The sequence below is a fragment of the Nematostella vectensis genome, chromosome 1 (assembly GCF_932526225.1).
Source record: "Nematostella vectensis chromosome 1, jaNemVect1.1, whole genome shotgun sequence".
NCBI classification, from domain to species: Eukaryota; Metazoa; Cnidaria; class Anthozoa; order Actiniaria; family Edwardsiidae; genus Nematostella; species Nematostella vectensis.
In genome coordinates, this window is record NC_064034.1 from 3,759,154 (window position 1) to 3,994,874 (window position 235,721).

The window sequence follows — 235,721 nt, forward strand, 5'->3', positions numbered from 1 at the left end:
CATTCGATTCATGTTTTAAAAAATTGCACTGGAGTGGCAAACGGCCGCAACCTAGGTTTTCCATATAATCGAATCGAACGCTTTTTGAATGGCTCGTTGAAATCATTTGCCAGCAACATTACGTTTTAGGCCAAAAGGCATGCACCCGCACTATTGGCCAGGCAGGTGTGTTCAAGTGCGTTCTATCATGAGGTCCTATCATGAGTGCTGACATGCCGCTGTCAAGTTGATTGGCGACTTCCGAACGCTGGCTGGCGGTTGAGCTTGGCCTCAAATTTCTGGTTTTGCAGAACAAAAAACAAAACAAAAAATAGATGGTAGACCCGACTCAGACAAACAAAAAGGTAAGAACTTTGTTGTGTTTCTCTAGTGTTTTTTTTTTTGCGTAGCGTGATTTTCAGACGCGTAGAAATGACTTCGCTGAAAATTAGATTATCTTTTTCCACTCCACCTGCACAGCCCCTGCTTCTAAAGTAAATATCATTCATATTCTAGTGAGTTTGCAGACATTTACTCAGTTAGTGTTTTACTAGTTGTTTTTCCCAAGTGCATTTTACGTAGAGTGATTCTCAGACGCCTAGGAAAGCGCCAACTCAAAATAAGATTACATTTCCAACCCACCTGCGTTCGCCGCCCCTGCCCCTATTAGTAAAGAGCGTTCATATTCTAGCGTGTTTGCAGGTATTAACATCATATGTGTCGAACTTCTATCATTTGCAATTCGCTTCTATCATTGATTCGCGATGTTTGGCAATCGAACACAATATGGGCGGGTAGTAGGACTCTCCATAATTTTTTTTCTAATTCGATCCCCACCCCTCTCCCCCCTCGGGACAAAACAGCACATTCGTTTATTAGTTAAATTAAATTCTGTAAATACATAAAAGGACACACACACAAAGGGGTAAGATCGGGTCATTGTGTAAAGTTGGAACAATTATGAGAAACACCTAAAACATTCATCCAGTTTTATTTGTGACCTTCTACCAGATAAATACAATATTTCGGTTTCAAAGTCTCAAATCAAGCGGATGGAAATGAATTGAAGGGAACAGCAACACTTCCAATATAAGGGTTTGCAAAAAAGTCGGGGAAAAGTCTGTCACAGAAAAACAACTACTATTCGTGGCTAGTACCTAGAAGTATTTTTTAAACTGTGTTCATAGTGCTACCCCTACTACTTTACAAAACGCCCCAATCGCGACAGGACAGTCATATTAAACATGTTTTAACTATTGCAAGGATAACATGACGATACAAACATGACAAAATCAAAATCGAATAGAGTGATAAAATAGTCTCCAAGGCATGTCTTAATGGCTGTTACTAGATCGTTTTTTAAATCCCTTCAATAAAATCGCTTTGCATAACAGTCTTGACAGAGACACCGCGGGCGGTCGTCTGTTGAGATTTAGAAATCTTGAAATTTAGGGGCGACATTCAGAGACTCAGATTTAGGAAAAAGTATCGTGTCTCAGTATTACTCAGGTCTACGTGACACTGGAGCTATTACACCATGCAGTTCCTACAGTATTCGGATGGTATATCTGGAACCAAAGCTGTATTATACCAATCCTCTAGGGGTAAAAAATGTGGAATCTGCAATTACTGAGCTGAAGCAGACGAGATACTAGAATTTTGGCTGCAAAACTAGTATGATCACCTAAGAAATACCATGACGTATCTAAATTAGCCAAAAAAAATACAAAAATAGAAAAATCATGAAAATTGACACATAATACCTCTGGGAGACCTGATTAGCCCCCTAAGCCAGAAACACAAATTCAAGCCTACCAGGTAGCTAAGCGCGTGAGGTGATTTCCTTATCAAATTTCTAGAATGAGCCCCTTTTTAATCGTAGGGCTTGTGGGCTTATCAATAGTAAGCCGCGTTTAAAAAGTCTTGATCAATAAGTGTCTTGTTCAATTTTAAAGTTTCATTTTATTGAATCAAAGGGTATTGTGAACCGACTCGTGAATGCAAATTTGTTTTTCTAGTTATTTTCATGTGTGCAAAAAAATCATATACAGTATGGATTTTGAACAAAGGATGAACACATCCAAGATGCTGGTAGTACATAACAATGTCCTTTCTTTTCGATGTGATGAAACACCAAGAACAGTTTGATTATTTATTATTATCATAAAAAGTAAAAAAAAAAATATAGAGGTCCTAAAAAGGGATCGAATCTCTGGTCTCTGACGTCTTAGACAATCGACAGAACCACTATACCACCGAGGAATTGCCGAAGTAACCTCTGAGTAAAATTAGTTTTTATCCTAATTGTTATCTCACCGTTCGAACTGCTTTTGCTAGCATGTCAATTTTCGCCCTATTCTCTCCGGAAAAAGAAGTTAAATACCTGACATAATTAATCAAGCTACAGTCATATGTATTTTAAGCATGTCAACATTCTAGAAATTCGCAAAATCGTTTTTGATCGTTTTTTGATGAATAAGCGTGTTTGAACGAGTTTTGTTTGATATTTAGCTCAATCTATAAAAAAAGAATTATGGAAAAAACTTATGAAAGTCCCTACTATTTTTCTTGACCTGCAAACAGAGGCTTTCTTTTATTACCCTGCAAAGAAAGGCCTTGCAAACAGGTGAATCAATAGGCAACAAGCTGACTTGATTTTTCCTGTTTATCTCTCCCTAATACCCCTCAAAGAATGCCTGTTACGCCGCAAAAATGCAATAACTAACGCAAAATGTAATTTTCACGCGAAATGTTATAACTTTCAACGCAAAATTTAAATAATTCGCGTTAAGATTACATTTCGCGTTAATTTTACATTAACAATGTAACAATGTCCAATGTTTGAAAAAAGGAATTAGTTGTGTGTTCGCTATTCGAATTATTTCAAGCCAATATACTCGACCCTCTCGACTGTCTCAAGCTTTAGAATTTGCCAGATAGACCAGTTGTATCGAAACACATCCCGATTTACTTTTATAGTCATTTTTTTAGTTCCATGGGAGGAATTCATCTTTAACAAAGCCAGCTTCGATGGCAATGTTTTTACTTTAAACTATCAAATAGCTCCGGAAAAAAAAATAACGGCTATTCAATCTGGAAAAGAGGGAAATATTGAAAAGCAATTTTTTTCCCATCATGACGAGGAACGAAGCTGAGATCTGATATTTGAATTCCTTCAATAAAAGTGTAAAGGGCTTTTATTAACGGAAAGGCTGTGTTCACTGACCTTCAGGTACTGAAGATTTTCGATAAAATATTATGTCTATGGTTACCTCGGCCCACCCCTAGATCTGTGCTTGGGAAGTTTTAGTAAAAATGTCATTTATTTACAAAAAGGGTATACCAACTGTTTTTAGTGACTGGAACTCTTGTGGTGAATTATAGTATTTTCTCTTTAACTCTACAGAACTCCCCAATATTTTTAGCTTTAGAACAGTATATGGATTCGACCGTGTATATCTTGAATTCATCCTCAGGTGGCAGCGTATCTTTTTGGCACGCATAGACCTTTTAAAAGCACCACGGTAAAGCCGAAAAAGGCAAGTATTATTTAACAATATGTGCCCGTTGCTTGTATCTTTTTTTTTTTAAATCAATGCTCTCCCCGAAGAAAAGAGTTGCTCTCATGCATGCATCGCTCGCCAAGACTATTCGATGATATCCCTTAAACCAGCACACCATAAACATAAGTCTCATAATTCTATCTATTTTCTACCACATCGTTGGACCCCCCTTGACACCAGTACATGGCATCTGGCAAGTGTGGTTGTCTTATAATGATTCTACAATAAGATATGGGTATTTCCGTTTTTAGAGGCGTCATTGATGACGTCATGCCGAGATACCATATCGTTGCACCCCCTTGACACCTACATGAAATCTGCCAAGTCTGATTGTCTGGGCGACGTGTTCTTACTACATTTAGGTTGACTGTTTATTACATTTATGGGCGACGTGTTCTTACATTTACAGTTGTTCTTACATTTATGGGTGTTATTACATTTATGGGTGATACCGGAGGAACAAAATAGTTCCCGTAATCATATTTGCGTTGTTTGTGCGGACCACACCAGACCTCCAAACCTACACCACCTGTTTCCTTAAACAAGTCGAAAAAATGAGATGTATGCCCACAGAACACATCATGGCAATTAACACTATATTGCATCTGGAATATTCCGTCTACGCCTTCCGCAAGCGGTTGCTTTATAGCGGATGGCGAGCACTGTGAGTTTTTTTAATCATATGGGCTAGAGGGCTTATCGGTTTTTTATTCTAGAGATTTCCCACCTCTAGCCAAAATTGCCCGAATATCAGTTACAGTTTAACGTTCGAACACGTATCTATATTTAATGAAACATCAAATGATATTTGGCTTCATTTTAATGTTGCTGCTTTCGTATGTACCCATAACGTTTACTTTGCGTGAGTTTAAAAAGTTTATACACTCTATGCATTCCAAAAGACGATTACTGCATCTAAAATAGTTCTATTTGTTTAAAACTAACATAGTACTGCCTCTATTTTGTTTAATTTTTTTCCTATTTTTCATCCATATGTTTTCTTCTTTTTCGCGCACACGTTTTTATCTATTCATCCAGTTGCTAATATATTTCCAGGCACCAAGTATTATGACCTTCAAATTAATTCCTGACAATAATGAGGGCGAAATGTTGCATTTGGCGTCCAAGAGTCGACCGGTACTCACAAATTACTGCGCGTACGAAGCTAAGTGGCGACTAAGGGTTACCATTTTACAAACACTAAGTGAACATACGCTCTAAACAAGCTCAGGGAATCTTTCAAAAGTGCGCAAAGGTATGATGACTTCTTATTGTATTTGATTGCTTTTGCTTTCGGTTTGGTTTCAGCCCACGGGAGGGGTTCGTATTGAAAAAAATCGAGGAAAATACTAATACGCAAACTGATAGATAAAACTACCACAAGAAGGAGATTAGAAAAATCAAATGCTTCTCTTCGTTTTGGGTGATATCCAAAATATGATTTATCAAACGGTACAATACGTGGAATCGTTGTTAAAACATGCTACCAGTACCATTCTAAAAATAATTTTCCTCTTAGAATGCACTTTGTTTCGATTGATCTCAATGTTGAATAATTTTCTGTTAACAAGATGCCATAAGGCAATTAGATGTGATTCTCATGAAATCTCTATAAACCCAGACACAGCAACGAGTGGAAGAAGGACATGTGTTATACACTGATTCATTCTAAAGACGATACGAAAATCAACCGCACTACCATGCTTGGGTCACCAGCCGCATTTGCGAATTTTAGCAGGTGAGCTCGAAGCTGAATGCTCAATAAATAAAACGTAAAAGGGAAGTGTAGGGAAGTAAAGCAGACGTCCTAGGGCACAGAAGCATGTCATAAATACGTATTGAATAAGGAGATAACATTCAGACATATAAAACGGGAAGCAGGTTATTTCTTCATGGAGGTTTGTAATTACCTTTTTGTCATTATTAAAAGCAATCTATCGTATGTAGCGTTGTACGTATCGACTTTGACCGTGTGGTAACTCGGGCTTAAAAATGCATGAGTTAACCATTCAATATTCTTAACTTTCCCTTAGGGCTATTTAGACTGTGTACGCAAGTCACTCGGAAATCGAGATTTCCATAACACTGGGAAAATCTCTATCCTCCGGGGTCTTATCTCTGCTGATTGTGAAGCTTCGCAGAAACGCTTGCATCATGCTACAGTCTTCTACTGGCGGATAGTCACAAATAAATTCATGCCGCTTTTCCACGATACATATATTGTAATACTTCTCCGTGATCCGCCTTCTGCTCTATGATAGATTATACCTTATCTCATACGCTTCTACTCGAGAATATATTATAGTTCTCTTCTATACGCTTCTTTTTATGCACTCTTTTTTTATAACAAGGTCTAGTTTTCATTTTTATATGTTTCTTTCTCTGTCAGCTATTTATCTTGAGGGGAAATGCAAACCTCCAACATTTTAAACTATTTAAACTTTTCTTTATTACGGTTCTTCTCTGTCATCATACAGAAATGTATTCAAAATACAGAAAACCTGAAACTAATTAATTCTTTCTTGGCATGAAGAAATAACTGAAACTAAAGGGATTGTAACAGAAAATCGTCAATGGCTGCATTTCTGAAATTGCGGTTTCGCTGTCTTGGGTACTTGTTGAGGAGTTAGTACTTGGCATAACCTTTATTTCGAACGGACAGGCAGAACGGGAAACACTCAGAGCTCCTTCCCTCTCCCACGCCCCACGGAACACTCAGATCCCCTCTTGACCCCAATCTCAAGCTTCCAATCAGATTTCTCTCTCTTCCGGAAGTGCCCGCATTATTATTACGCCGATTCTCGCAACGCATATTTTGCTCTATTAATAAATAAAAAAAAACATTCTTGTTTGTTTGTTTTCTGTATGGCAGCAAACAAGCAAACAAGCACATTTTTGTTTACTTGACATGTATTCTTTATTGCACAAGCAATTTTTTTCAGAATGCCTTGATGATGCCTTGATGCTCGCAGAGAAGAAATTCAATGTGTTCATTGCTCCATTTTTATTTAAAAAAACGCACTTAAACGCCTTGATATATTATTGTTCAGCTCTTCCAAATTCGCTGGTTACTTGATAAGTTCTTGATGAAAACCTTCCACTAGTGTGAGGGCAAGTGGGAAACTGCAGCTGGCGGGCCCATGACTAACACGTAGCAGGAGCTTGGAGCGATTTGGGATTTAAATGTAGCGTTTGCAAATGATCGGATAGGAGGCGAGGATTAACGGTGGCGTTAAATGATAAATGAACTGCGCGCGTTTATAAGCAACCATTAACCCACTAGAAAGCAGATGTGGGGCAATGAAGCTTTGATCACTTTTTAAGGTGAGATTTTTCGATGTGTTGCATCCTAAACCAATCGTATTCTACACATTCGCTCGTTGTGACCTTTTATTACTTGTTATATTCACGTTTTCTCTTTAGGCTTGTGATAAATTTGTGATAATAGAAGCATGAGGACATCTCCTGTCTCTCTCTTCACTTTAGTTGCTTAGTAAGCTGCCTTGCGTGCTGTTTGCATACCAAAGTGCACTTAGATTTGTGTACTATTCTTAAAAAGAGAAAGCGAAAATCCGATTAAAAGCAAACGAATCACTTAAAAGTACGATATCTTCTTCAAGATTGTAACATTTGAGACAGCTTTTGTCAATATAGGCTAGGAACTTATCTTTTATTAATGATTATGAGCTGGGGACCACGAATTTTTCGATTCCCGTAACTATAAAAACTTCCCTAGTATGATATCCCGTCTCACTTAAAAAAGAGCATATTCGAATGATAAAGCAGACTATTTTGTTAAATCCTCTTTTACAAAATTGTCTTTTAAGATTGTAATATTAGAGACAGTACTGTGCACATATAAGATAATAAACTATCATTTTTAATACCATAAAATAATTAAGATGGTACTCCACGCTCTGGTTGGTCTAATTGTTGCACTTAAAAATCCCATGAACCACTCATAGACATTTTACAGTTGAAGCTCTCGTAAGCGACCACCTTGGGAACTGAAAACTGTGGTCGTTAACGGAGCTGGTCTCTTACGAGAGCTTGCTCTTATAAGCGACTACTGGGCGCCAAAAACTTGAACAATAGGTGTTGGTCGCTTACGGGAGCTTAATTAAAATGGAATCTAAAAGTTATCGTGATAATATTTTTGTTTATTGCTTGATTTTAAAACTAGGTATTTGACTTATCACGAGAGTGAGTTGTTTTATTTTATAGCAATTAATTATACGCAAATTAGCTCGGCTTTTCGACATGAGAATATCTTCTGCGTCTACGACTATCGCATGGCGTCTTTTGTTAGCCGACTTCTAAAGCGTGCATGGCGATTGTAACTGGAAAAAGGATAAATGGCAATGGACTAGAGATTCCTTGCATTTATACAGTTTCTGGAGACAAAGAAATGTCAATCCCATGGTTGAAATTGAAGTCTACTGGAAAGGCAGCTTTTGTGAAACATCACAACATTTCCGCTTTATATGTGATTTCAGCATGCATTGGATATGATATTTATCAGGTGTTGACTGATGTTGTAAAGCCAAAAAATCATTGTGGTCGCTAACGAGAGCTTAAAAATATAAGAAAATCTCAGTTGGTGGTTTGAAATTGTGGTCGTTAACGGAGCTGGTCGCACTGATAAGTTGGTCGCTTACGAGAGCTTAGAATTACAGAGTTTATGTGACAATACAATCGGTGATTCGGGATCGTGGTCGTAATCGGGAGCTGGTCGCTTACGAGAGCGGTCGCTCAGAGAGCTTCGACTGTATCAATAGAATTTTAAAACTTGCAAATATTATCCTTCCGTAACCAGTAACCGCATGGATTTCTCCCAATATGATGTCTCATTTATCTCAACGTTTTTACCTAAAAAAGCTCAATTAGCCGTTTGAGACCATGGTGGATGAAATTGTTTTACTTTTTCTTTCTTTAAAGAGCTACCCAAGGGACTAAACGATAAAGGACATACCCTGGGTTTGTTTTTTAAAGGCAAAGTCCTTCTTTTTCCTATTCGGCGTTTTGACCGCTCGAAATTACCTCCTGTAAGTTTCGAATCTGCACATGCGCGGACCAAGTACAGCCGATCGCTTGGAAGACCAAAAGACACCGATAGACATTGACTGGGTATAAAGCCGCCTTTTCGCGATAACACCCGGACACCTATAAAGATCAAAGTCAGCGCACATCTGCTAAGGGTTGATTTCAGCAATTAGAAAAAAACTAAAAAGATAGGAGATCGTTTATGAAATGTCTTTTTAGCACTGAAGATTGCCATACGGACATGAAAATAAAGATTTCGGTGTTCTTTATAATTCAGCTTTTTAACGCAGTCCCTCAAAGTTCCGTGTCGTAATGGCTTTCTATCAGTTTCCGGCTTGTTATATTATTTTCATTGTAAGAAAGAAGAGTTGTGTGTTCAACTAGAAATGTTCACACAATTTTAAGAGCTGCTTTATTCTTTAAAAAGAAGAAAGAGACACTAACTTTCGACAGCACATTTGACTTGGAAATATTAGGGCAAGTGCGACCAAAACAAATAGATAAGCCTAGTTTAAGGTTCTAGTGCCATCGGTTCATTTCATTGGCCAATATCACCGGCGTAGACAGGATTTTTAACAGGAGGGGGCCCAAAAGGGCCTTTCGATGCAGTTTTTCCTGTATTTTACATAATGTCTCATACAATTACTGTATTTTTTGGCTTCTAAAAAGGGGAGGGACTGGGCCAACCCCCCTAGCTACGCCTGAATATTGTTTTTTCTTCGATTTCTTTTCTTCGGTTTCTTATCACTGTCATGTGACTTCGTGGAACTCAATAAGGAAATACTTGTCTAATCCACTCCTATGAAGTTTTCCTGCAAAGGGAAATCGAAAATTAGCCTGAAGTTTCTTAATCTGCCTGTGGAGGGGGTAGGGGGGATATTATTATATTATTACTATTTATAATAGATATCATAAGGAAGAAGTCTAACATTTGGTGATCCTTTAATAACAAATGACCCTCTTTTTTCTGTGGGAGGAGGGGTAGGGGGCTTGATGCTCCATATTCGCGCTTTTAAGTAGCGATCACAAGGGTGACCGATTTTGAGGAAAAGGATTAAAAACACACACATCACAGATCGTGGCGCGCGAGGCCGTACTTGGGGGACCTGAAGGGCTACTTTCATGGACCATCTCATGGGTTTTGTGCATTTTAATACTGACGATATAAGGGGTCTGCTGGCCTGAACCTTTCTTCACTCATAAATACAATACAATAGAGGTAATTCACTTCTCAATGAATAAATGCACAGACCTTCATTTGAACCCACACTCAGACATGCAAATTGTCTAGTGCTATTTATATCATTTGTCCAACACCACGTGTGAAATCTGCTTATAATTGAAAGGAAAGGATAAAAAACATAAGATGGACTTCATTAGGGGCGATGCTGGGCGACTTTGGTTGCTACTTATTTAATATGGGGAGCACATTATAAGTTTTTAAAACTTATAAGTTTTATAGACTGATTATGATTTATAGAAGTTAACTTAAAAGCCGCTGGCTTCCATACGAGGCTAGGTGGCACAGCTCGTATCATAAGTACTCCGTCTTGGTCCTTAAAAAGCTTCAAATGTCAAATTCAAATGTCGCCTTATTGTTATCTGGCTAATTATACCTTCCACGCGCTGGTAAACACACTTTGTCTGCTGTATTATCTTAACAGAATTGTATAGGAGAAGGGTTCACGACTCACGCTATTTGCTAAAAATAGCATTAGCGCCACGTGCGCCTGGCGACATGTGACCCCTTTTGTCAAAACAACGCTGCACCCTCCTTCGATTCGCTACGATAACGTACTTCAATGCTCTTTAGGCCCTTTGAAAGATAATAGTGAGGTAGCATCAATATAAGTCATGAGTGATGCGTGGTTAGGTATTGTCAATCACAGCGAAGTCTTTGTACAACAAATTGATGAATCGGATAAGACTTTTCTAATACTTAGTTCTGCTTGTTGGATTCGTGCTGCGTTCATTTTGGTTTCTTCGTTTGGATCAGTCCAAGCAAAGTAAGTTTGATTTTTATTACAAATCCTACCATAAAAAAAATCTTTATCGTACTACCGTTTTTTAGTCGTGCTCAAGATTGTTCAAGTATGGTTCAGCTCAGCGTCTTTTATAGCTTTGCCTCTGAACGGAGCGATCAACGTCAATTTGAGCAGACGTGAATTCCTTTTTTAATATGTTTGGAGGGAATTGCAGTATAAGAAAATTCGAATGCAAATACTGTCAACGGCCGATAAGCATATCGTATATATATAGTATTTTGTAGTTGCTCCAACGTTTTTTAATACTCTTTAAGTTGTATGTCGCGTCTTGTGGGATAGAAACAGATATAATAAGGCTACTGAAGTTTAAGGACATGGTTATATTTTTATTGAACTATCACTTTCTCTTTATAATCTCTCCGTAAAGATACTTGTGATAGGGGAATACACCTGCATCACAAGTATCTTTACGGAGAGATTATAACTCTTCCTACCAACCAGTGAAAGGCGTTTTGAAATTAAACACGTTAAACCTAAAATCTGCCAGTTGTGTATTGATATGTGAGTATTTGTACAGTCGCTAGTGGGTTGATCCGCGCCCGCCATAAGTGAGCTTCCCAGCCTTTTACATTTTCCGAGAATTGGACTCGTGCCGCTACTAAGGCACCACTTTCAGTTTTGGTGGATGATGAATACATATTTCTGATTTATTTGAATTTTAGCAAGTTTATAGTGTTTACCAAAATCCGTACTCTGCTTTAGGGTCCTGTAACACTATTTTTTTAGAGTCAGAAAACAATTCCAATAGAAACTTCCACAAAAAAAATCGAGTATGGATTCCGTATTTACTCGAATCCCCCGAATAAGCGCCCCGTCTGACAGTCGAAAAATTTTATAAGCGCCGGAGCGCATTTTAAGACATTAAAAAAGAAAACAAAAATCAATAACAAGAAGGTTTGAAGTTAATTTTGTCGAAATATTGAGTTGAGTGTTACACGGACCTTATCGCGTGCTAAATGAGAACACATCAATTGCAAGTTTACCGGAAACTTCTATTATGGTTTTCTAATTAAAAGCGTTTTCTGTCAATAAATTGGTAGTTTAATTTTCTTAATTTTGCAGAATCCTGTTGTAAAACTGTATCCTGTTTTTACTCTTGAATGACCAAAACATAACGTGTACGCGTGGGAATCCTATCAACTTTCTGTTAATAATGCTTTTTATTTGCAATATTGACTGAGCTCATAAATCATTTGCAATCCAGGCAAACATTTATTCTGGAAGAGAATCGGCATAGAGGAATAAGGCGGTGCTACGCCGTGATATGTAAGAGCTATCGCAAAATGCAATCTTTTCGTTGAAAGTCATTCCATTTCGAGTTACAAAATTGCATTTTGCGTTGAAACTCATTGCATTTTGCGGCGACAGGGCATAGATAAACGTGACAAACAATGAGTCTAAGAGAAAAAAACAAAATTAAGAATTTGCTCCAAATGGGGGGAGGGGGGGGGAGAGAAAAGGCACTAGGCAATCTTATTAAAAGATCAAATCTGCTATCTAAAATCAAGATAAACGATCAGCGCACAGGAAAATACCTTTTAAGCAAAATACCTTTTCTGTTTCCGTGCTGATGTCAGTTCTGAAAATCGAAAATATTTGTTTAGTCCTCTCATGAACTCGATTATATTTCTACGATATCAAACAATGCTGGGTAAGTTATATTTTTCAAAATGATGGGAGTTCTAAACATTCAAAACAAAAACAAAACAACAGTGTCACGCAAGTCGGATTCACGAACTTTAAGGTCGTTCTGTCAATTGACGCGATGTCTTCCAAAACATCCTACATGCTGCATTTTCCTGAGCGTTTCCAATCAAACTCTGTGCGCCTTAATTTTTATTCGTCTGACACGTCTAGTCTGTAAAGAATTTCGTCATGAGGGGCCATATGCTATCCCATTCTAATAGTATCCGCCCCCTTTCAAACTCTGAAGAAACGAATGCCTCGGGCGCTTCCTCGAATCAGTCTTTTGCAATAACGTCCACGATAAACAAATTACAAAGCGGGGGACTCTATCCAGAAAACATGAGATTGATCCTGGCGAATTGATCGCTCGATAATGACGAACGGCGCATGCTCTCAAAATTACAAGCACCCAGTGTTCATAATTAGCTACGCACATCCGACGCGTTTAGTCTCACGCATTTATCAGGTGTTTCGGCTGTACTTGGTTTGAAGGAACAATGATTTAGCAGAGCAAGTTTTGATCACTAGGTAAGCTGCATTTTCTTTATTTGCAATCACCAGGCAATTTGTTATTTGTCACTATTTAAAATTAAACCCGCTTCTCATCAAAATCTTTTCTCCTTTCCTTCCTTACTAGAAGCCATTATTTATTAATTTATTTACCTATTTATTTATTCATTTAAATTTGCTAGCCATAGTCAAATTCATATAATCCTATCATTTAATCATAGATGATGGAGAAAGGATGAATGAAAAAAAATGCAGCAAGTTGAGAGTGTTATTTAAAATAAAATAAAATATGATACTACCGTCAAATCCTTGATTAATGCTTTGCATTTATTAAACATCCTGTTGTTTTCGTCCTCATTTAGCCTATTCTAAACGAGATCGCAAAATTCATAAGCGGATGTTATTAAAAAACTTGAATTGAAATGATAAATTGACCCCTTCCCGACGCGCACGCTGCTGGCGATACTATAACCACTAACTGGCGTTTTTTGAGATTTAAAGTGTTTTTTTTTATCAATAAATTTTCCGCTTCTATCCTACTTTCATTTCCAACATCATCTTACAACATTAAATTTTCAAGTCCTCGTAAAACTAGCATTTGCTTGCGCTTTTTTCTCAAATTGCGTTTAGTAGTTAGGTTAAGTTCTCATTTTTATTGCCTATCAAACGCTAAACCCCTAATCGACCAACATATAATAGCGAGTATTTTAAGCCCTAATAATTTCGTATAGCAGCTTGACAACTGAAAAGCATGCCCGTAGGATTTAGCCTCGACTATTTTTATGATTCAAAAAGAAAATTAGCGAAACCCAAATGATGTTGATAGTTATTTCGTTCTGCTGTTCCGTGGTTTGCTATTGATTGATTGTGGCAGCTGTTGAAGGTCGAATGGAAAAGACTGTTGATCGCGGATAGTTAATAGTAAAGTTCACACTTCGCAATGGCCTCTTCGTTTCATCAACGGATGAACCCCTTCTTGGACGTTTCCAGGAGCTTAGAGCAATGATACACGATTAACGCCCATATGGCGGTGGGGGGCTCGTTCGAAGCTCGTTTCGACTCTCTACCCACAATCGTAATTAACATCCATATCCGAACAACATACAGTTAACGCTTGAATTCACACAATATAATATGACTTAATCAACTGTGTTCAAAAAGTTGGAATCTTATATTCAAATGACAAGGCAAGCAAATCCCCTTGCTTGTATCTGCTAAAAGCAGCTAGATACACTATTTCAAAATCGCTCGGTATTATATCCAGCATAAAAAATTGGAGAATTCATTCTTACAGTAAGTGGTGGACGCGTGAACATTTATAAAATATTTTCTCTTGTCATAATGTTATGTACTATGTTATAATGTTATATACTTTTCTGTCGTCATGTTTATTCATTCAAGCCCCCGAGTTTTAATGTTCAGTGTGACCAACCCATCCCAATATTTGGCTGGATTGTGTGGATAACACCATCCCTTTACTTTTTAAGTAAAAAGTAAAATGTCATGTCTCTTTGCTTTGCACAAATAACAAATAAACTATCAAAATCATGTCCGGACCCCAAATCCAGCCCTTTTTTTTTGAAATTTTGGACATAAATATCCAGATATCTTAAACAAAAAAAAACTAAATTATCTAACTTGCTCAATTAAATCGCCTATGGTAGCCACACGTAATGTTTCATAGGCTCTTTTTTTATTTTATTTTTTTCTATAAATAACGTCCAGCCTGAGATTTCACCAAATTTTAAGAACATACCGAGGCTCAAATATAAAAACATATTGGTTTATTAGTCCTGATGCGTTCTAAATGCAAAATCAATGTGTTTTCTAAAAACAACTTTGAATATTTGTTCATTATTCTTTTTCTCGTGCATTTTTTTCTGATACCACGACAAAAATAATTTAAATATTTATTTGTTGAGATTCTTTTTAAAACAAGGTAAGAACGTTTAAAAGTTATTTCCTTTACCAAAAGGGAAGCCTCTTAAATATACTTCCCCTCCATGCTAAGCCTTAGAAAGATGCAAGACATCTGTTTAAGTTTTTCCCAGGTACTTCATTGCAATGGTGGGTCGCTTAAGAGAAACTCGTGACTGAGGTCTAGAAAATACTAGATTCATTTCTTGGTATCATTTTTATTCAGCCAGAAGCTACCCAAACCTAGCTATTTCGACTATAAAAACTTGAGTTGTTGACAATTGAATGTATTTGTTACTCAACTATTCTAAATCCGAACGAAAAAGTCTAACATACTGGATGTACCAGCAACTTTGAGCTTTAATAACTTTTGAACTAGTAGAGCATTGAAGTTTGACGACTTTTCCTAAAATTTATCCGGGATCACTTCTGTGTTAACAAAATTTTAATATTGTACCCTGATAACTATAGCAACCAAGTTTTGAGACAAAGGTTTAATGAAAATTAGGCAAAACGTTAAGATCAACTATTAATAAGATGTGCTCAACGTAAATCCATGTCATATAAACGTTTTATACCAAGTTTTGAAAAAAAAAAAACATTTTTGTCAATTCTTGACCTTCTCGCAATAGTACTTGTAAAAATAGCAAAAAAACATTCATATCCACCTGAAATTGTTAATAAAACTTGACACGAAGACTAAATATTGTCAAAAAGCTTTAGATTTTGCTACCCAGTTCTTATTAATTAAAATAAGTAACTTTTATTAAATCCAAGATGGCGGATCCAACTTATTTGGATTTCAAAAGATTTCCCTGCTAGCAGGGAGTCAAAAGATAGGTTATTTTTAACCAAATGGCCTTAAATGACGTCATAATAACGAACCAATGGTTCAAAAGTTACGGATGGGGGTCCGAAAGCCCCCCCTGTCAAAAGAAGCCCCCAAAAACCCGGTCTGAATAGGGTTAACTCTCTTTACCTCAAGCTATTCGAATGTGAAACATGATGTTTTTCAATTTATGCTATATCAAATGTTTGGTGTATATTGAGCGCTACCGAAAGATTGTGTCCTTCCGTATTTTAATGGGGGGCGGCGTTGAAAAGGAAAACTAATGCACTCTTCGCCTTAAAGCAACTGAACAGCTGTGAAAAGATGCAGCATTTGCGCAACAAACTCAAGGAGAACACAAGTTTTTGAGTGGCGTAATTTCCTTATGGTAAGAAAGGCACTATCAGAACTTTTGGTCAAAAACTATAGAAAGTGTTCATATGAGAAATTGACTTAAATTGATGGCTACTTTTTATTTAATATATGTTATCCGTTGCTTCGTGCTTTTTTTGTTCTTTGATTTCCATCTTTTTAACTTTTCCCCGATTTTCATCAGGCATTTTGATTTCATTTCCTCAAGGGCACTCACAATTCCACACTTTTAAGATAAAAACTTTTTTTCGACGTCTTTCATATTTAAATGGGATCTAAATGAGTCGATTAAAATCTTTTCGTGTATTTATTTAAGCTACGAGAATACGAGAAATAATTATTTGACAAGTCAACTACCACTTAAAGATGCAAGGCTTATTGATTGCACGAAATCTTTAATACCACAACATTTCTATCAGTAAGTTTAAAGCCTGCAAAGCAAATGACATCACTTGTTCTTGTTTGTTTCCTCAATCAAATTTTATTTTATGTTTGGGCGGTCACGAATTAATATTTTTATGTTCAATTTATTGTTGTTGTGTTTTGCTGAATATGGTTGTGCTTTTCAGTAGATACTTTTTTATCTAGAGTGGCAAGCCAAATTTATAACAACGAAGAACGTTGAAAATTTTGCATGAAAAAGTTACTTTAAGCTTGATAAGTTGAATTTTAATTTTTAGGTTACCAATCCATTTGACACTGCACTTTGTTTAATAATCTTCTTCTAGTTGCACGTACCGTACATGGTTTTTTAATGTAAGCCTAAAGTTAATGAATGCATTTTTTATTGTGAGCATATAAGTTTATGGGGCTTTCTCATTAATTAAAATATAAGTAATTCATCGTACGGAGTAGCAGGTTTCAAAATACCAGTTTGTGACGATAATCAAACCTCGATAAGCGTAAGATCAGCAAACACCCAATCGGGCATTCATATCAAGCAATTGCAGGATGCATTATTTAAAGACATATTTGGTAGAAAACAGTCTCCTGCTGTAGTAAACCTGAAGCTCTCGAAACGGAGTAACGTTAGCCTAGAATAAGCTTCTCTTAGCTAATTGGGGCTTAACTTGCTAATGTCAGCATATATATATATTTTTTTCTCTAGAGATAATCAAATTTAGTTCCAAAAATAAAAAAACCAAGGCATTTGTTTTACGTCAGAGAAAGATAATTTTGCTTGATCACGTGATAATAAACGCGTTTCCGAGGGTTTTACCTAACGAGCTAACGTCATTATGACATATAAACCTCAGAAATTAATTAGTCATCTTTATTATTTTTTCAGCTTCTTGTTGCGGGATCAAGTCATAAGCTCAAGAGTCTACGAGAGTTTTTACAGAGTAACGTCTTGTGTAGTCGCCGGAAGGTCTCCTGAAAAGATCTTCCCTCACAGATTGTTGTCAATCAGACAAACAGCTCAAGGAAAAAACACCCAATATCCAAGAAAAGGTGATTTATAAGTGCTGTCACCGTTAGAACCTTATTAACTACTATATTTACTTCGAAGAGACGCAAGGTAAAAGAGAAGTCTCCATAAAGAGTCAATTCGAGGAGCTCGTTATCAGGCTGGACTAGAGGTAAACCAGCCACTCTTATTTTCTCCGCGCATACAAGTCAGCATAGTCTTCACCATGAGCCGAAACCAGAGACGACTCAACTTTACTGTGTCAAGCAGATTGTCTTCACCGCCAGGCAACATGACGTTTCAAAATAGCACGAAGAACACAGAGACAACCGATAGGCCGAACTACGACTATCTGGCGTACTTCAGTCCGGAAGCCGACATCTTCCCGTTAGTCCTTGCCGTTTTTATCATTATTGTGAACACATGGGTGTTAGTACTATTTTCGAAGAAATTGTCTCTAAGAAATATCACCAACACTGTATTGTGTAGCTTAGCCGTCAGTGATATGCTAACAGGCTATCTTAGCATCCCGATGTTTGTCGTTTGTAACGTTATACGGAACACTCCAACGTGCATCATGTCAGATGTCTTTTTGAGATTCACTTCCATCTCCACCGTAGCTCACTTGCTCGCAGTCACAGTCGACAGATACCTTGCCATTATGCACGCGCTGCGCTACCACATGATCGTGACACGGCGCCGGGCATACATCGTGCTCTTCCTCATCTGGGTGACCTCCGTGTTCATGTCACTGGTCCATCTTTCATGGACGAATCCAAGCACCCACGATGTGTACTCCACTCCTACACCCGAACAGAAGATGCACGAAGTACGCTACGATGTCTTCTGTCTCATCAACTACTTCATTTTTCCTTTTTTCTTCACCATTTTCGCGTATGGCAGCATCTTCTACCAGGTAATACGGCAGCGCAAGATCATTGCTAGGAACAGCACGCCAAGTTTTTGGCAAGATCCGGGTGTGATCATTGACAAGCACAAGTGGAAGGCAGCTATGGTCTTCGTGGTCATGCTCCTTGTCTACATCTGCTGCTGGATGCCATACTTCATGTACAGGATCCAGTTCAACTTTCGGAAAGATTTTATCAAGATCCCTTACGCTTTCCAGTACCTGATAGTCTACTTGCGGTTCTGCACTTCCCTCTTCAATCCCGTGCTGTACATCCTAGGCAAACAGGATTTCCGAAAAGTTATCCTGGTGAGATTTGAGCGAAGACCTAGCAGGCTCCTCGGCGTCTCTACCTCAGTCGCAAAAACGACCTGTGTCTAAAGCAACATGCTGTGGTTACCCACTTTTGATCAAACAAATGAACAGAAGGAACTCCCTCGCGAAGTATCATCCCACACAAAACACCTTCCCTTTACGGAAAAGACACTGGTAAGAGTTGTTATGTTTACCGGCATTTTCGCAGCATGGGAAAATCGCCACGTAAAATGACAAAACCCTCGAATACTTTACTCATATAAGAAAACAGCGAGTCCGAGCAAGGAACTTTGCGCGAAGTACGTTTGACTGCCATTGTCGTTAACCTAGAGCGTCAGCTCGAACTAGTTGACTTAAAGCAATAAGAGAAGGGCAACATCTGTCGCTTGGACTCTACTAATACAGGAAAGCAGACATTAGTAGTTTAGCTTTGCCTTAGCTTGATAGAAGCTTTGGATATATTTGCGTCTAAGGTTTTATCCGGTTATCGGAATTATCTACGCCGGTTTTTATGGATCTTTGGATTTCATGAGACTCATTAAAAGACTTCAAAACTGACATGTAGGTAGAAGGTGCATCATATCCAGGCAAGAAACTCGCTGCAAATAGTTCATATCAAAAAACAACAAAGAGTAAGAGGAAGAAGGGTGGCTAAGGGTTTCTGGCATTGACAAAAGCTGTCAAGAGTATATCTCGGATTTTTTTATTTGTTTGTAGACTGTCTGCTTATGTTTGTCTATACGATGTCTCGGAGCTTCCCGGCGTAATTCAGTACCTCAAACGCTCAACTAGTATTTTGTTCCCTGGAGCCTATACATTTTATCAATGTCCTAACCCGTTTCGATTTCGAAAATGGGAAACCTCGATGTCGGATTTCAAAACTCTCGCCACTCTATTATTACACAAGCTTTGGGATATTTTTAGCTGATTTACCCCTGAGCATAGAATTGCCCTTAGGTCGTCTACTAAACTAAAAAAGGCAAAAATGAACACGACATCGTGTATATGGAAGGCAACTCAGCGCTGTGCTACTTTGTCCGCAGTTGTCTCATTGAACCGTTTGAAACGCAGTCCGTCGCATAGCAGGATGGAAGTCGTCTAGTGATTTTCTTTTTATGTCTTGATTAGAATAACGTCTGAAGATATGTAAAATACACAGTTTTTTTAAACTAGCTTTATGCTCTTTCTATAGCGTTGAAGTGCTAATTAAAAAAAATATATTATATTGTAGTTAAAAGAAGAAATGTAGAAGGGGGTAGGCGAGACTCCAAAAGTCCCCGCTGCATTTTAGCGGATTGGAATATTTTTAAGAGATATCTGATGGATATGGAAATAGTCGCTGTAGATAGGCGTATAACTTTAGACAGAAAGAAGAAGATATGTATCAGTTATGTAAACATCTCTGTATTTCCAGAGAAATTTCTGTTTATAGTAGCCGCATCGTTTCATGTGAAGCGAGCCATTCTACCCATTGATAACGAAAGGCGCACTTTATGAGAAACGTTTATCGATGCACAGAGCGGACTGCGAGATAAGTTATCACGCGGTGCACATTTTAGTGAGATAAGTTAACACGCGGGGCACAAACAGTGAATTCCATTAGTTTTTAGACCCCCTTCATAGCACTTTCTATACGTGCAAATCAAAACTGCTTGATCCCATTGAAGTTAGTTTTTTTTATGCATCAAGGAAAGCTTTTAAGACTATTGTCATATGTATATATAGATTTACTTGTGTAGTGTGAAACATTCTTTTAAGAGCTTTTAAAAATAGTTTTTTTAAATTGATGGGGTGCCTGGTTCTTTGTGTAAACCATTAGTTATGACGTTAAAGATCGCTCAACCTGCTTCAAAGAAGCGTTCCAACTCCAACCGCAATGCTAAAACACCTTTTGCTGTTCAATTACGGGAAATAAGGAACATTCATTTGTGCCAAACGTTGTATCGTTAACGTGTATTGTACGTTCATCAACATCGCACGAAACATCCTTAGCGTGACTTTCAATATAACAATGCGCGAACACCATTGGCATTAACGGACAATCAATAACGCAATTGGGCATTCATTTGAATAGAATGAAAATTCTTTTGCATGCAATCGAAAATTCAATTACACGTTTGGACAATCAATAGCGTTTATTGACAATCAGTTATAAAAAAAATAAAATAAAATCATTTGTTCTGTTACACGGAACATAAACAAAGACAATCAACAAGCCTTTTCATGCAATCATGTTCACCAATGTGACATTCTCATCAATGTGGTTTGGTGTACATCAGGTGTACATTATCCCAAAGTTGATATTTGCCTGTAGCCCAGAAAAAATCATTTTTCACAAATATCACAGGCTGATATCACAACCAGTGGTTGTGATATCAGCCTGTGATATTTCTCTGTACTCCAGAAAAACACTCTAAATTGGAATGGTTATTATATTTGCTTGTAATACATATTTGCCTGTACCCCAGAAATACATGTCTGTAATATTTGTCTGTACCCCAGAAAAACACTCTAGAAATTGTAATGATATTCTCCTGTGATACTTGTCTACCCCAAAAGAAACACTCTAGAAATAGTTAAGGTATTTTTCTGTAATATTTGTCTGTAGTGTACACCAGAAAAACACTCTAGCAATTTTTAAGATATTTGCCTGTGACATTTGCCTGTTCTCGAGGCGCTCACAATTGAAAATAAAAAAAGATGACAGTTGAAAAGGTGTCAAGTGAAACAAAACTCTGACAAAAAAAAATAATAAAAAACCACCATGATACTTTTACCATTTACAGTCAGACGATTACTGTTTTTCTATAAATTTTTGTTTAAAATAATCAAAGAAAAATTTATTGTGCTATTAATGATGGTCGTTCTAATCCCGCCTAAATGGATAAGGTAATTAAAGAAAAGGCTTGGCCGATGTTATACACAAAGAAACCGTCCATAAAACATTTTATAACATACCCGACGGAACATGTCATGGTTAATCGGCACCTGCCTTCGGTTGTTTTTTTATTATCCGTGGTATAACAGAAACGTCTCCTTTGATTGGGTTAGCAAAAAAAGCAATAGCAGCTTTTTTAATAGTCCACAAGCATGAGAAAATAAAAAAATTGTCTTTTCCCCCCGTCTGCACGAGCAACTTTTTCTCGTCAAGTAAAAATTGCCCGTGGAGGCCTACGAACTACTTTCATCGGAAAAAGTGAAACTTGTTGAGCGTCTACACGATCAACTTTGTGCACTTGGCAAGTAAAACCTGTCAAGTAAAAAGCAAACACGCCAGCTTTTGAAAAAGTGAACTTGTCAAGAAAAAGCTTGTCATTTTCCCCCGTCTGCACGAGCAACTTTTTCTCGTCAAGTATAAATTGCCCGTGGAGACATGCCCTTGGTAATTCCCTTGAATTGCACTGCGCACCCCTTCTGCGCATAGTGGCGCTCGCTGTTCGAATGTTCCGGTATTAAGTGCGCGCGCGCGTCACAGTTGTACAAGAAAACACAGCAAAAGGCGCGCTTTTTTTACTTAAAATCGCTTTGACAGAAAAACGAAGTCGGTTACCCCCATTTTTATTTGCTGAAATAGTTAAATATATACGGAAAAATGATATACTGAAAGAAGAAAAAAAGTTGGGTTGTAGAAGTTTTGTTATTTCTCTTAAAAGCCGTAAAAATACTTCAAAATGGCGCTTTTTACCGTATGAATAGTGGCGTCTTTTAGTGCGATCTCTTAAAATGTGATTTGTTTTGAACATTAGCTACTACGGGTTATTGTTTAGGGGATCGGATTTTGGCAGCTCGACAAACAGAACTTAATTTTCTAAAGACTATAGGCACTCTTTTTGAAATCTAAGAGTTGGGATTTTTCCTTGCGCGATCAGTAAAAACGCGTCAACTCTACGCCCCTCTGTTATGAAAACGAGGTCGGTACCCCCATTTTTTTATTACATTTTTTTGAAAGCCCTTAACTTCAATATTGTTTATGCCAAGTTTAAAAAAAATTCTGGGTTGTAAAACTATTTCAAGGGAATTACCTTAAGTTCCCTAATCAAACTTTTTTTGTTTTTATTGCCTCGTCCGCAATTTCATAAGATGTTTGAGCACTGGTTATTCAATCAAAAACCAAATCAGATCACTTATGTAAAACAATGACGCACTTTTGCATGTTTTAGAAAAAAGCTGTTACTTATAAAGTCGCGTGTGCCTAGCGGCGGAGCTATGCAGGAAGAAGGGTGCCAATCACCCCTAATCTGTATTCGCTCGGTCCAGCGAACCTGGCAGCTGCCACATTAGGTACGAGGGAGGATCTGTAATTCTTCCCAGTAATTATTTAGTAAATAAACCGTTTCTGGCGGCTGGGATATCGGCGGATAATGTCCAAGGATGAGGAATGGTACGAAAAAGCGAAGCTTCGAGGGCAACTGTGAAATTTTGAGGACCATTTCTCATCCGCGGACATTATCCGCCGATATCACAGTGAGCCAAAGAAGGGGTTTATTTATTTTATATCACAGTGACTACACTGGAAATGCAAAAAGTGTATTCCGCGCGCACTGATGTGCACTGGAATTTTTGCCATTCGCGAAAGATAACACTCATCCATGCAACAATTTTTTTTCATTAGAACAAAAACTACAAGCTCAAAACTTGCATTTCAACTGAGCTGGAATAGAAATTGAAGCAAAATTTTTCAATTTTGAAATGTCTTCTGCGCGCGCGCTGACGTGCACGGGAATGACGCCACAAGCGCGCGCTGATGTGAAGTTCTTTGTCATTGCTTTTTCTTTCCCGTTTCAGGATATAAATTCTATAAAAAAAACATTGATGATAGTTTTATGAAAGAAATTAAACATTTTTCTGTGCCTTCATAGCGTTTTGAAAACCATGGTGTTTGTTTGAGGAGTTATTGAGCAGACGAAAAGCGAGTTTTGACTGCACAAAAATGTTCACAGGACAGATAATATTACTTTGCCTGGGGCCGGTTCCTGAAAGCTCAGTTAGCAGTTATCGGTAGATAAATCTACACTTTATCCTCAGATAAATCCATAGATAAATTGGGTTCCTCAAACAGCAGACAAAATTATCCTCTGATAAAGTAGCAGATAAAGTTAGCAGAGGTCGGGAGGACCCGATAAGTCGCCATCTACCGATAAGTCATGTAATCCAAGATGGCGGATGAGCTGTTGCCATGGTTATTGGGATAACACAGGGCTCCCAAGCTTGGAAATAAAACTCAAAACTCGGACAATTCGGGTTTCAAAGAGAAAAAAACGTTAAATAAAATTATATTTAAAGCACTCAATCATTTATCTAGTCAATGAAGTCCTAGGGTGTCGCTCGAGGATAATTATTGGCGCGTAGCGCATAACATATTGCTTACAAATGACGTGTTGGGAAGCCTGTGGTGATTCAAAATGGCGCTCGGTGGGTTTTGGCTTTTTTCGTACGTTTGCTTGAAAAAACAAGCCCTAATCAATGCCAGCACCTTAGAGGACGTCCACTATGTAAATCTAAAGCTCTTAATTTCAAGTTGGCGTTAATGGAAGACTGAAATTGCATGCAAGTCAAACGAGCGCTTTTTAACCAGTTGATAACAAATTTGGGGTTGGGAGATGTTATGAAGATTCTCCGGTGAAATAAAAAAGGTAAAATTAAGGTATCATATTTGCTGATTTACCGGGTTTCCTGTGTACAATTTACTCGTCAAACCAGTTTTCTTGTCGGTTATCTACCGATAGCTATCGGAGGGATAACTTTGCTTTCAGGAACCAGATTTTATCGGTCGGATAGCTATCCACCGCAAAGCAAATTTAACCCACGGATAAGTTCTATCGGTAGATAAATTTATCTGACTTTTCAGGAACCGGCCCCTGGACGTTATCGACTGATATTTGTCCTGTGAAACCGTATTAACCAATGAGCGCGCGTGAAAATTCATCACTGGGATATAAACTATTATATTCGCACACCCCTGGCTACATTTAGGTAAAGTCTGACAACGAAAAACAGCAATCGATCATATCCACCAATGATCGAAAAAAAATATTTCATGATATCTGCGGTCGCAATCTTTGTTTAGAGTTCAAGTCAGTACAAACAATGTATGATGAGATCGGTAAATGACTTCACACAAGTACCACAGCTCAGCCAATTGCCCTGTGCCATACGGTAAACACAGACTACTAGAGGCGGATAAATACAAGGGAAGCTTCGAATCGTTCGAGTTCGCAAACCCTCCGCAAATACCATCGAGATGCAAAAGTATTCAAAACAAAATGTTTCTTCTACGGTATGTATGCGTCTGTAAAGCAAGTACCTGTCAAGCGGTAACAGTTACATTCACAACTATTGCCGGAATAAAATAAGAAGGTTGATACGACTACTTTTTATTCATCCCACTCCAAAAGACACACAGATTACATTTCCTTCAAAAGTCTAAGCTGATGGCTTTTTATTTCTACAATATTTTAAAATCTAATCTACGAGAAAGTCCCTCAAGATCACGTGACCATTGGCACTTATACAGGTGCTCATATGGCCGTTTTTTATATCGATTTAAGAAGTAATTGAGGCTTTTCCCCATCAAATGTACAAGTTCCCATTGTGATTGGTCCGCGTCATAACCTATCGAATGTACAGGTTGCCATGGGGATTGTTCACACCGGAGAGATGGCTTTGCCTGCAGTTTGGACATGGGTTGTGGATGGGCCAGTCACGTGACACGCTGCCTTCGAAATGAAAAAAAATCGGATGCTTGCACGAACCAGGCCTCCGAGGAAGTTTTAAAAGGGCTGGACCGCAACCCATAATCTTCAGGATGGAAGGGACACTAATGCACCCCGCCGCCACCGTCTTGACCTTTTTGCAGATGATTTTCCCTTCTATCCAGAGAACAAGACTGCCATCAGAAGGCTTACAGCGGTACCAGTTATTGATGTTTGATTTGACCAAAAATTCCTTTCCGATGTCTTGCCATATTTGAAAGCGAATGGCATCGTACTGTGTCTCGTTGAGAGGGGCTCGAGTCGAGACCCTTGCTCCACAGGAAGCCCGCCAGTCTGGGAGTGGAGTTACTGCGTTACTTTTGTCTTCAAAATTAAGGTAGTTTGTGAATGTGTAGCTCCAAACTAGGGTCCAGCCCCCGCCTGCTGTAGCTTGATCACAGTAAGCCTGGAAAGGAGCGTTCTTCCCCGGGGCTATGCGATAGATCCCACTCGGAGCATTAGGGTATTGCCGTTTCAGGTCCTTGCAGCTTTCATAGACTTTGTTCTTTATTACTTCTATAAGATACATCCATATAGTTGTGTTAACACAATCTGAATAAAACAACGAGGGAGCTAATAACCCCCCCCCCCCTTCTTTATAACCAGTCATAGGACTCATATCTGGCCACGGATTTAAGATAATATCAAAACTAAGCAGAGAAAACCGGAGAGCCCGCAGAAACCTCTAGGAACAAGGACACGAACTCATTCACCCAAGTCACGTCGGAACCGGGAATCGAGCCCGAAACCGAGTGGTTAGAGTAGAGTAGAGGCACAGGCACTACCAGATCGACACACTGCTTAGTGTGCCACCCAAGGTTATCTTAAAAATATCAATATAAGATGTCGAAGAAAAAACACTGACATCGAACATTTAACACCACCAGAAAAAAATCTTCATCATATTCTAAGACAAAGGGAGCTACTCCCTGTTTTCACCACGCTTACCTAGGCAGACAGCCGACCTAGTATTTAAACAGCTTGCTTGTAGTCTCACTAGTCGCACCATACCTTGTTGTTCTAAATTGGATTTATTATCAGGCTTATTATCTTTAGCCTTCGTGTAGCCGCTGTCTCGCATAGACGATATTATATATTCTCGAGTCAGCGGCTACTAGTACGCTCAAGTATGTCTTACCATAATAGACTTGGCTGATGGAATATCTTACCATAATAGACTTGGCTGATGGAATATCTTACCATAATAGACTTGGCCGATGGACTTGCTACTCGTAGGCTTAAGTATATCTTACCATAATAGACTTGGCTGATGGACTTGCTACTCGTGGGCTTAAGGATATCTTACCATAATAGACTTGGCTGATGGACTTGCCACTCATAGGCTTAAGTATATCTAACCATAGACTTGGCTGATGGATGACTTGCTCGTAGGCTTAAGTATATCTTACCATAATAGACTTGGCTGATGGACCTGCTACTCGTAGACTTAAGTATATCTTACCATAATAGACTTGGCTGATGGACTTGCTAAGCTGAAAAGAAGTTTTAATAATGCTATTAGCATGCAATTATTAAGTACATTATACTAGTTGTAATAAAGCTATTAGCATGAAATTATTAAGTATTTTATACTAGTTGTAATTGTAATACCTTATTACACTTAATTTTCGCGACGTCAAAATTTCGCGATTTTGAGATGGCGATATTTCGCGACACTTCATTTTTGCGATTTTCCTATTTTCGTAAATACCAGATCACTTTATTTTCGCGATTTGGGGATTATCAAATCAAGCAAAACAAGTGGAATTAAAATGTGCTGAAATCATCAAAACTGACACTATTTAATACAAAAAGATGCGTTGGCTAAATTTATTTTCATAAAAATCTATAAATACAACTTTAACTCAACCCCTTAACGTACTTTATGTACATTAGATGACTAAATAGACAAGGTGTTTCCATAAAGCTTATTAAACGGCCAATATTCTCCCAAAGGTTTTTTGTGTTCTCGATTAATTTTTGCGCATCCTAATTTTCGCGACCCTCAATTTTCGCGTCACTCTATTTTCGCGAATCTTTAAAAATCGCGAAATTAGCGAAATAAAAGTCACGCGAAAATTAAGTGTAATAAGGTAGGACAAGCTTGGAACAAGACTTTTTGGTATAAGCCAAATGGTATTAGTAAAAAAGTTATGAAGTGTGTGTAGGTGTGCAGTACAGAACCTAATTATATCAGTGCGTAACATTACCATATATGTGTTTAATTTGACGGGTGTCAGAATTGCCCTTAGACCAATGTTTTAATAAATTGAGATACCAGTGGAAGTTACGTAAATAACGGACGCAAGTAATCATTGTAAAATGATTGATTTAAAAAAAAAATCATCGAGTAGAAAACTGAAATTCTCAGATTCACTAATGTGCTACGCGCGCTACCGTGGCCACCTTGGAAATGTTAGGGAGTAAGCCAATGGAGAAGAGGAAAAGAGGAACATGCTTTCTGGATCACACAGACTTCACTAGCCAACAAGCAGCGTGGCAGAATCTCATACAAAGTGCGACTACTTGCTTACCATAACCATGTAGAGAAATCTCCCATTTCCTTTCCTAAGCATGTTCTTCGTGCCATCATCCAGAAATCCGAGGTAGCAGATGTCACTGCTCTCATGAAAAATGGCGGCGTTACAGCTAGCTTCTCTAAGGCAAGCAAGAGTGCATTGAAGTTGATCTAGTCGATAATGTGTTGATGAAATACTCGAAATGAGATATTCGGATTTGAAACTGCTAACGCCAGAGGATAAGTAATCTGCGCTCGCCACTTCAGCTAGTGAGCTTAATATAAAACAAATACACAAACCAAGCATATTTCGTTTTAGAAGCGCACAGGAATAATATGGTAAAATTGGCAATGCACTCTCTTTTAAGTGGATCGGGCGAAAATAGTTACATTCCTTGTACCTAGTTACGTTTTCTTTATTGAACGGTGGCCGGTTTAGGAAACGTTTGTCATTTTATGTTTGCCAAGGTGTGCAAACAGTCGAACACTTTTTGTCAAATTGCATTATATAATACGCCAAGTTAGATATAACAGGAATCATATGAAAAGATTATATATAATGTACTTTTTGAAACAAACAGAAAACTGGAACTTTTTGAGTTTTGGATAAATGGTGAACTTTTTCATGCTTACAAATCAGAAGCCAAGCGGACAACTGGGTTGGGGTTGTCTGTTCACTAAACTACCCCTATATTACGTCACCTGAACATCCACTCAGGCTCTAAATCCGGATTATAAATGCACATCGGTTTTATCATGCAGAGAACCTCAACAAAAGCCCGGGGCCGGTTCGTGAAAAGCCGATTACCGCTAACCCAGGGTTAATTTTGCCCTATCCCACGATTTAATTTTTACCCCCGGATAAAGTTCTGTTCCCGAAACGCCGATTAGCATTAACTCTGGGTTAGTTTGGAGGTAAAATCTAACCCTGCTCGCGAGGTGGTTAACTCGCTAACCTACGGTTTAGTTGGCGTCACAAACTTTGTAGTAGAACTAAAGTTTCCTAAAATGAAGTTGCCGACAAAAAAGACGTTACACAAAAACAATGTAGGGATCACATTTCACTTTGTTATGAGACCTTCGTTGCGACGCTGACACGAAAATTGTGCTGGAACAGAAAGAAAGTTACATGAAATTTATAATTGAAATAAATCTGTCTCGCTAGTGTCACGCAACAAACTCGAATCCTGCAAATGACATTTTTGGCAATGAAATGGAGGTAATTCCAGGCGATGTAGAGGGGTTGTGGGGCTTCCCTGCAAAAATTAAATCACTAAAGGTAAATATTTGAGTTGCTCTCTGTTGATCTACTGTGGGTATCCTGTGTGAATTTTACTCGTCAAACCAGTTTTTCACTCGCTTAATCCAGGGTTAGTAAATCGGGGGATTACTTGGCTTTCGGGAACGGTGAGTTATCCGTAGGTTAGCTAACCTACGATTAGCGAATTTTAACCCGGGATTATGCGCTGATCTATGGTTAAGTTAATCGGCCTTTCAGAAACCGGCCCCCGATCGCGTGGACGGTGTGTGCAAGCGTGCATGGCCAATGTGCGCGCGCACCCGTGCATGCATCCAAACACTATCCTCACTATTAGGGGGCGCAACCGTCTATTTGAGTATTCGAAATTCTAAATATAACAATTTCAAACAACAAGTTTCTTCCTTTTCTAAACTAAACTTTTGATGTACTGTTTTCCAATCAAATTACAAGGATGCAGCTTTTTGCGGCCGAATATTTCATATTTTGGCCTCTAAAAGTCGTTGGTTACTAGGCTGTCTTTAAAAAATAAAAAATATGGAGGAAAATAAAATAGGTAGGGGGTAAATTGAATTGCATAAAGTAATTGTGCATTATTTTTGTTGTTTATAAACACCAAGGTAGTGTGTTATGCGATAACTTCCAATGACGTCAAGTCAGTGTCAGTGTGCACCATATAAGCAAGTCACGATTTCTACTCTACTCGCTACTTCTTCGTTTGATAAACACAAGTCGTGCACCATATAAGCAAGTCACGGTTTCTGCTTTACTTGCTACTCCTTCGTTTGCTAAACACAAGTCGTGCACCATATAAGCAAGTCACGGTTTCTGCTCTACTTGCTACTTCTTAGTTTGCTAAACACAAGTCTGTAGAGGTAAGAGGATAACACCTGTCAATCTACAATTGCAGTTAAAGGAGCGACAGGAGCGACCTTTTTAACAAATTTTAAACAATTAGATAATTAGTAATTGCAAGTTTAAATCCAGATATTTTAGTCAAACATGAAACCAATTTATAAAAAAAAAACTCATAGTTTCTGGGTTCTGTGGACCACGCAAAGATGTCTAACAAGCTCGTGTATTACACAGATTTAAGCGATCTCAAATTCCATAAATATTTAATGTTTTTAAGCGAATGCAAAGAAACGTTTGTTTTCCCATGGAAACAGAAGCACCCTGCCTCGATTCGTAGACTTACGCCATTTTCGATAGCTAATTGGTACGGCTAGGGGAAAGCGATTTGATCCGTCTTCGGAGGAAGTATTCTTTTTTGTTTCTGCGTTACAAGTATTTATAGCAATGTACACCCCTCCATTTTAGGCCCCCGCCTAGCGCCAGTCCTCTACTCGCCTCCATGTCATCACGGTCACGGACAGCGTCGCTTGTGCGCGGGCTCGCCGAGCAGCTCATGTGCCCCGTCTGTCTTGGGGAGTATAAGAACCCCATGCTGCTTCGTTGCTATCACTCGTTCTGTTTGCGATGCGTGCAGGAGCTGTTGCACCAGTCCGGGGAAAAAGGCGTGGTCAAATGTCCCCAATGCAGGACGGAAATGGAGGTAAAGCGAGTTATCCTTCCTTTCTTCCATAAAAAAGATACCATTTTAAAACAAAATGTCATTCTACAGTGAGGATTTTCTTTAGTTTGGGCCGTTGGACGGTAAAATTTTATTACTATGACAATAAAAGGGCCCAATAAACAAACCATGATATATAAAAAGCCTTGGGTCCCGCTTAATATCCTGCTGAACGACTCCGTGTGTAATGTCCAGGCCATTATAAAGAAACGTGTTAATGGAATAGGAATCAGGGCGAATAAAGTCTATGTATCGTGTGCACGTTTTAGCTTTTGCCCTTCTTTAATTTTTATTTTATTTTAGTGTAGTGATGTTTTCCAAACAGTTACATGATTTTAGCTTGTTATTGAAATCAGCAGGCATAGCACCTGCATGCTTACACGAAATAATTCGAACAAGTTTTCTATGTGCAAGTAATTTTGTCAGAAGATCTGTGAGTCTCTTTTAAATTACTTTATATAATACTACTAAAGCTACTACCCGGTTTTAGGATATATTAGACCCGATAACCACAGCTTTCACAGTATATCTTCGCATTACTAATAGGTATAACTTAATATGCTGGATTAAACAGTAGGTATGCGATTTGTTTCCAGAAGTTGCATATAAAGGAGGTAAAATTAAGAGGCTCAAAATGTCCCAAGGCAAACAGATTTAGCAGCATTTTTTTACCAGATTCCAAATAGTGATGTGAAGAGGCTCAAATCCAACTTCTACATCAACAATCTCTTGGACCTGATGGATGAGACTCGGCTTAAAGCCAAGGCGCGGGACCCGCTTGTCTGCTGTGACCATTGCCAACCTCTCATCAGCGCAGCCGAGGTCAAGTGCGTCCATTGCAAAGTATCACTGTGCAGAGCATGTATCGGGCCACATTGCGAGCACATGCCCACTCAGCCCCATACTATCAAGGAACTAGCCACAAAAGCGGAGCTGGAAGAAGAGCTTCCAGCAGCGAAGGAGGACTTTAAAACGTGCGCAAAACACGGGCTGGATTTGCGTTTCTACTGTTGTACTTGTGAGCTCCTAATGTGCCGGGAATGCCTTTCTGTAAATCACTGGAACCATGAGTACATGCTGGTAAAGCTAGGCGTTCGAGACATTAGAAAGACCATCGATTGGCTGCTTGTGAAATGCAAGGTTAGTTTCAATGATCGCTTTATGGTTATATTGACAAAGAATGATTGCGCAGCACGCTATCCTCATAGAAAGGCAAATAACGTGGATACTTGGTGTTGCCTGACTATCCGAATTTCCTTAACTTGTGAAAGTTAGAAGATGACCCACGTGGCGCTGTTTTTTTTTTTCATGATCTAAGCCAGGTACCTTGTTGTTGTTTTTTTCTAGGTCAAATTTCTAACCATTGAAAAGACCAGGAAGAGGGTAGAGGTGACCCAAGAACTGGTAGGGAGCAATGCGCGTGAGATGGAAGCACGGATAGACGAGATCATTGACCAAAAAATAAGAGAGTTGGAGAAAAAGCGGGCACGGCTCCACGAATCCGCAAGTCAGGCAAAAAATGAAAAGCTTAAGCAGCTACTCGTACAGGGGGAAGAACTCGCGATGCTAGAAGCAAGCTTAAAAAGTGGAGTCGAGTATACCGAGTTCTTGCTTAATGATGACCACCAGAACGAGTTGTATGCAGGACGCAAGCAGCTCATCGAGAGATTAAAAGAACTGAGCGAGGTTCGAGTATCGAGTGAACCCACCACCTGGTGGGATCTGGGTCTAGACCTGATGCCGCAAGCTACACAGATGCTAGACCAAATGCTGACGATAACCAACGTGACGTCTCTTGACGACCCGGACAAGACGACAGTGCGGATGGACGGCGGCGATGAGGGTGTCATTTACCACACCTTCTTAAATCAAGAGTACACCTTCGTCATCACGTTGAGGGACAGAAATGGGAAGCGGATCACTAATGGCGGTCAGTCGGTCAGGGTCGCAATCCGAATACCCGAGGTGACGTCAGAAACGATAACGCTAATGAGCTGCGTCAACCAGACGGTTTTAGACGTGTCGGATAATCTCAATGGAACTCATAGTTTCCGTCATAAACCAACTGTCGAAGGCGAGCATTTCCTATATATCACAGTCAATGGAAGGCCACTTCCTAAAAATTTAATATGGAAAGTCGAGGGTCCTCTTGGATTCGGAGACCCTGTCGTTCTGAACATCGATTTCCTCCCATTACAAGGTCTCTTTGATCTTTCAAGTGTCTGGTGTCACGTCTCTGATCAATTTTCCTGGAAAATTCGCCGACTTCGCATCGAAGACAAGACGACCGTCCCAGCAATTGAAGTCGGAGTGGTGTCGGATTCTACGAATAAAAAGTGGGGATGGAGGAATGGTTTGCGTGTTTCCGGCACCGGGTCGGATGAATCGGAAAACACTCAGAGCGTGATCGAAGAGTGGCGAGAGGATGAGACCTTCGAGTTCTTTCTAGATGCGCGTGCTGGGCGCTTCAGAATTCGGTGTCAATCCACGGGTAAGACAGAGACGTTCTGCAAGTGCCCCGGGACATTCACGAGGCCGTATGTTGAGCCACCGAGTTATGATTTCTTCGTCCTTAACAAGGAGCTGGAGCATATCATATTTACCAGACCTAACAGGATGACTAAAGATTGACAATACGCAGACTTCGATTTGAAAACGCAGTGCGGAGGTCTGGAAGATAATCGATAAACTATCACCACATTTATTTCAATTTATTACGCATGACTAGTATTTGCCTTTGCAATGCCAACCACGAACGCACGCCGAACGGTGGTTACGAATAAATGACGAAAAATGCTATGAAGGAATGCCGAGCAAGTGGACAAAAAAAAAAAAAAAAACAGCAGCAGCAGCAACAAAAACAAAAAAATTAAAAAGAGGCAGAAAACAAGTTCAATATAGCGATAAGCATGTGCCGAAAGAGCTACACTGATAACAGAAGATGTTGGGAGAAAATGCTGAAAAGTGTTACCACGGTAACTAGGATACTTTGTCAGTGAATTCTAATAAGATGCTAGGTTCGAAGAGGGCGGCTTTTCATAAACACTAAAGAAGCTACGTCACACTGCTGCATTCATATGTTGAAAACAAAGATCCCTAGGGTTTTTAGACAAGAGAAAAGGAAATGTAACAAGAGGAAACTAAAGAGGATTTCGCTAAATCGGGAGGCAGGAGACATTTCACACTAATTTCGAAATGCAATTTTCAACACATATTGGGGATTAATCGTTTTGCTTATATATAATCCACATAGGTATATCAAGCTCTGTATTGCTAATTAAAACAAAACAAAAACAAAAAGCTGGTCGAAAAGAAAAATAAATGTTAAACTCGTGTATCATGCTTCCATTGCGTATTCTCTGGACGTTAGGAGGATTTTGGGGAGTCGCTGTATGCAGACGACTGTCTTGATCTTAATACAGTGGCAATGAGAGTACAGCGCAGTACCCCAAGGTCACCCGTCCCGTAATTTGGTTAATAATATAAAAGTACAACCCAAACTAAAGCTCCAACATAGGTCACTTTCTAGCCCACGGACTAAATAGTTATATGGTTGCTGTACAAAACCATGTCTACCATGTCTAGCTAAACGATTCCACAATGTTCTGTTTCCGCCCGAGCCCAACCCTTTCCAACGCTTTCAGATGTCACAAACTGTTTGTACCTATAAACCAGCCGTGACCGGTTTGGTGTTTCTAGTTTGCTTCGGACGCACTGAAACACAAGATGTTATGCAAGTTACGATTGCCAAGCAAATGAATATTCAGTATAGTTTCAACAATGAAGTAAAATAGCTCTCTTTTTTGTCCATGAGCTACCTCAAACACATGAGACTGGCAGCCCGTTGACCCAAGGGTAAGAAGTAGGTAAAATAGGCGAGTTTCACTGAGCAATTGCGCGAGTTGCGGCTTTTAGCGGCATAAAATAAAGTCATTTTGTCAAAATGGTTATTATTTTCATTGAGATTTTATTTTCTCTTCGCTCTATTGCGTGATAGGTGCAGGCATTTCCTAGTGTATGTCGCTTGAACTAAATAGACGATACCCACTGGCAAGAGCTCGCATCTCCACCAATAATCCACTTAGCATCGTAAAGGTGTGTTGATGTTACAAAAATTATTTGTTTTCGTACAGCCCGTACTTACCCTGCTTGCAGAGGGCTTCACAGTCCCGCTTGCTCATAAAGTTATTGTTGTTGCCCCCGCACCCGCCAAAGATAAACCTTCTACAGACCATATTACGCTTGTCGTAGAACCAGCGCGTAAAAGAAGCTCGACACGTGCCAACTTTCTTTGGCAGACGACAGACTGATGGTGACACGTGAACTGCAACCATGGCAACAAGAATAAGCAGTCTCTAGCTACCTCTTTTTCGTGGATCCAGATCGTTTTGAAAATACCCAAATGTTGAATTATTTCCATATATTATTTCCATTTGCATAAATCGAGTTTTTTTAATTCAAGTTTATTTTTGAAAGTTTGTTTTATATTGATTTTCATATTTGCAATTTGAACAAAAAAAGATAAAATAAATAAAGCGAAAACAAGTGGCCTAGCTTATTTCTTAAAATAATCTCTCATTCCGAATAGTTTGGTATAGAATGACTAGTCAAAAATCCTTCCCAGTTCCCCCAGCTCGCTACTTACCTGACATGCGCTCTACCAGCTGTTTCGCTCTTGCGTTGAGGTGTTTCAGAGCGATGTTGATCTGCTTCTGTTCGTCTTTGCTCGGAGCATGTGATGATACACTTCTGAGTCGCAAAAGAGAGGCCAACGCATCCGACAGGTCATCTGAGCAGCAGTTTTTTTACAAGCAAGAATGGATGAGTACCTAAAAGTATCAGGCCCGAAAGGGAAAACGGAAAGCGCGCGTAAAGGGGGTCTGTCTGTCTGTCTGTCTGTCTGTCTGTCTGTCTGTCTGTCTGCCTGCCTGCCTGCCTGCCTGCCTGCCTGCCTGCCTGCCTGCCTGCCTGCCTGCCTGCCTGCCTGCCTGCCTGCCTGCCTGCCTGCCTGCCTGCCTGCCTGTCTGTCTGTCTGTCTGTCTGTCTGTCTGTCTGTCTGTCTGTCTGTCTGTCTGTCTGTCTGTCTGTCTGTCTGTCGGTCGGTCTGTCTGAATGTCTGTCCGAATTAAAAACTTTCCCCCCTCCCACTACTGGAATACTTACTCTTAAATTCGAGGACTTGGTCTGCGGACGTATTCTTTGAAACCAGATTAAGATTAGTCTGAGAATGACAAGACAAACAGTTAGAATTGTCATAGACAAAAGCGTAATTTTAGCCAGTGTCGGCGGCATGGGGGACGAGGTCCAAGAGCCTCCCAATTCCCCATTTATATATTGGGGACCACATTCGGGATTAATATTTTATCTTCAACAAGGTTGTACAAAATTGAATCTCAACATGAAAAACACATGGTACTTACCGAGTGAATAATTATAGACAGGGCGTTGGAAATCGTCTGAAAGGTGCTAAAAATTTAAAGAAAAGATAAATGGATTGCTTCACAGTCAAAAAGGCTTCATGCAACATTCTCACGCACGTGTTCACGCAAGTGTCTCGGGACGTCATGCAACATTCTCACGCACGTTGTCACGTAAGTGTCTCGGGACGTCATGCAACAATTTTATGCACGTCGTCACGCAAGTATCACGGAACGTCATCCAACAGTCTCATGCATGTCGTCACGCAAGTATCTTGGAACGTCATGCAACTGTCTCACGCACATCGTCGCGCAAGTATCTCGGAACGTCATGCAACATTCTCACGCACGTCGTCGCGCAAGTATCTCGGAACGTCATACAACAGTCTCACGCACGTCGTCACGCAAGTGTCTCGGGACGTCATACAACAGTCTTACGCACGTCGTCACGCAAATATCACGGAACGTTATGCAACATTCTCACGCACGTCGTCGCGCAAGTGTCTCGGGACGTCATACAACATTCTCACGCACGTCGTCGCGCAAGTATCTCGGAACGTCATGCAACAGTCTCACGCACGTCGTCGCGCAAGTGTCTCGGGACGTCATATAACAGTCTTACGCACGTCGTCACGCAAATATCACGGAACGTCATGCAACATTCTCACGCACGTCGTCGGGCAAGTATCTTGGAACGTCATACAACAGTCTCACGCACGTCGTCACGCAAGTGTCTCGGGACGTCATGTAACAGTCTCACGCACGTCGTCGCGCAAGTATCTCGGGGAGTCATGCAACATTTTCACGCACGTCGCCACGCAAGTACACGGAACGTCATGCAACATTTTCACGAACGTCGTCACGCAAGTATCTTGGAACGTCATGCAACAGTCTCACGCACGTCTTCACGCAAGTATCACGGAACTTCATGCAACATTTTCACGCAGGTCGTCACGCAAGTATCTCGGAACGTCATACAACAGTCTCACGCACGTCGTCACGCAAGTGTCTCGGGACGTCATGCAACATTCTCACGCACGTCGTCACGCAATTGTCTCGGGACGTCATGTAACAGACTCACGTACGTCGTCACGCAAATATCTTGGAATGTCATGCAACAGTCTCACGCTCGTCGTCACGCAAATATCACGGAACGTCATGCAACATTCTCACGCAAGTCGTCACGCAAGTATCTTGGAACGTCATGCAACTGTCTCACGCACGTCGTCGCGCAAGTATCTTGGAACGTCATGCAACAGTCTCACGCACGTCGTCACGCAAGTGTCTCGGGACGTCATGTAACAGTCTCACGCACGTCGTCACGCAAGTAACTCCGGACGTCATGTAACAGTCTCACGCACGTCGTCACGCAAGTATCACGGAACGTCATACAACATTTTCACGCACGTCGCCACGCAAGTACACGGAACGTCATGCAACATTTTCACAAATGTCGTCACGCAAGTATCTTGGAACGTCATGCAACAGTCTCACGCACGTCTTCACGCAAGTATCACGGAACTTCATGCAACATTTCCACGCAGGTCGTCACGCAAGTGTCTCGGAACGTCATGCAGCAGTCTCCTGTCTAACGTCATCGCGCAAGTATGTCAGGCGTCACGCGACAGTCTTGTCGCCACATAGCAGTCTCGGGGTCGTCATATGTCAGGTTGAATTTTAGTCGGAATAATCAAAACGAACCTTAAAAATCAAACACGTGTAATTTTGCTTTGAGTAAAGTCTATAAGAATAAACATTACCTGACCAGCGATAACCCATCGGGCAGCGCCGTCACCGGAGGTGCTGAGGTTGCTGCAAATATTGAATAATACAATGATCACCTTTTACAGCATGTTACAAGGGAGGTAGTAGGAAAGCTAAGCTACCAACTATATCCTCTAATTTATCTAGCCCTGGTCTTGTCTTATCACTTCATTTTTAATTTGTTAAAAAATATTTTTTTTAAACTAAATCTCGTTGAAATAAGCGATTGCAACGGGTGCGCGCTAGCCATTTTGTTAACACCGCCTCTTTCAACCACGAACTATAACAATTGCTTACTGCGAGTACGATAGCTTAATTTGTGTTCTGTGACTACCCTACAGAGAAGGGGTACTAGGAGTAGGAGGCTAGAAGGACTTATTGTTTAGGAGGACTATCCTACAGGGAGGAGTTAGTGCTATAGGGGTTAGGGGACTAACCTACAGTGGGGGGTTAGTGCTATAGGGGTTAGGGGACTACCCTACAGGGAGGGGTTAGTGCTATAGGGGTAAGGGGACTACCCTACAGGGAGGAGTTAGTGCTATAGGGGTTAGGGGACTACCCTACAGTGGGGGGTTAGTGCTATAGGGGTTAGGGGACTACCCTACAGTGAGGGGTTAGTGCTATAGGGGTAAGGGGACTACCCTACAGTGAGGGGTTAGTGCAATAGGGGTTAGGGGACTACCCTACAGGGAGGGGTTAGTGCTATAGGGGTTAGGGGACTACCCTAAAGTGAGGGGTTAGTGCTATAGGGGTAAGGGGACTACCCTACAGGGAGGGGTTAGTGCTATAGGGGTAAGGGGACTACCCTACAGTGAGGGGTTAGTGCTATAGGGGTAAGGGGACTACCCTACAGTGAGGGGTTAGTGCTATAGGGGTTAGGCGACTACCCTACAGTGAGGGGTTAGTGCTATAGGGGTGAGGGGACTACCCTACAGTGAGGGGTTAGTGCTATAGGGGTTAGGGGACTACCCTACAATGAGGGGTTAGTGCTATAGGGGTTAGGGGACTACCCTACAGTGAGGGGTTAGTGTTATAGGGGTAAGGGGACTACCCTACAGTGAGGGGTTAGTGCTATAGGGGTAAGGGGACTACCCTACAGTGAGGGGTTAGTGCTATAGGGGTTTGGGGACTACCCTACAGGGAGGGGTTAGTGCTATAGGGGTTAGGGGACTACCCTACAGGGAGTGGTTAGTGCTATAGGGGTAAGGGGACTACCCTACAGTGAGGGGTTAGTGCTATAGGGGTAAGGGGACTACCCTACAGGGAGGGGTTAGTGCTATAGGGGTTAGGGGACTACCCTACAGGGAAGGGTTAGTGCTATAGGGGTAAGGGGACTACCCTACAGGGAGGGGTTAGTGCTATAGGGGTTAGGGGACTATCCTACAATGAGGGGTTAGTGCTATAGGGGTTAGGGGACTACCCTACAGTGAGGGGTTAGTGTTATAGGGGTAAGGGGACTACCCTACAGTGAGTGGTTAGTGCTATAGGGGTTAGGGGACTACCCTACAGTGAGGGGTTAGTGCTATAGGGGTAAGGGGACTACCCTACAGTGAGGGGTTAGTGCTATAGGGGTTAGGGGACTACCCTACAGTGAGGGGTTAGTGCTATAGGGGTTAGGGGACTACCCTACAGTGAGGGGTTAGTGCTATAGGGGTTAGGGGACTACCCTACAATGAGGGGTTAGTGCTATAGGGGTTAGGGGACTACCCTACAGTGAGGGGTTAGTGTTATAGGGGTTAGGGGACTACCCTACAGTGAGGGGTTAGTGCTATAGGGGTTAGGGGACTACCCTACAGTGAGGGATTAGTGCTATAGGGGTTAGGGGACTACCCTACAGGGAAGGGGTTAGGGCTAGGGGTAGGGGTAGGGGGACTATCTTCATAGAAGGTGTGTAAAACAACTCTTCAGAGAGCTGGTAGAACTGAGTAAAAAGCTTTCATCTCAAATCTCGCCTGCATGCCTTATAGCAATGACAGAGACCCTTCAGAGAGCTGGTAGAACTGAGTAAAAAGCTTTCATCTCAAATCTCACCTGCATGCCTTATAGCAATGACAGAGACCCTTCAGAGAGCTGGTAGAACTGAGTAAAAAGCTTTCATCTCAAATCTCACCTGCATGCCTTATAGCAATGACAGAGAAAGGGGGTTTATAACTAAAATCAACTACATTGTTACGTAACGCGTCGTACGCCGACTTACTACGTAGATAAACTTGTTTAATAAGAAACTAGTTTATTTTTGCTAAAAATCCTGCTTGGCCGTCTTCCTTTGATAGGATCCGCGACGAAAGTGCGATACTCTTACCTACGTGCCGGAGGATGGTATAATGCGCTGTGAATCCTTGCCTGGCCACTGTCGGGTCCGAGTGGAACACGATGTCCAGCATTCGAGTCGTCTCACTGCTTACTCTGACGTCATTCGGAGTCGTAATGCCGCTAAACTGACCAATCAGAACCCCCTCCTGTGTTGTCAACTTGACGTAGTCACAACTGTCATTCAAAAGATGACAGAAGATTTTAAAAACTGCTTGATGCTTACCCACGAAAAGATGTATTCTAATCATGTTCGCTCACCACCCCTCCGTCTTGAACTTGCTGAACGAGATAACAGCATCGCTACCATCCGGGATAATTAGATGCCAAAAACAAGTGATGTTAGTCATGTAGATTGACGGGTTGTCGGCGTCTTCAGGGCTACTGAAGCTACCGTTATTTCCGGTCAGCGGTCCCCCGCAAATCTCAGGTGGTAGGCCTTCGTCTGATTCTACGGGGGAAACAACTGTGACAGGGAAACCATCGTATGTTAGTTACCAGGTTCTTTTTCTTTTCAGTTCTTAATTCATCACTGTCATCATTATCTTTATCGTCATCGTCATGTAATCAACCAGTAGGAGCGTGGCTGTGCCCCCCAATATTTTCTTTATGTTTATCGTCCCAGCCCTACTAAGATTTCGAAGCTTGCTACGGCCCTGCTGATAGTAATAATTATCAAGTCATCAACAACAACAATGGTCGTCTTCATGATCAGTAATCAACTATTGTTGTCATAATCATTATCAATCTTCCTACATCATATACAACCCTACTTTATAACCATTAAAAATTGACAATTTAAGAAAATATATACCAAGCTTTATGATTTGAAACAAGTATTCGTGGTATAATTTACATTCTTTTATTTTTATAAGAACCTTTTTTATAAGAAACTCCAGGCTGAGATTTCACCAAATTTTAAGAACATGCTAAGAATATGCCGAGGCTCAGATAGCAGCAATTATAACTTTATTAGTCTGTTGTGTTCTAAAATGCAGTGTTAAATTGTGTTCATCATTACCAACTTTAAATATTATCGCTATTGATTATTTGTGTAATTCTCTGACTAGCGATTCATTTATTAAGTGCTTAAGCACTAAAATTTAAGAACATCGTTAAGAACACTTTAAGCCCTAAAAATAAGAACGGCCCAGCCTCAACTGAAAATTAGACGTTCTTATAATAAAAGGGTGTATTCAATTTCTGATGATAATGATCAATAATAATTTGATTACTAATAATGGTTTTATATTTCTGCAATTCATGCTATGTCACCAAATTTCGTGTAATATAATCTATGTTGTTTGTTGATAATTGATATTTTATCAAAACTGTCTTTAGTTATCATAATTGAAGACTTTTTACTTAACTCGTTTCATTTGCGATTCCCAAACTTAGGAATATGAAAAGCAGGGCCACTGGTAGAAGTCCCATCGTAGTCTATTGCTAAAGAAAAGTAAAACCTTTGGTAAAGACAGCTGAAATAATGAATTAACATCACAATAATGAGCATAAAATTTGTAAAAAAAAAACAGTGAACATCATGGTTACACATTCCATGAGCAAATGTTTTTTGTTATATCAGAGTATTCGCTTTTTAGTAGTCTTAATTGGTTATTGTAATGCTTGCTAATGGCGAGTTCTAGAGTAAACAATAAATGTTCTCTTGAAAATACAAATAATCGACAACCAAAACCAAATTAGATATATACAATCTTATCAAAATTCAACATAAAGTGTAGCAGTACAGTAAAGTAAAGGATACATCTTACCTTGATCTCTGCTTGTCTGACGCAAACCGTGGAGATTTAGGACATCTAGTGCGTTCCGTTTCAACAATGCCGGAACTTTATCCCAAGGGTTACACGATACCCTAGCGGAAGTGCGTATCAGTAGTATTAGTTTTTGGTATCGGATTTCTCAGATGCTGTACTGCATCATGCATTCGTGACCCATAGGACGCGGGGGGACGCGCGGTCGGCCGCCAAATCTGTAGTAGCATACATTGGTAATCTGGCTAGGGTTTTTCTCATGGTCATGCCGGGCGGTTTGGGGATTTCCCTAAGCGAAAATAAAATCTAACGGGATATTGGAAAATCAGATATCTCTATTGATAAAGGCTAGGATACTATAGGCATTTTTTAGACTTGTCATTCAAAGGCTTTTGACACCATAAACCACAATATCCTTTTTCAAAAACTTCAGTTTTGTGGTATAAGAGGAATTTCGCTGCTTTGGTTTCAAAATTATCTTTCAAACAAAAAACAATAATGTCAAGAATATAGATACAAAGTCAGAAGAACATTATATAACCTGTGGTGTTCCTCAGAGATCTATTCTTGGGCCCTTGCCATTTCTTATATACATTCATGTTGTAACTAATGCCACGAAACTGTTTTCGTTTACAATCCACAGTTATATAACATGAGAAATTCATGTGACTATCGTACAACTCTCAGAAAAACTCTCGCTGATCCGTGAAGTTCACCAGAAGGAACTCTGACACAGACAAGCTGAGTGGTAAATTAACGTTCAATCTGTTACATACGGTGGCCCACTAGGGTCACGGCAAATTAAAAAAAGCCACGGCAAATTAAAAAAAGCCACGGCAGAACAAAGCAAACGCACGGCAAAAGAAAGCGATCTCACGGCAAAATAAATCAAACTCGCGGCAGAACAAAGCATCTCACGGCAAAGAAAGCAATCCCACGGCAGAATACAACGAACTCACGGCAGAACACAACGAACACGGCAGAACACAACTACGACCTGGCCCACAAGGGTCACGGCAAATTAAAAAAGGCCACGGCATAAAACAAAAAATTACGGCAGAACAAAGCAGACTCACGGCAAAAGAAAGCAACTCCACGGCAGAATACAACGAACTCACGGCAGAACACAACGACAGAATCCAAGCCACGGCGGAAGTGAGCTTTCATTTTAAACACAGGAAGACCAAGCTGTTTTAATTCTGATCTCGAGCCCGCGATTTTTTTGGACAGTTACCAATGTACGGACCACGTGCATTCGTTCGTTCTCGCTCGAATCGCTTGCTTCGTGTGCAAATTTAGTTGCTTTTACAATCCTTGTCGCAGAATACCTCTAGAAGTATGTTTTGCTCTCATTGTGGTCGCAAGCTAGGCGATGATGGATCTACGTTTTGTGTTTTCTGCGGAAAAGGTAAGAGCAGTGTGTGTAAGTGTGGAATTTCTTGCACAGCCGTCAGGTCACTTTGGACAGAGTTAAGCTCTGCTTTGGACCAATAATTCTAAGAGCTCGCTTTAAAAAGGATCGTTAAAGAGAATTAAAACTAATTGGAAAAGTCTGACTCATTTAAGTTAGAACAAATGATGATATAAGCTTGAAGCAAAACCTTAAAGTTCACTTAGGGATCGACCATTGGAAAAGTGGTCGGGGGGGGAGGGGAGGGGCATGAAGATTTTGTTTAATGGACATAGACACTGTATTTGCACTATTTTGTGACTGAGTGTATAGTAAATAGTTGTAAATAGCTTATAAGCTTAATTCATAATTTATAAGCTTAATTCAGTCCAACTCAAGCAAGCTATCTTCCATATTATTCCAAAACAAACTGCATATTGTCTATTTCTTTTATTTCCACAAGAAGTTAAGTAACTACATGTAAAACATTTTAAATTATACTGTTCATGATCATTTTTTAAAATAATTTTCAAATAATAATTATTATTATGAGATATTTTAGATAATTTTTTGAAAAGGCAAAGATCATTTAGTTTCATTTTAATCATAAGATTTCTTTTGTTTTTATTGATTTCTCTAGAACTCTCCAAAGCAGTTGAAAACAAACCATTTGGTAGACCTGCTTCACATGTATCTACAATAAAATCATTCGTTGGTTTTAAGAAGGGAAAAGATGGCAAGCCGACAAAGAAACAGTTAAAAGACAAGAATAAACCTGAGGAGGCTAATGATGTAATCATTAACATTGGGTTGAAAGTATTTAGTGAGGAAGAGCTCAAGGATAAAAGAGGAAAGAAGTTGGCAATAAAAGTGAACAAGCATGCATCCTATAAGGAATTGCTCGAACAAGCGAAATCGAAATGGGCCGACTTTCAGAGAAACCTGTATTCCGAAGGTAATAATAAATAATAATAATAATGTTTTTGGAGCATTGCACGATGTCTCAATGCTCTTACATTTAAGAAAAACTAACTCGACTATTAATATTACACTAAAATATACAGAAAAAAGTTTAAATAATGTATATACAGCAATATGCAGAAATTCTGATCTAGCAAAGTATATAACTCACAGGACATGCTCATACATGACAACACACGGCCCATTTGATTATATTCTCATGTGAATTTGTGACATGTAAGTAATAAATTATTATTATTATTATTATTATTATTATTATTATTATTATTATTATTATTATTATTATTATTATTATTATTATTATTATTACTACTTTTGGTCAATTTGCTCAAACTGCACGTCCATTTCCCATGATGCACCCCACATACAGTTGTATAGTTACATACTTTGATAGTCAAGATCAGAATTTCTGCATATTGCTGTATATGAAATTACTATAATATAAACAATAATACTAAAATATATGAAATTAATTAATTTCAAGGAACTGAATATGTCCTACTTTACGAAGACGGCCAAGAGGCTTTGTTCCTTCCTGGAACGTCCAAAGAGTTTTTCACCTTGGAAAAGTATAAGCAAGCAGCATTAAAGGACTACAAGCGCATAACGTTATATCTATGTACGGTCAATGACATAGAAGAATTTAGGAAAGAGGAAAGGGATAGTGACAGTTCTGAACCTGAAGCTTCTTGTCCAGTAAAGAGGAGCAACGAAAGTGATGCCTGCATAGCAACAGAGCCACCAGCCAAGAAACTAACAACAAATCATCCAACCAACAATCATCCAGGACCTTCAGGCATAAGTACCAACAGTGGTTCTGACTGGTTTTACTATGATGAAATTGAACGTCTTTATGGCAATGATGACAGCCCTCCACCAAGCAACAACAAAACAGAATCGCCTATCCCAGAAAGCGAAGCTGGTGTTATTGAACTATTGCAAGAAAAGGTCATCTCTGATGGGAAAATATCCATGTTCATGATCATTAGAAGGGGTACACCAGTAACCAGGGCTATCACATTGTGGCAAAGAGCAGCTAAGAAAGTTAATCCTGTTCATGTGTGTCGTGTGAAGTTTGTAGGAGAAGACGGAATCGATGATGGTGCTTTGGCACGTGAGTTTTTTTCATGTATCATTCCCGATATAGCGAAAAAATTCTTCCCAGATGGAAGTCCTGCTTATTCTACCAATGACATTGCCACTTATAGAACAATTGGGGAAATTGTTGCAGCTAGCTTGGGCCAGGGAGGCCCAGCCCCAAACTTTCTGGCCCCCTGTGTGTTTGACACGCTGGTGTCACTTGGAGATCTTGACTACTCCAACAGCAAAGATCTTCAAAAACATTTGACTGCAACAGAATGTAAGCTGTTGAAAAATATCAGGCAGGATATTGCCAGTAGCACTGATATTATAATTGACCATGGCTACACAGGGCCCATATCCGATGCATGTGCTGACTCTATTCTTGCTGCTGTTACTGTCAGTATGCTCAGCAGACGGGAGTTGATGTTAAAAGAACTAAAGAAGGGAATGGAGCTGTATGGATTGGCTGACATAGTCACCAAGCACCCAAAGAAATGCAAAGGTCTGTTTGTTATGGGCCACCAAGAGGAAGTCGACGGGAATTACTTATTTTCTCTCATGAAACCGCAGTATTCAGCTGTGGGAAGCTCTCGTCGGACCGTAGAAGAGTCAGTAATGGACAACTTCCAAGACTTCATATTCAGCCTTGAGGATAAATCACAAGTCTGTAGCTACCAAGAGGCGATGGCATGGAAAGCCTATGGTGCTGATAGAAAAGATATCGATGATGATGAAAATGAAGACAATACTGATGATGGTGAACGGTTCAATGTAGTTGATCTGAGCCCAAGTGCAGTTATGGGCTGGTTAACTGGCCAAAAGCACCGAAATCTCAGCAAGGAAATCTCTCCAATTCATGTAAGGTTTGACCATGATTGCCTTAAGAGGAACCCAAAGCACACAGTTTGCTTTCCCCTTGTTGGGGCATGTGGGAGGGAGATAACCCTTCCAGTTGCCCACATGGCATCGTTAGATACTTTTAAGCAAAACTTTTTATTAGCTTTTTGTAAGGGCCAGGCATTTTCAAAATCTTAAAACATATTTTTTCAAAATGGACACTGGTACTCTCATTCTCATTTCTAGTTTTCAGTTTAATGTTCATGGCTTTTATTTCCATTAGTTTTGACTAGTAAGACATAATTACAATGTCATTTTATGGTTGTGTTCTCACCAGCCAAATTATTATGCTCAAGTTATTGGTAGATGGTATTGTTTAGAGTGAATGCATTGAACCTGTGAAGTAAAAGTTAATACTGTAATAGTCAAATAGACACAAAAGAAAAGTAATAAATAGTCAAATATGTATTTCACGGGTTCATTGCGTTCACTCTATCGAAGTTGAATTTGGTTCAAGTATATCAGTGCTCACTCAAGCAGAAAGGTCGAAAATGCGAGGAGGTAAGGGGGACCTGGTTCAAAATCTCATTTGTTTAGCGGTGAAACACCAGCTGAAACATAATGTAAAAATTGGTCCTGGCCATATTGAAATTTGGGTAGTTACACTGAACAGATTTACTGAACAAATTGATTTTGTGATTTCATAATGCTTCAATATGAAAGTTAACAGCTAAGTACTGTCTTGCGACACTGCCTAATCAGTATTTCCTTTATAATTATCTTTAATAAACAAGTGCATATACAGGACACTTAGGCTATTTCAGGGATGCCGGAGCATTTTTTTGATTGGGGGCGAGGGTGTGGGCTAAGCTATGCATTTGTAGTTTTTCTATATATGTTTAGCTATATTTTGCTTTTTATCTGTATTTTTCTTTTTAAATCTTAAAGTAATTCAGAAGAAATCAAAACTTATTGAGGCAGCTCTAGCACCCCCAACCCCGGTTCCGGCACCCCTGTATTTGGCCTTGTTTATACAGATTGTGCACAGAAAGATATATGAGCTAATTTGATGAGCCTTGATGAATGCTTTATCTGTTATTGTTGTTTGTTCCTGTTCTTAATTTAGAAGTTGCAAATTATGATTTAGTTGTAATGATATTTGATTAGAGTGGGCATACTCCATCTATGAAACACATAGTACTGATTACAGCTAAAATAGTGCTGATTAGATTTTTGAAGAATAAAAGAATATTGTTTTTAGTAATACTTGTCTATTTCATTATCCATTATCTGTAATTCATGAAGTATTATAAGAAATCATAACCTTTTTGACACATTTACAATAATAGTGTTGAGGCTGGTGCCATTCTGATTAAGGCATTAACTTATAAACAGATTTTTAAATCATGGGAATTATTCAGTGTTGCAAGGCCTTGATGTCACATTTGTGAACAGTAACCTTTAAATTGTAAATCATGTGACAGTATATACCTATTTTCAAAAAAGCTGCAAGATAAAATGGAAATTGTCACATGGTGATTGCATGGTTAAAAGCAGTCATTTCTATGAAATAATGACAAGATAGTATGTGGTTAACCTTAACCTCTTTTTAGTGTTCATTTTCGTGCAATTTCAAGAAGCTCAAATTTGTGTGTCGAACAGCTTTTAAGTGGTTGTAACCTTTTGGTTATGCAATCTCCTCTGACAACCATTTTTGAAATGGGCATGTTTTCCTTTTGCTAACATAACCTAATGTTTCATTTACAGTCAACTTGATCTTGACACCCTTTATATGAGAACCTCAGTGACTTATAATTCTTTTTCTGGCCTAGTGCTTTTTAATCAACTGGTTGAATCTTGCAAGTGGGTTTTTACTGAATTGTTTCCTTTATGGAGGGGACTGGGAAGGAGGGGTTCGACCTTGTTTTACATAATGTTTAAAGGCCGACAATGAGGACTTTGAAATCCCGTCAAGTCCGAATTGGAGGCCTTTGAACGACTTCAAAAACTCATTAATTATTCGGGAGGGAAAAGAAGCGAAGGGAATACATATAACAGAAATATATTGATTTATTGCATCTCCACTAAGGTTTTCAGTTTTCATAATTTTGAATGCATGAAGCACCGTTTGTTGTTCTTCAATTCCCGGACGGCTTTCTGAAACAAAAGCTATTCAAATTGTCTTTGTCTGCTATTCATGGCATTCCTAATGAGTCTAATTCATAAGTTTTATAAGTATGTTATCTTCCGAGGAATCGCATCAGAAACTCGGTGGCGTAATGGTATAAGACGGCGCATATAGACTGGACGGTAGGGGATCGAGTCGTGATGGAGTCATGTATCAAAGACCTTTTTTCACTAAATTAATGTTAAACTGATTATTTCTAATAATTTGATTATCATTAGCTAGTAGTAGTTGGAAACATGGTAGAAGTAACTGGAAATAAGGTAGAAGTAACTGGAAATAATGTAGAAGTAACTTGAAAAAGGTAGAAGTAACTGGAAATAAGGTAGAATACAAGGTACGAGTACTTCCTCTGGTTTCAAGTTACTTCACGTGGTACAAATTACAAACAGGGATTGGTTGAATACCTCATGAATAATTAATGAGTTTTTGAAAGTTGTTTCTCAATCGTTCCTTATAAAATAATGTAACTTAACAACCATTAACTGCAATGTGCAACAACTCTTCATACATCTGTAATGCTTCTCTCCAGTGTTCAGGTTTCTTCTTATTGAGACTGTGAAGAACATAACGAAAATATTCTTGGTATTCATCATCTTCGTCCTGTTGTACAAGATGAGTGTAAGCATAACTCATATCATGTTGTGAAACTGGTACAAGTAAATTATCAATACCCCCGTAACTTTCAGGAAGGTGGAAAATTGCATCAGGTCTTCCTGCTACAGTATCATGGCGGGATTTCCTTATATAGTGAGTATTCCATGAATCACCCACTCTTTTCAGATCGTTTTGAAGTAGTTCAGCAAAACAAAACCAAAGACACTCTAAATGAAGCTTGTCTGCTGTGTTGAGTACTGCTTTCTCTATCATGTCTTTGAAAAGATTCATCCACCATGTTGACCAATTTTTTCTAAGAAAGCTCCACCAGCATTCAATTCTTTGATTTCGTGGAGATGCAACATATCTATGAGAGTTGGGATCATCCAAAAAAAAAGAATGTATACCGGCCATAGTACCATTCTCAGTTCCAAGGTCTGTGTCTAGTTCTCTGGGACAGCCACCAAGTTGTTTGACGGCGTCCAGATAATAGGAAGCAATGTTGTCAGGATAATTATTAGATCGAGTTACATACAACCAAATGACTTTGCGACTGAAACCATCGATACACGCATGCATAGGAAAACCGTATGGCTTAAGTTTATCGTAGCCATCAGCATGCCAAGTACTATTTGGCCCTAAGCTACGATAAACTCTTCTTTTCAGCTTATGGGCCTTTCTCAATTCAACTCCATTTGGGTCGATTTCTTTCAGCATTTCTTGAACAACTACACGTGGTACCAGTATACCCTTCATTCGAAGATTATGCCAAACTGACCGATATCCAACAATCGAATTTGGTCCATCCAAAAGTTCTGTAATAGCAGATCTAACGGTATTTGGATCATACTCAAGATATCTTCTTGACATCCCCCAATCTTTAAGACGTCTTTTCAGCGTTCTGACGCTGATATTTATCCCATGACACTTCGACAGTAGTCCAACAATGTCATCATAACTATGCCCAAGGTGAAATAATTGTGTTATGATGGTTCTTTCCTGATCTTCGCTTTCGCTGTCCGCCATTTTGAATTTGCAAATGGAGGAAGACTGGGACTTTAGGGCAACCATGAGCCCAGAATCTTTTGTCAGCGGTCTACTGTGTATTTCACTTCCGCCGTGTAATTCACTTCCGCCGTGGCAATTTACTTTTGTTTGTTCTGCCGTGAGTTCTGCCGTGGAGTTGCTTTCTTTTGCCGTGAGTCTGCTTTGTTCTGCCGTAATTTTTTGTTTTATGCCGTGGCTTTTTTTAATTTGCCGTGACCCTTGTGGGCCAGGTCGTAGTTGTGTTCTGCCGTGTTCGTTGTGTTCTGCCGTGAGTTCGTTGTATTCTGCCGTGGGATTGCTTTCTTTGCCGTGAGATGCTTTGTTCTGCCGCGAGTTTGATTTATTTTGCCGTGAGATCGCTTTCTTTTGCCGTGCGTTTGCTTTGTTCTGCCGTGGCTTTTTTTAATTTGCCGTGGCTTTTTTTAATTTGCCGTGACCCTAGTGGGCCACCGTAGTTACAGAACCAAAGAATCCCTCCATTTTCTCGTGAAACTTACTACGTACACGCAGAATACCCACCAGCCCCTCCCACTTCAAAAGGCTCTTTCGGGGTGGTCCTGGGCACTAATAAGAGTTCAATATGGCTACCGAGTAATTTTATTTCTAAGTTTATTTACTCCCTCACTTTCCATATCTTTCGATCATTCGAGACATGTTTTTTTAAACCATCACCATCCTCGGGATGTTTAATGGCGTAGAGAGAGTATGGAAGCTTGGAACTAGATAAGAATATTTCAAGTTACTACAGGACCCGACTTCTACTGTCGCAACTTGGAATGGACGTGGATCAGTTTTTGACGTCTGTTTTCCCTTCGAAGGAGCGAGATGAAATAGCAACGCCAAGGTACAGATCCCCGAGTGCAAATCTTATTAAATAACCAGTCAGCTTCGTTCTATCATGCGTTCTATTCATCAATCAAAATATCAGTATTATTCGTTTGTTATTGTTTATTACTTATCTTAAATTAGGGATTTTATTACCGAGCTTATGATGACCTGTTTTTGTGATGTGATGCCGTCGTTTTAGCGAAAAAGCAATAATCTTTGTTAAGGATTAATTTTCTATCTTCTTGTTACATAGGAGATTGTTGGAATACAGCAGTTTGCAAGAGCACATCGACGATATTTTGTCAAAATATGAGGAAAAACCAAAAGCAGGTAGTGTAGTATCCAAGAGATTGTACTTTATGTACTTACTTACCTCAAGACAAATTGACGTGATAACTTTATAAATAAACCAAAGGTATCGCAAAAATATATTTGTGATATGCATGATCTTTCCATCTATCCCTTTCTTTTCCACCTCGATCATGTACGGGCGATACAGTAACCTTAGTACTTATAGTTTACTAGTGATTATTTATAATTTGATTATTGTGTTATGTTTTATCTTGCTATTTCTCCCTTGTTTGTTATTGCTTCAAAGCAAATGTTGTGTCTATACAATTTACAAGTAATGTTTTATCTTGCTATTTCTCCCTTGTTTGTTATTGCTTCAAAGCAAATGTTGTGTCTATACAATTTACACGTAATGTTTATGCATTGTCTTGTATCTGTACCCTTTTAACGCAATGTATATGAAATGTCTACCCTTAAGGTTATTTCCTCGAATTGCACTGCGCACCCCTTCTGCGCAAAGTGGCACGTGCTGTTTGTTCAAATTTTCCGGTATTAAGTGCGCGTGCGCGCCACAGTTGTACAAGAAAACACAGCAAAAGGCGCGCGTTTTTTACTTAAAATTGCGTTGACAGAAAAACGAAGTCGGTTACCCCATTTTTTATTTGCTCAAATAGTTAATATATACGGAAAAATGATATACTGAAAGAAGAAAAAAGTTGGGTTGTAGAAGTTTTGTTATTTCTCTTAAAAGCTGTAAAAATACTTCAAAATGGCTCTTTTTACCGTATGAATAGTGGCGAAAACAATGTCTTTTAGTGCGATCTCTATAAATGTGATTTATTTTGAACATTAGCTACTACAGGTTATTGTTTAGGAGATCGGATTTTGGCAGCTCGACAAACAGAACTTAGTTTTCTAAAGAATATAGGCACTCTTTTTGAAAACTAAGAGTTGGGATTTTTCCTTGCGTGATCAGTAAAAACGCATCAACTCTACGCCCCTCTGTTGTGAAAACGAGGTCGGTACCCCCATTTTTTATTACATTTTTTAAAAGCCCTTAACTTCAATATTGTTTATGCCATGTTTTAAAAAATTCTGGGTTGTGGAACTATTTAGAGGGAATTACCTTAACTCACCCTAGTTTAAAAAAAAAGAGAAGAATAGAAAAATCAAAGGCAGCTGGTGTGCCATTGTTAAACGATTTCCTTTTCCATCTTGACTATTGGGACTGCTATTGGTGAATTTAGTTCCAAAATGTATGCAAACACATCATGACACCTAGTTACAGGAGGGGATTACTAAGAGAAGCTGATATAACATTTAGAAGTTTGCCCGAAACAAGGTGAAGATCACTACACTCAGTATCAATGTCCTGGATCTGCCTTTGTTTATACTGGAATATTTGTTTTCTAGTTTTGGATCCTGAGCAAAGGGCCATTACAGATGGAAGGATTGGTCCAGAGGTGGTAAAGATTGATAGAAGTAGTTTGTGTGGATCAATGAACATCAAGGATGCCACTGAGGTTTGCTATCAGCATTTTAACTGTTCATACCAAGTCTAAGTTTGTTTTCCTTTTTTTTTCTGAGTAATGATTTATTTTTAAAGGAAATGAAATCCTGTTTTCGTAGGTTAAATCGCAATGATTACATCACCAAACAATACTTGATCACAAAAGTATCCCCATGAGAATTTGGTTGATTTGGAAGTTTGTTTTCTTTTACAGCTTGAAAGCCAAAGTAATTTCAGCAGTGCCAGGGCAAATATTTGTGTCTGCAAGGGTAAGTAGCTAGGGGTGTGGGGAGGGGCAAGAAGTAAGGGGAGGTAAGGGCCGGCAATCTAAGTTTGACTCATGCATGTCTGTTTGCAGGAAAGTGGATGTATGAGATTCTTCTTGGCTCCAAAGGCATCATGCAGCTGGGATGGGCGACCCTGGGGTGCAAGTTCACAAATGAGGTACAGTTTTGGGAAATTGATACTACACAATAAACATAAGATTGTTTCAAGATGTTTTGAATTTATTTGAAATCTTTTTTTTGGTATCATGATAAGGTTTATATCTTGATTGTAATGGTAATAAGTTATTGTTTTTTTTATATGCCTGATAGGTTTTTGTCTTGTTCTTGTATCCCTTATAGGTTATTGTCTTTTTTCTTGTTTCTCCAGGAAGGAGTTGGTGATACTGCAGATTCATTTGCATATGATGGTCACAGAGTGAGGAAATGGAATGTTTCCACTGCAAAATATGGAGAGGTACATACCACAGACTTAACTCTATGAGCAGCCACTCTTGTAGTGTAAGGGACTAGCTTGTCCATGACTGCACATATGAAATGCCAAACACAGTCAGACTGAACCCCCTTCATGCTTTATTGTTTTATTTTTATGTGCTTATTTAATATGAACTGTGGTATGTTGTATCAGTTTAAGCTTTTATTGTTTCAAGGAATGGATGGCAGGGGATGTCATTGGCTGTGCTATCGATTTGGATGAGGGAACCATAAGTTATAGTAGGTTTGTACTGCTTTTGATTTGTTATTAGACAATTATTAACAACGTTTTTCAAACAATATATTAACATTAATTAATAAATTTAATTAGTAAATTTAAGTCACAAATAGCCTTATTATGGAAAGGTAAGGTATACTAGCACCCCTTTTATACTCATTTATATAAATGTATCATTTAAAATGTATACATTTATCTTGTAACCTTTTCCACAGCCAACTCTATGGACAAAAAAGGCTCTCAGCGAAAAAAAAAAAGCTCTGAGAGGGTTTTGGGTTTACTGTGATTCTGTTTCTCTGGAACATGTGGGAGGGGATCGAGAAGTGTAGGATGGGAGGGATAGGATTGCTGGCTGGGTACAGTGTCAAATGGTTTGGGTATGTTGCCTCAGAGAACACACAATGTTTGTGATATGTTCATTGTATTTTTGTAATTTTTGTCTCCTACAGAAATGGGAAGCACCTTGGTGTGGCTTTTGACAATGTTCGGTTTGGCCCTGGCTTTGCTTATTTCCCTGCTGTCAGCCTGTCTTATGGAGAGTCTTGTCATCTCAACTTTGGTGCCTACCCATTCAAGTATCCTAAGAAATGTCAACGATGGATTTCATGGCTTTTGACACATCAGGGCCCCTCAAAACAGCATTAAACTGATTGGGAATTATTACAGCATAGCTACTTCTGGGCCTCTCAAGAGCATTGAATGATTTTATGATATACAGTATAATAGAAAATTATGTGGAAGCTGTCAGTTACTTCATTCCCAAAGAAATACATATAGTATATTGATAAGTGTTAGGCCCATCTTAATTAAATTATGTTAAGTGCACTAAAATATAACAAACTTCTATAACACTTAACAATGCACCAAGATTTCCAATGGAATACATGAATCCTATGCAGGACCCACCACTCTCTGACGTTGCCAAGGGAACTGAACTTACTGATTGTTTGGAAAGACTCTTTCCTGCTGTATGTACAATTATGCTATTGTTGTTGAATGTTGTATTCTTTTCAATCCTCTACTTATTATAGCGAGTGTACTACAATGGCTAGTCATGTCCTTACAGTATCCAATGTCTCCTGAAGGGAGATAAATATATAAATCATAGCAGAAGTTAAATTAATGATTTTAGCTTCCCTCTTTTTTTGGGTCCAGTTCAATGGGGGACTATTGACCCATTTGGATTACAAGTAGCTCATAGGTATTTTATTAAACAGCCTGACAGGATAGCTAAGCTCCCACCTGCTCTACACTGCAAGTCTAACGTCCTGTCGTTACTCACTACTTCTCATGTGTTCGAGAAGCTTGGACCACTTTTGGTGAGTTGCCTTATATATAGCAGTTCAGATAAAACACTGTTCATTTGTGAGTAGTGTGGTGATCAGTGACATACAGAGATTGTACTGTTAGCAGTTCAGATAGGACACCATTAATTTGTGAGCAGTGTGGTAAATAGTGACAGATTGGGATTGTACTGTCTTATATAGAAGTCCAATGTAGGACACCATTTATTGGTAGCATGGTGCATAGTGACATACAATGACATGGTACAGATAGAGCACCATTTATTATAAATTTAGCTTTAAGGCTGAAATCGTATTAAAAATTTGCTGTCAATCTTTTCCTTTTATACCTTAATAACCATACAGTCATTGGTGTACAGCAGATGCTACAAGTACAAGTACACAAAACCTACATGCTCATGTCACATGAGAACAAGTGATCCTAACCAGTCTTCTCTATATTTGGTAGACAAAAGGCTATGTTGTGGAGAAAGTCCTGCTGCCATACCTTCTTAGGTCATGCTCAGATTGTGAACCACTTGCTGATCAGCCTGGTGTCACTAACACTCTTGATCTGATGTGGGCGTGTATGGAGGTAAGACAGTTGGTCCATCATAGTGGTTATTAGAAAGGAGTGCTGAACCCTGCTGTAGCTAAGTGAGGGAGAAGGGGATACCCCTTTCCCCACTGGCGTTCTTAACTCTAGTACAGACAGACCCCTTTCCCCTGGCGTTCTTAGCTCTAGTACAGACAGACCCCTTTCCCCACTGGCGTTCTTAGCTCTAGTACAGACAGACCCCTTTCCCCATTGGCGTTCTTAACTCTAGTACAGACAGACCCCTTTCCCCACTGGCGTTCTTAGCTCTAGTACAGACAGACCCCTTTCCCCACTGGCGTTCTTAGCTCTAGTACAGACAGACCCCTTTCCCCACTGGCGTTCTTAACTCTAGTACAGACAGACCCCTTTCCCCATTGGCGTTCTTAGCTCTAGTACAGACAGACTCCTTTCCCCACTGGCGTTCTTAACTCTAGTACAGACAGACCCCTTTCCCCACTGGCGTTCTTAGCTCTAGTACAGACAGACCCCTTTCCCCACTGGCGTTCTTAGCTCTAGTACAGACAGACCCCTAATCCCCACTGGCGTTCTTAGCTCTAGTACAGACAGACCCCTTTCCCCACTGGCGTTCTTAACTCTAGTACAGACAGAGCTTAAAAACATGCTTGAAAGAGATGTGATTGTTTATTGTTTACTCATATTGAAGGATTTTGAGCTTGAGCCATGCTTGGAGCATCTCTTGTTTGCTTTGATCAAAGCTTATTGGTACCAGCCTGTCACCATGGATTTCAAAACACAGGTAAACAATGTCTAATGTAAGAATAAAATATGATATGCTGTACACTTTGTCTGGAAAAAGAAAAAGAATAAAATATGATATTCCGTTCACTTTGTCTGGAGAAAGATAAGGGTCAATGATATGTATTTCTGCCTGATTCTGTCTTTCGTCTGTAGAGCTTTCTCCACAATCTACTGAATGTTAATCAACTCTTGTTTTGATTAAATTGATAGACACATTGCTTAAAGCTAGCCCTGAGCATTCTCAAGCACAATATGACAAGACATGCCTTGATACAGTGTAAAATATATCCTTTTCTAAGACAGAAGACATATAACTTTGCATTCTGAATGGTTGGCAATTGCTGCTATGATGGCAGAACTGTTTAGGCATGACAAAAAAACATGACATGACACTTCAAATAAGCCCATTTCACATCTAATAAGGTGGAGTAATAGCAAACAATATATCAAATAGGACTTTTTTTTTAAATTGATGCGACTTATTATAAAGTGTCTTGAAATTCGAGCTTTTCGTCCCTGAACCCATATATATTGCAAGTATGACCAAGAGGAAAAAAATCTTAAGGTTATTTTGTGTTCATTTTGGCCTCACATTATTTGATTTTTTACAGAATACAAGGAACCGATGGCCATGTCTCTATTTCAAATGTGCATTTTCCAGGTTTTTTGTCATGTCGTTTTGTTACTATTTATTGTAAAAATCCTTGACATAATTCACATTCCCACAGAAATTTAGTTACTTTATGCATATACGTCCCCCAGATGACAATATCTTGAATTCTGCTTTTCCTGTTGTGTGGTGGGAAAGTGACGATGTAAGTAAAAATCGGTTATGAAAATATATGCATTTGTTAAATTACAACTAAATTAAAGCCAATTTTCTTGTCCAGGTAAATTCTTGTCCAAGTGAGAGTGACAAAGTTGAATACATGGGAACTAGCCAAAGCCTCAAAGACAAAGTTGAAGGTATTCTATATTTTATTTTCATCTCACCAACACCGCGGCAGAACGACTGCGCATGCGCGAGACAAGAGTCATTCAAAATGGCAGACGAAACACAAGTTTCCCAAAGCTGTTACAATAAACACAAACGTTTGGCTCAAAATGGACTTAACGGGAGCAAAAAATTACACATACACCAAGAAAATGTACTCGTGTTTAGGTTCCAGGAAGATTTTTTGCTGGATCAAGGGTAAAATCCTCAAGTTTGACGGCGTTTGTGGGATTTGCTGGCACGCGAAACTCAAAAGTTCTACTGCTGCCGTGAAAACGAGACAAATGTCAGGGAGCAAACATCAAATGTGGGCGAGATTAGTTTCTTTATATTCCTGAGGAATTCTTCCAAGTCAGCCTTGGGACTCATTCCGATCATCGCTCCAAAGTTATGGCCGTGTGCATAGTGTAGATGGCTATCTAGAACATAGATCTTTGAATCGTGTCCGACGAGAGATATTGTCATTCCATTAGCTATGACTATTGCTGCTAAGTTCTGGTCGCGATCAAGCCTTTGCAGATAAAATGCAAGTGAACTTTGAGGAACCTGTGGATTAGCTGATGTAATTGACAGATCGAGAGTGTCTTCAAGAGAAACAGTCCCAATGACTGAATCTAGATGTGGTTTTGCCTCAACAACACTAAAGAATGGAGACCCGCAACCATTTGTCACAGTGTCATATATGCTGTTGCCACGAACAATTGCAGATAACATCATTGAAAGCCAATGAGGGTTTATGGGAGGACCACGGCTGAGCTGTATACTGGTTCGGTTTGCAGAAGTGATATATGAATAGGCCAAAATTAGTGAGATAAAAGTACATGCATTAGATCCATTTCTTCCAAGTAGAGTTGATTGAGATATGTAAGGAGGAAAGAACCAAAATGTAGATGAACCAACTGGATGAGTGGTAACTTGGATGTCAATTGCCTGTAAAGGTGCAGCCTGGTGATTGGGAACATTGTGTCGCAGTTGTGGTTGTGCAACAACAAATGAATTTAACTCCCTGTCAATGTGGGATTCCCATTGTGCAGAGTCATAGTATTCAGGGTCACAATTTCTTTTTGACATTAATGCTGTCATTCTCATCATTACTACCAGGTTCTTGATTGCTTTGTGGGGTTCTAGTAGATTTTGCTGTTGGTTTCAACAAGCTTTCATTAAATGCTGAACAGATTTCTGCAATTTTTTCAGCAAGGTGAGGGGAACAGATTGGACACTGGTCTCCAGCTTCTTCTAAATAAAAATTGTGAAATGTGTGAAAACAGTTAAGGCGATTGACATTGGTTGTTGATAATTGCGTGCAGTTTTTGTAGTCACAGATTAATTTAGGATCAGGTATTGTGGAAGGGTCTTCTTTTACAATTGAGTAGCCAAGGGGCATTGCTTTTGAAGTAATGGTGGTGTCAAAGGTAGGAAGAAAAAATTTCATGTCTCCTTTAGGCTGCCCTCTTGCATTTGTTTCTTGTGGAACCTTAAATGTAAAAAAAAAAATAGACACAATTGTTAGTCATGAAAAAGAAAATAAGTTGAGGCTATGATCAAGTGCTCGACTAATCATTATTATTACTTCCCTGCATAAAAAAACATTGTTCAGGCACTGCACTGCACCAAGGTAATAAAAAATTACTTATGGATGGATGGATGTCTGCTATACCTGCTTTGCTTTTCCCAGATTTTGACCAACTTGCTTGATGATTTTCAGTAATGCATTAGCAGCTGTACCAGTCACCAAACTTAGGTCTTTTTCAGAATAACCTCTACTGTATGGTGTTGTTAAATAGTTATGAAAGAGCTGTTCTGTCTTTGATGCAGCAAATGACAGGGCTTTGTCCCTAATTTGACTAGCACTGTCATAAATTGAAATGAAGCTGCGTAGCACACTATGCCAGATTTCAACTTTCTTTTCAGTTATTAGAGCCATCCATTTCTTTTTAAGTTCATGGTACTGTGAAAAATGTTGTTTGTGAAAAGAAAAGTCACTAAGCATCGAGAGTGTTGATCTGTCATAATGATGCCTTTTCCAGATTATAAACAGTAGAGATAACTTTAACATCATTGTTATATATGATTCCATGTCTCCAGACCTGAATGTAACAGGATAGTGGAAGAATGATATGGGGACCACCTCATCTAAAAGAAACAGAATGGAAGCATACTCTATGTCTTTGCAGAGCTTGAATTTTAGTAGAACTTTATCACGTAATTTGCCCCACGCCAGAAAAACAGCAGTTATTACCAGGCTGACGCGAAAAGGCTTTGGCTTGTTGGGTAAGTCAGATCCAAATGTCTCTTTGTATACTTTTTTAAATAAGAAGTCATAAATTGTTACAACATCTTCTTGTAGATTCAGGAAAACATGAAATGGGCCCTGCTCTGGGATGACTGATAGGAAACTGGCATCTGCATTGACTTCTTGAGCAATGAGTTTCTTTTGATAAAACCAAGTTGGCCAGTCCCCGGGTGCTGGTACTACAAATTTTTTCAAGTAATGTTCCAGTTGTGGACAGCACAGGAATATGTGATCAATGGCTGATTTATAGTCCTCCATACTTTTCAAAGATTGCTCAAACTCATCTATTAAATTAGTAGACTCAAGGGTACAGAGCTCATCGTGCGACAACCCAGAATAGACCCTACAAAAAAAGAAAAAATGATAATTTGGCATATTTAATGTTCCATATTTGTTTTTGTTTTTATTTTACTCTACTCCTTTTTTTGTAATAGCACTCACTAAACAAAAGTAAAATTGATATTAATCATTATGTATATGGCTTTCACAAACTAATGTAAGAGGTACATATTTATTGGGTGGTAGGTCCATATAGGGGAATAAAGTATTGTGCCTGGAAAAATATTTAGGAAGTGTCAATATTAAAACATTTTTTAAGAAGAGAAAACAGTATTTTTCTTAATATATGGATTGCTGACCTTTAAATAACTACATTAAAATCCATAGAATACCTCAATTCCTTTAGTTGTTGTTGGATGTATTGGTGAAATGCATTCATGGTGATTTGTTTCCAAGTACATTCTTGATAACACTGGTCTTTGAAACAACTCTTTTATGTAGTCTAGAACAATTCCTCCTCTGCAAATTTTATTTTCATTCCCTATCTTCACAATCACTCGGCTGTGTCTTGTATCTCTCTAGGAATAGGAACAGCAGGAATTGAAGGATGGATGTCCAGTAGGCCACTAGCCATGTGCGTAGCTAATGATAGCTTCAGATTTGTTGGTAGTCTAACAGTCAAAATATTATGGAAGTCATCCAACAGTTGTACAATTAGGAATCCTTTCTGAAAATTTTAAAGAAAGTTAAGCATCAGTTATCCCACTGGCTTGTTTAAATTGAAATGGTTCTTGCTTATTCTCAAGTATTGTTCTTATTATTCTCTTATTCACTATTTACTAAAATAAAAATTTGTACCACACTAATCTCACCTCTGTTGCCAGGATAACCTTTCTCATCAGTATGTCTGGATATTTTGTTATTAGTGCTTTCTTGTGAGAATCAATATTTCTAGGACTTGTACTGAAACCAAGTATCCTTCCTGAATTGATTGCTGTCCTAGAAGCAACATGATGTTGTAGGAATAGCCCTTCATCCTTTTGTAGGGTGGAAGTTTTCTGAGACCTGGTAAAATAAATTTGTGTCATTTAAAATAGAACAAAACACTAGTGTTCTGGTGCAGCTTGTATACATTGAATTATAGTATAAAGCATGATATTGAACATACCTAGGCCCAATTATGAAACTGGAGCAGATAGAAAGGGGGAGCTTATTACAAAATTTAGCCACTAGAGGGATTTTAGAAAGGAAAGTAATTGGAGGTTAGGGAGGTGGGTCTTAATGGAGCATTTAGGGTACCTGAAATATGCCAGTGTGTGAAGGAGAACAACAGTTCTTTGCTCCTGTACAGCTTGATGTTCATCTGAGAGTCTGGAGTCCTCCCTTGTTATTGAACTTAAAAGCATTTCAAACAGACCTGGAGAGTGTTTTTGTGTGAACGCTTTCATTGCTGCTGGCTCATATAATGGAGCTTCACTACTGAGGGCATGATGGTATAGAGCCATCTGAAATTGTTGCACTAGTTGGCCCAGTGAATTACCTGTTGATAGCAATGACAATAAATTATTGAATAAATTATTCGAAGTTTTAGTTGGGCTTGATCCATCACTGGGGTTGAACACTGATCAGCCACATCGGTGCTGATCGATAAAGCTATTATAAATAATAGAGCATGCAGATATATTCGATCATACAGCTGTACCTTCATCCAATTCATCCAATTCCTTGATTGTTGTCTTTATTTGGTCCCATACTTGACTATCCATTAACACGTTGCCATTTGGGGCAATTTTGATGGTACCTAGGGGAGTTTGCAGCTCTTTCCATGTTTCCAGGAGATGAATGTCACATATGTCTGCTAGAGCTTCAAGTCTTGAAAACAGCCTTCCAAATTGTTGCTTTGTTTGATCCAGTTGGGATATGGTAGGTGCTGACATAGATATATCTTGCATACTTTCATGGAGGTGTAGAATAGGGGATCCCTTAAACTGAAATATCTGAAATTTACAAAACAGTCAAAATGGAAAACAAAATAAGAATAAACAAACTATCTAAAATAAATAACAATAATTAGCAAAATGTATCATCTTTTGGGGTGCAGGTTTTCTGTTGTGGGTGGGTCAAATGGGGAGGGGTCATACCTGTTTTCTAAATTATTGTTAAGGGGGAGTCAAAGGTTTTCTATTAGATATTAGGGGAGGGTCCAAAGATATTTCTGAAAAATTGCCTTAAATATCCCAGCCCACCCCAGCTCCTCAATAATAAAATGTTTCTTGTCTTATTCTATTCCACCTATTCTAAATTAAGGAATTCCTTTCATTCTCTCATAGAAAAGTAATATTTTTATATGAATTGGCTTGGTGGAAAAAAACTTGTCAAAAAGCTTATTTGTCAGAATTTTTACAAATTGTAAAAAAAATATTTCTTTTTCAACAAATGCAAAAATATTGTTTGCACTACTACTTCTCAATAATTGATAAAGTATTTTTTCCCACAAAAACAAAAAAAAGGCTGAATTTTATAGATAATTTGTGTGTTTCTTCAGAATGTACAAATAAACAAACCTTTTGTAGTTGTTGTTCTGTGCTGATGGCGGATGTACTACTATTTGCTTTTTCCTAATAAAAAGAACGAAAGAATGTTCAAGCCTTTTCTATGTACTTGTTTTTATATTTTGTTAAACAGATTGAAAATACAGGAAGAAATACATAGCAATTTACAGCGAAGAGGCACTGCAGAGGAGTGGTTGTTTTCCCGAATAAAAATATACACTTACCTCGACTGGTTTTCTACTTGTTTGAGGACGGCTTTCAAATTTCTTATAGGCGAGCAACTTGCACCGGTAACACCACCGAGTACCAGGCTGGTATCCTGCCACTGTTAGCCCAATCTCGTCAAATACCGGATAAAAACGACTTGGAATAGGTTGCTTGTTCAGACGTGAGGGCTGTTGTTTATCGTGCATGGGACATGAGCAGCGCAAGTTGCTTCTTCGTAACATATCCCAATGTCGCCGGCAAACATGCGAACCTACCGGCAACTTAGCGACACGACTAAGCTCCTCGGAAAGCTGGTAAAGTCGACCAATGCATCCTTTTCCGTTTCTAGTTTTGCAACTCATCATACAGTGTTGTGCATCGTCGTTTGCATGAACGAAACCCAGCGAGGCTACAACCAAAACAACTATAATGGCGACCACGAAGGTCTGCCGGTACGACATCCGATGCTTATCCATTATTTTCGCCTTTGGTGCAGGCCGTAAAGTAGGTGGTGCAAAATTTCAGAGATAGAAAATTTCAATATCTTGGTGATGTAAACTTTTCAGGCTTATTTTTTTTTTTGTGTACTTCTTTTTTTTTTTTAAATTTCGCGGCCGGAAACTGGTTTGTTTTGTTTTGCTAAACAATTTTAATAGGGGCGGGCGCCCGGCAATTTCCTGCCGGAAATAAGAGGCTGCGCGTGCGCACTACGTTCTGCAGCGGTGTCCATCTCACCTAGTGTTACATCTTCTGTTAAGGTTGCCCTAACAGTCAAGTGGCACTTGTACTAAAATAAACTTAACAAAATATGAAAAAGTGTGCAAAAATACAACAAAATGTATAAAAACTAATTTAACAATGACATAAAATAAGCCATGTGCAGAGGATCTAGTTTGTCCTTTATTCTAGGACCAACTAGATCAAGAAATGTACAGTATGTACCTAAACCTAAACCTGCTACAGTATTTTTAATCTATTTCTGTCCACTCTGTGCAAGATATTCAAATAAAATTAATGTATTTATAAAAAAATATCAAGCCTCATTGAATAAATCTTGTTGGTTTTGACTCATTCCTCATGATTTAGATTTGTTTTCAAACTTGGAAATCACGATAAGATCACTTCTATCGTGCAAGTGTCCCTTGAACAAAGTGTTTTGTTTATCTCTAGTTCTTGAGGTCATCCAGGTGGAGATGTGCAAGATCCTAATGTGTGATGACGATCAAGATTTACAGGTGCAGTGATGTACAGCTACGTCATAACAATGAGATATCCCAGCATTGCCTTACTTCAAACTTATTACTGACTTTTTAAAAATATCATCAGCTTTAAAAGTAAGAACTAGTGTATAATTATGCCTTGTTAAGATGCAGATTGCTATCTTTGATAGTGCCTCGTGCTCCAGACAAACAAGACCTGGTACTGTTTGTCATAATTCTACATAATTTAACTGACCCTCATCCCTTTTTTCCCTTTACCTAATTTGTACTTACAGGGTGGCAAATCAACGCGTGTGATGTTCCTAAATAAGTTCAGGAAGTATCTCCAAGACAACATGCTTACTACGCTTACAGTAAGGAATTACCAAAGTTCTAAAACAAGAACCATAAATTATTTATTTTCTGTCGCTATTGAATTGAGATTAATCAAACGTCTTTCTGCCTTATGTTTGACAAAGACTCCTTGAAGATTGTGTCAACGTTTGTTTATGATGTGTTTTAATATATTTAAAAACGTTTTTTTTTTTTCATTTGTAACTTGGTTGGACTTGAAGTACCCATGTTGAAACTCACATTTCTTCTTGGGTATCAAATAGGTAATCAAATACAGGCGCAAATTAAATTTGGTATTTTGTTTACTTGGCTTTGGCCATTGACACGGATTTCATCACCCTCACAGCTATTTACATGTTACAGTTACTAATGAACGAATGCGTGTTATGACACATGAATGCTTGAGTGTTACTTATTTAGGTACAGAATTGGCTTTTTTTTGCATACAAAGTGAGGAGTTTTATCACCATCTATTGGCTCATATTCTCTAGCTGCAGCCGTCAACTGCATGTGCAGGACCTGTCATCACGTGCTTCTACCACCGTTTGATCCAAGCTTTAAGGTTCCATTGGGACCAAACAGCAGCCGAGCAACCAGAAGGTGCCATTACCAGCCAGGGTATGTAGCCACGCCTAGCACTCAAAGGTCCTCTTATACACATCTTACTATAAGTAGCCACGCCTAGTATTCAAAGGTCCTCTTGTACACATCTTACTATAAGTAGCCATGCCTAGTACTCAAAGGTCCTCTTGTACACATTTTACTATAAGTAGCCACGCCTAGCGCTCAAAGGTCCTCTTGTACACATCTTACTATAAGTAGCCACGCCTAGCACTCAAAGGTCCTCTTGTACACATCTTACTATAAGTAGCCATGCCTAGTACTCAAAGGTCCTCTTATACACATCTTACTATAAGTAGCCATGCCTAGTACTCAAAGGTCCTCTTATACACATCTTACTATAAGTAGCCACGCCTAGCACTCAAAGGTCCTCTTGTACACATCTTACTATAAGTAGCCACGCCTAGTACTCAAAGGTCCTCTTGTACACATCTTACTATAAGTAGCCATGCCTAGTACTCAAAGGTCCTCTTGTACACATCTTACTATAAGTAGCCACGCCTAATGCTCAAAGGTCCTCTTGTACACAACTTACTATAAGTAGCCATGCCTAGCGCTCGAAGGTCCTCTTGTACACATCTTACTATAAGTAGCCATGCCTAGTACTCAAAGGTCCTCTTGTACACATCTTACTATAAGTTGCCACGCCTAGCGTTCATGTAAACATGTCTAGCGCTCAAAGGTCCTCTTATACACATCTTGTACTATAAGTTGCCACGCCTAGCGTTCATGTAGACATGTCTAGCGCTCATGTAGCCATGCCTAGTGCTCAAAGGTCCTCTTATACACATCTTACTATAAGTAGACCAGGGTTTGTGGACACAGCTAGCGCTCAATGGCTCGCTTATGCATACAGTATCTTGTTCTATAAGTTGCCAGGGTATATATACAAGCGCCTTGTTCTCAAAGGCTCAGTTACACATATCTTGTGGCTTACATAGACAGGGTACTTACATGCAAAAAGACCTTTTATGCAAATCTTGTACTATAAGAAGCTGCAAATCCAGGCCAGGTTATGTGTGAACGCTCAGAGGATTGCTTACACCTATGCTTGTACTTAAAGTGGCCGGAGTATGTACACCTTAGTTGGTGTGTAGAGCACCCGAGGTGCTTATATACCCCTAGTGCCGTAGAGTATTCTCGTTGAATGCGTGCTTGCCATTCCGTGCTCATAAAGATTTCTATTGTTTCGTTGCAGAGGCGTATGTTCCTCTTCACGTTTTTTTCGATGACACTATTCAGTACTGGGACACTTCTAGGTACGCTGTAATGAGCATTTCCTAATTCTACCCATTGTTTTTACTCTTACTATTTTGGATGTTTTCTTCTACAGGCTAGGAGGCGTCCTTTCTCACGTGAAGCGCGCGTATGACTGTAAGTACCCGACAATGTGTGGGAATAATATGACATCTTAGTTTGTTGTCTGTTTTACACCTTAAACACTTTCCCATTTAAAAATGTACTTTCCCATTTAAATGTGTACTTTTGCGAGAGCGTTGTTTTCACGTCCTCAAACCGCGGGTCAACCAATCAGAGACCGTCACTTCAATAGCCTTAATTCAACGCGTCTGGAAAACGCAAGTCAGCCAATGAAATGATCTTGAAATTTGAGCCTTCGTGATTCCGCGTTCTTCCACGCGACCTGACCAATCACACTGAATCATTCTTATCCCGCAAAAAGGGCAATACAAATAGCCTTCTGTCAACAGATGCAGATTGCCGGTGATAACGATAATTAACGCGGACTAGGGGTCAGAAGAGATCAAATGGAGAAGATGACTTTAGAAAATAAAAGGAGTAGCCTTCAAAACTACGTATAGTACCCGAACTTTAACAAGTCATTAAACAAGCTATTTCTAAAACCAACACCAAGGACACTCGAATTGGCTTACCCTAGTAATGACCTTTTTCTTCTTTGCACAGCTCTCCCAGAATCTCTTTTCGCTATACCAAATATGTCATGTCTTTCTGTGAACAATTCATCAAGTGGGTATTTTTAGTGTTCCCAGGTCGGACTAATCATACTTGATCTCAATGAACCAAAGACTTGTGATGGCGCGAAACGAAATTGGCGCCCTTTTAGTCCCGTTGGCTCGAACACGGCTGTATCCAGCCCAAATTTGTCTGCCATCCAAATCAAATATTGTTCTTTTTGCCATCGGTTTCATCCAAGAATGACCCATTCGTATTGTTCTCATTATAAAAAGATGCAGGAGAGAAATCTTCTAGCTCACGCTGCACATGATGCCGTGTAACACGAGATCTCAGGGTATGGAATGAATTGATAAACAATTTACTGTTTCAACAGATTCGGATTATACAGCAAATCAAAGTGCGTTTTCGAACGCAGAACGTGCAATCTGTAATATAGGTGAACTCGAAAAATACCACCGTGTTTCGAAGCAATCACATACGAAAAACCCCTTTAATAAAGCAAACCTCTAACTACTGAAACATCTCACCGAAACGTGAAAGAGGAAGATAGTATACAACATCATCATTTATTACAAGGAGAACGAATAAAAGCCAATCACATTCCCAATCAGTGCGTTTGCAGACGCAACGAGTGTCTAGGATCGATTTACAAAGATACATAGGCATGGAAAGCCGGTAAAAATTTTAGTGTACTATGTATCTAAAGTGACTAGCCTTTAAACAATATATCGGCGTTTTCTTACTTTGTAAGTCAAGCAAGCAAAATGTTTTCTTCATTTCACAGAGATTGGACATAGCCATGCGTTATATTTTCTTCTCAATAGACACTCAAGAGTAGGCTTTGAAGACAAACCGGAAACTGTGCGTTTTAAAGACGCAGGCTAGTCAATAGTGTGAAAGAATCTAATTTTCGGTACGAGAAACACATTATGGCGTTTGTAATTGGTTGTTAGAAGACGAGGTTGATAAAACTTTCTTATTCAAACATCAAAAGCAAGCTGTTATAAGTTGATTTACGTCTAGTTATGTGCTTTGGGAAAGCACCCGACTCCGGGACAGATGGAGCACCAAAGGTTGAGCTCTCTGTTGGTGGTCATATGATATGATTAACAAACTGCTATCTTGTAAGCTAGGAGATAAGGCCCGAGCTAGGGAGCTTTGCTCTTTGCACACAAGCATTCCAAGCACCAGTCGAGCAAAAGAGCGCATCAATATAATTCTAGAGAAAAATCAAAAGATTTGAACAGATAATCTGTTTAAAAGAATTTAGCCTATTATCATCCTACAGTATCGTAGATTCATGCATAGGGACAGTCGGATATTACAGCTTGGTGTTACATTTTTTCAACTTGACAAAGTTAGCACGTGGGAGCCCTAGCACATATACCCGCGGCTATTTACTCAAGTTGTGGTTGCTTCGAAACATGATGGTATTTTTCGAGTTCACCTATATTACAGATTGTACGTTTCTGCGTTCGAAAACGCACTTGCTACGTTTTGATTTGCTGTATAATCAGAATCTGTCAATATTTAATTGCAACAACAGCAAATTGTTTATCAATTCATTCCATACCCTGAGATCTTGTGTTACACGGCATCATGTGCAGCGTGAGCTAGAAGATCTTTTTATAATGAGAACAATACGAATGGGTCATTCTTGGAGGGAACCAATTGCAAAAAGAACGTGCAATCTGTAATATACGTAAGGGGTAACGATGGGTACCTTAAAATTTCGAAAATCTCGCAAAAATTTCGCAAAGTCTCGGAATCTCGGCGTTTTTACGGAAGTCTCGAAGTCTCGTTTTTCCCCACGACATTTTAGGATCTTGGAGCCTCTTTTTGTACCACGTTCTCGGAGTCTCTGTTAAACGCGATCTGTTTTATGTTGTTACTGCTAAGGATTTCCCTCTTTTTCGAGTCTCGAGTCTTAAGCCTTTCCGCTCTAGCTATTCTTTTTCAACTAATGTTTATGACATACCTCGAGCAAGTTATCTGATGTCCGAACACAAGCTAGTAAAAGCTCGGACACGGATTCCGAAATTTGACTTAAAGTCTCGGGCTCGGATTCTAAAACGCGGTCTCGGCGCCTCGGCAAATCTCGAACTTACTCATCGCTACCCCTAAAAGGGGTCTCTAGAACGCGCCAACATCCCAGAACATCGGCTTTATTCTCAGAGCGTATTGTTCACTGTTTATTGGCAACAAAATGTCTAGTTCTCGGATAAACAACTACTTTTGGAAAATAGTAATCTGGCGGTGTTTAAAGTTTGCGAGGATATAATATTTTCACTGGCTTTCCATGCCTATATCTGTCTCTTGATCTCGTGCTTGCATGAATATCTAGACCGTTGCATTTTCGAACGCACTAATAGACATGCGATTGGTTTTATCCTAAGGGATAAATTACTTGACATTGTTATTTATACCCTGCTTATACTCAAGCTCACCAAACTATAGACAAAAATGCTCAATGAAATAAATTGTAGTCCACTACTTTGAATGTAAACCCAGGAAGGTGACATGAATGTAGGAAATATTATGAACTTATACCCAAAATTAAGCAAACCAAAAGCACATAACTAGCTTTAAAGACGTAAATCAACTATAAATCAACTAATAACAGCTTGCTTTGATGTTTGAACAAGAAAAATTATATCATGTTCTTACAAGCAATTACAAGCGCCATGTGTTTCTTGTACCGAAAATTAGATTCTTCTACACTATTGACTAGCCTGCGTCTTTAAAACGCACACTTCCCGGTTTGTTCGGGCCTTATCTCCTAGCTTACAAGATGGCAGTTTTTTAATCATATCATATGACCACCAACAGAGAGCTCAACCTTTGGTGCTCCATCTGTCCCGGAGTCGGGTGCTTTCCTAAAGCACATAACTAGACGTAAATCAACTTATAACAGCTTGCTTTTGATGTTTGAATAAGAAAGTTGTATCAACCTCGTCTTCTAACAACCAATTACAAACGTCATAATGTGTTTCTCGTACCGAAAATTAGATTCTTTCACACTATTGACTAGCCTGCGTCTTTAAAACGCACAGTTTCCGGTTTGTTTTCAAAGCCTACTCTTGAGTGTCTATCGAGAAGTATAACGCATGGCTATGTCCGATCTCTGTGAAATGAACAAAACATTTTGCGTGCTTGACTTACAAAGTAAGAAAACGCCGATATATTGTTTAAAGGCTAGTCACTTTAGATACATAGTACACTAAAATTTTTACCGGCTTTCCATGCCTATGTAGCTTTGTAAATCGATCCTAGACACTCGTTGCGTCTGCAAACGCACTGATTGGGAATGTGATTGGCTTTTATTCGTTCTCCTTGCAATAAATGATGATGTTGTATACTATCTTCCTCTTTCACGTTTCGGTGAGATGTTTCAGTAGTTAGAGGTTTGCTTTATTAAAGGGGTTTTCCGTATGTGATTGCTTCGAAACACGATGGTATTTTTCGAGTTCACCTATATTACAGATTGCACGTTCTGCGTTCGAAAACGCACTTTGATTTGCTGTATAATCCGAATCTGTTGAAACAGTAAATTGTTTATCAATTCATTCCATACCCTGAGATCTCGTGTTACACGGCATCATGTGCAGCGTGAGCTAGAAGATTTCTCTCCTGCATCTTTTTATAATGAGAACAATACGAATGGGTCATTCTTGGATGAAACCGACGGCAAAAAGAACAATATTTGATTTGGATGCAGACAAATTTGGGCTGGATACAGCCGTGATCGAGCCAAGCCACGGGACTAAAAGGGCGCCAATTTCGTTTCGCGCCATCACAAGTCTTTGGTTCATTGAGATCAAGTATGATTAGTCCGACCTGGGAACACTAAAAATATCCACTTGGTGAATTGTTCACAGAAAGACATGACATATTTGGTATAGCGAAAAGAGATTCTGGGAGAGCTGTGCAAAGAAGAAAAAGGTCATTACTAGGGTAAGCCAATTCGAGTGTCCTTGGTGTTGGTTTTAGAAATAGCTTGTTTAATGACTTGTTAAAGTTCGAGTACTATACGTAGTTTTGAAGATGTAAGGCTACTCCTTTTATTTTCTAAAGTCATCTTCTCCATTTGATCTCTTCTGACCCCTAGTCCGCGTTAATTATCGTTATCACCGGCAATCTGCATCTGTTGACAGAAGGCTATTTGTATTGCCCTTTTTGCGGGATAAGAATGATTCCGTGTGATTGGTCAAGTCGCGTGGAAGAACGCGGAATCACGAAGGCTCAAATTTCAAGATCATTTCATTGGCTGACTGGCGTTCTCCAGACGCGTTGAATTAAGGCTATTGAAGTGACGGTCTCTGATTGGTTGACCCGCGTTTTGAGGACGTGAAAACAACGCTCTCGCAAAAGTACACATTTAAATGGGAAAGTACATTTTTAAATGGGAAAGTGTTCTTAGCATTTATTTTTCTATGGTGTCACGTGTCGATTGATGTTTTTATATCAAAATTAAATATTAACCGTTGTTATGCTCTTTTGTAGCAAAAGCGAAAGAAGAGCTCAGCAAACGGAAAACGGCCTCGACTTCAAGCGACTCAGTAGCCGCGCAAGACATGAGTGTCGACCTCTCATTGGTCAGAATGCTAGATGACGTCATCATGCTCTATCATATCGCTGTGCATAAGCAGCTTTCCAAGGTATTTTTCATTATATAATTGAATTTTAAATCATCTGTCAGTGAACTGAATAAACAATGATACTTGTCGACATCTTTTTTTCACGATTCTTCTTATCATCCGGTCATAATTATAAGGCGCAAATGAACATGAATATGACCAAATGCTACTCACTTACTCTTAGTATCTTTTTTATACATTTCTTGACTAATTCTGCGATAGCTGTGTGGTAAAAAAGTTTTCTTCTTCCGCAGGTCCGGGCTGTTCGTGACAGTATGCAGCAGAACATCAAAGCCTTAGAGGACACTCACGCCAGGATCGCTCGATGTGGACCCGAGGTAAATCCGAACGTTATTGGTTATCCGTCGGTAGAACTGAACGTTAATCGGTAACTAGTCTGTAAAAGCAAACGGAAGCCGGTCATGAATAGGTGAAATCGAACGATAGTCGGTTAAAGCAAACTTCAGTCGGTTATTAGTCGGTAAAAGCAAACGTTAGTCGTTCATTACTGGGTAAAAGTGACCTTCAATTAATATAGCAAGTACTTGCTATTCAATAGTTTATCGTCAACCGGTACAACTGATAAACAAACCATTCGATAGTTTATCGTCAATCGGTACAACTGATAAATAAATCATTGCCAACCAGTAAAACAGGCAGAAGTTTATCATAAACATTTAATACGGACTGTTTGTCACCGTTTTCTTAGCGGAAGGATGTGCTGGCAGAGCTAAACCGATCCAAGCGAGTGTTCACAGAGGAGACAACACACTGTGCCCGCCACATGGCTTGGGTGTCGACCCTTATATTTACCAAGGTACCGTTTATTCTTAGTACCTTTTATAATCTTCTAGGCATCCTTCATATGTAACAGGATACATTCATATTCAGGCATTGTTCATATTTACCATGGTACAGTACATGACAAAAGAGACACAAGTTTAGTCTCCCATTCACCGTCGTTGGTTCTACTCGAAAACTGTATTTTCTGAAATAAGAGACACAAAACACATGCAGTTTCTGGTATAAAAAAAGAAAAACATTGTCGTTGTGAGCATCATGATAGATTTTCCTCTCAACTGTAAAAAAAGCAAGAAGACATCCATGAGTGTTGTTGAATAAATCATGATGGAGTTTCCTCTTCACTGTAGAAGAAGCAAAAAGACATCCACGAGTGTTGTTGTATAAATCATGATAGAGTTTCCTCTTCACTGTAGAAGAAGCAAAAAGACATCCACGAGTGTTGTTGTATAAATCATGATAGAGTTTCCTCTTTACTGCAGAAGAAGCAAGAAGATATCCACTGGATGCTTTGTTGTATCCTGAATACAATAACTCGCGCCGCGGAGAGGGGACCTCTCTTTGAGTTCACTCCAGAGTTCTACCTTGACGTCGCTATTAACGCGTTTCACGGCCTGCGAAACTACTTCCACCCAACCGTCAAGTTCACCGAACTGCCAGGTAAAAAAATCCGAAGAAATTACGGCGATATTGTTGACAAAATATTGGTACTGCAATGACAACACCTTAACGGCGGCAAAAAAAAAAAAAAAAAAAACTGTAACAACAGCAACAGCAACTATAATCGCATCATTATTTCAGCATTTTGTTTCGAATTTGTATTTCTGATAACCGATACCTTTTCTTCGTTCCAGATACAGATAAGGCCCTATGCCGTATGGCTGCTCTTTTGAGCAATCACTTCGCTGACTCAAGAATTATCAACCCAGGTAAGTCGCGCATTTTTATCCTGAAAATTATTCTCTGAAAATTACAGTCACTTCATACTATCCGATTGCTGTAGTAGCCGATTGCGAATGAAAACACAGGCTACCAATCGCCTGATCATTTAGCTAGCAGAAGCGACATTGACTGGCATGTGACGATTTCTTTGACTGTTGCCTTCACAGACCTTCGTGATCAGATCATTCAAGCGTTGGCTGCTTTTGTGTGTTATCCCGACAGCCTACAAGCATTGGAGAGCATGCCGACACCACTGTATGTACTATCACTATCAGATACCTCCACCATTTTATGTTCTACAGATATTAGGCCCTGCTCTTAAACTACGCCATTTCCACTGTGTGCCAAACAATATCAGGACTTACCTCCAACTATGCCATTACCATTATATGTGCCAACCAATATTATGCCCAGCTCGTAAAGGGGCTGTCGCACCGGTTAACGGTATTTTTCAAGAATGCTACCGTCACCAATCCAGCACAGAGAAAAACTAATGGACACTATCTAAAAGCTGTTTGATTGTCTTCTTGTCAGTACATTCGGCGCGATGCAAACGGATTTCACATCTACATACTCTTTCAGCCGTCTATTTCGCTCAAAAGAAATGACGATTCCACGGTGTATTTTTACTTTGAAACGAACGTGCGACTGCCCCGAACTCTTAAACTATATTGCCATTATATATACCAACGGACTTAGACTGGTCACGGTCATCATCAAGTATTAGCAGCCAATAACAACAATAGGCCACCACTTAGTAGCTATTTCTGCCTTGTTTGGTTTGAATCGTTTGGTTCTGATTCCAGGCTGGAAAAGACCGTTCGGTCCCTGATGGGTGCGTACGAAAAGCGTTCGTGGGTACAAACTACGTGGATACTGGTCAGGATATGGAAGGTAGGGAGGGGAGGATCGGGAGAGCGAGTAGGTCGTGGTTAAAGAGGGTAAGGGAAAGAGTGTAAGGGAAGGGGCGAGTAAGATGAGGCATGAGATGAGGCGAGTTTTCAGTTTCAGTTTAATCTTTGTTTATCGAGGGTAGCATATTTAACCGAATATACAGTTTTCTAACATATGGCCCTCGGTTAGTAAGCACTGTCACTGGGGGTGGTCACTGCCAGAGGGTTTATTGCGTCCCCAGTGGTTCTTTTACGTCCCTTCGGTTCAGGTTAGTGTAGTGCAGCTTGAAGAGACGGGGCCTCGGTTTAGTGTCCTTATTCGAGAAGACTGGAAACACGGGAGAATAACTTCAACTCACTTGTGACACAAATTCGAATCAAGGCAGGAACCCGAAAAAATCCCCAGTTTGAGCCAGGATTCGAACCTGGGCCACAGCGGTGAGAGGCCGACGCGCTAACACACTAGGCCACCCGTGCTTCCACGAGTGTTGGGGGAGAGGGGGTAAGAGAAGGGGCGAGTGTGATGAGGCATGAGGTGAGGCAGGTGTTGGGAGATAGAGGCTTAGGGAAGCAGCGAGTGTGATGAGGCATGAGAAGAGGCGAGTGTAGGGTAGAGGGTAAGGGAAGGGGCGAGTGTGATGAGGCATGAGATGAGGTGAGTGTTGGGGGAGAGAGGGTAAGAGAAGGGGCGAGTGTGATGAGGCATGAGGTGAGGCAGGTGTTGGGAGATAGAGGCTAAGGAAAGCGGCGAGTGTGATGAGGCATGAGATGAGGCGAGTGTTGGGGGAGAGAGGGTAAGAGAAGCGGCGAGTGTGATGAGGCATGAGATGAGGCGAGTGTTGGGGGAGAGAGGCTAAGGGAAGCGGCGAGTGTGATGAGGCATGAGATGAGGCGAGTGTTGGGGGAGAGAGGCTAAGGGAAGCGGCGAGTGTGATGAGGCATGGGATGAGGCAAGTGTGATGAGGCATGAGATGAGGCGAGTGTTGGGGAAGAGACGGTAAGGGAAGCGGCGAGTGTGATGAGGCATGAGGTGAGGCAGGTGTTGGGAGATAGAGGCTTAGGGAAGCAGCGAGTGTGATGAGGCATGAGAAGAGGCGAGTGTAGGGTAGAGGGTAAAGAAAGCGGCGAGTGTGATGAGACATGAGATGAGGCGAGTGTTGGAGGAAAGAGGGTAAGGGAAGGGGCGAGTGTGATGAGGCATGAGATGGGGCGAGTGTAGGTTAGAGGGTAAGGGAAGCGGCGAGTGTGATGAGGCATGAGATGAGGCGAGTGTTGGGAGATAGAGGCTAAGGACAGCGGCGAGTGTGATGAGACATGAGATGAGGCGAGTGTTGGGAGAGAGAGGCTAAGGGAAGCGGCGAGTGTGATGAGGCATGAGATGAGGCGAGTGTTGGGAGAGAGAGGGTAAGGAAAGTGGCGAGTGTGATGAGGCATGAGATAAGGCGAGTGTTGGGAGAGAGAGGCTAAGGGAAGCGGCGAGTGTGATGAGGCATGAGATAAGGCGAGTGTTGGGAGAGAGAGGGTAAGGACGGCGGCGAGTGTGATGAGGCATGAGATGAGGCGAGTGTTGGGAGATAGAGGCTAAGGGAAGCGGCGAGTGTGATGAGGCATGAGATGAGGCGAGTGTTGGAGGAAAGAGGGTAAGGGAAGGGGCGAGTGTGATGAGGCATGAGGTGAGGCGAGTGTTGGAGGAAAGAGGGTAAGGGAAGCGGCGAGTGTGATGAGGCATGAGATGAGGCGAGTGTAGGGTAGAGGGTAAGGGAAGGGGCGAGTGTGATGAGGCATGAGGTGAGGCGAGTGTTGGGGGAGAGAGGGTAAGTACAGCGGCGAGTGTGATGAGACATAAGATGAGGCGAGTGTTGGGAGATAGAGGCTAAGGGAAGCGGCGAGTGTGATGAGGCATGAGATGAGGCGAGTGTAGGGTAGAGGGTAAAGAAAGCGGCGAGTGTGATGAGACATAAGATGAGGCGAGTGTTGGGAGATAGAGGCTAAGGGAAGCGGCGAGTGTGATGAGGCATGAGATGAGGCGAGTGTTGGGAGAGAGAGGCTAAGGACAGCGGCGAGTGTGATGAGACATGAGATGAGGCGAGTGTTGGGAGAGAGAGGCTAAGGGAAGCGGCGAGTGTGATGAGGCATGAGATGAGGCGAGTGTTGGGGGAGAGAGGCTAAGGACAGCGGCGAGTGTGATGAGAGAGAGTGTGTTGTGGGAGAGGGAGGAGCACAAGGGGGGGAATGAGACGCGAAGAGGGTTGGGGAGAAGTGATAAAAAAGGAGTTGGAAGGGAGAAGAAGAGGGTAAATAAAAGGGGAAGAGAATGGTTATCGCTTCTTACCCTTTTTGTCTTGTGTTCAGGGATGTGGGTTCGCGTTCCGTTACACCAGCTCTCAAGATATCTTCACTATCGGCCTACCTGAACAAGGTGGGAAGATCGATCTGTGTGACAGCTCAATCTGTCCGGGTTCCTTTTTATCTAATTCAATCGACAGCGATGCAGTAGCATTGTATAGATAGTGTAAATAATCTTGTAACTAAACGTACTTGCTCAAAGTCTAAGACTAATGTACCTTTTTTCTAACTCTGTTTCGTGTCGTCCGCTAATGCACCGGTTCTCTTTAACCCAGGGCACATGCGCGCCAGCCTGCAAGGTGAGTTGCGAAGTGGAATCAAGAAGAAAATAATGTAATATCCCGGTACTGCTGAAGAGGGATGGCCTTGCCTTATAGAGATTAATAATAACAGTTGCGGGTTCTATGCGCTGACATTCACGTTTTCTTTGTTATATGATCTGATCATTACATACGGTAATTATGCTCTGATTACACCTCATACTGGCATTATAATATCGTGAAATACGCGGCACGCACGCAGGTCACCCCCCCCCCCCCCCCCGCATGCAATCGTAGTATATCATTACCTACGGAGGCACTAACTGTAGTTGTATTCATTCTCATCACGCAACAACCCTTTAATGCAGTCGTAATGCATATCATTACAGATACGAATAAATACAAAAAGCCCAAATTGTCGTGTTCGTGAACCAGAAGAATAAAAACGATACACCAAAAACCGTTATTCGATTCTGCAAATTTTTCTACAGGCAGACTCTAAAGAATGCCAGCCCTGAAGAAGTCTTATTAAAGACGAAAATTTGGCAGAGTCGAATACCAGTTTTTGGTGTATTGTCATTACAGTTTACGGCAACAGTTTAAATTCACCCGCTACCGCTGTTGTATATCATTGCGCGTGCACTGTTTTTCAGCGCCCTGCCCATCCAAGGTGATTCAGGAGCTGATCGCCAGTGTGTGCGTCTCAGATGTGAAGCTTGGTGACGAGTTTCTGAACGGAGTGTTAAACCAGCTCAACTGGGCCTTCTCCGAGTTTATCGGCATGCTTCAAGAGGTACTTTGTAACTGCTTACTGGATCAGAGTATAATTTAATGTCTGAATGGCGTTCTGAACTAGCTCAATTGGACTTCTAGTTTCTTTTAAGTAAAACTTTATATTGGCCGGGTTTGACATTATATTTGTCATTTTATACAAAACCATATTTCGATGGATGTTGATATCCATTCCGATTCCCCCACGTCCTGCATCCGCCACTTCATCTACCCGTGACCCGTTAATCTTGGTAAAATGATGAGCTCTTGTGTTATTTTCCATCAGATTCAGCAAGCGACTAATCGAATGGAGATCACTCTAGAAACAAGGCAGCTACGCACATGCGCAGTGTGTTTTGACCTTACTGTCGGGTTACTGCGGGTGAGCAGGTCTCCTCTACAAATTATAAGCTACTAAAAGAAAAACTCGTTAGAATGATATTCTCCGTATAACTATGACGATGGACTAATGTTCCCATTGTAAATGAGTGGTTGGTAATGGTGTCTGCAGACAAACTTAGCAAATAAATGTTGATAATTTGTATTGCGTTATTAGGTGCTGGAAATGGTATCTACCCTGGCCCCGGAAGTGTTTACTGACTGGAAACAACAGTCCACGGAGCTCCATATCGCCAGGTTATTCCAGGTACTTTCCTATTCGAAATAGCTTTATGGATGGCGTATCTGGTCCAGGTGGACCGTCTTAACTAGCCTACTATCAACAGGCTATTCTGGGGCATGCCCAGAGAAGCGTCGGCCCAAGAGACCGTTTGGTCTCTCAATATAACCGCCTGTTCCTAAAGCATGAGGTAATGCGGGTTATCAGACAATTCACTTGCGTGTAGTGTCTTTGTAGGACGGATTTCTTTGTACAAATTTGTTTCAACCCCCAAAAAGTAAACGTATCTGCTCAATCACTCCAAACTTTTAGCGTTGTGAAACAAAAATCCGCCAGTTCTGGTTTCCACCCGTTTTCCAGTAATTGAACGTCCTTCGACTGGGCTTTTTTCTCTTTTCCTTCAATACTTTTTGTTTCAAATCTTTCTTAGCTTCCTAGTCTTGCTCTGGGCTCCTCTAGTGTGGCGAGTGTGGAAATTCCGCGATGGAGAGTATTAGCTTCCTTGCTCGTACTTATTTGTGTCAAATAGAGGCGATTCCAGCTATAATAGATGCGCGAAATTCATGGCGATGGTTGAGGTTACGTATGCATCGATGTTAAACAAGGATGTTGTGACGCGGGGCGCAGGAAAAGCCAAAGCAAAGTCACTCATTGAAGAGAGACAAATATATGAGACATCTAGTAAATAGCTGGAACCTCCCATTGCATAACTTAAATGCACAAATTCACGTTATTGGTTCGTTGAATATGACGCTGTGTCCTCAGCTGCTGACGCAAGTGCTGAACCGTATCACCGCCAGCTCCAACTTGTTCGAGAATGTGACCCGACTCCACCTTCCCGGTCTGGAGACCGTGGATCGCTTCCCCATCCTCGGTGCTGTGGCGGGAATTCTCCTCGCTCTGCTCTCGCGTGGCTCAGATGAGAGGTAACTTAAGGGATGCCTGATAGAGGGGGTGTTTGTGTTTTTAGACAGCCAACTTGGATACGAAATTGCCGTGTCAAGGTAGCAACGCTATCAGCGCACTATAAACCATTCTTATCAATGGGACTACCTCTTGGCCTCCTCAAATTTTTAGTCTTGGATTTGTTAACATGTCATTTTTTTTTATTTCCAGTCGGGAGAGAGCCACGTCCGCGCTGCTAGCTGAGCCTGGGTTTACGCTCGAATCGGTCGAATTCCTGGTCGGAAGCAAGTCCGCCATCCCCGGCAAAGTCTCATCTGCCTCCTTTTCCTTCGCCACGGGTGAGTGATGTTAAAACGAATTTCATTGTACTGTATAGTAGCTGATAAAAATACTGTTCAATCATAGCTCGTATGTTTGCCAGTCTGTAAGGACGTGCTGGAAGTTGGTTATGCTTTTCAGTCAATAAAGATACATATGAAGATGTTGTTTTGTCTTTAAGTCATGCATGAAGATGTACACATGGACACATATAGAATTCATTGTTCTTTAATTCACGAGGACACACTTAAAAATGTTATTTTTTTATTTAGTTTACGAGGACACACATTAACATGTCGTCTTGTTTTTCAGTCCATAAGGACGTGGTCGAAGATGAGGTTCGTCAGTTGGACGCACTCGTCTCGTACTTGGACGAGCAGAGCTCACAGATGAGACTATTACAGAAGCAGGAGTCAGTCGACGTGGATGAGTTATGCCCCATCTGCTGCGCTATGAGGATCTCCGTCAGATTCCTGCCGTGTAGACACGTCTCTTGCAGGTGGGCATAACATATAATGCCTGCCGTGTAGACACGTCTCTTGCAGGTAGGCATGACATATAATGCCTGCCGTGTAAACACGTCTCTTGCAGGTGGGCATGACATATAATTCCTGTCGTGTAAACACGTCTCTTGCAGGTAGGCATAACATATAATGCCTGCCGTGTAGACACGTCTCTTGCAGGTAGGCATAACATATAATGCCTGCCGTGTAAACACGTCTCTTGCAGGTAGGCATGACATATAATGCCTGCCGTGTAAACACGTCTCTTGCAGGTGGGCATGACATATAATGCCTGCCGTGTAGACACGTCTCTTGCAGGTAGGCATGACATATAATGCCTGCCGTGTAAACACGTCTCTTGCAGGTAGGCATGACATATAATGCCTGCCGTGTAGACACGTCTCTTGCAGGTAAGCATGACATATAATGCCTGCCGTGTAAACACGTCTCTTGCAGGTGGGCATGACATATAATGCCTGCCGTGTAAACACGTCTCTTGCAGGTAGGCATAACATATAATTCCTGCCGTGTAAACACGTTTCTTGCAGGTAAGCATAACATATAATTCCTGCCGTGTAAACACGTCTCTTGCAGGTAAGCATAACATATAATGCCTGTCGTGTAAACACGTCTCTTGCAGGTGGGCATAACATATAACGCCTGCTGTGTAAACACGTCTCTTGCAGGTAAGCATAACATATAATGCCTGCCGTGTAAACACGTCTCTTGCAGGTAGGCATAACATATCATTCCTGCCGTGTAAACACGTCTCTTGCAGGTAGGCATAACATATAATGCCTGCCGTGTAAACACGTCTCTTGCAGGTAAGCATAATATATAATGCCTGCCGTGTAAACACGTCTCTTGCAGGTAAGCATAACATATAATGCCTGCCGTGTAAACACGTCTCTTGCAGGTAAGCATAATATATAATGCCTGCCGTGTAAACACGTCTCTTGCAGGTAGGCATAACATATAATTCCTGCCGTGTAAACACGTCTCTTGCAGGTAGGCATAACATATAATTCCTGCCGTGTAAACACGTCTCTTGCAGGTAGGCATAACATATAATTCCTGCCGTGTAAACACGTCTCTTGCAGGTGGGCATAACATATAACGCCTGCCGTGTAAACACGTCTCTTGCAGGTAGGCATAACATATAATGCCTGCCGTGTAAACACGTCTCTTGCAGGTAGGCATAACATATAATTCCTGCCGTGTAAACACGTCTCTTGCAGGTGGGCATAACATATAATTCCTGCCGTGTAAACACGTCTCTTGCAGGTGGGCATAACATATAATGCCTGCCGTGTAAACACGTCCCTTGCAGGTAGGCATAACATATAATTCCTGCCGTGTAAACACGTCTCTTGCAGGTGGGCATGACATATAATTCCTGCCGTGTAAACACGTCTCTTGCAGGTGGGCATAACATATAATTCCTGCCGTGTAGACACGTCTCTTGCAGGTAAGCATGACATATAACGCCTGCCGTGTAAACACGTCTCTTGCAGGTAGGCATAACATATAATTCCTGCCGTGTAAACACGTCTCTTGCAGGTGGGCATGACATATAATTCCTCCCGTGTAAACACGTCTCTTGCAGGTGGACATAACATATAATTTCTGCCGTGTAAACACATCTCTTGCAGGTAAGAATGACATATATTGCCTGCCGTGTAAACACGTCTCTTGCAGGTAGGCATAACATATAATCCCTGCCGTGTAAACATGTCTCTTGCAGGTAGGCATAACATATAATGCCTGCCGTGTAAACACGTCTCTTGCAGGTAGGCATGACATATAATCCTTGCCGTGTAAAAACGTCTCTTGCAGGTGGGCATAACATATAATTCCTGCCGTGTAGACACGTCTCTTGCAGGTAAGCATAACATATAATTCCTGTCGTGTAAACACGTTTCTTGCAGGTAGGCATAACATATAATGCCTGCCGTGTAAACACGTCTCTTGCAGGGAGGCATAATATATAATTCCTGCCGTGTAAACACGTCTCTTGCAGGTGGGCATAACATATAATTCCTGCCGTGTAGACACGTCTCTTGCAGGTAGGCATAACATATAATGCCTGCCGTGTAAACACGTCTCTTGCAGGTAGGCATGACATATAATGCCTGCCGTGTAAACACGTCTCTTGCCGGTGGGCATGACATATAATGCCTGCCGTGTAGACACGTCTCTTGCAGGTAGGCATGACATATAATGCCTGCCGTGTAAACACGTCTCTTGCAGGTAGGCATGACATATAATGCCTGCCGTGTAGACACGTCTCTTGCAGGTAAGCATGACATATAATGCCTGCCGTGTAAACACGTCTCTTGCAGGTGGGCATGACATATAATGCCTGCCGTGTAAACACGTCTCTTGCAGGTAGGCATAACATATAATTCCTGCCGTGTAAACACGTCTCTTGCAGGTAAGCATAACATATAATTCCTGCCGTGTAAACACGTCTCTTGCAGGTAAGCATAACATATAATGCCTGTCGTGTAAACACGTCTCTTGCAGGTGGGCATAACATATAACACCTGCTGTGTAAACACGTCTCTTGCAGGTAAGCATAACATATAATGCCTGCCGTGTAAACACGTCTCTTGCAGGTAGGCATAACATATCATTCCTGCCGTGTAAACACGTCTCTTGCAGGTAGGCATAACATATAATGCCTGCCGTGTAAACACGTCTCTTGCAGGTAAGCATAATATATAATGCCTGCCGTGTAAACACGTCTCTTGCAGGTAAGCATAACATATAATGCCTGCCGTGTAAACACGTCTCTTGCAGGTAAGCATAATATATAATGCCTGCCGTGTAAACACGTCTCTTGCAGGTAGGCATAACATATAATTCCTGCCGTGTAAACACGTCTCTTGCAGGTAGGCATAACATATAATTCCTGCCGTGTAAACACGTCTCTTGCAGGTAGGCATAACATATAATTCCTGCCGTGTAAACACGTCTCTTGCAGGTGGGCATAACATATAACGCCTGCCGTGTAAACACGTCTCTTGCAGGTAGGCATAACATATAATGCCTGCCGTGTAAACACGTCTCTTGCAGGTAGGCATAACATATAATTCCTGCCGTGTAAACACGTCTCTTGCAGGTGGGCATAACATATAATTCCTGCCGTGTAAACACGTCTCTTGCAGGTGGGCATAACATATAATGCCTGCCGTGTAAACACGTCCCTTGCAGGTAGGCATAACATATAATTCCTGCCGTGTAAACACGTCTCTTGCAGGTGGGCATGACATATAATTCCTGCCGTGTAAACACGTCTCTTGCAGGTGGGCATAACATATAATTCCTGCCGTGTAGACACGTCTCTTGCAGGTAAGCATGACATATAACGCCTGCCGTGTAAACACGTCTCTTGCAGGTAGGCATAACATATAATTCCTGCCGTGTAAACACGTCTCTTGCAGGTGGGCATGACATATAATTCCTCCCGTGTAAACACGTCTCTTGCAGGTGGACATAACATATAATTTCTGCCGTGTAAACACGTCTCTTGCAGGTAAGAATGACATATATTGCCTGCCGTGTAAACACGTCTCTTGCAGGTAGGCATAACATATAATCCCTGCCGTGTAAACATGTCTCTTGCAGGTAGGCATAACATATAATGCCTGCCGTGTAAACACGTCTCTTGCAGGTAGGCATGACATATAATCCTTGCCGTGTAAAAACGTCTCTTGCAGGTGGGCATAACATATAATTCCTGCCGTGTAGACACGTCTCTTGCAGGTAAGCATAACATATAATTCCTGTCGTGTAAACACGTTTCTTGCAGGTAGGCATAACATATAATGCCTGCCGTGTAAACACGTCTCTTGTAGGGAGGCATAATATATAATTCCTGCCGTGTAAACACGTCTCTTGCAGGTGGGCATAACATATAATTCCTGCCGTGTAAACACGTCTCTTGCAGGTAGGCATAACATATAATGCCTGCCGTGTAAACACGTCTCTTGCAGGTAGGCATAATATATATATCCTGCCGTGTAAACACGTCTCTTGCAGGTGGGCATAACATATAATTCCTGCCGTGTAAACACGTCTCTTGCAGGTAGGCATAACATATAATGCCTGCCGTGTAAACACGTCTCTTGCAGGTAGGCATAACATATAATCCCTGCCGTGTAAACACGTCTCTTGCAGGTAGGCATGACATATAATGCCTGCCGTGTAAACACGTCTCTTGCAGGTAGGCATAACATATAATCCCTGCCGTGTAAACACGTCTCTTGCAGGTGGGCATGACATATAATGCCTGCCGTGTAAACACGTCTCTTGCAGGTAAGCATGACATATAACGCCTGCCGTGTAAACACGTCTCTTGCAGGTGGGCATAACATATAATTCCTGCCGTGTAAACACGTCTCTTGCAGGTAGGCATAACATATAATGCCTGCCGTGTAAACACGTCTCTTGCAGGTGGGCATAACATATAATTCCTGCCGTGTAAACACGTCTCTTGCAGGTGAGCATAACATATAATGCCTGCCGTGTAGACACGTCTCTTGCAGGTAGGCATGACATATAATTCCTGCCGTGTAAACACGTCTCTTGCAGGTAGGCATGACATATAATTCCTGCCGTGTAAACACGTCTCTTGCAGGTAAGCATGACATATAATGCCTGCCGTGTAAACACGTCTCTTGCAGGTAAGCATAACATATAATGCCTGCCGTGTAAACACGTCTCTTGCAGGTAGGCATAACATATAATTCCTGCCGTGTAAACACGTCTCTTGCAGGTAAGCATAACATATAATTCCTGCCGTGTAAACACGTCTCTTGCAGGTAGGCATAACATATAATGCCTGCCGTGTAAACACGTCTCTTGCAGGTAAGCATAACATATAATGCCTGCCGTGTAAACACGTCTCTTGCAGGTGGGCATGACATATAATGCGTGCCGTGTAAACATGTCTCTTGCAGGTAGGCATAACATATAATTCCTGCCGTGTAAAAACGTCTCTTGCAGGTAGGCATAACATATAATTCCTGTCGTGTAAACACGTCTCTTGCAGGTAGGCATAACATATAATTCCTGCCGTGTAAACACGTCTCTTGCAGGTAGGCATAACATATAATTCCTGCCGTGTAAAAACGTCTCTTGCAGGTAGGCATAACATATAATTCCTGTCGTGTAAACACGTCTCTTGCAGGTAGGCATAACATATAATTCCTGCCGTGTAAAAACGTCTCTTGCAGGTAGGCATAACATATAATTCCTGCCGTGTAAAAACGTCTCTTGCAGGTAGGCATAACATATAATGCCTGCCGTGTAAACACGTCTCTTGCAGGTGGGCATAACATATAATCCCTGCCGTGTGAACACGTCTCTTGCAGTTAGGCATAACATATAATGCCTGCCGTGTAAACACGTCTCTTGCAGGTAGGCATAACATATAATTCCTGCCGTGTAAACACGTCTCTTGCAGGTAAGCATAACATATAATGCCTGCCGTGTAAACACGTCTCTTGCAGGTAAGCATAACATATAATGCCTGCCGTGTAAACACGTCTCTTGCAGGTAGGCATAACATATAATGCCTGCCGTGTAAACACGTCTCTTGCAGGTAGGCATAACATATAATTCCTGTCGTGTAAACACGTCTCTTGCAGGTAGGCATGACATATAATGCCTGCCGTGTAAACACGTCTCTTGCAGGTAAGCATAACATATAATGCCTGCCGTGTAAACACGTCTCTTGCAGGTAAGCACAACATATAATGCCTGCCGTGTAAACACGTCTTTTGCAGGTAGGCATAACATATAATGCCTGCCGTGTAAACACGTCTCTTGCAGGTAAGCATGACATATAATTCCTGCCGTGTAAACACGTCTCTTGCAGGTAGGCATAACATATAATGCCTGCCGTGTAAACACGTCTCTTGCAGGTAGGCATAACATATAATGCCTGCCGTGTAAACACGTCTCTTGCAGGTAGGCATAACATATAATGCCTGCCGTGTAAACACGTCTCTTGCAGGTAGGCATAACATATAATTCCTGCCGTGTAAACACGTCTCTTGCAGGTAAGCATAACATATAATGCCTGCCGTGTAAACACGTCTCTTGCAGGTAGGCATAACATATAATGCCTGCCATGTAAACACGTCTCTTGCAGGTAGGCATAACATATAATTCCTGCCGTGTAAACACGTCTCTTGCAGGTAAGCATAACATATAATGCCTGCCGTGTAAACACGTCTCTTGCAGGTAAGCATAACATATAATGCCTGCCGTGTAAACACGTCTCTTGCAGGTAGGCATAACATATAATTCCTGCCGTGTAAAAACGTCTCTTGCAGGTGGGCATGACATATAATTCCTGCCGTGTAAACACGTCTCTTGCAGGTGGGCATAACATATAATGCCTGCCGTGTAAACACGTCTCTTGCAGGTAAGCATAACATATAATGCCTGCCGTGTAAACACGTTTCTTGCAGGTAAGCATCACATATAATTCCTGCCGTGTAAACACGTCTCTTGCAGGTAGGCATGACATATAATCCCTGCCGTGTAAACACGTCTCTTGCAGGTAGGCATAACATATAATGCCTGCCGTGTAGACACGTCTCTTGCAGGTAAGCATGACATATAATGCCTGCCGTGTGAACACGTCTCTTGCAGGTAAGCATGACATATAATGCCTGCCGTGTGAACACGTCTCTTGCAGGTGGGCATAACATATAATTCCTGCCGTGTAAACACGTCTCTTGCAGGTAGGCATAACATATAATGCCTGCCGTGTAAACACGTCTCTTGCAGGTAAGCATAACATATAATGCCTGCCGTGTAAACACGTCTCTTGCAGGTAGGCATAACATATAATTCCTGTCGTGTAAACACGTCTCTTGCAGGTGGGCATGACATATAATTCCTGCCGTGTAAACACGTCTCTTGCAGGTAGGCATAACATATAATGCCTGCCGTGTAAACACGTTTCTTGCAGGTAAGCATGACATATAATGCCTGCCGTGTAAACACGTCTCTTGCAGGTAGGCATAACATATAATGCCTGCCGTGTAAACACGTCTCTTGCAGGTGGGCATAACATATAATTCCTGCCGTGTAGACACGTCTCTTGCAGGTAAGCATAACATATAATGCCTGCCGTGTAAACACGTCTCTTGCAGGTAGGCATAACATATAATTCCTGCCGTGTAAACACGTCTCTTGCAGGGCGGCATAACATATAATTCCTGCCGTGTACACACGTCTCTTGCAGGTAGGCATAACATATAATGCCTGTCGTGTAAACACGTCTCTTGCAGGTAGGCATAACATATAATGCCTGCCGTGTAAACACGTCTCTTGCAGGTAGGCATAACATCTACATTTATTTAGTCGGTAAAAAATCTTGCGATATCACACCAACCTTAAATAAAAGTATTTACATATAAATAAATAAATAAGGAGATAAGTAAATAAAAATATATACATATATACATGGATAGGTACTAAGTATATATAGAATATATAAAATATTAAATAATGTAAAGAAAATTCAATAATACAATTCAATAATATATAGATATAAAATTATAAAATTAAAATTCAATTCTTATTATTATTAAGATAGATTTCGAGGTCACGCTTAAAATGTTCGATTGAGCCTAGCTCGACAAGTTCATTAGGTAAAGTGTTCCAATGTCTTATCGTTCGGGGGAAAAAAGAATAAAAATACTTATTCTTTGTAGCTTTTTCTTGATAATATTTAAAATTAACATATAATTCCTGCCGTGTAAACACGTCTCTTGCAGGTAGGCATAACATATAATGCCTGCCGTGTAAACACGTCTCTTGCAGGTGGGCATAACATATAATTCCTGCCGTGTAGACACGTCTCTTGCAGGTAAGCATAACATATAATTCCTGTCGTGTAAACACGTTTCTTGCAGGTAGGCATAACATATAATGCCTGCCGTGTAAACACGTCTCTTGCAGGGAGGCATAATATATAATTCCTGCCGTGTAAACACGTCTCTTGCAGGTGGGCATAACATATAATTCCTGCCGTGTAAACACGTCTCTTGCAGGTAGGCATAACATATAATGCCTGCCGTGTAAACACGTCTCTTGCAGGTAGGCATAATATATATATCCTGCCGTGTAAACACGTCTCTTGCAGGTGGGCATAACATATAATTCCTGCCGTGTAAACACGTCTCTTGCAGGTAGGCATAACATATAATGCCTGCCGTGTAAACACGTCTCTTGCAGGTAGGCATAACATATAATCCCTGCCGTGTAAACACGTCTCTTGCAGGTAGGCATGACATATAATGCCTGCCGTGTAAACACGTCTCTTGCAGGTAGGCATAACATATAATCCCTGCCGTGTAAACACGTCTCTTGCAGGTGGGCATGACATATAATGCCTGCCGTGTAAACACGTCTCTTGCAGGTAAGCATAACATATAATGCCTGTCGTGTAAACACGTCTCTTGCAGGTGGGCATAACATATAATGCCTGCCGTGTAAACACGTCTCTTGCAGGTAGGCATAACATATAATGCCTGCCGTGTAAACACGTTTCTTGCAGGTAAGCATAACATATAATTCCTGCCGTGTAAAAACGTCTCTTGCAGGTAAGCATGACATATAATGCCTGCCGTGTAAACACGTCTCTTGCAGGTGGGCATAACATAAAATGCCTGCCGTGTAAACACGTCTCTTGCAGGTAAGCATAACATATAATGCCTGCCGTGTAAACACGTCTCTTGCAGGTAAGCATAACATATAATGCCTGCCGTGTAAACACGTCTCTTGCAGGTGGGCATGACATATAATGCCTGCCGTGTAAACACGTCTCTTGCAGGTAAGCATAACATATAATCCCTGCCGTGTAAACACGTCTCTTGCAGGTAAGCATAACATATAATGCCTGCCGTGTAAACACGTCTCTTGCAGGTGGGCATAACATATAATGCCTGCCGTGTAAACACGTCTCTTGCAGGTAGGCATAACATAAAATGCCTGCTGTGTTAACACGTCTCTTGCAGGTGGGCATGACATATAATGCCTGCCGTGTAAACACGTCTCTTGCAGGTAGGCATAACATATAATTCCTGCCGTGTAAAAACGTCTCTTGCAGGTAAGCATGACATATAATGCCTGCCGTGTAAACACGTCTCTTGCAGGTGGGCATAACATAAAATGCCTGCCGTGTAAACACGTCTCTTGCAGGTAGGCATAACATATAATTCCTGCCGTGTAAACACGTCTCTTGCAGGGCGGCATAACATATAATGCCTGCCGTGTAAACACGTCTCTTGCAGGTGGGCATACCATATAATGCCTGCCGTGTAAACACGTCTCTTGCAGGTAGGCATAACATATAATTCCTGCCGTGTAAACACGTCTCTTGCAGGGCGGCATAACATATAATGCCTGCCGTGTAAACACGTCTCTTGCAGGGCGGCATAACATAAAATGCCTGCCGTGTTAACACGTCTCTTGCAGGTGGGCATGACATATAATGCCTGCCGTGTAAACACGTCTCTTGCAGGGCGGCATAACATATAATGCCTGCCGTGTAAACACGTCTCTTGCAGGTAAGCATAACATATAATGCCTGCCGTGTAAACACGTCTCTTGCAGTTAGGCATAACATATAATGCCTGCCGTGTAAACACGTCTCTTGCAGGTAGGCATAACATATAATGCCTGCCGTGTTAACACGTCTCTTGCAGTTTGGCATAACATAAAATGCCTGCCGTGTAAACACGTCTCTTGCAGGTAAGCATAACATATAATGCCTGCCGTGTAAACACGTCTCTTGCAGGTAAGCATAACATATAATGCCTGCCGTGTAAACACGTCTCTTGCAGGTGGGCATGACATATAATGCCTGCCGTGTAAACACGTCTCTTGCAGGTAAGCATAACATATAATCCCTGCCGTGTAAACACGTCTCTTGCAGGTAAGCATAACATATAATGCCTGCCGTGTAAACACGTCTCTTGCAGGTGGGCATAACATATAATGCCTGCCGTGTAAACACGTCTCTTGCAGGTAGGCATAACATAAAATGCCTGCTGTGTTAACACGTCTCTTGCAGGTGGGCATGACATATAATGCCTGCCGTGTAAACACGTCTCTTGCAGGTAGGCATAACATATAATTCCTGCCGTGTAAAAACGTCTCTTGCAGGTAAGCATGACATATAATGCCTGCCGTGTAAACACGTCTCTTGCAGGTGGGCATAACATAAAATGCCTGCCGTGTAAACACGTCTCTTGCAGGTAGGCATAACATATAATTCCTGCCGTGTAAACACGTCTCTTGCAGGGCGTCATAACATATAATGCCTGCCGTGTAAACACGTCTCTTGCAGGTGGGCATACCATATAATGCCTGCCGTGTAAACACGTCTCTTGCAGGTAGGCATAACATATAATTCCTGCCGTGTAAACACGTCTCTTGCAGGGCGGCATAACATATAATGCCTGCCGTGTAAACACGTCTCTTGCAGGGCGGCATAACATAAAATGCCTGCCGTGTTAACACGTCTCTTGCAGGTGGGCATGACATATAATGCCTGCCGTGTAAACACGTCTCTTGCAGGGCGGCATAACATATAATGCCTGCCGTGTAAACACGTCTCTTGCAGGTAAGCATAACATATAATGCCTGCCGTGTAAACACGTCTCTTGCAGTTAGGCATAACATATAATGCCTGCCGTGTAAACACGTCTCTTGCAGGTAGGCATAACATATAATGCCTGCCGTGTTAACACGTCTCTTGCAGTTTGGCATAACATATAATTCCTGCCGTGTAAACACGTCTCTTGCAGGTAGGCATAACATATAATTCCTGCCGTGTAAACACGTCTCTTGCAGGTAAGCATAACATATAATGCCTGCCGTGTAAACACGTCTCTTGCAGTTAGGCATAACATATAATTCCTGCCGTGTAAACACGTCTCTTGCAGGTGGGCATAACATATAATGCCTGCCGTGTAAACACGTCTCTTGCAGTTAGGCATAACATATAATGCCTGCCGTGTAAACACGTCTCTTGCAGGTAGGCATAACATATAATTCCTGCCGTGTAAACACGTCTCTTGCAGGTAAGCATAACATATAATCCCTGCCGTGTAAAAACGTCTCTTGCAGGTAGGCATGACATATAATCCCTGCCGTGTGAACACGTCTCTTGCAGGGCGGCATAACATGGCATTCCTGCCGTGTTAAAACGTCTCTTAAAGATAGGAATTACAGAAATGTTTATTTTTTGACAAAAAATAATTGACCAACCTCTTCGTACATGATTATTCTGTCCCGATGGAATCCTTGTTGCTTCGTGCGTTTACGATTATGTTGTAATTGAATTTTGCCCTAGCGATGGAAATCTATATTATAGTGTAAAAACATTACAGTACCTTGCCTTTGTTGCAGGTCGTGTATAACGCGCCATCTGATGAATAACAAGGAATGCTTCTTCTGTAAAGAGGTCGTCGACACGCTAGCAGAAATATCAGCAGACGACCAGGCTATCAAGAAGTGATATTTAAAAATGACCTTACTGTATTATAGGGCAACACGCCCAACCGACAAGCCTTATGCATCTGCTGCTTATGTTAAGTGACTGAGTCCAACAGAGGAAACCTTGAAGGGTCCTTGTGTCAATTCTCGTCTGCACGGCCCCCGCGAGCCAGAATGTCGAGCGCAAAGAGAGTCTAAATTGGACTACCCCATTTGCTGTTCAGTAAATAAAAAAACTAAATAAAGGTTTACTGTCATCTGATCTTTTTCGTTCACACATTTTATGATTGTATCCATTACCCTTAAAAATGGTTCTCCGGTCCACAAAATCTTGGTTTCATATAAATGTAATAAATTAATTAAAAATTAAAATTCACCATTTCAATTTTTCTTTTGCTTATTGGTTTCCCTGTGGTGGATCGTCCTTTACCATTGTGACGTCATCCACACGTTGGTAAATTCGACTCGATCGTAGCAAAATGCGACGGCACAAATGTAGATCATGTTTGCCATGAGATGGGCTTTGAGTACTTTAGTTGTGCTGTGCTTAGTGTCTGGATCACATGTCGGCGCTAATGCCTACTCCTTAGAAGGTGAGTACAATCACACCATTCGCATGGTATTCTTGAAAAGGTGATGAAATTCATCAGCTCTTTCACGTAAAAAATCGACTTGCTTATTATCACTAAACAAAATGAAGTTTGCACTGAAATCTAGAAGGTCTTAAGTAGATAATCTCATTCCATTTCTTTAAATGTTTGAATGCAGATTTTCGGTAGTTTAGCAATAGCAAATATGCGCGCGCATATTTATAGAAGGAAAGTATTCTCGACAAGCAAATTGCCTGTTCAAACGGTTTGACACTTCTGGAAGCAGGCAGTGTTTTGATCTCCTTATTACGCCGGTCAGTGCAACTACAAATCAGCTATTTTTATGTATTTAAATACGAAAGCGGGATTCCGTTTGCTACTGCGCGCGCACAGAAGAAATCCCAGCTCGCGCCTTACCCTTCCTTTTATCATCCTCGCGCACCAGGGTACAACCCTCTCATAGCGGTGCACTTGGGAATTAGTGCACCTTTGTTTTGCTTGTTTGTGTGTATAGAACGTATGTATACTACGTCAACACCTAATTTTTTTGTTTTGTTTTGTATTCTTTGGTTTGCTCTAGAAGCCCCACCGCTTATCACAAGCTTCCCTGCCGTAGACCTGATCAATGCCGGTGACGTCATTCTAGGGAAACCACTGACCATCCCATGCAAGGCGTCGGGCTCACCCCCTCTATGGCATGCGTGGTTTGTAGATGGCAGTGCATTACGTGTCGCCCGTGGTAGCGAGTATCAGCAGACTCAGGAGGGGGCGCTTGTTGTTACGTTTAAGACGCTGAAGGAGAAAGAAGTCCAGTTTCAGTGCGTTGTCAGTAACTCTTTTGGAACTGTATTCAGTCGGATACTCAAGGTTGCAGTTACAGGTACAGTCCAGTTGCTAGTTATTGTTTTATCTCCTCACTTTACTGTAAGAGAAGAAAAAGAAGAGCAGGTATCGTACATTACTTTTTTTCTTGTAATTCTAGGGATAAAGGAAAGATTCGCCGAAGCTGACACTGCCAGCGGTAAAGACAAAAAAGTCTACGGTTCCTATGGCCTCGCAATGGTGCTTCGCTGCCCTTCTCATCAAGTGGCCCTGGGCGCTAACTACACGTGGATTAAACATAATCACGTGTCTAACACGTGGGAACCGCTGGCAGAGAGCAAGTACTACGAGGTGACGAGCAAGGGAGACCTCGTGTTTGCAGCTATGATGGAGGAGTACTTTAGAGTACAACTACGATGCAGGGTGTCAGTTGGAGATGAATACTTCGATTCGCATACGATGTTTACTTCAGACCATGGGAGCAGTGAGTACAATCTCGTAGTCAATCTCTTTTAAAGTTATCCGTTACATTTATCATCTGCAAGCAAAATGTGTTGAGATTTTAAGCATGTTATCTTGTGCTTGTTTTTGTTTTTTTTAGTTAAAACTCAAAGCTCAATTTTCTAACGACTAGGCTAGGTTAAGAAATGCTATTTTTATTTATGACTCTATTAATACCATAGTTATTACGGCTTCTACTAAGAAGTACGCATTCATACGTCCTTTTTATCCGTTTTTATCTTAGAGACCACTAAAGAACAGTCTGTGTTGAGAGACGCAGAACTGGTGGAGAAGCCGGCGACACTGGAAGTGGCGCTTAGAGGCGCGCGCAAAGAATTGCGCTGTATTCCAACCGGAAAGTACGTAACTTCCTCAATATCATCCTGCTCATGTGACGGGATGATTACGACTCCGGTTGACACGTGAATTTTATGTGTTCATTCCAATAAATAGATTTTCTAGATGGATGTAGTGACCTATTACCAGAGCCAAAGATGCCGACTCGGCATTTGAACTTGATCGATCCGGTTATAACCGGAAAAGTTTGAAAAAGATAAAAAGATGATGATGATAATGATGAAGAAGAAGAAGATGATGATGGTGATGATGATGATAATGATATTAGTAATGATTATGTTTAAAATGATTTTTTATGATAATAGCAATGATGATGATAGTGATGTTGTAATTGGTGATCGTGTTTATGTCAGCGATGGTGAAATTACTGGTGTTTATGATGCTTCTGATGTTCATGGATGCTGTTAATGGTAATGATGGTGTTGATGGTGTTGATCGTTATGATGATGATGATGACTAAACAGTAACAGTGTTTTTAATCATCTAGCCCAGTGCCTGAAATAGTTTGGTTTGACAATCACAACAACGAGATCGCTGATGGCACAAATGGCTATCGCTTCCAGTCTCATGGCCGAGTGCTGGTCATAGACAGGGCTGACGAGAGCAGTGCGGGTGCCTATACGTGTGCTTGTCGGGCACACACCTCAAGCAAGGCTGTTGCGCACACCAAAGTGGTAATTAAAGGTAAGCGAGTTGTACTGCCCTAGTTATTACTACCCGATTTAATATCTTTTTGAAGGAAATGAATGGGATTTAATAAAACGAATGAGAATTTTATAGCTATTTCAATTAGTTTTAACGATGATCCTTTTAATAATTTAGGTGACATCGACTAATACTAAGTAATGCAACAAATTAGTTAAGAGGGTTACCGTGGTTGATTTTGAAATGGAATTAATGTTGCCAATCAGGCCGGTTTGGCGTGATAACTAACTGGCCGCCTAATTCGAATCTACTTGTTAATTCAAAATCGACAGCAGAATTTTTAAACTAGTGACATTAAGTGAGCGTGATGCGGCAAAAAGAGTACAAATGCCAAGGATTATTTAATATTCATCAGTAGCCTTTGCCGGTTCCCAGGTCCTCCAGTACTCACGGCCATCCCTAAGCCCGAGGTAAAGCTCATGAGAGGGGATGATTTAGCTCTTGTGTGTCAGGCCAAGCAGACATTTGAGGATACAAGCCATCAGAGCCTTATCACGTTTGAGTGGTATAGGAACAACCAACAGCTAGCTGACAGGTAAAGCATTGACTTCAGCCCCCGAGCTTATTAGACATTTTGACTTCTCTGAATGCACAGTTATGCATAGGGAGTTTTACATAAGTGCAAAAGGAAGAAAAAGAAAATCATTTTAATATCATTCGCGGGAAAGAGGCATATATAGCTTTTCTTTAGGTACATTAGACGCGCCAGCTATGAATGGGCTCAAGGGGGTATGCGCACATCCCTCGCCCGCAAAAAAAAAAAAAAAATATCAAAAAAAAGCTAAACCCTAACCTTAAAATAAATTTGCCTGCGTTCCAGCCCCCCCCCCTACTGACCAATTTCGTTAGTCTACCAATATATCAGTTCATTGCAGTACCCTTCCCAACATGTTTCTTTGTCGCTGTAGTGACAAGATTGCGATAGACGATGGAAACCTACGAGTTAAGAACGTCAGTGATAGAGACAACGGTGTATACCAGTGCGTTGCTAGGGACAACATGGGCATGTCAACGGCAGCATCACGTGTCATGATCAAAGGAGTCACGTGTTCTGCTATCCTTGCACCACGTGACTCGCAGTTCTTCCCCAGGTCGTGTCACCAGAAGAGCTCGTTCTCACCAGGGGACACGTGCCGTGCCATCTGTAAACTTGGCTTTGAAGGGAAGGGAGCACGGGATGAGCGCAAGTGCCTTCCTGACGGAGGGTGGACCAGCATTAATTATGAATGTCAAGGTGCGACACCATGGAACAGTTGGGGGAGGAAGGGACTTTACTGGAAGGAGGGGAGGGAAATAAATAACAGGGGTAACATCGTATCCAAACCCTAAAGGTTCCCCACCTACCAGACCTGACGCTCATACAACCTGACTCTCGTACAACCTCGTAACGTGGGGGAGAAAGGGGCGGAAGGGAAAGGGGTGCGGTAATGCTGACCTCGACGCCCGTGTTCCCGAGGATAGACTCTAAATAGATTTTCGTTTTTTGAGCTTACCGAGTGATCTTGTCCCAAGATAACATGCCACCTACCATCCTCCCTGGTAAGGGATGTCCTAACGATATCACGATTACTACCGCGCGCAACAACAGTAAGGCAGCCTATGTCACGTGGAAACCGCCCCAGGCAGTGGACAATACTGGGAATCTGGTAACGAGAATCGAGCCGAGCGAAATCAAAGGGAGTGGGCACTGGTTACGACTTGCTCCAAAGCCTCACGTGATCAAGTACCATTTCATCGACTCAAGTGACAAAAGGACCACGTGTTCTTTTAAAGTGCACGTCATATGTAAGTAGAGAAAAGGCTCGGGTTGTTTGGACATTTGAGTGGTATTAGTGAGAGGAGCATACGAGTGGGACATGCTCGCAGGTACACTTATTACACATTGTGGGTCCGCGCCCACAAAGAACACATTGTGATTATGAGAATAACGTCACATCACTTCACAAACAAAAAGATTATATAGTTTGACAATAACAGTGTTAATCAATTTGTGCAAGGTTCATTGGTTTGCATAAGAATAGTTTAAAGTTTGACTGTTCAAGTGATAATACGAGTTTTTATTGCTTATTGCGCTATCTGTTGAATTTAAATCTAAATCACTTCAATTCTCATCTGTCTCACGCCCTTGTGTACGTTTTAGCGCGCACTGTCATCACCAGTCGCCCGCCGCCACTCTTGTACGTTTTAATTGGCAAGGACCTGGCTCTAGACTGTAAGGCGCATGCGCATGGTGCAGTCGTATACTCGTGGACGCGTATCATGTTCACTCAACCCGACAAGACAATCCAGGTACCAGGAAGCCGTGCAGGCCCCCATTCAGGTTTTCAATCGGGCCGCCGTTGAGTTAAACGCTATCTTTATATCTCTACATTATTAGGTGCAGAACACTTCGAGGATTCATCTAATGTCTGGTGGTCAGCAGCTATCAATCAAAAGTTTCAGCGCAAGGGACAGTGGCAAGTATACCTGTAAGGTGATGATGAAGACATACGACATACCCGGCAGTGTCGACACTGCCTCGTCATCAGTGGATGTCGTCACAAGTAAGTAATGCGGTAACTCAAGCTAGTAACGCTATGATCACCTGGTAACACAAGCTAGAAATGCTATCTGCTCACGTGGTAACACCAGCTAGAAATGCTATCTGCTCACGTGGTAGCACCAGCTAGAAATGCTATCTGCTCACGTGGTAGCACCAGCTAGTAACGCTATGCCCACGTGACTACCCTATATAAGGCGTTTCGATTTCCAAATTGCTTGTAGAGGGTTCCTGTTGGACGTCTAATGACTTCCCCTCTCACCCGAAGTTACACATACAGGCCTTAATTTTCTTACTTGTACCCCCGCTTGCCATCCCTTTAAATTCCCGGTGCTCGTTTCCTGTTCAATGTACGCTCCACACATCGAACTCATGGTTAAAGCAACGCCGTACGCCGTCTGACTTACAACAAGGCTCTTTGTTTTTTTCTCTTTCCCTCACCTTCTCCCATTTCAGTCTCTTTTCGAAACAGATAGCCGGATATAATGTAGCTCTAGTCGAAAAGTTCCTTCCTTGGCCTCCTTTTCCAGATAAGTTGCATGATAGGAATTACCTTCATTCTTTTCTTTTCAGAGGTGGAGTGGTCTAAATGGAAACCGTGGACAGCATGCTCAAAGTGCGGCGTCCCTGGCGTACGCATGCGTAATCGAACATGTCAAAAACCAGGCTCACCTCGCCAGGCGATTGGCTGTGTGGGAAAAGAGCGTGAAACCGAGGCTTGCTTTGAATCTTGTCCAACTGAGCGTCCGAATGTACTCAATGCTGTTGGAAAGCACGTGAATACAATCAAGAAAATCGCGACAATTTATCACGATAAAGGGCTCCAGTGGTTAAGAAAAAATCACCCTGAATTTTACAAATTCCTGCTCAGCAAAAGAGGCCGAGTGGTCATCATCTGTGGTATCGGTGCCATACTTATATCAATCATACTCATGTCTCTCGCGTGTAGGTGAGTGATACCAGCGACCCCCAGCCACCCCACCCACCCATACCAACCATACTGATGTTTCTATACGTGTAGATGACTGGATGTTTCTATACGTGTAGATGACTGATGTTTCTATACGTGTAGATGAGTACTACTTATCTACCACCCCAGCCACCCATACCAACCATACTGATGTTTCTATACGTGTAGATGACTGGATGTTTCTATTAATTAATTTCTATTAATTAAAGTCCATGATAAGTTTTGCGTATACATACTTTTTTGGGTCCTTACTTAAGTTTCTCCCAAGTTTGAAAGTTGTTAAAAAAAGGCATGGCACGAAAGCATGTGCAAAGCTTAGTCGTCTAGTCTAGTCTTAGTCTAGTCTGAGCAGACCTGTGACATGATGCGGGGCGGGTCCCTGGTAGAGCATTTTGCGCGTTTGATTGATGGTTAGGTGTTCAAGTAGTGTTTGACTTAAGGCAGCTCTTGGGAATCTTTCATACATATATGGTACATCCCTTCCCCGAGTTTTTATTGCCTTATAACACAGTGATTGATTTCCATTACCGCTTTATCCAGGAAGTTATACCGGATGAGGCATATCGCGAGCGATACTGAGTCGTGTGAGAAAAAAAGGACGAAAAAGAAGAATCGGCGTTCCAAAGAGAAACGCAAAGTTATCAAAACTCTGACCTCGAGTAAAGAGGAGGGCACAACCCTAGAGGGAGACCTGCAAGTAGCAAAACCTGTAGTTCTTGAAGAAGACAAGAAGAGAGACGAGATGGCATCAGAGAGGAGACGAAGCATCTACGAGGCAACCTCAAATCCTAGATGCCAGGTGCGGTGGCGAAACTACTGAATAATGTATGGTCTTTATTTACGTTCTCAAAGCGAATACTTGAAACGCATTTTTAATAAGTATCCTGAGACCGCCAGTCTATAGCAATGTGCAGTAGATGGCGCATATCCTTTTAATAAGATACCAATGTGTCCAGGTCTTTTGATGTGTTTAAGTTTACCTTCAATCTGGACTGTGAAAAATGGCTGATTAGACACGAAGCCACTCTGTTCAACACTCAACTCTCCTCGCTTAATGTTCCCAGGGCTCTTTGCGAGAAAGCATCCAGCAATCCTACAGTGTCATCCTACCTGACGAGTCGGACGTCTCTCCCGACCACTACCATGAATACCATCATACAGGAGAGGTATATGTGGACGAGAACGGTAACGAATATGTTAACGTGGCCCACACTGAGGCCGCGGAGGACTTCGTTTATGATAATATGGAGGGGTACGATGGTGTGGCGGAAGGGGTGCAGTATTTGGGCGAGGTTGGTCAGGAGGAGTACGTCTACGAGTTGGTCGATGCTAATGACGACGGCTTCATTTACGAGAACGTAGGTGAGTGTCTTCAGTCAATCGTTTCTCGAAATTGACATAGAATATCCTGCGTATTAAGTACAAATGGTGGAGATTTTTAGGCTATCGGAGGGAAGATAGGAGAAGCCGAGGAGGGCGTCCGCCTGTAATCGATCGTCTTTTTGTCTTTTTCTCCAGTTGCGCTCGGTGTCATCTCCCTGCCCTTTGTACCTGCCGCAAAGGCTAGCCCCCAAAGCCCTTTGTGCTTGCCGCGAAGGCTAGCCCCCAAAGCCCTTTGTACTTGCCGCGAAGGCTAGCCCCCCAAAGCCCTTTGTGCTTGCCGCAAAGGCTAGCCCCCAAAGCCCTTTGTGCTTGCCGCGAAGGCTAGCCCCCAAAGCCCTATGTGCTTGCCGCGAAGGCTAGCCCCCCAAAGCCCTTTGTACTTGCCGCGAAGGCTAGCCCCCCCAAAGCCCTTTGTGCTTGCCGCGAAGGCTAGCCCCCCAAAGCCCTTTGTGCATGCCGCGAAGGCTAGCCCCCCCAAAGCCCTTTGTGCTTGCCGCAAAGGCTAGCCCCCCCAAAGCCCTTTGTACTTGCCGCAAAGGCTAGCCCCCCCAAAGCCCTTTATACTTGCCGCAAAGGCTAGCCCCCCAAAGCCCTTTGTGCATGCCGCAAAGGCTAGCCCCCAAAGCCCTTTGTACTTGCCGCGAAGGCTAGCCCCCCAAAGCCCTTTGTGCATGCCGCGAAGGCTAGCCCCCCCAAAGCCCTTTGTACTTGCCGTGAAGGCTAGCCCCCCAAAGCCCTTTGTACTTGCCGCGAAGGCTAGCCCCCCAAAGCCCTTTGTGCTTGCCGCGAAGGCTAGCCCCCCAAAGTCCTTTGTGCTTGCCGCGAAGGCTAGCCCCCCAAAGTCCTTTGTGCTTGCCGCGAAGGCTAGCCCCCCAAAGCCCTTTGTGCATGCCGCAAAGGCTAGCCCCCCAAAGCCCTTTTTGCATGCCGCAAAGGCTAGCCCCCAAAGCCCTTTGTGCTTGCCGCGAAGGCTAGCCCCCAAAGCCCTTTGTACTTGCCGCGAAGGCTAGCCCCCCAAAGCCCTTTGTACTTGCCGCAAAGGCTAGCCCCCAAAGCCCTTTGTGCTTGCCGCAAAGGCTAGCCCCCAAAGCCCTTTGTGCTTGCCGCGAAGGCTAGCCCCCCCAAAGCCCTTTGTACTTGCCGCAAAGGCTAGCCCCCCCAAAGCCCTTTGTACTTGCCGCGAAGGCTAGCCCCCCAAAGCCCTTTGTGCTTGCCGCGAAGGCTAGCCCCCCAAAGCCCTTTGTGCTTGCCGCGAAGGCTAGCCCCCCAAAGCCCTTTGTGCTTGCCGCAAAGGCTAGCCCCCCAAAGCCCGTACTTGCCGCGAAGGCTAGCCCCCCAAAGCCCTTTGTACTTGCCGCGAAGGCTAGCCCCCCAAAGCCCTTTGTACTTGCCGCGAAAGCTAGCCCCCCAAAGCCCGTACTTGCCGCGAAGGCTAGCCCCCCAAAGCCCTTTGTACTTGCCGCGAAGGCTAGCCCCCCAAAGCCCTTTGTACTTGCCGCAAAGGCTAGCCCCCCAAAGCCCTTTGTGCTTGCCGCGAAGGCTAGCCCCCCAAAGCCCTTTGTGCTTGCCGCGAAGGCTAGCCCCCCAAAGCCCTTTGTACTTGCCGCGAAGGCTAGCCCCCCAAAGCCCTTTGTACTTGCCGCGAAGGCTAGCCCCCCAAAGCCCTTTGTGCTTGCCGCGAAGGCTAGCCCCCCCAAAGCCCTTTGTACTTGCCGCGAAGGCTAGCCCCCCAAAGCCCTTTGTACTTGCCGCGAAGGCTAGCCCCCAAAGCCCGTACTTGCCGCGAAGGCTAGCCCCCCAAAGCCCTTTGTACTTGCCGCGAAGGCTAGCCCCCCCAAAGCCCTTTGTACTTGCCGCGAAGGCTAGCCCCCCAAAGCCCTTTGTGCTTGCCGCAAAGGCTAGCCCCCCAAAGTCCTTTGTACTTGCCGCGAAGGCTAGCCCCCCCAAAGCCCTTTGTACTTGCCGCGAAGGCTAGCCCCCCAAAGCCCTTTGTACTTGCCGCGAAGGCTAGCCCCCCAAAGCCCTTTGTACTTGCCGCGAAGGCTAGCCCCCCAAAGCCCTTTGTACTTGCCGCGAAGGCTAGCCCCCCAAAGCCCTTTGTGCATGCCGCAAAGGCTAGCCCCCCAAAGTCCTTTGTACTTGCCGCGAGGGCTAGCCCCCCAAAGCCCTTTGTGCATGCCGCAAAGGCTAGCCCCCCAAAGCCCTTTGTGCTTGCCGCGAAGGCTAGCCCCCCAAAGCCCTTTGTACTTGCCGCGAAGGCTAGCCCCCCAAAGCCCTTTGTACTTGCCGCGAAGGCTAGCCCCCCAAAGCCCTTTGTACTTGCCGCGAAGGCTAGCCACCCAAAGCCCTTTGTACTTGCCGCGAAGGCTAGCCCCCCAAAGCCCTTTGTGCTTGCCGCGAAGGCTAGCCCCCCAAAGCCCTTTGTACTTGCCGCAAAGGCTAGCCCCCCAAAGCCCTTTGTGCTTGCCGCGAAGGCTAGCCCCCCAAAGCCCTTTGTACTTGCCGCAAAGGCTAGCCCCCAAAGCCCTTTGTGCTTGCCGCGAAGGCTAGCCCCCAAAGCCCTTTGTGCTTGCCGCGAAGGCTAGCCCCCCCAAAGTACTTTGTACTTGCCGCGAAGGCTAGCCCCCCAAAGCCCTTTGTACTTGCCGCAAAGGCTAGCCCCCCAAAGCCCGTACTTGCCGCGAAAGCTAGCCCCCCAAAGCCCGTACTTGCCGCGAAGGCTAGCCCCCCAAAGCCCTTTGTACTTGCCGCAAAGGCTAGCCCCCCAAAGCCCTTTGTACTTGCCGCGAAGGCTAGCCCCCCAAAGCCCTTTGTACTTGCCGCAAAGGCTAGCCCCCCAAAGCCCGTACTTGCCGCGAAGGCTAGCCCCCCAAAGCCCTTTGTACTTGCCGCAAAGGCTAGCCCCCCAAAGCCCTTTGTGCTTGCCGCGAAGGCTAGCCCCCAAAGCCCTTTGTACTTGCCGCGAAGGCTAGCCCCCCAAAGCCCTTTGTACTTGCCGCGAAGGATAGCCCCCCCAAAGCCCTTTGTGCTTGCCGCGAAAGCTAGCCCCCCAAAGCCCGTACTTGCCGCGAAGGCTAGCCCCCCCAAAGCTCCGATCTTTTTGGCCGTTACCCCTATCCTCAGATCGACGCCCTATACTAAGCATTAATCTTTCCGTTGGGACATTTGGTATCTAAAATATATACACGGATTTGAACCCACCGCCTAACTTCTTTGTAAATCCTTTTTATTCAGGTTACGATTGATGCAATACCACAGGAACAGTACTGATTGGTTTTATCCCAAAGATGTGGGACCTATTTGCTGGCCTTTTCTGCACTCTTTCCCTTGCCTCTTTAATAAACACGACAGTGCACTCACATGGAAAATTGAATTTGTGTTGATTTAGTGATATCCAGTCACCGCTGACATTAATCTAAGATAAAAAATGAAATTATTGATAAATATAACTGCATGCTCGGAGAGTCAGTCCTTTATTTGTGGATCGCTGTTAAAGAAAAGAAAGTAACCACTGGATCCTCGAATGTGATCAAAATTGCGTCAAAGGGTCGAATGCAGAGTAGTGGTGGGGTGGGGGGAAAAGGTTGATATATCCACCGCCCACTTTTTTTCGGTGATAAAATGAGATTCCGTCTTTTGGTTTTGTATGATAACAAATAAAGGCTCAAGCTCAGTCCGCTCCTTTTTTTAAACCCCGGACCTGCCCTCTGTGATTGTACTTTCAGTCTTCTTCCATTCCCCTTTTCATGGAACCTCTTACAAGTTTGCTCTCATATAAATCAGCATTGAGACTGAATTGAACGGTTTTCGGTAGAATAAAATGTGGGGATCTTCAGGTATTGATCTAACATCGATGCTATATGTTGGAATGGAACATCACGAGTGGTAGGGCATATTGAAAAATTGAGCAGGAGAACCCACTGTTTGACCTTTTCCCCAGACGAAACAATTATAGGTCAAACAGACCCTGAGTAGCAGTGAAAACGAGTGTGGAATCATTTTGGTTTCATAAAAGACCAATGTAAGGAGGCTGAATGCGGGCGATTCATTTCCCCCCGTCCGATCCCATAACAATGCTGGGTCTTTTGTGTCAACGCGCCCGTGGGGGTCTGGACTTTAGAATAGTTTCGTACCCAGTCCACCGGATGTGTGAGCGGCAAAGAGCTGTGGGCGAAGAGAAACAAGCGGGTGAGGTTTCGAAAGTAAAGGAATTACAGCCAAAAACCCGGCAAAAACGCCTCTGCAGTGCGTCTGTGGTATAAATAAGTACTCATGATTTCCGAAAACTACACTAATACTGTATCTACGAGCGTGGTAACTACGGCAAAAGAAGCAAACTTGGCCACGCACCTTACGAAGCGTGCGTCCGAAGTCGAACTCCATGGGATAAAATGCAACTTGACCGACGATTTTGGTCTGTTTATCCAAGGAATCCTAGCTCTAGTCGCATTCAGTACATTACTATGTAAGTATCTTATTATTTTGTATTTATAGATTCGGTTGATGTTAAGATATGTGGTTTTTGTGTGCAAATTGTTGATGCGGCCCATTCATTTTGTTTGAGTTTTATTTGAACTCTCTGTAGTTTTCTGATTTTTTTCACTTGTTCGTATTATTTATACAATTGCTTATTCCCGAATATCTAAATGGAAAGGGCAGAACAATTCTAAATGTCCCAATAGCTTGGCTGCGGACGTATTTTTTTTAAAATCTGACTATTTACGTTTTATCTCTGGTGAAATCAGACAGATCGAATATCATTTGTGAAAAATTTCAAAACATTGACAGAGAATGTTTAAAGTTCGCACAGTGTTTCCACACTGCATATTAAAACTCGAGTCCAGAATCACAAAGTTCATATCGAATGTAGTACATGAAATATGGGCACGAAACCGAACATATTCTTAACTCCTTTCCCAAACGCCCGTTGTTTCTTCAATATATAAGCTTTAGAATTGCAAACGTAAAACTACAATGTCCTCAAACACCTGCTTTTGAAATATTCGCATTGTATTTTGTATTATAATTACAAACCTTTATCCAAATTTTGCACCACTAGTTTCGCCCAAAAAGAAAAAGAAAGGCAGTATTGTATAGTATTTAGGTAGAATTGCTGTATCGCACACATTACAGTATACCGTAAATACAGTTGCTATATATATAATGTTTGGCAGACAATCCAAATACTTCAGTTTAAAATTTAGAGTTTATTATCCACAAATGACTTCCAGTGTTGCACACTTTGTCCCTCCCCGCTATGCAGTCTTATATTGGTACTGATAAATACTCCAAAGGGTGTTTAATATCTTTTATTTGCTACTGGCAATTTCTCCCTGTGGTTTGAAATACATAAGAAATATTGAACTGTGGAGAGTGGTGAGTGAGAAATTTGATCATTTTTCCAACTGCTAGATGTTCAGTATAATTTGCATCTGTGTTTGATTAGGGACCAATGTCGGTTCTAATACAAATCTGTATACTCAAATGATTTGTGTTATTCATTCTTTAGTAAAACGCTACAGAGAACCAGTATGTGAAAGAAGGACATTTAGAATATGGTAAGCAGAAGTGATGGTTCAATAATGGCTTCCTCAGGGGAACCTTGTCTTACTAATGTTTTTCTGCAGCTGTTATGTTATCAGGAAGATAATTTTAACACCATCAAACCACATTTTTCTTGTGAAAAAATATATTAGGTGTTCGTAGTTTTTTTTTTCTTTTAATGATTTTTATTTCATATCAGCATTTTATTACTGAATAAGGCAAAAATGCTCTATATTGTAATTTCATGTGGAATTATTTTGATAGGTCCTGCCTGTTTGGTTTTTATATAAGGTAGAGAATATAAATTGTTTCTTGTTTCTTTACAGGTTTTATGACACATCAAAGCAAGGTGTTGGGGCCGTTGTAATTCACTTTGCTAATGTCTTCCTTGCTGGGATGTTTAGTGGAGATCCTTGCACATGGTAAGTTTGGGTTACCTGTGTATACAGTCGATTGACGAAACGCTTTTGTCAACCGACTTCACAACTATGCGACAAGCCTGTATATAAGCATGGGTAAAAAACCACTGAATCACTAAGCAGGCTTAGATGCGGTGTCTAATATATGTATGCAGCTAGGCGCTTCAGTGTTTTTACCCATGCTTAGTAAGTTTCTTGTATCCTTGTTGGTTTTCTTCATAAAACTGTCACCCTCATGCATCACCCTGTAAATGTGTCCTCACTGTGAAGGCCCTCACTCTTGGATGTGATAAGTGACTTAAGTAAGACTTAGGACATGTCTTGTCCTAAATCCTGCCGGTGCACTTCTCTTCAACAAATCTCGGCTATAAGTGGACACTGTAATACATGTCACACTATAGCAGGGGGAAGGGCTGCCCTCCCCCCCCCTCCCCCCAAGTATATGGTCCTATTAATAAGGCAATAAGGCGCTTGAGCAAATTTGTGTGGCAAGCTATAATGAATCTTTTAGTTCCACAAAAATGACATGTAATACTTCAGTAGCCAATTAAATCTACTTTGAACTGAAATTCAATCCATACAATGTACATTGCTTGATTCTGTTTCTTGTTACAATCACATCTGTTTGACTGATATTGTTGTTTTGACAGGTATTTCATTAACTTTTTGCTGGACTCTACGGCTGGGCTAGTCATCATCTATATCTTAATCTCACTGACTCAAGTAGTTGTCAAGCTCTACAGTATAGACAATCTCCGATTCGGAGAATATGGTAGGTATCATTTAAAATAAGTTCCCAAAACTGCTGGTACTTATAAGATCTTTTCACAATCAACTACAAATTTCCAATACTGTATGCTGCATACTGTATATGATATATGGAACTTAATGCATAATTACAATCTTGAATTCGCAATTGTAGGTGGTCTTTTTCAGACTTCTTTTAAGGGCACAATCACCTAATATCACCTGATATCAGGAAATAGGGGACTTGTGCTAAAAGATAATGTGACCTTTCTGGCCTTTCTGACCTTTCAAACAAAAAAATCAGAAAAGACTGCGCCGGCACAAAAGAGAAAGAAGTAAAAATAAAATATTTAAATAAGACTAAACCCTTTCTGAAAAAAAAAAATAATTCTTGCTTTTTTTGTAAGCGCTTTTTGTTGCTATTATTTTGCAGCTAAAAGCCTGATCGTGCGCTACTAGTTTGCCACCCAAATACAGTAGTCATGTGATCTCTTAGCGCAAGTCCCCCATTGCATCAGGATTGCTATCAGGAAATTTTTGCTTGAGATGAACACAGTAATTCACTCTTGGCTTTTTTTTAAGGGTCTGAGCATATAAAACCCCAAATTTATGGATAGTTTAATAATTCTTCATTACTTTATGGCAAAGTCTAACATATCCCTGAAATAGATTCCTTTTTTTTGTGTTCCCTATCAAAGTAAATTTTGGCTGTCCATTATGTCACTTCAACTAATCTCTTCTGACTCTTTTCTCCCCAGGGACCCCTCCCCAGTGTAGTGCCTGGATCGGGCAGTGTGTTCTCTACACCCTGGTAGTCATCTTTGAGAAGATCACAATAGCGCTCATAGTACAGCTACAGTTCTGGGAGAGTGTGCGAGAGTTCATCCTCAAACCCCTAAAGGGACACCCCAAGATGGAAGTGGCAATTGTTATGTTGATTGTACCCTTCATATTCAATGTAAGTTCAGCTTTCCTTCTTTTCTTTTCTTTTTGCTGACATGAACATGTGAGAACAAATGACAGTCTTCCCCTTTAGTGTCATTATTTTGGGTTGGGGGGTTGGGGTGGCAAGCCCGAATTGATTCTATGCAGCAGAGCATAGAGAGGGAGCTTGTGCCCCTTCTCTAGCTACACTTTAAAATTTTAAAAGCGCTATGAAAAGTTATTGATATTTAGCTTTATAAAAGTGACCCATATTATTATTATTTAAACTTAAATATACATATTCTTTTTTACGATGATTTATGGCTTCATTAGACGTGTTAAAAATGGTTGTTCTTTCAGGCATTTATGTTTTGGGTCGTTGACAACTTCCTTATGAGGAAGAAACGCAAGTCGTTACAAGAAAGTGACTCTAATATGAAAGTGAAGCACCTTCGCCGACCAGAGCTTGTCAAGTCTACGGAGGAGGAGGCCGTGTTACTGGATAATATTATTGACAATGATGAAGACATCGAAGAGGGAATACACAGACGGGAAATAGTCAGATAGCAACAAGGATATACATAGATTAGTAATTTGTAAATGTTTGCCACAGTTTTGATAAATACTTTTTTTATTGTGGAGAGGAGATTAAATACTCCCAAAATATACACATTTCGATTTTAGATATTATAGACTACCTGTGTCTTCTGTTGCACAAGCCATTTAGTTAGCAGAGTTAGCAGAACGAGGCATTAACACAATGGAACGAAATTATGTGACAGGATATTCCGATGTAAGCTGTAGGAAAAAGTACCTTTTAGGCACATATACATCTTAATTACGTCGTGTTATCCATGAGCCGTATTCAAGGTGAAGCAAGGGGCAACCCCAGTCTTGGTGTATTTTTAATGAACAGTTGAACACGGCTTATTGATAATACGGCGTTTGAGCCTGCCCTTTTATAGCTGGTTGATCGTTCAATAAAAGAGAAGTCGAAATTGTCTTTTTGGTAAATTAGATCTAAGTCTAAAAAATAAGTATTGTAGACATACAATATGAACCATTTATTGAAATTGAAATTTGGCCATTTTGAAGCATTTAATTGCCCGAAGATTTCTTTTTCACAAAAAAAAATATTTTACACAAGTTATGCATGTATGTATGAACCCACAGAATTTGAGCATGTCACGTTTTCATTACTGGATGGGAAAGAAGATGCAACGAGTGTAAGACTGAATATCATACTATAGAGCCAATCAGAGAGGATGTTCGAGTGTGGACAGGATTACCAATGAATACAATGATTGCCTTTGGTAATCATCTTTAGCCCATTTCGCTGCACTTTCCCTATACAGAGCTGCTACAGGCCTAAAAATATTAGGGGGAGGGGGGGGGCACGATACAAAAGCATAAAAAACATTTGGGGCAAAAGTTGGGGGAGGGGTCACGTGCCCTGAGTGCCCACCCCCCGCTAAACAAACAGCTCAACCTGTTACTATGCCAGTGTCATGGCTTACAGCGTCCAGAAAGGCAAAAGAGCAACCGAGTTGAGCCCGAGATAATTACACCCCTCCTCGTCACACAAGGGGTGCCCCAGAGCTCAGGTCTTGGCCCTATGCCCTTTTGTATTTCTTTGTCAAGTCTCCCGTAAGGCTTCGTGCTGGGGTATGGGTATGTAAGTAGTGTCAGTGCGTTTACGACCCCAAGCTGTCGGTCTCATCCTTCGCTTTTTACCCTGGAAACCAAAGGCTCTAATTCACGTTCTACTTTTTAAACTACAGGGGTGAATATCGCGCTTTTTAAACTAACAGGGGTAAAATATCGCGCGCAATAACAGCTCGACAACCGCACTCTGATAATTAACTGTATTGTGTTGGGCAGGTTGTTATGGCAAATTTAGACTCCGCGAAGAACGATGATACATAATTTTATTTGATTTTTTAATGATATTACTAGCTACTTCTAAGGTTAGCATTGAAGTTAACAGTATTAATAAACAATGAAATAAACTGTTAGACTAAACATGTTTGTCCATCCACACAGCCTTCTCATTGCATATTAGCAACGAGAAGTGAAGTGTTGTCATTATTTTTAATCATAACTCTCGTGAAAAATGCCGATCAAATATGCCCATTAAAATCTGTATTCAGTGGCATAACCCCTCAGAGGGTTAAATCCATTTACTTGTCCTTATTTGCATGTCATTGTCTAAAATAGTAAAACTCCAAGTGACGCAACATGACTACTGAAGGGCGATGGCCAGCCACGCGTGAAGACGGTTTCACGATGTAGCGTTTGCTTTAAAGGCGCCGTTATAATGCTTGATTTTTGACTTCTTGGTCGGAGCGACGCTATGATAAAGCAAGAGTTTCAGCTGGTCAATCTAAAGTTGATACACACGTCTCCGAAGGACTTCGCCAGCTCCGATGTGAGTAAACTTTTACCTGTCGGCTCACTGGTGGCTCAATTGTAGAATCAACAAACAATGTCAAAAAAGGTTGAAAAAATCCTATAAATTCCAAAATCCGATTACAAGTGCAAGCAACAGTCGTTTTTTTGTGAACTTATGTTAGCGTTGTGAAATTCGTGAAGAGACTTCAGCAATGATCAATAGTCAGAAATCAAAAGGAAACAAAACAATTTGCACATCGGACATTGCTTTGTACCTTTCTCGAGAAATGGCAACAGGACATCTGTTGATCAGTTTATAAAAAGCACAGCTCCCACGTTATTAAAGCCATAGTTCGAAAACCACAAACCAACCGTGTTTTTACGCTTCCTGAACACATTTTTCTATCAGCCCCATACTACATCATGAATAAAGAGCCTGGGGATATAAAACAGAGCCTACGTCTACATAATATCTCCATCAAAGTATCGGTGCTGCTGGCTCTGTCGCAAACCCAGAACAGAGGATTCCTTCACTTTGCGATGAATAAATGTTTTTTTTCTTTCGTCTCTCTTTCGTGTTTCTTCCTCTCCTAGGTTCGCTTTTTGTTTGTTGTCATCTTTTGGTGCAACAGGTCATCCAAGCGGCAATTTTTTTGCTTTGATTTGTAAGCAGAATAGCACTTTTTCTTTTCTTGCTAATTTGTTCGGACATATGTTTTTACTTCCGCTGCATTCATTTTCTAATTATTGTTACCCAGTTTGGAGTTTGTGTATTGCATGAGTCGCGACGCGAGCACATATATGGAAACCAGGCTCAACTAACCAAGGATTGATTCTGCATTTTACTTGTGAGTGTGAATGACAATAAAATCGCGTTAACTTTTCACTCTTTTACTTTCGGTTTGTGTTGTTACGCGATTTTTGGTCTAAGTTTCTCCCTCCCACTAAATAAATATGGGCCCCCTGTGGTTAGCTCGCTGGCATAGCGCTACGTTACATTGTACAGTTTGGACATTTTTGTTATTTAAATATTGATTTTGGAGTTTATTTCATGTGAGCTCATATGGTCGTCGAGCGCTAAATTATACAGTCATGGCTGTTTGGAGAGGTCTGGATGGCCGCATCAGCCATGCTACCTGGGTTGGACTGGACCGTCTGAGCCTGTTCAATATTCGTAGTTCTCTGTTAATATTCTTTTTTTGTCCTGTTTAAAGCTTTTGTGCAATCGAGTTTTGGGAGATTTGTGAGTTTGGAGAAGGCTCTCGAAAAGTACCCCCAAAAAGCTCCCGGAAAAGCCACGCGCTCGGCCAAAAATAGTCGGAAATCCGCTCGCTAACGTCTCCGTTTTGTCGCGCAACTAAGCTCGGCTTCTCCGTCTTTCACGCAACTAGCGCGTGTTGGGCAGGTTAAGTGGACCTTGTCCATACTAATAGCCATCTCCCTGGACCCGCACCTTACTCGCAGGGCGGGTGCAAATGCATGGGCGGAGCCAAGTCTCCTTCCAATAACTGTTATTGAGAACATTGAAAACAGTGAGAAAAGATTACGTCTCGACTTACTGAGTTTCGACACAGGGAATAATGTTTTGGAAAGGATATGAGATTTAAGAGTCTTTGATAAATAGCATATGCGAAAGCTAGATTAAAAATGCGGTGATTTTATGATAAGAAAAGTCCGCGCGACAACCGACCAAACCGGCAAAAAGCGATTTTGGTATGAATTGAATAAAAAAAACGACCACGACTGAGCTCATATTACTCGTTTTCCATTTGTGCTGTAGTGGTTCTCGCTGCCGGTGGTTATCGTGTACCGGACTGCACTGGCCGTGTACTGTTTCGTATGGCTGGTCTTCAGCGGCTTCAGCACCATGCTGGGGGGAGACACATGGTTCATCTACCTGACGGACTGGACGTACACCTGTGTCACCGTCTACTTCCTTGCAGCGGCCACCCTCTCTACGACAGAGTACGTAAAACAGCGACGACAATCCGACAAATACCGACCGCTCCCCGACAGCGATGCGGAACCCACCGATAAAACAGCGACTTCCGGGAACTCGGACGATGTAATGTACTGGTACCACAAAGCATTGTGGGTATTATACAGCATGGCCGCGGATATGGCTGTTGTGGTTACTGTCTCTTATTGGACGCTTCTTTATCACGGTTTCAAGATATATCTGCTAAACGTCAACGTACATTTGCTGAATTCCGTGTTCATGTTGGCGGAAACGATGCTGTGTTCGATCCCAATCAGACTTTTTCACGTGGTGTACCCGTTCTGTTATGGTGCTGTCTATATCCTATTCACAGTCGTGTATTGGAGCTTGGGTGGGAAGAACAATGACGGACAGCCCTATATTTATCCTGTATTAGACTACACGCACGCCCTGAGATTAGCTCTGGGCGTAGCATTTGGGGTACCTTTGGTGGTACTCCCCCTAGTGCACGTGTTTATGTACGGGATATACAGATTGAGGTGTTGCTTTGCAAAGAAAGATGTGTATGAATGATTGGTTAGTATTTTTGTGTATCCAGGTAAAACAGGTAATTGATAAAAAGGTCGATAAATAAGTATATGTAGTTTAAATAAAATAAACGCTCTATTTCAAGTTTGATGCTGGCTCTTTTTTGCTTTACCCATATTATAAAATATCTAAATATTATCGTTAGTTAGATGTCCCGGAGTTTGACCTGACTGCTTACAGCCCCTCCTTTGGCGAACGTCAGTAAAAAATAAGGAAAAAATAGGTCCGCATTTATTTTATGATATTAGTTATGATATGAAGATGATGTTCATCTAAAACGTGTGTAGTCACCATACAGAGAAAACCAGCTTCTTTTTTATGATGTTCATCAGTTTTTATATGTGATATTTTTGTGCGCAAGGAGAGCAGCTGTTCCCCTGCTATTTACATTGCAAGGGTGGCACGCAAACATGCCTCAGATATAAGCGAGAAGAGAAGCAAGTAGAGGAAAAGGTGCATTTCATTTGTGTGCGAGGACTTATCTAAAAGTCTGCTTACCATAATAATTTCAGAATGCTACGATCATGCAATTTCCATGGCTTTTGTTTTTTTTTAATTTGTAGTGAGATGAACTTTTTAAAATTTATAGGGAATTGAACGTTCAAAACAGCGTACGAGGGTATCGAAATTCTGTTGACTAAAACAATTTTAGGTCGTTATCATTTTAGAAAAAAGAGAACTATATTAAATAATTCCCATTGTTTTCGCTGCGCTGTTGTTTTATGGTCATTTTCTACTGAAAAGAACTTTTTAAAATTATTGAAAGGTGCGTTCAAATGTGTGCGATGCGCTCGCACCCTGCATCCAGTATGTTTCTTGCTTCCAAAAATTGAAAAGAAACCATCAAGTAGGTTTCTCGCTTCCATAAATGAAAGGTTATGATTTATTGTCACTCAGTTTTAAGCATATCGAGAAAATTTAGCCAAAAATTGTCGTTTTTGCCAAACGCGGTCACTTCCATATAAGAAAACTAATATATTCCTTATTTGGAAAAAACTGCATGATTCTTGTCGTACCACAGGTGCTTCGCAAACTTTATGGATTGTAACCAGAAAAGACAAATAGTGGCTGTGACCATATTTAGTCAATGGAGAAGGTCTCTCACAAGAAACAAAGATTCCTTGGTACCAGACCCCCAAAACGACAACGTTTTCTTCATATAAATACATGAGACGACCGGAGCTGGCTACCTCTAAATAAAGCATAAGCTAGATCACTCTGGTATGACATCAATCCATAAGTCAGACTTTTTTGTAGCCAAATCCGATAATAAACGTCCCGTGAAGATGCTGCAAAAAAAATATTTTTTTTTTCTTTCGGGGGTTGTCAGTTTTTTACCAGAAATCTTACTTCCTCCCTCCCCCAGAAAAATTAGGTCCACTTTTTCGGATTTCGCAACCCACCCACCCCCCAAAATCATCATTCTGCGATCGATAAAATTGCAAGAGTGTACATTATTTGTTTTCTAGCTAACTCAAACTCACAGTTTTCTGTGTGACACGGTCCCAGACTCTCTCGTGTAAAATGCCGCTAAAACTGCGGTAGACCGCTGACAGGTTACCGAGGTATCGTAAACACTCGATTTGTCGAATGGATTCCAAGCGAGCGAGTTCTTCTCGCTACATGACAATAACAATCAAACTCCTGTCAAATTATATGGAATTGTGTTCTATGGCTTGATTATAATACATGATCATGCCTGGCGTCGAATGTAAGTAATTCTTTGGCTTTGTGAGTAGTCTTTTTGGCGTTTTCACCGCTGTTTGCTTTGTTTTCGTTGTATTTGTCTGTGAGACGCTGTTTTTTTTTTTCTTGAAGTAACGCTGTAATAATAAATATGGAATATTGTTTGAATGACAGGTAAGTTACCGGAAGGCTGGGAGCGCTCGGAAACTACCAGTGGAATCCCTTATTATATCAAGTAAGAAGACCTGGAAATATGCGGGTTTGAGCTCCTTTAGATTCTTCAAATATACGAACTCAATATTCGCCCCTAAAACTAATGGATTAAGCATACACATGCCCACCACAAATATCGATTGTGTTGTGATAATTTTGAAACGTTGTATGAAGTAACAGCGCCGTTGTTATTAGGTTTTATCTGATGTGGTTCGAATTACAATTTAGTTTGGAGTAATACAGCCGAAAATACGTAGTAATTTTTCGCTAATTCACGAAACAATTCAAATAACAGGCTGTTGATAGCGTCGCCATATGGAATAAGGTCATCATAGCATAAATAACTATTTGTCAATCGTGTAATAGCTGTGTGTTAAATGTTTTTATTTCTATGATGTTTTAGTCATGAGACGGAGAAAACACAGTGGGACCACCCAGCCATGATTCAGCTAATGCATGACTTAGGTACGAACAGCCAGTACAGTGCTGGCCCAAACTCTAATAAGATGCTTAAGCTTTGTAATATACTCAATTTTCAGATCAGTGAAAGGTCTGTCAGGTTATCTGCATGACTGTTCTTTTCATTGTTTTGTCACTCATCATACAACTGCTAAACATCCGAAACATGGCCTTCTTGAAGCCGTCATGTTGCGACATCTGTTATGTCTCAACAGATTTAGGGTTTATTTGTGAATGTGTTTATGTATTTGGCACCCATTTGTGTGCCATTATTGATTGTTTATTGATCAGATGTTTGGTTTTAATCAGCATTCTTTGCGCTTGAAATGACTTGTAGGATAGAGGTGGTAGGTGAAGTGCCAAGAATTGATTTGTTGAATATTGTCATCACCTTTTACCTGAGTCAAGCTCCTAAAATATCATTCAATTTTGCATACAGCATCTTGACAAAAGTAAAGGGAGGTTTGACTTTTATAAATATTTATGTTTTATGTTCAAGTCTTGGTTCTGATTTTGTATTTTTTTTTTAATTTCAAATAATCTATTCCCCAGCTGAGCTGAACAACATAAAATATGCAGCCTACCGCACTGCAATGAAGCTCAGAGCTATCCACAAGAAAACACAATGTAAGTTTTTGTGAACAACTTTGAATCTAGAATAGCTCCCTTTGTTTAGAATCTTATGATCCCCATCTATCAAATTAAGCTGGATGAAGATCATTTTTGAAGTTCTGAGTCTGAAGTATTGCTTTCTTTTCAGTGTACCTTGTAGAGATCCCGATACTCACTGCAACATTAGATGAAGAGGACGTTCCTGATGGCTACACTGAAAAAGCTTTGTCAATCCCTGAAGCTTCTAAAATTATCACAGCTTTATTTATTAATCAAAATGGCGACCGGCAAGACTTTATTGACATACCAATGGCCAGTGACTTAACCCTCAACTTGATGCTCAATATTTATGACCCGTGAGTTATAGGGGAATTATTCCTTTTGGGGGGTGACCACCCCTTCACCCCTTTATGCTGTAATATATATGCTACTTATTTATGCTAAAAGTTAATTTGTTTGTGATTTGTACAGTGGTCGAACTGGTTACATCCAAGCTCTGTCACTGAAAATTGGTATATCCCTCTTATGTGCTGCAAAGTTACAAGACAAATACAGATGTGAGTGCAAAAGTAGACATCCTCAGAAATTCAGGGCATCCTGTTTGATTATTCCTGATGTTTTGACTGCTATGCCCTAGGCTAAACTGAGATAAATAGATCATTTTATTATATATACAGGGCCTCTGACAGGATGCAAAGATGCGGATCAGCAACCTGGACCAAAATATATATATTAAATACAATTAATATGTGTGAAGTCTGCTCAAGAGGTTGTGTACAGTTGAAGTTGATTATGTTGATATTAATTGTTTGTTTTCTAGATTTATTCAGACAAATGTGTAATAGCAGGGCAGTTTTGGATAGAAAACGCCTAACATTATTTCTACAAGAATGCTTACAGGTGTGTTGATAAATACTGTAAAGTATAGCTGATTAATAACCCCCTTTCCCTCCCACTTTCCCTCGTCAGGAGAGGGAGCCCATGCGCAGATCCAGATCAATCTACACCTTACTTAAACAAGTCAAAATGATCAGAGTTAGTTGAATAATATCACATGCAATGTCTTCATTCCTTTAATCCCTCTGGCCGTATCCACCTCTATTACAACCCCCACCTGGCCGTATCCACCTCTATTACAATCCCCACCTGGCCGTATCCACCTCTATTACAATCCCCACCTGGCTGTATCCACCTCTATTACAATCCCCACCTGGCCATATCCACCTCTATTACAATCCCCACCTGGCCGTATCCACCCCTATTACAATCCCCACCTGGCCATATCCACCCCTATGACAGATGCCTGAAATAATTGTCATTTATAATTTTTTTGCAGATTCCGAAGTACATTTATGAGAGTACAATCTTTAGTGGGACAAGTGTTGAGCCTGCAGTCAAAAACTGCTTTGAAACAGTGAGTTTTACCTATACCTTAGAAGTAGAATTACAAAAATTCAAGTCTGTGTTTCATTAAGTGATTTGGCTAAAATATAGACAACATGTACATTTTTTTTATGAGTGCCAAATCATGCCAAATAAATAAGTGTGCTAAAAAGGCCCTGCAAATAGTTTGTTGAAGCAGCATTTATGTGCCAGTTAGTGGAAAGTGTGTACTGAGAGTGGGTCTAAATACAAAAGCACCTGGGTGAAAGATTTGGCAATGTTCTGTGGATGGGGGGAGGAGAGGTAGTAGGTGTGTCTGCATGTAAGCAACCTTTATGAGGATAAAACCAATGTATGCAAAGATATCATAAGAGTTTTTCTCTGCCTAAATTTTTTCTCATCCTGTAGTCATGCTCCATGTTAAACATGGCAACTTTGGATGAGTTCATGGAATGGATGGTGGCCGAGCCTCAGACTATTGTATGGCTGCCAACCCTACACAGACTTGCGGTGTCTGAGACAGTCAAGCACGAGGCCAAGTGCAACATCTGCAAGATGTACCCCATTGTAGGGTTCAGGTGAGGTGACAATTCTTGGAAAAATCACAAATATGAGCCTTTTTGTTATAAGTGATTTATATTAAGAAATGGATAACATGGATGTTGAGTGTAATAAAATGTAAGCTTATTTCAAACAGGGTTGCAGGGTTTGAACCCATGCTTGTCCTAACACACAATGCCATGGGAACTGTACTGTATAACGATTCTAACAAATGAACAAAAGAAATGTAAAGCATGAATATTGAGTATTCAATAGAGTAGTTGTTTGTTGGTTACATGCACGGTATTAGTTTTCCTAACATAGATTTGTTGGGGAGCTTGTCGGGGTTACAACACATGAGTGATCGTACAGTAGTGAACTATAGTTGCGTTAGGTGCATACAGTCAACTTTCAGACAACAAAAATTATCTGAGGGTGCCGGTGACAAAGAGGTGACATTTTTCTTTAAATAAATATGATATGGATAACAGAGTTGCTTATTGCTAAAACTTGAAAGACTACAGACAAGCTGTAGAAAAGCTAGTTGGCTTGCGTAGGTGTGGTGTAGTTAAGGTATAAATCAACACAAGCTTAAGTATGTTGAACGCCTCTGTGAAACATAGAGTAGTTGCGCTGACGTTTCGAACGTTAGCCTTTCATCAGGGCAAAAGAAACTGAATCGAAACTGAATACCTGACTACATGACTAAATAGTTGTTTTTTGTTTGTTGATAGGTACCGTTGCTTGAAATGTTTTAACTTCGATCTCTGTCAGGTAAGCTATTATGTTTAGTGCCAAACACTTGTCTATGCAAAGATGCAAGGCTTGTGTCAATGCTTTTACAGTTATTTGTAACGTATTCTGTGCTTACTAGGGTTTCTTGGCTAGGTATGTCCATGTAGGTGTTACTGGTGCTTTTATGCCCAACGCACTAATTTAGGGATTCCTACTCGGGTTTGCTTTAATGTTGTTGGACGCATTTGTTTAGGGTTGTTTCTGGGCTGGGCGTGTAAGCAAGGGGCACAAGATTGGCCATCCGACTCAAGAATACTGTCTTGCTGTGAGTAAACCAATGGTATCTTCACCCTCTTTGTGCACAACGTTTTCATCTTAGAAACATAATTCGACAAACTAGCGCAATTATACCTTCCTTTCACAACTGAAATCCATTTTCCGAATAACGACCAAAGTGTGAAAACCACCTTCCCACCATGTCTCCGTTAAGACACTTCTACAGTGCCTTCTTTCGATCTGTTGGCCGCACAATACAAATAATTTTCGCCTACAGACCTTTGCTTTTAAATCTCAGCCTTCGCAAAAAGAAGACATAAAAGACTTCGCGAAAGTCATGCGTAATAAAGTGAGCAAGAAGAAAAAGCCGACAGATCCGGCCAAGGGTCGATTTATCGCCATTCCAAATCAGGACGCAGGGCCGGCCTCGGACGATGAGTAAGTAGTACTCTAACTTAACGATTTCCATTTTAAATAAATGCGCTTGGATTAACTACAGGGAAGCAACAGGCGGTGGGCATTACACTGAAGCAGCGGAGGACATTGAGCCACTTTAAATCGGCCTTGCACTACCCCCATAGGGATGTCGTCTTGTACATGTTGTGCACGTGGAATTCTGAACCTTCGGACACGGCCTGTAACTTGGATCAGAAAGGCCCCAAAACTGCAAAACGCATTTTATTTGTCACACAGATTTATCTGCGCATGCTTAATGTTCATCTTTCTGAATACACACATGTTTGTTTGTTTTTAACGTGTTGTTGTTATATGTCCGCCAGGTTTTCCGTGGATGGTCCGTCCAAAAGCACGAAATTCAGCCCTGATACACACGACATGTTGTGCTCATACGCTGCAAGGTATTAGTGATCCCCAATGCAATGCATTAAACTGTACCCCCCTCCCCCGACCCCACCACCACCCTAATCGATGAGCAATCACATCAGGGGAGGAGAGGACGGCCAGGCTTAAAGCCTTTTCAAATTTTCATCTAACTGAAGAGACGCAAATAGCCACAAAGAATAATCAGCGAACACCAAATAATGTGTGTATCGTCACCTCTCCTCTCCCCACCTTTCCTATTTCATCACGCTTTCCCTTTGACATCTATCAGAATCGTGAATCATGTCTTTGTCACTTCTAGACTCGCAGATTACGAGAAAACAGAAGCGAGTCCGCCCCGAGGAGAACCTTCCCATAAACACCCACGTGATCACATGTAAGTGGACCTACGACTGTTTCATCGCTCCCCCCCCCCCCCCCCCCCGCACCTTTAGGAAGATATAGAGATCTAGTGTAAAGAAAAAATTATGCAGAATGACACACGAATAAAACCCCTCACATGTCCTGTCTATAAACAATATACAGTCAGTGCAATCAGTTTTATTATGACCCAGTGATGGACTAATACATTTTTCATATTATTCCCTTTTAGTAAAGATGAGCAAGATTTAATTTACCATTACGCTAACAGGTACGCTACTTGTTGCGTCATTTGACATGTCGTTATTCCAATGCTATAGTGTCTCGCGTATTTTAAGACATGTTATTTAATATCTAAACCTTGATATCGTGTTCTTCTTTCTAGTTTGGACCTGGAGCCCCCCAAACTGGTAAGCGATTTGAATACGCACTATCCTCTAAGGTGTGGGATGAATGAAAGTAGTTAGGCGGTGTTGATATAGACGTCATAATTGCCATGTGAAAATGACAAGGATATGTGTGCAAATTTCCGAAAAGGCGCTTCAGGTGAAATAATGAAAACACTTGTCCACTTGCAGCCTGCTCGTCAGGATACGGGAGACATTGTACCGGATCACGCCCTGGACCAGGATCAACGGGACGAGCTAGAAGACTTGATCGGGAGACTCGAGATTGATAACCGGTACGATAACTAGTTAGGAGACTTGATCGGGGGACTCCAGATTGATAATCGGTACTATAACTAGTTAGTAGACTTGATCGGGAGATTGATAACCGGTACGATAATTAGTTAGAAGACTTGATCGGGAGACTCCAGATTGATAACCGGTACGATAACTAGTTAGAAGACTTGATCGGGAGACTCGAGATTGATAACCGGTACGTGAGCTAGTTAGGAGACTCGATCGGAAGACTTGAGATTGATAACCGGTACGTGAGCTAGTTAGAAGACTCGATCGGAAGACTCGAGATTGATAACCGGTACGTGAGCTAGTTGGAAGACTCGATCGGAAGACTCGAGATTGATAACCGGTTCGTTAGCTAGTTAGAAGACTCGATCGGAAGACTCGAGATTGATAACCGGTACGTGAGCTAGTTAGAAGACTCGATCGGAAGACTCGAGATTGATAACCGGTACGTTAGCTGGTTAGGAGACTTGATCGGAAGACTCGAGATTGATAACCGGTACGTGAGCTAGTTAGAAGACTTGATCGGGAGACTCCAGATTGATAACCGGTACGATAATTAGTTAGAAGACTTGATCGGGGAGACTCCAGATTGATAACCGGTACGTGAGCTAGTTAGAAGACTCGATCGGAAGACTCGAGATTGATAACCGGTACGTGAGCTAGTTAGAAGACTCGATCGGAAGACTCGAGATTGATAACCGGTACGTGAGCTAGTTGGAAGACTCGATCGGAAGACTCGAGATTGATAACCGGTTCGTGAGCTAGTTAGAAGACTCGATCGGAAGACTCGAGATTGATAACCGGTACGTGAGCTAGTTAGAAGACTCGATCGGAAGACTCGAGATTGATAACCGGTACGTGAGCTAGTTGAAGACTCGATCGGAAGACTCGAGATTGATAACCGGTACGTGAGCTAGTTGGAAGACTCGATCGGAAGACTCGAGATTGATAACCGGTTCGTGAGCTAGTTAGAAGACTCGATCGGAAGACTCGAGATTGATAACCGGTACGTGAGCTAGTTAGAAGACTCGATCGGAAGACTCGAGATTGATAACCGGTTACGTTAGCTGGTTAGGAGACTTGATCGGAAGACTCGAGATTGATAACCGGTACGTGAGCTAGTTAGAAGACTTGATCGGGAGACTCCAGATTGATAACCGGTACCATAATTAGTTAGAAGACTCGAGATTGATAACCGGTACGTGAGCTAGTTAGGAGACTTGATCGGCAGACGAGACTGACAACCGGTACGTAAGCTAGTTAGGAGACTTGATCGGGAGACGAGAGATTGATAACCGGTACGTGAGCTAGTTAGAAGACTTGATCGGAAAACTCTAAATTGATAACCGGTACGTAAGCTAGTTAGAAGACTTGATCGGGTAGACTCGAGATTTATAACCAACACGTAAGCTAGTTAGAAGACTTGATCAGGGAGACTCGAGATTGATAACCGGTTCGTGAGCTAGTTAGAAGACTCGATCGGAAGACTCGAGATTGATAACCGTTACGTGAGCTAGTTAGAGGACTTGATCGGGGAGACTCGAGATTGATAACCGGTACATGAGCTGGTTAGAAGACTCGATCGGGAGACTCGAGATTGGTAACCGGTACGTGAGCTAGTTAGAAGACTCGATCGGGAGACTCCAGATTGATAACCGGTACGTGAGCTAGTTAGAAGACTTGATCGGGAGACTCCAGATTGATAACCGCTACGTGAGCTAGTTAGAAGACTTGATCGGGGAGACTCCAGATTGATAACCGGTACGTGAGCTAGTTAGAAGACTCGAGATTGATCACCGGTACGTGAGCTAGTTGGAAGACTCGATCGGAAGACTCGAGATTGATAACCGGTTCGTGAGCTAGTTAGAAGACTCGATCGGAAGACTCGAGATTGATAACCGGTACGTGAGCTAGTTAGAAGACTCGAGATTGATAACCGGTACGTGAGCTAGTTAGAAGACTCGATCGGAAGACTCGAGATTGATAACCGGTACGTGAGCTAGTTGGAAGACTCGATCGGAAGACTCGAGATTGATAACCGGTTCGTGAGCTAGTTAGAAGACTCGATCGGAAGACTTGAGATTGATAACCGGTACGTGAGCTAGTTAGAAGACTCGATCGGAAGACTCGAGATTGATAACCGGTACGTTAGCTGGTTAGGAGACTTGATCGGAAGACTCGAGATTGATAACCGGTACGTGAGCTAGTTAGAAGACTTGATCGGGAGACTCCAGATTGATAACCGGTACGTGAGCTAGTTAGAAGACTTGATCGGGAGACTCCAGATTGATAACCGGTACCATAATTAGTTAGAAGACTCGAGATTGATAACCGGTACGTGAGCTAGTTAGGAGACTTGATCGGGAGACGAGACTGACAACCGGTACGTAAGCTAGTTAGGAGACTTGATCGGGAGACGAGAGATTGATAACCGGTACGTGAGCTAGTTAGAAGACTTGATCGGAAAACTCTAAATTGATAACCGGTACGTAAGCTAGTTAGAAGACTTGATCGGGTAGACTCGAGATTTAAAACCAACACGTAAGCTAGTTAGAAGACTTGATCGGGGAGACTCGAGATTGATAACCGGTTCGTGAGCTAGTTAGAAGACTCGATCGGAAGACTCGAGATTGATAACCGTTACGTGAGCTAGTTAGAGGACTTGATCGGGGAGACTCGAGATTGATAACCGGTACATGAGCTGGTTAGAAGACTCGATCGGGAGACTCGAGATTGATAACCGGTACGTGAGCTAGTTAGAAGACTCGATCAGGAGACTCCAGATTGATAACCGGTACGTGAGCTAGTTAGAAGACTTGATCGGGAGACTCCAGATTGATAACCGCTACGTGAGCTAGTTAGAAGACTTGATCGGGGAGACTCCAGATTGATAACCGGTACGTGAGCTAGTTAGAAGACTCGAGATTGATCACCGGTACGTGAGCTAGTTGGAAGACTCGATCGGAAGACTCGAGATTGATAACCGGTTCGTGAGCTAGTTAGAAGACTCGATCGGAAGACTCGAGATTGATAACCGGTACGTGAGCTAGTTAGAAGACTCGAGATTGATAACCGGTACGTGAGCTAGTTAGAAGACTCGATCGGAAGACTCGAGATTGATAACCGGTACGTGAGCTAGTTGGAAGACTCGATCGGAAGACTCGAGATTGATAACTGGTTCGTGAGCTAGTTAGAAGACTCGATCGGAAGACTCGAGATTGATAACCGGTACGTGAGCTAGTTAGAAGACTCGATCGGAAGACTCGAGATTGATAACCGGTTACGTTAGCTGGTTAGGAGACTTGATCGGAAGACTCGAGATTGATAACCGGTACGTGAGCTAGTTAGAAGACTTGATCGGGAGACTCCAGATTGATAACCGGTACCATAATTAGTTAGAAGACTCGAGATTGATAACCGGTACGTGAGCTAGTTAGGAGACTTGATCGGGAGACGAGACTGACAACCGGTACGTAAGCTAGTTAGGAGACTTGATCGGGAGACGAGAGATTGATAACCGGTACGTGAGCTAGTTAGAAGACTTGATCGGAAAACTCTAAATTGATAACCGGTACGTAAGCTAGTTAGAAGACTTGATCGGGTAGACTCGAGATTTATAACCAACACGTAAGCTAGTTAGAAGACTTGATCGGGGAGACTTGAGATTGATAACCGGTTCGTGAGCTAGTTAGAAGACTCGATCGGAAGACTCGAGATTGATAACCGTTACGTGAGCTAGTTAGAGGACTTGATCGGGGAGACTCGAGATTGATAACCGGTACATGAGCTGGTTAGAAGACTCGATCGGGAGACTCGAGATTGATAACCGGTACGTGAGCTAGTTAGAAGACTCGATCGGGAGACTCCAGATTGATAACCGGTACATGAGCTAGTTAGAAGACTTGATCGGGAGACTCCAGATTGATAACCGCTACGTGAGCTAGTTAGAAGACTTGATCGAGGAGACTCGAGATTGATAACCGGTACGATAACTAGTTGGAAGACTTGATCGGGAGTCTCCAGATTGATAACCGGTACGATAACTAGTTGGAAGACTTGATCGGGAGACTCGAGATTGATAACCGGTACGATAACTAGTTGGAAGACTTGATCGGGAGACTCCAGATTGATAACCGGTACGATAACTAGTTGGAAGACTTGATCGGGAGACTCGAGATTGAGCATACAAAAGGCTGCTAGCCTACCCTGGGTACCAATGCCTCCAGACTTCTCTCGTCCAGTAACGCTCAGCCAAAATGCCGTGCGTCATTGGGCGAGAGAAGTTTGGAGGCTCTGGTACCCAGGGTACTGCTAGCCGCCCTAGGGCTTATCATCAGGGCTTACCGTAGTTCGATGTCAGTAGATAAAAAGTATAAAAGATGTTTGTAAAGTAACGTAGCTATGTCCATAATCCCCGCATATAACCCCTCGCGTGTTGCATCCGCAGCGTTCTACGCGATGAAATCGACCACATCCATGAGTTACAGCAGCAGAGCCCTGATCGAACGCTAGCGCTCGTCCCAGACTTCCTCGATGACTCGGCCTCCGCGGAGCAGCTCCGACGACGCAAGGAACGCCTGGTAGCTCGCGAAGAGATCCTCGAGGCCCACAACACTCAGCTGCAGATCCAGCTGAGCAGGTTACGGGCCCTGCTCTACCAGGTACAGGGTGAGGCCGAGCTGCGCCGAGGGAAACGCTGGTGCTAGCAAGAACTTGCATGTTTTTATCAATTGGTTTTGGGAATTGGAGCGGTTGATTTTTTTATATAAAGGCCTGTTCAACTAAAGGATTGAATCCTATTGTAATTGTTCTCAAGGCTGGAATAAAAACATCTTGTAAACTGGAACTAAACCTGAATAACACTAAAACCAACTTGACGTAATTGCTCTAACAAACGCCGCGCCTAAATATGAATACGCGCCTACCCCCCGAATAGGCCTCGACTCATCACATTATTGACTCCGACAACGGGGGCTCTGTGCAGAAGGCAGCAAAAATTGACAGTACTACCCGCCACAGCCATCGTTGTCAGATTTTTATATGGTCCTGAGAGTATTTTACTCCCTTAGAAAAGCATTCTTTTTATCTAGATAAAACAGATTCTGGAATAAGCCCGTAAGCCCCTCGCTTATTCGTACTGTACGCCTTGAGTATATAAAATGATATTTGCAATAAAACCTAAACTGTATAAACCGATATAAATACTGTACATTAACTAAGTTTTATAATGATGTGAAGAGCATCGTGTGGTGAATAAACGTAACAAATAAACACACCCTAAAGCCAAGCGTCATTGGGTTGATCGAATGCTGTGTCACCAAAAGTCTCCCCTCTCTTTATTGTGAAACCATGGATTATCAGGAACCCCTATGTCCCTATATATGTCCCCGATATCTTATTTTAAACGAAGTTCGGTCATCTATAGTGGGTAGATAGTTATTTCAACCGCAACGTTAGCTGGTCTTTTATAAGACACTGTGATGGAACAAAAAAGTCCATTCTCGTCCGGTGAAGTCTTTTTGCTTTTGGCATCATGTCTTTGTTTTCCGCGCATGCGCAGTGATAAAAGTGTTGGCACCTGCATGATCACACGTGACCGCGTAGTACAGTGGTCTAAAACAGTAGAAATGTTGTTTGTTTTCACAAGGCTTATTTTGATTTGGTGTTGGAATTCATATTTCTCCTTTACTAGTCTCGTTATTGTCGTCGTGCCCTCTAATATGTTCGTGAGGCTTGCCTGTTACGCCCTAATCCCATCTAGAACTTTCTTCACCTGTTACGTCTGTGATTCACATGTTTATATTCGTTATTTTTTCCTTTAAAAAATAAAGCTTCGTCACACCCCGGTCGATATTATATCCCCGGTGAACAAGTAGGTTACAATTCTTAATTCCATTTCTCAAACACCCCCCCACCCACGTCTCTTTCCATCGTAACTTGTAAATCTGGTCTTACTCCTACCCCCTCAACTCCCGTGGTTATACACCACACCGTGATCTAGGTTTTCTCTGACATCATGGTTGCGCTCTTAATCTATATAAAACCGCTTCCATGCCCTCGCATTTAATACTATAAATAAAAAACATCGCTTTGAAACATATGAAAACATGATAACTATTTTAAGATGTAAACATTCCATTTCATTCCATTCCATTCTAAAATTATAATTTGCACCGCTTTAGCTATTAATATTTGATCGCTTGTCCCTCGCTCGCTTTGCGGAATTAGCTCCTCTTATATTATCGTCCTAATCGATCCTGGTTCTAATGGATTGTGGTTATCAAGCGGTTGTGATATTCGCTCGTGATTGAACGACATAAGATGTAATTGTTACCCCAAATAACACCCACGACTTCGATAAGATCGGGTGTTAGACAGTGCGAAGAAAAAAAACAATGTCTTACCCTTCAAAAGTAACGTAAGTCGGGTTTTTTTTTTTCAAGAAAGCGAAAAATCTCTCTAGGGTATAAATAATATGGCGAGTAGGATGAAGAACTACCGTAAAATTCGACCTGTGGATGTCACGGTAATGCTCTATTGTTTTCACTATTTTCTCATCTATATATCGTTGAATAAAAACTGCTATTTTGTTTTTATTTTAAAACTTTAAGTAAGGCAAAAAAATAAAACTGTTCATTTAAACCATTTTAATTCCTTTTTCCTTATGAGTGTCGAAGAACCAGTCTTAGACAAAATTTGTATTTGCTAAATGCCTTTGAGCGGTTTCCAGAGTTTAGGTAGGTATAGTAGATCTTTCGCAAATTTAAAAACAGCTTATTTTTTATTGCATTTTTATGTTTAGTTTAAGTCCAGACTGGTGATTGAGAGAATGGAAAATATGCTTTGTTATTCACTCTAAGGATTACATTTCAGGATGGCACGTCACCAAGTAACCGGCCCGAGACATCTTCCGCGATAAAGGACCAACCTACCGGTCACCCGTTGATAAGGACCCACCTAAGCCCGACCACGCCCCATCAGCCAACACCCTTACCCGACAGCATCGTCATCCCTTGCCACACCTCCTCCCCCCGTTCTAGGGGGGACACCTCCGCCTTGTGGGGTGAAGAGTGCGCCCTCCTTGATCAAGAGCGAAAGGGCACACCCCCAGAAGTTCGTAGAGTCCGCGAATTTCACGTTCCCTTCGCCGAGTCTACAAATTCTGTGAATTTGACACAAACTTCTGCTGCACCTACTTCTTCAGCATCGACGCACATCCCCCCGGAAACAATACATTTTAGTTTTGGAAACGTTACTATGCCGGTTTTCGGTCAGGAGGGGTATTTGCTGAATTCCCAGCCAATTGTCTCTTCCCCGGATCCAGGGTATGTAAATCACTCGGGTTATGCATCGCAGGAAGAGGAGGAACTGGATCGGATTGTGGATCGGATGACTAACGCCTTTCCACTTGATCTCGAATCAGGTAATACTCATCACTACAGGCCCGTAGCCACCGGGGGGGGGGGGGGGGGGGGGAGCTCGGAAGAACCCTCCACTCGACTGGAAGGTCCGCTCTAATGAAGAAAAATTAGGTACCACAACAAGGTAGGACGAGCTACCTAAGAGAAAATGGTCCGCTTTATAGTTAAATGAACCCCCCCCCCCGCTCAAAATCCTGGCTACCCCTGCACTATTTGCGTCTACATTTTCCATAATCTTGTGGTTACCGCCGGTGTTTTTTGTCACTCAGGCGTGTCCATGGAAGTCCATAATGACCTCTTCGTCGCTGCAAGCATGGTAGGGGAAGCAATGCAATCCATGGTGACAGCGGTCTCTCGTCAAAGAGGTAAGCTAATTTGTTCGCCAGTTCACCTTCCCCGCGACGCGCGCGTGAAACCGAGGTCAGGGGGCAACCATCGCCATCTTGTTTACCATTTTGCATTGTTTAAGCTCCAATAGATTCTCGCTACTCGCAATATGCGCATGGAACTTGTCCGCAACCGAGGCTCGCGCTGTATTTATGCGTCCTCAGTTCGCTCGTCCAGCGGGCATGGTGGAATTCAAAACTGGACTAAATATTTTCCTCAGTCAAACTCTATAAATAAAACGGATCCCTCGATATAACGGACACGTTAATCTATACTGTTACCCACTAAATATCCTCAGTCAAAACTCTATAAATAAAACGGATCCCTCGATATAACGGACACGTTAATCTATACTGTTACCCACTAAATATCCTCAGTCAAAACTCTATAAATAAAACAGACCCCTCGATATAACGGACACGTTAATCTATACTGTTACCCACTAAATATCCTCAGTCAAAACTCTATAAATAAAACAGACCCCTCAATATAACGGGTACGTTAATCTATACTGTTACCCACTAAATATCCTCAGTCAAAACTCTATAAATAAAACGGACCCCTCGATATAACGGACACGTTAATCTATACTGTTACCCACTAAATATCCTCAGTCAAAACTCTACCAATAAACAGACCCCTCGATATAACAGACAATTTTATCAGCCCCGATGGTGTCCCTTCTATGTAGGTTTTGTTGTATATATGTCCTGCATACACCTATTTCAATCAACGTGCGTTGTCGGTGCAAATACCGAGTGCAAATTAACAAATCGTCAAATGGCTATCGTAGGGTATTATTATCCCCCCTAGATCTCAGATCCGGTTACCGATCTTATAACTGTTGTTTGCTATCCGCCGTTTGCACTTACTCACAACGTTTTTGAAATAGGTTTTCATAATGATAACACATTACGGCTTCCTTTCCATAGGCTCCGGGGACTCCCCGGGTTCCTACGCGCAAGATATTACCGATGACGACACAACACTATACTCCCAGGTAAACAAGTATTAATGGGACAAAGGCTTCTCACGGATATACGCAAATTTTATGGCAGTATGGTTACCGTTGCATGATAAGCGCAAGTCTAGAAAAACACTTTTCCGCGCGCTACCCGCACCACGCCTTATACGGCGTGCTAACCGACTCGCATTTTGGGTTATTCATAAATGAATATTTGGAATTTTGTGGCGCACGCGAAGGTCGAGATGCGCTGGGGAGAGAGTGCTCGCACCACAGGATATCAAATTTTCGAAAAACAAAACATTTCCGACTAACCCCTAATGCAGCGAAAGCCGACTAGCAGGCTGGAACCCGAAGATGGCCACGTGTCTCGAGAGTAGAAGCAAAACTTCAACCCACTCAGGGTATGCAGGTATGCTCTTTATGTATGGAAAATGCCCGTACCCATAACAAAAGCGTTGCATTTTCGAAACGAATACCTGTGGGGACGGGGTCTCAGGCGCGTAGTTGGGGGGGGGGGGGGGGGGGGGGGCGCACAGGGGTTTCGCACACCTGTATTGGCCGCTAAAAAAGTTTGTTCTAATTTTTATGATGTCACTTTTCTAGAATGGACATCGAAGATGAAAGACTAAAGCATGCTTTTGCGGTGGTCTCCCTGTGGTCTTGGGCTATTCAACTCTTGTTCCCAGAGCCTCTTATTTCTGCAGCATGGAAACACGTTATGCCACGGCCATATCTGATCTGAATGTAGTCTTCACAGACGGGTCATCTTATCACGACCGTTTAGTAGGCCTTTCTGGAAGTGATATTCTGTGGCATAGAAGCAGGAAGGGGGAGTAAAGCATATTGTAGTAACCGCAAAAGAACTTTTAGAAATTGACAGTCTAAATTGCTGTATCATACTCATACCTGGCTGCTACAATTTGCAAAAGGCACAAGTTGCGCAATGTATTATCGGGAAATTTATTAATGTAAATGATCTAATAAACAACTGGGGCGTTTATTAAATTTGATGGTGTGAGGGGGTGGGGGGGGGGCGTTCAATAGATAGGAAACGTTTATTAGAGAGGGGCATTCTTTACAAACTATAACAATACAACAAACCCAAGTGCGTTGGGGTTTTAATCTCAGTCAGGATCACATTAAATTATAGCCTGCATGGCAATCATTTATTGGTTTCTTGACATTGAGCTCTCACCCAGTAGAAGCCAAGCTCATATTAAGCAAGAAGGCAATTGAATTTGATTTATATTACCGGAAAACGTGTCGTTTGTTTCTAAGCTGGGAGGCAGGGTAGGGTAGGGGGGGGAATCTATTAGAGAGGGACCTTCGATACAAATTTGTAAGCTTCGTGGGGGTGAGGCGTTCATTAGATCATTTACGGTAGGGAGAAATAAAAAAGAAATAGTTGAACTTCCCAGAAAGCATTGCACACCACCAAAAGTCTGAGGTCTCAGGACCTCATTTTCTCGTCCTTATCTTAGCAACTGGGTGCAAGTCTGCAGTTGAATCAGATTAAAGACACAAACTCTTTCACAGTGTTTTTATTTTAGTTCAGACTACAATAAAAATAAAGATAACTAGAAGTGCATCCTATACTTTCTCAGAAGAACTTTGAAGTTGAAGACAAAGACCCTTATGCAGCATCCTAAATAACATTGTCATTCAAACTGCCATGTCACCACTAAGGATGGACAGAGATGGAAAAGCCACTAGACAAATTCATGCAAAAAAAATACTAATAAATGACATGTAAACAGAGTGGATATAATACATGGAATTCCCTATTTCCTCACTTATCTATTGCTCCCCCATATAGTCTTCCTTAACGAAGATGGATTGATATCTTCTTCCTTGAAATGACAACAAAAAGTGCCCCTTACAGTCTTGTACTTGTGCAACCCCACCCCTCCCCCTCACTAAAACATGACAACCCCACCCCCCTTACTAAAACATGACAACCACTCTCACTAAAACATGACAACCCCTCCCCCTCTCACTAAAACATAACACATCCCCCTCTCACTAAAACCTGACAACCCCACCCCCCTCACTAAAACATGACAACCCCTCCCCCTTTCACTAAAACATGACAACACCTCCCCCTCTCACTAAAACATGACAACCACTCCCCCTCTCACTAAAACATGACAACCACTCTCACTAAAACATGACAACCCCTCCCCCTCTCACTTAAACATGACACATCCCCCTCTCACTAAAACAACAACCACTCCCCCTCTTACTAAAACATAACACATCCCCCTCTCACTAAAACATGACAACCCCTCCCCCTCTTACTAAAACATAACACATCCCCCTCTCACTTAAACATGACACATCCCCCTCTCACTAAAACAACAACCACTCCCCCTCTTACTAAAACATAACACATCCCCCTCTCACTTAAACATGACAACCACTCCCCCTCTCACTAAAACATGACAACCCCTCCCCCTCTCACTAAAACATGACAACCCTTCCCCCTCTCACTAAAACATGACAATCCCTCCCCCTCTCACTAAAACATGACAACCACTCCCCCTCTCACTAAAACATGACAGCCCCTCCCCCTCTCACTAAAACATGACAACCCCTCCCCCTCTAACTAAAACATGACAACCCCTCCCCCTCTCACCTTAACATGACAGCCCCCCCCTCTCACTAAAACATAACACATCCCCCTCTCACTAAAACATGACAACCCCTCCCCCTCTCACCTTAACATGACAGCCCCCCCCTCTCACTAAAACATAACACATCCCCCTCTCACTAAAATATGACAACACATCCCCCTCTCACTAAAACATGACACCACATATAGATGCATGTTGACCCCTAGTCCAGACATGGATTCTATCTCACAAAGAGAGCCCAGGTCTGGAATAGCTAAGACCTCGTGTTGAGTGTTTCGACACCAATAGATTACCACACGTTAACTGTAACGATGAGATGGTTTGAACTACAGTTAAAATATATTAAATTTAAATGATAGCATAAACCCGAAGTGCATTTCTTAATTAAAAACAAGACATTCAGCAAGACTTTCTTGTAATTGGTGAATTGGATGAGCTCAAACCATTACATTAGATAGTTACAGCACATCGTTATTATTGATATAGCATGACACTGAAGAAGCTAAATAATATGCCTACTGTACATAACCCAATAAATATATTCACAGCACTAGGCTACTGTAGAAGCAACAAGAGACTGAAAGCTGTCTTGAAATTCAACATTTTGATTGACGGATGGGGATCCTATTAGCCAATCACAGTCAGGTCCTTGCTGTTTGACACTTACTGGTAAAGAATCTTTCTTGGCAAGGCCTTTTACATCCTTTACAGTCCCTAAATACTTAGTCTAGCCTTGTCTAGCACACAGATTTAAATTATCTTAGGCTAAGTTCAAATGTTGTATTATCCATGAGCCGTATTCAATGCAAATGCATGCAAATAAAGATGAAACAATCAACTTGATTCATTTGCACCATACTTGTTAACCTCCGAAAATATCAAGACTTGAGAAATTTTTTTTTTTTTGGGGGGGGGGGGAAGGGTTGGGTATTTTATCGCAGGCTTTTGCTGTATATAAAGCTCTCACACACAAATCCACTTATAGATCTCACGAGGGTGTTAGATAAATTGTGCTACGTAAGGAAACTATTGTTCTAATTATTTTAATAGAAAATAGGCAAAATGTCGATTTTCTATAAAATAGTTTTTCGGAAGTGATAAAAATCGTGAGATTTGGTGCTCCATGCAGGAGAGTGGGAGAAGATGTCCAAAATCTTGAGGTTTCAGCCTAACGCAGGTATGTTTGCATTGAATATGGCTCATGGATAATACGACGTTTGAACTTAGCCTAACTCTTAAATAAATTAATCTTTAAAGGACTGAAACTTGCAACAGTAAAGATGATTCCTACAGAATCTTATATAATATTTACAAATCTTACCTTTTAATGTAAACATACCTAAAATTTTAGAAATTTGTGATAGCTTAAGGCATAAGCCCCATTAATGTTGAACATTATATCTCAATTATGTATTGATATTTTATACTAGAATTCGATTCTATGTATCATTTATGAATTTTCTCATGCAAGATGACCATGACCCAAACAGTACATAAAAATTGGTTTGATTTGAATAATTCAATTTTTTCCCTCCCTACACCTGTTAGCTTTTAAGAGCCCAGAATTGTCTTTGCGAGAAAACATACTTCCTAATCATACAAAGACAGCTGCAACCCAAGTAGTACTAAAACAGCATGCTAGTAACAAGACATCAAGCTCTCACTACCTCTCTGGAGGTGTTTGGGCAGGTTCAGAAGATTCTTCTGGTTGATCAGTCGTTGATTGCTGTCTTAGTTGGTTATTTTTTGGCTGTGAGGATGCACGTCGAACTGGGGGGGAGCTCTCTGTGTCTGACAGACTGTCTTGACTTGTCTTTGCCATAAGCATGGGGTAGTCCTCACCCCCTGATGTTAGGGCGTTGGCTGGCTGTACAGCGATCAGCTTGGAAGATGATATGGATAAGAAACCTATGGTTGGGTAAATTAAAAAATACTAGTCAGTCACTTTTATGGTCAACAAAACAAACTAGGTGTTTCTTCCTGTCAACTAAGTAAGAATCTCTGAACAAAAAAAGATGAAATCAGCGTGTTTATTGGATGTTTCTTTGAGGATGTGACTGGTAATTTAGAGTGAATTGCCTGTTAAATAGCATGTATTATTCTAATAGATTCTTTTGTATTTTACCAGTTCACAAGTAAACTGGTGTGATTTGCACTTTAAAATACTAGGCTTTGACCATTTCCATTTGCATGTACTGTCTAGTGTTCTGGCTGTCACATGTTTCCATACAACTCTCAGTGCATCACCTTGAAGTGAGCATGCGAAGCTTGGGGTCAAGAGCAGCATGAACGTATGGAAATGTTGTTTTATTCTAAATCCTAGGGGTTGGGTGTCATGCCCAGGGATGTACGCACCTGGAAAAAGTTCGGCATTGGTAAGCAGCATCTGGCCCTCTGACTGTGCCAACTTACGGTCAGAGGTGATGTAATACACTCCAATAAATGACAAAACACACCTTTAACACAACAAAAAGTGTGAAAACATGACATTGAAGTAAAGATGAGTTATGAAGTTATGATTGCAATTAAAGAGTTTTTAATATGATTATTGAAATTCTTTAATAACAAGTTTTTTATCCAGGCTTGTTGTTAGTACATAAAGTGAGTCTATAGTAGCCTCTTAATTGGTAACATCATATTGGAACTGGTTATCCATGCAATAGTCTAGGGCTAGGTTAGCAAACAATTGTTTTTAAATCATACATTTAACTATTCTTACAACCTTTGTACTTCAAGACAGAATGCAATGCAGCTCACTCACCCGAACAAAAACATAAATATCTCCAGGAATGTAAGCCCATAAAATTCTCTATATAAAACAATACCTGTGGAGGCACACAATGTACACAGTATAAGTAGAGCAAAGTGAATTGTGCATCTCCAATGGTGGGGGTTTAGTGAAAAAGAGAGGAGGGGAATGCCCCCAGGGGGTGAGGAGAAACACAGTTATGCTATCCTACATATGACTGGTATTTCTTTCAAAATTCTTTTGTTACGGACAGGGAATATCAATGTGCTTGCTTACCCTAAGGGGTACAAACAAACCTTTGTAAAGGACCCCTAGTACCACCCCACTTATATTCTAAAAAATCTGTTATTTTCAACCATCCTTTGGTTCATTTTACTTATCAATGTTGTTAAAGAAATTAATAAAAAAGTTTAAAAGTGAGCTTTGTGTTAACACTTTCAGCCTGAGCACATAGAAACTGACATGATTCATATATATACACTTACCACTAATAATTGCACTTATTGTGAAGAGAACAAAATTTGTAGGCACAACGACAGTTGCATCAAAGGACTTCATAGCTCTGTTTAAAAATCTGAACAATAGCAAACAGGCCTGATTAGACTAATCAGTGAATAAAAGGATGTGTCAAAATGTTTATCTTACACCCTAGAAATATAATCTGTCTCAATTTTTCATGTTGTGAGCTACAGACACTAGCAATTATCACAGCTTATTTTATGGCAGCTTAAAATTATTAACCACTTGCCTGGTTTTCTTTCTAAAATCTTATGTACTAGAATTCTTATTTATTATGACACCTTACATCAATATCTCAGATTTTAACAATCTCTATCTTGAAAAAAGCCTAACGATATAATGCATATCGAAGATAACTCAACTTACTTGACTTGCGCTATGGCAGTAGTGACCATTACGATAAGCATGATGTAGAGTAGCGGATATCCAAGTTGGTTATCACCACCAAGAGTGATGTTGATCATGGATGACACAGCTTTAGCAGATATCACGGTTAGAGAACCTTTAATATACATAAGGGAAATATTAACATGTGCTCAAATACAAGACATGTTGATCATGGTTGACACAGCTTTAGCAGATATCACCGTTAAACCTTTAATATTCAAGGCATATATTAACTGTTTATACAAAACATTAGACATGTTTGCTCAGTTATCACCCAAATTAATATTATGTATGATTCTTACCTAAAAGAGCCACCAGCAATAGAAACACAACCACGTTCTCCAGGTTATATCTCATTTGAACATACAGTAGTACACAGAAGGCCACTATTTCAACTCCCTGGTGAATGATAAAAAGGTGTTTGATACTTGATGTGTTGTGTTGTTACTTACACAGTAAAATGGCTACAAACACAATTACTAATACTAACCAAATAGAAAAGAAATGGCCACTGTTTCATATAAAATGCAAGCTCTTGCCCTGTTAGCTCAGCATAGTCCTAAGAAAGGAAAGCTTTGTCAGCTATTGTGAAACTACTTCCATTAGAATATTTACCAGACTAAGTAATTTCGTTGTAAATATCTGGTACATTTAAACCAAAAGGTGAATTGTAATGAAATGGGTATCATTCTCACTTTAGTTGAAAAAGTTATAAGCAGAAATGCACCAACAATGGCCAGAAGAACACCTAAAAAGACAATAAACCATCATAATAAATAATTATAATATACAGTAATAACATGAAAATAATAATAATAAAAATAATATCACCAACAACAATACTTTTATAACATACCAAAGGTCATTAAAAATTAATGTCATCAAAATGTAAAACAACACCATATTGAGGTCATAAACCTCACCATGTCGAGGTCAATCATAATTTAATTATCAAACATTAAATAGCAATTGTATCTACAGTTACATCTATTTCAATTAAGGTCCAGGAAAAGCAATAGAAAATTATGAATCGCTATAACCCACCTAATTAGATAAAACCCATCTTGTATCTATGCAGCTACTGTGTTAAGTATCTAGCAAGGCCCAAGGCTATACAATTATCATAACTTTTATATTCACTTTGGATAAGATTGCTGTTCTAGAAGCATCATTTATTTACCCTGGCAACCATTGTCAAAGCTGTTATCATATTTACTGTTATCATATTTATATTACTCTTACATTAGGGCATCCCCTAAAAATCAATACATTGACAAATGCCTACCAAAAACGTCTTGATATCGAATTTTCTCCTTTAAGAAGATAACAGCAATTACAGCATTTGCTGAAACAAACAATCAGATCATAAAAAGCTGTTAAAAAGTGTAACAAATGTTACTTAAAAATGAAAACAAGTATCAAACAGCATACCGATCACAGTTGTAGTCCCAAGAGGGGCGACAAGGGATGCTGGTGCAAAACCATAAGCAGAGAAATTGCCAACCTCCCCTAGAACCATGAGAATTAGGCCACACCTGGAGAAGGATACCAGACACAGGATATTCAAAATCACAGAACCACACCCTTTTAAAAATTCTGCTACACCTAATCAACAGTTCTGAAATAAAGTGCTTAATTGAATGATAATGAAGTTCTGACTTACCACCACACTTTACTCTTTAAATAATGGGTTTCATTGTTTGATTTTTCTTGTTGGATGTGGGAGTATTTCTGTATAAAAATGAGAATACTTATGTCTAACAAAGACAAAAATAGATTTGGAGAAAAAATTAAGCAATCAACATAGCCACTAGAAGTCATTGTTACAGTACCTGGATATTCATGGAAACACTGATCAGCAAGTTTCCACATATTGCCAGGGCAGATCCAACAAATATATTCTACCAAGAACAAAATAATGGTAAAGACATAAGCATGGGGAGATGATTGAAAAGGCCCCTCTTTTTTTGAGCCTGTATCAAGAACATAGGTCATGCTCCACTCAGACTAAAATGCATGGGAGCTGAATTCATGTGTGGACCTCCCACCTTGTCTGGAGAATTTCCCCTTCCCTATAATTTTTAAAACGATCCTGGATATTTCCCGATTAGTGACCAGAAAGTGAGACCTACGTAGGTATCCTACAAACACAACAATCTTGCAGTATTTATTTAACATTTTATTTAACATTCCACATGATTAAAGACTTAAACTTTGCATGTGTTTAACTCTCTCTGGGTCAAGTTGATGCCAAATTAGAATTTAATTGATGTGCATGCACCATGTTACCACTAGTCTGTCATTTTACAAAAGTTACATGACATGCTAGTTACATCATACTAACGACCTAAGCACCTATCCAGCCGTTAGCGGGGGTAGAGAGTTTAGTAAGACTGCAATGCGACATCCACTGGAAATAGAGCCTAGGATATGCTCATCACAGCCAGAGGACCTAAGGTATACTCTTTCCCCCTTTCCTCACCCACCCCTGCCAACAGAAAAACATGGGAGCTAAAATCTGTGATTGGACCTTCTAACTTGTGTTTATATTTTTTTTCACCCTTCCCCCATTTTTTTAAAAGATAATGGGTATGCCTTGATAAGTGAGTCCAGTTCACCTTTAGTACCTAGACACCAGATATTTCTAATTATGTCCTTATCATGAGATTTCACCAAGATTATCATCATACTAGAAACACTTTTTAAAGGTTTATTATTTTGGCAGATTGCATATTATCACAGCATAATGAGAATGAAATCCTCTTTGCATGACATAGCATCTCCATTTATCAGAACCAGCATATTTATAATTTCCAATTTCATATCATTAATCAATGTCAGTATTTCTTGAGCAGGGTTTTATCATTGGTTCTTTTAAGGAAAAGCCCAATCAGAATTAATTACTAACAAAAAAACAATAAATTTTTTACTTGACAAGATTTAAAAGAAGTGTCCACAGTTATGAATAATTGCAACACTTATTGGAAGGGTTATAAGTAGATATATTCCCTTGAAACCTCATTACTTTTAGTATTGCATTTGTTGACAAATGGACAAATGAAAAAGAAACAGTAAATAATATTCTATGTAATATAATATCCTCCACTACTTCATTTCACCTGTTATGAATCTCTGTGACATAATACAATTTGGGTTACATTTTTTGTAAAGAAATTGTACCATAAATCTTTAACAAACAATTAGTGATTTCCTTAGGCAAATAAATCTTTCACGGGAACCAAGGATAAACAGTTCTTCGGTACCATTGAAATTGGGTATTTAGAACGCACATCTTTTTGAAAAGTATAACCACTCAACAGATATCCAAAACACCTAGCTTCAATAATCAGAATAGTTATAATAAACTCAACGTGACAATGAAAGTTTCCAATGACAACGATTAAGTTTGATTATGAAGGGTTCGAAAACAATTTTTTTAAACTCCGATCTGTGATGGAAAATAGCAACATTAAAGTTGTTTTTATTTCCTGTAGAGTAAGATTATAGTTAAAGCATAAAACACATGTATCAAACATAAGAAAAACAGAATTCGTATGTATGAGTTGTAAGCGTCCCCTGAAAATCTCGAACTTCAACTTGATGCTGATGCTTAAGGAAATATCGTTATTTTTTCGCAAAAATGAGTAGCATTCAAAACGGATCTTGCGAGTTTTGTCCCTTAAATAAATTATTGAGAAAAGAGGTTTATATTTGAAGAGTGGACGATAATAACTGCAGCTCACAACGCTTTTGTCAGCCTTTGATCCACCTTATAGAGCTAAGCACAGCAAGCTTTGACACACACTCTAAACTCATTCTCAGAATTTCCCGAAATTATCAGTGCGTATTATGCGACAAAATTCTCTCAAATCGTGTTAAATGTTTGACTACAGGATTCAATGTTTACAGCAGTATTGGAGATCTGCGGTAAAACTAACTGGAGATCTACACTTTACCTTCGAGGAAACTGCGCCGCCGCTCCCGACATCGTCCGCCATTGTAGAACTCGTAAAACTTCAAAAGCTCGCTATTCCTTAAACCATATTTAAAGCAGCGAAAGCGAGAGTTTGGGCCGTTGGCGCATTTTACACCTGTCCCAGCTATCACCTTTGCCGAAAGACGATTTAATAATGGAATATTCTTGTTTCTGTGTGAGATTTTTCGAGATCAAGCAAGCTGCAAAATTTCCTCATTTGCAAATCAATGTTATAGCACCCAGTCTCCTAGAGCACTCGGCGACTATTTACTTTTTGTGGGGGCAGGGGGGGGGGACAATTGTTACCAAGATTTGGCGGGAACAACTCAAAAGAATCAAATTTCAGATATTTCAACATGAAAAATTCTGGTACAAGAAAAAAAATCCTGATATAGATATGTTGAAAAGTGTCGGGACCAGTTTAGATGCACAGAAGGTGTTACAACATGTCATGAACGAAAATTATAATATTATCATGAAGATTATCTTTATTATATGCCAACAACCACTTGTGGAATGGCGCACGCTGATTGGCTGTTGAGCGGCCCGGATCCTGCTGTAACGACCGCGGTCGTTACAAAAAAATTTCCGGACCGACGACTCACTCTAAAAAAAAAAAAAATTTCTACACTGTAATAGCAATTTTTCGTTGCTTTTCTGCAACGATAATATTTAAAAATATTTATATTTAGACAGTGAGTTTTATTACGTAAGCTTACTTATCTTATTTATGATTTTTTTCCTCAATATAACTTCGAACTTTGTTTACCTTGAAAACTACAGTTTCACTGTAGTTTTGCTGATGTTCGTGAAGATTTTGTTCGCAATGACCATTTAGTGAAATCCAGTTCGTATTTCCACACAATGTGTAATCATCCACAATGCAAAATCCTAATTAAGACATCCTCTGAATTTTTACCAACAATTTTGTGAAATATTTATTTAGTCACAATAGATTGTCCACTCGAATGGATCGTAGAGAGATGTTTTACTTCATCACTAGAATTCTCCACAGACAGTAAGATATATTCACTAAAATACTTCTCTTGAATGAAGATACATTGGCAGGTAAATTCCTCGAGTGATTTGCCTTTATTCCCCGTATAAAAGAGACGATTTGCTACCTTTAAAAATCGCAAATAAAATTTCAGCAAACTTGAAATTGTCGCGCGCGTTGCAATTATTATGGCGGGAAATTGTCACAGGGAGTTTGAAAAATCGAGAATAAGATTTTCCGTGAAAAACAAATAATCTAAATGAAACATAAAAGAAATGATGTTTTCATGTAAAGGTCGGCATAAAAAGCAATTTTCGATGGTTCATTTCAAAAATCGACTCGTTATTTCGAGCTTTTGAGTTGAGCACTCATGGCTTGTAAAATGCCCTTTTTCCTTAACAGTTACTGTATTTATTTTTTCCAGGGGTTTGGAAATTCCAGAGGGGTGGGGGTCATACCTCGACCCCCTCAATATGGATATGGTATGGATATTTTCTTGAACTACACAATCCAGAAAGGGTTCCTTCTTCCACTTCAGCAGCATAAGTTTTCCAAATATTATTTTAAAAAGCCATATAATAAATAAATTATTAATCTCGCCCTCGGCTAATAAGTAGTATTTAAAATTTGAAAGAACAGCGGTCTTTTTTTCCTGATTTTTGTATTTTTAAATAGTAGCTTAAAAGTAGCTAATGATAGGTGAAGAATGAAATAGCAGAAAAATTCACCAAGACAAGACGTTTGGCTAGGCTACTGGATAATTCTTCCTTCGCATGTCTACTGTGCAACGTTCACATCCTCTTCCTCGCCAATATTGCAACTCAGGAATACAAGACTCTTGAACAGTACCCCAGTTACGCTAAATAAAATCGACAAAGGAGTTTCTGTTAACTTGATATTTTTTAACAGCATGTACACAACCATTGGCTTGTTCTAGGATTTTATAAATACAATGGTAGTAAGGTTATAAATAAAAGAGGTTTCAGTGAGGTTTGGTTTACTCTCGCTCGTAGGAGAGTTAATCTCTAGGTCATATCCTCCGTTCGATCAAAAAAGAGGGGGGCCTTTTCTTATTAAAGGGTCGTCAAATATTTTTTTTTTCCGTATGATATGCGATGTATATGACTTGTGCGTTCCCTCCTACCCCATCCCCCTCCCCCCCCTCCTCCCCCCCATCCGTGGAAAATACTGGCTTCCCGCCTGGCCTGGGAGGTCTGGGAAATTGTATAGTCTACCATCGCCCCTTCCCTCGTTGTCGCTTTATCCCTTCTCATGCAAAGTTTCTCTGACTCTTACAGTCCTTCATTTGACTTGAATGATACATTAGCTTACTCGTTATGATTTGCCTAGTATCCCGCTATAATGAGGTCCAATAATCAGATCTAGACGTCCATAAAGCACCCAGGCTATCAGGAGACTAGAGGAGGGATGGCACCTCGAGAAATATACAGTATAGAATAATTGCTTCCTCACCGCTTCGCCCATTCCTGCTTACGTGTTCGGTTTGCCAGACTTGGTAGTAAATGACGAATACAGATAATATACATTATAAAAGTTCTTTGATTTGAAGTTTGAAAAAGTTTGACTTGGTAGCTAAATAATATTGCAGTTGCTTCCATGTTAACTCTTCAACTTTGTGTTTTGGTTATTCTTTCTGGAGAAAACTTAATCTCACGAATCCCTGTGCGCACACTCAATTATAACACCATTCGCCGGAGTCGCAGTTTAAGCCTTGTCCTCCTAGCTTGGTACGCGCTCCATGGGCGGAGCTTTTTGTGGACTCTTTTTCCGTAACGAAGCCATTCATTCACAAATGCAGCGTACCTTGAAAGATAATAAAATCACAGGATTAAGTGATAAACTTTTAATATAAGCGTGGGATTATTTGGGGTAGACTTGCAATTTCGAAGATAATACACCAGGGAAAACTATAGCCCTATTTATCCAGAAAATAACAAGAGCGCTATAAATTAAACATTAAAAGGCAATGTGCGAAAGTTGTCCACGTTTACCGTAGTATTGTTTTTTTCTCTTTTTTTTTCTTCTTTTTACATGAATGAAAATTATTTGAAAAAAGTAATTGTGAAAGTAATTGTCAAATGAAAAGTAATGGTCACAGCCAACATTTTGGAAAAATGCGATGTTCAAAACAATATTTACTTTAAGCCAATACCTGGTTTCTTCAGGTTACAAGCATTGAGTCGACATTTTCTTTTAAAAGTCCTCATCATAATCAATTGTTGACGCCCGTTGGTTTTCTTTCTACATCTTTTCTAAATTACCAGAAGCTAAATAACATATGTTTGAGCAAGATTTCTTTAACTCAGCAATATTGATTCGTTTGAGATTGTTCAATAGAGCTCCATCCTATGATTCGGTTACGCTTCCTCCTGAGAATAAGGGCTGTAGAGCGCAATGTGATGGCGATGGAATAAAAATAGCAAAGTTTAAAAAGAATCAATAAGCTTTTCATACCCAAAACGGTATTTATAAATTTTGTCCGTATTTTTTTTCTGCTGTATCCTTGGTTTGTGCAGGGTCGTGACTGAATGGTTTAACATCAAAACGCCTATTCAGTTTATTATGTCATTAGCAGTCTCCTCTACTGACTAGGCTTGCGTAGTGATATATTCACCTTTCATTACTCCAAGCCGCCTTGACGACAACTCTGTCCAGTCCCCACGACTGAAATACCCCATGATGCCACACGGTCAGCTTAGTGAGTTTGCCAAGATCACGTGGCGTGGTCAGCAGGTATGTCTTCTCGGTGCATCCTGGGAGATACCTTAAAATAAAATAAAAAACTATACCAAAGTAATTTCGCATCATCTACCCACCCCCTCCAACTGTTACACTCCAACATTATAGTTCCTTCTTACCCCTTCCCTCTAAGGGGAACACTTCACACCCATGTAGCCCCAACCCTTTCCCTTCCAATATTGCATGTCCACATGATATATGAGCTTACTTCATCTCCTTGGTTACATCAGATATTCCTCTTGTTCCCTTGAGCTGAATGAACACCGGGCCATACAGACCGGCGTACCACGAGTTAATCATGCGCAATGAAATCTGATAATGGTACTCTATAAATAATAATAACACAAAATAAATTAGAATCTGCTTTGAGGTTGACCTTTGAGTACTCCTATGAATAAGCTGAGCACCGTGAGGCATCTCATTATCTATTATCGCACTTTAACAGGCCCGTACCCAGGATTTTTCTTGAGGGGGGAAATCCGAAAAAGTGGACCTAATTTTTCTCCGGGGTGCGGGGGAGAGTGAGTTCTCTGATAAAAATCTGACCATCCCCGAAAAAACAAAAAGGGATGTTTTATGCCTTTGCAGTATCTCCACGGGACGTTTATTGTCGGATTTGACTACATACCAGAGTTATCTAGCTTATGCTTTATAGTTTTTTCTACAAAAAGCACGTCTATTGAGAATAGAAAGTGGACCTTCGGCCGTTGTGGCCCCCCTGGGTACGGGGCTGCTTCAATGTACTGACGGAAGCAAAACGACAGTAGGTCATTCACTATACGTTCGCTCGTTCACTATAGTGTCGATTACTATAGTGAACCATGCATGAAGGATCTACGTAAACTACCGCAAAGACCGCTGTACCTATGTAACATATTCAGTGACAGTGCTCACACATTAACTCACACGTATTGATGTAAAACGCGAGAAACAGTCCGTATCTAGCGTAAGATACTTACGGCGATATGGCGCGGTGTCAGTCGTCCTGAAGTAAAAGCTCCCTGACAGGGTGTTATTCTTGGTGTCTAACCTGAATCCCATCGTGGGACATTTCCCATCACACTTAAGACAGTTACCGCTGTTAAAGTCGTCTTCGCTGCGACATGGGTACGAGTAGAGAGGGGTTTTTGTGTATAAGGAAGTGGTGAACAAAGCTGGCGCTCTTTTGTGGCCACAGAACAAATAGCTGGAGAAACCTTGAACGCAATTATACATGAGCTAAATACAACGCGCTAAAAACATAGTGGGATTCCCCATTAAAAGGGCCAGGATATTAGAACAGCAAACGAAAACATAACAATGCCCTTACTTCTAAATCCAACTAGATGGCAGGATGATATTGTTGATGTTATAATTATGATAAACGACGACGACGATAATGATCATAATGATAATGATGACGACGACGGATGAAAATAATGATGATGTTAACAACGACGATGGTGTTAGTTTATGTTCTTGGTGATGCTTGTGATAACACTTGGGCTATATTATAATTGCTGTTGTTGTAGGGTGCTAGGGTGTAGGGTGTAGGGTGCTAACCTCTGAAAAAGTTGTCACATCCTGGCTGCTTTTTCCCGCCATTCGGATAGAAATCCGCGTGGCCTATGGTGCTGGTGATACCGTAATCCGCGCTAGTATGGATGACGTCAACGAACAGTGCGTCACTCGTGTCCAGTCTCACGTCCTCGTGGTGTTTGTGGAACCACATAGCGGCGGGGTCCAGCGCTGAAAGAAAGATCTTCACTAAGCGAAGCATTAATATTCTGAGCCCTGTGTTATCGAGCAAAAACGAGTTGTGAGCCAAACACCTAGTCCAGAGTAGTGAGAGACCACAGCACTTGTTGTTGTGATTGCGTTTGCACAGGTGTTTCAGTACGAACCATCATTAAACATTCAAGAAAGGGAGTAACAAAACAAAAGGCAAATAAAGATTATTATACAACGCCTTCCTTTGCTTCTGTAGAATGCGCCCCCGTGTACCCTTCTTATTTCTTTTATTGTCATGTACAAACTTATCTTGCGTTTCGAAAGTGCGTTTTATTTACCTGTAATGCGATCTATCATACGGCCACGCTTCTTCATCCTTCTGCCTACGTACCCTGCCACGTGGGCCCCGAAACTGAACCCAATCACGTGAACATACGCTAGCTTCCGCCCAGACCTTTCCTCAAGGATTTGCAGTAGGCGTGCGGTTTGGGCACCCACCAGCCTCGTATTGGCGACGGCGCGCGTGAATGGGAACCAGGCCCCCCGCATCCAGTCGACGATTATCACGTTGAAGTCACCTTCCCATAGTAGTTCGTTTTTCATTGGGAAGCCCCACCAGTTAACCTCATGGCGGATGCTTGTTAGCGCTACGAACATCGTGGACGTTAATTGAGAACCAGCCGAAAACTTTTGGGCGTAGTTTTATTACATGCACAAACACGAAACGCACGCCAAAATGTACGAAAACATAAATAACTTTATCAATGTGTCAATAATGTATTTAGCTTTTGATACCTAATTCTGGACAGTCCTAAATATGTAGCGGAACCACGTAGCATACGTGGTTCCGCTATAAAAGGGAAAGGTCCTCCCACCCCCGGGCTCGAATTTGCAATAATAATCAGAACACTGCAACGCTAGCAGTCACAAATTATAGGCCTCCTGTAAAATTGCTTATCTTTGAGCCTCAGTCGGCTGGAATAAAACTATTTTTGCACAGGTAACAAGACAGTTATTTTAAGAGATTGTTAAATTAGTTATTTGCTGTCCACTCACGTTTTCGGTGAAAAATTTCTAATTTTGTGCTACCATAATCTAGCGCACCTGCATAAATTATTCTCGCGCTGTGAAAAAAAATGCTCGTATTTTAGAGCGCACAGAGCTTAGTGTAGCATTATTTTACGATAGATAGAAACATTTTAAGATGGACAACTCTAGGGATGATATTTATTTTGGTTTAGAATATGAAATTTGAATTTAGCGCTCAGAGCAATTGTCCTGACATGTTCTCTCATTGTCGGTTGACTGATAACTGATTGTTCTAGAGCCCGGGGGTGGGAGGAGCTTTCCCTTTTATAGCGGAACCTCGTGTTTAATAAGTTATGGCGAATTTTGTGTGACACGCGATGAACCAGCAAAACCATGTATAATGAAACGTTACGCACAAATAACACGCCACCAGCGCAAATACTTAATGATGGTTAACCAGAAATACATTAAATAATTCACGGCTTACGTTGATACACGCAAGAGTTCTACACACTTAGACGCGAGTACTCACTCGTGAATCCCGCAAATCCGTGAATGATGATAACGGTGCGTCGGGACGCGTTGAAGTGCGTGTCTCGCGTAATATCCATGTCTTCGTATAGCTGCTGGTACTGTACTGGGGACTCGCGCGTGTAAAGCATGAACTGCGTGTGTATGGACGCGGGAGACTCGGGTAGAGGAACATATTTGCGGTTAAAGGGGTGGTCATTGCTGAAGCAACCGTATACATCGTAACACACGGTCTCAGCTGCAAAAAAAGCGATTACAGTTGTTGTGTACTTGTTATAACCGGTAAAACAATGAGGTAATATTCTGTTTTAACCTTTAAAGTACCGACCGGCCTCACATGAGGTGATACACACGCCTTTTGCATGCTAAAAAGGAGCTATGAACATAGGGAACCCGCAGCAAAAACTGATCGCTGTGTCCAATGCTGAAACGGGTGGGAAACTGTATTGCGGAATAGCTTGAGATGCTGGTGGTGACAAAAAAATAAAAGTAAACATAATGAACAACCTACGATAAAGTCGATAAACCATATGTTTGACTAATGCACGGAATGCAAACCATCTTTCTTTGGGCTAAGTTATGGCAGTACGGAGAATTATAGAAAGATGGGCGTGCACATTAAGGATATAATCAGTAGCTGATAATGAATATCATTCAGTGACCTTCAGTGCCTTGATTTCTATCAAGCCACACTTTTCTCAGACTAGCGATATATCGACAGAGTTCTTAACCATTCTTACCAAAGCTAATCATAATGACCACCACTGAGTGATAAACTGCGATTGTGAGATCAGACAACTTCAAATTGTTTGACACTGAAATCATTTTGTTTCTTGGCGTGCGTATGAACCCCCCTCAACCAAACAAATTAGTTGCACATAGCCTCCTAAGTAAAGATCTCCTGGATCTGCTTAGATAGCCCATGTATGTTACATATGTATGTGGTTCTAGAACAAAAAAAAAAACGCCTAATGACCCACTGTTTGGCCGGTCAGTGCGCGCGCACCCTGCGCACCCCCTGTGTATATGCATCTTAGTAAGATGTTACACATCGGTCATCTTGAGATTACCAATGTCGCCATATTGTCGACACACTCCGCTACTCCATGTACAAGCCAAAAACTAAGGAAATCAGGTCAAAGGCCGCCACCGGCTACTAAACGGAGGCAACAATTTACATTTATTTGCCTGTATTAAGACCAACAAATATAACTATTCGAAAAATTTTAGCCTTAGAGAGTTTGTGTTGGTGGCGAGTTGGCTATAAATTCTAACTAATGTTGAAATGACTTTAGCTAATGTTACCTAACTAATAGGTTGGCTAATATTGGTTGCTCCTATAAGCCAGTATTACCATGGTGATTTCATAGCAACTTCATAAATATAACCTAGCCACTGTTCATCATATACAGCCACTGTCCATCATTCCTTGGGGTGGGATAAGTACATACACTCCAAGTATTAAAAGCGCGCTTTATTGTGCTTCGCTCATATCATAAGTAATATCCAATTACCAAAGATATTAAAATCTCTTTATTAGAATTGGAATGTTAAAGACCTTATCCACGTGAAGATAGCGTGTTGAAATCTCTCACCGGATCTAACCCAAGAACGCGCAGATTTGGTTTCGGTTGCTTGTTTACACGGCGCAAACGTGAGGCCTAGTTGCGTTTAATTTGTTCCATACGAGTGACTCAAAGACTTGCCTAAAGGCTGGGTGGCCTATCGGAGGGATCATATAATCCTCTAGTACTTTAATCATCCCGATATGCACATCCGTTAACAATTTCTTATATCATTCCCTCACTTCAAGTATTAAAGATAAGGTAACTAACAGTCGTTGAGGTAGCTCTGGGACTTCTCAAGATTAAAGGTCGTTAGTTGTTTATTCTTATATCATATATTGTCGTTGGCAAACGATGTTCTGCAAATATAATTTGTTCTTTTACAGTTTATTTCGTTTATCCTATGTAGCCTGACAATATTTCTGTTTCAATTATTGTCGCGATTATTAAGTTTTATACATGCTTTAACTTGAAAGACCGTTCCTATGATAACATGCACGTTGCAGGATCAGAAGTTCAGCGGAAAAAATGAAATTGGCACCTTTTCGAGCCCTCAATTAAAACCTTAAAAGCTCCATTTGCCAAACGCCATTTTAGCAAACGGTGTGCTGAGTCAACGGAGATGGACTTCTTTCATTGAAGCTCTGCTTTCATAGAAGCCGTCACGGTTTTGCAAGTAAATGAAAAAAAAATAAGGATTTTGACGTGCAGTGAGACCTCAGACGAATTGATTATGTGCTTGTGACAAATGGATTAGCAAATGCGCTGTCTACGATTCAATCAATGAATCAAGCCATTATGTATTTAGCTGTCTGGAAGTGTTAGTCTAAAATATGCTTCTTATTTCTTGAATTATCAACGCGATATATCGCCATTTATCTATGGAAATTCCTACTCTGTAATAACTGTAATCTTTTTAGCAAGAAGGATTCTATATTCCTGAAGCTTTTAATGTCAGGGAAAGTGATTCAACTCTATTTTTGATTGCAAATAACAGCGTTTAAGCCATGCAAGACGTTAAACTGTCATAATGCGCAATGACTCACCTGCTGCGTTGGAAACCAAGAAGACGATGATGCAGCCTACAGCAAGCTGGCGGAGTGTCAAGGGACCAACTTCCGATATGTTTTCCTTATGAATCCGTCCCTTCTGAAGACAGGTCATCCTTTTCTCTAAGGGGTCTCCATGATTTACCAAATTTACACACTGGTGTAAGGGTTACAAATTAGTTTGAACTTTAGAGTCGTGACTTACCGCTCGCAATTGTGAAATAACTTAATAACACAAGTGTAGTACCTGTTTGATGTTCAAAGGTTTGAAATTATGGTCACTGCCCGAAGCACTTCCAAGGTTAGCTCTTTTATGGATCGCACATACGACAGATGTTTTCGCGCTGGATGTGAGTTGAGTCTGATGGGTAATGTGCGGTATTCGAGTTATTCTTTGAGTCTGTCTACCGCCTAAACTACGTAAAAAATAGAGCTCCTTTGGGCTGTCGGGGTTGGTGACAAGTCTAGCCAGCCCCGCGTCAGACACTTGATTTGCCGGAGTTAATACTCGATGTTTATGCTGTGACAGCTTAACAGTTTGCTGTGATAGCTTATATGTTGGTATAATTGACCTTTAGGGTTGAGGCTCATAAGAAGTTCATTCTTGGGGTGTTTAAAGGTGTCGAATTGTTTGCGTGAGGCATGCATATAATCACTTTATAGATGATGTTATACCCTGTTGTCGACTACCGCTGTTAGGATAAACTCTCTCGTTTAAGCAAGCTTAGTGCTGCGGTTTTTAATTGCGCACCCTAAACAATGTCAAAAATGTATGATGTCTAACATTAACGGCTAAGGCGCGCTAGTCTCTTCCTAGATAGACTGTTTGTGCGAGATTTTGTAGGGCGACACCCCTCCTGGAAAATATCATAAACCCCTGACATACGCTTATTAAACGATCCGAGGTCCTTGTTCCTTTTTAAACTTCTTGGGGGAAGTTCACCTGACCCCTCTATTGGCTGGGACAGGCCTCAGCTGCAAACGCTTCAGCGCTAACGTTGTCAACCTTCCCCAATGCACGAAAAAAGATTTCGGTTTGTTGAAAAAGTCAATGTTTCATCAAAGCAATTCTCATGTCCTAATCTTACTGACAGGTTTTGTGCCTTTATCCGATAGTTGGTGGTTTATGTACCCGCTGTTGACGGGGATCCTAGTTGCTGGGATGACAAACATAGTCGCGATAAATACTCTTTCATCTGAGAGCGCTAATGAACCACTCAGATACCTGAAGCAGTGATTGCTGCCGTATCTCTTCACTCGTCATCCTAGGAGCGACAAGAACGAAGATTCTCGAGACCTGGGGATTAAGGGCCAAGTTTGATAACAAAACACTTTCAACCTTTGCCAAAATTATATAACTGTGGCATTTGCTTGTAGCGGACCTAGGCTTTACGTTCACGAGTGAGGAAAAACACTTCATTTTGTATTGTTGCAATCATTGTTTAGCATTGCCCCATCACTGGTTAATAAAGGAACCAAACGACACGGCTTTTCGAGATTTTTTTTTATTTTAAAGTAAGTAATCACATTTAGAAATTATATTACAAAAAAGCCTCAAATCTAGATCGTATCGTATCTGCCTTTGTTAGTTAATTTCGCTTCTTCTAAGGCTGTTGGGGAAAGCGGACCAACCTTTCCTTGCGAGCCCACATTCACATTCACGCCCTCGTCTTTACCCCCATCCCCCCCCTCTCAAATCTCACTCTAGTCCCACAATCTCCTCGCACCGCCATCTTGGCTGAAGCACAACTTCGTCGTCCTCCTCCTCCGCCTCGTAATCCTTCTCGATGACCACTTCTACAATCTCGTATTTTCCTCTCTGCTCACAGCCGAAGTCAAACGAGTATTTCCCTTTTCCTTTCGGTAAATTCTGCTGCATGAATCCGGAGAACTTGTGGTTTGAGTGAATCAACTCACCGGCTCCATCCATCTTCCCCGCTACCCATGATCCTTTGTACTTGGACCCAGTCTCCGCGTACGTATACATACCCTGGCCATTTCTCTGGTTCTGTGACCACTCTCCCTCATAAGCGTCCCCGTTGGGGTAGTAGTAGGTACCGAATCCGTGTTTTTCGTCGTTGATCCAAAACCCCTCGTATCTCGACCCATCGGGGTACCAGAATGTTCCTTCGCCATGTTTTTTACCGTTGGCGTAGCTACCAGTGTATTTTCCGCCAGTTTTGAATCTAGAAAAAAAGTTTTAATTAGTCCTATCTTGTTTCTTCAACAACAAAATGCTGTTATTTTACAACATTCCAAAAGATTGTATATAAAGCAAAAACACTATCTTTATTTTAAAGCGAGCTACTGTGGGTAATAAAGTTTGATCTATTATGCGACTGAAACACCCAGAACTTTCAATTACTGAATATAAACTGAGTGTACACGTTTATTAACATTTTGATAAGTAATTATACCAAATGAATACTGACTGGTTCCACTGGTGGCCATGGCGTTTGTGTTAAGTCTACTCTGCTGGCTTACTTGTAAGTGCCCTGTCCATGACGCTTGCCGTGGGAATACTCCCCTTCATAGACGTCACCATTGGGAAGCGTTGCTTTGCCTTTTCCGTGCCTTTCCTCGTCCTCGTTTCTATCTCCCTCGTACTCTCCGAGGTACAGCTCATCTTCTCCAATCGACTCTTCTTCCGAATCAGACATGTCGTCCTTGGCGAATTTTACCGGCATAAAAGGAATTTTAACGTGAACTTTTAACGTGAAGGTTTACGGCTGGTCTTTATGGCACCTAGTCCTCGAGTTGAGTTTATAATGCTGTCTTGTTTTGTTCCGTTTCTACGTAGAAACGTTTAGTGAATTTCTAATAAAGAAATTAAAAAAGTGTAAATAGAAAGAGGGAGCGGATTGGTTGGGCTAGGCGTTTTGAGTAAATAAGCCGAAACAAGCATGATAATCGAAAGCTCTAGTGATTGAGTCAAATGCGCTTAGGAAAGGGAATTATGTGCACAGACACAACTTGACTTTTTTAATTTTATACACACTCACAAAAACGAGCAAGATGCCGTGATCGTTTGTAAAAAAATTAAGGGCGTTTCGTGGCGTATCAGCATAAACGGATGACATCTTAGTTACTAAAACATCTCCCACTGTTATGGTTTGTTTCTGCTACTTTAGAAGTTTCAGCTTATTTTTAAAGGTTTGTTTTATTAGTCATGGAACTCTATATAATTTCCAAAAGCGCTCTTGTGAGACGAAGACGACTTCGTGACTCTTTTCTCCATTTCGCTCATATTTTTTTTCGATTTTCTTGATGTAGGGAAAATATATTTTCTTTAGTTAAAATACTTTCTTTAAAAGGGTATTATCATTGATCATGAAACAAAATAAACATGATAGTAAAACTCGAACTAAAAGCTAGAAAAAGAAGAGCTATGGGTCTCCTGTACCTACCAAACCGCGCAGGCCTAAGTACCACAACTCGCCTTCGCCTAGCAACCAAGGCTCATAACCAAGATGGCAGCCTCCTATCCATCGTGGAAGAAGTTTTCGAAGAGAAACTTTGTTGGTATTGGATGGATGGCAAATTAAACAGACTTAAAATGAATCTTAGATTAATGTACTAGCCTTGTAGGTAAGGTTTATTCTCTATACTGCTGCAAATTCCAGTTATTTTTTGTTATGTGAATGACGACCTTTAGAGTGCTGTTATTACTTAAAGTCCACATTCTTATTATTGACTCTGTTATTGATTTCTAGTCTAAGGTGAAAATGCAATCTCGGGCGAGATTACTGCTCGAAAAAGAGCTCTTTAAACTACAGAAACACAAAGTTTGGGTAGGTAATGTATATTGTCAATTTTTCTTTTGCCATTGTTAGGGTAAGTTCATTTATTATCCCAGGGGGGTTGGGGGGGGGGGGGCGTGAGGATACTGTGGAGGGGCTTCGAGAAATTACCGAAATAATTACCGAAATTACTGTATAAGGGGGGCCGCCGAAAGTGTTTGGATTTTAAAAGGGGGGTCACTGATTCCCTTTGGGGTTGTCTCTACTATTAATTTGACGAAGTGTCAAATCAGACTTCTTGGTTTAACTTGTCTCCGTTTGGGGGCAGTTTTTTGGCATGCACAATCCAGGAGTCCAGGATACGTATTAAACCATGTTTTACCTATGCAATGCACCTGTATACACCCTATATAATTTGTTTTAATGGTTTCCCTTATATAATATTATAAAGTACTTATGTTCCATATTTAAAATATAAACAAAACGTTTTGATGCTATAAGCGCTCATTCTCCGTCATCAAAATCAATGCTCATGTCCGATTCGCTGTCTTCCTCACTCTCTTTCCTTTCTCTTTTCTTGCGCTGCACTTTTCTTGCAAAGAGAAGTTCGGAAAGCCTTTTTGCTTCTTTTACGTCATCTATGACATCAACCATTATCAGGTTGCATTCTGGAGTTAGTTGCACCTTTGAGAAATTGAGTGCCTTTACTTTTTCTGAATTCAGCCAATTCCTTCCCCTTCCATTTTCTGTCCATCTTGCAGCTAATCTCTTGATCGCTTTCCTTTGTCATTGCTATTCAAACCTTTGCTCCTTTTCGGGAGGGGGGGCACTATGTGGGGGAAGCATAGGGGGGGGGCATGGAAAATTTTGTCTCTCCTTAAGGGGGGGTCAACTAATTTTATCCCTTACTTTTATCAAAATCCTCACGCCCACCCCTCGGGATAATAAATGAACTTTCCCTTATTGCTTGTGTGTAAACTAACCTACATTTCTTGTTGTCTGTTTTCCAGGGAATTGATACCAAACCATTAAATGATGATGACTTGTTTATATGGGAGGCTACCATTAAAGGACCAAAAGACACGTTATGGGAAGGTAGGTCAAAGCTTCTAGAATGCCATAACTTTTGTTTGGCAGATTTGCTGTGTTTATTGCTTATGAAATAACACCAGTGTATCTCGCACGCTGATTATTCAAAAGCTTCAAATGGGCGTTTTTTTTCTGTAAAAAACAGTACAGACATGCTTTTGACTTTTGACAACAAGTAATGTAACGCAACACTCACTGGGCCCACTTTTATTTTGTACAAATTTTTTTTTTCTTAAACAGGCAATGTTTGCTAGCGACTATTAGCCTGATTTTTGTTTGGACATTTTGAACGGAGAATAGAAGACAAAAGATCCAAATGTGTGTTTTGCTGTGGCTGAGAAGTTAAGATTGATGGTGTTATGATACGGAAATAAAAACACACGAAATACTCAATAAAAAAAATGGATGATCCCCTTTTGGAAGGTAGAAAAATGATTCTAAATATATTTTTTAATAATCATTGCTCTAAATAGAATCTCAAAACAACACACCCATGCAAGTTGCCACTAAATCATAACTTAACACTTTTTAGATCTCAAGAATTGCTTTACAATGAACCTGCATTATTTATATAATGGAGAATTGAAAGAGGGATCCAGAAAATTTTACCTGAAACGCCGGAGGAGAATAAGACAAAGCACTACAAAGTTTTCATAGCGATTCAACCAATGTCCATCAAAAATGAAAGTTGTCAATGTAAAGCTGCTTCAGTTCCCTTGCGTTTTATTTGAAGCCTAGAGCTTTGAGCACTTACTCCTTGTCATTTCTTTTGAGGATGAAGTGCACAACTGCTGGCATCTAATCTGGTCTTTTTGGTTTTCCAAAATATTTCTGATATCAGCTTCTTTTCGCCGCTGTTTTTCAAACATGACAAACTCCATGCTTAGGTCACGAGTCTCATTATTTAAGGAGAATTAGATTTTAATAATGATTTGTATGCATCTCTTTAATGTGATTGTTATTTCTTAGTTATTTTAGAGTATAAAAGCCATAAAACAGATATCCTGTGTCTGCCTAGGTTTTTACAGACACTTTGGGGATGTGTTTTTTATTGCTAATATGTACAATATAGATACTGTCAAACCTCAACATTCTCTCATCTCATGTACTTTGTTTGTACCATGTAGGAGGAATATTCAAGCTGTACCTTCAGTTTGACGAGGGCTTTAATGACATACCACCAAAAGTGTACTTCCATACAATACCCTTCCACCCAAATGGTAAATATTCTATCAGTTTCTCTCAATACTGGATAGTAATCAAGATCTTTACTATCTGCTTTCCGATGTTGTGTACAGTTTGGTTTGCCAGCATGACGATCATAATTTTTCAGTTGATCATACTTTTCAGTCAATCGATGACACATTACTTGAAATTAATAGTAAGGCACTTTTCTTGTTGGTCAGTGGGAAGTCATTCCAAATAAAATCATGAATTATATTTATATTGTGTTATTATTTTGCAAATGATTAACCTCTCAAACAAGAAATTTCATGTATAATATGCACCCAGATTTTGTTTGTCATTTTTGTGTTAAAAATGTGTGGATTATACATTAAATACTAGGAAAATACAGTATATACTTAGTAAGCATGGGAATCTTAGCTAACAAATCCCCAGCATTAGGGTGAAAGTTCCTTAGTTTCCAGATGATAAGAAACAGTATATAGATAAGACTTTAACATTGCTGTTTGCAGTTGACCCAGTGACTGGGATCCCTTGCCTGGATTTCCTGGACGACTATGATCAGTGGAAAGAGTATTACTCCCTCAACTACATCTTACTCAGTATTCAGATGATGCTCTCAAATCCTGTTCTCAAGGATGCTGTGAATGCTGATGCGGCTCAAATGTATAGATCATCCCCTGGTGCCTACAGACAGCTGGTGCTAGATAGCGTCTTGGCTAGTAAAAGAGTAGACGGTACATACAGTATTAAGCCCTGTTGCACAATTCTTTGTTTTACTGTGGTGGTTTGTCTCCTCAGAATAGTAGTTCTCACAAAGAAAACAGATCTCTTATTGTCACATAACCAACAAGTACACAAACAGACCTTGCACACTTTTACTCTATCAATCAGAAGATTAACAGAGGGTTTCATGATAATATCAAGTTGCTCTCAAGTAGAATGAGCATTTTGGTTCAACACTCAAGTGGAAGTTGTGTTACTTGTAACTGTAAATTACTGTGTACATTGGTCAAGGCTATGTTTTTTAACTTTTTGAAATATTTTGAGTAATAAAGATGTTTATAGACAAACTGAAGCTTGATTTCCTGCCTTTCTTATGACTAATTACTCTACTTATTATATTTTCTTTTACAGCTGGGTTACAACCACATTTTACTGATAATGGAGACCTCACAAGAGCACAAAAACAACCTCAAAGCCTTGAAGAAGGTAGAAAACGTTCACAAAAAGTGGCAAAAGTATCATTTGAGGACTACTTCTCCATGTGGAGTGGCATGGCTACAACTAAGCCTGCCCCAAAATCCAAGAACCCACTGAGTGATATTCTAAGAACAGACTCCAAGCTCCAAGCAGCACACTTTGGCTTGCAGCAACATGAGCTGCAGGAGGAGATAAGGAAACAGATCACAGAGCACAATGCGCTCATGTATGGCAAGTTCCAGGGCCCTAAAGGAGAAGACTTGGATGATCTTAAAGCCCAGAGAATACAGTTATTGAAGCAAGTGTATCTTCCTAAGAACCCAGGTAAGAATATGGGAGTATTACAACAAATTCTTATATTAATATGATGCTAGGGGGTATTAGATAAATTGTCTCAAATATTGATGAGCTGTTTTTCTTTCACGTTTTTCTTTGGCTAGAGCATTGCTTGGGCACTTGCCTCTCTACAGCATCCGTTTTCCAAGTTTAGGGCGAGATTAATGTCTGGTATGGTGATCTTCTTGTGTCAAAATTCGTCTGTCTTCTCTCTGCTGTCTGTGGTGTGCTTGCAATAATACGTAGTGGATACTTGATGAACAAGAATAAGATTTTTGAGCAAACCTACAAACTACAGTTTGTGTCTCAAGAATTGCCACACTTTTTTTTTGACCATCAGTTCTCCATGTTTTTATCAATTAAAATCCCCCCCCACTTCATTTTACCTATTGATGATTGCAAGAATGATATCCCCATCATATCACCGTTTTTCCTGTATTACAGATCGTTTGGTTGATCAGTCGGCCGTCGCACCCTCCACACCCTCTATATCAGCATCCATGTCAGCATCTGATGCCGTGCGCGACATCGAGCCGTCAGATCACGAAGTAGAAGAACTTCTGGCTTGGTCTAGTAATCTGAAGCTACACGAAGGCGCTTCTGCTGAGGCCTGATGATTGTATACAAGGATGGTGGAGGCATATGAAGGAGGAGGAAGAGGATTGGGAAGCAGGGGTGAGGTTTATGTCACCAGTTTCCAGGAGAACTTGAAGCAATACTGTAGGAAGATGATAGAAGACCCACAGTGTAGCTCGCATCACCTGGCTTAAAACAATTGCAGATGCTGTGCAAGAGAAGATTCAAGTTAATTAGTTGAATTTGAATATTCCATTGCTGTGGACCACAAGCCTCAACTCTGTATAGATCGCGAAGCAAAAAATAAAATATTTTTCTTGGTGCTTCGGTTGAGTCTTCCTATAAGTTGCATGACTGGGTTTATATGATGAAATGAAGTTTGGGGAGAAAAAATACAAAAACCGCTTACGACCTTTAAAACGACGCGCTATGTAACCGCCGCCGACTGGTAAATGAGTAGCTCAACTCCCAGCGGCGCGTCTCCGGTGGGGAAAAGAAAAAAAAAAAAACGCGCCGCAGGGCTGGTTCAAGATTCCTGGCCAGTAATGTCCAAAGTCACAGGAGAACGAACCACCCTGCTAAACTATAAGCAACATCAAATAAGGCAAAGTTTGGAAAGACTGCTTATAGCCAATGGTACAGCTCAACGCTCTGTCCGTGAATGTGCCAACAAATAGTCATGTGCTGATACAGGCAACATCCGAGGAATGTTTAGTGGTATGAATAAAGCTTCTGGACCTGTCAACACCAAAACAGCCCAACTGATCCAAAACTTGGAGCTGATCACGGACACGTCCAAACAGATGGACAGATTGGTGGAACACTACCTGGGAGTATATGGGACAGAGAAACAGATTTGTGGAACACTACCTGGGAGTATATGGGACCGGGAAACAGATTGGAGGAACACCACCTGGGAGTATATAAGACAAAGAACTGTGTGTCGTAAGCAAGGAAGAGCTGGGCTCTGAACCAAATAGAGATGAGCTTACAAAAGCCAAAGATAGCCTCACCAGTGGAAAAGCTGCGGGAAGTGATGGCGTCCCTGCCGTAGTGATGAAGTCTGATGGTCCAGTCCTGATCCACTCATCTACATGACCTACTTAAACTTTGCTTGTCTGAACGTGTTGGGCCCAACAAAAACGGAACTCAAACACAATAGACCTGTACGAAAGCAAAGGCGACCGAATGGACCAATAACTACAGAGGTATATCCTGCTGGTAATAGTCAGCAAGTCTTCTCGGATTCTTCCAGTCTTCTCGGATAAGGACACTAAACCCGGAGGTCCCGTCTCTTCAAGCTGCACTATACTAACCTGAACCGAAGGGGCGTAAAAGAACCACTGGGGACGCAATAAACCCTCTGGCAGTGACCACCCCCAGTGACAGTGCTTACTAACCGAGGGCCATATGTTAGAAAACTGTATATTCGGTTAAATATGCTACCCTCGATAAACAAAGATTACAAAGTACAAAGATTACAAAGCAAATTGTTTGCACTTGTATGAAACCCTGTAAAAACAACAGATCATTGCTTCTCGTATATAAGGTCGACAATTGACATGCTATTTTCACTTAGGCAACTCTAAGAGAAATGCAAGTGATAACGCAAACCACTGATTATAGATTTCATTGAAAGTATTTTACCTAGTCAGCAGAAATGGACTGTTTATACTGTCTATATCAACCGAATATCATCTGCTGATTAAGATTGACAAAAACTATCAATTCTGAAAGGCTATACAGACCTCAATGGATGTGGGAGCATCTCAGCATATTGTGCAGAACGATGATCTACTCTTTAGTATATTATTGTGTGGTTAAGCCACACAATAGGTCATCATACATATATGGTCATTATACATACATAAGTCAAAATGATTCGAACAACCGATAGTCTTGAAAACATTTAATATATAATTCTCAAATCAGCGCAAACATCTATATAAACAAAGTGCATATTTCACTTAACGGACAGCCTCCAAGACTACCTTTATTTAAAGTTACTTTACAACGTTGACAAGGAAACCAGTCAACCTGTCGACTACAAAATTATGAGGTTATTACTAGTAATCCATGCCCAGTCCAGCTAGTTGTCCGGTGTCCGTGCCTAGCCTGTGTATGAGCTCGTGTGGTCTGTATTCCAATGAACGTCATCATAAGTCTTCTCAAGTAATGTTCGTAACATTTGACCATGCTCTCTATCTCGCACTTCGACTATCACTTTACACTGAAAGTCAAGCATGAAAATATTGCATCACAAATCTTCATCTTTGTTAACCATTATTATTAGACAAAACATAATAGTCACCATTCAATTTTTATTATTTTTATATTCAACCACATCATCATTCATTATTAGTGTATATCTGTGTCATGATTACACATTCCTCAAAATCAATCACAATTTACCGTCCTGCATTACAATAATCATTTATTCCAACTTCTTTTCTCTTTTTACGTATTATTAGCTCACCTGAACTTTAAATACACTCGATCTGAGCCATGCTCTCTCGTGGAAAATATCTTTGATACTAAAGAAAAATATATTAAAAGTATAGAACTTCTTTAAAGGAAATTAAAATTTGACCATGGATCTATCAAGAGGGAAAGGATTATGGTCGAGCCGTAGCAGAGGGTAAAGCACTGGTAGCACTTCCACCCCCACCCCCACCCCCCCAACACACACAATCTTTCGAGGCCTGACACGGCTCCGTAAGGAAAATGATACGACTCTGATATAGCCCCATGACAGGTTCTCCAATAGGGTTCTGGATTCCGGATCCTAGTGTGTGGATTCCGGATTCCATGTGGGTTTTTTCTCGTGGATTCCGGATTCCAGCAGCATGGATTCCGGATTCCATATCTCATTTTTTCATGGATTCCGGATTCCATATCTCATTTTTTCATGGATTCCGGATCCCATATCTCATTTTTTCATGGATTCCGGATTCCGGATTACCTGTCATGGGGCGACTGATACTTACTTTGCTCCAGCAGAAGCTAGTACTCCTACTAGCCGAGCCATACCCCCAGGTCTATCACTGATCGTGATTATGAAGCGAACTAGTCGCCCATCTGAGGCAAGACCACGCTCGATGCACCGGCCCACGACGGTAGGGTCTATATTACCACCACAAAGTGGAATGCAGACACTAAAACATAAAATGCAACCATAAATCAACAACATCATTTAACTTCTTCGGGTTATTTTTAGTTCTACCGATAAAGCTCGAATCACTATAATGAAAATGCTGTATAACAAAAGAGTCTTGAGCAATTACTGAAAAGTCGAGTTTCTAAAGGCTGCAGCTTTCATTCTACGCAGTTATTTTTAGATTCTTCCAACTCTAAAATGTTTGTCCTATCAAAGATCTATCCGTCAGCCTACTGCCTCTGTAGCTCAGTGGTTAGAGAGCTATTGGTATTGTAAAACAGGGGTCGAGAGTTCGACTCTCTCCAGAGCCTACGCTCTTTATTCTACTCGGTAATTTTTAGATTCTTCCTCTGTAGCTAAGTGGTTAGAGCACTGGTCTAGTAAACCACTGGGGTCCAGAGTTCGAATCTCTCCAGAGACTGCGCACTCATTTTGCACATTTTTAAGCATTTCCTTATTACAAACGTTTAAAGTTAACCAACTAAGTCTGCATTCTCAGCGTAATGCCTCTGTAGCTCAGTGGTTAGAGCACTGGTCTTGTAAACCAGGGGTCGAGAGTTCGACACTAAAAAGGCTACGCCTAATCATTTTGGCAAATTGATTTATCGAGATTGAATGGAAACATCATTAAAAATAATAATACTTGGGCCCGCCTCTGTAGCTCAGTGGTTAGGGCACTGGTCTAGTAAACCAGGGGTCAAGAGTTCGAGTCTCTCCAGAGGCTGCGCACTTTTTTTACGCAGCTATTTTTAGATTCTTCCAGGTCTAAAATGCTTGTCCTTAAAATATCAAGATCTTTCTGTTAGCGTACTGCCTCTGTAGCTCAGTGGTTAGAGCACTGGTCTCGTAAACCAGGGGTCGAGAGTTCGAGTCTCTCCGGAGGCTGCGCACTTTTTTTACGCAAATATTTTTAGATTCTTCCATGCCTAAAATGCTTGTCCTTAAAATATCAAGATCTTTCTGTCAGCGTACTGCCTCTGTAGCTCAGTGGTTAGAGCACTGGTCTCGTAAACCAGGGGTCGAGAGTTCGAGTCTCTCCGGAGGCTGCGCACTTTTTTTACGCAACTATTTTTAGATTCTTCCATGTCTAAAATGCTTGTCCTTAAAATATCAAGATCTTTATGTCAGCGTACTGCCTCTGTAGCTCAGTGGTTAGAGCACTGGTCTTGTAAACCAGGGGCCGAGAGTTCGAGTCTCTCCAGAGGCTGCGCATTTTTTGTTACGCAGCTATTTTTAGATTCTTCCAGGTCTAGAATGCTTGTCCTCAAAATATGAAGATCTTTCTGTCAGCGTACTGCCTCTGTAGCTCAGTGGTTAGAGCACTGGTCTCGTAAACCAGGGTTCGAGAGTTCGAGTCTCTTCAGAGGCTGCGCACTTTTTTTACGCAACTATTTTTAGATTCTTCCATGTCTAAAATGCTTGTCCTTAAAATATCAAGATCTTTCTGTCAGCGTACTGCCTCTGTAGCTCAGTGGTTAGAGCACTGGTCTCGTAAACCAGGGGTCGAGAGTTCGAATCTCTCCAGAGACTGCGCACTCATTTTGCACATTTTTAAGCATTTCCTTATTACAAACGTTTAAAGTTAACCAACTAAGTCTGCATTCTCAGCGTAATGCCTCTGTAGCTCAGTGGTTAGAGCACTGGTCTTGTAAACCAGGGGTCGAGAGTTCGACACTAAAAAGGCTACGCCTAATCATTTTGGCAAATTGATTTATCGAGATTGAATGGAAACATCATTAAAAATAATAATACTTGCGCCCGCCTCTGTAGCTCACTGGTTAGGGCACTGGTCTAGTAAACCAGGGGTCAAGAGTTCGAGTCTCTCCAGAGGCTGCGCACTTTTTTTACGCAGCTATTTTTAGATTCTTCCAGGTCTAAAATGCTTGTCCTTAAAATATCAAGATCTTTCTGTTAGCGTACTGCCTCTGTAGCTCAGTGGTTAGAGCACTGGTCTCGTAAACCAGGGGTCGAGAGTTCGAGTCTCTCCGGAGGCTGCGCACTTTTTTTACGCAACTATTTTTAGATTCTTCCAGGTCTAAAATGCTTGTCCTTAAAATATCAAGATCTTTCTGTCAGCGTACTGCCTCTGTAGCTCAGTGGTTAGAGCACTGGTCTTGTAAACCAGGGGTCGAGAGTTCGAGTCTCTCCAGAGGCTGCGGATTTTTTTACGCAGCTATTTTTAGATTCTTCCAGGTCTAAAATGCTAGTCCATAAAATATCAAGATCTTTCTGTCAGCGTACTGCCTCTGTAGCTCAGTGGTTAGAGCACTGGTCTCGTAAGCCAGGGGTCGAGAGTTCGAGTCTCTCCAGAGGCTGCGCATTTTTTGTTACGCAGCTATTTTTAGATTCTTCCAGGTCTAAAATGCTAGTCCATAAAATATCAAGATTCAGCGTACTGCCTCTGTAGCTCAGTGGTTAGAGCACTGATCGCGTAAACCAGGGGTCGAGAGTTCGACTCTTTCCAGAGGCTGCGCACTTTTTTTAGGCAGCTATTTTTAAATTCTTTCATGTCTAAAATGCTTGTCCTTTAAATATCAAGATCTTTCTGTCAGCGTACTGCCTCTGTAGCTCAGTGGTTAGAGCACTTGTCTTGTAAACCAGGGGCCGAGAGTTCGAGTCTCTCCAGAGGCTGCGCATTTTTTGTTACGCAGCTATTTTTAGATTCTTCCAGGTCTAGAATGCAAGTCCATAAAATATCAAGATCTTTCTGTCAGCGTACTGCCTCTGTAGCTCAGTGGTTAGAGCACTGGTCTCGTAAACCAGGGGTCGAGAGTTCGAGTCTCTCCAGAGGCTGCGCACTTTTTTTACGCAACTATTTTTAGATTCTTCCATGTCTAAAATGCTTGTCCTTAAAATATCAAGATCTTTCTGTCAGCGTACTGCCTCTGTAGCTCAGTGGTTAGAGCACTGGTCTTGTAAACCAGGGGTCGAGAGTTCGAGTCTCTCCAGAGGCTGCGCAATTTTTTTTACGCAGCTATTTTTAGATTCTTCCAGGTCTAAAATGCTAGTCCTTAAAATATCAAGAATTTTCTATCAGCGTACTGCCTCTGTAGCTCAGTGGTTAGAGCACTGGTCTCGTAAACCAGGGGTCGAGAGTTCGACTCTCTCCAGAGGCTGCGCACTTATTTTACGCAGCTATTTTTAGATTCTTCCATGTCTAAAATGCTTGTCCTTAAAATATCAAGATCTTTCTGTCAGCGTACTGCCTCTGTAGCTCAGTGGTTAGAGCACTGGTCTTGTAAACCAGGGGTCGAGAGTTCGAGTCTCTCCAGAGGCTGTGCATTTATTTTTAACGCAGCTATTTTTAGATTCTTCCAGGTCTAAAATGCTTGTCCTTAAAATATCAAGATCTTTCTGTCAGCGTACTGCCTCTGTAGCTCAGTGGTTAGAGCACTGGTCTTGTAAACCAGGGGTCGAGAGTTCGAGTCTCTCCAGAGGCTGTGCATTTATTTTTAACGCAGCTATTTTTAGATTCTTCCAGGTCTAAAATGCTAGTCCATAAAATATCAAGATTCAGCGTACTGCCTCTGTAGCTCAGTGGTTAGAGCACTGATCGCGTAAACCAGGGGTCGAGAGTTCGACTGTCTCCAGAGGCTGCGCACTTTTTTTACGCAGCTATTTTTAGATTCTTCCATGTCTAAAATGCTTGTCCTTTAAATATCAAGATCTTTCTGTCAGCGTACTGCCTCTGTAGCTCAGTGGTTAGAGCACTGGTCTTGTAAACCAGGGGCCGAGAGTTAGAGTCTCTCCAGAGGCTGCGCAGTTTTTGTTACGCAGCTATTTTTAGATTCTTCCAGGTCTAGAATGCAAGTCCATAAAATATCAAGATCTTTCTGTCAGCATACTGCCTCTGTAGCTCAGTGGTTAGAGCACTGGTCTCGTAAACCAGGGGTCGAGAGTTCGAGTCTCTCCAGAGGCTGCTCACTTTTTTTACGCAACTATTTTTAGATTCTTCCATGTCTAAAATGCTTGTCCTTAAAATATCAAGATCTTTCTGTCAGCGTACTGCCTCTGTAGCTCAGTGGCTAGAGCACTGGTCTTGTAAACCAGGGGTCGAGAGTTCGAGTCTCTCCAGAGGCTGCGCAATTTTTTTTACGCAGCTATTTTTAGATTCTTCCAGGTCTAAAATGCTAGTCCTTAAAATATCAAGAAGTTTCTGTCAGCGTACTGCCTATGTAGCTCAGTGGTTAGAGCACTGGTCTCGTAAACCAGGGGTCCAGAGTTCGACTCATTCCAGAGGCTGCGCACTTTTTTTACGCAGCTATTTTTAGATTCTTCCATGTCTAAAATGCTTGTCCTTAAAATATCAAGATCTTTCTGTCATCGTACTGCCTCTGTAGCTCAGTGGTTAGAGCACTGGTCTTGTAAACCAGTTCGAGTCTCTCCAGAGGCTGCGCACTGTATTTACGCGACTATTTTTAGATTCTTCCAGGTCTGAAATGCTTGTCCATAAAATATCAAGATCTTAATATCAGCGTACTGCCTCTGTAGCTCAGTGGTTAGAGCACTGGTCTCGTAAACAAGGGGTAGAGAGTTCGAGTCTCTCCAGAGGCAGCGCAGTTTTTTTACGTAGCTATTTTTAGATTCTTCCAGGTCTAAAATGCTTGTCCTTAAAATATCAAGATCTTTATGTCAGCGTACTGCCTCTGTAGCTCAGTGGTTAGAGCGCTGGTCTTGTAAACCAGGGGTCGGGAGTTCGAGTCTCTCCAGGGGCTGCGGATTTTTTGTTACGCAGCTATTTTTAGATTTTTCCAGGTCTAAAATGCTAGTCCATAAAATATCAAGATCTTTCTGTCAGCGTACTGCCTCTGTAGCTCAGTGGTTAGAGCACTGGTCTCGTAAGCCAGGGGTCGAGAGTTCGACTCTCTCCAGAGGCTGTGCACTTTTTTTACGCGGCTATTTTTAGATTCTTCCAGGTCTAAAATGCTAGTCCTTAAAATATCAAGATCTTTCTGTCAGGGTACTGCCACTGTAGCTCAGTGGTTAGAGCACTGGTCTCGTAAACCAGGGGTCGAGAATTCGACTCCTTCCAGAGGCTGCGCACTTTTTTTATGTAGCTATTTTTAGATTCTTCCAGGTCTAAAATGCTTGTCCTTAAAATATCAAGATCTTTCTGTCAGCGTACTGCCTCTGTAGCTCAGTGGTTAGAGCACTGGTCTTGTAAACCAGGGGTCGAGAGTTCGAGTCTCTCCAGAGGCTGGGCATTTTTTGTTACGCAGCTATTTTTAGATTCTTCCAGGTCTAAAATGCTAGTCCATAAAATATCAAGATTCAGCGTACTGCCTCTGTAGCTCAGTGGTTAGAGCACTGATCGCGTAAACCAGGGGTCGAGAGTTCGACTCTCTCCAGAGGCTGCGCACTTTTTTTACGCAGCTATTTATAGATTCCTCCATGTCTAAAATGCTTGTCCTTAAAATATCAAGATCTTTCTGTCAGCGTACTGCCTCTGTAGCTCAGTGGTTAGAGCACTGGTCTCGTAAACCAGGGGTCGAGAGTTCGACTCCCTCCAGAGGCTGCGCACTTTTTTTACGCAGCTATTTTTAGATTCTTCCATGTCTAAAATGCTTGTCCTTAAAATATCAAGATCTTTCTGTCTGCGCACTTTTTTTACGTAGCTATTTTTAGATTCTTCCAGGTCTAAAATGCTTGTCCTTAAAAGCTATTTTTAGATTCTTCCAGGTCTAAAATGCTAGTCCATAAAATATCAAGATCTTTCTGTCAGCTTACTGCCTATGTAGCTCAGGGGTTAGAGCACTGGTCTTGTAAACCAGGGGTCGAGAGTTCGAGTCTCTCCAGAGGCTGTGCATTTATTGTTTACGCAGCTATTTTTAGATTCTTCCAGGTCTAAAATGCTTGTCCTTAAAATATCAAGATCTTTCTGTCAGCGTACTGCCTCTGTAGCTCAGTGGTTAGAGCACTGGTCTTGTAAACCAGGGGTCGTGAGTTCGGGTCTCTCCAGAGGCTGCGCACTTTTTTTACGCGACTATTTTTAGATTCTTCCAGGTCTAAAATGCTAGTCCTTAAAATATCAAGATCGTTCTGTCATGGTACTGCCTCTGTAGCTCAGTGGTTAGAGCACTGGTCTAGTAAACCAGGGATCGAGAGTTTGACTCTCTCCAGAGGCTGCGCACTTTTTTATGCAGCTATTTTTAGATTTTTCCAGGTCTAAAATGCTAGTCCTTAAAATATCTAGATCTTTCTGTTAGCGTACTGCCTCTGTAGCTCAGTGGTTAGAGCACTGGTCTAGTAAACCAGGGGTCGGGAGTTCGAGTCTCTCCAAAGGCTGCGCATTTTTTTTACGCAGCTATTTTTAGATTGTTCCAGGTCTAAAATGCTTGTCCTTAAAATATCAAGATCTTTCTGTCAGCGTACTGCCTCTGTAGCTGTGTGGTTAGAGCACTGGTCTTGTAAACCAGGGGTCGAGAGTTCGAGTCTCTCCAGAGGCTGTGCATTTTTTTTTTACGCAGTTATTTTTAAATTCGTCCAGGTCTAAAATGCTTGTCATTAAAATATCAAGATCTTTCTGTCAGCATACTGCCTCTGTAGCTCAGTGGTTAGAGCACTGGTCTTGTAAACCAGGGGTCGAGAGTTCGAGTCTCTCCATAGGCTGCGCACTTTTTTACGCAACTATTTTTAGATTCTTCCAGGTCTGAAATGCTAGTCCTTCAAATATCAAGATCTTTCTGTCAGCGTACTGCCTCTGTAGCTCAGTGGTTAGAGCACTGGTCTAGGAAACCAGAGATCGAGAGTTCGACTCTCTCCAGAGGCTGCGCATTTTTTTAACTCAGCTATTTTTAGATTGTGCATTTATTTTTTACGCAGCTATTTTTAGATTCTTCCAGGTCTAAAATGCTTGTCCTTAAAATATCAAGATCTTTCTGTCAGCGTACTGCCTCTGTAGCTCAGTGGTTAGAGCACTGGTCTTGTAAACCAGGGGTCGAGAGTTCGAGTCTCTCCAGAGGCTGTGCATTTATTTTTTACGCAGGTATTTTTAGATTGTTCCAGGTCTAAAATGCTTGTCCTTAAAATATCAAGATCTTTCTGTCAGCGTACTGCCTCTGTAGCTCAGTGGTTAGAGCACTGGTCTTGTAAACCAGGGGTCGAGAGTTCGAGTCTCTCCAGAGGCTGTGCACTTTTTTACGCGACTATTTTTAGATTCTTCCAGGTCTGAAATGCTAGTCCTTCAAATATCAAGATCTTTCTGTCAGAGTACTGCCTCTGTAGCTCAGTGGTTAGAGCACTGGTCTAGGAAACCAGGGGTCGAGAGTTCAAGTCTCTCCAGAGGCTGTGCATTTATTTTTTACGCAGCTATTTTTAGATTGTTCCAGGTCTAAAATGCTAGTCCTTAAAATATCAAGATCTTACTGTCGGCGTACTGCCTCTGTAGCTCAGTGGTTAGAGCACTGCTCTTGTAAACCAGTGGTCGAGAGTTCCAGTCTCTCCAGAGGCTCCGCCCTTATTTTGACATTTTTAAGCATTTCCTTATCACAAACGTTTTAAGTTAACCAAAAAAGTCTTTATTGTCAGCGTACTGCCTCTGTAGCTCAGTGGCTAGAGCACTGGTCTGGTAAACGAGTGGTCGAGAGTTCGAGTCTCTCCAGAGGCTACGCCTAATCATTTTGACAAATTGATTTATCGAAATTGAATGGAAACATCATTCAAAATAATAATACTAGAATGAATGTGCAAGCTTACCCCTCTGTAGCTCAGTGGTTAGAGCACTGGTCTCGTAAACAAGGGGTCGAGAGTTCGAGTCTCTCCAGAGGCTGCGCACTTTTTGTTACGCAGCTATTTTTAGATTCTTCCAGGTCTAAAATGCTAGTCCATAAAATATCAAGATCTTTCTGTCAGCGTACTGCCTCTGTAGCTCAGTGGTTAGAGCACTGGTCTCGTAAACCAGGGGTCGAGATTTGGACTCTCTCCAGAGGCTGCGCACTTTTCTTACGCAGCTATTTTTAGATTCTTCCAGGTCTAAAATGCTTGTCCTTAAAATATCAAGATGTTTCTGTCAGCGTACTGCCTCTGTAGCTCAGTGGTTAGAGCACTGGTCTTGTAAACCAGGGGTCGAGAGTTCGAGTCTCTCCAGAGGCTGCGCATTTTATTTTACGCAGATATTTTTAGATTCTTTCAAGTCTAAAATGCTTGTCCTTAAAATATCAAGATCTTTCTGTCTGTCAGCGTACTGCCTCTGTAGCTCAGTGGTTAGAGCACTGGTCTCGTAAACCAGGGGTCGAGAGTTCGTGTCTCTCCAGAGGCTGCGCATTTTATTTTACCCAGATATTTTTAGATTCTTTCAAGTCTAAAATGCTTGTCCTTAAAATATCAAGATCTTCCTGTCAGCGTACTGCCTCTGTAGCTCAGTGGTTAGAGCACTGGTCTCGTAAACCAGGGGTCGAGAGTTCGACTCCCTCCAGAGGCTGCGCACTTTTTTTACGTAGCTATTTTTAGATTCTTCCAGGTCTAAAATGCTTGTCCGTAAAATATCAAGATCTTTCTCTCAGCGTACTGCCTCTGTAGCTGTGTGGTTAGAGCACTGGTCTTGTAAACCAGGGCTCGAGAGTTCGACTCCCTCCAGAGGCTGCGCACTTTTTTTACGTAGCTATTTTTAGATTCTTCCAGGTCTAAAATGCTTGTCCGTAAAATATCAAGATCTTTCTCTCAGCGTACTGCCTCTGTAGCTCAGTGGTTAGAGCACTGGTCTTGTAAACCAGGGGTAGAGAGTTCGAGTCTCTCCAGAGGCTGTGCATTTATTTTTTACGCAGCTATTTTTAGATTCTTCCAGGTCTAAAATGCTTGTCCTTAAAATATCAAGATCTTTCTGTCAGCGTACTGCCTCTGTAGCTCAGTGGTTAGAGCACTGGTCTCGTAAACCAGGGGTCGAGAGTTCGAGTCTCTCTTGAGGCTACGCCTAATCATTTTGACAAATTGATTTATCGAAATTGAATGGAAACATCATTCAAAATAATAATACTAGCATGAATGTGCAAGCTTACCCCTCTGTAGCTCAGTGGTTAGAGCACTGGTCTTGTAAACCAGGGGTCGAGAGTTCGAGTCTCTCCAGAGGCTGCGCATTTTATTTTACGCAGATAATTTTAGATTCTTTCAAGTCTAAAATGTTTGTCCTTAAAATATCAAGATCTTCCTGTCAGCGTACTGCCTCTGTAGCTCAGTGGTTAGAGCACTGGTCTCGTAAACCAGGGGTCGAGAGTTCGACTCCCTCCAGAAGCTGCGCACTTTTTTTACGCAGCTATTGTTAGATTCTTCCAGGTCTAAAATGCTTGTCCTTAAAATATCAAGATCTTTCTGTCAGCGTACTGCCTCTGTAGCTCAGTGGTTAGAGCACTGGTCTTGTAAACCAGGGGTCGAGAGTTCGAGTCTCTCCAGAGGCTGTGCATTTTTTTACGCAGCTATTTTTATATTGTTTTAGGTCTAAAATGCTAGTCCATAAAATATCAAGATCTTTCTGTCAGCGTACTGCCTCTGTAGCTCAGTGGTTAGAGCACTGGTCTCGTAAACCAGGGGTCGAGAGTTCGACTCTCTCCAGAGGCTGCGCACTTTTCTTACGCAGCTATTTTTAGATTCTTCCAGGTCTGAAATGCTTGTCCTTAAAATATCAAGATCTTTCTGTCAGCGTACTGCCTCTGTAGCTCAGTGGTTAGAGCACTGGTCTTGTAAACCAGGGGTAGAGAGTTCGAGTCTCTCCAGAGGCTGTGCATTTATTTTTTACGCAGCTATTTTTAGATTCTTCCAGGTCTAAAATGCTTGACCTTAAAATATCAAGATCTTTCTGTCAGCGTACTGCCTCTGTAGCTCAGTGGTTAGAGCACTGGTCTCGTAAACCAGGGGTCGAGAGTTCGAGTCTCTCTAGAGGCTACGCCTAATCATTTTGACAAATTGATTTATCGAAATTGAATGTAAACATCATTCAAAATAATAATACTAGCATGAATGTGCAAGCTTACCCCTCTGTAGCTCAGTGGTTAGAGCACTGGTCTTGTAAACCAGGGGTCGAGAGATCGAGTCTCTACAGAGGCTGCGCATTTTATTTTACGCAGATAATTTTAGATTCTTTCAAGTCTAAAATGTTTGTCCTTAAAATATCAAGATCTTCCTGTCAGCGTACTGCCTCTGTAGCTCAGTGGTTAGAGCACTGGTCTCGTAAACCAGGGGTCGAGAGTTAGACTCCCTCCAGAGGCTGCGCACTTTTTTTACGCAGCTATTGTTAGATTCTTCCAGGTCTAAAATGCTTGTCCTTAAAATATCAAGATCTTTCTGTCAGCGTACTGCCTCTGTAGCTCAGTGGTTAGAGCACTGGTCTTGTAAACCAGGGGTCGAGAGTTCGAGTCTCTCCAGAGGCTGTGCATTTATTTTTTACGCAGCTATTTTTATATTGTTTTAGGTCTAAAATGCTAGTCCATAAAATATCAAGATCTTTCTGTCAGCGTACTGCCTCTGTAGCTCAGTGGGTAGAGCACTGGTCTCGTGAACCAGGGGTAGAGAGTTCGACTCTCTCCAGAGGCTGCGCACTTTTCTTACGCAGCTATTTTTAGATTCTTCCAGGTCTGAAATGCTTGTCCTTAAAATATCAAGATCTTTCTGTCATCGTACTGCCTCTGTAGCTCATTGGTTAGAGCACTGGTCTTGTAAACCAGGGGTCGAGAGTTCGAGTCTCTCCAGAGGCTGCGCATTTTATTTTACGCAGATAATTTTAGATTCTTTCAAGTCTAAAATGTTTGTCCTTAAAATATCAAGATCTTCCTGTCAGCGTACTGCCTCTGTAGCTCAGTGGTTAGAGCACTGGTCTCGTAAACCAGGGGTCGAGAGTTCGACTCCCTCCAGAAGCTGCGCACTTTTTTTACGCAGCTATTGTTAGATTCTTCCAGGTCTAAAATGCTTGTCCTTAAAATATCAAGATCTTTCTGTCAGCGTACTGCCTCTGTAGCTCAGTGGTTAGAGCACTGGTCTTGTAAACCAGGGGTCGAGAGTTCGAGTCTCTCCTGAGGCTGTGCATTTATTTTTTTACGCAGCTATTTTTAGATTCTTCCAGGTCTAAAATGCTTGTCCTGAAAATATCAAGATCTTTCTGTCAGCGTACTGCCTCTGTAGCTCAGTGGTTAGAGCACTGGTCTCGTAAACCAGGGGTCGAGAGTTCGACTCCCTCCAGAGGCTGCGCACTTTTTTTACGTAGCTATTTTTAGATTCTTCCAGGTCTAAAATGCTTGTCCGTAAAATATCAAGATCTTTCTGTCAGCGTACTGCCTCTGTAGCTCAGTGGTTAGAGCACTGGTCTTGTAAACCAGGGGTAGAGAGTTCGAGTCTCTCCAGAGGCTGTGCATTTATTTTTTACGCAGCTATTTTTAGATTCTTCCAGGTCTAAAATGCTTGTCCTTAAAATATCAAGATCTTTCTGTCAGCGTACTGCCTCTGTAGCTCAGTGGTTAGAGCACTGGTCTCGTAAACCAGGGGTCGAGAGTTCGAGTCTCTCTAGAGGCTACGCCTAATCATTTTGACAAATTGATTTATCGAAATTGAATGGAAACATCATTCAAAATAATAATACTAGCATAAATGTGCAAGCTTACCCCTCTGTAGCTCAGTGGTTAAAGCACTGGTCTTGTAAACCAGGGGTCGAGAGTTCGAGTCTCTCCAGAGGCAGTGCATTTTTTTACGCAGCTATTTTTATATTGTTTTAGGTCTAAAATGCTAGTCCATAAAATATCAAGATCTTTCTGTCAGCGTACTGCCTCTGTAGCTCAGTGGTTAGAGCACTGGTCTCGTAAACCAGGGGTCGAGAGTTCGACTCTCTCCAGAGGCTGCGCACTTTTCTTACGCAGCTATTTTTAGATTCTTCCAGGTCTGAAATGCTTGTCCTTAAAATATCAAGATCTTTCTGTCAGCGTACTGCCTCTGTAGCTCAGTGGTTAGAGCACTGGTCTTGTAAACCAGGGGTCGAGAGATCGAGTCTCTACAGAGGCTGCGCATTTTATTTTACGCAGATAATTTTAGATTCTTTCAAGTCTAAAATGTTTGTCCTTAAAATATCAAGATCTTCCTGTCAGCGTACTGCCTCTGTAGCTCAGTGGTTAGAGCACTGGTCTCGTAAACCAGGGGTCGAGAGTTAGACTCCCTCCAGAGGCTGCGCACTTTTTTTACGCAGCTATTGTTAGATTCTTCCAGGTCTAAAATGCTTGTCCTTAAAATATCAAGATCTTTCTGTCAGCGTACTGCCTCTGTAGCTCAGTGGTTAGAGCACTGGTCTTGTAAACCAGGGGTCGAGAGTTCGAGTCTCTCCAGAGGCTGTGCATTTATTTTTTACGCAGCTATTTTTATATTGTTTTAGGTCTAAAATGCTAGTCCATAAAATATCAAGATCTTTCTGTCAGCGTACTGCCTCTGTAGCTCAGTGGTTAGAGCACTGGTCTCGTAAACCAGGGGTCGAGAGTTCGACTCTCTCCAGAGGCTGCGCACTTTTCTTACGCAGCTATTTTTAGATTCTTCCAGGTCTGAAATGCTTGTCCTTAAAATATCAAGATCTTTCTGTCATCGTACTGCCTCAGTAGCTCATTGGTTAGAGCACTGGTCTTGTAAACCAGGGGTCGAGAGTTCGAGTCTCTCCAGAGGCTGCGCATTTTATTTTACGCAGATAACTTTAGATTCTTTCAAGTCTAAAATGTTTGTCCTTAACATATCAAGATCCTCCTGTCAGCGTACTGCCTCTGTAGCTCAGTGGTTAGAGCACTGGTCTCGTAAACCAGGGGTCGAGAGTTCGACTCCCTCCAGAGGCTGCGCACTTTTTTTACGCAGCTATTGTTAGATTCTTCCAGGTCTAAAATGCTTGTCCTTAAAATATCAAGATCTTTCTGTCAGCGTACTGCCTCTGTAGCTCAGTGGTTAGAGCACTGGTCTTGTAAACCAGGGGTCGAGAGTTCGAGTCTCTCCTGAGGCTGTGCATTTATTTTTTTACGCAGCTATTTTTAGATTCTTCCAGGTCTAAAATGCTTGTCCTGAAAATATCAAGATCTTTCTGTCAGCGTACTGCCTCTGTAGCTCAGTGGATAGAGCACTGGTCTCGTAAACCAGGGGTCGAGAGTTCGAGTCTCTCTAGAGGCTACGCCTAATCATTTTGACAAATTGATTTATCGAAATTGGATGGAAACATCATTCAAAATAATAATACTAGCATGAATGTGCAAGCTTACCACTCTGTAGCTCAGTGGTTAGAGCACTGGTCTTGTAAACCAGGGGTCGAGAGTTCGAGTCTCTCCAGAGGCTGTGCATTTATGTTTTACGCAGCTATTTTTAGATTCCTCCAGGTCTAAAATGCTTGTCCTTGAAATATCAAGATCCTTCTGTCAGCGTACTGCCTCTGTAGCTCAGTGGTTAGAGCACTGGTCTTGTAAACCAGGGGTCGAGAGTTCGAGTATCTCCAGAGGCTGTGCATTTTTTTACGCAGCTGTTTTTATATTCTTTTAGGTCTAAAATGCTAGTCCATAAAATATCAAGATCTTTCTGTCAGCGTACTGCCTCTGTAGCTCAGTGGTTAAAGCACTGGTCTCGTAAACCAGGGGTCGAGAGTTCGACTCTCTCCAGAGGCTGCGCACTTTTCTTACGCAGCTATTTTTAGAACATGTTAGAGTTCGAGTCTTTTCAGAGCCTGCGCATTTTTTTACGCAGCTATTTTTAGATTCTTCCAGGTCTAAAATGCTAGTCCTTAAAACATCAAGATCTTTCTGTCAGCGTACTGCCTCTGTAGCTCAGTGGTTAGAGCACTGGTCTCGTAAACCAGGGGTCAAAAGTTCGAGTCTCTCCAGAGGCTGCGCACTATTTTTACGCAGCTATTTTTAGATTCTTCCAGGTTTCAAATTCTTGTCCTTAAATTATCAAGATCTTTCTGTCAGCGTACTGCCTCTGTAGCTCAGTGGTTAGAGCTCTGGTCTTGTAAACCAGGGGTCGAGAGTTCGAGTGTCTCCAGAGGCTGTGCAATTTTTTACTCAGCTATTTTTAGATTCTTCCAGGTCTAAAATGCTTGTCTTTAAAATATCAAGATCTTTGTGTCAGCGTACTGCCTCTGTAGCTCAGTAGTTAGAGCACTGGTCTCGTAAACCAGGGGTCGAGAGTTCGACTCTCTCCAGAGGCTGTGCATTTATTTTTTACGCAGCTATTTTTAGATTCTTCCAGGTCTAAAATGCTTGTCCTTAAAATATCAAGATCTTTCTGTCAGCGTAATGCCTCTGTATCTCAGTGGTTAGAGCACTGGTCTCGTAAACCAGGGGTCGAGAGTTCGAGTCTCTTTAGAGGCTACGCCTAATCATTTTGACAAATTGATTTATCGAAATTGAATGGAAACATCATTAAAAATAATAATACTAGCATGAATGCGCAAGCTTACCCCTCTGTAGCTCAGTGGTTAGAGCACTGGTCTTGTAAACCAGGGGTCGAGAGTTCGAGTCTTTCCAGAGGCTGCGCATTTTATTTTACGCAGATATTTTTAGATTCTTTCAAGTCTAAAATGCTTGTCCTTAAAATATCAAGATCTTCATGTCAGCGTACTGCCTCTGTAGCTCAGTGGTTAAAGCACTGGTCTCGTAAACCAGGGGTCGAGAGTTCGACTCCCTCCAGAGGCTGCGCACTTTTTAAACGCAGCTATGTTTAAATTCTTCCAGGTCTAAAATGCTTGTCCTTAAAATATCAAGATCTTTCTGTCAGCGTACTGCCTCTGTAGCTCAGTGGTTAGAGCACTGGTCTTGTAAACCAGGTGTCGAGAGTTCGAGTCTTTTCAGAGCCTGCGCATTTTTTTACGCAGCTATTTTTAGATTCTTCCAGGTCTAAAATGCTAGTCCTTAAAATATCAAGATCTTTCTGTCAGCGTACTGCCTCTGTAGCTCAGTGGTTAGAGCACTGGTCTTGTAAACCAGGTGTCGAGAGTTCGACTCTCTCCAGAGGCTGCGCACTTTTCTTACGCAGATATTTTTAGATTCTTCCAGGTCTAAAATGCTTTTCCTTAAAATATCAAGATCTTTATGTTAGCTTACTGCCTCTGTAGCTCAGTGGTTAGAGCACTGGTCTTGTAAACCAGGGGTCGAGAGTTCGAGTCTTTCCAGAGGCTGCGCATTTTATTTTACGCAGCTATTTTTAGATTCTTCCAGGTCTAAAATGCTTGTCCTTAAAATATCAAGATCTTTCTGTCAGCGTACTGCCTCTGTAGCTCAGTGGTTAGAGCACTGGTCTTGTAAACCAGGGGTCGAGAGTTCGAGTCTTTTCAGAGCCTGCGCATTTTTTTACGCAGCTATTTTTAGATTCTTCCAGGTCTAAAATGCTAGTCCTTAAAATATCAAGATCTTTCTGTCAGCGTACTGCCTCTGTAGCTCAGTTGTTAGAGCACTGGTCTTGTAAACCAGGGGTCGAGAGTTCGAGTCTCTCCAGAGGCTGTGCATTTATTTTTTACTCAGCTATTTTTAGATTCTTCCAGGTCTAAAATGCTTGTCTTTAAAATATCAAGATCTTTGTGTCAGCGTACTGCCTCTGTAGCTCAGTAGTTAGAGCACTGGTCTAGTAAACCAGGGGTCGAGAGTTCGACTCTCTCCAGAGGCTGTGCATTTATTTTTTACGCAGCTATTTTTAGATTCTTCCAGGTCTAAAATGCTTGTCCTTAAAATACCAAGATCTTTCTGTCAGCGTACTGCCTCTGTAGCTCAGTGGTTAGAGCACTGGTCTTGTAAACCAGGGGTCGAGAGTCTGAGTATCTCCAGAGGCTGTGCATTTTTTTACGCAGCTATTTTTAGATTCTTCCAGGTCTAAAATGCTAGTCCATAAAATATCAAGATCTTTCTGTCAGCGTACTGCCTCTGTAGCTCAGTGGTTAGAGCACTGTTCTCGTAAACCAGGGGTCGAGAGTTCGAATCCCTCAAGAGGCTGCGCACTTTCTTTACGCAGCTGTTTTTAGATTCTTCCAGGTCGAAAATGCTTGTCCTTAAAATATCAAGATCTTTCTGTCAGCGTACTGCCTCTGTAGCTTAGTGGTTAGAGCACTGTTCTCGTAAACCAGGGGTCGAGAGTTCGAGTCTCCCTAGAGGCTACGCCTAATCATTTTGACAAATTGATTTATCGAAATTGAATTGAAACATCATTTAAAATAATAATACTAGCATGAATGTGCAAGCTTAACCCTCTGTAGCTCAGTGGTTAGAGCACTGGTCTAGTAAACCAGGGATCAAGAGTTCGACTCTCTCCAGAGGCTGCGCACTTTTTTTACGCAGGTATTTTTAGATTCTTCAAGGTCTAAAATGCTTGTCCTTAAAATATCAAGATCTTTCTGTCAGCGTACTGCCTCTGTAGCTCAGTGGTTATAGCACTGGTCTTGTAAACCAGGGGTCGAGAGTTCGAGTCTTTTCAGAGCCTGCGCGTTTTTTTACGCAGCTATTTTTAGATTCTTCCAGGTCTAAAATGCTAATCCTTAAAATATCAAGATCTTTCTGTCAGCGTACTGCCTCTGTAGCTCAGTGGTTAGAGCACTGGTCTAGTAAACCAGGGGTCGAGAGTTCGAGTCTCTCCAGAGGCTGCGCACTTTTTTTACGCAGCTATTTTTAGATTCTTCCAGGTCTAAAATGCTTGTCCTTAAAATATCAAGATCTTCCTGTCAGCGTACTGCCTCTGTAGCTCAGTGGTTAGAGCACTGGTCTTGTAAACCAGAGGGCCGAGAGTTCGGTTCTATCTAGAGGCTGCGCATTTTTTTACGCAGCTATTTTTAGATTCTTCCAGGTCTAAAATGCTAGTCCTTAAAATATCAAGATCTTTCTGTCAGCGTACTGCCTCTGTAGCTCAGTGGTTAGAGCACTGGTCTTGTAAACCAGGGGTCGAGAGTTCGAGTCTCTCCAAAGGCTATGCATTTTTTTACGCAGCTATTTTTAGATTCTTCCAGGTCTAAAATGCTTGTCCTTAAAATATCAAGATCTTTCTGTCAGCGTACTGCCTCTGTAGGTTACTGGTTAGAGCACTGGTCTCGTAAACCAGGGGTCGAGAGTTCGAGTCTCTCTAGAGGCTACGCCTAATCATTTTGACAAATTGATTTATCGAAATTGAATTGAAACATCATTTAAAATACTAATACTAGCATGAATGTGCAAGCTTAACCTTCTGTAGCTCAGTGGTTAGAGCACTGGTCTAGTAAACCAGGGATCAAGAGTTCGACTCTCTCCAGAGGCTGCGCACTTTTTTTACGCAGGTATTTTTAGATTCTTCCAGGTCTAAAATGCTTGTCCTTAAAATATCAAGATCTTTCTGTCAGCGTACTGCCTCTGTAGCTCAGTGGTTAGAGCACTGGTCTTGTAAACCAGGGGTCGAGAGTTCGAGTCTTTTTAGAGCCTGCGCGTTTTTTTACGCAGCTATTTTTAGATTCTTCCAGGTCTAAAATGCTAGTCCTTAAAATATCAAGATCTTTCTGTCAGCGTACTGCCTCTGTAGCTCAGTGGTTAGAGCACTGGTCTAGTAAACCAGGGGTCGAGAGTTCGAGTCTCTCCAGAGGCTGCGCACTTTTTTTACGCAACTATTTTTAGATTCTTGCAGGTCTAAAATGCTTGTCCTTAAAATATCAAGATCTTTCTGTAAGCGTACTGCCTCTGTAGCTCAGTGGTTAGAGCACTGGTCTTGTAAACCAGGGGTCGAGAGTTCGAGTCTCTCCAGAGGCTGTGCATTTATTTTTTACGCAGCTATTTTTAGATTCTTCCAGGTCTAAAATGCTTGTCCTTAAAATATCGAGATCTTTCTGTCAGCGTACTGCCTCTGTAGCTCAGTGGTTAGAGCACTGGTCTAGTAAACCAGGGGTCGAGAGTTCGAGTCTCTCCAGAGGCTGCACACTTTCTTTTACGCAGCTATTTTTAGATTCTTGCAGGTCTAAAATGCTAGTCCTTAAAATATCAAGATCTGTCTGTCAGCGTACTGCCTCTGTAGCTCAGTGGTTAGAGCACTGGTCTTGTAAACCAGGGGTCGAGAGTTCGAGTCTCTCTAGAGGCTATGCATTTTTTTTACGCAGCTATTTTTAGATTCTTCCAGGTCTAAAATGCTTGTCCTTAAAATATCAAGATCTTTCTGTCAGCGTACTGCCTCTGTAGGTTAGTGGTTAGAGCACTGGTCTCGTAAACCAGGGGTCGAGAGTTCGAGTCTCTCTAGAGGCTACGCCTAATCATTTTGACAAATTGATTTATCGAAATTGAATTGAAACATCATTTAAAATAATAATACTAGCATGAATGTGAAAGCTTAACCTTCTGTAGCTCAGTCTTTAGAGCACTGGTCTAGTAAACCAGGGATCAAGAGTTCGTCTCTCTCCAGAGGCTGCGCACTTTTTTACGCAACTATTTTTAGATTCTTCCAGGTCTAAAATGCTTGTCCTTAAAATATCAAGATCTGTCTGTCAGCGTACTGCCTCTGTAGCTCAGTGGTTAGAGCACTGGTCTTGTAAACCAGGGGTCGAGAGTTCGAGTCTCTCTAGAGGCTATGCATTTTTTTTACGCAGCTATTTTTAGATTCTTCCAGGTCTAAAATGCTTGTCCTTAAAATATCAAGATCTTTCTGTCAGCGTACTGCCTCTGTAGGTTAGTGGTTAGAGCACTGGTCTCGTAAACCAGGGGTCGAGAGTTCGAGTCTCTCTAGAGGCTACGCCTAATCATTTTGACAAATTGATTTATCGAAATTGAATTGAAACATCATTTAAAATAATAATACTAGCATGAATGTGAAAGCTTAACCCTCTGTAGCTCAGTCTTTAGAGCACTGGTCTAGTAAACCAGGGATCAAGAGTTCGTCTCTCTCCAGAGGCTGCGCACTTTTTTACGCAACTATTTTTAGATTCTTCCAGGTCTAAAATGCTTGTCCTTAAAATATCAAGATCTTTCTGTAAGCGTACTGCCTCTGTAGCTCAGTGGTTAGAGCACTGGTCTTGTAAACCAGGGGTCGAGAGTTCGAGTCTCTCCAGAGGCTGTGCATTTATTTTTTACGCAGCTATTTTTCGATTCTTCCAGGTCTAAAATGCTTGTCCTTAAAATATCAAGATCTTTCTGTCAGCGTACTGCCTCTGGAGCTCAGTGGTTAGAGCACTTGTCTCGTAAACCAGGGGTCGAGAGTTCGACTCCCTCCAGAGGCTGCGCACTTTTTTTACGCAGCTATTGTTAGATTCTTTCAGGTCTAAAATGCTTGTCCTTAAAATATCAAGATCTTTCTGTCAGCGTACTGCCTCTGTAGCTCAGTGGTTCGAGCACTGGTCTAGTAAACCAGGGGTCGAGAGTTCGAGTCTCTCCAGAGGCTGCGCACTTTTTTTACGCAACTATTTTTAGATTCTTGCAGGTCTAAAATGCTTGTCCTTAAAATATCAAGATCTTTCTGTAAGCGTACTGCCTCTGTAGCTCAGTGGTTAGAGCACTGGTCTTGTAAACCAGGGGTCGAGAGTTCGAGTCTCTCCAGAGGCTGTGCATTTATTTTTTACGCAGCTATTTTTAGATTCTTCCAGGTCTAAAATGCTTGTCCTTAAAATATCAAGATCTTTCTGTCAGCGTACTGCCTCTGTAGCTCAGTGGTTAGAGCACTGGTCTAGTAAACCAGGGGTCGAGAGTTCGAGTCTCTCCAGAGGCTGCACACTTTCTTTTACGCAGCTATTTTTAGATTCTTGCAGGTCTAAAATGCTAGTCCTTAAAATATCAAGATCTTTCTGTCAGCGTACTGCCTCTGTAGCTCAGTGGTTAGAGCACTGGTCTTGTAAACCAGGGGTCGAGAGTTCGAGTCTCTCCAGAAGCTATGCATTTTTTTTACGCAGCTATTTTTAGATTCTTCCAGGTCTAAAATGCTTGTCCTTAAAATATCAAGATCTTTCTGTCAGCGTACTGCCTCTGTAGGTTAGTGGTTAGAGCACTGGTCTCGTAAACCAGGGGTCGAGAGTTCGAGTCTTTCTAGAGGCTACGCCTAATCATTTTGACAAATTGATTTATCGAAATTGAATTGAAACATCATTTAAAATAATAATACTAGCATGAATGTGAAAGCTTAACCCTCTGTAGCTCAGTCTTTAGAGCACTGGTCTAGTAAACCAGGGATCAAGAGTTCGTCTCTCTCCAGAGGCTGCGCACTTTTTTACGCAACTATTTTTAGATTCTTCCAGGTCTAAAATGCTTGTCCTTAAAATATCAAGATCTTTCTGTAAGCGTACTGCCTCTGTAGCTCAGTGGTTAGAGCACTGGTCTTGTAAACCAGGGGTCGAGAGTTCGAGTCTCTCCAGAGGCTGTGCATTTATTTTTTACGCAGCTATTTTTCGATTCTTCCAGGTCTAAAATGCTTGTCCTTAAAATATCAAGATCTTTCTGTCAGCGTACTGCCTCTGTAGCTCAGTGGTTAGAGCACTTGTCTCGTAAACCAGGGGTCGAGAGTTCGACTCCCTCCAGAGGCTGCGCACTTTTTTTACGCAGCTATTGTTAGATTCTTTCAGGTCTAAAATGCTTGTCCTTAAAATATCAAGATCTTTCTGTCAGCGTACTGCCTCTGTAGCTCAGTGGTTCGAGCACTGGTCTAGTAAACCAGGGGTCGAGAGTTCGAGTCTCTCCAGAGGCTGCGCACTTTTTTTACGCAACTATTTTTAGATTCTTCCAGGTCTAAAATGCTTGTCCTTAAATAATCAAGATCTTTCTGTAAGCGTACTGCCTCTGTAGCTCAGTGGTTAGAGCACTGGTCTTGTAAACCAGGGGTCGAGAGTTCGAGTCTCTCCAGAGGCTGTGCATTTATTTTTTACGCAGCTATTTTTAGATTCTTCCAGGTCTAAAATGCTTGTCCTTAAAATATCAAGATCTTTCTGTCAGCGTACTGCCTCTGTAGCTCAGTGGTTAGAGCACTGGTCTAGTAAACCAGGGGTCGAGAGTTCGAGTCTCTCCAGAGGCTGCACACTTTCTTTTACGCAGCTATTTTTAGATTCTTGCAGGTCTAAAATGCTAGTCCTTAAAATATCAAGATCTTTCTGTCAGCGTACTGCCTCTGTAGCTCAGTGGTTAGAGCACTGGTCTAGTAAACCAGGGGTCGAGAGTTCGAGTCTCTCCAGAGGCTGCGCAGTTTTTTTACGCAGCTTTTTTTAGATTCTTCCAGGTCTAAAATGCTTGTCCATATAATATCAAGATCTTTCTGTCAGCGTACTGCCTTTGTAGCTCAGTGGTTAGAGCACTGGTCTAGTAAACCAGGGGTCGAGAGTTCGAGTCTCTTCAGAGGCTGCGCACGTTTTTTACGCAGCTTTTTTTAGATTCTTCCAGGTCTAAAATGCTTGTCCTCAAAATATGAAGATCTTTCTGTCAGCGTACTGCCTCTGTAGCTCAGTGGTTAGAGCACTGGTCTAGTAAACCAGGGGTCGAGAGTTCGAGTCTCTCCAGAGCCTGCACACTTTCTTTTACGCAGCTATTTTTAGATTCTTGCAGGTCTAAAATGCTAGTCCTTAAAATATCAAGATCTTTCTGTCAGCGTACTGCCTCTGTAGCTCAGTGGTTAGAGCACTGGTCTAGTAAACCAGGGGTCGAGAGTTCGAGTCTCTTCAGAGGCTGCGCACGTTATTTACGCAGCTTTTTTTAGATTCTTCCAGGTCTAAAATGCTTGTCCTTAAAATATCAAGATCTTTCTGTCAGCGTACTGCCTCTGTAGCTCAGTGGTTAGAGCACTGGTCTTGTAAACCAGGGGTCGAGAGTTCGAGTCTCTCTAGAGGCTGCTCATTTTTTTTAAGCAGCTATTTTTAGATTCTTCCAAGTCTAAAATGCTAGTCCATATAATATCAAGATCTTTCTGTCAGCGTACTGCCTCTGTAGCTCAGTGGTTAGAGCACTGGTCTAGTAAACCAGGGGTCGAGAGTTCGAGTCTCTCCAGAGGCTGCACACTTTCTTTTACGCAGCTATTTTTAGATTCTTGCAGGTCTAAAATGCTAGTCCTTAAAATATCAAGATCTTTCTGTCAGCGTACTGCCTCTGTAGCTCAGTGGTTAGAGCACTGGTCTAGTAAACCAGGGGTCGAGAGTTCGAGTCTCTTCAGAGGCTGCGCACGTTATTTACGCAGCTTTTTTTAGATTCTTCCAGGTCTAAAATGCTTGTCCTTAAAATATCAAGATCTTTCTGTCAGCGTACTGCCTCTGTAGCTCAGTTGTTAGAGCACTGGTCTTGTAAACCAGGGGTCGAGAGTTCGAGTCTCTCTAGAGGCTGCGCATTTTTTTACGCAACTATTTTTAGATTCTTCCAGGTCTAAAATGCTTGTCCTTAAAATATCAAGATCTTTCTGTAAGCGTACTGCCTCTGTAGCTCAGTGGATAGAGCACTGGTCTAGTAAACCAGGGGTCGAGAGTTCGAGTCTCTCCAGAGGCTGCGCAGTTTTTTTACGCAGCTTTTTTTAGATTTTTCCAGGTCTAAAATGCTTGTCCATATAATATCAAGATCTTTCTGTCAGCGTACTGCCTTTGTAGCTCAGTGGTTAGAGCACTGGTCTAGTAAACCAGGGGTCGAGAGTTCGAGTCTCTTCAGAGGCTGCGCACGTTTTTTACGCAGCTTTTTTTAGATTCTTCCAGGTCTAAAATGCTTGTCCTCAAAATATGAAGATCTTTCTGTCAGCGTACTGCCTCTGTAGCTCAGTGGTTAGAGCACTGGTCTAGTAAACCAGGGGTCGAGAGTTCGAGTCTCTCCAGAGCCTGCACACTTTCTTTTACGCAGCTATTTTTAGATTCTTGCAGGTCTAAAATGCTAGTCCTTAAAATATCAAGATCTTTCTGTCAGCGTACTGCCTCTGTAGCTCAGTGGTTAGAGCACTGGTCTAGTAAACCAGGGGTCGAGAGTTCGAGTCTCTCCAGAGGCTATGCATTTTTTTTATGCAGCTATTTTTAGATTCTTCCAGGTCTAAAATGCTTGTCCTTAAAATATCAAGATCTTTCTGTCAGCGTACTGCCTCTGTAGGTTAGTGGTTAGAGCGCTGGTCTCGTAAACCAGGGGTCGAGAGTTCGAGTCTCTCTAGAGGCTACGCCTAATCATTTTGACAAATTGATTTATCGAAATTGAATTGAAACATCATTTAAAATAATAATACTAGCATGAATGTGAAAGCTTAACCCTCTGTAGCTCAGTGGTTAGAGCACGGGTCTAGTAAACCAGGGATCAAGAGTTCGTCTCTCTCCAGAGGCTGCGCACTTTTTTTACGCAGGTATTTTTAGATTCTTCCAGGTCTAAAATGCTTGTCCTCAAAATATGAAGATCTTTCTGTCAGCGTACTGCCTCTGTAGCTCAGTGGTTAGAGCACTGGTCTAGTAAACCAGGGGTCGAGAGTTCGAGTCTCTCCAGAGGCTGCACACTTTCTTTTACGCAGCTATTTTTAGATTCTTGCAGGTCTAAAATGCTAGTCCTTAAAATATCAAGATCTTTCTGTCAGCGTACTGCCTCTGTAGCTCAGTGGTTAGAGCACTGGTCTAGTAAACCAGGGGTCGAGAGTTCGAGTCTCTCCAGAGGCTGCACACTTTCTTTTACGCAGCTATTTTTAGATTCTTGCAGGTCTAAAATGCTAGTCCTTAAAATATCAAGATCTTTCTGTCAGCGTACTGCCTCTGTAGCTCAGTGGTTAGAGCACTGGTCTAGTAAACCAGGGGTCGAGAGTTCGAGTCTCTCCAGAGGCTGCGCAGTTTTTTTACGCAGCTTTTTTTAGATTCTTCCAGGTTTAAAATGCTTGTCCATATAATATCAAGATCTTTCTGTCAGCGTACTGCCTTTGTAGCTCAGTGGTTAGAGCACTGGTCTAGTAAACCAGGGGTCGAGAGTTCGAGTCTCTTCAGAGGCTGCGCACGTTTTTTACGCAGCTTTTTTTAGATTCTTCCAGGTCTAAAATGCTTGTCCTCAAAATATGAAGATCTTTCTGTCAGAGTACTGCCTCTGTAGCTCAGTGGTTAGAGCACTGGTCTATTAAACCAGGGGTCGAGAGTTCGAGTCTCTCCAGAGCCTGCACACTTTCTTTTACGCAGCTATTTTTAGATTCTTGCAGGTCTAAAATGCTAGTCCTTAAAATATCAAGATCTTTCTGTCAGCGTACTGCCTCTGTAGCTCAGTGGTTAGAGCACTGGTCTAGTAAACCAGGGGTCGAGAGTTCGAGTCTCTTCAGAGGCTGCGCACGTTATTTACGCAGCTTTTTTTAGATTCTTCCAGGTCTAAAATGCTTGTCCTTAAAATATCAAGATCTTTCTGTCAGCGTACTGCCTCTGTAGCTCAGTGGTTAGAGCACTGGTCTTGTAAACCAGGGGTCGAGAGTTCGAGTCTCTCTAGAGGCTGCTCATTTTTTTTAAGCAGCTATTTTTAGATTCTTCCAAGTCTAAAATGCTAGTCCATATAATATCAAGATCTTTCTGTCAGCGTACTGCCTCTGTAGCTCAGTGGTTAGAGCACTGGTCTAGTAAACCAGGGGTCGAGAGTTCGAGTCTCTCCAGAGGCTGCACACTTTCTTTTACGCAGCTATTTTTAGATTCTTGCAGGTCTAAAATGCTAGTCCTTAAAATATCAAGATCTTTCTGTCAGCGTACTGCCTCTGTAGCTCAGTGGTTAGAGCACTGGTCTAGTAAACCAGGGGTCGAGAGTTCGAGTCTCTTCAGAGGCTGCGCACGTTATTTACGCAGCTTTTTTTAGATTCTTCCAGGTCTAAAATGCTTGTCCTTAAAATATCAAGATCTTTCTGTCAGCGTACTGCCTCTGTAGCTCAGTGGTTAGAGCACTGGTCTTGTAAACCAGGGGTCGAGAGTTCGAGTCTCTCTAGAGGCTGCGCATTTTTTTACGCAACTATTTTTAGATTCTTCCAGGTCTAAAATGCTTGTCCTTAAAATATCAAGATCTTTCGGTAAGCGTACTGCCTCTGTAGCTCAGTGGTTAGAGCACTGGTCTAGTAAAACAGGGGTCGAGAGTTCGAGTCTCTCCAGAGGCTGCGCAGTTTTTTTACGCAGCTTTTTTTAGATTCTTCCAGGTCTAAAATGCTTGTCCATATAATATCAAGATCTTTCTGTCAGCGTACTGCCTTTGTAGCTCAGTGGTTAGAGCACTGGTCTAGTAAACCAGGGGTCGAGAGTTCGAGTCTCTTCAGAGGCTGCGCACGTTTTTTACGCAGCTTTTTTTAGATTCTTCCAGGTATAAAATGCTTGTCCTCAAAATATGAAGATCTTTCTGTCAGCGTACTGCCTCTGTAGCTCAGTGGTTAGAGCACTGGTCTAGTAAACCAGGGGTCGAGAGTTCGAGTCTTTCCAGAGCCTGCACACTTTCTTTTACGCAGCTATTTTTAGATTCTTGCAGGTCTAAAATGCTAGTCCTTAAAATATCAAGATCTTTCTGTCAGCGTACTGCCTCTGTAGCTCAGTGGTTAGAGCACTGGTCTAGTAAACCAGGGGTCGAGAGTTCGAGTCTCTTAAGAGGCTGCGCACGTTATTTACGCAGCTTTTTTTAGATTCTTCCAGGTCTAAAATGCTTGTCCTTAAAATATCAAGATCTTTCTGTCAGCGTACTGCCTCTGTAGCTCAGTGGTTAGAGCACTGGTCTTGTAAACCAGGGGTCGAGAGTTCGAGTCTCTCTAGAGGCTGCTCATTTTTTTTAAGCAGCTATTTTTAGATTCTTCCAAGTCTAAAATGCTAGTCCATATAATATCAAGATCTTTCTGTCAGCGTACTGCCTCTGTAGCTCAGTGGTTAGAGCACTGGTCTAGTAAACCAGGGGTCAAGAGTTCGAGTCTCTCCAGAGGCTGCACACTTTCTTTTACGCAGCTATTTTTAGATTCTTGCAGGTCTAAAATGCTAGTCCTTAAAATATCAAGATCTTTCTGTTAGCGTACTGCCTCTGTAGCTCAGTGGTTAGAGCACTGGTCTAGTAAACCAGGGGTCGAGAGTTCGAGTCTCTTCAGAGGCTGCGCACGTTATTTACGCAGCTTTTTTTAGATTCTTCCAGGTCTAAAATGCTTGTCCTTAAAATATCAAGATCTTTCTGTCAGCGTACTGCCTCTGTAGCTCAGTGGTTAGAGCACTGGTCTTGTAAACCAGGGGTCGAGAGTTCGAGTCTCTCTAGAGGCTGCGCATTTTTTTACGCAACTATTTTTAGATTCTTCCAGGTCTAAAATGCTTGTCCTTAAAATATCAAGATCTTTCTGTAAGCGTACTGCCTCTGTAGCTCAGTGGTTAGAGCACTGGTCTTGTAAACCAGGGGTCGAGAGTTCGAGTCTCTCCAGAGGCTGTGCATTTATTTTTTACGCAGCTATTTTTAGATTCTTCCAGGTCTAAAATGCTTGTCCTTAAAATATCAAGATCTTTCTGTCAGCGTACTGCCTCTGTAGCTCAGTGGTTAGAGCACTTGTCTCGTAAACCAGGGGTCGAGAGTTCGACTCCCTCCAGAGGCTGCGCAATTTTTTTACGCAGCTATTGTTAGATTCTTTCAGGTCTAAAATGCTTGTCCTCAAAATATGAAGATCTTTCTGTCAGCGTACTGCCTCTGTAGCTCAGTGGTTAGAGCACTGGTCTAGTAAACCAGGGGTCGAGAGTTCGAGTCTCTCCAGAGGCTGCACACTTTCTTTTACGCAGCTATTTTTAGATTCTTGCAGGTCTAAAATGCTAGTCCTTAAAATATCAAGATCTTTCTGTCAGCGTACTGCCTCTGTAGCTCAGTGGTTAGAGCACTGGTCTAGTAAACCAGGGGTCGAGAGTTCGAGTCTCTCCAGAGGCTGCACACTTTCTTTTACGCAGCTATTTTTAGATTCTTGCAGGTCTAAAATGCTAGTCCTTAAAATATCAAGATCTTTCTGTCAGCGTACTGCCTCTGTAGCTCAGTGGTTAGAGCACTGGTCTAGTAAACCAGGGGTCGAGAGTTCGAGTCTCTCCAGAGGCTGCACACTTTCTTTTACGCAGCTATTTTTAGATTCTTGCAGGTCTAAAATGCTAGTCCTTAAAATATCAAGATCTTTCTGTCAGCGTACTGCCTCTGTAGGTTAGTGGTTAGAGCACTGGTCTCGTAAACCAGGGGTCGAGAGTTCGAGTCTCTCTAGAGGCTACGCCTAATCATTTTGACAAATTGATTTATCGAAATTGAATTGAAACATCATTTAAAATAATAATACTAGCATGAATGTGAAAGCTTAACCTTCTGTAGCTCAGTCTTTAGAGCACTGGTCTAGTAAACCAGGGATCAAGAGTTCGTCTCTCTCCAGAGGCTGCGCACTTTTTTACGCAACTATTTTTAGATTCTTCCAGGTCTAAAATGCTTGTCCTTAAAATATCAAGATCTGTCTGTCAGCGTACTGCCTCTGTAGCTCAGTGGTTAGAGCACTGGTCTTGTAAACCAGGGGTCGAGAGTTCGAGTCTCTCTAGAGGCTATGCATTTTTTTTACGCAGCTATTTTTAGATTCTTCCAGGTCTAAAATGCTTGTCCTTAAAATATCAAGATCTTTCTGTCAGCGTACTGCCTCTGTAGGTTAGTGGTTAGAGCACTGGTCTCGTAAACCAGGGGTCGAGAGTTCGAGTCTCTCTAGAGGCTACGCCTAATCATTTTGACAAATTGATTTATCGAAATTGAATTGAAACATCATTTAAAATAATAATACTAGCATGAATGTGAAAGCTTAACCCTCTGTAGCTCAGTCTTTAGAGCACTGGTCTAGTAAACCAGGGATCAAGAGTTCGTCTCTCTCCAGAGGCTGCGCACTTTTTTACGCAACTATTTTTAGATTCTTCCAGGTCTAAAATGCTTGTCCTTAAAATATCAAGATCTTTCTGTAAGCGTACTGCCTCTGTAGCTCAGTGGTTAGAGCACTGGTCTTGTAAACCAGGGGTCGAGAGTTCGAGTCTCTCCAGAGGCTGTGCATTTATTTTTTACGCAGCTATTTTTCGATTCTTCCAGGTCTAAAATGCTTGTCCTTAAAATATCAAGATCTTTCTGTCAGCGTACTGCCTCTGGAGCTCAGTGGTTAGAGCACTTGTCTCGTAAACCAGGGGTCGAGAGTTCGACTCCCTCCAGAGGCTGCGCACTTTTTTTACGCAGCTATTGTTAGATTCTTTCAGGTCTAAAATGCTTGTCCTTAAAATATCAAGATCTTTCTGTCAGCGTACTGCCTCTGTAGCTCAGTGGTTCGAGCACTGGTCTAGTAAACCAGGGGTCGAGAGTTCGAGTCTCTCCAGAGGCTGCGCACTTTTTTTACGCAACTATTTTTAGATTCTTGCAGGTCTAAAATGCTTGTCCTTAAAATATCAAGATCTTTCTGTAAGCGTACTGCCTCTGTAGCTCAGTGGTTAGAGCACTGGTCTTGTAAACCAGGGGTCGAGAGTTCGAGTCTCTCCAGAGGCTGTGCATTTATTTTTTACGCAGCTATTTTTAGATTCTTCCAGGTCTAAAATGCTTGTCCTTAAAATATCAAGATCTTTCTGTCAGCGTACTGCCTCTGTAGCTCAGTGGTTAGAGCACTGGTCTAGTAAACCAGGGGTCGAGAGTTCGAGTCTCTCCAGAGGCTGCACACTTTCTTTTACGCAGCTATTTTTAGATTCTTGCAGGTCTAAAATGCTAGTCCTTAAAATATCAAGATCTTTCTGTCAGCGTACTGCCTCTGTAGCTCAGTGGTTAGAGCACTGGTCTTGTAAACCAGGGGTCGAGAGTTCGAGTCTCTCCAGAAGCTATGCATTTTTTTTACGCAGCTATTTTTAGATTCTTCCAGGTCTAAAATGCTTGTCCTTAAAATATCAAGATCTTTCTGTCAGCGTACTGCCTCTGTAGGTTAGTGGTTAGAGCACTGGTCTCGTAAACCAGGGGTCGAGAGTTCGAGTCTCTCTAGAGGCTACGCCTAATCATTTTGACAAATTGATTTATCGAAATTGAATTGAAACATCATTTAAAATAATAATACTAGCATGAATGTGAAAGCTTAACCCTCTGTAGCTCAGTCTTTAGAGCACTGGTCTAGTAAACCAGGGATCAAGAGTTCGTCTCTCTCCAGAGGCTGCGCACTTTTTTACGCAACTATTTTTAGATTCTTCCAGGTCTAAAATGCTTGTCCTTAAAATATCAAGATCTTTCTGTAAGCGTACTGCCTCTGTAGCTCAGTGGTTAGAGCACTGGTCTTGTAAACCAGGGGTCGAGAGTTCGAGTCTCTCCAGAGGCTGTGCATTTATTTTTTACGCAGCTATTTTTCGATTCTTCCAGGTCTAAAATGCTTGTCCTTAAAATATCAAGATCTTTCTGTCAGCGTACTGCCTCTGTAGCTCAGTGGTTAGAGCACTTGTCTCGTAAACCAGGGGTCGAGAGTTCGACTCCCTCCAGAGGCTGCGCACGTTTTTTACGCAGCTATTGTTAGATTCTTTCAGGTCTAAAATGCTTGTCCTTAAAATATCAAGATCTTTCTGTCAGCGTACTGCCTCTGTAGCTCAGTGGTTCGAGCACTGGTCTAGTAAACCAGGGGTCGAGAGTTCGAGTCTCTCCAGAGGCTGCGCACTTTTTTTACGCAACTATTTTTAGATTCTTCCAGGTCTAAAATGCTTGTCCTTAAAATATCAAGATCTTTCTGTAAGCGTACTGCCTCTGTAGCTCAGTGGTTAGAGCACTGGTCTTGTAAACCAGGGGTCGAGAGTTCGAGTCTCTCCAGAGGCTGTGCATTTATTTTTTACGCAGCTATTTTTCGATTCTTCCAGGTCTAAAATGCTTGTCCTTAAAATATCAAGATCTTTCTGTCAGCGTACTGCCTCTGTAGCTCAGTGGTTAGAGCACTGGTCTAGTAAACCAGGGGTCGAGAGTTCGAGTCTCTCCAGAGGCTGCACACTTTCTTTTACGCAGCTATTTTTAGATTCTTGCAGGTCTAAAATGCTAGTCCTTAAAATATCAAGATCTTTCTGTCAGCGTACTGCCTCTGTAGCTCAGTGGTTAGAGCACTGGTCTAGTAAACCAGGGGTCGAGAGTTCGAGTCTCTCCAGAGGCTGCACACTTTCTTTTACGCAGCTATTTTTAGATTCTTGCAGGTCTAAAATGCTAGTCCTTAAAATATCAAGATCTTTCTGTCAGCGTACTGCCTCTGTAGCTCAGTGGTTAGAGCACTGGTCTAGTAAACCAGGGGTCGAGAGTTCGAGTCTCTCCAGAGCCTGCACACTTTCTTTTACGCAGCTATTTTTAGATTCTTGCAGGTCTAAAATGCTAGTCCTTAAAATATCAAGATCTTTCTGTCAGCGTACTGCCTCTGTAGCTCAGTGGTTAGAGCACTGGTCTTGTAAACCAGGGGTCGAGAGTTCGAGTCTCTCTAGAGGCTGCTCATTTTTTTTTAAGCAGCTATTTTTAGATTCTTCCAGGTCTAAAATGCTAGTCCATATAATATCAAGATCTTTCTGTCAGCGTACTGCCTCTGTAGCTCAGTGGTTAGAGCACTGGTCTTGTAAACCAGGGGTCGAGAGTTCGAGTCTCTCCAGAGGCTGTGCATTTATTTTTTACGCAGCTTTTTTTAGATTCTTCCAGGTCTAAAATGCTTGTCCTCAAAATATGAAGATCTTTCTGTCAGCGTACTGCCTCAGTAGCTCAGTGGTTAGAGCACTGGTCTAGTAAACCAGGGGTCGAGAGTTCGAGTCTCTCCAGAGCCTGCACACTTTCTTTTACGCAGCTATTTTTAGATTCTTGCAGGTCTAAAATGCTAGTCCTTAAAATATCAAGATCTTTCTGTCAGCGTACTGCCTCTGTAGCTCAGTGGTTAGAGCACTGGTCTTGTAAACCAGGGGTCGAGAGTTCGAGTCTCTCTAGAGGCTGCTCATTAGGTCTGTACTCGAGTATGCGTCGCCGGTGTGGGCTGCTCTACCGGAATACCTATCTGAGCACCTGGAGTCTATACAGAAAAGAGCTTTAAAAATCATTCTAAGGCACGAATATACGAGCTATAGTAGTGCCCTTGCCTCAACGTCTCTCCAATTTTTGTCTGAGAGAAGGGATGAAGCATGTCGGAAATTTATGGCAAGAGCTAAAACTGTTGAACCCTTAAAATCTGTGGTTAATAACATGACAACTGTCCAACATGGATATAATTTGAGATCAGGAAATGAGAAAATAATAGGACCGCAAGCTAAAACTTGTAGGTTTAGAGATTTTGTGACTGTGCGCTATTGTTAGTTTCTGTGTGACGACCTCTCACTTGTAATTCAGCCATGATAGCTGCAATGGTGTAGAAATAAACATATATTATTATTATTATTATTATTATTATTATTATTATTATTATTATTATTATTATAAGCAGCTATTTTTAGATTCTTCCAGGTCTAAAATGCTAGTCCATATAATATCAAGCTCTCTCTTTCCGCGTACTGCCTCTGTAGCTCAGTGGTTAGAGCACTGGTCTAGTAAACCAGGGGTCGAGAGTTCGAGTCTCTCCAGAGGCTGCGCAATTTTTTACGCAGCTATTTCTAGATTCTTCCAGGTCTAAAATGCTTGTCCTTGAAATATCAAGATCTTTCTGCCAGCGTAATTCCTCTGTAGCTCAGTGGTTATAGCACTGGTCTAGTAAACCAGGGGTCGAGAGTTCGAGTCTCTCCAGAGGCTGCGCACGTTTTTTACGCAGCTTTTATTAGATTCTTCCAGGTCTAAAATGCTTGTCCTCAAAATATGAAGATCTTTCTGTCAGCGTACTGCCTCTGTAGCTCAGTGGTTAGAGCACTGGTCTAGTAAACCAGGGGTCGAGAGTTCGAGTCTCTCCAGAGGCTGCACACTTTCTTTTACGCAGCTATTTTTAGATTCTTGCAGGTCTAAAATGCTAGTCCTTAAAATATCAAGATCTTTCTGTCAGCGTACTGCCTCTGTAGCTCAGTGGTTAGAGCACTGGTCTAGTAAACCAGGGGTCGAGAGTTCGAGTCTCTTCAGAGGCTGCGCACGTTTTTTACGCAGCTTTTTTTAGATTCTTCCAGGTCTAAAATGCTTGTCCTCAAAATTTGAAGATCTTTCTGTCAGCGTACTGCCTCTGTAGCTCAGTGGTTAGAGCACTGGTCTAGTAAACCAGGGGTCGAGAGTTCGAGTCTCTCCAGAGCCTGCACACTTTCTTTTACGCAGCTATTTTTAGATTCTTGCAGGTCTAAAATGCTAGTCCTTAAAATATCAAGATCTTTCTGTCAGCGTACTGCCTCTGTAGCTCAGTGGTTAGAGCACTGGTCTAGTAAACCAGGGGTCGAGAGTTTGAGTCTCTCCAGAGGCTGCACACTTTCTTTTACGCAGCTATTTTTAGATTCTTGCAGGTCTAAAATGCTAGTCCTTAAAATATCAAGATCTTTCTGTCAGCGTACTTCCTCTGTAGCTCAGTGGTTAGAGCACTGGTCTTGTAAACCAGGGGTCGAGAGTTCGAGTCTCTCTAGAGGCTGCGCACGTTTTTTACGCAGCTTTTTTTAGATTCTTCCAGGTCTAAAATGCTTGTCCTTAAAATATCAAGATCTTTCTGTCAGCGTACTGCCTCTGTAGCTCAGTGGTTAGAGCACTGGTCTTGTAAACCAGGGGTCGAGAGTTCGAGTCTCTCTAGAGGCTGCTCATTTTTTTAAGCAGCTATTTTTAGATTCTTCCAGGTCTAAAATGCTAGTCCATATAATATCAAGCTCTCTCTTTCCGCGTACTGCCTCTGTAGCTCAGTGGTTAGAGCACTGGTCTAGTAAACCAGGGGTCGAGAGTTCGAGTCTCTCCAGAGGCTGCGCACTTTTTTTACGCAGCTATTTTTAGATTCTTCCAGGTCTAAAATGCTTGTCCTTGAAATATCAAGATCTTTCTGCCAGCGTAATTCCTCTGTAGCTCAGTGGTTATAGCACTGGTCTAGTAAACCAGGGGTCGAGAGTTCGAGTCTCTCCAGAGGCTGCGCACGTTTTTTACGCAGCTTTTTTTAGATTCTTCCAGGTCTAAAATGCTTGTCCTCAAAATATGAAGATCTTTCTGTCAGCGTACTGCCTCTGTAGCTCAGTGGTTAGAGCACTGGTCTTGTAAACCAGGGGTCGAGAGTTCGAGTCTCTCTAGAGGCTGCTCATTTTTTTAAGCAGCTATTTTTAGATTCTACCAGGTCTAAAATGCTAGTCCATATAATATCACTCTCTCTCTTTCCGCGTACTGCCTCTGTAGCTCAGTGGTTAGAGCACTGGTCTAGTAAACCAGGGGTCGAGAGTTCTATTCTCTCCAGAGGCTGCGCACTTTTTTTACGCAGCTATTTTTAGATTCTTCCAGGTCTAAAATGCTTGTCCTTGAAATATGAAGATCTTTCTGCCAGCGTAATTCCTCTGTAGCTCAGTGGTTATAGCACTGGTCTAGTAAACCAGGGGTCGAGAGTTCGAGTCTCTTCAGAGGCTGCGCACGTTTTTTACGCAGCTTTTTTTAGATTCTTCCAGGTCTAAAATGCTTGTCCTCAAAATATGAAGATCTTTCTGTCAGCGTACTGCCTCTGTAGCTCAGTGGTTAGAGCACTGGTCTAGTAAACCAGGGGTCGAGAGTTCGAGTCTCTCCAGAGGCTGCGCACGTTTTTTACGCAGCTTTTTTTAGATTCTTCCAGGTCTAAAATGCTTGTCCTTGAAATATCAAGATCTTTCTGCCAGCGTAATTCCTCTGTAGCTCAGTGGTTATAGCACTGGTCTAGTAAACCAGGGTTCGAGAGTTCGAGTCTCTTCAGAGGCTGCGCACGTTTTTTACGCAGCTTTTTTTTAGATTCTTCCAGGTCTAAAATGCTTGTCCTCAAAATATGAAGATCTTTCTGTCAGCGTACTGCCTCTGTAGCTCAGTGGTTAGAGCACTGGTCTAGTAAACCAGGGGTCGAGAGTTCGAGTCTCTCCAGAGGCTGCGCACGTTTTTTACGCAGCTTTTTTTAGATTCTTCCAGGTCTAAAATGCTTGTCCTCAAAATATGAAGATCTTTCTGTCAGCGTACTGCCTCTGTAGCTCAGTGGTTAGAGCACTGGTCTAGTAAACCAGGGGTCGAGAGTTCGAGTCTCTCCAGAGGCTGCACACTTTCTTTTACGCAGCTATTTTTAGATTCTTGCAGGTCTAAAATGCTAGTCCTTAAAATATCAAGATCTTTCTGTCAGCGTACTGCCTCTGTAGCTCAGTGGTTAGAGCACTGGTCTTGTAAACCAGGGGTCGAGAGTTCGAGTCTCTCCAGAGGCTGTGCATTTATTTTTTACGCAGCTATTTTTAGATTCTTCCAGGTCTAAAATGCTTGTCGTTAAAATTTCAAGATCTTTCTGTCAGCGTACTGCCTCTGTAGCTCAGTGGTTAGAGCACTTGTCTCGTAAACCAGGGGTCGAGAGTTCGACTCCCTCCAGAGGCTGCGCACTTTTTTTACGCAGCTATTGTTAGATTCTTTCAGGTCTAAAATGCTTGTCCTTAAAATATCAAGATCTTTCTGTCAGCGTACTGCCTCTGTAGCTCAGTGGTTAGAGCACTGGTCTTGTAAACCAGGGGTCGAATGTTCGAGTCTCTCCAAAGGCTATGCATTTTTTTTACGCAGCTATTTTTAGATTCTTCCAGGTCTAAAATGCTTGTCCTTAAAATATCAAGATCTTTCTGTCAGCGTACTGCCTCTGTAGGTTAGTGGTTAGAGCACTGGTCTCGTAAACCAGGGGTCGAGAGTTCGAGTCTCTCTAGAGGCTACGCCTAATCATTTTGACAAATTGATTTATCGAAATTGAATTGAAACATCATTTAAAATACTAATACTAGCATGAATGTGCAAGCTTAACCTTCTGTAGCTCAGTGGTTAGAGCACTGGTCTAGTAAACCAGGGATCAAGAGTTCGACTCTCTCCAGAGGCTGCGCAGTTTTTTTACGCAGCTATTTTTAGATTCTTCCAGGTCTAAAATGCTTGTCCTTAAAATATCAAGATCTTTCTGTCAGCGTACTGCCTCTGTAGCTCAGTAGTTAGAGCACTGGTCTTGTAAACCAGGGGTCGAGAGTTCGAGTCTCTCTAGAGGCTGCGCATTTTTTTAAGCAGCTATTTTTAAATTCTTCCAGGTCTAAAATGCTAGTCCATATAATATCAAGATCTTTCTGTCAGCGTACTGCCTCTGTAGCTCAGTGGTTAGAGCACTGGTCTAGTAAACCAGGGGTCGAGAGTTCGAGTCTCTTCAGAGGCTGCGCACGTTTTTTACGCAGCTTTTTTTAGATTCTTCCAGGTCTAAAATGCTTGTCCTCAAAATATGAAGATCTTTCTGACAGCGTACTGCCTCAGTAGCTCAGTGGTTAGAGCACTGGTCTAGTAAACCAGGGGTCGAGAGTTCGAGTCTCTCCAGAGCCTGCACACTTTCTTTTACGCAGCTATTTTTTAGATTCTTGCAGGTCTAAAATGCTATTCCTTAAAATATCAAGATCTTTCTGTCAGCGTACTGCCTCTGTAGCTCAGTGGTTAGAGCACTGGTCTTGTAAACCAGGGGTCGAGAGTTCGAGTCTCTCTAGAGGCTGCTCATTTTGTTTAAGCAGCTATTTTTAGATTCTTCCAGGTCTAAAATGCTAGTCCATATAATATCAAGATCTTTCTGTCAGCGTACTGCCTCTGTAGCTCAGTGGTTAGAGCACTGGTCTAGTAAACCAGGGGTCGAGAGTTCGAGTCTCTCCAGAGGCTGCACACTTTCTTTTACGCAGCTATTTTTAGATTCTTGCAGGTCTAAAATGCTAGTCCTTAAAATATCAAGATCTTTCTGTCAGCGTACTGCCTCTGTAGCTCAGTGGTTAGAACACTGGTCTAGTAAACCAGGGGTCGAGAGTTCTAGTCTCTCCAGAGGCTGCGCAGTTTTTTTACGGAGCTGTTTTTAGATTCTTCCAGGTCTAAAATGCTTGTCCTTAAAATATCAAGATCTTTCTGTCAGCGTAATGCCTCTGTAGCTCAGTAGTTAGAGCACTGGTCTTGTAAACCAGGGGTCGAGAGTTCGAGTCTCTCTAGAGGCTGCGCATTTTTTTAAGCAGCTTTTTTTAGATTCTTCCAGGTCTAAAATGCTAGTCCATATAATATCAAGATCTTTCTGTCAGCGTACTGCCACTGTAGCTCAGTGGTTAGAGCACTGGTCTAGTAAACCTGGGGTCGAGAGTTCAAGTCTCTTCAGAGGCTGCGCACGTTTTTTACGCAGCTTTTTTTAGATTCTTCCAGGTCTAAAATGCTTGTCCTCAAAATATGAAGATCTTTCTGTCAGCGTACTGCCTCTGTAGCTCAGTGGTTAGAGCACTGGTCTAGTAAACCAGGGGTCGAGAGTTCGAGTCTCTCCAGAGCCTGCACACTTTCTTTTACGCAGCTATTTTTAGATTCTTGCAGGTCTAAAATGCTAGTCCTTAAAATATCAAGATCTTTCTGTCAGCGTACTGCCTCTGTAGCTCAGTGGTTAGAGCACTGGTCTTGTAAACCAGGGGTCGAGAGTTCGAGTCTCTCTAGAGGCTGCTCATTTTTTTTAAGCAGCTATTTTTAGATTCTTCCAGGTCTAAAATGCTAGTCCATATAATATCAAGATCTTTCTGTCAGCGTACTGCCTCTGTAGCTCAGTGGTTAGAGCACTGGTCTTGTAAACCAGGGGTCGAGAGTTCGAGTCTCTCCAGAGGCTGTGCATTTATTTTTTACGCAGCTTTTTTTAGATTCTTCCAGGTCTAAAATGCTTGTCCTCAAAATATGAAGATCTTTCTGTCAGCGTACTGCCTCAGTAGCTCAGTGGTTAGAGCACTGGTCTAGTAAACCAGGGGTCGAGAGTTCGAGTCTCTCCAGAGCCTGCACACTTTCTTTTACGCAGCTATTTTTAGATTCTTGCAGGTCTAAAATGCTAGTCCTTAAAATATCAAGATCTTTCTGTCAGCGTACTGCCTCTGTAGCTCAGTGGTTAGAGCACTGGTCTTGTAAACCAGGGGTCGAGAGTTCGAGTCTCTCTAGAGGCTGCTCATTAGGTCTGTACTCGAGTATGCGTCGCCGGTGTGGGCTGCTCTACCGGAATACCTATCTGAGCACCTGGAGTCTATACAGAAAAGAGCTTTAAAAATCATTCTAAGGCACGAATATACGAGCTATAGTAGTGCCCTTGCCTCAACGTCTCTCCAATTTTTGTCTGAGAGAAGGGATGAAGCATGTCGGAAATTTATGGCAAGAGCTAAAACTGTTGAACCCTTAAAATCTGTGGTTAATAACATGACAACTGTCCAACATGGATATAATTTGAGATCAGGAAATGAGAAAATAATAGGACCGCAAGCTAAAACTTGTAGGTTTAGAGATTTTGTGACTGTGCGCTATTGTTAGTTTCTGTGTGACGACCTCTCACTTGTAATTCAGCCATGATAGCTGCAATGGTGTAGAAATAAACATATATTATTATTATTATTATAAGCAGCTATTTTTAGATTCTTCCAGGTCTAAAATGCTAGTCCATATAATATCAAGCTCTCTCTTTCCGCGTACTGCCTCTGTAGCTCAGTGGTTAGAGCACTGGTCTAGTAAACCAGGGGTCGAGAGTTCGAGTCTCTCCAGAGGCTGCGCAATTTTTTACGCAGCTATTTTTAGATTCTTCCAGGTCTAAAATGCTTGTCCTTGAAATATCAAGATCTTTCTGCTAGCGTAATTCCTCTGTAGCTCAGTGGTTATAGCACTGGTCTAGTAAACCAGGGGTCGAGAGTTCGAGTCTCTCCAGAGGCTGCGCACGTTTTTTACGCAGCTTTTATTAGATTCTTCCAGGTCTAAAATGCTTGTCCTCAAAATATGAAGATCTTTCTGTCAGCGTACTGCCTCTGTAGCTCAGTGGTTAGAGCACTGGTCTAGTAAACCAGGGGTCGAGAGTTCGAGTCTCTCCAGAGGCTGCACACTTTCTTTTACGCAGCTATTTTTAGATTCTTGCAGGTCTAAAATGCTAGTCCTTAAAATATCAAGATCTTTCTGTCAGCGTACTGCCTCTGTAGCTCAGTGGTTAGAGCACTGGTCTAGTAAACCAGGGGTCGAGAGTTCGAGTCTCTTCAGAGGCTGCGCACGTTTTTTACGCAGCTTTTTTTAGATTCTTCCAGGTCTAAAATGCTTGTCCTCAAAATTTGAAGATCTTTCTGTCAGCGTACTGCCTCTGTAGCTCAGTGGTTAGAGCACTGGTCTAGTAAACCAGGGGTCGAGAGTTCGAGTCTCTCCAGAGCCTGCACACTTTCTTTTACGCAGCTATTTTTAGATTCTTGCAGGTCTAAAATGCTAGTCCTTAAAATATCAAGATCTTTCTGTCAGCGTACTGCCTCTGTAGCTCAGTGGTTAGAGCACTGGTCTAGTAAACCAGGGGTCGAGAGTTCGAGTCTCTCCAGAGGCTGCACACTTTCTTTTACGCAGCTATTTTTAGATTCTTGCAGGTCTAAAATGCTAGTCCTTAAAATATCAAGATCTTTCTGTCAGCGTACTGCCTCTGTAGCTCAGTGGTTAGAGCACTGGTCTTGTAAACCAGGGGTCGAGAGTTCGAGTCTCTCTAGAGGCTGCTCATTTTTTTAAGCAGCTATTTTCAGATTCTTCCAGGTCTAAAATGCTAGTCCATATAATATCAAGATCTTTCTGTCAGCGTACTGCCTCTGTAGCTCAGTGGTTAGAGCACTGGTCTAGTAAACCAGGGGTCGAGAGTTCGAGTCTCTCCAGAGCCTGCACACTTTCTTTTACGCAGCTATTTTTAGATTCTTGCAGGTCTAAAATGCTAGTCCTTAAAATATCAAGATCTTTCTGTCAGCGTACTGCCTCTGTAGCTCAGTGGTTAGAGCACTGGTCTAGTAAACCAGGGGTCGAGAGTTCGAGTCTCTCCAGAGGCTGCGCACGTTTTTTACGCAGCTTTTTTTAGATTCTTCCAGGTCTAAAATGCTTGTCCTTAAAATATCAAGATCTTTCTGTCAGCGTACTGCCTCTGTAGCTCAGTGGTTAGAGCACTGGTCTTGTAAACCAGGGGTCGAGAGTTTGAGTCTCTCTAGAGGCTGCTCATTTTTTTAAGCAGCTATTTTTAGATTCTTCCAGGTCTAAAATGCTAGTCCATATAATATCAAGCTCTCTCTTTCCGCGTACTGCCTCTGTAGCTCAGTGGTTAGAGCACTGGTCTAGTAAACCAGGGGTCGAGAGTTCGAGTCTCTCCAGAGGCTGCGCACATTTTTTACGCAGCTATTTTTAGATTCTTCCAGGTCTAAAATGCTTGTCCTTGAAATATCAAGATCTTTCTGCCAGCGTAATTCCTCTGTAGCTCAGTGGTTATAGCACTGGTCTAGTAAACCAGGGGTCGAGAGTTCGAGTCTCTCCAGAGGCTGCGCACGTTTTTTACGCAGCTTTTTTTAGATTCTTCCAGGTCTAAAATGCTTGTCCTCAAAATATGAAGATCTTTCTGTCAGCGTACTGCCTCTGTAGCTCAGTGGTTAGAGCACTGGTCTAGTAAACCAGGGGTCGAGAGTTCGAGTCTCTCTAGAGGCTGCTCATTTTTTTAAGCAGCTATTTTTAGATTCTTCCAGGTCTAAAATGCTAGTCCATATAATATCACTCTCTCTCTTTCCGCGTACTGCCTCTGTAGCTCAGTGGTTAGAGCACTGGTCTAGTAAACCAGGGGTCGAGAGTTCTATTCTCTCCAGAGGCTGCGCACTTTTTTTACGCAGCTATTTTTAGATTCTTCCAGGTCTAAAATGCTTGTCCTTGAAATATGAAGATCTTTCTGCCAGCGTAATTCCTCTGTAGCTCAGTGGTTATAGCACTGGTCTAGTAAACCAGGGGTCGAGAGTTCGAGTCTCTTCAGAGGCTGCGCACGTTTTTTACGCAGCTTTTTTTAGATTCTTCCAGGTCTAAAATGCTTGTCCTCAAAATATGAAGATCTTTCTGTCAGCGTACTGCCTCTGTAGCTCAGTGGTTAGAGCACTGGTCTAGTAAACCAGGGGTCGAGAGTTCGAGTCTCTCCAGAGGCTGCGCACGTTTTTTACGCAGCTTTTTTTAGATTCTTCCAGGTCTAAAATGCTTGTCCTTGAAATATCAAGATCTTTCTGCCAGCGTAATTCCTCTGTAGCTCAGTGGTTATAGCACTGGTCTAGTAAACCAGGGTTCGAGAGTTCGAGTCTCTTCAGAGGCTGCGCACGTTTTTTACGCAGCTTTTTTTTAGATTCTTCCAGGTCTAAAATGCTTGTCCTCAAAATATGAAGATCTTTCTGTCAGCGTACTGCCTCTGTAGCTCAGTGGTTAGAGCACTGGTCTAGTAAACCAGGGGTCGAGAGTTCGAGTCTCTCCAGAGGCTGCGCACGTTTTTTACGCAGCTTTTTTTAGATTCTTCCAGGTCTAAAATGCTTGTCCTCAAAATATGAAGATCTTTCTGTCAGCGTACTGCCTCTGTAGCTCAGTGGTTAGAGCACTGGTCTAGTAAACCAGGGGTCGAGAGTTCGAGTCTCTCCAGAGGCTGCACACTTTCTTTTACGCAGCTATTTTTAGATTCTTGCAGGTCTAAAATGCTAGTCCTTAAAATATCAAGATCTTTCTGTCAGCGTACTGCCTCTGTAGCTCAGTGGTTAGAGCACTGGTCTAGTAAACCAGGGGTCGAGAGTTCGAGTCTCTTCAGAGGCTGCGCACGTTTTTTACGCAGCTTTTTTTAGATTCTTCCAGGTCTAAAATGCTTGTCCTCAAAATATGAAGATCTTTCTGTCAGCTTACTGCCTCTGTAGCTCAGTGGTTAGAGCACTGGTCTAGTAAACCAGGGGTCGAGAGTTCGAGTCTCTCCAGAGCCTGCACACTTTCTTTTACGCAGCTATTTTTAGATTCTTGCAGGTCTAAAATGCTAGTCCTTAAAATATCAAGATCTTTCTGTCAGCGTACTGCCTCTGTAGCTCAGTGGTTAGAGCACTGGTCTAGTAAACCAGGGGTCGAGAGTTCGAGTCTCTCCAGAGGCTGCGCACGTTATTTACGCAGCTTTTTTTAGATTCTTCCAGGTCTAAAATGCTTGTCCTTAAAATATCAAGATCTTTCTGTCAGCGTACTGGCTCTGTAGCTCAGTGGTTAGAGCACTGGTCTTGTAAACCAGGGGTCGAGAGTTCGAGTCTCTCTAGAGGCTGCTCATTTTTTTAAGCAGCTATTTTTAGATTCTTCCAGGTCTAAAATGCTAGTCCATATAATATCAAGCTCTCTCTTTCCGCGTACTGCCTCTGTAGCTCAGTGGTTAGAGCACTGGTCTAGTAAACCAGGGGTCGAGAGTTCGAGTCTCTCCAGAGGCTGCGCACTTTTTTTACGCAGCTATTTTTAGATTCTTCCAGGTCTAAAATGCTTGTCCTTGAAATATCAAGATCTTTCTGCCAGCGTAATTCCTCTGTAGCTCAGTGGTTATAGCACTGGTCTAGTAAACCAGGGGTCGAGAGTTCGAGTCTCTCCAGAGGCTGCGCACGTTATTTACGCAGCTTTTTTTAGATTCTTCCAGGTCTAAAATGCTTGTCCTTAAAATATCAAGATCTTTTTGTCAGCGTACTGCCTCTGTAGCTCAGTGGTTAGAGCACTGGTCTTGTAAACCAGGGGTCGAGAGTTCGAGTCTCTCTAGAGGCTGCTCATTTTTTTAAGCAGCTATTTTTAGATTCTTCCAGGTCTAAAATGCTAGTCCATATAATATCAAGCTCTCTCTTTCCGCGTACTGCCTCTGTAGCTCAGTGGTTAGAGCACTGGTCTAGTAAACCAGGGGTCGAGAGTTCGAGTCTCTCCAGAGGCTGCGCACTTTTTCTACGCAGCTATTTTTAGATTCTTCCAGGTCTAAAATGCTTGTCCTTGAAATATCAAGATCTTTCTGCCAGCGTAATTCCTCTGTAGCTCAGTGGTTATAGCACTGGTCTAGTAAACCAGGGGTCGAGAGTTCGAGTCTCTCCAGAGGCTGCGCACGTTTTTTACGCAGCTTTTTTTAGATTCTTCCAGGTCTAAAATGCTTGTCCTCAAAATATGAAGATCTTTCTGTCAGCGTACTGCCTCTGTAGCTCAGTGGTTAGAGCACTGGTCTTGTAAACCAGGGGTCGAGAGTTCGAGTCTCTCTAGAGGCTGCTCATTTTTTTAAGCAGCTAATTTTAGATTCTTCCAGGTCTAAAATGCTAGTCCTTAAAATATCAAGATCTTTCTGTCAGCGTACTGCCTCTGTAGCTCAGTGGTTAGAGCACTGGTCTAGTAAACCAGGGGTCGAGAGTTCGAGTCTCTCCAGAGGCTGCGCACGTTATTTACGCAGCTTTTTTTAGATTCTTGCAGGTCTAAAATGCTAGTCCTTAAAATATCAAGATCTTTCTGTCAGCGTACTGCCTCTGTAGCTCAGTGGTTAGAGCACTGGTCTTGTAAACCAGGGGTCGAGAGTTCGAGTCTCTCTAGAGGCTGCTCATTTTTTTAAGCAGCTATTTTTAGATTCTTCCAGGTCTAAAATGCTAGTCCATATAATATCAAGCTCTCTCTTTCCGCGTACTGCCTCTGTAGCTCAGTGGTTAGAGCACTGGTCTAGTAAACCAGGGGTCGAGAGTTCGAGTCTCTCCAGAGGCTGCGCACGTTATTTACGCAGCTTTTTTTAGATTCTTCCAGGTCTAAAATGCTTGTCCTTAAAATATCAAGATCTTTCTGTCAGCGTACTGCCTCTGTAGCTCAGTGGTTAGAGCACTGGTCTTGTAAACCAGGGTTCGAGAGTTCGAGTCTCTCCAGAGGCTACGGCTAATCGTTTTGGCAAATTGATTTCTAGAAATTGAATGGAAACATCATTTAAAATAATAACATTTGCCTGATTATGGAAGCGCACGCCTCTGTAGCTCAGTGGTTAGAGCACTGGTCTAGTAAACCAGGGTTCGAGAGTTCTAGTCTCTCCAGAGGCTACGGCTAATCGTTTTGGCAAATATATTTATCGAAATTGAATGGAGACATCATTTAAAATAATAACATTTGCCTCACAATGCAAGCGCACGCCTCTGTAGCTCAGTGGTTAGAGCACTGGTCTAGTAAACCAGGGGTCGAGAGTTCGAGTCTCTCCAGAGGCTGCGCACTTTTTTTACGCAGCTATTTTTAGATTCTTCCAGGTCTAAAATGCTTGTCCTCAAAATATGAAGATCTTTCTGTCAGCGTACTGCCTCTGTAGCTCAGTGGTTATAGCACTGGTCTAGTAAACCAGGGGTCGAGAGTTCGAGTCTCTCCAGAGGCTGCGCACTTTTTTTACGCATCTATTTTTAGATTCTTCCAGGTCTAAAATGCTAGTCCTTAAAATATCAAGATCACTCTGTCAGCGTACTGCATCTGTAGCTCAGTGGTTAGAGCACTGATCTCGTAAACCAGGGGTCGAGAGTTCGAGTCTCTCCAGAGGCTACGGGTAATCGTTTTGTCAAATTGATTTCTAGAAATTGAATGGAAACATCATTTAAAATAATAACATTTGCCTGATTATGCAAGCGCACGCCTCTGTAGCTCAGTGGTTAGAGCACTGGTCTAGTAAACCAGGGGTGGAGAGTTCTAGTCTCTCCAGAGGCTACGGCTAATCGTTTTGGCAAATATATTTATCGAAATTGAATGGAAACATCATTTAAAATAATAATATTTGCCTCACAATGCAAGCGCACGCCTCTGTAGCTCAGTGGTTAGAGCACTGGTCTAGTAAACCAGGGGTCGAGAGTTCGAGTCTCTCCAGAGGCTGCGCACTTTATTTTAAGCGATATTTTTAGATTCTTTCAAGTCTAAAATGCTTGTCCTTGAAATATCAAGATCTTCCTGTCAGCGTACTGCCTCTGTGCCTCAGTGGTTAGAGCACTGGTCTTGTGAACCAGGGGTCGAGAGTTCGACCCTCTCCAGAGGCTACGCCTAATCATTTTGGCAAATTGATTTATCGAAATTGAATGGAAACATCCTTCAAAACAATAATACTAGCATGAATCTGCAAGCGTACGCCTCTGTAGCTCAGTGGTTAGAGCACTGGTCTAGTAAACCAGGGGTCGAGAGTTCGACTCTCTGCAGAGTCTACGCCTAATCATTTTGGCAAATTGATTTAACGAAATTGAATGGAAACATCCTTCAAAATAATAATGCTAGCATGAATCTGCAAGCGTACGCCTCTGTAGCTTAGTGGTAGGAACACTGGTCTAGTAAACCAGGGGTCAAGAGTTCAATTCTGTCCAAAGCCTTTGCATTTTTTTTGAAAAGCTGTTTTGAATTTTCCCCCATGATTGTCCCGGCCTATTGGTCGTCCTTTGGGATTCTACCACAGGGTGACTTTTAAGTTTTCAATCATGAACTGGAAAAAATATTTATTTTTGGAGCCTTGTGCACGGTAATAATCCTTTACAGTAGTATATAACGATTTTACCAGATGCAATGAAAATAACAGCTTTTTCAGCGGGTTATCTAGAGAATGACACATGTTGAAGTCCAGATCAGTAAATTATTCTTTGCGGAATTTTTATGCTCAAAATGGCATCCTTAGTTCCGATAATAATTTGCTAGGCCCAATCAGAAACCTTTTTCTTTCCAGATAAACACCGACAATGCCTTTTCCTTTTAGTTGACGACGTGCAAGAGGCCGCAGCTGAGTATCCTTCCAGTTAATACGCTTTTGTTAGGATATAGATTAAATAACCCCTTTCCTGCTCTCTTGAGTATTACTGGTATGGAAAGCTGACGCAGGAAAGGGGTTATTTTATAAATATTATATCTTGTTTGAGATGTCACTTACCGTTTGCCCTTCAACTCAGGCAGTTGTCCAGATAGTACGGCTGCAAGGCCCGTAGCCCCAGCCCCTTCAACAACACTCTTTTCAAGCTCAATTAAATGAAGAATAGCTAGCCCAATAAAGTCCTCACTGGAAAAAAGACCAGATATGCACATTATTGAATATTATTTTCTTGATTTTTCACTTTTTTATTGTTGTTAGCATGAAAGATGTTCAACGTGCGGCATAAGTAAAAAAACCGAGGCTTTACCTCACTACGATTACTTTGTCCACGAGATCCTTTGCATTTGCAAATGCATTGCTACCGACCTGAGGGACGCACAGCCCTATAACGAAGAAAGAGCACACAACTTAGTCGCTTGACATATATTATATGATACAGTGTAAAACTCTCTTAGTTACTCTTAATTTGTACAATAATACAGAAGAAGCCTAAGCCCTTTGGAGTTCTATTTATCGAAGAGTAGGATCTTTCTTGTTATGATACGGGCCTGTACCTGGACTAACTTGCCTTCGTTGTTGTTGGTGCGTCTGGTTATACGGCCGTTTGCTCAGTATTTTTTAAGTTAAAAAAAATCAATGCACTGTCTTTAAGGTTTTAATCACAATCTATTGAGATGCCCCCACCCCGCCCCCTTTCCCCCAACCATGTTTTCCACTCTCGTAGGGGTTATCAATACCATCAGCTAGAGTCTCGGAGTGGTGTGCTTCAACTTTGACCGGTGCACCAGCCTCCATCGCCGCCTTGAAACTCGCACATCGCTCAGATTCTGCGGCCTGAAAAAAACGACGTATGTTGAACCTGCTCTTTTTGGTAAACATAGGGACATGAAGAGAAATGGAAAGCCATATAGAAAAAAACCCGGAACGGAAAGGAACCGAGTACTTTAAATGATCTAATAAACGCCCGGGGCGTTTATTAAATTTCGACGGTCCGAGGGGGGGGGGGGGGGCGTTCAATAGATAGGCGTTTATTAGAGAGGGGTGTTTATCATAAACTATAACAATAAAACAAACCCAAGTGCAGTGGGGTTCTAGTCTCAGTCAGGATTGCTAAGCCTGCGTAGCAAGCGTTTCTTGACATCAAGCAAGTCTTACCCTGTACAGGCCAAACTACTATGCCGTTTGTTTTTAAGCTGTTTAGGGGGCGTTTGTTTTAAAGCTGTTTAGGGGGCGTTTGTTTTAAAGCTGTGTAGGGGGCGTTTGTTTTAAAGCTGTGTAGGGGGCGTTTGTTTTAAAGCTGTGTAGGGGGGGCGTTTGTTTTTAAGCTGGGAGGGAGGGTAATGGGGGCGTTATTTAGATGGGATGCTTTTATTGGATCATTTACGGTATACTCATTTTGATGTTCCACAGAAGGCGATCGACTTCTTAGAATGTTTGAACTCTAGGCAATATTCGGAAAATGCGCGCGCGTGCATTGAATACATCTAATACTACTAGTCCTACTGATAAACAGTGGCTAAACTAGAAAGGTTTGTATCTGAAGCATTCCTGCTTTGATTGATGTTTTATCGCTACAACAGCAGATTTGACAGACTGATTAGTTTTCGTACTTACAATTATCTTAACGTGTGGATAGATGGTTTTAACAGCGATCGCGATTCCCGCTAAAAGTCCACCGCCGCCCACAGGCACTATCACGGCGTCCAGCGGATACACCTGGTCTATGATCTCCAAGCCTACTGTTCCTTGACCGCTGAGAATATGCGGATGATCATATCTAACAAACACGAAAAGCATATCAATGGATAAGATAAAGAAAGAATAAGCATATTAATATTAAGAGTTTTTAAAGTGTGAGTTGAAATTAAATGCTTAAATATTACTATATATTAATATTGAATAGTATTATTATAATCATCTGCTTAAATATTTTTGTCGTTGTTGTTGTCATTATTATTGTGTGATTATTATTGTGTGATTGTGTGATATACATATTGCTATAGATATATTGATATTGCTTAACTTGTCATACCCATTTATATAAGCCAAGCCCTTTTGGTCTGCAAGGTCCAAGGCGTATTCTTTCGACTGAAAAACAAATAGCAAAGTTATATTATGTACTCGCTGCGAGTCAAAGATCTCGATTCCATGCTCGACATTAATAACACGGGTCTTTTTTCGCGCGCGATTAAATGCTTAAATATTTGCGCATTGAAGACTTTTACAATGTTACCTCTACTAAATGATGTCCCTTTAGTATAATTGTGGCTCCGTATTCCCTACACATGGTTTGTTTTACCAGTGGGGCGTTCTCTGGCATGACCACCGTGACTGGAATCTTGAGTTTATTGCCATGATAAGCTAGGGCCTGTGCGTGGTTACCGGCGGATGCGGCAATGACACCTCGTCTTTTTTGTTCCTTAACAAAACACAGTTATGCTATCAAGAAAACGTCTATCGTGTTGTTGACGTCCTCTAGTGGAACTAAGTTCGTGCTTTACAATATGGATATCGTGATGCAATTTAAAAGAGCATTGAAAAGCAAAAGGAGCACAACACAGCGACAATAAAAGATCACAAAGACATTGCTTCATAAGACTTAGAAAATACCACAAAACTCACCTTTGATAGTAGAAGTAAAGTATTCAATGCACCACGCTCTTTGAAACTGTAAACAAAAAGGGTACGTATTAGTGTCAAGTAAGTGACAAGTCAACGTTTTTCATCACAATTACCTTCCAGTATGTTGCAAATATTCGTTTTTAAAGAAGATTTCCATTCCAACCATCCTTGATATGTCATTTGATTTCTGTCAATAGGATGTAATGCAGTTAAAACAAAATCGTATAAGGGGACATTTTAAACTTATACCCACCAAACAAGTCGTTCTTTTCACTCCTTTCCGAATTCGAAACTCTGCCGCACATATATCTTCAAAGTGAACTTCTATTGGCTTTTCAGAGTCTCCTTTCATACCCATCGATTCCATTTGACTCCTAAGATTCTCTGATATTGCTACAGACGACTCAGGATCCGCGAACGGCCCAGTTTTACCTTCCGTATTGGTGCCCTCTTTGGACTCCATATTCTTTAGAAAATCTCTTTCAGCAGTTTGAGCTTTCTTTTTTAACTTCAAACTTGAAATTGAGATATGGAAACCAAAAGCTAGAACATCAATTTTATAATTGATTCAATACGTCATTCATTAGGCGCGCGCGAGTTTTTGGATGGTGTTCTAATTTTCGATTTGACTATATACGTCAGACGTGTCTTTATGAATCAAATTCCCCTATTTGTAGTGAGATTATTGAAGTATAGTTTCGATCATGTCGAATAAGCCTGAGATTACGGTTAAAGACCTAGAAAGTGCTGGAGAAAACCCGGCCACGGACGACAAGCAACAGCGTAAGTTACCCAAAGATAACACATTCCTAGAATAATATCAAAAAGTACACAAACACGTCATCAAATAACGTGATTGATTTGGTGGTGTATCATTAAATTTAAATTTTGTGAAAGACGTATTGCATGAATTTAATTCTTTTAGCTTATGCAGTGAATTTGACATGTTCAACCTGCCTTCAAGCAGGTCACGTGATATTCCAAAGTCACGTGGGAAGTCACATGACGCGTCACGTGACATGAATCTTTTTCTCCAAGATATGACGCCAAAGGAGGAAAGTGTTTCACAAGCGGTAGAAGGTTCTCAAGGCTCCCGGAGGCGGGAAGGGCAAGAGAGTGGCTCGACCACCCCCAAGGCGAGGCGCTCAAGGCGAACTGTCTCCAGGAGGCGCGAGAGAGGGTTAGAAGTCACGCGGTCCTGGGGAAGCTCAAGGAGCATAAGTTCGGCTTTTTCACGTAAGCGTATAATGTAACAGAGTACGCGCGCCCATGTCATTTCTCAATTAATTCCATTAAAGAACTCCACTTATTCTGGGTATTAGTGGGTTGTCCGATTTTTCTGAGATTTAAAACATTTGAATTATTTTATTTGCCAAACCATATCACTCTTGATTGAATGTCATTGGTATTGGGTTTCACAACACGAGAGAATTCCCCCCCCCCCCCACGACTTTGAGGGCTGTACAAAAAACATACTGTAGCCCCGCGTCAGTTCTATTCGCAAGAAATCTTCAATTATAACCCTCGAAGAATTCAAGACTTCTAATACGAAAACATTTGCTTAAAAAGATATCTTCTTCTTGCTTGAATAAGCCGATGGATGCTGTTAGTGATTTAGTGATGTACGGGTGCGTATAAATACAGCGTGGTGGGCCTTTTAAAATTACCCGATAACAGCCAGTTATAAGTGATGACGCGTAACATTCTTGTACTGATTGTGCGAGCCGTTCCCTTGCTGTTTGAAGCACCCTTATAGTAATTATAGATTTGTGTGTACATAAGTAACGTGTGTGAGTCGTTAGTTGAAGGGGCTGGGGACAGCATACGGACTCCTACCTCATCTCACAAGGGAAGGGCACGATGCATGTGTGAAGTCCCGGATCTAGGCGAAGGTCATGGCGTCGTCAACTTGACAACCATAACAGGGGCCGCGTATCGCATCAGGAATGGCATCGAGAAAACGGCTTGCGAGGTGAGCGAAAACTCTTTTGTCATCAAGAGTCATTCTAAAACCATTAAAATGCCTTGGTAGCAGCTGATATCGTATATAGCATGGCTTTTCTCGATATGGGGCCAGGGGGCTCCCCGTGCCCCATCCCTTGCTACGGCCCCTGCACTGGGACGGAAGTGAAGCGCAAGAAAACTGCTTGATTTTCTTTAGTTTGTTGTTTGACCGATTCTGATTTGTGCTTGCATTTTTTTCTCATATCATAGTGAGAACATAACTTTCGGATTTACATGGTTTTTTTTTTTTTAGAACCCCCAAACACACCTCTTATAGTACAAAATCTGATTTATTGCAGAAACTAGCGCCATTTACCGAGATCGAGGACTACGATGTGTTCGTTAAGCGAGAATACTTGCAGCCTACGGGGAGGTAAGACAAGGGGGGCTATACTAGCCGGAAAGTGAGGCAAGGAGAGAGTTTACTAGCCAAGAGATAAGGCGAGGGGGGGGGAGCTTTACTAGCGGGGAGGTGAGGCAAGGGGAGACCTTTATTAGCGGGGAGGTGAGGCAAGGAGATACCTTTACTAGCGGGGAGGTGAGGCAAGGGGAGACCTTTACTAGCGGGGAGGTGAGGCAAGGAGAGACCTTTACCAGCGGGGAGGTGAGGCAAGGAGAGACCTTTATTAGCGGGGAGGTGAAGCAAGGGGAGACCTTTACTAGCGGGGAGGTGAGGCTAGGAGAGACCTTTGCTAGCGGGGAGGTGAGGCTAGGAGAGACCTTTACTAGCGGGGAGGTGAGGCAAGGAGAGACCTTTACTGGCGGGGAGGTGAGGCTAGGAGAGACCTTTACTAGCGGGGAGGTGAGGCAAGGAGAGACCTTTACTAGCGGGGAGGTGAGGCTAGGAAAGACCTTTACTAGCGGGGAGGTGGGCAAGGAGAGACCTTTCCTAGCGGGGAGGTGAAGCAAGGGTAGACCTTTACTAGCGGGGAGGTGGGGCAAGGAGAGACCTTTACTGGCGGGGAATTGAGGCTAGGAGAGACCTTTACTAGCGGGGAGGTGAGGCAAGGAGAGACCTTTACTAGCGGGGAGGTGAGGCAAGGAGAGACCTTTACTAGCGGGGAGGTGAGGCAAGGAGAGACCTTTACTAGCGGGGAGGTGAGGCAAGGAGAGACCTTTACTAGCGGGGAGGTGTGGCAAGGAGAGACCTTTACTAGCGGGGAGGTGAGGCAAGGGGAGACCTTTATTAGTGGGGAGGTGAGGCAAGAGGAGACCTTTACTAGCGGGGAGGTGAGGCAAGGAGAGACCTTTACTAGCGGGGAGGTGAAGCAAGGGGAGACCTTTACTAGCGGGGAGGTGAGGCTAGGAGAGACCTTTACTAGCGGGGAGGTGAGGCTAGGAGAGACCTTTACTGGCGGGGAGGTGAAGCAAGGGGAGACCTTTACTGACGGGGAGGTGAGACAAGGGGAGACCTTTACTAGCGGGGAGGTGAGGCTAGGAGAGACCTTTACTAGCGGGGAGGTGATGCAAGGAGAGACCTTTACTGGCGGGGAGGTGGGGCAAGGAGAGACCTTTACTAGCGATGAGGTGAGGCAAGGGGAGACCTTTACTAGCGGGGAGGTGAGGCAAGGGGGACCTATCCGAAAAGTCCTCTGAGTGAGAAAATTAACGTCATCGCAATACTTATGCCAGCGGTTGTGTTTGACAGCTTCAAGGTCCGAGGAGCAAGAAATGCTTTGCTGACACTCACACCGGTAAAAAAGCTCCGATTTGTGACAGGAACACATTTGTAAAATAAACGTTCCGCACATTTACTGAGTACTGAGCATGCTAAACCCTCATCAACAATGCATCATGGGGGGGGAGGGTGGTGGTAGAGGAAGGCTGAAGGTTTTTTGAACAATGACGCACACGCAAGAGTCTGCAAGATGAGATAATAAGTTATACCATGCCCGGAATAGGAACGATGTTTGGCTATCTTCGCCTTTTCGCAGTTGTTCGCTATTGGTTATAGACCTTTTCTCCTGTTCACTGTTGTTCGGACAAAGCTATATTCCTTTCTTAACCCCTTTAAACCGGATTCGTTTATTATTATTTTTATTCAATATCTATATTACGTTTAATAAATAGTCATGATTTATAATAAAATAAAATAACTCCCGAGAGCATAAAAGAATACAATACACTAGGAATAAAGTGAAATACAGGGAATCATTCAACGTTTATCCCGGGTGCAAGAAAGAAAAATACCACAAAAGCTTGCCTCATCCTTGCTCCTTGATAGGAGGAGTGAAAATGGTGAATCGTTCCTATTCCAGGCAGAATATGGGCTAAGTTATGTAACGCTCACGCAGACTATTGATTAAGCATTGCTATAAATAAAACGCAAACTATGAGCATTATATGTGTTACAGGAGCAAAAAGGTCGCGGAGTAATCACCACATCTGCAGGGAACCACGGGCTTGCTCTAGCCCAACAGGGTGACGAGCTCGGAATCCCCGTCATGGTTCTGCTGCCTGAGAACGTGTCGCCGCTCAAGGTCAAGCTGTGCAACCGCTACAATGCGACAACTAAACTTGCCGGGCGCAATGCTACAGAGGTAATACATGCCCGCTACAATGCGAAAACTAAACTTGCCGGGCTCGATGCTACGAGGTAATACATGCCCGCTACAATGCGACAACTAAACTTGCCGGGCTCGATGCTACAGAGGTAATACATGCCCGCTACAATGCGAAAACTAAACTTGCCGGGCGCAATGCTACAGAGGTAATACATGCCCGCTACAATGCGAAAACTAAACTTGCCGGGCGCAATGCTACAGAGGTAATACATGCCCGCTACAATGCGACAACTAAACTTGCCGGGCTCGATGCTACGAGGTAATACATGCCCGCTACAATGCGAAAACTAAACTTGCCGGGCTCGATGCTACGAGGTAATACATGCCCGCTACAATGCGAAAACTAAACTTGCCGGGCGCAATGCTACAGAGGTAATACATGCCCGCTACAATGCGACAACTAAACTTGCCGGGCGCAATGCTACAGAGGTAATACATGCCCGCTACAATGCGACAACCAAACTTGCCGGGCTCGATGCTACGAGGTAATGCATGCCCGTTACAATGCGAAAACTAAACTTGCCGGGCGCAATGCTACAGAGGTAATACATGCCCGCTACAATGCGACAACTAAACTTGCCGGGCTCGATGCTACGAGGTAATACATGCCCGCTACAATGCGAAAACTAAACTTGCCGGGCTCGATGCTACGAGGTAATACATGCCCGCTACAATGCGAAAACTAAACTTGCCGGGCTCGATGCTACGAGGTAATACATGCCCGCTACAATGCGAAAACTAAACTTGCCGGGCGCAATGCTACAGAGGTAATACATGCCCGCTACAATGCGACAACTAAACTTGCCGGGCGCAATGCTACAGAGGTAATACATGCCCGCTACAATGCGACAACCAAACTTGCCGGGCTCGATGCTACGAGGTAATGCATGCCCGTTACAATGCGAAAACTAAACTTGCCGGGCGCAATGCTACAGAGGTAATACATGCCCGCTACAATGCGACAACTAAACTTGCCGGGCTCGATGCTACGAGGTAATACATGCCCGCTACAATGCGAAAACTAAACTTGCCGGGCTCGATGCTACGAGGTAATACATGCCCGTTACAATGCGAAAACTAAACTTGCCGGGCTCGATGCTACGAGGTAATACATGCCCGTTACAATGCGAAAACTAAACTTGCCGGGCGCAATGCTACAGAGGTAATACATGCCCGTTACAATGCGAAAACTAAACTTGCCGGGCTCGATGCTACGAGGTAATACATGCCCGTTACAATGCGAAAACTAAACTTGCCGGGCGCAATGCTACAGAGGTAATACATGCCCGCTACAATGCGAAAACTAAACTTGCCGGGCTCGATGCTACGAGGTAATACATGCCCGCTACAATGCGAAAACTAAACTTGCCGGGCTCGATGCTACGAGGTAATACATGCCCGTTACAATGCGAAAACTAAACTTGCCGGGCTCGATGCTACGAGGTAATACATGCCCGTTACAATGCGAAAACTAAACTTGCCGGGCGCAATGCTACAGAGGTAATACATGCCCGCTACAATGCGAAAACTAAACTTGCCGGGCTCGATGCTACGAGGTAATACATGCCCGTTACAATGCGAAAACTAAACTTGCCGGGCTCGATGCTACGAGGTAATACATGCCCGTTACAATGCGAAAACTAAACTTGCCGGGCGCAATGCTACAGAGGTAATACATGCCCGCTACAATGCGAAAACTAAACTTGCCGGGCTCGATGCTACGAGGTAATACATGCCCGTTACAATGCGAAAACTAAACTTGCCGGGCGCAATGCTACAGAGGTAATACATGCCCGCTACAATGCGAAAACTAAACTTGCCGGGCGCAATGCTACAGAGGTAATACATGCCCGCTACAATGCGAAAACTAAACTTGCCGGGCGCAATGCTACAGAGGTAATACATGCCCGCTACAATGCGAAAACTAAACTTGCCGGGCTCGATGCTACGAGGTAATACATGCCCGCTACAATGCGAAAACTAAACTTGCCGGGCGCAATGCTACAGAGGTAATACATGCCCGCTACAATGCGAAAACTAAACTTGCCGGGCGCAATGCTACGAGGTAATACATGCCCGCTACAATGCGAAAACTAAACTTGCCGGGCGCAATGCTACAGAGGTAATACATGCCCGCTACAATGCGACAATTAAACTTGCCGGGCTCGATGCTACGAGGTAATACATGCCCGCTACAATGCGACAACTAAACTTGCCGGGCTCGATGCTACAGAGGTAATACATGCCCGCTACAATGCGACAACTAAACTTGCCGGGCGCAATGCTACAGAGGTAATACATGCCCGCTACAATGCGAAAACTAAACTTGCCGGGCTCGATGCTACGAGGTAATACATGCCCGCTACAATGCGACAACTAAACCTGCCGGGCTCGATGCTACGAGGTAATACATGCCCGCTACAATGCGACAACTAAACTTGCCGAGCGCAATGCTACAGAGGTAATACATGCCCGCTATGCCCGCTACAATGCGACAACTAAACTTGCCGGGCGCAATGCTACAGAGGTAATACATGCCCGCTACAATGCGAAAACTAAACTTGCCGGGCGCAATGCTACAGAGGTAATACATGCCCGCTACAATGCGAAAACTAAACTTGCCGGGCTCGATGCTACGAGGTAATACATGCCCGCTACAATGCGAAAACTAAACTTGCCGGGCTCGATGCTACAGAGGTAATACATGCCCGCTACAATGCGAAAACTAAACTTGCCGGGCTCGATGCTACGAGGTAATACATGCCCGCTACAATGCGAAAACTAAACTTGCCGGGCTCGATGCTACAGAGGTAATACATGCCCGCTACAATGCGAAAACTAAACTTGCCGGGCTCGATGCTACGAGGTAATACATGCCCGCTACAATGCGACAACTAAACTTGCCGGGCGCAATGCTACAGAGGTAATACATGCCCGCTACAATGCGAAAACTAAACTTGCCGGGCTCGATGCTACGAGGTAATACATGCCCGCTACAATGCGAAAACTAAACTTGCCGGGCTCGATGCTACGAGGTAATACATGCCCGCTACAATGCGAAAACTAAACTTGCCGGGCTCGATGCTACGAGGTAATACATGCCCGCTACAATGCGAAAACTAAACTTGCCGGGCGCAATGCTACAGAGGTAATACATGCCCGCTACAATGCGACAACTAAACTTGCCGGGCGCAATGCTACAGAGGTAATACATGCCCGCTACAATGCGAAAACTAAACTTGCCGGGCGCAATGCTACAGAGGTAATACATGCCCGCTACAATGCGAAAACTAAACTTGCCGGGCGCAATGCTACAGAGGTAATACATGCCCGCTACAATGCGAAAACTAAACTTGCCGGGCTCGATGCTACGAGGTAATACATGCCCGCTACAATGCGAAAACTAAACTTGCCGGGCGCAATGCTACAGAGGTAATACATGCCCGCTACAATGCGACAACTAAACTTGCCGGGCGCAATGCTACGAGGTAATACATGCCCGCTACAATGCGACAACTAAACTTGCCGGGCTCGATGCTACAGAGGTAATACATGCCCGCTACAATGCGAAAACTAAACTTGCCGGGCGCAATGCTACAGAGGTAATACATGCCCGTTACAATGCGAAAACTAAACTTGCCGGGCGCAATGCTACGAGGTAATACATGCCCGCTACAATGCGAAAACTAAACTTGCCGGGCGCAATGCTACAGAGGTAATACATGCCCGCTACAATGCGGAAACTAAACTTGCCGGGCGCAATGCTACAGAGGTAATACATGCCCGCTACAATGCGAAAACTAAACTTGCCGGGCGCAATGCTACAGAGGTAATACATGCCCGCTACAATGCGAAAACTAAACTTGCCGGGCTCGATGCTACGAGGTAATACATGCCCGCTACAATGCGACAACTAAACTTGCCGGGCGCAATGCTACAGAGGTAATACATGCCCGCTACAATGCGAAAACTAAACTTGCCGGGCTCGATGCTACGAGGTAATACATGCCCGCTACAATGCGAAAACTAAACTTGCCGGGCGCAATGCTACAGAGGTAATACATGCCCGCTACAATGCGACAACTAAACTTGCCGGGCTCGATGCTACGAGGTAATACATGCCCGCTACAATGCGACAACTAAACTTGCCGGGCGCAATGCTACAGAGGTAATACATGCCCGCTACAATGCGAAAACTAAACTTGCCGGGCTCGATGCTACGAGGTAATACATGCCCGCTACAATGCGAAAACTAAACTTGCCGGGCGCAATGCTACAGAGGTAATACATGCCCGCTACAATGCGACAACTAAACTTGCCGGGCGCAATGCTACAGAGGTAATACATGCCCGCTACAATGCGAAAACTAAACTTGCCGGGCGCAATGCTACAGAGGTAATACATGCCCGCTACAATGCGAAAACTAAACTTGCCGGGCGCAATGCTACAGAGGTAATACATGCCCGCTACAATGCGAAAACTAAACTTGCCGGGCGCAATGCTACGAGGTAATACATGCCCGCTACAATGCGAAAACTAAACTTGCCGGGCTCGATGCTACGAGGTAATACATGCCCGCTACAATGCGACAACTAAACTTGCCGGGCGCAATGCTACGAGGTAATACATGCCCGTTACAATGCGAAAACTAAACTTGCCGGGCTCGATGCTACGAGGTAATACATGCCCGCTACAATGCGACAACTAAACTTGCCGGGCGCAATGCTACGAGGTAATACATGCCCGCTACAATGCGAAAACTAAACTTGCCGGGCTCGATGCTACGAGGTAATACATGCCCGCTACAATGCGACAACTAAACTTGCCGGGCTCGATGCTACGAGGTAATACATGCCCGCTACAATGCGACAACTAAACTTGCCGAGCGCAATGCTACAGAGGTAATACATGCCCGCTATGCCCGCTACAATGCGACAACTAAACTTGCCGGGCGCAATGCTACAGAGGTAATACATGCCCGCTACAATGCGAAAACTAAACTTGCCGGGCGCAATGCTACAGAGGTAATACATGCCCGCTACAATGCGAAAACTAAACTTGCCGGGCTCGATGCTACGAGGTAATACATGCCCGCTACAATGCGAAAACTAAACTTGCCGGGCTCGATGCTACAGAGGTAATACATGCCCGCTACAATGCGAAAACTAAACTTGCCGGGCTCGATGCTACGAGGTAATACATGCCCGCTACAATGCGAAAACTAAACTTGCCGGGCTCGATGCTACAGAGGTAATACATGCCCGCTACAATGCGAAAACTAAACTTGCCGGGCTCGATGCTACGAGGTAATACATGCCCGCTACAATGCGACAACTAAACTTGCCGGGCGCAATGCTACAGAGGTAATACATGCCCGCTACAATGCGAAAACTAAACTTGCCGGGCTCGATGCTACGAGGTAATACATGCCCGCTACAATGCGAAAACTAAACTTGCCGGGCTCGATGCTACGAGGTAATACATGCCCGCTACAATGCGAAAACTAAACTTGCCGGGCGCAATGCTACAGAGGTAATACATGCCCGCTACAATGCGACAACTAAACTTGCCGGGCGCAATGCTACAGAGGTAATACATGCCCGCTACAATGCGAAAACTAAACTTGCCGGGCGCAATGCTACAGAGGTAATACATGCCCGCTACAATGCGAAAACTAAACTTGCCGGGCGCAATGCTACAGAGGTAATACATGCCCGCTACAATGCGAAAACTAAACTTGCCGGGCTCGATGCTACGAGGTAATACATGCCCGCTACAATGCGAAAACTAAACTTGCCGGGCGCAATGCTACAGAGGTAATACATGCCCGCTACAATGCGAAAACTAAACTTGCCGGGCGCAATGCTACAGAGGTAATACATGCCCGCTACAATGCGAAAACTAAACTTGCCGGGCGCAATGCTACAGAGGTAATACATGCCCGCTACAATGCGAAAACTAAACTTGCCGGGCTCGATGCTACGAGGTAATACATGCCCGCTACAATGCGAAAACTAAACTTGCCGGGCTCGATGCTACGAGGTAATACATGCCCGCTACAATGCGAAAACTAAACTTGCCGGGCGCAATGCTACAGAGGTAATACATGCCCGCTACAATGCGACAACTAAACTTGCCGGGCGCAATGCTACAGAGGTAATACATGCCCGCTACAATGCGAAAACTAAACTTGCCGGGCGCAATGCTACAGAGGTAATACATGCCCGCTACAATGCGAAAACTAAACTTGCCGGGCTCGATGCTACGAGGTAATACATGCCCGCTACAATGCGAAAACTAAACTTGCCGGGCTCGATGCTACGAGGTAATACATGCCCGCTACAATGCGAAAACTAAACTTGCCGGGCGCAATGCTACAGAGGTAATACATGCCCGCTACAATGCGAAAACTAAACTTGCCGGGCGCAATGCTACGAGGTAATACATGCCCGCTACAATGCGACAACTAAACTTGCCGGGCTCGATGCCCGCTACAACTCTGACCAGGGGCGGAACCATCCACGAGTTTCAAAAAGGGGAGCTGGGGCGAAAGCAAGATGTTCAAGAAAGGGGGGGCAGATTGTGTTTTTTTTCGCGGATTTCTTTATATTTATTTTAATTTTTACGCAAAATATCTGAAAATAGGGGCCGCTCGGTTCACTCCTAGATCCTCCCCTGCTGACACTGAACTTGCCGGGCACAGCGTATTCGTGACCTTGACGAGAAGCAACAGAAACATAAGTTAGCTATAGGAAACACAGATGACCTTGTTGCGTTTGGTTTGTTCTCACTTAAAGCGTTCAGACTGCTCACACTTTACGTTGCCCTATCTTGGTCACTCGGTTAACACTTGCTACTTCCATCGCGTTACGTGTATATATTTGCGTTGAGTTACGACCACCGGTTTGTTAACGCGTTTGCCAACGAGTTGTACTTGCGTCCGCAAGGCTCATAACTCCGCCGTGCTAACAATCACAAGGCTCATACATGTATCGTGCTAACGGTCACAAGGCTCATACATGTATCGTGCTAACGGTCACAAGGCTCATACATGTATCGTGCTTGCATTTGGACAGCTGCGTTGCACTTGTGTTGCGAGAGAAATAACAATTAAAATCTACATCAGCGTTTCTTGAATAGCCTCAACGAGTTGGTGATATTTTCCAAAATTAAGAGACACTATACATTATCTTCACCACATTATGTACTGCATTACCTCAAAACTTGGATGTGTTTTAGGTGAGGAATATGGCGATAAAGTTTGAGAGTGAAGGAGGCTGTGGACCCATCTACATTGATGAGTAAGTGATTAACTATCGATTACGCGTCTGATCTATTCTCTTGGTGGATACATGATCGGTGGTGGATACAGTGAATACGTATTCCTCAACACACCCATTTATTGCTAATACCAACTTAAAAGCAGTGGCCTTCAGCTATATAATCGACCATTACACCAAGTTTTGATAATGACAGCAGTCTCAATTATATCAATGTTAGTTTTTTTTTTCTTGTTCAGGAATGAGAACACCCATGTTATCAGCGGGCAAGGCACCATGGGATTAGAAATAGTGGATCAAGTGGAGGACGTTGATGCCATCATCGTTCCCGTGGGGGGAGGGGGTCTGTTGGCCGGTATTTCTGTCGCCGTAAAGACTCTTTACCCCGACATTCAAATCATCGTAAGTGAGACGACAAAGCGACCACAATTATAAGGCCTATACGCAGCCCTTAAAGTGTAACCTTTGCACGGAAATGACTAAAAAGTTACTAAAAAGACAAGAGATGAGCTAGTCATATCTCCCAACCCCCTCTCCCCCCCTTCCCCCCACCCCAATCCCTTGGCCGCCGCCAAAAAGGAGGTCATTTCTTATTGGATCTTAGGATCGTCAAATGATACACCTTTTCCATATAGTACCTAGAACTAAGCATCCCCCCCTTCCCTCTCTTCCTCAGCAAATCGTGAGTCCACGCATAAATAATACCATAGTAGCAAATATGACCTATTGTAGTCCTCCTCACAGATATATTTTTATCGACAAAAATGAAATACAAATAAACAAGATAGAAAAAAATATAAGCACGTTGACCGAGAATCGAACTTGCTTAGCTTTAAAAAAAATAGACCATACATCCAGACGAGCGCTGAATCACCGTATGGCAGCTAAAGCTTTACGGCTAAGCTGGAGATTTCGGCCCCAACACCGCTATCTAGCGAACTGTGTAACACAAGGGTACCGAGGCACCCGCGCATTAATAGGGAGACAATAACCAGGTTCCTAGCCCTTAAGACCTAAGTCTTATATAGTTACGCCACACACAGCTCGCTGTGACGTAGGTTGAAAAATATTGAGGTCTATTCGGGCGCTTTGAGTCTCTTGGGAGCCCCCTCGTTTGTAATGCACGTGTGTTTGATACTCTTTTGTGCAGAAGATTCTAAATACTAATTGAGTATAAAAGTATACTGAATGTCAAACGGCTAGACGACTCGTAAAATAACTGCGCATAGTTAAGAATATTCAGTGAAATAGTTTAGATATTTTACGGTGGAAATTTTGCGTTGCATTTTAGCTGGTATGAAAACTAAAACCGTCTGCGCACGATAAACGAAAACGCAACCAAATGTAAAGAGAATGTTTAAGATCATCATCAATTCATTTTTTTTGATAAAGCAATTGTACAGAAATTCATTTTGGCGTGAATTTTTTTAGGGAGTGGAGGCAGCTGCTTGTCCTAGTTTTCAGGCCGCGATGAGCGCAGGCAAACCCGTGAAAGTAAAAGCAGAGATGTGGCTGACTCTAGCGGAGGGTGAGTAGGTTAGTCTATTGACTCGAGTCTTTACTCTAGCGGAGGACCAATGGATCGGCATACATGACTCTGGGAAAGGAGAGTAGATACATTGACTCGAGTCTTTACTCTAGCAGAGGACGAATGGATCGGCCTGTATGACTCTGGGAAAGGAGGGTAGATACAATGACTCGAGTATTTACTCTAGCGGAGGACGAATGGATCGGCCTGTATGACTCTGGGAAAGGAGGGTAGATACAATGACTCGAGTATTTACTCTAGCAGAGGACGAATGGATCGGCCTGTATGACTCTGGGAAAGGAGAGTAGATACATTGACTCGAGTCTTTACTCTAGCAGAGGACGAATGGATCGGCCTACATGACTCTGGGAAAGGAGGGTAGATACAATGACTCGAGTATTTACTCTAGCGGAGGACGAATGGATCGGCCTGTATGACTCTCGGAAAGGAGGGTAGATACATTGACTCGAGTCTATACTCTAGCAGAGGACGAAGGGATCGGCCTGTATGACTCTGGGAAAGGAGAGTAGATACATTGACTCGAGTCTATACTCTAGCGGAGGACGAAGGGATCGGCCTGTATGACTCTGGGAAAGGATGGTAGATACATTGACTCGAGTCTATACTCTAGCGGAGGACGAATGGATCTGCCTACATGACTCTCGGAAAGGAGGGTAGATACATTGACTCGAGTCAGCCGCACAGTCTAGAGAAACCGCAAAACCGCGGAAAAAATTCTGAAAAACCGCGCCAGTTTTAAGGCAAAACCGCATCACCGCAAACTTTTACGCCCCTCTCTATATGACTCTGGGAAAGGAGAGTAGATACATTGACTCGAGTCTTTACTCTGGCAGAGGACGAAGGGATCGGCCTGTATGAATCTGGGAAAGGAGGGTAGATACATTGACTCGAGTCTTTACTCTAGCGGAGAAGAATGGGTGGGGCCTACATGACTCTCGGAAAGGAGGGAAGATACATTGACCCGAGTCTATACTCTAGCGGAGGACGGATGGATCGACCTACATGACTCTGGGAAAGGAGGGGTAGATAAATTGCATTCATAGCTTTTTTATCTCCAAGGGATGACCCAGTTGACCGTGACAATATCAAGGTAAAATGGCCCTTAAGTAAAAGACAGGTCTGGTGAACGTAGAGTGCTAGGCGGGAGGGAGGGGGGGGGGGCTGCCCTGGATCCGCTACTGCTTCATTCCATCAGCCTCTTATATGTGGAATTATTTTGTGTAAATCATGAAAATTTGTATTCTTCATCAGGTCTTAGTTTTTCTATCGTCAGTGAGCTACCGTTCCAATTGGCGCGGAAACGGTTGGACAAGATCGTCTCAGTATCGTAAGTATCAGCGAAATTCCGAAGCGATAACAGCAGGGGAGGGGCCAGGTTTGCCGCATTAGTATGGTTCAACATACAATAAAGGGCCATTTCTATGGCTCTATGAGTATCTACAAAAAGAGTATGTACTTGTACAGTCGCTCCCTTTCTTCCAGATTTTGTCTCGTCGTAGTTACAATCGTTTCTAGAGTTTCTGCTGTTGTTGTGCTTTGCTCCCTATGGCGATATGAGGGAGGAATCGGCACAATTGACAGGGAAGGGGGGAGGGGTAATATGAATGGAGATATCTTGCTTTAATGATAACGCGCGTTCAACTAAGTCATACGCCATGCCCCCTTTGTTTCGCTGTCAGGGAGGAGCACATTGCACTCGCCGTGCTTCGGTTACTGGAGAAAGAGCGCATCATCATAGAGGGGTCAGGCGCTGCAGGCCTGGCTGCACTCATCGGGGGGTACCTACCGGAGCTCAAAGGAAAGCGGTAAGCAAAGGCACAGTCCGTCTAGAACCGTGTGGGATGGAAAGTATTTAATACAAGAGGCAGGCCTGGCTTCACTCATCGGAAAGGGGGGGGGACCTACCTAAGCTTAAAGGAAAGCGGCAAGCAGAGGCACGTTCCGTCTAGAACCGCAAGGGATGGAAAGTATTAAACACAAGAGTACCAAATCAAAGATAATCAACTAAGTTAATTTTGATTCCAATTTCGGCAAACTCGATTACTGAATTATGAGAATTGAAGGAAGGATATGAAGAGCCTATCATCGCTAGTCCTTTAGGGGCGTGGCCTGGATTTGCTGCGAGGGGATAGGTTAGTTGTCCAGGCAGATCTAGGCTATTATCATACTTGTATTACTATTGCGTGCTGCTAGGCGCTTCAGCGGTTTTTACCCATGCTTACATGCGGGCTTGTCGCGTAGTCGCAAAGCCGGTTTACGAGCCGGTTCACGTTTTTTCCTACAGGGTTGTGGTGCCGCTATGCGGAGGCAACATTGAGTCGACTACCCTGGGGCGAGCTATTGAGCGCGGGTTGTACGCTGACCACAGAATGGTACGGTTCGTCGTACGCATCGGCGACAGGCCTGGTGCCTTAGCACGGCTTCTCCACACGATATCATCGATTGGAGCAAGGTAAGTCATGTATAATGAGGCTTGTTTTTTTATGTTAAAAAATAGTGTTAATGAGTAATCTAATAAATTTGGGTATGGCAAGATTTGGGTGATATCACGAGGATGACACGTGTAACGAGGCATGTTTATATGGGTATGCAAGAATGTTACAAGGCGGGAAAGTTAGAGAGACAGACAGACGCAAGGCGGGCAGACAAACTCAAGGCGGACAAACAGACAAACGCAATGCGGACGGACGGACGGACAGACAGACGCAAGGTCAAGAAAAGGTCAAGACAAACACAATGAAAAAAGAGACGAACGGACAGGTTCACTCCAACTAAGTTAAACCTATTCTAAAACTGTTAACTTTTTTCATTTAATTTTCTTAGCGTGAAGGATTTGTATCAAGAGAGGACGTGGCTCAACAGCTCCGTGTATAATATCCAGGTGAGCCCCACAAGGGTTGGAAAACATTTATGCCAAGACGGTTATGGCACTCAAATAGTCCGCGACCCTTTACCAGCCTCGCTTCCACGACCCGATCCAGGCGCGACCGAGCTATTGCTCGTGTACGGGTCATGTGATGTGGGTCATTACCATTCTCCCCCGCCTCATCAGATTTATTAATTTTTCAAATTCGCAGGTCAAAGTTGTGGCCGAGCTACGAAATGCCGCCCATGGTAAAGAACTGAGAAGTATGTTACTCCATCGGTACCATGAAGACCTACAGTGGAACACCACCAACGATGAGGGCTAAATCAACACACGTCAATCAATCGCCACCCAACAGCTTAATCTGTTTTAACGAAATGTACATGTATAAGGAAATGTATATATTTTCATTGTGGACTAATACAGTTTGGAAAATAAATCTTTTGAAGTCACCATTAGAGTAAGGGGACCATGTGAGCTCACGAACGCGCAGGGCTGGGGTTGAAATGGATTGTGGCGATATCATTGCAGACTCATGGCCACAAATTGCTGGGGTGGGGAGGGTGCGCACATGCTGATATACAAAAAAAGTAAAACGAAAGCTTTTTGTAGGGCCACAAGAGTGACACGCTAGAGGAAAATACCCCTGGGTTTCCGAGGATGGGGGGGACTGGGGCGCACGCACCCTTCGCGCCACACCCTACGTAGCTACGCTTCTATATTCAGAGTCCAGAGAGTCTACTAAAAAATCTCACATATTAGCTATACATCTGACAATAAAAATGATAAATATATCATGTTTTGAAAAATCTTCTCAAATAAATAACACCATTTCTGTGTAAAACAAATGAAATGGGCACTGGATTGGTATGGTTCAACAGCATCTACAACCCTCGTTTGTCGGCTGTCTTGCGACACTTGGCTAGTCAGAGTGGGAGTTTTGGCCGGCGTTTGGCTTGGTTTGTATTGGGGTTTGGACTGGTTTTCACATCTGAGATGCCATTCACAGGGCGGCCTAGAATACAAATCAATATATCTTGTTCAAACAGAAAAAGAACACAATTCGATCAAGAAGTAGTTTTTTTATGAAACATAATTCAGACAACTTTTTTTTTTGTTATTCGTTAACAAAGTTATTTAGACTTTAAAACGTCACGGGACTGTTCTGTTATTTTTATCGTACTATTATTTACTGACGATTTCCCCATCTGAGAAATAAAGGCTATGGGAACTTGGCACTAGCTTGCTACTGGCCCACCTGGCAAAGGTGAGGCAGCTCATACATCAAGTCTTGCACGTTTTGCTTCACCTGTATCCGTGGGGGGTGGGGGTGGTGGTTGCTTCTCCCGGAACGTGATGTACGAATAGATTATGCTACCGGAGACGCTTAGCAGAAGAAGGAAAAACAAAACGTTAGAGGTTTCAACAACTTGAAATTCTTTCATCTGTGTTACATTATTTCATTTTGTAGTTGCTGCCATTAGTCGGGAACGTTGGTCAAGAATACACTGTAGGGGCATAACGCTGAACAATGAAACACAATGATGACATGTGAGCCAATCATGACTCAATGACACTTATGCCTGGTGCGCACTAGTGACATAACGACATAATGACATAGGCGTGTGTACCCTGTACCCATACAGGGGCGGATCCAGGATTTTATAATAGGGGGTGGATAATGGCCAGATAGATGGCTTGTATCTAATCCAGTGGTTTTTGGTAGGTCACACAGATCTGAATAGAATTGAATTTGTCGTGCCAGCAAAGTCAAGCAGGCGAGGGCACATCGACAGTACCTTCTCCGTAGTTTTTTCAAACAAAGTTAATTTTTAATTTAAATTTTGCTCAAAAAGGGGGGTGGATATCCACCCAATCTACCCCCACCCTGATTCGGCCCCTGGCCCAACATAACGACATGAATATAAAGACATCTTTTAAGTTATTATGTCCAGGTCGTTATGTTGGGCTTAAAAGAGTGCGTGCGCCTATGTTGCTATGTCGTTATGTCACTACTGTGCACTAGGCATTACTCGCAAGGGTGTGCTAATAAGCGACTGTGTCAACACATTAAAATATACTTGTGACGTGTGGTGAACCAACAGCTAGAGAAACTTCAACTTTCAAGTTTCATATTTTTTGCGAGACTGCCTTTCTATGGGCAAACCCCTTGGTTCCTAAATATTATAACTAAATATTTGTTTATGTTACAAAGTGATTGTAGACTGCTATGGTGTAGATATCTAAAAGAGACTTTCTTCACCTGATATTGAGTCCAATAAAGTTTGTAATGCTGAAGACATAATCTCCACCAATAAACATTCCAAGGTAGGTTACTAGAATATTCTGTAAAAAGGAAATTATAAATAACGTTAATGTTTATGTATGGTTGTTCTAAAAGCATGTGGTGGAGGTATACAGTAGACGAATTACCTTCAAACATCCTACAATTGTCGTTGTAAGGGCAGAATTTGCCTGGGTACATAGGAATATGGAGTACATCAGGATAAATCTAGAAAACAAAACCAGGTACATACAACATCACACCAAAAGATCAACTTATTTATATATGTATTGCCTTCAATAAATTATCTGCTACATACCCCATTAAACAGGACATGGTAAACTGTAGAACAAATGCTATGTCTGTCCAGTGTTCATACAAAGAAACCTATAAGGTAATTACAAGGGTTTGTAAATAGGAGGACTATTGAATACTGTAAAAAAAAATTGAAAAGGTAATTTTAAGGCAACAAACAGAGAATGCAGGTAATCAAATTGGACTTCATTTTCAAGTTACATACACTGCTTGAAAACTGAAGGAGGAAAAAAAGGTCTCCCTATTATAAATAAAAATGCTTTTGAGATTCTAGTGTTAATCACCTTATGAAGGTCATTTGTGTAATATGCTATCAATACTGCAGGCTGAAGGTCATTTGTGTAATATGCTATCAATACTGCAGGCCCCAGATTCTAGTGTTAATCACCTTATGAAGGTCATTTGTGTAATATGCTAGCAATACTGCAGGCCCCAGCATAAAAACAGCATTGTAAAACATTAAACCATACTTGTTGAGATCCTGGAAGACAATAGAAAAAAAGCACAGTAATGAGGTAGGGGTCTGTTAATGAAAATGCTTGCAAAGAGAATATAAATTAGGGATAAAAGAAGTACATGGATTCACTCTTGCATCCAAGGCGATAATAAGAGGAGTTGTAGAATAACAATGTTCAATGCTGCCTGCCCATGCCTGTTGGTATATTTTATAGAAAATGCCTATTTGTTCATTTCATTAAAGCCCTAATTCTGGTAATCTCCTGTCTGTGACTTTTCAGGATTTTCATCAGTTTTCCTAACATCCATTGCAGTTATCAAAGAAAGTATACACGAAAATTGAAGACTCATTGCTTAGATTAAAGCATGATATCAACAAAACACATAAACAAACACAAACAATTTCAGTAGAGTTTGTCTAAGAGAGAGGTCTCATGTCAAAATGCTTATTATACAGAATACTTTAGAACTTAGCTTGCTTTACATGAATGCCCACAGAGCTGGCCTTAAGGTGAGGGCATGGTGGGCTCAAATCAAAATGTTTACAAATAGAAAGCTTTTTATTAGCTGTTATCACATACTTTAGCATTTAGCTTCTGTTTTACATAAACACCTAAAACAAAAATAGAAAGGTATTAAAAACACTATAACCTGGTAATACTCAAAGAACAGGAAAAGACAATGTACATACCATTGGCAGCAGTAAATACATCATTTAGAAGAATATAAAAGTATCCCAATGTATCAAATGCCAGGTCATCACTGGAAGAAAATGTATCATTATTTATACTGTTATTCTGTGCACTTTTGATACCTCTCTATAAAAAAGTCACATAATTTGTACAAACCTCGCTGCTATTAATGCTCCAGCAATCATCATAAAAACTGTCAGCTGAACTTTGACTGAAGCTCTGTGTCTAAAAAAAGAGGCGCTAAAATTTTAGGTAAGCTGCACAGAATGCTGTAAGATTAATTATAATATTGTGGAAATAGTTGAGAGTGTTTTAAATAAATCCAGAAAAAATTATAAACATTAAAAATTGGTAATAATGGTTGACCCCTTTTTCTTGAAAACTCTGTACTTCTCCCTCTTTTAAAATTGCACAGTAGTACAGCAGTTAAAAAAAAACGCACATTCTTTTCAATAACTAATCAAAATATATCACCAATAATCAAAAATATAATTGTATGCTTACCTCAAAATAATATATTCTCCTATCATTGTAAACAGTATAGAGAATCTTCTTAAAACTGTAAACATTGGCAAACTGTAAAAAATAAAGATTCCATAATAAAAAGAGAGGCTTTGGAAAGCTTGTCAGCAACGTGAACCACAGGTATCCCAAGCTCCCAGTGTGTGATTACGCTACTTTTGACTTAGTTGGTAGTAATTGTACTATGAAATAAAATCTAAAAAATCTCAAGAATATTTGTACATGATTGTTGTGTCCTCAATGTAGTCAGGATTTAATTTGGGCGAGTAGTTTGCGAGCTGTGCTGTTGAGTCTCCCACTATATTCATTTCTTAGCAGGCGAGTATCCGAAACCTAGTGGAGAGGGTATGGGATTATTTTGTTGCAATTCTAATGGCCTTTCATAGTAGAATGACGGGCTCATTTTAACCCATATGTTTACTACAAACTAAGTCACAATGTTGCATGGTCACACACTGTGAGCTTGGGATACCTTTGCGTGAACATTGAAAATACAGTATAACTTACTTTAACCTCTTAGTTCCTCCAAGACCAAATACAAGATTAAGAACATATATGAGAGGCAGAGGCCACACCTACAATAAAATAATTTAACTTAGTTTTGGACTATACAGTACTACTTTGTGATGGATATCAAAAAACCTTACCTTTATAAAAATCCCTCTATGGAAGTCTGGAAATTTTATAAATCCAAAGGTTTTGGCACAATACAATACTACCACTGTGGCTGTCATCTGTGGAAGATAACAACATCAAAAGGGGATCAATTAGGGGATGACACAGAGATGGGGAAGGGGGCAAATGCTGCCTGTAAAATTCAAGCAGAGGGTTGGATTTATTTTGACTTTCCTGGGACTTTTAAACCGTTCATTTATTTAAAAAAACATAGGAAGCCCTAGATCTCGCAATTTATGGCAATACTGTTAGCATAGTTCGCTGGTTATGACATATACTTTATAACTTACCTGCCCAATGCCAATAAACTGAAAAGATGGGAACCTGATAAAAAAACAACAACAGAATATTGAAAGCTGCAGCAGTTTTTCTTAAAGCAAGCATGACATTCTGAAAGATTTGGACATTCTTGTCCAAATTTAAGTACAAGAAATCTTGTTTAAGTTAAAACTCACTTGTACGACGTTAGGACTCTCTTGTTGACGACCACAATCAGAAATGAACACAGTCCGTAAAACAGCGCTGTACAAAGTCTCCTCGCCAGCGAGACCCTCTCTCCAGGAGCCTCCATGTTTACGTAGGAATTTTTGCTCCTCATTATACTAATCAATAAGCCTGGATGTTCATTGCTCGCATATTTCGTTCGATAAAAAGTTCAACGTGGCCGCCATATCAAATATTTACTCAACCGGCATCCGCTGATAGAGTTCTGCAGGCACAGAATTTCCGCGAATACAAACCGTATAGTTTCAGTCACAAATCGTAATTTTAGTCACAATTCTTAGGTTATTGTTTTGTCATTTTATGTTTCCCTAGAAATTAGATTGGGTATAATTCAGCTGCTACATGCTAGTGTGGTTTGCTTTTCTATTTGTTCTGGTATTTTCACATGAAGAGTCGATGGGTTACCTGTACATTCGCAAAGGCCGACGGTCTTTTTTCGCAAGGATTTCTGGGTTTGTTTCGCTTTGATCGAAAATAAAACGATGATAAGTGAACAAAGGTGAAAAACCTTAACAAACCGCAGCAAAATCCATACATCAAGCGGAGTTTCGTACCTTCTGTCTACCACAGCAAAAGGTAGAGTATATGTTAGTACTGTTGACGACTCTAATCTGTCGAATATCGTGCATTTATACAAAACGAAGTACAGCGGAATTAGGGTATCCTGAATTTGTTGCTAAGTGTAATTAATGAAATCGAAGAATTTATTAAGATCAAATGTCCTCCAAGTTATTTCTACATAAATGCTAGTGGGTAGATATTAAAGTACCAGTTATGACATTCATATTGAATACTCATGAATGCTAGTGGGTAGATATTAAAGTACCAGTTATGACATTCATATTGAATACTCATGGAATGCTAGTGGGTAGATATTAGAGTACCAGTTATGACATTCATATTGAATACTCATGGAATGCTAGTGGGTAGATATTAAAGTACCAGTTATGACATTCATATTGAATACTCATGAATGCTAGTGGGTAGATATTAAAGCACCAGTTATGACATTCATATTGAATACTTAAGTTAGAATACTGACTGTCCCATAAGTTTTGTATATCATGAAATTTTGAAATCATAAGTTAATCGAGTGAGGCTGATAAAACGTGATGATCGAATTTCATGTTGCTCTTTATTTTCAAATTATTTCACATATAAACGTTTTTAATATACAAATGGACCATTCGTCATCTAAACTGTCTGTATTAAGTGTAATTCATGCTGTAGTCTGCAATCTGTAACAAAACTAATGGTACACTTTCCCTCCCCCTTCCTCAATGTTGGAGGGCAAATGATCACCTTGCTACTGCTTGTAACGCAACGACAATACAACTATGCGAACATCAAAATAGGATCGCGCGTAAAATTGGACAGAAGCTTCAGAGACGACTATTTTTCATTGTAAACAATCTCATCTGTTTCTTCATATAAGAAATACCGCCTAAGAAGAATTTATTATGTGAGAGATTTTCACTAAAAATTTAGTCACGCAAGCTTGTCTCGGGGAGAAGGTCATTTCAATAAATTCATCTGTTTTACAATAGTTTTGCTAAATATCCGACACTTTGACACACAGTTATGCTTGAAGAATTCAAGCAAAGTGTATGCAATGCTTTTTCTGTGGAGCATTCGCTAAAATCGATGGCTACAGACTATGTCTTTTGTTCTTGCTTATGTGGCTCAACGATTAACATCAACGGTTAACCATTTTAAAATTGTTTAAAAAATACCTCACGAAAGAAATTCGAACTCTAAAATAATACAGTAACAACTTGAGATTCAAGCTCATAAATTGACACTAGTTTTGTTTGAATGAGGGTTTGGAGAGAGAGCTCATGGTAGACGGTTGACCGTCGTTTTACTAAGATAAAAAGGAAGTCCATTTTTATATAAACAGTCTACCACGGTTGACCGTTCAAAAAAGCCTTAATATATATTTCAAATCATTTGTAAGCTTCGTATACCAAAATTGCTTTGTGATGGCAATAGAATAGACGAATGATTGAAGAAATCCTGCTACCATGAGTGGGAATAATATTTTTCTAAAAATGGTAGACCGTACACGGTCCACACCCGCTTTTTCGCACTGCCATGCTAAATGTATAAACACTAGTTGTGATGTACATTGAAAATGAAATGAGACGAGGCTCTCATGTTTTCTACAACAGATAAACCACCTATTTATCGCTTTCTTTTGTCGATTTGTTATTTATTGTTTAATTGGGAAATACTTATTAGGTGATGATCTTTTTAGTCTCTATGCCTTTATTTATTACCTAAATTGGCCATAAAAGCGGTGTTTTTCCGCTAAATACTCCGAGGGATGGCTGCTTTTGCAAATGGAGACAATCGACACGATATATAGACAGTCATCGAATAAATTTTATATTTTACAAAATTATTGTCTGCAAATATCCTAGCGCACCTTCTTTAAATTCAAATTAATTGAATAAAATATTCCAGATAGCGCATATATATCCCAAAAGTATTTTCTGGGGACTTCAACATCTTTACTTCAAGCTCGAATAATTAATAGATTGAAAAACTTTCATTAGGGTATGCGAATAAAGAGAATACATTTTAAGAAATCGATGATAAGCGTGACAAATTCCAATCATTCCACTTCTGAGACAATCTGTAACAAAACTAATGGGACACTTTCCCTCCCCCTTCCTCAATGTTGGAGGGCAAATGATCACCTTGCTACTGCTTGTGTTTTGAGCTGAAAAATCGCCTCTAACCAATATTAATCGGGGGAGAGGGTTGGCGGTTGTTCGTATGGGAAGTGTCCCACTTACTTTTGTTGTGGATTGTAGCTCGTCCTGTAACTTGTTGTAAATAGTCTTTTTACATCTTCTATTATCTGTTGTAATTATGTAGTTTTTAAAGGGTCCGCAGTAAATGGCCATGCTGTTGCGGCTACCCCGCCTATTGTGGTGAAGCTAATAAAATAAAATAAACAGGGCAAGGGGCTGAGTTAGAAAATAAAAATAAAGGAGCAGTAGATCACCCTGTTAAAAGGTTTTTGGATTCCCCTTCCTACCTAACATTAATAAAGTTCCAGGTTCCCCTTTGTGTACCCAATCCCCCCATTTATTCTCCAAGCCCCTCCCCTTTTAAAAATCGAACACTCTAAGCACATGTTTGAATTTAAATACTTGAACCCATTAACTAATGCACTTGTCATTTGTTTCCACTGCCCCCACACCCTCACAACATAGCAGGGAAAGTTACAACACACAGCAGCAGATTTCAACTTATTCCACTGCCTACCACAGAAGTTTATCTTACCAAATTCTCTGCAACCCAGGAGCACATTTCAATCCATTTCTATGGGATTACAAGCACCACTATTACTGTCACACATTGGTTCTGAGAATGTATGAAAACTTCTATAATGTGTGAAGAGGCTACAAAAGCCCCCCCCCCCCCCACCCCTCATGCACATGCATAATATGACTCTAAAAACATAATTCAAAAATTACAGTTACAGTGAATGGGCCAATGTCACCCATTTTTCAGGACAGTGGGATAAACATGAGTGATAAATATGGAAGTATATGAAAAAAGTACCTCATTTTCATGAATACTTTAATGCTGTAAAAAGTTTGACTGCCCAAAATCAGGAAACAAATTGTTTCTTTTTCTTCAATTACAACAATTTGTCTTGTATCCTGATCCGAAATGACATTGACTCATTTCTAATGTGTACCCTGTTTTTAGATGAGTGAGGATGTCAAGTTTAGCCTGTCATCTTTTGTTCAACAAGAAAGAAAAAGGTCTCACAGCCAAAGTGAGCAAGAAACCTTAAGTAGTGATTCAGGTATGTTATATATATGTTTTATAGTACAGGCCACATCCAACTGAGTGCGGGGGGGGGGGGATAAACTGCCCTACCCTGATCAACCCCCCCTGACCAAGGAAAGTAAGTGTAGATTTGAATAGTGCTAAAAAGATAGATATTGACAGATGTTTCGAGGCTACTACCTCTTCATTAGTGTCTAGTTGCAACTGGAAAATTGAGTGGGCATTCAAGAATTTAGAGGAATTTAAAGTCAACATTTTGGTTTAAGTGTTCTATGTTTGAAGATTGCATGTGCTTCCTCTTCTCTGTGGGCTATTCTAGTTTTGTATATTTATCTTTTACTTGTATTCTGATAGCAGGGGGATCCCCTCTCCAAGTCGTCTTTGTGAATGACCTTGTTGCAGTGGGTGATGATCAAGAGGGTGACGACTCGTTTGGACTGCCAGATGCCACTAAATACTCTGGTGAAGTCAACCCACACTTTAACCCAGCAGGTTTGAAAGCACATCATTGTTTGTATTATAAAATGATTTAAATAAACGAGCTTGTATTAACTGTAAAACTCACACAAATATTAATTTTGTATACCGCTTTTATGGAAGTATCCCTTCTCAGAACTCTTATACGTCTTGCATAAAGGCTGTTTCAGACATAACAGACACAAATGGAATTGTTCCAACTAGTCCCGTTTATGTGAGCCTTTAGTTATTTGTTTTTCACTGTAATAGGGTACCGTTGTTTCTAGTACTTATTCTTTTATTTTAATTGCTAGATTTCCCTTTATTCGCATTATTTTTTCAGACCTTTTCTTTCATTAGAAACAGTATATTTTTTCAATAGTTTACCGTGTACTCAAAATATCCCTGCGAAGAGCTGTAGCACATTTTGAAATGTGCTTTAAAAAAAACCCAGTAATATTAGTTTCATTAGAAACAGTATATTTTTTCAATAGTTTACCGTGTATTCAAAGTATCCCTGCGAAGAGCTGTAGCACATTTTGAAATGTGCTTTTTTCGCCCCAGATCAGGTTGATGGTCTTCCTGTGTTCACCCGTCACGATCGAGGCATATCTCTGCAGACAACAATGGAGATCTGTGTAGGTAACAAGTTCGACCCACGCTACGTATGTGACCGACCTCCAGTAGAAATCAACGAGTGCGCTACCTTCATTATTGATCTCACAAAGATCGAAAATAAGACCCTCGGCTCAGATGCCGATTTCGGACGGCATTCAAGTCCCTCGCGATTCATCACCGCTAGATTTGACAGCGATGGCTCTGTGATTGACATGACCACTCTGAAGAGTAGCGCAGATGCAGAGTTACCGCCGGCGGCGGGCTATGTGAATTACAGGCTCAAGCGGCAGTACAGCTGGCATAGGTGGAGAAAGGGCTTCACGAGAATTCTCACTCGTGTAGAGAAAGATGGCAAATCAAACAGGTATGGGGTACTACAGTATAAAGTTCCTCCTGAAGAGATCATAGTTCAGAATGGAATGGAACTTTCTAAGGGAAGGAACGAAATTTCTCAGGAAAAGGTGGCAAAGAATCATGGAACGGAACTTACCGACCGACGGGGTTTCTCCACCAAAAGTAGAGACAACACTACAAGCGGCTCAAACCTAAACTTGCATTCTGGTGTAAAGGAGTTAAAAACAGTTAATAGAAGGGTTGTCCCTGAAACTGATACAAATATTTGTACTATAGTCACATCGTCAGAGATATCTCAGCCGGGAGTGGGCAGTGAAAGCAGTAACTACGCTGAACCCCACTCTTCATCTACGGCTGACTCAGCGAAAGCTGATATCTATAACATACTGAAGGGGGTCAATTCCGAGAGGCCAAAGACTATGGAATCGAAGTTATTGCCAGATACATCAAAGCTGTTAAAGCTCCTCGAGAGGGGAGACTTCATGCGTGACGTGTCATTCAGTACGTCCGTCAAAGAAAATGGCGCAAATACATTGAATGTGCGAACCTTTGCTATGGGCGAGGTTCAGAAACAATGGCTAAAATCGTTCTGTTCGGGAGGGAAACCGAGATCATGCGCAAGTATAAAAATGACATGTAAGATTGGAGATCATTTTCTAACTACCGTGAGCTGCCCACTACCTATGTTCGTGCGGAAAGATGACAGCAGCGCTAACCCAAGAGTTCTCCTTGCAATGATGACGAGCATGACCCATGATAAGACGGATTACGAGTATCTCGCGATTAATCTCCGCAGGGCTGGTGTCACCAGTATGGTATACGGCACCGATTACACGGAGGGCGTGCGTGGATTGGAGTTAGGATTCCCTGTTCAAGACACTAAAAACATCCATTTTTACTGCTTCGATGCAGTCAGAGCTTCCATTGAAAACAAGCTCGGTGCTTTGAAAATGCCGCTGCCCGAGAGAGAAGTCCTTTTGAAGCAGATTTTTGGCAGTGGTGAGCAAGACATGTACTGTTTGGTGTCTCAGAACACCGAGGCGGCTTACAATACGCTATTGAGCACTTTCCAGAAAAAATGGCCAATGGCCTTCTGTACTTGGTTTTCAAACACGGATTGTGGCAAGGATTCGATAGATGATACAATTAAGAGGGGCATGATCAAGGCCGTACGTGCAAAGGGGGGCTTAGGGCCAGCCAAGTACAGCAACAAGCATAACCTCACATATCTAGACAGTGTCATTAGCGAGATGAGTGATCTGCGTACAGATATCGCCGAGATTCACGATTTGGTGAAGAGTAAGGCGGTAGAAGGCCAGCTTGCGGAGTTTGTCAAGGCGATGTATAACATGGGAGACTTCCGGTTAGCGGAGGGTTATAAGCACTTGGGAGTGTCTTTTCTTTCAATGTAGCCAAAAAGAATCGGGGGCTATTTCCCGTTGATTTAGCCTAGCAGAAAGTTTAATATATAGATTTAGGCACTGCCTAAAAGCAGAGCCTGCGTGGATGCACTTTTTTAGCAATACTTGTAGCAAATTTAAGGATATAGGGGATGCAAACTAGCTTTGGACTAGTATTATTTTATATCCATTTCCAAGTAAATCCTGGTGTCTTGGGTACATTACTAATTTCTGACATGACCCCCACCCCCTGGGGTTTGACTCTCCAAAAAAGTAGATGGGGTGTAGATAATCATCTTTTAGGGTATAACCTTCACCCAACTACTATCCCTCAGGGGGTGTTTAATGGTTATTCTGATACTGCTATCCTTTTGGGGTATCAAATTAATGAATTTTTGTATTCAATAACAACTGATATATTTACCTGCCTCCACTCCCCCAGGAAGACTACCCAGGATTATGATGGATGAATGAATTGAATTGAGCACGAGAATGACAATAAATACTTTTATTAACAAATGGGTGCCTTTTAGAGAATGCTTGTTTTTATTATCATTGTGCAAATGCACCATTATTTGACATGAAAAAGTCAAAGCTGAGATCCAGCAGTATGGGATTGCTTTTAGTAGGAAAGTGGTTTATACACGTAAGTAGGAAAAATGCATGATGTTAAAAAAGGTGTTATTCTGAATTATTAAAAATCATGGCTTTTAATTTAAAAGCATTTATTT

The 235,721-nt window shown here is 41.7% G+C and overlaps 19 protein-coding genes, 3 long non-coding RNA genes and 250 other non-coding genes across 283 annotated transcripts; 261 read left to right on the plus strand and 11 right to left on the minus strand.

Moving 5' to 3' along the window:
- Positions 1 to 215: 215 nt before the first annotated feature.
- Positions 216 to 21,283, plus strand: LOC5517096 (melanocortin receptor 5). Of its 5 annotated transcripts, none has more exons than XM_032387250.2 (2): positions 216 to 344; positions 17,233 to 21,283. In XM_032387250.2, the coding sequence occupies exon 2, from the start codon at positions 17,579 to 17,581 to the stop codon at positions 18,638 to 18,640; it is 1,062 nt and encodes a 353-aa protein (XP_032243141.1). In that variant the 5' UTR covers positions 216 to 344; positions 17,233 to 17,578; the 3' UTR covers positions 18,641 to 21,283. The 5 variants fall into 5 exon arrangements, with proteins under 5 accessions (XP_032243141.1, XP_032243137.1, XP_032243138.1 ...); XM_032387246.2 differs by lacking the exon at positions 216 to 344 and adding an exon at positions 10,309 to 10,591; XM_032387247.2 differs by lacking the exon at positions 216 to 344 and adding an exon at positions 12,731 to 12,844.
- LOC116621202 lies at positions 8,981 to 12,472 on the minus strand. Its single transcript, XR_004297370.2, has 3 exons — positions 12,369 to 12,472; positions 12,166 to 12,209; positions 8,981 to 9,397 (listed from the first exon to the last, which is right to left on the minus strand). It is a non-coding gene; the product is annotated as an uncharacterized LOC116621202 (long non-coding RNA).
- A 3,649-nt stretch (positions 21,284 to 24,932) lies between the features above and the next one.
- Positions 24,933 to 29,758, minus strand: LOC5517094. The gene is made up of 3 exons (XM_032387199.2): positions 27,861 to 29,758; positions 26,789 to 26,819; positions 24,933 to 25,842 (listed from the first exon to the last, which is right to left on the minus strand). The coding sequence occupies exons 1-3, from the start codon at positions 28,149 to 28,151 to the stop codon at positions 25,187 to 25,189; spliced, it is 978 nt and encodes a 325-aa protein (XP_032243090.1). The 5' UTR covers positions 28,152 to 29,758; the 3' UTR covers positions 24,933 to 25,186.
- A 698-nt stretch (positions 29,759 to 30,456) lies between these two features.
- Positions 30,457 to 33,687, plus strand: LOC5517086 (tripartite motif-containing protein 45). The gene is made up of 3 exons (XM_032387196.2): positions 30,457 to 30,657; positions 31,351 to 31,815; positions 32,023 to 33,687. Exons 1-3 carry the CDS (start codon positions 30,457 to 30,459, stop codon positions 33,304 to 33,306), a joined length of 1,950 nt encoding a protein of 649 aa, XP_032243087.2. The 3' UTR covers positions 33,307 to 33,687.
- Positions 33,688 to 33,889: 202 nt separating this feature from the next.
- On the minus strand, positions 33,890 to 43,099 carry LOC5517093. The gene is made up of 11 exons (XM_048728346.1): positions 43,015 to 43,099; positions 41,939 to 42,039; positions 41,537 to 41,612; positions 40,428 to 40,632; positions 40,159 to 40,343; positions 37,853 to 37,904; positions 36,096 to 36,141; positions 35,839 to 35,896; positions 35,321 to 35,464; positions 34,820 to 34,999; positions 33,890 to 34,389 (listed from the first exon to the last, which is right to left on the minus strand). Exons 3-11 carry the CDS (start codon positions 41,598 to 41,600, stop codon positions 34,340 to 34,342), a joined length of 984 nt encoding a protein of 327 aa, XP_048584303.1. The 5' UTR covers positions 41,601 to 41,612; positions 41,939 to 42,039; positions 43,015 to 43,099; the 3' UTR covers positions 33,890 to 34,339.
- Positions 43,100 to 43,209: 110 nt separating this feature from the next.
- LOC116614552 lies at positions 43,210 to 47,493 on the plus strand. Its single transcript, XM_048728343.1, has 3 exons — positions 43,210 to 43,346; positions 43,969 to 44,283; positions 44,794 to 47,493. Exons 1-3 carry the CDS (start codon positions 43,277 to 43,279, stop codon positions 46,425 to 46,427), a joined length of 2,019 nt encoding a protein of 672 aa, XP_048584300.1. The 5' UTR covers positions 43,210 to 43,276; the 3' UTR covers positions 46,428 to 47,493.
- Positions 47,494 to 50,224: 2,731 nt separating this feature from the next.
- Positions 50,225 to 102,514, plus strand: LOC5517097 (E3 ubiquitin-protein ligase RNF123). Of its 6 annotated transcripts, XM_048728336.1 has the most exons (36): positions 50,225 to 50,902; positions 51,140 to 51,216; positions 52,591 to 52,700; positions 52,902 to 52,956; positions 53,046 to 53,131; positions 53,342 to 53,428; positions 53,622 to 53,689; positions 54,133 to 54,258; positions 54,552 to 54,651; positions 54,901 to 55,002; positions 55,436 to 55,561; positions 56,229 to 56,321; positions 56,534 to 56,607; positions 57,042 to 57,138; positions 57,214 to 57,289; positions 63,819 to 63,883; positions 64,144 to 64,221; positions 64,693 to 64,819; positions 66,021 to 66,081; positions 66,156 to 66,196; positions 71,261 to 71,415; positions 71,649 to 71,732; positions 72,104 to 72,211; positions 72,678 to 72,855; positions 73,050 to 73,124; positions 73,305 to 73,392; positions 73,944 to 74,031; positions 76,383 to 76,449; positions 76,652 to 76,675; positions 77,290 to 77,429; positions 77,694 to 77,789; positions 77,964 to 78,053; positions 78,792 to 78,952; positions 79,143 to 79,270; positions 79,563 to 79,749; positions 91,193 to 91,661. In XM_048728336.1, the coding sequence occupies exons 1-36, from the start codon at positions 50,835 to 50,837 to the stop codon at positions 91,299 to 91,301; spliced, it is 3,495 nt and encodes a 1,164-aa protein (XP_048584293.1). In that variant the 5' UTR covers positions 50,225 to 50,834; the 3' UTR covers positions 91,302 to 91,661. The 6 variants fall into 6 exon arrangements, with proteins under 6 accessions (XP_048584293.1, XP_048584294.1, XP_048584295.1 ...); XM_048728337.1 differs by lacking the exon at positions 76,652 to 76,675; XM_048728338.1 differs by lacking the exons at positions 50,225 to 50,902; positions 51,140 to 51,216 and adding an exon at positions 51,260 to 51,301.
- LOC116616902 lies at positions 57,628 to 60,223 on the minus strand. Its single transcript, XM_048728344.1, has 3 exons — positions 60,102 to 60,223; positions 58,975 to 60,026; positions 57,628 to 58,791 (listed from the first exon to the last, which is right to left on the minus strand). Exons 2-3 carry the CDS (start codon positions 59,983 to 59,985, stop codon positions 58,369 to 58,371), a joined length of 1,434 nt encoding a protein of 477 aa, XP_048584301.1. The 5' UTR covers positions 59,986 to 60,026; positions 60,102 to 60,223; the 3' UTR covers positions 57,628 to 58,368.
- LOC116601987 lies at positions 60,353 to 63,228 on the minus strand. The gene is made up of 6 exons (XM_048728345.1): positions 62,666 to 63,228; positions 62,454 to 62,507; positions 61,592 to 61,886; positions 61,189 to 61,429; positions 60,762 to 60,954; positions 60,353 to 60,616 (listed from the first exon to the last, which is right to left on the minus strand). The coding sequence occupies exons 1-6, from the start codon at positions 63,122 to 63,124 to the stop codon at positions 60,443 to 60,445; spliced, it is 1,416 nt and encodes a 471-aa protein (XP_048584302.1). The 5' UTR covers positions 63,125 to 63,228; the 3' UTR covers positions 60,353 to 60,442.
- On the minus strand, positions 66,741 to 71,212 carry LOC125564017. Its single transcript, XR_007309040.1, has 2 exons — positions 70,332 to 71,212; positions 66,741 to 66,790 (listed from the first exon to the last, which is right to left on the minus strand). It is a non-coding gene; the product is annotated as an uncharacterized LOC125564017 (long non-coding RNA).
- Positions 74,409 to 76,044, plus strand: LOC125564028. The gene is made up of 2 exons (XR_007309051.1): positions 74,409 to 74,685; positions 74,792 to 76,044. It is a non-coding gene; the product is annotated as an uncharacterized LOC125564028 (long non-coding RNA).
- Positions 102,515 to 103,279: 765 nt separating the features above from the next.
- Positions 103,280 to 107,778, plus strand: LOC5517092 (store-operated calcium entry regulator STIMATE). The gene is made up of 6 exons (XM_001637078.3): positions 103,280 to 103,611; positions 104,656 to 104,704; positions 105,017 to 105,112; positions 105,760 to 105,881; positions 106,615 to 106,814; positions 107,141 to 107,778. The coding sequence occupies exons 1-6, from the start codon at positions 103,419 to 103,421 to the stop codon at positions 107,345 to 107,347; spliced, it is 867 nt and encodes a 288-aa protein (XP_001637128.3). The 5' UTR covers positions 103,280 to 103,418; the 3' UTR covers positions 107,348 to 107,778.
- Positions 107,779 to 109,001: 1,223 nt separating this feature from the next.
- On the plus strand, positions 109,002 to 111,786 carry LOC5517082 (protein rolling stone). Its single transcript, XM_001637079.3, has 2 exons — positions 109,002 to 109,208; positions 110,952 to 111,786. The coding sequence occupies exons 1-2, from the start codon at positions 109,134 to 109,136 to the stop codon at positions 111,681 to 111,683; spliced, it is 807 nt and encodes a 268-aa protein (XP_001637129.2). The 5' UTR covers positions 109,002 to 109,133; the 3' UTR covers positions 111,684 to 111,786.
- A 1,467-nt stretch (positions 111,787 to 113,253) lies between these two features.
- Positions 113,254 to 129,796, plus strand: LOC5517091 (dystrophin). 2 transcript variants are annotated; one of them, XM_032387194.2, is made up of 22 exons: positions 113,254 to 113,409; positions 113,559 to 113,619; positions 114,001 to 114,062; positions 114,609 to 114,683; positions 114,817 to 115,024; positions 115,140 to 115,225; positions 115,489 to 115,568; positions 116,005 to 116,082; positions 116,460 to 116,629; positions 117,326 to 117,365; positions 117,580 to 117,651; positions 117,901 to 118,040; positions 118,382 to 118,459; positions 118,744 to 118,818; positions 119,035 to 119,073; positions 119,188 to 119,212; positions 119,381 to 119,484; positions 123,939 to 124,152; positions 126,365 to 126,914; positions 127,182 to 127,277; positions 128,232 to 128,299; positions 128,870 to 129,796. In XM_032387194.2, exons 1-22 carry the CDS (start codon positions 113,388 to 113,390, stop codon positions 128,885 to 128,887), a joined length of 2,361 nt encoding a protein of 786 aa, XP_032243085.2. In that variant the 5' UTR covers positions 113,254 to 113,387; the 3' UTR covers positions 128,888 to 129,796. The 2 variants fall into 2 exon arrangements, 1 of the variants encoding a protein (XP_032243085.2); XR_004297361.2 differs by lacking the exon at positions 128,870 to 129,796 and having other exon boundaries at positions 126,365 to 126,816; positions 128,232 to 128,296.
- A 1,501-nt stretch (positions 129,797 to 131,297) lies between these two features.
- LOC5517100 (NIPA-like protein 2) lies at positions 131,298 to 138,767 on the minus strand. The gene is made up of 13 exons (XM_032387198.2): positions 138,511 to 138,767; positions 136,387 to 136,455; positions 136,218 to 136,285; positions 135,986 to 136,089; positions 135,840 to 135,899; positions 135,250 to 135,302; positions 135,045 to 135,113; positions 134,857 to 134,953; positions 134,534 to 134,669; positions 134,134 to 134,222; positions 133,661 to 133,724; positions 133,255 to 133,355; positions 131,298 to 132,807 (listed from the first exon to the last, which is right to left on the minus strand). Exons 1-13 carry the CDS (start codon positions 138,550 to 138,552, stop codon positions 132,563 to 132,565), a joined length of 1,197 nt encoding a protein of 398 aa, XP_032243089.2. The 5' UTR covers positions 138,553 to 138,767; the 3' UTR covers positions 131,298 to 132,562.
- Positions 138,768 to 139,501: 734 nt separating this feature from the next.
- On the minus strand, positions 139,502 to 148,918 carry LOC5517163 (pancreatic triacylglycerol lipase). The gene is made up of 8 exons (XM_048725929.1): positions 148,169 to 148,918; positions 145,559 to 145,795; positions 144,336 to 144,644; positions 143,830 to 144,015; positions 143,247 to 143,483; positions 142,496 to 142,613; positions 142,163 to 142,312; positions 139,502 to 141,351 (listed from the first exon to the last, which is right to left on the minus strand). Exons 1-8 carry the CDS (start codon positions 148,284 to 148,286, stop codon positions 141,225 to 141,227), a joined length of 1,482 nt encoding a protein of 493 aa, XP_048581886.1. The 5' UTR covers positions 148,287 to 148,918; the 3' UTR covers positions 139,502 to 141,224.
- Positions 148,919 to 149,660: 742 nt separating this feature from the next.
- Positions 149,661 to 150,980, minus strand: LOC5517101 (radial spoke head 1 homolog). Its single transcript, XM_001637142.3, has 2 exons — positions 150,656 to 150,980; positions 149,661 to 150,357 (listed from the first exon to the last, which is right to left on the minus strand). The coding sequence occupies exons 1-2, from the start codon at positions 150,856 to 150,858 to the stop codon at positions 149,871 to 149,873; spliced, it is 690 nt and encodes a 229-aa protein (XP_001637192.3). The 5' UTR covers positions 150,859 to 150,980; the 3' UTR covers positions 149,661 to 149,870.
- A 624-nt stretch (positions 150,981 to 151,604) lies between these two features.
- On the plus strand, positions 151,605 to 156,622 carry LOC5517164 (ubiquitin-conjugating enzyme E2 U). Its single transcript, XM_032387152.2, has 7 exons — positions 151,605 to 151,759; positions 151,885 to 151,962; positions 152,922 to 153,006; positions 154,128 to 154,220; positions 154,698 to 154,922; positions 155,323 to 155,712; positions 156,169 to 156,622. The coding sequence occupies exons 2-7, from the start codon at positions 151,897 to 151,899 to the stop codon at positions 156,336 to 156,338; spliced, it is 1,029 nt and encodes a 342-aa protein (XP_032243043.2). The 5' UTR covers positions 151,605 to 151,759; positions 151,885 to 151,896; the 3' UTR covers positions 156,339 to 156,622.
- Positions 156,623 to 158,194: 1,572 nt separating this feature from the next.
- LOC5517103 (L-threonine ammonia-lyase) lies at positions 158,195 to 207,188 on the minus strand. Its single transcript, XM_001637144.3, has 12 exons — positions 206,895 to 207,188; positions 206,755 to 206,828; positions 206,642 to 206,687; positions 206,253 to 206,438; positions 206,052 to 206,107; positions 205,634 to 205,796; positions 204,757 to 204,853; positions 204,327 to 204,402; positions 204,080 to 204,205; positions 159,288 to 159,455; positions 158,777 to 158,834; positions 158,195 to 158,530 (listed from the first exon to the last, which is right to left on the minus strand). Exons 1-12 carry the CDS (start codon positions 207,102 to 207,104, stop codon positions 158,411 to 158,413), a joined length of 1,380 nt encoding a protein of 459 aa, XP_001637194.3. The 5' UTR covers positions 207,105 to 207,188; the 3' UTR covers positions 158,195 to 158,410.
- Positions 160,109 to 160,181, plus strand: Trnat-agu. The gene has a single exon. It is a non-coding gene; the product is annotated as a tRNA-Thr (tRNA).
- Positions 160,270 to 160,342, plus strand: Trnat-agu. The gene has a single exon. It is a non-coding gene; the product is annotated as a tRNA-Thr (tRNA).
- On the plus strand, positions 160,431 to 160,503 carry Trnat-ugu. The gene has a single exon. It is a non-coding gene; the product is annotated as a tRNA-Thr (tRNA).
- Positions 160,592 to 160,664, plus strand: Trnat-ugu. The gene has a single exon. It is a non-coding gene; the product is annotated as a tRNA-Thr (tRNA).
- On the plus strand, positions 160,754 to 160,826 carry Trnat-cgu. The gene has a single exon. It is a non-coding gene; the product is annotated as a tRNA-Thr (tRNA).
- On the plus strand, positions 160,915 to 160,987 carry Trnat-cgu. The gene has a single exon. It is a non-coding gene; the product is annotated as a tRNA-Thr (tRNA).
- Positions 161,218 to 161,290, plus strand: Trnat-agu. The gene has a single exon. It is a non-coding gene; the product is annotated as a tRNA-Thr (tRNA).
- Positions 161,379 to 161,451, plus strand: Trnat-ugu. Its single transcript has one exon. It is a non-coding gene; the product is annotated as a tRNA-Thr (tRNA).
- Trnat-cgu lies at positions 161,540 to 161,612 on the plus strand. The gene has a single exon. It is a non-coding gene; the product is annotated as a tRNA-Thr (tRNA).
- Positions 161,700 to 161,772, plus strand: Trnat-cgu. Its single transcript has one exon. It is a non-coding gene; the product is annotated as a tRNA-Thr (tRNA).
- On the plus strand, positions 161,855 to 161,927 carry Trnat-cgu. Its single transcript has one exon. It is a non-coding gene; the product is annotated as a tRNA-Thr (tRNA).
- Trnat-ugu lies at positions 162,016 to 162,088 on the plus strand. The gene has a single exon. It is a non-coding gene; the product is annotated as a tRNA-Thr (tRNA).
- On the plus strand, positions 162,178 to 162,250 carry Trnat-cgu. Its single transcript has one exon. It is a non-coding gene; the product is annotated as a tRNA-Thr (tRNA).
- Positions 162,339 to 162,411, plus strand: Trnat-ugu. Its single transcript has one exon. It is a non-coding gene; the product is annotated as a tRNA-Thr (tRNA).
- Positions 162,501 to 162,573, plus strand: Trnat-cgu. Its single transcript has one exon. It is a non-coding gene; the product is annotated as a tRNA-Thr (tRNA).
- Trnat-ugu lies at positions 162,662 to 162,734 on the plus strand. Its single transcript has one exon. It is a non-coding gene; the product is annotated as a tRNA-Thr (tRNA).
- Trnat-ugu lies at positions 162,825 to 162,897 on the plus strand. Its single transcript has one exon. It is a non-coding gene; the product is annotated as a tRNA-Thr (tRNA).
- Positions 162,981 to 163,053, plus strand: Trnat-cgu. Its single transcript has one exon. It is a non-coding gene; the product is annotated as a tRNA-Thr (tRNA).
- Trnat-ugu lies at positions 163,142 to 163,214 on the plus strand. The gene has a single exon. It is a non-coding gene; the product is annotated as a tRNA-Thr (tRNA).
- Positions 163,304 to 163,376, plus strand: Trnat-cgu. Its single transcript has one exon. It is a non-coding gene; the product is annotated as a tRNA-Thr (tRNA).
- On the plus strand, positions 163,465 to 163,537 carry Trnat-ugu. The gene has a single exon. It is a non-coding gene; the product is annotated as a tRNA-Thr (tRNA).
- Positions 163,939 to 164,011, plus strand: Trnat-cgu. The gene has a single exon. It is a non-coding gene; the product is annotated as a tRNA-Thr (tRNA).
- Trnat-ugu lies at positions 164,100 to 164,172 on the plus strand. The gene has a single exon. It is a non-coding gene; the product is annotated as a tRNA-Thr (tRNA).
- Positions 164,262 to 164,334, plus strand: Trnat-cgu. Its single transcript has one exon. It is a non-coding gene; the product is annotated as a tRNA-Thr (tRNA).
- Positions 164,584 to 164,656, plus strand: Trnat-ugu. The gene has a single exon. It is a non-coding gene; the product is annotated as a tRNA-Thr (tRNA).
- On the plus strand, positions 164,739 to 164,811 carry Trnat-cgu. The gene has a single exon. It is a non-coding gene; the product is annotated as a tRNA-Thr (tRNA).
- Positions 164,900 to 164,972, plus strand: Trnat-cgu. The gene has a single exon. It is a non-coding gene; the product is annotated as a tRNA-Thr (tRNA).
- On the plus strand, positions 165,186 to 165,258 carry Trnat-ugu. Its single transcript has one exon. It is a non-coding gene; the product is annotated as a tRNA-Thr (tRNA).
- On the plus strand, positions 165,349 to 165,421 carry Trnat-ugu. The gene has a single exon. It is a non-coding gene; the product is annotated as a tRNA-Thr (tRNA).
- Positions 165,510 to 165,582, plus strand: Trnat-agu. Its single transcript has one exon. It is a non-coding gene; the product is annotated as a tRNA-Thr (tRNA).
- Trnat-agu lies at positions 165,670 to 165,742 on the plus strand. The gene has a single exon. It is a non-coding gene; the product is annotated as a tRNA-Thr (tRNA).
- Positions 165,831 to 165,903, plus strand: Trnat-ugu. Its single transcript has one exon. It is a non-coding gene; the product is annotated as a tRNA-Thr (tRNA).
- Trnat-ugu lies at positions 165,994 to 166,066 on the plus strand. The gene has a single exon. It is a non-coding gene; the product is annotated as a tRNA-Thr (tRNA).
- Trnap-agg lies at positions 166,154 to 166,226 on the plus strand. The gene has a single exon. It is a non-coding gene; the product is annotated as a tRNA-Pro (tRNA).
- On the plus strand, positions 166,349 to 166,421 carry Trnat-ugu. Its single transcript has one exon. It is a non-coding gene; the product is annotated as a tRNA-Thr (tRNA).
- On the plus strand, positions 166,512 to 166,584 carry Trnat-ugu. The gene has a single exon. It is a non-coding gene; the product is annotated as a tRNA-Thr (tRNA).
- Positions 166,672 to 166,744, plus strand: Trnap-agg. The gene has a single exon. It is a non-coding gene; the product is annotated as a tRNA-Pro (tRNA).
- Positions 166,835 to 166,907, plus strand: Trnat-ugu. Its single transcript has one exon. It is a non-coding gene; the product is annotated as a tRNA-Thr (tRNA).
- Trnat-ggu lies at positions 166,991 to 167,063 on the plus strand. Its single transcript has one exon. It is a non-coding gene; the product is annotated as a tRNA-Thr (tRNA).
- On the plus strand, positions 167,153 to 167,225 carry Trnat-cgu. The gene has a single exon. It is a non-coding gene; the product is annotated as a tRNA-Thr (tRNA).
- Trnat-cgu lies at positions 167,315 to 167,387 on the plus strand. Its single transcript has one exon. It is a non-coding gene; the product is annotated as a tRNA-Thr (tRNA).
- On the plus strand, positions 167,476 to 167,548 carry Trnat-ugu. Its single transcript has one exon. It is a non-coding gene; the product is annotated as a tRNA-Thr (tRNA).
- Positions 167,642 to 167,714, plus strand: Trnat-cgu. The gene has a single exon. It is a non-coding gene; the product is annotated as a tRNA-Thr (tRNA).
- On the plus strand, positions 167,804 to 167,876 carry Trnat-cgu. Its single transcript has one exon. It is a non-coding gene; the product is annotated as a tRNA-Thr (tRNA).
- Trnat-ugu lies at positions 168,126 to 168,198 on the plus strand. Its single transcript has one exon. It is a non-coding gene; the product is annotated as a tRNA-Thr (tRNA).
- Trnat-cgu lies at positions 168,289 to 168,361 on the plus strand. Its single transcript has one exon. It is a non-coding gene; the product is annotated as a tRNA-Thr (tRNA).
- On the plus strand, positions 168,451 to 168,523 carry Trnat-ugu. The gene has a single exon. It is a non-coding gene; the product is annotated as a tRNA-Thr (tRNA).
- On the plus strand, positions 168,613 to 168,685 carry Trnat-cgu. The gene has a single exon. It is a non-coding gene; the product is annotated as a tRNA-Thr (tRNA).
- On the plus strand, positions 168,774 to 168,846 carry Trnat-ugu. The gene has a single exon. It is a non-coding gene; the product is annotated as a tRNA-Thr (tRNA).
- On the plus strand, positions 168,934 to 169,006 carry Trnat-cgu. Its single transcript has one exon. It is a non-coding gene; the product is annotated as a tRNA-Thr (tRNA).
- Positions 169,095 to 169,167, plus strand: Trnat-ugu. The gene has a single exon. It is a non-coding gene; the product is annotated as a tRNA-Thr (tRNA).
- Trnat-cgu lies at positions 169,258 to 169,330 on the plus strand. The gene has a single exon. It is a non-coding gene; the product is annotated as a tRNA-Thr (tRNA).
- On the plus strand, positions 169,420 to 169,492 carry Trnat-ugu. Its single transcript has one exon. It is a non-coding gene; the product is annotated as a tRNA-Thr (tRNA).
- Positions 169,582 to 169,654, plus strand: Trnat-cgu. Its single transcript has one exon. It is a non-coding gene; the product is annotated as a tRNA-Thr (tRNA).
- On the plus strand, positions 169,743 to 169,815 carry Trnat-ugu. The gene has a single exon. It is a non-coding gene; the product is annotated as a tRNA-Thr (tRNA).
- Trnat-cgu lies at positions 169,906 to 169,978 on the plus strand. The gene has a single exon. It is a non-coding gene; the product is annotated as a tRNA-Thr (tRNA).
- Trnat-ugu lies at positions 170,067 to 170,139 on the plus strand. The gene has a single exon. It is a non-coding gene; the product is annotated as a tRNA-Thr (tRNA).
- Trnat-cgu lies at positions 170,229 to 170,301 on the plus strand. Its single transcript has one exon. It is a non-coding gene; the product is annotated as a tRNA-Thr (tRNA).
- On the plus strand, positions 170,390 to 170,462 carry Trnat-ugu. Its single transcript has one exon. It is a non-coding gene; the product is annotated as a tRNA-Thr (tRNA).
- Positions 170,554 to 170,626, plus strand: Trnat-cgu. The gene has a single exon. It is a non-coding gene; the product is annotated as a tRNA-Thr (tRNA).
- On the plus strand, positions 170,715 to 170,787 carry Trnat-ugu. The gene has a single exon. It is a non-coding gene; the product is annotated as a tRNA-Thr (tRNA).
- Positions 170,878 to 170,950, plus strand: Trnat-cgu. The gene has a single exon. It is a non-coding gene; the product is annotated as a tRNA-Thr (tRNA).
- Trnat-ugu lies at positions 171,040 to 171,112 on the plus strand. The gene has a single exon. It is a non-coding gene; the product is annotated as a tRNA-Thr (tRNA).
- On the plus strand, positions 171,200 to 171,272 carry Trnat-cgu. The gene has a single exon. It is a non-coding gene; the product is annotated as a tRNA-Thr (tRNA).
- Trnat-ugu lies at positions 171,361 to 171,433 on the plus strand. Its single transcript has one exon. It is a non-coding gene; the product is annotated as a tRNA-Thr (tRNA).
- Positions 171,523 to 171,595, plus strand: Trnat-cgu. Its single transcript has one exon. It is a non-coding gene; the product is annotated as a tRNA-Thr (tRNA).
- Trnat-ugu lies at positions 171,684 to 171,756 on the plus strand. The gene has a single exon. It is a non-coding gene; the product is annotated as a tRNA-Thr (tRNA).
- Trnat-cgu lies at positions 171,847 to 171,919 on the plus strand. Its single transcript has one exon. It is a non-coding gene; the product is annotated as a tRNA-Thr (tRNA).
- Positions 172,008 to 172,080, plus strand: Trnat-ugu. The gene has a single exon. It is a non-coding gene; the product is annotated as a tRNA-Thr (tRNA).
- Positions 172,170 to 172,242, plus strand: Trnat-cgu. The gene has a single exon. It is a non-coding gene; the product is annotated as a tRNA-Thr (tRNA).
- Positions 172,331 to 172,403, plus strand: Trnat-ugu. Its single transcript has one exon. It is a non-coding gene; the product is annotated as a tRNA-Thr (tRNA).
- On the plus strand, positions 172,495 to 172,567 carry Trnat-cgu. Its single transcript has one exon. It is a non-coding gene; the product is annotated as a tRNA-Thr (tRNA).
- On the plus strand, positions 172,651 to 172,729 carry Trnat-ugu. The gene has a single exon. It is a non-coding gene; the product is annotated as a tRNA-Thr (tRNA).
- On the plus strand, positions 172,820 to 172,892 carry Trnat-ugu. Its single transcript has one exon. It is a non-coding gene; the product is annotated as a tRNA-Thr (tRNA).
- Positions 172,980 to 173,052, plus strand: Trnat-cgu. The gene has a single exon. It is a non-coding gene; the product is annotated as a tRNA-Thr (tRNA).
- Trnat-ugu lies at positions 173,201 to 173,273 on the plus strand. Its single transcript has one exon. It is a non-coding gene; the product is annotated as a tRNA-Thr (tRNA).
- Positions 173,362 to 173,434, plus strand: Trnat-ugu. The gene has a single exon. It is a non-coding gene; the product is annotated as a tRNA-Thr (tRNA).
- On the plus strand, positions 173,522 to 173,594 carry Trnat-ugu. The gene has a single exon. It is a non-coding gene; the product is annotated as a tRNA-Thr (tRNA).
- Positions 173,685 to 173,757, plus strand: Trnat-ugu. The gene has a single exon. It is a non-coding gene; the product is annotated as a tRNA-Thr (tRNA).
- Positions 173,847 to 173,919, plus strand: Trnat-ugu. Its single transcript has one exon. It is a non-coding gene; the product is annotated as a tRNA-Thr (tRNA).
- On the plus strand, positions 174,009 to 174,081 carry Trnat-cgu. Its single transcript has one exon. It is a non-coding gene; the product is annotated as a tRNA-Thr (tRNA).
- On the plus strand, positions 174,170 to 174,245 carry Trnat-cgu. The gene has a single exon. It is a non-coding gene; the product is annotated as a tRNA-Thr (tRNA).
- Positions 174,330 to 174,402, plus strand: Trnal-uaa. The gene has a single exon. It is a non-coding gene; the product is annotated as a tRNA-Thr (tRNA).
- Trnat-cgu lies at positions 174,491 to 174,563 on the plus strand. The gene has a single exon. It is a non-coding gene; the product is annotated as a tRNA-Thr (tRNA).
- Trnat-ugu lies at positions 174,653 to 174,728 on the plus strand. The gene has a single exon. It is a non-coding gene; the product is annotated as a tRNA-Thr (tRNA).
- Trnat-cgu lies at positions 174,813 to 174,885 on the plus strand. Its single transcript has one exon. It is a non-coding gene; the product is annotated as a tRNA-Thr (tRNA).
- Trnat-cgu lies at positions 174,976 to 175,048 on the plus strand. The gene has a single exon. It is a non-coding gene; the product is annotated as a tRNA-Thr (tRNA).
- Positions 175,139 to 175,211, plus strand: Trnat-cgu. Its single transcript has one exon. It is a non-coding gene; the product is annotated as a tRNA-Thr (tRNA).
- On the plus strand, positions 175,299 to 175,371 carry Trnat-ugu. The gene has a single exon. It is a non-coding gene; the product is annotated as a tRNA-Thr (tRNA).
- Trnat-cgu lies at positions 175,460 to 175,532 on the plus strand. Its single transcript has one exon. It is a non-coding gene; the product is annotated as a tRNA-Thr (tRNA).
- Positions 175,622 to 175,694, plus strand: Trnat-agu. The gene has a single exon. It is a non-coding gene; the product is annotated as a tRNA-Thr (tRNA).
- Trnat-ugu lies at positions 175,783 to 175,858 on the plus strand. Its single transcript has one exon. It is a non-coding gene; the product is annotated as a tRNA-Thr (tRNA).
- Positions 175,943 to 176,015, plus strand: Trnat-agu. Its single transcript has one exon. It is a non-coding gene; the product is annotated as a tRNA-Thr (tRNA).
- Positions 176,104 to 176,177, plus strand: Trnat-cgu. The gene has a single exon. It is a non-coding gene; the product is annotated as a tRNA-Thr (tRNA).
- On the plus strand, positions 176,265 to 176,337 carry Trnat-ugu. The gene has a single exon. It is a non-coding gene; the product is annotated as a tRNA-Thr (tRNA).
- Trnat-cgu lies at positions 176,425 to 176,497 on the plus strand. Its single transcript has one exon. It is a non-coding gene; the product is annotated as a tRNA-Thr (tRNA).
- On the plus strand, positions 176,586 to 176,659 carry Trnat-agu. Its single transcript has one exon. It is a non-coding gene; the product is annotated as a tRNA-Thr (tRNA).
- On the plus strand, positions 176,748 to 176,823 carry Trnat-ugu. The gene has a single exon. It is a non-coding gene; the product is annotated as a tRNA-Thr (tRNA).
- Positions 176,908 to 176,980, plus strand: Trnat-agu. The gene has a single exon. It is a non-coding gene; the product is annotated as a tRNA-Thr (tRNA).
- On the plus strand, positions 177,069 to 177,141 carry Trnat-ugu. The gene has a single exon. It is a non-coding gene; the product is annotated as a tRNA-Thr (tRNA).
- Positions 177,232 to 177,304, plus strand: Trnat-agu. Its single transcript has one exon. It is a non-coding gene; the product is annotated as a tRNA-Thr (tRNA).
- Positions 177,394 to 177,466, plus strand: Trnat-ugu. The gene has a single exon. It is a non-coding gene; the product is annotated as a tRNA-Thr (tRNA).
- On the plus strand, positions 177,555 to 177,627 carry Trnat-cgu. The gene has a single exon. It is a non-coding gene; the product is annotated as a tRNA-Thr (tRNA).
- On the plus strand, positions 177,877 to 177,949 carry Trnat-ugu. The gene has a single exon. It is a non-coding gene; the product is annotated as a tRNA-Thr (tRNA).
- Positions 178,038 to 178,110, plus strand: Trnat-cgu. Its single transcript has one exon. It is a non-coding gene; the product is annotated as a tRNA-Thr (tRNA).
- Trnat-ugu lies at positions 178,360 to 178,432 on the plus strand. The gene has a single exon. It is a non-coding gene; the product is annotated as a tRNA-Thr (tRNA).
- On the plus strand, positions 178,523 to 178,595 carry Trnat-cgu. Its single transcript has one exon. It is a non-coding gene; the product is annotated as a tRNA-Thr (tRNA).
- Trnat-agu lies at positions 178,684 to 178,756 on the plus strand. Its single transcript has one exon. It is a non-coding gene; the product is annotated as a tRNA-Thr (tRNA).
- Trnat-ugu lies at positions 178,845 to 178,917 on the plus strand. The gene has a single exon. It is a non-coding gene; the product is annotated as a tRNA-Thr (tRNA).
- Trnat-agu lies at positions 179,008 to 179,080 on the plus strand. Its single transcript has one exon. It is a non-coding gene; the product is annotated as a tRNA-Thr (tRNA).
- Positions 179,170 to 179,242, plus strand: Trnat-ugu. Its single transcript has one exon. It is a non-coding gene; the product is annotated as a tRNA-Thr (tRNA).
- Positions 179,331 to 179,403, plus strand: Trnat-ugu. Its single transcript has one exon. It is a non-coding gene; the product is annotated as a tRNA-Thr (tRNA).
- Positions 179,653 to 179,725, plus strand: Trnat-ugu. The gene has a single exon. It is a non-coding gene; the product is annotated as a tRNA-Thr (tRNA).
- Positions 179,816 to 179,888, plus strand: Trnat-cgu. Its single transcript has one exon. It is a non-coding gene; the product is annotated as a tRNA-Thr (tRNA).
- On the plus strand, positions 179,977 to 180,049 carry Trnat-agu. Its single transcript has one exon. It is a non-coding gene; the product is annotated as a tRNA-Thr (tRNA).
- On the plus strand, positions 180,138 to 180,210 carry Trnat-ugu. Its single transcript has one exon. It is a non-coding gene; the product is annotated as a tRNA-Thr (tRNA).
- On the plus strand, positions 180,301 to 180,373 carry Trnat-ugu. The gene has a single exon. It is a non-coding gene; the product is annotated as a tRNA-Thr (tRNA).
- On the plus strand, positions 180,463 to 180,535 carry Trnat-agu. Its single transcript has one exon. It is a non-coding gene; the product is annotated as a tRNA-Thr (tRNA).
- Positions 180,624 to 180,696, plus strand: Trnat-agu. The gene has a single exon. It is a non-coding gene; the product is annotated as a tRNA-Thr (tRNA).
- Positions 180,785 to 180,860, plus strand: Trnat-agu. Its single transcript has one exon. It is a non-coding gene; the product is annotated as a tRNA-Thr (tRNA).
- Positions 180,947 to 181,019, plus strand: Trnat-agu. Its single transcript has one exon. It is a non-coding gene; the product is annotated as a tRNA-Thr (tRNA).
- Trnat-agu lies at positions 181,108 to 181,180 on the plus strand. The gene has a single exon. It is a non-coding gene; the product is annotated as a tRNA-Thr (tRNA).
- Trnat-ugu lies at positions 181,269 to 181,341 on the plus strand. The gene has a single exon. It is a non-coding gene; the product is annotated as a tRNA-Thr (tRNA).
- Positions 181,431 to 181,503, plus strand: Trnat-agu. Its single transcript has one exon. It is a non-coding gene; the product is annotated as a tRNA-Thr (tRNA).
- On the plus strand, positions 181,592 to 181,664 carry Trnat-agu. Its single transcript has one exon. It is a non-coding gene; the product is annotated as a tRNA-Thr (tRNA).
- Positions 181,752 to 181,824, plus strand: Trnat-ugu. Its single transcript has one exon. It is a non-coding gene; the product is annotated as a tRNA-Thr (tRNA).
- Positions 181,913 to 181,985, plus strand: Trnat-agu. Its single transcript has one exon. It is a non-coding gene; the product is annotated as a tRNA-Thr (tRNA).
- Positions 182,074 to 182,149, plus strand: Trnat-agu. The gene has a single exon. It is a non-coding gene; the product is annotated as a tRNA-Thr (tRNA).
- Trnat-agu lies at positions 182,236 to 182,308 on the plus strand. The gene has a single exon. It is a non-coding gene; the product is annotated as a tRNA-Thr (tRNA).
- Trnat-ugu lies at positions 182,397 to 182,469 on the plus strand. The gene has a single exon. It is a non-coding gene; the product is annotated as a tRNA-Thr (tRNA).
- Trnat-agu lies at positions 182,720 to 182,792 on the plus strand. The gene has a single exon. It is a non-coding gene; the product is annotated as a tRNA-Thr (tRNA).
- Positions 182,882 to 182,954, plus strand: Trnat-agu. Its single transcript has one exon. It is a non-coding gene; the product is annotated as a tRNA-Thr (tRNA).
- On the plus strand, positions 183,044 to 183,116 carry Trnat-agu. The gene has a single exon. It is a non-coding gene; the product is annotated as a tRNA-Thr (tRNA).
- Trnat-cgu lies at positions 183,205 to 183,277 on the plus strand. The gene has a single exon. It is a non-coding gene; the product is annotated as a tRNA-Thr (tRNA).
- On the plus strand, positions 183,366 to 183,441 carry Trnat-agu. Its single transcript has one exon. It is a non-coding gene; the product is annotated as a tRNA-Asn (tRNA).
- Trnat-agu lies at positions 183,528 to 183,600 on the plus strand. Its single transcript has one exon. It is a non-coding gene; the product is annotated as a tRNA-Thr (tRNA).
- On the plus strand, positions 183,689 to 183,761 carry Trnat-agu. The gene has a single exon. It is a non-coding gene; the product is annotated as a tRNA-Thr (tRNA).
- Positions 183,850 to 183,922, plus strand: Trnat-agu. Its single transcript has one exon. It is a non-coding gene; the product is annotated as a tRNA-Thr (tRNA).
- On the plus strand, positions 184,012 to 184,084 carry Trnat-agu. Its single transcript has one exon. It is a non-coding gene; the product is annotated as a tRNA-Thr (tRNA).
- Positions 184,173 to 184,245, plus strand: Trnat-agu. The gene has a single exon. It is a non-coding gene; the product is annotated as a tRNA-Thr (tRNA).
- Trnat-ugu lies at positions 184,333 to 184,405 on the plus strand. Its single transcript has one exon. It is a non-coding gene; the product is annotated as a tRNA-Thr (tRNA).
- On the plus strand, positions 184,494 to 184,566 carry Trnat-ugu. The gene has a single exon. It is a non-coding gene; the product is annotated as a tRNA-Thr (tRNA).
- On the plus strand, positions 184,655 to 184,730 carry Trnat-ugu. Its single transcript has one exon. It is a non-coding gene; the product is annotated as a tRNA-Thr (tRNA).
- Trnat-cgu lies at positions 184,817 to 184,889 on the plus strand. The gene has a single exon. It is a non-coding gene; the product is annotated as a tRNA-Thr (tRNA).
- Trnat-ugu lies at positions 184,978 to 185,050 on the plus strand. The gene has a single exon. It is a non-coding gene; the product is annotated as a tRNA-Thr (tRNA).
- On the plus strand, positions 185,139 to 185,211 carry Trnat-agu. The gene has a single exon. It is a non-coding gene; the product is annotated as a tRNA-Thr (tRNA).
- Trnat-ugu lies at positions 185,301 to 185,373 on the plus strand. Its single transcript has one exon. It is a non-coding gene; the product is annotated as a tRNA-Thr (tRNA).
- Trnat-ugu lies at positions 185,462 to 185,534 on the plus strand. Its single transcript has one exon. It is a non-coding gene; the product is annotated as a tRNA-Thr (tRNA).
- On the plus strand, positions 185,622 to 185,694 carry Trnat-agu. The gene has a single exon. It is a non-coding gene; the product is annotated as a tRNA-Thr (tRNA).
- Positions 185,785 to 185,857, plus strand: Trnat-cgu. Its single transcript has one exon. It is a non-coding gene; the product is annotated as a tRNA-Thr (tRNA).
- Positions 185,946 to 186,018, plus strand: Trnat-agu. The gene has a single exon. It is a non-coding gene; the product is annotated as a tRNA-Thr (tRNA).
- Positions 186,108 to 186,180, plus strand: Trnat-agu. Its single transcript has one exon. It is a non-coding gene; the product is annotated as a tRNA-Thr (tRNA).
- On the plus strand, positions 186,270 to 186,342 carry Trnat-agu. Its single transcript has one exon. It is a non-coding gene; the product is annotated as a tRNA-Thr (tRNA).
- On the plus strand, positions 186,432 to 186,504 carry Trnat-cgu. The gene has a single exon. It is a non-coding gene; the product is annotated as a tRNA-Thr (tRNA).
- Trnat-agu lies at positions 186,754 to 186,826 on the plus strand. The gene has a single exon. It is a non-coding gene; the product is annotated as a tRNA-Thr (tRNA).
- On the plus strand, positions 186,915 to 186,987 carry Trnat-agu. The gene has a single exon. It is a non-coding gene; the product is annotated as a tRNA-Thr (tRNA).
- Positions 187,237 to 187,309, plus strand: Trnat-agu. The gene has a single exon. It is a non-coding gene; the product is annotated as a tRNA-Thr (tRNA).
- On the plus strand, positions 187,400 to 187,472 carry Trnat-agu. The gene has a single exon. It is a non-coding gene; the product is annotated as a tRNA-Thr (tRNA).
- Trnat-cgu lies at positions 187,561 to 187,633 on the plus strand. The gene has a single exon. It is a non-coding gene; the product is annotated as a tRNA-Thr (tRNA).
- Trnat-ugu lies at positions 187,722 to 187,794 on the plus strand. Its single transcript has one exon. It is a non-coding gene; the product is annotated as a tRNA-Thr (tRNA).
- On the plus strand, positions 187,885 to 187,957 carry Trnat-agu. Its single transcript has one exon. It is a non-coding gene; the product is annotated as a tRNA-Thr (tRNA).
- Trnat-ugu lies at positions 188,047 to 188,119 on the plus strand. The gene has a single exon. It is a non-coding gene; the product is annotated as a tRNA-Thr (tRNA).
- Positions 188,208 to 188,280, plus strand: Trnat-cgu. Its single transcript has one exon. It is a non-coding gene; the product is annotated as a tRNA-Thr (tRNA).
- On the plus strand, positions 188,530 to 188,602 carry Trnat-ugu. Its single transcript has one exon. It is a non-coding gene; the product is annotated as a tRNA-Thr (tRNA).
- Positions 188,693 to 188,765, plus strand: Trnat-cgu. Its single transcript has one exon. It is a non-coding gene; the product is annotated as a tRNA-Thr (tRNA).
- Positions 188,854 to 188,926, plus strand: Trnat-agu. Its single transcript has one exon. It is a non-coding gene; the product is annotated as a tRNA-Thr (tRNA).
- Positions 189,015 to 189,087, plus strand: Trnat-ugu. The gene has a single exon. It is a non-coding gene; the product is annotated as a tRNA-Thr (tRNA).
- On the plus strand, positions 189,178 to 189,250 carry Trnat-agu. The gene has a single exon. It is a non-coding gene; the product is annotated as a tRNA-Thr (tRNA).
- Trnat-agu lies at positions 189,340 to 189,412 on the plus strand. Its single transcript has one exon. It is a non-coding gene; the product is annotated as a tRNA-Thr (tRNA).
- Trnat-agu lies at positions 189,502 to 189,577 on the plus strand. Its single transcript has one exon. It is a non-coding gene; the product is annotated as a tRNA-Thr (tRNA).
- On the plus strand, positions 189,664 to 189,736 carry Trnat-ugu. The gene has a single exon. It is a non-coding gene; the product is annotated as a tRNA-Thr (tRNA).
- Trnat-ugu lies at positions 189,826 to 189,898 on the plus strand. Its single transcript has one exon. It is a non-coding gene; the product is annotated as a tRNA-Thr (tRNA).
- Trnat-agu lies at positions 189,989 to 190,064 on the plus strand. The gene has a single exon. It is a non-coding gene; the product is annotated as a tRNA-Thr (tRNA).
- Positions 190,151 to 190,223, plus strand: Trnat-ugu. Its single transcript has one exon. It is a non-coding gene; the product is annotated as a tRNA-Thr (tRNA).
- On the plus strand, positions 190,778 to 190,850 carry Trnat-cgu. Its single transcript has one exon. It is a non-coding gene; the product is annotated as a tRNA-Thr (tRNA).
- Trnat-ugu lies at positions 190,938 to 191,010 on the plus strand. Its single transcript has one exon. It is a non-coding gene; the product is annotated as a tRNA-Thr (tRNA).
- On the plus strand, positions 191,099 to 191,171 carry Trnat-cgu. Its single transcript has one exon. It is a non-coding gene; the product is annotated as a tRNA-Thr (tRNA).
- On the plus strand, positions 191,261 to 191,333 carry Trnat-cgu. Its single transcript has one exon. It is a non-coding gene; the product is annotated as a tRNA-Thr (tRNA).
- Trnat-agu lies at positions 191,422 to 191,497 on the plus strand. The gene has a single exon. It is a non-coding gene; the product is annotated as a tRNA-Thr (tRNA).
- On the plus strand, positions 191,584 to 191,656 carry Trnat-ugu. The gene has a single exon. It is a non-coding gene; the product is annotated as a tRNA-Thr (tRNA).
- On the plus strand, positions 191,746 to 191,818 carry Trnat-ugu. Its single transcript has one exon. It is a non-coding gene; the product is annotated as a tRNA-Thr (tRNA).
- Positions 191,907 to 191,979, plus strand: Trnat-agu. The gene has a single exon. It is a non-coding gene; the product is annotated as a tRNA-Thr (tRNA).
- Trnat-ugu lies at positions 192,067 to 192,139 on the plus strand. The gene has a single exon. It is a non-coding gene; the product is annotated as a tRNA-Thr (tRNA).
- On the plus strand, positions 192,228 to 192,300 carry Trnat-agu. Its single transcript has one exon. It is a non-coding gene; the product is annotated as a tRNA-Thr (tRNA).
- On the plus strand, positions 192,389 to 192,461 carry Trnat-ugu. The gene has a single exon. It is a non-coding gene; the product is annotated as a tRNA-Thr (tRNA).
- Positions 192,549 to 192,621, plus strand: Trnat-agu. Its single transcript has one exon. It is a non-coding gene; the product is annotated as a tRNA-Thr (tRNA).
- Positions 192,710 to 192,782, plus strand: Trnat-ugu. Its single transcript has one exon. It is a non-coding gene; the product is annotated as a tRNA-Thr (tRNA).
- Trnat-agu lies at positions 192,871 to 192,943 on the plus strand. The gene has a single exon. It is a non-coding gene; the product is annotated as a tRNA-Thr (tRNA).
- Positions 193,032 to 193,104, plus strand: Trnat-cgu. The gene has a single exon. It is a non-coding gene; the product is annotated as a tRNA-Thr (tRNA).
- Positions 193,194 to 193,266, plus strand: Trnat-ugu. Its single transcript has one exon. It is a non-coding gene; the product is annotated as a tRNA-Thr (tRNA).
- On the plus strand, positions 193,355 to 193,427 carry Trnat-cgu. Its single transcript has one exon. It is a non-coding gene; the product is annotated as a tRNA-Thr (tRNA).
- Trnat-ugu lies at positions 193,517 to 193,589 on the plus strand. Its single transcript has one exon. It is a non-coding gene; the product is annotated as a tRNA-Thr (tRNA).
- On the plus strand, positions 193,680 to 193,752 carry Trnat-cgu. The gene has a single exon. It is a non-coding gene; the product is annotated as a tRNA-Thr (tRNA).
- Trnat-ugu lies at positions 193,841 to 193,913 on the plus strand. The gene has a single exon. It is a non-coding gene; the product is annotated as a tRNA-Thr (tRNA).
- Trnat-cgu lies at positions 194,002 to 194,074 on the plus strand. The gene has a single exon. It is a non-coding gene; the product is annotated as a tRNA-Thr (tRNA).
- Trnat-agu lies at positions 194,163 to 194,236 on the plus strand. The gene has a single exon. It is a non-coding gene; the product is annotated as a tRNA-Thr (tRNA).
- On the plus strand, positions 194,325 to 194,397 carry Trnat-ugu. The gene has a single exon. It is a non-coding gene; the product is annotated as a tRNA-Thr (tRNA).
- Positions 194,485 to 194,557, plus strand: Trnat-agu. The gene has a single exon. It is a non-coding gene; the product is annotated as a tRNA-Thr (tRNA).
- Trnat-agu lies at positions 194,646 to 194,721 on the plus strand. The gene has a single exon. It is a non-coding gene; the product is annotated as a tRNA-Thr (tRNA).
- On the plus strand, positions 194,809 to 194,881 carry Trnat-ugu. Its single transcript has one exon. It is a non-coding gene; the product is annotated as a tRNA-Thr (tRNA).
- On the plus strand, positions 194,970 to 195,042 carry Trnat-ugu. Its single transcript has one exon. It is a non-coding gene; the product is annotated as a tRNA-Thr (tRNA).
- On the plus strand, positions 195,132 to 195,204 carry Trnat-ugu. The gene has a single exon. It is a non-coding gene; the product is annotated as a tRNA-Thr (tRNA).
- On the plus strand, positions 195,293 to 195,365 carry Trnat-cgu. The gene has a single exon. It is a non-coding gene; the product is annotated as a tRNA-Thr (tRNA).
- On the plus strand, positions 195,453 to 195,525 carry Trnat-ugu. Its single transcript has one exon. It is a non-coding gene; the product is annotated as a tRNA-Thr (tRNA).
- On the plus strand, positions 195,614 to 195,689 carry Trnat-agu. The gene has a single exon. It is a non-coding gene; the product is annotated as a tRNA-Thr (tRNA).
- On the plus strand, positions 195,776 to 195,848 carry Trnat-agu. The gene has a single exon. It is a non-coding gene; the product is annotated as a tRNA-Thr (tRNA).
- On the plus strand, positions 195,937 to 196,009 carry Trnat-cgu. The gene has a single exon. It is a non-coding gene; the product is annotated as a tRNA-Thr (tRNA).
- Trnat-agu lies at positions 196,100 to 196,175 on the plus strand. The gene has a single exon. It is a non-coding gene; the product is annotated as a tRNA-Thr (tRNA).
- Positions 196,262 to 196,334, plus strand: Trnat-ugu. The gene has a single exon. It is a non-coding gene; the product is annotated as a tRNA-Thr (tRNA).
- Positions 196,853 to 196,925, plus strand: Trnat-agu. The gene has a single exon. It is a non-coding gene; the product is annotated as a tRNA-Thr (tRNA).
- On the plus strand, positions 197,013 to 197,085 carry Trnat-agu. The gene has a single exon. It is a non-coding gene; the product is annotated as a tRNA-Thr (tRNA).
- Positions 197,174 to 197,246, plus strand: Trnat-agu. Its single transcript has one exon. It is a non-coding gene; the product is annotated as a tRNA-Thr (tRNA).
- On the plus strand, positions 197,336 to 197,408 carry Trnat-agu. Its single transcript has one exon. It is a non-coding gene; the product is annotated as a tRNA-Thr (tRNA).
- Trnat-agu lies at positions 197,497 to 197,572 on the plus strand. Its single transcript has one exon. It is a non-coding gene; the product is annotated as a tRNA-Thr (tRNA).
- On the plus strand, positions 197,659 to 197,731 carry Trnat-agu. Its single transcript has one exon. It is a non-coding gene; the product is annotated as a tRNA-Thr (tRNA).
- Positions 197,821 to 197,893, plus strand: Trnat-ugu. The gene has a single exon. It is a non-coding gene; the product is annotated as a tRNA-Thr (tRNA).
- On the plus strand, positions 197,981 to 198,056 carry Trnat-agu. Its single transcript has one exon. It is a non-coding gene; the product is annotated as a tRNA-Thr (tRNA).
- On the plus strand, positions 198,143 to 198,215 carry Trnat-agu. The gene has a single exon. It is a non-coding gene; the product is annotated as a tRNA-Thr (tRNA).
- On the plus strand, positions 198,304 to 198,376 carry Trnat-ugu. The gene has a single exon. It is a non-coding gene; the product is annotated as a tRNA-Thr (tRNA).
- Positions 198,464 to 198,536, plus strand: Trnat-agu. The gene has a single exon. It is a non-coding gene; the product is annotated as a tRNA-Thr (tRNA).
- Positions 198,625 to 198,697, plus strand: Trnat-agu. Its single transcript has one exon. It is a non-coding gene; the product is annotated as a tRNA-Thr (tRNA).
- On the plus strand, positions 198,786 to 198,858 carry Trnat-agu. Its single transcript has one exon. It is a non-coding gene; the product is annotated as a tRNA-Thr (tRNA).
- On the plus strand, positions 198,946 to 199,018 carry Trnat-agu. The gene has a single exon. It is a non-coding gene; the product is annotated as a tRNA-Thr (tRNA).
- Trnat-agu lies at positions 199,107 to 199,179 on the plus strand. Its single transcript has one exon. It is a non-coding gene; the product is annotated as a tRNA-Thr (tRNA).
- Trnat-agu lies at positions 199,268 to 199,340 on the plus strand. Its single transcript has one exon. It is a non-coding gene; the product is annotated as a tRNA-Thr (tRNA).
- Positions 199,429 to 199,501, plus strand: Trnat-agu. Its single transcript has one exon. It is a non-coding gene; the product is annotated as a tRNA-Thr (tRNA).
- Positions 199,591 to 199,663, plus strand: Trnat-agu. Its single transcript has one exon. It is a non-coding gene; the product is annotated as a tRNA-Thr (tRNA).
- Positions 199,752 to 199,824, plus strand: Trnat-agu. The gene has a single exon. It is a non-coding gene; the product is annotated as a tRNA-Thr (tRNA).
- Positions 199,914 to 199,986, plus strand: Trnat-agu. Its single transcript has one exon. It is a non-coding gene; the product is annotated as a tRNA-Thr (tRNA).
- Positions 200,075 to 200,150, plus strand: Trnat-agu. Its single transcript has one exon. It is a non-coding gene; the product is annotated as a tRNA-Thr (tRNA).
- On the plus strand, positions 200,237 to 200,309 carry Trnat-agu. Its single transcript has one exon. It is a non-coding gene; the product is annotated as a tRNA-Thr (tRNA).
- Trnat-ugu lies at positions 200,398 to 200,470 on the plus strand. The gene has a single exon. It is a non-coding gene; the product is annotated as a tRNA-Thr (tRNA).
- On the plus strand, positions 200,558 to 200,630 carry Trnat-agu. Its single transcript has one exon. It is a non-coding gene; the product is annotated as a tRNA-Thr (tRNA).
- Trnat-agu lies at positions 200,719 to 200,791 on the plus strand. The gene has a single exon. It is a non-coding gene; the product is annotated as a tRNA-Thr (tRNA).
- Positions 200,880 to 200,952, plus strand: Trnat-ugu. Its single transcript has one exon. It is a non-coding gene; the product is annotated as a tRNA-Thr (tRNA).
- Trnat-agu lies at positions 201,040 to 201,112 on the plus strand. Its single transcript has one exon. It is a non-coding gene; the product is annotated as a tRNA-Thr (tRNA).
- Positions 201,201 to 201,273, plus strand: Trnat-agu. The gene has a single exon. It is a non-coding gene; the product is annotated as a tRNA-Thr (tRNA).
- On the plus strand, positions 201,362 to 201,434 carry Trnat-ugu. Its single transcript has one exon. It is a non-coding gene; the product is annotated as a tRNA-Thr (tRNA).
- On the plus strand, positions 201,522 to 201,594 carry Trnat-agu. The gene has a single exon. It is a non-coding gene; the product is annotated as a tRNA-Thr (tRNA).
- Trnat-ugu lies at positions 201,683 to 201,755 on the plus strand. The gene has a single exon. It is a non-coding gene; the product is annotated as a tRNA-Thr (tRNA).
- On the plus strand, positions 201,843 to 201,915 carry Trnat-agu. The gene has a single exon. It is a non-coding gene; the product is annotated as a tRNA-Thr (tRNA).
- Positions 202,004 to 202,076, plus strand: Trnat-ugu. Its single transcript has one exon. It is a non-coding gene; the product is annotated as a tRNA-Thr (tRNA).
- Positions 202,166 to 202,238, plus strand: Trnat-agu. Its single transcript has one exon. It is a non-coding gene; the product is annotated as a tRNA-Thr (tRNA).
- On the plus strand, positions 202,328 to 202,400 carry Trnat-agu. Its single transcript has one exon. It is a non-coding gene; the product is annotated as a tRNA-Thr (tRNA).
- On the plus strand, positions 202,489 to 202,561 carry Trnat-agu. The gene has a single exon. It is a non-coding gene; the product is annotated as a tRNA-Thr (tRNA).
- On the plus strand, positions 202,650 to 202,722 carry Trnat-cgu. The gene has a single exon. It is a non-coding gene; the product is annotated as a tRNA-Thr (tRNA).
- Positions 202,812 to 202,884, plus strand: Trnat-agu. The gene has a single exon. It is a non-coding gene; the product is annotated as a tRNA-Thr (tRNA).
- Trnat-agu lies at positions 202,974 to 203,046 on the plus strand. The gene has a single exon. It is a non-coding gene; the product is annotated as a tRNA-Thr (tRNA).
- Trnat-ugu lies at positions 203,135 to 203,207 on the plus strand. The gene has a single exon. It is a non-coding gene; the product is annotated as a tRNA-Thr (tRNA).
- Positions 203,297 to 203,369, plus strand: Trnat-agu. Its single transcript has one exon. It is a non-coding gene; the product is annotated as a tRNA-Thr (tRNA).
- Positions 207,189 to 207,256: 68 nt separating the features above from the next.
- LOC5517104 (L-threonine ammonia-lyase) lies at positions 207,257 to 223,357 on the plus strand. Its single transcript, XM_048728382.1, has 14 exons — positions 207,257 to 207,424; positions 207,680 to 207,877; positions 208,444 to 208,613; positions 208,945 to 209,018; positions 210,294 to 210,339; positions 211,000 to 211,185; positions 218,449 to 218,510; positions 218,729 to 218,891; positions 219,921 to 220,017; positions 221,290 to 221,365; positions 221,718 to 221,843; positions 222,323 to 222,490; positions 222,862 to 222,919; positions 223,116 to 223,357. The coding sequence occupies exons 1-14, from the start codon at positions 207,346 to 207,348 to the stop codon at positions 223,227 to 223,229; spliced, it is 1,617 nt and encodes a 538-aa protein (XP_048584339.1). The 5' UTR covers positions 207,257 to 207,345; the 3' UTR covers positions 223,230 to 223,357.
- A 284-nt stretch (positions 223,358 to 223,641) lies between these two features.
- Positions 223,642 to 228,780, minus strand: LOC5517105 (UDP-glucuronic acid/UDP-N-acetylgalactosamine transporter). 2 transcript variants are annotated; one of them, XM_048728383.1, is made up of 14 exons: positions 228,304 to 228,780; positions 228,139 to 228,172; positions 227,821 to 227,907; positions 227,681 to 227,748; positions 227,156 to 227,227; positions 226,808 to 226,876; positions 226,651 to 226,721; positions 226,541 to 226,572; positions 225,892 to 225,984; positions 225,508 to 225,575; positions 225,338 to 225,416; positions 225,168 to 225,250; positions 224,214 to 224,290; positions 223,642 to 223,919 (listed from the first exon to the last, which is right to left on the minus strand). In XM_048728383.1, the coding sequence occupies exons 1-14, from the start codon at positions 228,444 to 228,446 to the stop codon at positions 223,831 to 223,833; spliced, it is 1,065 nt and encodes a 354-aa protein (XP_048584340.1). In that variant the 5' UTR covers positions 228,447 to 228,780; the 3' UTR covers positions 223,642 to 223,830. The 2 variants fall into 2 exon arrangements, with proteins under 2 accessions (XP_048584340.1, XP_048584341.1); XM_048728384.1 differs by having other exon boundaries at positions 224,163 to 224,290.
- Positions 228,781 to 228,792: 12 nt separating this feature from the next.
- LOC5517165 lies at positions 228,793 to 235,509 on the plus strand. The gene is made up of 4 exons (XM_032387146.2): positions 228,793 to 228,928; positions 232,079 to 232,178; positions 232,517 to 232,654; positions 233,183 to 235,509. The coding sequence occupies exons 2-4, from the start codon at positions 232,079 to 232,081 to the stop codon at positions 235,000 to 235,002; spliced, it is 2,058 nt and encodes a 685-aa protein (XP_032243037.2). The 5' UTR covers positions 228,793 to 228,928; the 3' UTR covers positions 235,003 to 235,509.
- Positions 235,510 to 235,721: the final 212 nt, after the last annotated feature.

Excerpts from the sequence above, each read along its gene's own strand:
- LOC5517092 (XM_001637078.3), top strand. The coding sequence starts at position 103,419 with ATGATTTCCGAAAACTACACTAATACTGTATCTACGAGCGTGGTAACT. Across the intron at positions 104,705-105,016 it reads AGAAGGACATTTAGAATATG|GTTTTATGACACATCAAAGC; the intron begins GTAAGCAGAAGT and ends GTTTCTTTACAG. Across the intron at positions 105,882-106,614 it reads TCTCCGATTCGGAGAATATG|GGACCCCTCCCCAGTGTAGT; the intron begins GTAGGTATCATT and ends TTTTCTCCCCAG.
- LOC5517097 (XM_048728336.1), top strand. The coding sequence starts at position 50,835 with ATGGACGTGGATCAGTTTTTGACGTCTGTTTTCCCTTCGAAGGAGCGA. Across the intron at positions 54,259-54,551 it reads TTTGGTGCCTACCCATTCAA|ATTTCCAATGGAATACATGA; the intron begins GTATCCTAAGAA and ends CAATGCACCAAG. Across the intron at positions 66,082-66,155 it reads CAGTACTGGGACACTTCTAG|GCTAGGAGGCGTCCTTTCTC; the intron begins GTACGCTGTAAT and ends TTTCTTCTACAG.
- LOC5517091 (XM_032387194.2), top strand. The coding sequence starts at position 113,388 with ATGATCATGCCTGGCGTCGAAT. Across the intron at positions 113,410-113,558 it reads GATCATGCCTGGCGTCGAAT|GTAAGTTACCGGAAGGCTGG; the intron begins GTAAGTAATTCT and ends TTTGAATGACAG. Across the intron at positions 118,819-119,034 it reads AAACACCCACGTGATCACAT|TAAAGATGAGCAAGATTTAA; the intron begins GTAAGTGGACCT and ends ATTCCCTTTTAG.
- LOC5517086 (XM_032387196.2), top strand. The coding sequence starts at position 30,457 with ATGTCATCACGGTCACGGACAGCGTCGCTTGTGCGCGGGCTCGCCGAG. Across the intron at positions 30,658-31,350 it reads AATGCAGGACGGAAATGGAG|ATTCCAAATAGTGATGTGAA; the intron begins GTAAAGCGAGTT and ends TTTTTTTACCAG. Across the intron at positions 31,816-32,022 it reads GGCTGCTTGTGAAATGCAAG|GTCAAATTTCTAACCATTGA; the intron begins GTTAGTTTCAAT and ends GTTTTTTTCTAG.
- LOC5517096 (XM_032387250.2), top strand. The coding sequence starts at position 17,579 with ATGAGCCGAAACCAGAGACGACTCAACTTTACTGTGTCAAGCAGATTG.
- LOC5517082 (XM_001637079.3), top strand. The coding sequence starts at position 109,134 with ATGATAAAGCAAGAGTTTCAGCTGGTCAATCTAAAGTTGATACACACG. Across the intron at positions 109,209-110,951 it reads AGGACTTCGCCAGCTCCGAT|TGGTTCTCGCTGCCGGTGGT; the intron begins GTGAGTAAACTT and ends TTTGTGCTGTAG.
- LOC5517094 (XM_032387199.2), bottom strand. The coding sequence starts at position 28,151 with ATGCTTGGTTTGTGTATTTGTTTTATATTAAGCTCACTAGCTGAAGTG. Across the intron at positions 26,820-27,860 it reads GATTTCTCTACATGGTTATG|CTTAGCAAGTCCATCAGCCA; the intron begins GTAAGCAAGTAG and ends ACTTCTTTTCAG. Across the intron at positions 25,843-26,788 it reads CATCAGCCAAGTCTATTATG|AAGTAATAAAGAACAAAGTC; the intron begins GTAAGATATACT and ends TGTATCTTATAG.
- LOC5517103 (XM_001637144.3), bottom strand. The coding sequence starts at position 207,104 with ATGGAGTCCAAAGAGGGCACCAATACGGAAGGTAAAACTGGGCCGTTC. Across the intron at positions 206,829-206,894 it reads TGAAAAGAACGACTTGTTTG|AAATCAAATGACATATCAAG; the intron begins GTGGGTATAAGT and ends TCCTATTGACAG. Across the intron at positions 159,456-204,079 it reads CCTGAGTTGAAGGGCAAACG|TGTCTGCATTCCACTTTGTG; the intron begins GTAAGTGACATC and ends TTTATGTTTTAG.
- LOC116616902 (XM_048728344.1), bottom strand. The coding sequence starts at position 59,985 with ATGCCAAATTATCATTTTTTCTTTTTTTGTAGGGTCTATTCTGGGTTG. Across the intron at positions 58,792-58,974 it reads ATCTGGGAAAAGCAAAGCAG|GTTCCACAAGAAACAAATGC; the intron begins GTATAGCAGACA and ends TTTACATTTAAG.
- LOC5517101 (XM_001637142.3), bottom strand. The coding sequence starts at position 150,858 with ATGCCGGTAAAATTCGCCAAGGACGACATGTCTGATTCGGAAGAAGAG. Across the intron at positions 150,358-150,655 it reads CATGGACAGGGCACTTACAA|ATTCAAAACTGGCGGAAAAT; the intron begins GTAAGCCAGCAG and ends CTTTTTTTCTAG.
- LOC5517105 (XM_048728383.1), bottom strand. The coding sequence starts at position 228,446 with ATGAGGAGCAAAAATTCCTACGTAAACATGGAGGCTCCTGGAGAGAGG. Across the intron at positions 227,228-227,680 it reads GGAGGAACTAAGAGGTTAAA|TTTGCCAATGTTTACAGTTT; the intron begins GTAAGTTATACT and ends TATTTTTTACAG. Across the intron at positions 226,722-226,807 it reads GGAGCATTAATAGCAGCGAG|TGATGACCTGGCATTTGATA; the intron begins GTTTGTACAAAT and ends ATTTTCTTCCAG.
- LOC5517165 (XM_032387146.2), top strand. The coding sequence starts at position 232,079 with ATGAGTGAGGATGTCAAGTTTAGCCTGTCATCTTTTGTTCAACAAGAA. Across the intron at positions 232,179-232,516 it reads AACCTTAAGTAGTGATTCAG|CAGGGGGATCCCCTCTCCAA; the intron begins GTATGTTATATA and ends GTATTCTGATAG. Across the intron at positions 232,655-233,182 it reads CCCACACTTTAACCCAGCAG|ATCAGGTTGATGGTCTTCCT; the intron begins GTTTGAAAGCAC and ends TTTTCGCCCCAG.
- LOC5517163 (XM_048725929.1), bottom strand. The coding sequence starts at position 148,286 with ATGACCTGTCTTCAGAAGGGACGGATTCATAAGGAAAACATATCGGAA. Across the intron at positions 143,484-143,829 it reads ATGTGACAACTTTTTCAGAG|GTTTCTCCAGCTATTTGTTC; the intron begins GTTAGCACCCTA and ends ATTGCGTTCAAG. Across the intron at positions 142,313-142,495 it reads GATGTAACCAAGGAGATGAA|GTATCTCCCAGGATGCACCG; the intron begins GTAAGCTCATAT and ends TTTTATTTTAAG.
- LOC116614552 (XM_048728343.1), top strand. The coding sequence starts at position 43,277 with ATGTTTTGCTCTCATTGTGGTCGCAAGCTAGGCGATGATGGATCTACG. Across the intron at positions 43,347-43,968 it reads TTGTGTTTTCTGCGGAAAAG|AACTCTCCAAAGCAGTTGAA; the intron begins GTAAGAGCAGTG and ends TGATTTCTCTAG. Across the intron at positions 44,284-44,793 it reads GAGAAACCTGTATTCCGAAG|GAACTGAATATGTCCTACTT; the intron begins GTAATAATAAAT and ends ATTAATTTCAAG.
- LOC5517093 (XM_048728346.1), bottom strand. The coding sequence starts at position 41,600 with ATGGGACTTCTACCAGTGGCCCTGCTTTTCATATTCCTAAGTTTGGGA. Across the intron at positions 35,897-36,095 it reads TGTCTATAATTATTCACTCG|ACTAATCTTAATCTGGTTTC; the intron begins GTAAGTACCATG and ends TGTCATTCTCAG. Across the intron at positions 34,390-34,819 it reads TGAAGCCCTCTGCAAGCAGG|TGCGTCCGAAGCAAACTAGA; the intron begins GTAAGTACGGGC and ends CTTGTGTTTCAG.
- LOC5517164 (XM_032387152.2), top strand. The coding sequence starts at position 151,897 with ATGCAATCTCGGGCGAGATTACTGCTCGAAAAAGAGCTCTTTAAACTA. Across the intron at positions 154,923-155,322 it reads GGCTAGTAAAAGAGTAGACG|CTGGGTTACAACCACATTTT; the intron begins GTACATACAGTA and ends TTTCTTTTACAG. Across the intron at positions 155,713-156,168 it reads GTATCTTCCTAAGAACCCAG|ATCGTTTGGTTGATCAGTCG; the intron begins GTAAGAATATGG and ends CCTGTATTACAG.
- LOC5517100 (XM_032387198.2), bottom strand. The coding sequence starts at position 138,552 with ATGGCGGACGATGTCGGGAGCGGCGGCGCAGTTTCCTCGAAG. Across the intron at positions 135,114-135,249 it reads TTATAACTTTTTCAACTAAA|GACTATGCTGAGCTAACAGG; the intron begins GTGAGAATGATA and ends TTCCTTTCTTAG. Across the intron at positions 133,725-134,133 it reads AATAAGTGCAATTATTAGTG|GTATTGTTTTATATAGAGAA; the intron begins GTAAGTGTATAT and ends GTGCCTCCACAG.
- LOC116601987 (XM_048728345.1), bottom strand. The coding sequence starts at position 63,124 with ATGGATAAGCATCGGATGTCGTACCGGCAGACCTTCGTGGTCGCCATT. Across the intron at positions 62,508-62,665 it reads CAAGTAGAAAACCAGTCGAG|GAAAAAGCAAATAGTAGTAC; the intron begins GTAAGTGTATAT and ends TCTTTTTATTAG. Across the intron at positions 60,617-60,761 it reads AGGTTATCCTGGCAACAGAG|AAAGGATTCCTAATTGTACA; the intron begins GTGAGATTAGTG and ends TAAAATTTTCAG.
- LOC5517104 (XM_048728382.1), top strand. The coding sequence starts at position 207,346 with ATGTCGAATAAGCCTGAGATTACGGTTAAAGACCTAGAAAGTGCTGGA. Across the intron at positions 207,425-207,679 it reads CACGGACGACAAGCAACAGC|ATATGACGCCAAAGGAGGAA; the intron begins GTAAGTTACCCA and ends TTTTTCTCCAAG. Across the intron at positions 220,018-221,289 it reads GTGGCTGACTCTAGCGGAGG|GTCTTAGTTTTTCTATCGTC; the intron begins GTGAGTAGGTTA and ends ATTCTTCATCAG.